At 37.6% G+C, this 279,893-nt stretch overlaps 9 protein-coding genes and 4 pseudogenes across 12 annotated transcripts; 3 read left to right on the top strand and 10 right to left on the bottom strand.

The window, feature by feature from the left end:
• Positions 1-542: 542 nt before the first annotated feature.
• On the bottom strand, positions 543-5,581 carry LOC109069150 (tyrosine-protein kinase HCK-like). Of its 2 annotated transcripts, none has more exons than XM_042754280.1 (9): positions 4,719-5,581; positions 4,216-4,316; positions 4,040-4,127; positions 3,768-3,801; positions 3,420-3,513; positions 2,927-3,025; positions 2,587-2,690; positions 1,148-1,297; positions 543-733 (listed from the first exon to the last, which is right to left on the bottom strand). In XM_042754280.1, exons 3-9 carry the CDS (start codon positions 4,124-4,126, stop codon positions 558-560), a joined length of 744 nt encoding a protein of 247 aa, XP_042610214.1. In that variant the 5' UTR covers position 4,127; positions 4,216-4,316; positions 4,719-5,581; the 3' UTR covers positions 543-557. The 2 variants fall into 2 exon arrangements, with proteins under 2 accessions (XP_042610214.1, XP_042610215.1); XM_042754281.1 differs by having other exon boundaries at positions 4,216-4,313.
• Positions 5,582-16,997: 11,416 nt separating this feature from the next.
• Positions 16,998-19,550, bottom strand: LOC122143692 (uncharacterized protein DDB_G0290685-like). The gene has a single exon (XM_042754279.1). The coding sequence runs from the start codon at positions 19,548-19,550 to the stop codon at positions 16,998-17,000; it is 2,553 nt and encodes an 850-aa protein (XP_042610213.1).
• Positions 19,551-29,320: 9,770 nt separating this feature from the next.
• On the bottom strand, positions 29,321-31,838 carry LOC122143691 (oxygen-regulated protein 1-like). Its single transcript, XM_042754278.1, has 2 exons — positions 31,225-31,838; positions 29,321-29,383 (listed from the first exon to the last, which is right to left on the bottom strand). Exons 1-2 carry the CDS (start codon positions 31,726-31,728, stop codon positions 29,321-29,323), a joined length of 567 nt encoding a protein of 188 aa, XP_042610212.1. The 5' UTR covers positions 31,729-31,838.
• A 19,432-nt stretch (positions 31,839-51,270) lies between these two features.
• Positions 51,271-54,781, bottom strand: LOC109069175 (transcription factor Sox-7-like). The gene is made up of 2 exons (XM_042754267.1): positions 54,308-54,781; positions 51,271-53,078 (listed from the first exon to the last, which is right to left on the bottom strand). Exons 1-2 carry the CDS (start codon positions 54,537-54,539, stop codon positions 52,126-52,128), a joined length of 1,185 nt encoding a protein of 394 aa, XP_042610201.1. The 5' UTR covers positions 54,540-54,781; the 3' UTR covers positions 51,271-52,125.
• Positions 54,782-60,520: 5,739 nt separating this feature from the next.
• On the bottom strand, positions 60,521-103,724 carry LOC109069149 (PIN2/TERF1-interacting telomerase inhibitor 1-like). The gene is made up of 4 exons (XM_042754277.1): positions 103,604-103,724; positions 83,683-83,694; positions 75,849-75,934; positions 60,521-61,364 (listed from the first exon to the last, which is right to left on the bottom strand). Exons 1-4 carry the CDS (start codon positions 103,722-103,724, stop codon positions 60,696-60,698), a joined length of 888 nt encoding a protein of 295 aa, XP_042610211.1. The 3' UTR covers positions 60,521-60,695.
• Positions 103,725-104,768: 1,044 nt separating this feature from the next.
• Positions 104,769-110,011, bottom strand: LOC109069148 (annotated as a pseudogene).
• Positions 110,012-114,055: 4,044 nt separating this feature from the next.
• On the top strand, positions 114,056-184,079 carry LOC109083297 (annotated as a pseudogene).
• Positions 184,080-185,337: 1,258 nt separating this feature from the next.
• LOC122143690 lies at positions 185,338-188,199 on the top strand (annotated as a pseudogene).
• Positions 188,200-193,863: 5,664 nt separating this feature from the next.
• Positions 193,864-196,677, bottom strand: LOC122143685 (annotated as a pseudogene).
• Positions 196,678-200,944: 4,267 nt separating this feature from the next.
• Positions 200,945-212,657, top strand: LOC109057641 (ectonucleotide pyrophosphatase/phosphodiesterase family member 5-like). The gene is made up of 4 exons (XM_019074867.2): positions 200,945-200,998; positions 209,179-210,040; positions 210,594-210,770; positions 211,393-212,657. The coding sequence occupies exons 2-4, from the start codon at positions 209,206-209,208 to the stop codon at positions 211,773-211,775; spliced, it is 1,395 nt and encodes a 464-aa protein (XP_018930412.2). The 5' UTR covers positions 200,945-200,998; positions 209,179-209,205; the 3' UTR covers positions 211,776-212,657.
• Positions 212,658-214,254: 1,597 nt separating this feature from the next.
• Positions 214,255-220,400, bottom strand: LOC109057695 (eukaryotic translation initiation factor 5-like). Its single transcript, XM_019074928.2, has 12 exons — positions 220,284-220,400; positions 219,801-220,031; positions 219,019-219,298; positions 218,711-218,792; positions 218,452-218,624; positions 217,095-217,206; positions 216,712-216,833; positions 216,474-216,632; positions 216,216-216,377; positions 215,245-215,409; positions 214,764-214,901; positions 214,255-214,621 (listed from the first exon to the last, which is right to left on the bottom strand). The coding sequence occupies exons 3-12, from the start codon at positions 219,088-219,090 to the stop codon at positions 214,526-214,528; spliced, it is 1,281 nt and encodes a 426-aa protein (XP_018930473.2). The 5' UTR covers positions 219,091-219,298; positions 219,801-220,031; positions 220,284-220,400; the 3' UTR covers positions 214,255-214,525.
• Positions 220,401-238,304: 17,904 nt separating this feature from the next.
• Positions 238,305-253,828, bottom strand: LOC109095508 (tumor necrosis factor alpha-induced protein 2-like). 3 transcript variants are annotated; one of them, XM_042754269.1, is made up of 13 exons: positions 253,612-253,824; positions 245,779-245,982; positions 245,522-245,680; positions 244,585-245,218; positions 244,376-244,490; positions 242,299-242,421; positions 242,061-242,155; positions 241,880-241,972; positions 241,453-241,579; positions 240,792-240,917; positions 240,477-240,632; positions 239,221-239,342; positions 238,305-239,028 (listed from the first exon to the last, which is right to left on the bottom strand). In XM_042754269.1, exons 1-13 carry the CDS (start codon positions 253,628-253,630, stop codon positions 238,977-238,979), a joined length of 2,025 nt encoding a protein of 674 aa, XP_042610203.1. In that variant the 5' UTR covers positions 253,631-253,824; the 3' UTR covers positions 238,305-238,976. The 3 variants fall into 3 exon arrangements, with proteins under 3 accessions (XP_042610203.1, XP_042610202.1, XP_042610204.1); XM_042754268.1 differs by having other exon boundaries at positions 238,305-239,002; positions 253,612-253,818; XM_042754270.1 differs by lacking the exons at positions 238,305-239,028; positions 239,221-239,342 and adding an exon at positions 239,879-239,944 and having other exon boundaries at positions 253,612-253,828.
• A 17,645-nt stretch (positions 253,829-271,473) lies between these two features.
• LOC122143693 (protein LBH-like) lies at positions 271,474-276,116 on the bottom strand. Its single transcript, XM_042754282.1, is given in 4 exon segments — positions 271,474-272,089; positions 272,928-273,087; positions 276,014-276,052; positions 276,054-276,116. Coding segments are annotated over 4 exon segments (300 nt in total). The 5' UTR covers positions 276,102-276,116; the 3' UTR covers positions 271,474-272,036.
• Positions 276,117-279,893: the final 3,777 nt, after the last annotated feature.

The raw sequence follows: 279,893 nt of genomic DNA, 5'->3' as shown, positions 1-279,893 counted from the left end.
ACGCTGAAGTGAGATAAATACAAGGACATATTCATTTTTATAAAATCTTTGATTAAATTTAGTATCTGATTAAAATGTTTTAATTACATTTTGAAAAAAATATTTTATGTATGTCACATCAAGGCAACACTGCAACAATGAAAAGAAATTATATTGAAAGACTTTCAGTTTTTGAGATCAGAATATTAAACCATAATAAAATTGACTCCTACTGTAGGTTACACCTTGATTCACATTTAAATCGAAATAATGTATATGACTCTACATATTTAAAAATTAAGAACACTCTCTAATAAACTTGAATCATATTGTTTCTGGACAACAATATAATTTAAGTTTATTAGAGTGTTTTTGAAGTATATAAAAAATATGTATCCTTCAATAATTTGTACCATGCCAGAAAAAGATTTTAAAATGACCAACTGGGATTAGTGTGACCAGAAAGGGAATTTGTATTGTTTCATTCAGAGTCATCGCCTCATAATTTTAGCTTCACTGCAATTATATGCTTGCAAAGAAAGAATAAAGATTTGTCACCCAAGGGCAACATTGCGCGACTAAATTTTCTTCTGCTTCTTACCCATCCATACTTCTCCAAACTGGCCAGCACCAAGTTTTTTCACCATCTTCAGAGTCTCTCTGGGAATCTCCCACTCATCTTGAGCCCAGGGTCTCTGAGGGGAACCAGTTTTACAGGGACTTCCTAGCTTCTGACACAAACCATCATCTGTCCCTATATGTGCAATAAAGAAGTTTGGGAAAAGAGCAAGAATGTTCAAAAGGAAGTAAGAATGCAGAGTCGCAAACCTAGTAGAAATATCTAATTAAACAAGACTAGCATCTACCAAGCTGTCTGAAATCAAACCAAGTTTACTGGTTTTGATTCTGTCTGGAGGAAAGCACACAATGTGCCCAAACCAAAATGTAGAAAAAGGTTTTTGCTACTTGTAAATCGTTCTATTAAAAGACACAACCAACCAAAATGGAGCAAGGTTGCGGAATACGAACTGAGACTGAAGCTGACCTATTTTTCTGGTGGTTAAAGCAACAGTTTGTCAAGTTCTCACAGCTAGACCACAGAAAGTATACAGTAGAAGAAACAGAAAGGATCCTTGGTTCAGCAACAGTCTTTGCTCCAAGTACTTACTGGAGTAATACTTTATTAGTTCTTGAAGAGAAGGAAATGTTGTGGAGGGAGAGATGTAGTAACCACCATTATCAAGGGCTCGGATCTTATAATGCTTGACTACATCACATTGCTCTGGGGTGGAGTCTCTTATAGACAGAGAGAAAGCACCTGCAGAGGATCAGAAACAGCAGTTAAATAACAGAGCTGATCAGGGTGTTGTTATTTTTAGGAATAACAGAATCACAACCAGCCAAAGTTTTTGAAATAGCGCACATTTAATGTCACTGCGATCTGACAGGTATCACTGCAATAGCGAGAGCTAAGACCTGTCACCCTAGGCTCTGTAAAAAGATGAAAATAATCAGGGAAACATACGATGCCTTTAGGAGAAATCTCTGAATAATCTTTGAATAATTTCGCATGTTCAGGATTTCTCACATCAAGTTTGCTTGTCTTTGAAGAGTTTAAGACATTGCTTACAGCACCTTAAATACTGTAATAACTTATTTTTATTTTAATGTATTTACTGATTTTACAGTGCTTGTGAAACACATAGTATTTTTTGTCTTATTTTCCAGTACAAATATCTAAACCTTCATCAAGATAAAATAACTTGAGAAGCAAAATATCGTAATGTAACAAGTATAATTTTCTGTTTCAAAATGAAGTAACTTTGCTCTTAAAACAAAAAAAGTCTGCTATTGTGGTAATAAAAATAAACTTATTTTACCTTGAAATTAAGTTTATATTTCTTAATTTATACATATACACATATACATATTTAACAACTTTTAATGCAAATAAGGCACAATGAAAACTTAAGAAATCTCAGTTGCTATAAGTATCTATCTAAAGCATTCTATCTATAATCTGCATAAAAATAAGAAAATTCCAGTGAAGACTTGTTTCTGCATTTCCCACTGCTCTACAAGTAGACAAATAAAATAAGAAGGCTATTAATATCTCCACTCAGAGCAAAGCACAGAACTCAGTACATAGGTTAACATTTATTTGCTCTTTCAGCTCTCTGCATGATGTGAAATTCAAATATGCACACTTTATCAGAGAAAGATTTGATCAAAAATAAATAAAAGTAACAAAATTTTGACGCTGTTTAGCCAGTGCTCCTTTAAATATTCATTTAGTTTAAGTGGTCTGAGGTAAAACAAGAACCTTGACATCTGAAAATACCATGATAGTATATTATACTGACTACATTAAGTAATTTCTTTAGTATTTCTTTCATTTTATGGTAGAAACTGAACTAATGCTCTATATAGAATTCTTGCTGCGCTACATTATGTCGAGAAAAGATAGTGATACTCAGTACTGTAGCAATGAAACGATTTAAATGTTATGCACTTTTGTGCTTATGGGCCCTAAGAAGTGAACTGCTGATGTAATTGCATTTAGTGATCACGTGAAAACAAAGGGAATTAAATTTATTGGCATCTGACCTTTGGTTGTTTCACTTTCTCTCACAAGAAATGAGCCAGGTTTGTTTCCTGGTGCCAGCAGAAGACGCTCTGTGTCCCTGCGACTCAAATCCTTGAAAAACCATCTGAAACAGAAAACAGAGCTTTTATAATATCATTCTTCACAGTTTAAATTTGCAGATTAGAAGATTTAGTCCAGAGTGATATTCCAAGAGCGTTGATGTTATTACAGTATAACAGCAGTGGAAAATTTGGTGCCTACGGCCAAAATACAGCAGTGCTGTTGTTCAGAACGACGCTCTTTCCCGTGCGCTATTGCTGAAACATATCCATATTTCAGTAGTATTTGTTACTATTGTACCTCTCCACCTCCAGTGTGTATACTCTTGCCACATACGCAGACGGAATATATCCCTCATAACCAGTGATCAAGGACTTCGCCAACCACCATTCACCATTGCTGAGAAAAACATGGGACAAGTTAGCTATTGTAATTATTTGGCTGTTTAACCTTTTTTTATTGCATTATTTGTGTGTTCTTTTTTTAAAAATATTATTTTAGCTGACGTTTACATTTAGCAAATTTAAACCGTATAATCAATATAAAGACGATCCACCTGGAATAACATGAACAAAACGGTCTGATATCTTTACTGGATGGTCATTTTGGTTACTAGCCTAAAACTTTGCCTACTATGCCATTCACACTTTATTAAGCTAACAAAGTTCTTACTCATTTAGTCTTTTGATTAACTGTAAACCTTTAATATAAAGGTTATGCCGTATAATATGCTGGAAGCCTTTGCTGTATTTTAATTTTATACCAAAAAAAAGTATCTGTATTGTTCACTTACTCATTAATAATCTTGAGTCTGTCACCTTTTTTGAACTGAAGATCACTGTCACTAGCAGGCTGGAAGTCATATTGAGCAATAACAATGTCTTCATCTGAAAAGAAAGTTAAATATGTTCAAATACGCAGTTCAACTAAACATTAAAATATCTTCCATCTGTAACATTTTCTTCAGTCACATAACATTTGAACAATCACATGACAGTTTCTGGTGTTTTATTTTCTTATTTTCATTAAGAACACAAGATCTGCACCCAGCAGCTTTATTAATATAATGTATTCAAAATTATTTTAGAAAGAAAAACGCTTTATTGAATTCCATGACATGCCAAAGACTAAAATGCATTACCTTGATTGTTTTGCTTCCTGTGATCTCTTTTCAACTGTAAACAAAGTAATTAATTTACTTATTCATTAATGTTTTTTAATGATAACTTGTAATAGAAATGTATACATTTGTAGTAATATAAACTGTAGTAATATTTAACAAATACAACACAGTTAAACTGAAAATGGTCTTGTTTGTAACTGTGAAGCTCAGTAAAAGTGAAACAAATTAAAAACAATTTTCTCAATAAAATTCAGTTAGTCATAAAAAATTATAATAAAGGCAATACCTACATGAGATGTGTTAGAGTTTGCTGAATTATTATGGTCATGCTCTTTAGAGTCTTTGTGATGTTTCTGGTCACTACTAGCACAACCCATCCTTAAAAATGAAATTGAATCATCTTCTTAATCAGTGTTCATTTATTTATATTTTATAAAATCAATCTATTTGTTCCTTGTAATCACACCTATATTCACTGCAGTCAGTCTCCCCAGTTCTCTACTCGGAGTTTAGTTATAGTCCAGAAGAAAACCAGAAAGGTCCAGAAAGGCATCATACTGGGTGCTACTTAAAATAAGAAAACATTTTCAAGCTCACCCACATGAGTCAAACATGATAATGATTTCATCACAGTTTGGTGGTTTACACTTCACTTAATCAGTAATGTATCCATTAGTATACTGTTACTAGACAGGCACTGACAAATGCACTTATCACACAAACACACACAAACACACACACAAAAAAAAATTATAATAATATTGAAATATTTAATCAACAGTGACCGCTTACCCTTATGTTATCAATTAAACAAATCTAATCATTTTGAATGTCAAAATATGAAAATACTTTTAAAGATAGTTCAACAAAAGTTACCAAAATTTACCACTATACATCAGAGCAATGTCTACTGTTTGGTAAAGGAAAAAAAAAATCAATTTAAAGTAAAATATATATGTTTGTACTTACATTTTGTGTGACCTCAGCATACTTAAATATATTTTTTCTCTCACTCAAATATATTTGATGACATACAGTCAGCCCATCTACTGCAGACACACACACATTTGCATCTGAGGCCTCCCCTGAGAGACCACGTTAGTTGAAAGAGATAAATAGAGATCAGTAGTTGTGTTTATTTAGCTTACCCCTCCCTCTCTTTCCTCTGTCAGTACTTAAATCGCAAACTGTACAAATGCCTTAGAGTATAGCACGCATATGATGAGCATGTGATGTCAGACATCATAACTGTAGACAACAACATATTTTAACATCCTCATTCTTAGTAACGGTTTCACTGCTATGAATGCTATTTTTACTCTATGCTGTCTGGCAACAACGTAGCCTGAGAAATTCTTAGAAATACAGAAATAACAATTCCAAATATTAAAATGGCCTTCAAGAACAAAACCTTCATTGAACATCATTTAAATGAATTTGGGAAGTTGTGTTGTTTTCCAGGCATCTCTCATAGAAATATACAGTGGGTATAGAAAAGAATCACCCTCTTTAAAATAATCGCATTTTGTTGCTTCGCAACCTGAAATGAAGACGGACAGTTTTCGTTTTATCCAGCTGTATAACATCCAAGTGAAAGATATAACACCATGTCAGAAAAAAAAAAAAACCAGAATCACTGAGATGAAAAAAAAACCATCCTAAAAATGACTTGTAAGGTCAATCAGGTCAATCACTTTCTCAATGGCACAAAAAGCCATTTGACTTTCAACTGTGATGAGCTGTGGTCAGCATGAAAAGAGCTTTCCTGGTACTGCAACTGAAGCAAACACAGCAGGCACAAGTCAGGAGATGGATTGAAAAAAAAATGCAAAAACTTGATCAATGCCTAGAAGCACAGTGAAGTCTATTATAAAGAAGTGGTACAACACAGACCCTCCCTGGATCAGGACGTCACTCCAAACTGGATGAAAGAGTCAGGAGGAAACTGGTCAGAGAGGCTCGCAAGAGGCCTACAGCAGCTCTGAAGCAGTTGCAGGAATTTATAAGAAAGAGTGGTTAATGTGTGCATGTGACAACAATATCACAAATTCTCCACAGATGTTGCTTGTATGGGAGGGCTGCAAGTAAAAAGCCACTCCTCAAGAAAAGCCACATGCAGTCACGACTGAGCTTTGCCAAAACACATCCTGAAGATTCTGAGGCAGATGAGACTAAAAGTGAATTATTTGGCCTCAACACCAAACAATATATGTGACGGAAATCCAATACAGCTCACCATCCAAATAACAGCATTCCTACAGTAAATCATGGAGGAGGTAATGTCCTGTTCTGGGACTGGAGCTCTTATCAGGATGAGGCAAATTACCGTCAAATTCTTGAGGAAAATCTTGAGCCCTCTTCCAGAAAGTTGACAGTAGGAAGAAGGTTTAATGCTGCCTTCACGTGCTTTCAGAATTATTGTAAATTCAAGTTTCCTATTCGGAAATTGGCCGTGAACGGCCTCTCAAGTCGTATTTACTACTGGGAAATTCGGAAATAATTTTGATACCAGTGTTTATGATGGTCAACCAATGGGATGCTACATTTTATTCTTTCCAAAATTAAAGCACTTGATTATGACAAGCTCATAATCAGGATAGATAAGTGGGAAAGGCATGTAGGCAGCATAAATTCCAACATGATAATGACCCAAAGCACACAGTGGTTAAAGGAGAAAAAGGTGAATATCCTTGCATGGCCTATATAATCAGAGCCCAGACTTAAACCCCACTGAAAATCTGTGGAATGACTTGAAGACTGCAGTCCACAAATGGTCACCATCAAATTTAACTGAACTTGAGCCGTTCTGCAAAGAAGAGTGGGCAAATATTGTAAAATTGCTAGATGTGCAATGTTAGTAGAGAAAGCGACAAATCCCACAGACTGAAGGCTGTAAGTAAAGCAAAAGGTGGTTCAACAAAATACTGACACAAGGGGGTGATCCTTTTTCCAACTCATTGATTCTGTTTCTGTTTTTTATTACATGTTGGTGTTATATCTTTCACTTGGATGTTATAAGTTGCACTGAATACAGCTGGATAAAACAAAGATCGTGCTCAAAACTACATGAGATTTAGCTAACAGCAGCAGCTTTGTCACAGGATGTTGTTGACTAGCGCAGGCAGAGATGTTTCCCTTTATAGGCACTGTGGTTTTCTTCAGTTAAACTTTGGTTAATCTGATCTCTTTTTTGCACGTTCATTTACTCTGCAGTTATAATTGAATTCAAAGTTCAGATTGTATTTGTTATACTATAGACCATGTAGTCCCAGTCCTGTTAGGCCTTAAAGACCAAATTCAATCAAAATACGTGTTGTGTTTTAGCACATCTATATGATAACATGCTCCTGAATGTTGAAAAAAAAAAATTAACTTTCAGCAGATTTTACTCCTTCTGTACTACACAGATTTTTGTCCAATCAAATTCTTTCTAGAATGAAGTGTCCCTCCCCTTAATACTAAATACCAAACTGACTTAAATGATTCATGATGTATATTTAGGAGGTGGCATAATTAAGATGACTTTTGGAAAAACTTACTAAGTTTTGGAGTACAGTAAATGTCACGGTGGAAATTAGATAACTGTATGAAAAATAATGATGATGTGTGTAAAATGTATGAACAATAATAATGAAGTGGTATGTAGCCTACCTTGATACTGACTTTGGAGTGAGACATCTGGAACAGGCTAAAGTAGCTCAGTTCTTTTTGCTTCAGCAGTAGCACAGTCTTCCCTCTGGAATCTCATGTACAGTAACACAGTTGCTATAAAAGTTATTCTGAAATGTAATAAAATACTTTATATTGTGTAAAAGGTAACTTCACATTTGTGTGTTTTCTTCTCATCTGGTATATTATGTCTGTATAGATTATTAGCAATAATATTTACCATAAAATTAAACAGCAAGGTTTTAATCAAGAAATCATATTTTGTATAAAGTAGGCATATATTTGAGATCTTTATAGATAAATAAAATAAAATAAAAAATACTTCTGAATTTCCCCTAATCTGACCTTCTGTCTGTCATAAAACTCCATTATCTGTTCAATTTACACCTAAGTATTCCACTGATTTGTGTGAGGGAAAAAAAAGCATTTAAATCTGGCGAGACTGTTTGTTTCCACTCTCAGTTGTCAACACGGTAGATTTAAATGTGTAAAAGTAAATGAGATTTGAGAACTAAAATGTAGTCTCCGTCTGCCCCTTAAAATACCTCCGCCTTACACTTCAAAAACTGCCTTACTCCTTATTGATGATTTTTTATTTACCCTATGGTGAATGGGAACATAGGCTATCTACGTCCGGTGCCCAAGCCTGATGAAAAAGTGGGCAAGTCAATGTTTTAACATCCAAACTGTAAAATATATTGTATAATATAGATATTGTGTATTAATATACTGACAATTTCTTCACTTTTTTTCTGCAACTGTTATCCTTCTGTAAATGCATTCACGGTAGCTTTTACGCAGCTCCTGTCTCTGCAGTGTAAAAACAGCATTTGCCGTCCTGTGTTTGACTGATTGTGTCTGAGACTGCTTGTGAATCTCTAAACTTCACAGCACCTCCACCGAAAAGCGGATACATGAATATGTTCACTGATACTTGCAAAACTGTGCCAAATTTAAAACGTCCACTAGAGGGCAGCAAAGCTTTTTTTTTTTTTTTTTTTTTTTTTTTTTACCTTAAGCACATATTGCAAATATATTCGTGCGGTTAACCGCTATTACGTTTTTTGAGTGAGTGTTCCAGGAGACCCCAGTGAGTGTGAACATATTTTTTTAATTAACCCCATTTTGATATTTTAAAAATATATTTTACATTTTTAGATCATTATTTTCATTTAGACATGTTAGCTGAATACAAGCATTATCTAAATAAATTGCTATTCGAATCTACTTGAAAGTGAAAACGCAAACTACTTTTGCTTTTATAAATAAATAAGCAGAAAATTAGGGGTTTAACATGTGTTGCTTTCTTTTTCTTAAATCATTCTAAGATCGGTTTCATTTTACTTTACATTTTTTTCTTAATTATGATTGTTGTGGTGGTTTATATTCTACGAGAAACCTGATCTTTAAAGAATTTGTAGTTTATGTCAAAGATATTTGTCATACAATATGCGACTTGGTGTGAAATTCTCTGTAAGATGACAACATCATTCCACTTGATCATTTGAAGAATTCTGAGAAACAAAGGAAATGATCTATCATAAACATCAAACAATAGCTTTTTGATTAACCTTATCCTAAGCAAACTCAGTTTTCCCATATAATCAGGAAGGCATTTATCATATTAACACGAGAACTACATAAACAATTATATCAAGGAAGTACAGTTACATTTAAATCACTTCAAAGTTGTTTCCTGTCAGTTCCTGTCAGAGTCACTTCTTGATTGTGCATAAATGGAGAGTAACAACGTCACTGTCAGGCCATGTTTTTTTGCGGACCACCTGTGTATGTGATGTTGAGTGTAAGGGGCCCCTCTGACATGCAGTGCAGGTGTGTGATGAGAGTTTGTTGAGGGTGTACTGCGTAACACATTCATCTTTTTCCCACTCTGGTTTTCCCAGACACTGCGGATACTGCATCCCCAGAACCCAGGTCCCCAGATGCTGCATCCTGTCCAGCAGTATAACCTGAATAACAGTGGAAACCAAGGAGCAGAGAGAGAGAGAGAGACAGAGAGAGAGATTGTGGCTCGAGTGAACCTCGGTGCCCTGCCCATATTCGTGACAATATGCTAACTGTGCAAAATTCCTCCTGCACCATCTTATTGTGTTTGGTGTGTGAAAACATAGATATATGCCGAACAGGGACTAGTTGTCACACTTAACACTCTGCTGAATATCTCTTAGGGTTATTTATGATTTATAAAAATGTATTTTTTTTGCCATCTGTGGTTCAGTGAAGACCTTTCCATTGCACAAAGAGGTTCTTTAGAGTGGAGTTTTGTACTAGAAAAGTCAAGGCACAGTCATGAGATGCACATGCACCAGCAGTTTTTACTAAGATATGTAGGAAGACTAGTTGTCACACAAGAGCATTTTCAGAAGCATCACAAGTCCAATCGCAAGTGCAATAAGACAAATGCGTGTTTTCTCTAGCAGTGATAGAGAAAACACACATTTGTCTAATTGGACAATTATGATCAAAAAAATCATAACAGTTTAGATAAACAAGTAAACATAATATAACACACTGACATACAATCTGACAAGAGGAAACTATATAATTGGTAATAATTTCATAGGCTACATCGTGATTACTATTACTATTATTGATTACCAATGATTACTATACTAACTACTATTTTCTTGTACTAATAATATTGAATATATTTTAGTAATTATTTTACTACATTTTTATTGGATTACAAAATTTGTTGGCCAATGCAATGCATTGATATTTTTCTGGGTTACCTATTTTCTGATAAATTCTTCCACAAAATATAATAATAAAAATCCTCAAAAAATAGTGTATATTAGGCTTCAGAAAATATTCTTCACAATAAGAAAATCATGGTTCACCAAAAGATTCTTTGGGCAACATAAAATGGTTCTTCTATGACATTGCTGTGAAAACACCCTTTTGAGACCGTTATTTTAAAAAGTGTAGGTTTGTTTTTGTCAATTTCTGTACAAGCACATATACAAGTCTTGGCTAAAAAAAAAAGGTTAAAAAAAATTAAATTAAAAAAATTAAACTTTTCCTACAGTACGTATCCAAGTAAAAAATTGCTAGTGCATGTGTAACTCTGACTATGCATCTCGACTCTGAACTCTTGTGCATAGAACAACAGGTACTGTAGACTTATGAAAGAGTCTCTCTTTCATACTGCTTGCGTGCACCCAGTCCTAACTGTGCCAATCAAGCAGCACCTGAGGTCGAAAGAGAAAGAGAAGCCCATATTCACAGCCTTGTAGGGTGCTTCCTCAATAGAAGGGGGGGGGGCTGTGAGAACTTTTTCTCTCTTCCTCTCACCGTGTGGGAAAACTCCTCTGCCCCTCTCACACATCAAGCCGGACAGGGACTCTCTCATTTATTCGTCCTTTATTAAATGAGACCATGGACACATCGGCTACAATAACAGTAAACTGAACAATGCTCTCAAGGGCCTGTTGTTTAGCCCTGGCTTCCAGGACTGCTTTATACATGGTACTTCCTCTGTGGAATAATTTTTTTTGTTGCGGTTGGTGGTCTGAAAAGACATGTCCTTGGCACTGGAGCCATATCCTACAGTAAAAAGACATGCCAGGATTGATACAATGATCAGTGATTGGCTCATTCTCATGCTATTTATGTCCTGTTTGTGTTCCCACGAATTACTGCTGATATACCTTTAATTAACCCTAAAGATACTTCACATATCATTTGTGTTTAATTTTATAATTAAATATGTATATGATGTATGCTGTACTGAGTATAAATTCAAATTACTCTGTAGCAACATTAGGATAATAATTAAACAATCAGCAATATATTTTTAAAAAAGTATGAAAGACTTAAACTTTCAATAATAAAATGATAAAAATAAAATTATTTTGTTCAGTAAATATGTACAGTATAAATAATTTAAAATAGCATATGTCACGCTGGTTTTTTCTTTCATGTGAGCCTCCTATTGGTTCCTTTGTTCAATGTTGTTGTCATGTTGTTATTGGTTGTCTTAGTCATGTGTCTTGTTTCTTATTGGTTGGATTGTGTCATTTAACACTCATTCCTTTAAACATCTATCCCTCATGTTGCCATTGTTTTTCATTGAGTATTGTTTCCTGTAATCCTCTGTCTGTGAGTTTGTCTCTGTTCAATTCAATTCAATTCAATTCAAGTCAAGTCTTTCATTGTATTTTGGATTTCACTTTTTGTTTAATAAAATGCACATGGGTTCATCACAACTTGCCTTCAGTGGACTAAATTGTTACAGAATACTCAACCACTACCATTATTGTGCCTTCGGCAAGGCAGATTTCTGTGAACTGTTATCAAGTGGACTTCAGTGACACTGCTCTCAAGGACATTTTCCATTTTGGCCTCAAAAGATATCTCTCAGTTAATGCCACCACATACCCCATACTGGATGAGTGACTCTGAATTAATATTCATCAACATAGAGCATCAAAAAAGATTAAAACAGAACACCGCAAAAGACGTAACCAGAATTCCACAAAATTCCACAGTCAAGCCTACCAAACAATACCAAGCCAATCCCTTATCTCCATCTGCTACGGCAGAGGAAGCATTTATGAACTCTCTGTCTGTCCTGTCACAACCATGGAGATTGACTGTGAATGTCCTCTGAAGACTGTTGAGGCTGCTGTTAACCTCTCTGTGCTTTTATTTCCAGTCCAGCCTGATCTGCCGTGGTGGTTCCCTGCACCCTCAGCTTCACTGAAGTGGTTCTCCATCCTATCTGCTCTGCCGTGGGGGTCTTCGATCCCATCTGCTCTGCTGTGGTGGTTGTCTGGTCTGCCATGTGGCTCTTCAGTCCTGTCTGCTCTGATCTTGTGGTCTTCTGCTCTGCCTTGGTGTCCTGCTCCACAGGCTTTGCCACTGCTCCATGGTCCAGGTCCTCCATTGCTACACGTCTACCACTGCTTCACTGTCCAGGCTCACCTCTGCTCCACGGTCTAGACTTGCCCTTGCTCCATGGCCCACGGTCTTGCCCACTGCTTCATGGTCCATGCAATGTCTGATCCTGTTCCCTTACATGGGCCTGGCCCTCCATCCCTCCCCCTGTTCCGCCTCCACACCACTTCCCTCATGGACTTTTTGAGTTTTGTTTGGGTTGGATGTTATGTTAGGGCATCTGGAGCTGCCCTTAGAAGGAGGATATGTCACACTGTTTTTTGGATTTTGTTTCTTGTTTAGGCATCCTTGTCTTTTATTTTGATATTTAACAATGTTTTATGTTCCAGCCATATCTTTCCCTACCCTGTCATGTGATCCTGCTATTGGTTCCTTTGTTCAATGTGTCATGTTGTTATTGGTTGTCTTAGTCATGTGTCTTGTTTCTCATTGGTTGGATTGTCATGTGACCTGTATTGTTTGGTGTAAGTAGCCCTCATGTTCCCATTAGGTGGTTTCGACTTGAAGCGGTGCTGTGCAGAATGATCAGTGTATGACATCAAAGTACAGTGAGAGCGATTCAAAAGCATAAGGATCCGTCTGCTCTCTTATCGCTCTCACGGTACTTGATGTCATACACTGATCATTCTGCGCAGCGCCGCTTCAAGTCAAAAAAAGTATATTGTCTCTCGTCGAGTATTGTTTCCTGTAATCCTCTGTCGGTGAGTTTGTTTCTAGTCAAGTCTTTCTTTGTATTTTGGATTTCAATTTTTGTTTAATAAACTGCACTTGGGTTCATCACAATGCCTTCAGTGGACTACAGTAAATTGTTACATACAAACATGCATGTGTGTGTATATATATATATATATTCTAAAATCACTGTAATAAACTGATTTTGATTTTAAATTAATTTTTTGAATAACTGGTCTGAATACTCTGCATGCTTGTGGTTCAGTAAAATACTGCAAAAGACAAGTGTGCTCTTTTACACTTGTAACTGACTTCCACCTGTGTAGTGTGTGAGACAGGAAGTCCTGGCACACATCTTAAAATGACTTCTCTCCTGACCGGCAGGCGGGCACACTTGTTTTTCCTGGAACATCTGGAAGCATGCAAGTGTGGAGTCGCACTAAGCATGTCTTTGCAGCTGGCTGCAGGCATAACACTCAAAAGTAAACAGGGAAAAACCCCTCGCGTTATCCTCCGGAATAGATGTCTTTATATCCCAGAGTTGAGGGTGGAAATAGCCCCTGACAGGGAGCAGGTGCTTCCTCCAGCAAGTCTTCTTATTTATCCACATTCACAGCCATGTTTGGGCAACCATGGACATACTCAAGCCTCAAAAACCTCTTAAAGTCAGCAACAGCCAAAAAGTGTTTAATGATCAGATACTGTGTCACACTGGCAGCGGGCCACTGAATGTGTTCTGAATCCTAAAAAACGGGATTCAAAATTTCAAAAAAACTCCAACTGCTATTTGTCATCATTGTCTTTAGTTTGATTGTGATGCATTATTATTATCATATTCCTCATATATAGGCTTAACTACTATGTATTTAAGACTATACTGATTGAAGTTCAAGTTAAAATTGTATTTAGTTCACAAATGTTGTTCTTTGTGTTGTTTTCATATGGTTTTGAAAAATGTTTTCAACAAAAACCATTTTCAACAAAATATTACATTTTTCTTACACCTTGAATTTCCAACCTGAATCCTCCTTGTCTTGTCAAAGGTCAAAATATCCAGTATTTTAATATCCAATATCCAGAGTATTATTGACTTTCAAATATGGTCATGAAAGTCTGCAAGGGTGTTTTTAATGATATAATTTCCTGGTTTATGTTTTTCTTCCAGCATCATAGTTGCACTACCTGTACATCATTTGACTGATTTGACGAACAAACGATAAAGTAAAATATAATTAGTTGATTAAAAGTGAGATACAAACTCACAATTGCAAGAACTTTTTTTGCATTTTTTAATAAATTGATATAATAAGTGTCCTGTTCTTAAAACTTTTAAGACTAAAAGCAATAAAGCAGTTTTTGTTGCAACATTTGACTATAAAGCTTTCAAATGATTACAGAATATTACAAATAAAGTTAAAAGTTAAAGCAATAACCAAACTTCTATGTCCTCCACACTGTCATGCAAACATAATCATGCACTGTATGTTCTTCCTCTGGTCCGTCTTTACATGATGCTAAAATGCAAACAGTCTCATTCTCTCTCTCTCTCTCTCGTTCTCTCTCTCTGTAAGGAGATGGAAGGCGCTCTAGGATATGGTGTGAACTTGTGAGATTAGACATCTGTGTTTTGTCAGTTGCTTCAGCCCCGCCTTTGAGTGTGGCACTCGGTCGATGGGAGTGACACCAATTATTTATGTCACATTCCCTCCGGAAGCAGAGGATGGAAACTCAACAAGAGAGGACTATCCATCAGACTTGTCCAATGGGGCTGTATATACCTATGACTCCAGCACTGCAAAAGCAGGGAATGAAGTCTCTTAGGACAGTTTCAAATAACCAGCCACACACTTACCTGTCAGAAAGAGACAGTAATTAAAAGTCCCTGAATATACATACCATTTAGTCTACAAATGTCTATATTAGACTAACGGATTGGACAGGTGACGCTATTCTGGGGGGCGTTAACTTGAGTAATTGGAGTCGTCGTGGGATGCTTGGGCTCTGCCCCTGTTCAGTGAACCAGCCGGCCTGTTAAAAACAGCACAGTTGGGGAGCAAAAACAAAATGCAGGTTGTTTCAGATGTCTCACTGGCTGGGAATTGACTCTTAACTAGGTGGTTGATGGATGAGGTGGGTCAGGTTATTAATAGTTTGCTGATTTTCACCTTCAGTATTTTCAGGGGGTATTTTTTATTGTGTCATGAATGTCATGGTATGATCTATTGAAGGTTCAGAGACAAAGTCAGCTCCCTTGAAATAATTTCCCTCTTATTCAAAACTTCTGAAAGGCACAGTGACCAAATCAACAGGGCTTTTGTAATGGGAGAGGACAGTTGATTTATCTAAGAGTAATAGAGTGGCAGGTGTATGTCATAGAATATGCATTTTACTGGAAGAAAAGTGAAAATAGTTATACAAATAGAGAGATTATAGTACTAAGGAGAGAGTAATGAAGGTCTATTTTACCATCAGCTCAGGTCAAAAGTATTTAAAGGGAGTCATTATTAGTGCTAATGCTTGCTAGTGACAGGCTTAAATAACAGTGACTCCATAATTCAATTATGCAACATCCCTCTGGAAGGACTCTATATGTAGACATGTACAGTTTATCCTAGAGATGTGGGCCTTCTTTTTAAACTGGAAAATTTTCTTTTCTTAGAACTTGTCGTTTTTAAGGTAAATAAAAATATTTATACAACAAACACAAAAACATAAAAGATAAATGGAAAAAACACTCAATACGAAACAACAAAAACAAATTCAAATTAATTTAAAAATAAAAAAAAAAAAATTAAATAAATGTAAACAAAAAATAATAAATATATTTATAAAATTAAATTAAATAACCATTTAAGCTTAAATATATTTATTTTAGGCAGGAAATTAGTACATTCAAGTAACAAGGAATTTATTATATTTAAGTTAACATTAACCATTTGGCCAACAGAAAATAACTGCAATGAAGGAACCACATTTGCATCTGCATCGCTTCACATTAGAGTTTTGTGTGATCAAAACATAGACATTATAGTCCATTAGATGTACAGTCCTTTATGTGGCAAAACATCTAAGGCATGGCTTAATGTGTGCACCTCAATCCTTATAATACACAATATGCTGTATATTGGTGATTTCTGGTGATGTCAGTCCTGTACATCTGCATTCAATGCACTTACTCTAAAAGTAAGCATTAATGTACGTATTCTGACTAAGTCAGGTGAAATTGACATATCTTATGTGTTTTAGCAGGGATAAAAATGTTTTTCTTTTATGTTTTTTAAAGGTATGCTCTCCCACAAGCAACCTACAAGTAAATTAGATTATTAATTCATATTGCTACAATGAAACAAACATTCAGATTGAAATATGTTCAATACACTTTCATTCACATGAACTCATCCACACAGTTTATGCCCCCTGATTTCCATTACACGTCACTATGATGTGCGATTTTCCATTTACACTGTATTTCAATACAGGAACATTTGTATAGCAGCAGATACATGATACAGTAACTATGAATGATACATTATTAACCCTTTGTCAGTCCCTTGCATGGCTAAGGCTTACAACGGAGTGAATTATATAAATAACTGCAATTAAATATGTTGTTTTGACATAAATATACTCAAATTCTAAACAATTTTCCTTCTAGTAGGTTAGAAGAGCTTCATGTGCAGATCAAGTTTCAGCAATTCCCTTTATACAGTACCTGAGCAGTAATTCTGTGCTTTTGCATATATAGATTCTGCATATATAATGGAATCATAATAAGTGAATAATAAGTAAAGTGCATTATATGTTACTCTTTGGTAAATAAAATAAGGAATCCAAAGGGCTATTAAAAACTTAATTTAGGTCATTATCATAAGGTCTAAGGATAATAAAGAAATAACCCCTCTGGAAGCATTTTCGCATGCTAAAGAGTATCTTTGGTTCTTGTCTTTGATGTTGAGGAAGGATTCTAGCAGTTGGCTTTCTGATTATTTAAACCTTTCTGTTTTTTGCCTGTTCCTCATGAACTTCATCAAAGGAACCTGGCTGAGATTCCAGGGATGACTTTGTTATCTGCTTTTGTATGGAATTTTCAGATGATTTCCATTTATGAACTTCTGAATCATCATTAGTCTCATTTGTCTGGTCCTCCTGATCTTCAGATGTATCCTCTGTAATATCTGAGAGTTTGCCCTTCTCTTTTCTCTTCTTTTCAGCCTGATCTTTCTCCCCACATGAACACTCTTCTGCATCATCACTCCCATCCTCTGGAGTCTCTTCCTCTTCAACTTGAGTGTGAACGAGCATCTTGAAGGTTTTATGTGCAGTTTTCCTCTGTGTCTTGCTCTCTGACTCAGAACTCAAATCTATGATGTGGTTGTGTTCTTCTGTTTCTGAGTCTTCTCCGTCAGCATCAGCACCATCTTCAAACTCTGCATTGTGCTTTACCAAAACATTAAATGAAGTCGCCCCATCTGGTTTGTCATCTTTTGGTTTTGGCTGTAATAGAGGGTGTAAACCTAGCCTGTTCATATTATGCTCCCCTTCACCCATCTCTATATCCGGCTCTGTGTCATCCTCAGCTTCATCACCAGCTTCAGCTGATTCACCAGTGTTGGCCACATAACCAGCTTTATTTGCCATTATCTCCACATCATCATAATCTTCTTTTCCACTTTCTCTGCCTTTATCATCAACACTATCTAGAACAATGTCACCCTTGTTCTTAAGTGGTGTTTCATCTTCAATTACCTCAAGATTAGTTAAAACATCATGACTCTCAGTGTCCTCGATGTTAGAAAGAACATCTTCCTCATTTGCTGCTTCACAACTGACAGTTTCCTTGTATTCCTCATCATTTGATTGACTCTTGTCTGTCTCTTCTCCAGTCGTCTCATGATTTTGCTCTGTCAGCTCTACCACAGCATTTCTGTCTTCTGCCATGTTGCCATCTTCAACAGCATCTTTCTCTTCAGACATTTCAGTTTCAGCTTCGGTGGTCACCTCATCTGCTGTTTCTGCTTCAGAAGTTCCTTTTTCATCAGTTGACACAACTCCTGCAGTTCCTACATCATCTGTGTTGTCTTCATCTTCATAGGCTCTTTTTACACCAGTTCCTTTTTCTTCAACTGATGTCCCCTCTGCAGTATCTCTCTCTGCTTCTGTTTCATCTTTAGCTATCTCACTCTCTTCAGCACTTTCAGCTTCAGCAGTTTGCTCATCATCTACAGCTTTAATATCAGCTGTATATCCCTCACCTGCATCAGCTTCAGCATTTTGCTCATCTTCTGCTCGTTCATCACCATCTCTTGCCGTTCCAATTTCAGCAATTAGGCCATTTTCTGCCATTTCATCTTCAGCTGTCTCACACTCTTTTGCATTGTCCTCATCTGTATCACTCGCTCTTGCAGTTTCAGCTTCCCCATCTTCTACAGATTCATTCTCAGGCATCACATGCCCTTCTGCAGTGTTGCCATCAGCTGTCTCACCCTTTTCTTCAGTTTCATCATCATCAATATTGCTCTTTTCCACGGTTTCAGCTTCAGCAGTCTCTCCTTCTAAAGATATGCTTTCAGCTAATGCCTCACTCTCCCCTGCAGTTTCATCTTCAGTTATTTCATCTTCTCCAATAGTTTCTGCTTTAATGGTCCGTCCATCTTCTGAAGTTTTATCTTTCGCTTTTTTACCTTCTTCTACAGTTTTATCTTCATCAGTTTCTCCATCTTCAGCAGTTTCATTTTCAGCTGTCTCATGCTCTTCAGTAGTGTCATTGCTTATTGTCTCACCTTCTTCTCCAGTTTCATCTTCAGCATTTTGTCCTTCTTCTGCAGTTTCACTTTTAGCCGTCTCATGATCTTCTGCAGTGTCGTCATTAACTGTCACACATTTTTCTCCAGTTTCATCTTCAGCAATTTGTCCTTCTTCTGCAGTTTCATGCTCTTCTGCAGTGTCTTCATTACCTGTCTTACCTTCTTCTCCAGTTTCACCTTCAGAAGTTTGTTCATTTTCTGCAGTGGTTTCTGCATTTGAAATTTGTTCATCTTCTGAAACTTTATCTTCAGCTGTTTCATCCTCTTCTGCAGATTTGTCTTCTGTTGTCTCACCATCTCTTGATGTTTTGGCTTTAGCAGTTTGCTCATCTTCTGCATTTTCACCCTCAGCTGTCTCACCTTCTTCTGCAGTGTCACAACCAGCTATTTCATCCTCTCCAGCAGCTACTGCTTCAGCAGTCTGGCCATCCTCTGAAGTCTCTTCGCCAGTGGTCTCACCCTCTTCAACAGATTCTGTGTTTGCAGTTTGCCCTTCTTCTGCAGTTTCATCATCAGCTGTCTTGTCCTGCTGTTCTGATTCTTCCTCAGTGTGTTCTGCAGTTGCTTCAGTTTGCATTATGTCATCAGATTCACTGTCATCATTTGCCACGTCTTCATCTAATTCATTCATCTTAGAACTGCTTGCACTTTCTGTGACAGCCATTAAATCAGAATCAGTCTCAATATTCTCTTCTTGCTCTTCATCTTGTTGCACCGTCAATGTGTTAACAGACATTTCAGCAATTTCCCCAACTTCATTCACATCTTTCTTTGAATGTCTCTGTATATTTGATTGTTTCTAGGAACTATATTCTACATAAGTGCTGGAGGCACTGTCATCCTCTTCACCCTCTTCACTTTCTCGTTTTTCATTTTCAATTTCTTGAGCACTGGAAGGAAGTATTTCTTTATCAGTCCCCTCTTTCTCATCCTCCTCTTTGACAGCCTTAAGCCCTGCATTTTCTACTTCCATATTACTTGCTTCTTCATTAGCAGTCTTTTTGATCTTTTCATTGGTTGGAGATGATTTCTTCATCTGAAGAATTCTCCTTAAATCAAAATCTATCATCACAGGTGCTGAATTAAGCATTTCCACAGGCAACAAATGCTTGGATACCGTTTTCTTTTTCAAGCATGTGTCACAAGGACAATTTTCATCATCGCTACGTTGATCGCTGAAGTCGGTCCCTGTCATTGTGTAATCATCATCACATTTAGCAGGTTGTGGATCAATTGATTGGTTGCGCATCACTTTCAGACGTCTCCGCCTTTGCTCTGTTTGAATGGTAGATTCACGTGACATTGTGTCTTTTGGTGGTCTTGGTCTTCCAGCTCTGCCTTGGATTTTCCTTAGCTCCCTGTCTATACTCAATTGTATCCGTCTGCGGACTTCTTCTTGCAATTCGTATATCATGCCATCAAGCTGCTTGTTGTCATCCAGATTCCACTGGACTTTGAACTCAGTCATTGCGTTAACATAATGTGTCATAAATTGCTTTTCTAATTTGTTCAATAAATTCAGAACCCATATAGGATCAGGGTCTTGAGAAAGCCTTTTTGATAACTGACCTCTTTGTTGTTTTGGAGCGCTGCTTGAACTTGTGTCCTCTTGATGGTCTGATTCAGTTTCCTCTTTTTGGGGATTATTTCCAGAACTCTTGTTTGATGAAAGAGGTGTTTCAGTGAGTTCCCTTGGACTATCATTACTCCTGATTGTCTCTTCAGAGCCTGGGACATCATCTTTTAGCTTCACTTCAATCGTGCCCTTTGTCTCTGGGGTCAACTGAACTCGACCTGCTATATCTAGAGTGGCTGAATCATATTTTAAATCTGGTGTTTCTGAAGTTTCCACTTGCATTGTTTCATCAACTTCTGGTACCTTTGTCAGGGTATCCAGGCCTTCACATTCTGTGTTGCTCTGGGCTTGGATGCCATCATTGATGCTACTTTTCCCTGAACCGGTTGAGCCACTGTTAACATCTACCCCTGAGGATGACCTGGCTTTGAATTCCTCATCCAAACACTTGTTTCTTTCCACAGATGTCTTCTCATTGTCTTTTGGGTCACAAAGCCAAAGACACTTGAGCATGCTCATGAGCTCCTGGTATTTTTCCTTTTTACCATCTTCATCACCAGGACCAAAGTCTAACAATTGAAGATTTGCCAAACAATCCAGAAGACCTTGCACTGATGCACTGAGCTTACGTCCATATACAGGAGATACCTCTGGTAGGCTATTGCATCGGTCAAGTTTGGGGCTCAGCAAGACTTTCATCACCAGAACTGAGGAATTAAACATCTTTGGTTCATCCCCTCTCTGAGAGCGATCACCCTCAGCAACTTCAGGAGATTTTTTGTCAGTAGCAGTTTTGTCTCCCTCTGTATTCACCACATGAGCACCTTCCATCTCATTCTGTGTTTCAAGCTTGGTAACATCACTTGGCTGCAAACTTCCATGCTCATTATCTTCTCCTGAAGGTGTATGTGATGTGCAAAGTGGCTATATTGAATCATAATTTTCATGGAATTCGTCACCCAAATCAAATATGGTGGTGTCTAATGGGATTTTCCTCAGCCATTCATTCACCACCTCAGTTGTAGAAGCATTTGGCAAGCAAGAAGGACTCGGCTCAGACATGTCATCGTCCATCTTGTGGCAGGAAGAGTTGCTTCCAAATCTTTTTCTACATTTGCTGCTTTTTTCACTCTTAATTTCACTGACATTTGTATCAGATCTACAAGACTGAGGTCTTTCTGCTGCAGCATTCAAATGGTCAGTATATTCTTCTCTTGGTTCTGGAGAAGGAACGGTCTGCGATAACACGCTATCATTAGAGCTGCCAAGTAGAATAACAGGTTTTTTTGATTTTTTAGGAGATTTTGGTGGGGTAGGACTTAGATGGTTTCCTGAGGTAACAGATAACCTGGTTGCATTGTCCTCATCCTTATGTGTTGACTTGGTGTTTGATTTATTGCTTCTTTCATCGACAGCTGTAGTTTCAAAATTCTTTTGAGCATTTACTTTCAAATGAGAGGATGAATTGGACATATTACTCTTTGGTCTGTCAGTCATTTCTGGAGTATTTCCTTCTTTAGTTTTGGAGTTCTCAGAGTCTGAGATTGCTGAGGCACTCAAAGCAGGTGAAATGTTTCCTTTCTGTTGTGTAGAACTGCATTTTGAACAGACACTTTGAGATTTATGGGTAACATCTGGACTTTCAGCTTTCTCTTGACCTGTGATTTCAGTGTGTACAGACATACCGGAAGCTTTGCTAGATGGACAAATCTCCTGGGTTTGAGAGCTCTGTTTCACTGAAATTTTGGCAGATGGTTGGCTATCAGATGAAGTTATTAAATACTTTGTTTTGGAGGATTTATTGCTTGCTACATCATCTCTGTCCTGGATTGTGTCTGTAGGACATGCAGAGCCACAATGAGGGCTTTTGGATCTCGATTTACAAGAGACATTTGAATTAGCTGATGTAGAACTTTTAGGTCTTCCCTCTGGTGTCGGTGTTGCTTCATTTGCGATTTGTACTGGAGATTCTGATGAACACTGGTCAGATTTACCACATATTTCAGTCTTTGATGAAGCAGATATTCTTGAGTTAATTGAAACATCATCAGCCTCGTGGTCTTCAACAACCCCAATAGAAACTGAGGTGCTTGTTGGTGTTACTACTCTTTCAGAGACGGAACCAACTGAACTGATTTTGGACTTTGCTGACTTTTTAGACAGAGGACTTACAGGTACCTCTTCATGGTCTTTTTCGGATGATGCCACTGGACTTGATGGTTTGTTTATTGCACCACAAATGTATTCATTTGAGTTCTCTGCTTGAGATACTTCTGAGTGATTGGACAAAGGACTCTCATCTCTGTTTAATTCCTTATCTTCTGTGTTTGTGGGTGTATGGGCCTCACCCTCAGAAATGTTAGACTTCTTGGATCTTGTAGATACATTGGACTTAACTGACAATATGCTTGGCGAACGGTTTGCTTTTGTGTTCACACCTGCTTCAGACATTTTAGTATCTGCAGATGCATTAGAAACCACACTTGTGGATCTTCTCTCAGGCTCTTCAGCTTCTGAGAGGAGGGATTTTGCAGAAGCATTTGATTTAGTAGGCACAACACTTGATTTAACAGTGGCATCAGAAGTTATGGATTGATTTGACTTTGCAGACATAGAGCTGGTTGTTCTGTCTACCACTTTACTTGCTTCTTCATCCTCCTCAACTGTTCTTGCTTCTTTTTCTCCATTGACAGGGTCACCTGGACCAGATCTTCCAGAGGCATCAGATTTTAATGACCTAGAACTTGGTGCCCTCTCAACGTTTTGTTTATCTGGTTCATCTATGATCATTTCAGAAACTTTTGATCCCCTGGATCTTACAGAGGAATGTGATTTTGCAGACACAGCACTTGGAGCCCTTTCTTGGATTTCACCATCATTTGTGATTTCATTTTCATCAGCTGTGGCATCAGATATTATTGAAATTGCACTTGGAGGTCTCTCTATGTTCTGAACCTCTTCTTCAGCACTAAGGTCTGAAGGATTTGACTTATTGGATCTTACTGAAATACAGGATTTTGTAATACTTGGTGCTTTTACTTCACTTTCTTCATCATCAGTCTCTTCTGCTGGTTCTTCTGAAACTTGTGATGCTATGGATTTTGCAGAGATACTGGTTTTGGTAGAAATATCAGATCTTCCTGACATAGCACTTGGCATTCTGTCTCCTTTTTCTTTGTCTGTTGCAGAAACATTTGAGTTTTTTGACTTTGCAGAAATGCTTGATTTGGCAGACAAAGCACTTGAAGCTCTCTCTTCTTTTTGGTCTTTCACATCAACTTGCATATCAGTTAAAACATCTGAAATTTTAGACTTATTGGATCTTGTTGAAATGCTTGATCTAGCTGACAATGCACTCTGAGCTCGCTCTTCTGTTTGGTGTTCTGCTGCTTGAAGCAAAGAAGTTGGCACTTTTAAATTACTGGACTTTTTTAATCTTTCAGAAGCATTGGATTTAGAAGACATGGCGCTCAGCGCCCGTTCCTCTGCAACTTCAGCTTCGTCACTTACAGTCACTCCTGACTGATTGGATTGTTCTGCCAATGCACTCTGAGCCTGTTCTTCTGTTTGGTCCAGTGCTTCTACAAGCTCTTCTGCAAACAATTCTGAGACCACTGATTTCACAGATTTTGCAGATACATTAGATTTAGAGGACATTGCACTTGCAGATCGCAAATCATCTCTATCTTCAGCTAGAATATCATCAGCCATATCAGATACTTTGGATTTCTTGGATTTATTAGAGTTATTGGATTTTGTTGACAATGCGCTTGGTGCTCTTTTCTCTTTGTCTGGTGATTTCTCTGTGCTTTTGCAGGTTTCTTCATCTCCTGCCAATTCTGACATTTTTGACCTTTTAGATCTTACAGAACCATTTAATTTAGCTGAAATTGCACTTAATGGTCTTTTCTCCATTTGCTCTACATCTGACTGATTAGATTTTTTTAACAATGTGGAAACTTCAGATTTAACAGACAAAGCACTGGCGGCTCCGTTTTCTATTTCCTTCTCTTCCATCTTGGACTTACTTGATTTTAATGAAGCATTTGATTTGATTGATTTGACAGACATAACACTAGGACCTCTTTCCTTTGTTTCTTCTCCTAATGTTGTTGTTGTTTCAGATGTCCTTGATCTTGCAGATGTGGTAGACTTTACTGAAATAGCACTTGATGCTCTTTCCTGAACATCCTCTTTTTCCTGTGTTCCGTCTTGGTCTACCTCAAAATCCACTTGAGGGGCTGCTTCAGATTCAGGTGTGTTTAATTTCACTGAATTTAAAGATTCATCTCTTTCTTGGAAAGATGCTGCTTCTGAAATGTCAGACTTTGATTTATAAGAGACATCTGATTTAATAGAAATGCTGCTGGGGGCTCTGTCTTGATCTTCAAGCTCGCTCAGCTCAATTGTCATTTTAGATCTTGCAGAAATATTTGATTTTATCGAAATGGAGCTGGGAGCCCTCTCCACTGTTTGATCATCATTTGTCACCTCTTTGATTCCAGACTTGTTTGATGTTCCAGATTTAAAACTTGAAGCTTTCTCTTCTATTCTCTTCTCTGATGTCCCTTCAAGTACAGACTGTGGCCCTTTAGACCTACTAGACATAGTGGAAATATTTGATTTAGATGACACAGCACTTACAGCCCTTTCCTCAACAGTGTCTTGTAGTGTGGCAAGCTCATCAAAGCCATTATCTAATGCTTTTGACCTCACAGATGTATCTGATTTAACAGACATGGCACTTGATGTTCTTACTTCAGAGATTTGTTCCTCAGACACATTGTCTGAGATTTCGGTTTGTCTTGATTTGTCAGATTTCTGAGACTTTATTGACATGGCACTGGGTGCTCTTCCATTCCTTTCAAGTACCTCTGAAACATTTGTTTTATTTGATTTTCCAGAGGTAATGGATTTCATGGAGATAGCACTTGAGGATCGCTCCTCTATAATTTCGCTATTTTCTCCAATACACTCAGCACCATTTTCATTCTCATAATAGGCTGATAACTCAGACAATGACTTTGTAGAAGTTTTTGATTTGGTTGACATTGAACTTAGTGCCCTTTCTTCTTTTTCTTCATCTTGCATATCAGTTTTGGGTTGAATGTCTTCTAGTTGATCATTTGATTCAGAATCCCTTTGAGTTGCTATGTCTTTTGTGACCACACATTCACAGTTATTGGGTACAGATGAAGCTTTGGGTGAAGCAGATGCTTCAGACCTGCCCTCTTCATCATCTACTTCTAGACTGGCCAACTTTGTGGATCTTTTAGACCATCCTAAAGATGAAGCTGTGCTTGGTGGTCTTGGTGACAAATATGCCGGAGATGCAGGAGATTTACAGGGTATAGTAGAACATGGGTTTGGTTCTGCATCTTTGCTCTCCTCATCTTCCTGTTGGCCATGGGATGTTCTCGAGATACTCAGAGGAAGGTCGACATCTTCATCATCTTGATCCTCTTTCAGTGATGCTAACATTTGAGATGAAGAGCTCACAACAGATACAGGCCTCTCCTCTTCTTTCACTGGCTGAGTGATCTGTTCACTTAATTGATCTTTGGGGAGGTTAGAGGATATGACATCAGGTCTGTTCTCGTCATTTTCATATACATGAGTGTTCTCACACTTGTCTTCTACAGTACTTGTGCTCTTTGTTTTAGGGGACATTGAGCGTACTTCACTTCGACTGTGGCAATGGTTGATGGTACATTGTTCAGTCGTGGTGTCGCCGAAGGTCTGTTGAATGCAAGTTGCCTTTTCCACTACATGCTCTGTGTACTCTTCACTGGACATTGTGCGCATGCTGTCAGTAGATGCCTTTTTGCACACTATTCTCCGTGAGGATGCGCTGGAGCTTGAGGATCTGATGCGTCTTACAGATCCTTGATCGGGAGGTACAGGGTTCTTCCAGATATCATATTTCTGACAGTGAGTGCAGCAGTGCTGGCAATGTGGTTCTTCAAAGTGTCTCTGGTAACATTTGGTGCTGTATGTCTCATCTGCTTCCCCAGCAGAGACAGAATCAGCTTCTGAGCAGCTCTCTGCACTGCAATGCGAGAGGGAGCAAGCATCATCAGGTACAATATGGGATTCATTAAAACTGCTCTTTGATTTCTTCACTTCTGTGGACCAGTGCAATGTCTCGTTGTGTAATAGTCGAAAGCGCACTTTCATCTCCATTGACAGGCTTCCGTCTTTGTTGACCAGAACTCGCTTTTCAATGTCATCATCCATCGTATTTTCTCCCGTTTGAGGACAAGCACCTCTGTGCCCTGGTGGTAATGAGTTAAGTCCATTTGGAAACAACTTTTCAGATGAGATGGACAGTCTTGCTGACCTGTTGCTTGAATCACACCTTGGATGGACGACGCTTCTCTTTGTTTCAAGTCCAAAATTGACTACAAGTAAACAAAGTAAGTAACTATTACAAAACCATTTATATATATATATATATATATATATATATATATATATATATATATATATATATATATATATATATATATATATATATATATATACACACACACACAATTAATTAATTCAACTCATAGAATTAAAAAAAAAAACACTAAAAATAACTGAAAATATATTCTTTAAAACCAAGTCTTATGTCTAAATTTAGGTTGTTTTTAAGATATTAGATTTAAGATATTAGTTTAGATATTTTTACTGTAGAGAAAGACAGAAATTTATGATTAATAATACAGAAAATGACTTTTTGGAGTGTGACCTACCATTTTTCTTGGCCCCCTTTTCATCGCTGCAGACACTAGAGCGTGACTTTATGTTCAGCCTTGGAAGTTTGTCGTAAGAGTTCTTCCTGAAGCTGTCCAACAGGAGCGGGTGGAAAGGCTCACGTCCCACACAAACCAAAATGCTCGGGCACTGGAGCAGACTGTGCACACTGTCAATCTGAAAAGCATGCAAATTACTCTCTACGTTAGACTGTGCTGCTGGTTGATTACAATATGACAGAATCAAATTGATTAAGATTAGCAATATCTGGCTGAAATTAAATCATCAGGGATTATTATAACTGCCAAATTCTGATGAGGAAATGTTCTATGAGGGATTGAAGCCATACCAATTAAAGGTTAATGACCATGGGAAGTCATCTGGTGTATACATTTTCCCACACTGATTTTTAATCATGAAAGCAGTGATCTGAAAATGTGCGTGATCCATTATGCAGGGTGTTTACGGTGCATGAGTCAGTACCCATGGGCCAGTATAAACAAGAAGTGTACAAACAAATAGGTCATAGGTCAATCCAGAAGTCTTCATCCCTATTTAAAAAAAAACTATTTTTGACTATATCAATATACATATATATATATATATATATATATATATATATATATATATAAAAGTTCATCAACTAGCAAATCAAGTATCAGAGTTCATCTGATGTCAGTTCATTAGAGTTAAACTCAGCATTAACTTATGCTAGAAATATTGGAGGTATTAATAAAGATAGAAACAATCTTCTTAACAGTTTAAGGCTTTAAAAAAAAAAAAAAAAAAAAAGCTAAGACACATAAGTTACATGTCCAAATTTTTTTTTTTTTTTTGTAATAATCCAACAACATCTGATGTTGAACCAGGTTCCAAACTCATGAAAGCAGAAAATACCGTATATGGGAGAGCAAAAGTACACACATTAACATCACATTTCACTGATTAACACAATACTAACCTTATGCTAAATCTGCATGCTCTGCAGTTTTATATCTTCTAAACTTTTCAATTTTCCAGTGGGTTTGAAGATAATTAATTGGAACTGTAGAGGATGCGAGTATCTCAAACTGTATGTTTTCATGGCATTGACCTGCTTCTGTTGGTTCAAAATAGCTCTGATTTGAGCAAGATTAATAGTTATTCTCTGGATGCTGGTGCATCACTGCTGTGCAACAATACCAGTAAAGGAATATCCTGATCATATCTAACAAAAACAGCAGGGAAGATTTATTCAAAGATGTTTAAAAAGAGTGCATCAAAAATGAGAAAGCTACAATAATTTTAAATATCAATAAGTAACATTGTAATTCTGTTATAACAAATAATCTTAAAAACAGCCTGTATGCAGAATGAAAATAGGTATATCCTTAACCACTTGATTAAGATGGTTGTTTAGATTTGATGCTAAATGTATTTGTGACATAAATAAATGTTTTTATTTTTGTATTTTTTTAAAGAATATAACTGCCTATTTAAATATATAAATATATGTATATATATATATGCTATTTGTTAAAATAATATATACATATATTTATAAAAACTGCATATGAATTCTTTAAATATATAAATATATATATATATATATATGCTATTTTTTAAAATAATATATACATATATTTATAAAAACTGCATATTTATTATTTATTAAGTCATGGCTCTCGATCCATTTATAATCGAATCTAATTGGTTAATGATTCAGGGTTCGGTATTCAGGGGGGAATCAGTCACTCTGACCAAATAATTTTTTTTTTTTTTTTTTTGCTTCACAATTGATTTTTCCCAATTGTCATTAATACAGACTATGTTTTAAATAAAATTTACATTTAACTATTTATTTGCAGTCTGGTGCCCTGAAAACTTTTTGTCTTGCCCAGCAACTTAAGCACAATACTTTATATCTTCAAAGACACATGAGGGTCATGCTGGATTTTGTTCTTGTTCACTTACATTACTTAAATTTTCAGCTTTCAGCCAGAGACAAATAAACCTTTACACTATTGCTTGTCGAGCTATTTCTGGCATTGTCTCGGTGCCATTCATAATGTTATCCATGTATCAGTCAGGCCCCTGTGGAGGGGTGTGCGCCACTTTACAGCATGTTTTCTATGGGAAGTACATGCCTGTGGCAGTGCTAATAGGATGTGCCTGCTAGACCCACAGAGGACCAGCTGCGCTGACTAGAGTCAGCAATGACTAGTGAGTCCAGCTCTGATGGACAGGAAATGCCTGGATCGACTCCAGACATTCTGTGGATTTCAAGCCAAGAAGTGTTCCCCTTTTAAAGGGACAGCACTTTCTCTGCGTACAGTGTGATGGCATCATTAGCACTGTGGCACTTAGACACACTTAGAGACAAGTCTTTTTTTTTTTTTGTGAGATTTTGTGGAACAGCCTCTGGTTGCCCTCAGAGCTGTATAAACTCCTAGCCTCTCACCTTTTATCAGGGTTGCCATAGCTCTGTCCCAGAGGGGCTATTTCTTACACTGCCCGGGCCACCCTGTCAACCTCTTATCTACCCAAACCACCTGCAGACTGTAATTCTTGATTTTTTCCTCTTCCGTGGTCTGTGGCATTTGCCCTTAAGTGCTAGTGGGAGTGATAGTAACTAAAATGAACTTTACGCTGACTGATCTGCTCAACTAATTTTGTTCTCAGCATTATGAGCACTTCATAAATCATGCAACTCAATCTGTGGGGACTGTCACTTTGTTTGCTAGACTCAAATTAAAGAGCTCATGTTTAGAGGTCCCACAGCTTAGGGACTTTCCAGCTGTCAGAATAGGCGTCACTTACAGATACCTAGATTCCTGTAAACATGTTTTTAACTAAAGTGCGAGCTGTGGTTACAAATGAAGGAACAACAGATTTGCTAGCCTAACTTGTTCAGAGTCTGTTGAATAGTTGTATCAGAGCCTCCCGTTTCAGCCACTAGAGGCCTCTGTGTCCTTAGGACATTTGTTTCTCCTGCAAATCAACTGCCATTCATATACAATTTAGGTCAATTTACAATAAATGTAAATAAATACATGTACTTTATTTACAATGTGAGACATTTTATAACATTGTCTCAATGTTAGACACAACCAGACAGACACAGATAAGCAAACCTGAACAATGACTGACAATACTTAAGATGTACTGTGGACTAGGCTGTGAATTCCAGGGTTGTGCACCACTTAGGACTAAACTGACAATTAAATAAATTTGAATTGAGGTAAAAATCGGAATGCAGATTTGTACAAATTAACTAAATTGAAAAGAAAACCTAGAAAAGAAACTTTGAATTATGACATGACAAAGCCGTGTCTGAAAGTTAAAAAAAAAAAGTCTTGAAGTTTAACGGTACGTGTGATAAAAAAAAAAGTAATTGACATAGTGATTACATCCCCACCTCCACCCCACATTACTCATTTAATTCAGTAAATAAATTTAGCAGTATGTGCTGTACTTGTGTACAATTCATTCAACTGCAGACAGAAATGAAAGGGGTTCGGTTCATACATTCTGAAGCTGGGTAAATGTGAGGCTTCTGCCAAAGCAAAAATTTAATGTCTTCTATCATAATTGTCAACTTAAACATTACATCATTTTTAATGATTACGTAGTATAAAAGCACAAACATCAGTAATTACACCACTGTTCAAAAGTTTGTGGTCAGTAAGATTAAGTAAGTCTCATACAGTATGCTCACCAAGGCTGCATTTACCTGATCAAAACACACATACACAAACACACACACACACAAAAATAGCAATTCACTGTGAAATATATTATATTAAAAGTTTTATATTTTAATCTATTTTAAATATGACAAATTTACATTTTCAGCAGCCATTACTCCAGTCTTCAGCATCACTTGAACAAAAAAAATTCTAAAAGGCTGATTTGCTGCTCAGGAAACATTATTATCAAACACTATGTGCTGCTTAATATGAAATATATATTTTTAGGATTCTTTTATGAATAGAATTTAATTAAAAAACATAATTTGTTTGAAATAGAAATAAATAATAGAGTTAATTTCTAAATAAAATCTTACTGACCTTAAACTTTTGAATGTTAGTGTATATTTCCAGAAGATACTCACCTTGTGGCCTTCCAGTGTGTAGAGCTTCCTGATGACACATTGCATGAGTTCAGAGACCTCGTCCATGAAGAGCACCAGACTCCGCAGGCTCCTGCGGTGCAGCACGATGGTCCTCCGGACAGAGGGGTCACTGTTTTTCACAAGCACAATCTTTCTGGAGTGCCTGTGATGGTGGTGGTGATAGTGGTGGTGACCTTCAACCTGTCCAGGAGCTTCCTCAGGTCGAGTGGGCCTCCTGATTGTATACTGCTGAGAGTGTGGATGTGTCTGGAAATGATACCATGGGTTTGAGTAATATCCTGAGGCCTCTGAGGCCATCGCCCTGGCCTGCTGGTGATCAGCACACAGATAGCATCGACGATCCTCCAGCGGCTCCAGTCTTGTAGAGCCGGACGAGCCTCTGAAGGACGCTGTAGAGCAGTGTCCATGAGGGAAAGGGGGCTTGAGAGACGGGTCGTCCATGATGGTGTCAAAGCATTGAAACCTTTGCTTGTGGGAGCCCATTTTAACTTCATCCAACGGCCTGTGGTAGATGTTGACTGTAGGTTTAATCAGATGATAAACATAGCAGGGCTATACTCCTAGCAGATCACACTCATTCATCCTCTCCTTCCACTCTGTAAAAGACAAAAGCATAAACACACGCCCAGTTTAATATCACCAGCAATGCATTAAGCAATTCTGTGTCAAGCTCATTAAGATTTCAAGCCCAGGGAACATTATAACAATGATGCAAATTGGACAAAAATACAACTGAATGGTTTAGGCCCATTAAAAAAAAATTTGCAAGTATTAACTTAAAAAAATAAATAAATTTTTTTTTTAGTTTTAAGTAAAAGTAGATATAAACAAAAATATGTTATGGTGTAAAATGAATAAGAAATATTTTAGATTCTGTTTGTAGATGATTTAATTAATAGCTATGCATACTTCAGATGTTTAGATGTTCTCAGTTTCACTGACGCTAAGGATGCACTTTGGATCAAATGACCATCATGTTTTATACAAATTTTCTGGAGTTTTTACAGCGCTAGGTCTTATGTCATTAAAGTAAATACTTAAGAAATTCTGAAATTCATGTTGATTTTAGTCAGCTATATCATTGTTAAAATAAATATATATAATAAAATATCTAAAACAATATAGAAAAGAAAAAGAAAAATATATATATATATATATATCTATATATATATATATATATATATATATATATGTATATATATATATATATATATAATATATCGATATATATATATATATATATATATATATAAAAACGCTTTAATAAAAATGCAAATTTCAAACAATTTCACTAGAAATAAGAAACTATGTTTACATTTTAATGCATACTTGCAAATTGTGCATGTTGCATACTGTTTCATATATTATATGAAACAAATATAAGAGCATTGATAATAATAAGAAACTCATTTATGAGATTATTCCTTGTGTAAAGACAGTCCTGATAAACATGGGCATAAACTAATAAGCTTAAACCAGAGGATAAACTCACAAGCTTAAAAAAGACTGTATACTTTTAAATCGATCCTGTTCTTAACAGGATTTAAAATTCTCTGCTAAGTGATCCAAACTCAATACTGAAACATTTGCACTGTTATGAAATGTAGTTTTTTTAGATTGCTAGTTGATTAATTTTTTTTTTGTTTTTTTTTTTTGTTGTTGTTTTTTTGTACCTGAACCCACTCTCCTACCACCTGTTTGACCAGAATCTCATTAAAGTCTTTTCTCAATCACTTCCTTGCACAATCAAGCTTCTTTACATAAGACATGGTACCTTTAGAACTGAAATGGGCACAGAGTGCTTAATGCCCATTGCAACTATTAAAACTGAAAGTATCTGTAGAGTTGATGTTGAACCAAAGCAAAAAAAAAAAAAAAAAAACCTAAACAGGTACATCTGCAGGAATCCCACTGGCACATCATGACAGCACATTTGTGCCTGGCACATGCTACAGCTGAGGGAGCATTACTGAGCTCAAGACACAGAAATGATGGACAGATATCAGAGACTAAGCAGGGATAAAAAGAGCAGACTTCGTTCGAATTAGACTAAAGAGCTTATCTACAAGTGCAGGGAGAAAGTGGAAGAAACATGTGACAGGATGAAGCTGCAGTGGAAGCCTATTGTTATTTTTGATTCAAGTACAAATGTGAAAATTAGATATTACCAAGTCATGTGATTTAAGAAAGCAAAGTTATGAAGTAAGAAACAGAAAGACTTGATTTGTTCAAAGAAAGGGTAGAACTCAAAATCAGTGAAATCTAACACAAAACCAATAACATAGAACAATTTGGATTTCTAAACTGGACGTAAGAAAAATTGTTGAAAAAGTGGTGCTCTACCAACAGAAGAGGAGGTGCAAGCAAAAATCAAAAAGTCATGTCGATTAGAAAATGTGCAACAGTCTTGAAGAAATCCAACTTGCATCTGATGAAGGCCTGGACAATAGCCGAAACGTCACATGTATTTTAACCAATAAAATGGATTTCTAAACTGGATGTAAGGTCAGTTAATGTATTGCCTTATATTCTGATCCAAGTTTACTATCTTTTATTTTTTATTTTTTTTTAAATAAACTGGAAAAAAAGACCATGATCTCTTGAAAAAAAAAAGCCTCATTTCCAGCTCTCTTTTCCACTCAAGCTATCGGAACAAAAACAGGGAAATGATATGATACAGCCTGAGAGGTTTATTGCATAACAGAACCAAATCAGACCCTTTAAGTCTTGCAAAGCACATAATAATCCCTAATATACACTACTGTTACAAACTATTTGGGGTCAGTACAATTTCTGTAAAGAAATCAGCACTTTTAATTCAGCAAGGAGGAATTAAATTGATCAAAAGTTACTGCAAAGATATTTATAACGTTAAAAAGATTTATATTTTAAATAAATGCTTTTCTTTTGAACTTTCTATTCAATGAAAGAAACCTGACCAAAAAACAAAAACAAAAACAAACATTACAGTTTCATTACAAAAATAATAAGCAGCTGTTTTCAACATTGATCATGAGATTACAAAATGCAGAACTAGGAAAGCTGAATCTGCATCTTTCATTCTGGAAAAAAGATGTTCTAATAAATTACCCAGAGGCCTGTTCCAATATCTGCTTTTGATGAGAAAATTTGAAGAAAACAGATTGTAAACAAATAATATAAATCATATAAAATCAATTATGTTACCCAAAACAAGTAAATTCTTGTGATACAGAGAATCTGTAATCTCAAAACAACATATGAAAAAGATGTTAAACAAACCTGAGAGGAGGACGTTTTAAGCATCATGGATGTCCACAGAACTTTGTAAATGCGGGCAGAAGTTTTCAGCTCTGACTGGCACAATAATTTTAATGCATGCCAGATAACTGCAATGATGTTTCTCATTATTCTCCAGTATTATTGCATGCACCTGTGTTGATATCCTTGTAATCACTTAATTCAGATCTACTGAACACCAAGACCATCGAAAACACCAACTGAAGCACAGAATTTGGAGAGAATCTTTACTTTTACCATAGACATTTTCTCAACCACTGAGGTTTAGACAAGGTCAAAGTAATGACTGTGAAAGCACTCTTAATTACATTTTCAACTAACTGCGATCCAAAAGAACCAGGAAAGTCTTCCATGTAAACTCAAACTGTCCCAAAGGATTGCAAAATACTCACCATCATAAGAACCATGATCTCAATGTTGAGAAAAAACCAAGAGCTCAGAAAAGCATCTTCTGAGTTTCCACACAATGAGAGTTGAGAAGGAGCAGGAGCTGCTATGAACTGCCAGCTGAAAAGCACTTGTCCCACTGGGGGAATACCTGCTAATCGGGAAGCTAAGGATAGAATGAAAAGCCTTCTTAATCACTCTGACCCATGCACTCTCAGAAAAAAGGTACAAAAGCTGTCACTGATAAGATACAAGGTACCAATATGGACAAAAAGTTACCACCCCAGTGACAGATTTACACTTTAGGGTACTAAGGTACCAATATGGACAAAAAGGTACCACCCCAGTGACAGATTTTGTACCTTTTTTTGTACCTGAGAGTGTGACTAGAACTTGGCCATTGAATAAAAGAGAAGACAAACTTAGTACATTGTAAGTGAAAGGCCCTCGAGGACACTGATAGTTGATAGCATATGGTTACATTTTTTCAGGATCTTCAGAATTATTAAGTAAAGCAGCCTTAGTATGTCACGAACAAATGTTCAACTGAATGTAGGAGTCTTACCTAATCAAAGTTCATAAGACATAATGTATTTGATTGTTAATCAAATATATATGTCAAAATTTTAGCCAGTATAATCAGATGAATATTTGCTGATAAATGGTAAATGGCTGACATTAAAATGGCATGCTATTTTGTATATTAAATATTCAAGTAAATTTAAAGATAAAACACTAAAATCAAAAATCTGTTGTTTTAAATGCTATACGTTAATGCAAGCATCATTACATTATAATGTAAAGTGTGAAAAATGGGTATTAATTCTGAGATTTGCTGAAGATTTTAAAGATTTAACAATGTTATTAAATCAGTGTTTTTAAAGATGAACTTGAAGTTAGATTATAGCAAAGGTATTATAAATGCAAAAATATGGGACATGAGCATGAACAATGAAATATTCAATAGCTATATTGATAAACTGTTGAAATGTTGTCATTGTTGCTGCTTAATTTTTTATTTTTATTGTGGAAACCGTGTTACATTTTTCATGACTCTTTGATGAATAGAAAGTTCAACAGCAAAACAGCATTCATTTGAAATAGAAATCTTTTGTAACATTATAAATGTCTTTACTGTCACTTTCATCAATTTAAAGCATACTTGCTGAATAAAAGTATTATTCCTTTCAAAAAAAATTCTTACTAACCCCAGACTTTTGAATGGTAGTATATATAATATACATATTGCATCGTACTACTGGTAATGATAATGAGCTAGATTACTATGGATGGAGGTATAGTAGTTATTTTGGTTATTAAACCTGAAATTTCTACCTCAGTCCAAGCAGGAGTGTCCCATGAAATGGGGGACCAAAGACCTCCTCTGTCAAAATTAGCCATTCGGAAAGATTCTTTGTATAAAAAACTGAGTAATATAAGTGATATTAAAAGGCAGTCAGACATCTACAGTACCTTATCACTACAAACAGAGCTCAGGAGGGTATCTGGGATGATCCAGTTAACTTGATGGGTGGCCCAGATGGATATGGATTAATGGCTCTTATTCAGCAGTAATTAGAACAATGCATATCACATTGCAGTCCTAAGGCCAGAGTTCTGATCCGAACCAGCACTGTTTTCATCAAGGCTCTGCCAGCAATGACAAATTCATCTGATCATCTACCTAAAGCCAAGAATCTAATACATAAATTCACAAGTCTCTTGCACAGTGCTGAGTCAAGCCCACTTGCACATGAAGAGCACAAATCTACTCTTTTGCTTGTTGAATCATGTCAGTTTTTATAAATGATGTGACTCAACTTTTCTATTAGAGTAAAAATATGTTATGTTTACAAATATCCTGAACACAGGTTGTAACACTTCTGGGAATAAGCATATCCAAAGCACTAGGTAACAGCTTGTTGCTGAATAATGGCCCCAAACAAAAAGCGAACCACTCAAGGCTAGTCACCAGCTAATGTCATTCTTATCAGAAACTGCAGACTGTAAAGAATTCCCAAGCCTGGTTACAGCATATTCTCTGGAAATTGCAAGGGTAGAGATGCTGATTCATCTGAGGGAATCTTTCTACGAACGCAACTGAAGGGTGAACTTGCGGTCTTACCATCTGTCTGTGTGTCATAAGAGGCTTGGCTGAGCGGATGGGTGAGTGGGGACATAAGATTGTTTTTCTCCTGAGTCATGTGCTGTAAGACCCCCATAGAGTTCACACTCTAGCCTCCTCCTTCTCGGTCTTTCCTGAGTTAAGGAACCTCCCTAAAGATGTGGAGCCAGAATGCAATGCACTGCAAGATTTCCAAGAGAAATCATGTACAAATATTCTTTAAGATATTCAAGATTTCTGGACATAAAAGACGGCAACTAAGGTAAACAATTGGTTGTTTTTTCAAAAAAAAAAATGTAAAGACTGTTAAAAAGACAACCTTCTGAACATGAATATATAAAGGTACTATGCCATAGCTGAACCTAGTAGTTTGTCCAGGCCACACGTGAGTTCTGACACCTTGGCTTAGCTGCTGCTTCCTGCATGTCAGGCCTAATTACAGCAGAACCTGCTTTAATACAAGCTGTAGCTATGTTTGACTATTTATTTAGTCTTTAAGGCTACATCTGATATATATGTATATATAAGTAAAATGTTATTCTTGAAAGACAAAATGAAATTCTTAAAGCAAATATGCAATAGAGCATACAAGTCGAACCGATGCTTTTTATGATGCTTTTACTTATTTTTGCATATTTTTATAGCTGTAGTTGACCTTTATTGATATTGCATTGAAAGAAGCAACCACCCAGCATAGGCTTCACATTTGGGATGACATGAAGATAAGTAAATAAAAAAAAAACATAAATTTCATTACTAAATAAATTAATCATTTTATACAAAATACAAAAAACAGCATTAAAGTTGGCATGAAATTAAAATTCTCATTTAAAGTCATTTTAATTAGTCTCTGTCTGTAATATGTTTGCCAATCCTGATATTCTAAATCTATTTTCTCAGGAAATCAAGAATACAACAATAGATATTATTGCTGTACTGTAGGGGTGCTTATTAAAAGAAAACGAGAGAGAGATAGAAAGTGAGAGAAAAAAAAGTAGGAGTATGACAAAGAGGAATGTGAGCATCACAAAAGAGGGGTGTGTGAACATGAGACACTTTATCAAATGCTAATTTTACTATTTTTCCCATAATCAACCTCTCTTGCATAAGTAAGCAGCTGAATTAATTCTGACACATATGCAAGGTTGCATCCACACCTACCTGATTAAGAGCACATCTTTACCTGCAGTACATGTATTAATATGCCACATGACCCTTTGACCTCATTTACACCAACAAGGGGTCAAAATTTCACCAGTTAGCATACACTATAGTTAGCACCTGCTGGTTGATATGGCAACTACACCATCTGAAAGCAAAAAAAAGCATCTTTCTCCATTGTTGGCCACTCAAAATTAGCTGTTTATTTTTTGCAAGCAGCATTGAAATTGCAAATACAGTGTCCAATTAGTTTTTGTTCAGATAGAAACGCATGACTGACAATTCTGAGAAAAAAAGTCAGAGTTGTGAAGTATTAACCCTTTTATTTTCCTCTGCATTTATATTTTGCAATTATGAGTTTATATTTTGCAGTTATGAATTTTTTTCTCAAAATTCTGACCGTGCAATTGTTTTTTGTTTCTGCCACAGAATAAAAATAAAAAAGGTAATCAAGACTTTTAATCTCACAATTCCAACTTTTTTATATCTCACGATGAGAAACAGACTTTGGGACAATATAACGTTGTAATAAAATTAATAATAATATAATAATAATAAATAATACACACACAATTATGTATTACAATGTTATGTGTCTGAAACGATAAGTATGTCGTGAAAGTATATCGCCACATGGAAATGTTGGGCGCAGCTAAGTAACCTGAACTTGAGGAGTAAGCACCTTTGGCGATAGAAATGATTGTAAATGAGCATAAGCCCCGTACGGTCCGCCATGCTGGTTTGTTTACATCTAGCTACCACAATTCCTTTTGCTCAGTCAGTTTGGCGTGACTTGCCTGGAATGCTACAAAGTTGTGGTTTGAAGTCGTGACTTACAGGCTCAAAAACCTGCCTGGAACGCAGCATTAGTCTCCTTTGAAAATGTGCTTTCTGGGCCAGATCGTCGGTCTTTGTTTTGGTTTGTAAACCCACCCACTGCCAGTTTACCCAACTGTATTTCAGCAGCCCGGGTTGCCAGTTGGCGAAAACACAGCGTATTTCATTTCATTCATCGTCATGTGCGTTCGTTCCTGTTGGTGTCGTCAATCTGGCAACCTGCGTGTGGGTCAAGTCTGAGGAGGAGGGGCCTGGTGAAAAAAAAACCCTCTCCAATATTTTGAATTTGGTCTGCAATACCTAGTTCAACCACTCGGTGTCAATCCTACATATGGCACCTTTAATTATTATTTTTTTTTTAACAGCACTAATGCACTTACATATTAGTCACAAAATCAATGTTTAATCATGATACCTATATATCTCAACATCATCTTTGCTTATAGGCTACTGTATAATGATCCATGAACACTATAGTGTACATCCTGTTATGCACCTGTCAAGATGTGTCATGACAAACTGTCACTGGCACTATGACTCATTTCCATGATTTTCATTTGAAGTGAAGTCTTAAGGAAACAGATCTGACTATCCATCAGGAAAAGATGCCTTGCGAACCCATAAACAACATCGCTCTAAAATGTTTGCGCACATGAGGGGAAATTATATTACTTTGTGCAGTGGCCAAGGTCAGCCGCTACCGATCTTCCCCGTTGTCACATTGTAAACACATGGGATCAAGGCATCGGAAATTCTCTTTTGTCAGAATAACATATTTGAGGATAAACGTAATGATTTTTGGTATGGCTGTTGGAGAGCATGAGTTCAGAGGTGCTGTAAGCTTTTGTTGTTTTCACAGGCAAAGTGCTTGAATAATGACGTCGATCACTTATGCTTTCTTACTCGTGTGATTTGTCGACAAAGCAGGTATAAAGTGCACACCAGACGTAACAGGACGAAACAGATTAAAACATCTCTCATCGTAATCATTACTTTGGTTTTAGGAAATTAGTTGAGTAAACACAGACACAATAGTTAGTAACTTCAAACAAGATGTTAGTGGTCAACTATGAAAACCCCCTTAAGAAAAATGGTTCCCAAGCTGTCAAACCTAATAAATATACAAAGTAATGCTGACATTCTGATTTTTAGAGAACCTTAATTGTTTAGCGTCTCCAAAAGTAGCCCTCTTTTGGATTTTAGGAGATTAAGTAAATTGTATAATGGGTTTTTGCAGTTCTTATAGGTCATAGATCACTGGAACCAAAAATTCCAGAGTATTGGGCTGTCACCAAAAACTCTTTCCAGCAGCAGGACAGGAAATGACGTGACTTTTTAAACAGACTAAATGAAAGATCCACATTGCAATTAGGAAGCACAATAGGAACATCCTTCTCCACATTGGGGTTAAGAGTTATGACACTCCTGGGAGCTCCTGTGCTTTACAAAAACAAGCCTTTTGAGTTTGCAGCCTACTCACACTGACCCTGGTAGGATGTTCACAGTATCAAGATCTGCATCAGCAAAGGATTCAGTGAGTCTGACTTTGGGCCACTGATTACACCTACAATACATGTCAGCTCTGTATAAGAGTTGTGGGTCAGAAGTGAGGAAGAACCTTACACAGATGTCACATAAATTGCTGAAATTATTCGTATAGCTTTGTGTTTTGTCAGAATGCTTTATGGGTTAAAAGTGCAGTGACAAACCTGTGCCTTGACTTTGAGTTTTAAAAATATTCAGAAAAGCATAATTTTTTTTTTCCATATTATTTTGCACATTTAAGAAAATAATAATGCATTTGTCAAGTGCCTGAAAAAAACCATGTCCCCTTCATCTAGTACATTAACATTATTTTTTTTAGTAATATAAACCATTTTAAAAAGATGCTTGCCCCTAAATTGTTTGTTAGTGCAACAGATTGTCATTAGTGTTATGATGTTAAAAACCTTTATTCTGAAAATACAAAAAGCTGTGGAAAAACACTTCCAAGGTTAAAGTTTAGAGTTACAAGGGTATTTAATTTGGGGTCAGTAAAATAATCAGCAAGGATACATTAAATTGATCAAAAGTTAACAGTAAAAGCATTTATAATGTTACCAGTGTTGGGGAAAATTACTTTTAAAAGTAATGCATTACAATATTGCATTACTTGCTAAAAAAGTAACTAATTACGTTACTTTGTTACTTGTTATTGAAAGTAATGCCTTACGTTACTTTTGCATTACTTTTTAAATCTGGGCTGGGCTTGCTTGTTTGCTTTTAATATAAGAAGTTCTATTTTTGGCAAATGTAAAAGCCCTTTTGCACAAAAAGCCTCAGGCTGAAGGAAATGTAAATTCACATCTGTACAATAGAACGCAGAAGAAAAAAGTTCAACACTCTTCAGCAATAAAAAAGAAGAACAAATGTAAGTTTATCTTGTGTAATTTTTGCTTAGTATTACATGTCTGATCTTTAAGGTCTCTGTGTGTCTGTGTGTGTGTGTGTGTGTGTGTGTGTGTGTGTGTGTGTGTGTGTGTGTGTGTGTGTGTGTGAATTAATGCATGTTCACATTTATTTTAGAACTAAAGTAACATCTTACTCCCGATTTCTCACAACATGGGGACAGCAGAGTTTTCAATCAATAAATGGGGGGGGGGGGGTTACTGGCATTACTTATTTGAAAAAATAACTCAGATATTCTCTTGTAAATTAAAAAGTAATGCGTTTATTTACTAGTTACTTGAAAAAAGTAATCTGATTACTTTACTCGCATTACTTGTAATGTGTTACCCCCAACACTGAATGTAACAAAAATTCTATTTCAAATACATGCTCTTTTAACTTACCATTCATTAGAGAATCCTGAAACAAAGTTTTCACAATAACATTAAGCAGCACAGCTGTTTTCAACATTGATTATACTAAGAAATGTTTCTTGGGCAGCATATCAGCATATTAGAAATATTTCTGAAGGATCATGTGACACTGAAGACTGGAGTAATGTCTGCTGAAAATTCAGCTTTACCTCATACAAATACATACAATTTTAAAGTGCATTAAAATAGAAACAATTATTGTAAATTGTAATAACATTTCACAACATTACTGTTTTTACTGTATTTTGATAAATGCAGACTTGGTGAGCATTAGAGGCTTCCATGAAAACATTAAAAAAGACCTTAATATATTTCGAAATATCAAGTATCAAGTGCACGTTATTTTTTCTGTTGTAGCGTGAACCAGACAAATTAAAGATTCGATCGGGAGCCTGGTTGAAACATGAGCCGAATTCCACAGAAAGGCAGGATGTTGTAAATCAACTCCTAGCACCACAGTCTGATAACCAACCAACTCTTTCAGAGAACAGCTTTCAACATTAACACCATTAGAACAATTATTGACAATTTCAGTTCGAAGAAGAGATTGTCTAATTTGGGGCAAGTAATCGAAGAGATGGACAGTCTAACCCTCACATGTAAAGCCATGAGAGTAAACAAGATCGTTGGATTGACTACCCCCCACCTAGCAGAACCAGACTGAAATTCCTAAGGAGACCTGTTAACCCCTCTGGTCTTCACAGGACATATCCTTACTCCCCAGAATGGCACAGAGAATGCCTTCCAATGCATATATGCACCAAAATGAACTCAAAAAAGACTTCTAAATGGATATCAGTCCATTGCTCAACTCCATATCATACATGAACCCACACATTTGATTGTTTCTAATCACTTATTGTGTATGTCTTTTTAAATAACTCTTGAATAGCTTAAGGGATCATATTCATGTTTAGTATGTGTGTGTTCGAATCTTCTTGCTTGAAAGGTTTCTGACCATCAGTTATTTGTCAAATGTATCATATTCTTGTTATAGGAATCATGTCCAAATTATACCCTGCAAGAGCGGGAAAATTCGGACCTCGTGCTTGATAAGATAACATATGATTTATGAATGGGTAGGACAAACATCGAGAAAAGACAATATCTAATTGGTCAAGACAACATTTGAGGTGTGGCCAAAAGGCCAGTTTAAATACTCAGGACACCATCAAACTTTGCTTTTAGCTTTGCTTGTAGTTTAAGCTTTTAGTCAAGCTTTTAGCTTTGAGCTTTCGTTTAGCTTTTGCTATCAGTCATGCCGGCTTTTAGCTTTGCTTGTAGTTTAAGCTTTTAGTCATGCTTTGTCATCACTTTTAGCGTTCTTCGAGCGCCGTTCCAGCGTGCTTCGGCCTGCACGCCTGCTGCTACTTAGCCACGATGAGAAGAAACACCACCTAGTCTCGTCAAACTTTACTTCTGTTCTTTTACGTTAGTTTCTTTTCTTTTCCGTTTGAGAGTTCGTGTTCTGAGTTAAGTTTTGTAACGCCGTGTCTCCGAGTCTGACCTCGCGTGCCCGTCTGAAACTACAACCAGCCCACAACTCTGCATCTTCAGCCAACGCCCAACCACGGGCTTCCCAAGACGTCACTTCAACGATTACTGAACTTCCAGCCAATCAGCAACTTCGGGAAACCCCCTTTTCAGCGACAACAAAGGGAACCCCGTTAAAACAGGCAACGCAAGGAACCTCCAGACTCACATCTGTACTGGTGTTATCTAATATAATTTTAAACCTCATTGAGGAACTCAGTGCGAGGGTTAATTAAGTGATTAATGGTTATTCATGTCTATGCAATTTCACGTATTGCTGTAAACTTGAGATTTCACATTTTCATTCTCTTAAACTCATTCTTTCCTACCTTTCTATCTTCCTGCAACTTGTGTGAATGTGTGAGTGCGTGTGCTTATGTGTTAGATTAGTTTATATGTCTTAGATTTATCTAATAAAGCCTTATTCATATTGAAAAGAGAAGTATCTTATGTTTTGTGCTTACAAGTTAATGTCTTAAACTGCCGATCTTGTTACTGTGCTAATTAATAGTGTTTTCACTATACTTTGGATATTAATATCCAGCGCAGATTTGATGTTAAACGGCTCTTTCAGTGAATCGCTGGCCGTTTCAGTGATCAGCCGTGAAACAGTGATTCTGTTCAAATTTCCTTTAAAATCTTAAATGATTCCCTTTGAGCTAAATTGACCTGTTTCCCTTACACTGTCATGTTCTGATATACTGTCAAAGCCTTTTTGAACAGTTTCATGACTTGTGATTTTTGCTGTTTCATTTTTAAAACATTAAATTTCACATTATACAATTAGTATGCATGGCGAAAGTATCCTGACAATGCTGAGCGGGAGGAGACAAGGCGTAAAATGTTGATATTGGAATCGCTTACCTCTGAGAAGGAAAATGAGGAAGCTGTATTCCCTCTCCCGTGGTTGGCAGTGGAACTCCAGCCTCATTTTCTCAGTTAATGGCACCTTTCAGTATCTGCAGTAAACAGGTGCTGGACTCAACGCGGCTGGCATATTCACATGCAGGTACAGGTGGGTGGCCATTGGCTGCTTGCAGCATCCCTCAAGTTTTCCAGGGGTTCCCATCTGTACCCATGTGCTGGCTTCACCACATGGCACAGGGCCCTGGGCCGGGTCTGGTCCATTCTTTAGCTGGCCTTGCACCACGCCTGAACCACATCTGCTTGCCGAGTCTGTTGTTCTACCACAATAAGCAGGAATGTAGGAGAACAGCTAGACCTATAATCCCCAGCCACCAGTAATGGATGCCAAATATGAATAGTAAGCAGGTTATTATTCTTCTCGATCCACATGCTGGTATGTTCAGTGACCATATTGACAGACACAGACTCCTGTTCCATTTGGAAGGTTTGTGTGCGAGTCTCTGACATACCAGAGTGATTAGGTAGACTAAAGTGAGAAATTCGTTCTGTAAAATCACAAGGTCACTGTGATCGTTCCTCCTTTAACTTTACAGCTGTTTTGAGCAGACTTGTATAGGACATCAGATATGTTCATTTGAATTCATGAGGATGTTTAGGTTATTGAAAACTGTTTCTTCAAAAGTTATTTTCACTAACTTATTATTTATTAAAGTTATTGCGTCTTGTTATATCTCACAATTTGGACTACATCACAGTTGGAGCTTATGTCTCACAATTTTGACTTTATACCTTACAATTGCAACATTATTGCAACAGTATCTCTAAATTACAACTTTTTATCTCATAACTGTGACTTAATATTTCATAATGTGAATTTATATATCACAAATGTGACTATATCTCAAAGTTTCATTGTATCTCACAACTGCAACTTTATTTACTCATAACTCTGACTTAATATTTCACAATGTAAATTAATTTCTTATAATTTATATCTCACAATTTTAACTTCATTTCTCATAACTGTGACTTAATATTTTTCGATGTGGATTTTTTCATAACGGAGTAAAAATTTAATCATGTGACTTTATACCTCATAATTGCATAATTGTATTTCTCATTAACGTGACTTAATATATTACAATGTCAATTTATTGCAGTTAACTTCATATATCACAATTTTATCTTTAAATCTCACACTTTGAATTTCATAATTGCAACTATATCTCACATTTGTAAAATATACAGTCCTTTGTTATTTTAAAATTTATCTCAGATTTACCTTTTTTTCCTTTTTCTTTTTTTAACTTCAGGGTCTCATCATTGTGATTTTTTTATGTACAATAGTATATAGTTACAAAAGTTTTTAACAGATTTACAATAGTTATAATAGTTTTTGTGTATTTTTACAATAATATTTTATATGAATTAACACAACTTAATTTGACTGTACAGTGTGACTTCACAGTAAATAGTAGCAGGAAATAACTGTGATGTAGTAGCATGTACAGTTATAACTGTAACTGTATGAATACTATGCTGGCATAAATAAATTATGCAGTTGAATTTTTTACTATTAGCTGAGTTATTCTGCTCCAAGATCTCAGCCGAAGAAAACACACATAACCATAAAGGTGACTTTGAAAAAATAATGCAAAGTGTAATCTCCTTTTGTGTACAATTTGCATCTGTCTGCATTAATTTACACAGTAAAAATCACAGTATTTTATTGTTTATTCTTGAAAAGCCTTGCAATTTTACAGTGTACAGTATGTGCTGTCTAACTCATTTTAGCATATGGGCTGACGTTATCAGGTGGCTTTTGTCCACACCCAGCCGAGCTTATGATCAGAGCTCGAGCCAGTATGTCTCCAGCAGGGGCGTCAATATGCATGACCTTTTCTCCCTGAGGACACTTAATACTTTACCCAGATGTGCTCAGCAAGGTTGGTCTCGTACACACGCAGTGTCACACCATAAGAAGGCGCGTGCTGGAGCTCTCTCTTGCATATTTGCCCGGCGATGTGACGTCACTGCTGGGGAAACAGGAAACAGTTGAGACTACCTGACATCCACGTTCCACAGAGCTGACCTGAGAATGGAGCAGAACCAGGGAGCAATCAGAGAGAAAAAACAAGAAGAGTCCATTAAAAACGGGAAATCTGTCAACTTAAATTATATACCTTTGAAGCATAAAGGCCTTAAATGGTTGTCATGAGACAGATGCAAATTCAAACAAGAATTTTAAGTTGTAATGCTGTAGGAAAGTGTGAAGAGTTTGATGAACATGGTAAACCATAAACAGCATAAACAAGTTATTATAATAGTCAAGTTGACTGTTTGCATATTTAAACTGAATGCATGACCTAATTTTTCACATAACAATACACATAACATTCTGCACATTAACGTAATTCTCAGGCACAGCACTGAGCTAGCCAACACTCTGGCCTATTTAAGGAACATGGAAATAGGGGCCATTCCGTGGGTGACACTGAGTGCACTGTATTCTTAGTATGTTGCATGGAGAATTATTCAAGTTTCACACAGGAAAAGATTGTAGCAGATGAGTTGATTGTTTGCCCTGGTTTCCTGAAAGTCTCCACAGTGACTACAATGGCCTAAAGCAGGCTTTGTCATGGTCACAGTATATACTTATATCTTGTAGTTTAATTCAGTTAATGTGTCAAGTAAAATATAATTTAAATATTGGATAATATTTTTAAATATGCCCAGTAATAAGCTACTTATTAGTGGTAACGCAATAGTTTTAGCCGAAAGAACAAGCACACTCAAACAATCCTCACCTAAACTCTGGATTTATGACTTATTTTAATTAAGGTTAGTGTGTCCAGTGAAATATAATTAAAATATTAGATGCTATTTTGAAATATGCCGAGTAACAAGCTACTTAACAGCATTACTAAATGCTACTGTTTTATGATCCTTACCTAAACTATCTTTTTTTTTTTTTTCAAAGAAAGCCATATAATGCATCTAGAAGGTCTGGGAACCTTGGTCGCTTTGAATGGCCAAGGACTGCTCAAGAGGCCAAAAGACTGACAGGTAAAGCAACCGATCAAGGAGAGCATTTATGAATGGCAGTGAAGTGACCCAACTGATGCTGGTCATGTGAAAGTAGCAACAAGGTGGATGTAGTAGGTCCGAATTTCATTCATACTACCCATTTTCATACTATATAGTACACGATTTTTAACTTTCAAATTCAAATGTAGTACCTACTCAGACAGTATGTGATTTCAGATGCACCGTTGGATTTATTTTAAAGATTCAATGCAGGAAACTTTAAATATTTCAAACACTTTTGAAAATCCAGTATTTAGTTTATCCTGATAAGCGCTCATTGTCAAAGTTGTAAACATGATGGTTTTCTTCTTCCATGAGGTGCTTTGGCGTCACGGCATCTTTGTTTCTAGGCGGAAGGTTAAAGAACGTGACACAAACGTTTCCCGGAAATCCTGTATATTTCAACCAATCCGATAAAGTGTTTCCATTATCACAGTCCGTGTGTAATCACAGATTAGTAGCGTTAAGGAATTTCTAGTCTCACGGAACGTTGGCTGAACGTCTGATGCATACGGCACACAAAAGTGGAAACCCTTCAGGTGTTTCGAAGTCATCATCGGATTGGTTGAATTATACAGGATTTCCCGGAAGACGTGTGTGTCTCGTTCTTTAATGAACCGCCTGGAAACAAATATACCATGGCGCCAAACCCCCTCATGAAAGAAGAAAGCCGTCGTGTTTTCAACTGTGACGACGACCACTTATCAGCATCAACTAAATGCTGGATTCTCAAAAGTATGTGAAATATTTAAAGTTTGCAGCATAGAATCTTTAAAATACGTCTGAGAGTTATACACATATCTGTTATTGTGGCAACATTTCCACGCCCCGAATCATGACAATGAAACGAAACAAACTATGATTGGTTGTTTGACATGTCGGTCAAATGGCCTCAAGGGCGGGCCTTGGCCTATGAAAGCTGCCATGGATTCCAAACCTTCAGCCGTCAGTCTGAAGGTCTAGCTACGTGATACTAAGGAATTTCCACTGCATTATTGTCAATGGACAGACACCAATTTTGTGAAGAAAATTAAATTCATTTAGTTGGACTTCATAATAAACGTCAATATTTAAAACAGTTTATTTATACTGATGGCCTACCATGTATGTCATCCTTCATTTTAACATGTAACATTATCTAATCGACACAATTGTCGGTGCCGTTGTTTCTCTTTTACGTGATATGCTGTTTATTTTGTTGCAGTTCTGTAATAAAATAAGATGGTCAGACTCTGAAGTAGTGTTGCATATACACATACAGTATGGCTTGCACGCTCCCCTTTAAGTCATTAATTATACGTCAGAATATCATGAAACTGTCTTCCTTGGTTTCACAGTACTCAGTTAATGATAGTAAACTGAGCTTGGTGTCTTTAGAAGACATATCTGTACTGAATTTTACATAAATAAATCACAACAATCCCATGCTATGGGCACAGCCATTGATACAGGCTGTAGCGGAAGTTTTTTTACTCTACTATTTGAAACTTCCGCTTTTCGAAAGTGGAAGTGTGATAAAGGCCTATTTTATGTGCCATATAATGCATCAAATGTTCAGTCAAAGGTCCGTGAGCATGATTTAGCTGAAAGAATAGTCAAACACACTCCCCTAAACTCTCCTTTATGTCTTGATTTAATTAGGTTAATGTGTCTGTGAAATAGAATTAAAATAGTGGATAATATTTTGAAATATATTCCAGAAAGGAGCTTCTAAAGGCAACACTACATCGCTGAGAGAATCGCGTGCTCACCTTAACGGTCCGCTGTTTTGCAATTCGAATGAATCAGTTCATTCTTAATGGTGCTTTTCTGATATGCAGAATCGGAAATTTGATTCATTCTAGAGGCTCGGTTCGCTCTAAATGCTTTCCTCTGGGAAGTGGTGGAAAGTCAAATCATTTTACACCAGTTTTTGATATAAACATTCAATCACAAAACAAAAAATCAAAACCTAACCAGATCAAATATAAGTGCTATGTCTCGTTTATGTAAATAAAGGTGTTTTTCTTGCATTTAATATAAATTTGCCTGTTCAATATAAAGAGGATATTGTGAACCTAACTGAGATATAATCATTTATTATTGCAGGATAGTATTTTTTAAGTATGTTTTTTTATACAAATAGTAAAAACAAAGTCTAAATTTAGCTCAGAAATTGTCTGTCAATCTGTCTACTAAGTATACATACAATGCGTTATTGAATGTTTAATTGATTGAATACATATTGCACATCATCTCTGTCATTTAAAGCAAGCACACAAAGACGAGGCCAATTGTATTGAAATCAAATTTTTAAAATGTATGTAAACATTGATGTTGAAGTGTGTGTGTGATTTATGACACAATGCCCTTCCCCAAGGCCAGTGGAATAGGTTATATTGGGCCCACTTACTATGAACCTAGAGGTGTCTGGGTCACAAGCCACAATTCAAGCCTCGGCCTGGGGCTGGTGGCCCCAACCACCCCCTCTCTCCTAAACATTAAGCATTCACTCACAGGCTGTTAATAACAGTCTCACTTGTGAAAAGAAATTGGAGTCACATGATAAATGTCCAGTGACTGAAATGTTTCATAAAAATGAATATGACGCCTCAGCTCACATCAAAATGAGCTACTAGCACTTGTCTTTGGAGCCAGTAACAGAGACAGATTAAGAAAATCTGTGCTGAGCCCGGTGTGTGGCCAAACCAGAGGAGGGTCAAATTGAAGTCCTAAAAAAAATCACGGTGGGAGATATTAATCAACGAGAGCCATGTTTCCTCCCTGCTAAAACGAACAGCAGGTTCCCTTTCCCTCGCCATGGGCTCTTTTAATGCGGGGACCGGCCGGGGCCCAAACATCCTGACGGAGAGAGGCTTTACTCTTATCAGGCAGGAAACACTGCTTCTCCGCCACATCCTCTTTACAAGAAACACGACTCAACCGTTCCCAAAAATGCAGGAAGACCAAGCCAGACTCCAGGATTTGTCAAACGCCGCCACCGCCTCCCTCTTTCCCCCACTTCAGATTCCTTTTATCAGAAAAGAGGAGGAATTTGAAAAGAGAGGGAGAGAGAGACAGAGAGAGAAAAATAAAAAACGATGAACGCGTAAAACAGTTGACGGGACGAGGTGTATTTATTTATTTCGCAGAGATTATGAAAGTCTGCATCAGCAAGATAGGACAGGCAGCAGAGGGGGGGCGAAGGTAGGGTAGGAGGGGAGTTCCAGCGATCTGCTTAAGACACACACCCAGAATAAGACGAGGGGAAACAAAAGGCCTGTGGATATGGAGGCGGGGAGAAAAACAACAGAGCCTGTTTTACACTAATCCTCTGATCCGCGGAGGAGTGAAACTGAGTGCATAATGGGTGTTGCTGATAGCAAACTAGGAACTTAGGGTGGATGCCGCCAGTTTCCAACACTATGGTTATGGCAACGGGCCGCCACGCACAACAATAAAAATTGTAGAGGTCAGCTTCTTGAAGGGACCCCAAACATTCACAAGCATTCAGTAATAAAATAAATGCACGGAAAAAAGCTCCACAAATATTGAAAAAAAAAAAAAATTATTAAATGTTTAGTTTGAATATTTTTAAGAAATAACTGTGAATAAAAAGAACATTTATTAGTATCCTGTAAAGAAGTTTATATACTCACTAATGATAAAAAAATAATATTATGGAAAATGAAAAAGCAAAAAATATGTTACTTTCTATAAAGCAGTTCTATACTCGTGAATAATAATAATAATGATGATAATAATGAAACTTAAAAAGAACTGAATAATTATAATGAAGCTGAAAATAAAATTAACTTCCAATAAAGCAGTCTATACTTACTTCTACTACTAACAGAGAGCAAAAAATCTCGATCTACCAGTCATTACAAAATCAAGAGTCTTTTCACCTGTATTTATTTTGCGTTTTTATTAAGTGGCATCTAATTCAGATGGGGCCTCAGAACATTCACTTTTAATATATCACAAAATGAAGAGCATTTTTTTTTAAGTCCAGACCTACAGACATAATCATTGTGCTGTACTTAAAAGGGGCATAAACAATGCAATTTATCATGAAATCGGCCAAACAGAATGGCGTTCAACAAACATCAATATTGATACATTAATTCGCTTGTTATTGACATCAGTGAGAACATTAGAAGTGAGAATGCTAAATGTATAAATCTCAAAATTTTATTTCAATTAAATTAATATGGCAAACCTAAATTGGCATACAATAGTATTCATTATTATTATTCTTTTAACTGTTTATGAGTATACAAATACATTTTTGAAATGAAGGTAAAGGGAAATGAAAGGGCAGAATTTCCTTCAAAATTAAGTCCTATAAAGGAAGAGACCAGCCTCACTTAAATAAATCTTGAGGTAAAACAACTGAGGTTTGAAAAAAAAAATCAACTGAATATATCTGGACTGAAAAAAAAAAATACAATAAGCTTTAATGCAAAGCATTTTGATATATAAATAAGCTTTATAGCATATGTACATGCTTTTGTGGCAAGATATGAGAGCATTTTCTATGTTTGTCCATTTTTCTTTCACTTCCGTTCTTCTTTTGGAAACAAAGATGGGAATGAACTTCATTTTTTTTTTTGTTATCTATGCATCCCTGAGGTGTCCTTTGACTTCCTGTAGCTTCTCTTTTCCGCTCCCTCCACAGCCTTCCTTTCACCTGCCAGTCATATCGCTGACCCTTGTCGAGCCCACAGTCTCTGTCTGTGTCAACTGTCTCTGTTTTGGTGTTTATGAAATGCTGTAGTTGTTGTAATAGGCTGCCGTGGCATCGGCCAATACGGAGATGAGACTGGTTTCCGTAGCGCTGCTGGAACAAACGGAAGCCGGCGTTACCTGGATGTGTCCCGTGACTGTCATCCCACCATGTTCGGGGTGATAACTAGTAGAATTTAGGTACTGGTCAAACTCATCTCGGTCCACCTCACCCAGCAATTCAGCCTGGCTCAGCTGATCCAGACCCTCCAGGTGCCCCTGCTCTGGAGGGGGCGAAAGCTGGCCCAGGTGCCCCTGATGCCCATGATGGATCTGAACCTGCGGGAACGAAGTGCTGTAATAGGACAATGGAGGAGCTGTGATAAGGGTTGCTCCACTTCCCTGATGGGACATCGGGATGTGGCCCAAATGTGAGCTCCCACAGTGCAAAGGTACCTGCTGGGAGTAATCGGGATGGTAGGGGTGTGGACTGCTCATGTGCACTGGGGTGGGACGCCTGTCGTCTGGGCAAGAGGTGGAAGACGAGCAGGAGCTGGTGGAGACTGAGCTGGAGGATGAGTAGTAGGACTGGTGTTCGTGATCCACAGCGTCCAGAGGCGACATCTCAGGTGGCGTGGGCAAGCCATATGGGTATGTATCGAAGCTGCTGTTGGAACTGGAGGGATCTCTGAAGACCCTGACGCCAGGTAAAGCTGCGCTGGGAGAACTGAAGCCAACACTGCCACTCACAGCACTCTCATCGTCTTTATCAAGGGGGTGACAGCAGCCTCGGGGGGAGTTTTGGTCGGGGCCGAGAGTGGTCAGGAGGAAGCCAGGGTCCACTCGTTTACAGATGCGCTTCAGCTGCTTCTTTCTACGGGGACGGTATTTATAATTGGGGTAGTCCTGCATGTGCTGCACCCTCAGCCGCTCCGCTTCCTCCACGTATGGTCTCTTCTGTGGCGGAGTTAAAGCTTTCCATGACTTTCCTGTTGGAGGAGGAAAAAACAGGAGCATACGACTTAATACTGTATTTTTAAAGGATCAGTTTGAAGTTTTTGAGATTTCCCAGTTAGTTATTCCATTTACAATCATATTAGCACCAACACAAAATCATCAAATGCTTTATTAGTTTACAAACTGTTAGTTTGTCTGCTTATATATTGTGCAGCAAACAAAGCTAAATTAAATAATTTCTTCATAACCATTTTTTTTTAATATTTCAACAGAAATAATACAAATAAATAATCATCAGCTAGTATAATTGCTTATAATGCCAGTTATAAATATATATCTTTTTGCACCATAGTTTTTAAATCTTTTAAAGGTACATTATTTGTAGCTTGGCATTCATTTTATAATGTTTGAAATATAATATTGGCAGTAATTATACTGAGTATATCATTTTTAGCTTTTAGGAATACTTGAAAGAATTAAAAAAATTAGAGCAGCAAAAATAAATAAATAAATAAAAATCCAATAAATGCCGATAACTGTTAAAACAGGCCTGCAAATTTATCACAACTGAAATAATGTATAACAGTATAAAAAACTGATTAAAAAATATACTCACATACAAAAAAATAATCAAATTTCTTCTTCATTATCCTATTAAGTTTTACACTTTTCTTTCTGTAATTTATTATACAAACCCAAAGGTCCGACTGATTTCAAATTAATGAATTTGAAATTATTTCTATTAGGCTATTTATTTTATATTAATGTTTTTAAATAGTTTAAATATTTAAATTATTTTTATATTTTATAAACTCAGATTTATATAGTATTTATGATTTTAAAAAAAGTCTCCCATACGTGTTAAATGATAATATGCGTTCATCTAAATACAAATAAATACAGTTTCTATCTCACTGTGATTTACTTCAGTTTAGTTTCAGTTCAGGTTCGTCTCGAACAGATTTACGTTCTCTGTGTGCTTTACGCTTCTCAAGCTTCCAAAAAAACTACTTATATCTTTCAATTTTTGTCTAATTAGTTTAGAAGATATTAAACATCCCACTTTCTACAATCGATGCATAAAAACAAAACAAAACTGATTCAAAACTGAATCTTCTGTAACAGAAGATGAAACCTCACAGTGATATTAATAACAATCTCCTACTGTAATAATAAAAATACTACTACTACTAATTATAATAATAAATATGAGCTGTTAATAATAATGATTATTACACAAACAGTATTGATAATGTCTTACCCAGCATCTTGCTTAGCTCCGCGTTGTGGAGATCGGGGTTCTGCACTGCGAGTCTCTTGCGCTCATCTTTGGCCCACACCATAAAGGCGTTCATGGGTCTCCTGATGCGCGGCTCCGACACCTTGTCCGCGGGAGCTCTGTGGGAGGTGTGTCCGTCAGGTACGTCCGCATTTCCCGCAGAGCACTCAAAGCTCTCCGGCCAGGACGAATACGCGCTTATCAGAGCAGCCATGTGCGCTCTCAAAACTTCAGCTTCCCTTCGTCTCAAACTTTGTTTCTCGGGCGCGAATGTGACCTAGAGTTTTTCTTTCGTTGTTGAATTTAGTAAAAGTTCAATCAGAGATGACTTTGACTGAGCAGCTGGTGGCTGAAGAGCACTGTGAGAGAGATGAGTGGATGGTGCTCGACTCCCCCTCTGAAGCTGTGATTCAGTGTTTCCTCCGGCATTGGGAAGCGCTTTATATGAGAGGAGCAGCTTCCAGCGCAGGCCCACGGGAGGATCTCAGCTCCTCCTTGACTGCAACCTGAGACCAGCGACAGAAAAACCACAGGAGACAAAAATATTTCAACAGCTTTACTACTAAATCACGTCATTAGCTCTTGTTGGGTTTGTTTTCATGTCATTATTTTGACGGAGCGACAGATATTGTTGACTGTTTTCAGTCAATGTAGCAGACATTTCCTATATGACAATTCTTCAGTAATTAATAGAATGAGATTTTTATGAAAAACACACACACACACACACACACATATATATATATATATATATATATATATATATATATATATATATATATATATATATATATATATATATATATATATATATATTTGATCCACTATGATGTTATCATGACATTAAATTATTAAAAGTTCTCATTATAAGTTAAACTTCTCAATTTTTGAATGTCAAAATGAAAACGAACCCCTTCAGCTGAAGTTGTTATAAAAATACAGGAAGCTAAGAAAATGTATTAGGGGGAATAAAAGTTATTTAACCGAGGCACAAGAGGCCAGATTGTGTGTCACTGGCTAAAGGCTGTTATTATAGGCACAACATGCATAAAAAATACCAGTCAGAAGCCAGGACTGGGATTATCCATTTTATGAATTTTGATGTAAAATATGGAAACCTGTAATAAATGATGATGCCAGACTGAAAAGAGTGGGAGTGGGGTTAGTTGGCATATGGATATAAAATTAGAGGAATTAACAATTAATTAATGTTGGGGTTGGTTGGCAAAGATGTGGAACATAAATTTAGTCATGTTTTAAAAAAGACATACTGTCAAGAATGTTTTAACCTGAGCACTTGACCCAACTAGGAGCAAATTAAAGCTTTTGGAAAGGCAACAAAACAATTCTTCATAAAATTATACAGTATGTAATTAATTGTGCATAACATTTAAAAAAAAATAGCAATAGTGTTGGAATGTTGCTTTAAATGGAATAATGTATTTAAATAGCAGATATTAAAATTTTGATGGGGCCATTTGTATGTTTCCAAGTTTCAGCAGAATCAATGAGGCATTTTACATTCTCATTATTCATTTTCGCTTGAGGAAACTCATTAAACTTCCATCAGGCATGAAAGAAGACTTTTCCTCGTACAGCATCTACAAGATTTTCTCATCAAAACCAGTTGTTCTGCACAATGATTCACATGTCAGACAGTTCAGATCCACCTGTATACTTCGGTGCTCCATACCGACTTGTTTTGGTGTTTAGGTTGAACTCCTCTGTTGTCACGATCAGACGGAGGAGTTCCTGTTTACAGCTGTATCGGTGGTTAATAAAAGCTGCAGCAAATACAGGAAGAATTCAGAAGAATTCAGTGATCTACTCAAGAGAATCTGAACCGAAAAACTGGTCCCATTATTGATTTCAATAGATGTTAAAAGTATCATATTATGACTGACCTTTGAATATCTTCCTGTAAGATGTCGGAGAGTTCAAAGGAATGGCAGGTTCATGGAACAAGCAGAGGATGAGCACCATTGAAATGAGGGATTCATTCAATGAAGGAACAGGAAGAGAAGCTTGATGCCCTGGATTGCAAAAACATTACGACAGAAAATGACACTTCCTGCTCTCCTCGTTACACCTGCACATGTTGGCGTGTGACAAACTGGACGTGTGAACTGTTTACTCATTTGTGCCCTTCACTAGATAAACATCTTTCTGGTTCTGCATTTTGTGACATGATTTCCTGTTTCACTTGATTAACACTGGGGAAATTTGACAAAATTGATAGGTGTTGAAGCAAACACCTACTGAGAAGTTTTGGAGAAACTCTTCATAATTATTGTCACATGACCAAACATTTATAAAGGGCCCATGATGCACAGCTGCCTGGTTATTTTATGTCAATGCAAACTTAAGCATAAATACATATATATGTATGTATTTTATAATGTTTTTGAAAAAAGCAAAAAAGAGTATTATTGTGATATATTATTACAATTTAAAATAATAAAATAAAATAATTTGATTCTATTTTAAAATTGTATTTATTCCTGTGTTGGCAAAGCGGACATTTCAGCAGTCATTACTCCAGTTTTCAGTGTCACGTCATCATTTTTTAAATGATGTTAATAGACCATGAATTCTTACTTTTTAGCAATGAAACATTAAATGAAACATTTTTCTTAAAATGGTAGTGGAGTAAAGTGTATCAGATACTCTAAACAGGGTTAGCTGTGTCAGTCAATCAACTAATAATGATGATAATCTTTGACTTCCTTACTATTACAAATACTATAACAAAATGTTAAAAAATTATTCACTACATTAAAATAAGAACTATTTCCTGACAAGTTTCTGAATGTGATAAAAAAAAAAAAAAAACATTTATGTAGACATTATTTGAAATGTAAATGCATTTTGACCTTAATGATGACATTTTCTGCTATATATATGTTATACGTTTATGGCAAATACTTTAGTGGATTCAATTAACTGAAATATCCATGGCTGTTACCTATACATTTCAATTTAGATCAAATACAATATTATCTGTAAACAATGGACAAGATCAGACTTATCATAACATAAATGCTCTGCCAGAAAACATTTGAAAATAACTGACCCATACTGTATGTTAAATAACACAGCAACACCCTAACATCATATAATTACCAAATCAACATTTCAAGTGTTTTCTTCAAATTTAGTGTTTCCAGAACTTTTTTGTCCCAATCTAAAATACAAGATACATCAGAAAACACTCTTACTTCATACAAAATTCCTAAATTAGATAATAGAATAAAATATTATTAAATATAATAAATGTTAGATGAATTCATAAATCGGCAGGTCTGTCTGACTTCACATTTGAAATAACAGTGATATATCTGACTGTACCTATTATGTGGGGCAAGATGTGTCACTGGACCACTTTGTTTTAATATATTTTAAATATATCCATCCCTAGAGAACAACATGTGACATCTCGCATCTTTCCCCACTCCCCCCATAAGGCTTTGATAAAATAATCTGGCCTTTATTCATTTTTTTTTTCTCTAAGAAACGATTGAAACAATCTCCATCTTCTCATCCCTCCCCTTTTGACAAGCACCTTAAAGGATTCTGGAACTGGACCGTGGGAACAGGTAGGATGTAGCTCCATTATTTAATCATCACAAACGGGTTTGACGATGCCTTCAGATTTACCTCAGAAGCAGATGCCATTTATAGCGGCTGTCATGACACATAAACAAACGAAGCCGTTGCTGTATGGCAGATTCCACAATTATTGTTCTGATTAACATAAGCTGTCCATTTCCTTTTCCCTCTTTTTGCTCCATACACCCACTCAGACCCCAAACAAGACGATCTTGTTGGGGTTTCTGCTATCCTCTCAAAATGGCATATTCTTGAAAATTTTACTCTTTGATTGTCTCTTTAATACATTCATGACAGATGCCCACAAAGTTGAACAAAGTGCACGAGAAGGTCATTTCCATTGGATTTGATTAATCTAGTAAAACAGGACCTCCTTTGGTATTGCAGATTTCAAGAGGATCAATATTGACTGAATATGACAAGGTCATTAGGATTTTAAACAAAAGCATCGTATTTGCTGCCAGTTACTCTACATAAGCTCAAGACTTAACATACATTGGATAAGCAGGGCCCAATGGATGACATTATCATTATGAAAAGACCTCAAAGCTACACATTAGTGTGACAAAGAAAAGCAGGGTCACGCAGAGCGGTGTGCTATTAATCATGCACTTAAAAAAAAGCGGAATGTGTTTGTTTAGCGTCATCATTAAGGATACGTGCAAAATAGGTGAGATTAAATTTAAGGCTCATGATCCATGTCCCAAAACTGTCTATTTGTATAAATCATACTGACAGTAAACACTGCTGACATGTTGGGCTGGTCAACTTATTCCAGAGAAGACAGAGACAAATCTGGCCAAACGACAGATGCCAAACAAGACTGAAATACTGAACAAAAAGTAGTTTTTATCCTATAAACTAATTAAGAACATTGAACTGCAATGCAAATGACTATTTCGTCACTGAAACTATCTTATATCTTCAAGTTTTAAATAATCCTTTGTTGTAAATAACTTAATGGTTTGTCAACATTGCATAAGTTGCATGCTTATGAAAAATGTTTTTTTTTTTTCTTTTTTTTTAGTGTAATGGAACCTGAGGTGACTGTCACCACCTGCCACAAATTTCACAATACTGGACAGACACAATAAAAGAGCTATTTTAAAAACAATGCTATGGTGTACTCCACAGGACCATGACTGGACAAGATTTACACTGAAATGGCGAAATCATGAACTGAGACATTTATTTTGAATATTATTAGTCATTTCCAATAATTTTAATCAACAAGAGTTTGAAAGAGTGCATGTGAAGAGAGTTTAATAATCAATATCGTAGTAGTGTTATACTATTTAATATTTATGATCAGTACTGTAAAAATAGTTTGCTGCCATTTACTGTGGATGAGTTTGTTTCATCGTCAGAACAGATTTGGTGAAATTTATCATTACATAACTTGCTTACCAATGAATCCTTTGCAGTGGATGGGTGCCGGCCACTGCAAATGAGAGTCCAAACAGCTGATAAAAACATTAAAATATTCCACAATAAAACTCCAGCACATCAGTTAATATCTAGTGAAGTGAAAAGCTGCATGTTTACAATGAAAACATTTTACCTTCAAATGGTTCCTTCTGTCTAAAATACATAGTCCTCAATCCATCATATTTCTTACTTCAGTGAAAAAAAATTGTCTTGTCTGAATCAAGAGAAATAATATGTGCATGTATGCTTTTTAAGTAAAAGGCATATGGCCTGGCATCTTGATGAGAGAGGACAACACTGGAGGAAGCTTTATTATGAGCAAGTGATGTAATGCTAAATCTCTTCAAATCTGATCTGATGAAGAAACACACTCATCTATATCTTGAATGGTCTGAGGGTGAGTAAATGTTTAGTGATATATTCATAGTTGGGTGAACTATTGCTTTCACAAGTTGGAATTTGGATTAGAATTTCATTTGACATATTAGAAATGACAGAAGTTCTATTAGTCCAATATAAACTATAACAAATTACATGATTTTGACCAATTATGCCAATATTGGTCCCGTTATGTAGAATACATTATTTCTCACCTGATTAGTTATATTTTCTCTAAATTGTTACATGTTCTGAGAAAAAAAAAAAAATAATTGGATTATCAGATTTAAAAACAGATTTTCCATAAGGTGATCAAAACAAAACATGTAGAAAGATTTTAATCTGTTGATTATACATTTATATGAACCTTTGAAACATTCCGGGGGCATATTTTCTGGAAAGCTAAGCATTCTTCCACTATGGACCATATAAAAACACTTTAGAATTTAACAAGTTAATAAACTAATAAAATTGTTTAAATTATATAGGTGGAATGTGAAACATTAACATATTTCTGAAAACAAGTGTTTGTGAAAATACCCCTTATGTTTTATGATGAAAATAAAAAGTATATCCTTTTCCTATATGTTTTGCTACATTCTATTTTGAATTTTGAATGCTGCACAACACTATTACCTCTCTCTATATCAGATATTTTGTACAAATATTGTACACACACACACATACATATACATATACATATAACTATGGCCCATATTGTAGCATGCACCTAAAATGTTACTTCCTGGAAACCTGACAACAAAGAAAAGCAAATATATATGCTGCTGTTGTTTTTTTAATGTTTTGTCATTTAGTTTAAATATGGAGAAACAAACCAATTCTAAATGTAAATTCATCGCCTTCGTTGTCATTCATTTTGGTGATCTCAATATTAAAATCATGATGGTGAGTTTCAAGAGCAGTCAATTGTAAAAAAAATAAATCATTTTTTCATTTATTTCTTGTTCTTTTTGGGCCCCACTTCCTCAGTTGCTCCTTCCTCTTCATCCCGTTCTCTCTTTTTCTTCTTTTTCTTTTTATCTGAAACTTTACGGTCCATATTCTCAATTTCTATTGTTTTAAGTTCATCTGCATGAACCTCTGGAGATGTTTTTTTCTCCTTCTTCCTCTTTCCTGTGGTGGGAGCGTCTTCTTCAGTGGTGCCATCCATTACTGAAGGAGTGCTGCCCACTTGAGTCCCATCCTCATCCCGCTCCTCTCGTTTCCTCTTGTTCTTTTTCTTCTTTTTCTGTGAGTGATTTGGCTCTTCAACACTCTCTCCTGTTACTGAGGTCAGTGCATCATCCTCTATGCCATCTCTTTCACTCTCCCTGTCTTTCTTCTTCTTTTTCTTCTTTTTGGACTGTTCCATATCACTGGTGTTGGGGGAGTCCTCCATGGAGGCAGATGCAGCCAGAGGAGAAGGTGCACTGCTGCTGACCTCAGAAGATGCGGCTGGGTCTCGTCCTGCCTGAGTCTTCTTGATCTGGGCCATCCGCTGGGCGAAGTACTCTTGCATGGTCAGTGTGCTGGTCACTGTGTTTGATTGCGTCTCTGGGTTCGGATTAGTTGCTGTGTCTTTGTCCTCTTCTCGCTCTTCCTGAGAGTCAGGCCCACTGCTTCCCTAAATGAAAGATACAGACCAATATAACAATACAAATTTATGACACACACACACACGCACAAAAAGTAGTGATATATAGTAATATATAATTGCATTATTAATATTACTATTATTATATGATTAAAGTATATTATAAAAATCAATAAAAAAATTATGAGGGTTGTTGTAGATTTTATTTTTTATCGTAAAAATAATTTAATAAAAGAATTACAAACTGTATAATTATCACAATTTACAATTATTTATATATATATATATATATATATATATATATATATATATATATAGTTACTATATTATTATTACTATTACTGCTATTATCATCATGTGATTATACAGTATATTTCTTTAATAAAAACGTTTTTATTAAAATATACAAATTGAACAATACTACAAGATGAAGAATATATACACACGTCAAGTGATAATACAGTATATGTTTATAAAACACAAAAACTGTATAATACAACAATAAAAATATTATATCATTATATTATTACTTTTATCATCATCATTATAGTTTTACTACACTTAAATTTAAGTATTCTTATCTGTATTATACTAACAATAATTTAGTTTTATTCCAAAAATTAGACCGAGAACTCAACATGCAAGCAGAACATCCAGCAGTGAAAGAGCCCGAGCTGTCTGTTAGGAATCAATAGGACAACTCCTCAATTAATTTAAAGAACGTTGACGCACACACCCCTATGTATGTGTCATTAAATGCTTAAACAGGTGTCAATCAACTTCCAGTCATGCTGAGACTTGTACCAGGTATCTAATGACATCACTGAACTTCATCTGAACTATCTGCTAAGAGACATTTACAAAACACATTTACCAAAAAAAAAAAAAAAAAAAAGACTAAAGTGAAAACATTTATTGTTCTCAATCTGTCAAGAATCTGATTCTGTTCTTATCGTTATATATTTTTACACTGTGTTGTATAATATTCAGCAACGTGTATATATAAAGAGGAAATGGATTCAAAAGGGGGCGTATGTAGAAGTCACTGTGTAAATGGTTGGATTAAACAACTGATTCCTGAAAAACTTGCTTGATGTGTGAGAGTCAGTGCTTGCACTGGCCAAACTAAGACAGTGATTATAAGCATTAAGAGAAAGAACAAACTTTCTAGCATAACATACAGCTTAATCATAACAGGCCAAACTGTAGCAAGACACAGTGTCTATGTTGAAAGACCACAGAGAAGCGCTTTCGTCCTCCAATACTTTATCACGTTGACTCTCTCTCCCATCCGTCTTCATTTTGCTAATGGCCTCCTCAATGCATAATGATTTGCAGTGAAGAATACCCGCTCTGAAGTCTGCGCTAAACCACGCCGGTGCTCTACATTACGCCAGAGACGCCGGTGAAAACGGCATTTTTCAAAAGATGTATGGAGGGACTAGACAAAAAAAAAAAAAAAACTGATTGCAAAGGTTTTGTTCAGCCAAGAAACAACAAAATACATATGAAGACTTACAATGCTGAAGATGTTAAAAGCATTCTACATATAAATAGTGAGAAAGAGCTGAACAAAAAAATTACAATAAAATAACATTTTAATATAAAACAATATTATTACTAGTTAGGCGTGGGTGATATACCGCTAGACACGATTAACAGGTAAAAATTTTGAAGTATTGTCTCTATAGCGGATACACACACGTGACACTGCTGTGCTACGTGGTCACAAAAACTTATCGTTTGCATGCATTTTTAAGCATTGCGGTTTAAAAATAATCAGCAGCAAAAGAGAACTCATTTCGGTATATGTGCGCACTGTCTGAGAGACTGTTTCGTGACCCATTAACTTTCACAGTATGGACAAAAATACCCTATGGAAAGTCAAAGTCAATACCAAAATTGTTTGGTCACCAACATTCTTCAAAATACCTTCTTTTGCGTTCAGCAGAAAAACGAAATGGAATGACATGAGCATGAGTAAATTACAGCAATTACCGACAGATTTTTAATTTTTGGGTGGACTATCTCTTTGAGAACCACTATTCAAGATCAGTGGTTCCCAACCCTGGTCCAGTGGACATTTTTATCTGTAACTCCCATTTCAGGTCTTGAAATCTCTATCAACAAGCTTATGGGTTCATTCAGATGTGCTTTAATACCAGTGTTGGTAACTGCTGTTCTAGATGGTCATCGTGACTACAAGTTGCTGCCACAGGTCCCTCAAAAGTTGGAAGTCACCCAGAGGGAGACTGGAGAACTGCAGATGTAGGGGTAGGCTAATTAAAACAGAAGTCTCACTTTTCCCTCCAAATAAAAGAAAATCTATATTTCTGGTTTGGGTGGGGGGGGGGGGGGTCTCCAGAGGAGATGCGTCTGACTTAGAGCAGGGACTTACAGAAACAACTGGGGGGCATTTTGGAGCACACTGTAAAATTACTCTCCGGAGAGAAAGAACGAGGAGAAGAGGAAGAGGGATGGAGCGAGTGGGAAATCCTCTTCATCGGAAAGGTGGTGATAGTGTGTGTGTGTGTGTGTGTGTGTGTGTGTGTGTGGTGCGACGTCTCACCGCCTGGGGACCTCCATTAGGCTTATCTCTCTAATGTGCCGAGAGAAGTGCTGCTGGTAGCATTCCCTCAACAGTGCTGAGCACGGATTGGGTTATACCACACACATGCAAGCACATACGTGCACGCGCACACAAACAAACAAGCCAGCAGGAAGGCTGACACGGAGATAACGCAGGTCCAGGTTTCATGACTGTGCTTGGATGTCCTAATGAGGGTGTAAACACAACAAAAATGGCCCCTGAATGTTCTCAAATGCTCTCTGGCTTCTTCTGCCTCAATATTCCCTTCGTTCTTTCTCTCCTCCTGGCAGATGGGAGGCCCCAGGAAAAGGATGCGTTCCCTGAACTGTGTGCAGTGTTCAGATAAGGCCCTTGCAGCAGGAGCTATGGGCTCTTTCCTGCTCCGCTCTCCCCAGGCATGGGCGGCTGGAGGGGTGGGGGCGGCGCGGCAGTGGGGCTGGACTTGGAGGGGGGTGTTGGGACATTCAAAAGGCTGTGATGAGGAAGCCGAAGAACAAGACATTGCCGCTGACGCCAACACATTGCAGGAGACAGTCTGAAGCAGCCAGGGACAGTGAAAAAAAAAACCTTGTCGAAATGTGTTCACGAACCAAAAAAAAAAAAACAAATCGTGACAACATTCTTGAATTTGCTGCTGAAAACTGCAACTAATTTGTCCCACTCTGTGCTATGTCAGAGAGTCCCTAATTTATAATACAAAAGTAATATTCCTTTCTGCATAGAGACACGGCGCTCTGACTACGCTAGTTTAGCACTGCAAATGCTGCGTCAGCAATGAGAACTTCTGGTGTCCAGGGATTAAAGACCACAATATGGTACAATAACACTGTGCTATATATAAAGTTAGGATTATTTCTAGTACTGATTTTTCACAATACTTTTAATCCCAGCTGAGAATGTTAAACCGTCAAAAATAAATGTATAAATACAGTGGGCATGCAGTGCAAGCAGGGTTTAGGTAACAATTTGTTAGTAGTGTGCTATAATGTATAAAAAGACATTATAATATTGGGGTATTTTTTTTTTTTTTTGCACCAACGTGTCCTTTGATCTCTCTTGCTTTGATTGTACCTTGCAAACCATACTTAAATATCTGTAATGTTTCTGAATTTATGATCCCGTTTTGCTAATCTATATAATATTAAAAAAAAAAAAAAAATTAATAAAAAAAAAAAACTTTTAAAAATCTACATAATGGTGCCTGACTGAATGAACAACTGCTTTAGCTCTCAATGTGGCATCAACTCTGTGGCACAATAACACTGTGCTATATATAAAGTGCTATATATATTTAGTAATACTTTTAGAATAATCCTAGAATAGGATAAAAATAAAACAAAAAAATGTATAAATATGTTAATACAGTGAGCATACAGTACAAACAATTTGTTAGTAGTGTGCTCTCATAATTAAATAATAGTTATAAATTATAATATTAAATACATTAAAAATTCAAATTAAATAAAAACAATATTTAAGAAATATTAAAAAAAATACTTTTTGTGTGTGATTTGGTGTCTCGCAAATGAGACAAAAATCTGTCATATTTCTGCAATTATGATCCCCTGTTTTGCTAATTTGGATAATTTTTAAATGGATTAAAAAACTCTTTAAAACATACATAATGGTGCCTGACTAAATAATTAACTGACTTAGATCTTGGTTGGGCATCAACTATAGATAAGGGCAAGGTGAAAAGTCAGAACTAAATGATCAATCAATCTTCATTTGTGGAAAAAAATAAAAAATTCTTTAAGACATCAACAGTGTTTTTCTCTTCAAGCATTTGAAGATAATTTACTCCTTTGAGGGTTCCAAGTTAAAATACATTCTAAACTAAATAGATCCTGGCCCATTACACTCACAGGCCGATGGATAATATTGAGATGATATTGGGAAGAGGGCTGATCGTGCGAGTGTGTTCTCATTGTCCTGCCACTATTATAAATTTGGTGGTGGCCTGGGCTTATGGATCGGGACCCAGATTACCCAGCTGTCCCTCCCTGATGAGGAGAAAGGACCCGCCGCGCCATCCTTCATACCATTCACATGGGCGGACAGCAAAACAGGTGGCACCCACGCAATACAGTGCTTTGCATGCTTTAATGAGCATTTTAACATGTATCATGATATAATACATTATGTGAACGTAATGTAACGAAGTAGAACAAAGCAAATAGTCCAATTACAAGCCATCCTTTGAGACATGTTTCTTTAAATGTACGTTAAGCATAATGCTCTTCTTGTCAAGGAAGACACTATGTAAATCATGTACACAAAGCTTTAGACAACATGTTAGAACAGATGCAATCGAACAAAATTAAAGGATGCATTCAAACACTGCGCCCCACCAAAAAAAAAAAAAAAAAAAAAAAAAAAAAAAAGGCAACAGCAGTGGATCATAAGTTTAAACACAGATATGGATACAAACAAGCAAATCACTTATTATTATTGTTATTATTTTATTGTTAGTAATAACAACAGCAACAACAATCTACACCAAACAACATTTTCAGGGTGCATTATATATAAATGCATTTAAATATAAAGTTACATTACAATTTTAACAACAACAGCAATAACAATAAATTATTATTATAATTATTGTTATTATTATTTTATTATTATTATACCAATTTAGCATACACAATGCAACCCCAAATAATTTCTCTGGTGTATACTATTAATAATAATAATAATAATTATAATTAAATTAATATTTATAATAATTATAAAAACAATTACATTTTCAATGAATCATTAAAATAATTAACCAGAAAGACAAAAAAGAATGAATAAAACAGGTCAAATGAAGGTGTAAGGGATGAAGAGGTATTTGAATAACAAAGACCTACACCTAATGCAAACAGTAAGACCTCTCTACCAACCTGAGACTTCATTACTTATCATGAGTAACAAATGGCAACAACACGCTGCATAGGGCATCATCACTAAACTCTGCTTACTTTACATTGTAAAGTGCTTGCCTTTCTGTGCCCTCCAAGGAGCTGATGTGTCAGCCCCAAGATGGAGGACACACCATTTATTCTCTGCCCTGCTGTGATTTATTAGATTAAACTGGCGGTGATTAAATGGAAGCCGAGGCCCATGAAAACAGCAGCGGTGGTGGCTCTCAGGAGCATCAGGCGGATAGCTTCTTCTGTTCGTACTGTAATCACCATGCCAGGGCAGCCCTGCCTGGGCCAACAATGACTGCAGAAGTTGGCCATTTCAGTTACCCTTTTTAGTTAATGCTGTTTTTATTTTCACACTAATTTGTACGTGTCAGTGGGCTGGCACGGGCGTAAAGCCAGTTGCCGGAGGGTATGTAGCAAGCAGTCATTTCGGTCCATTTCTTCATTACTCTGTAGCCCTGTCAACAGCGTAAGGGAGACCGCGCTTTTGTTTGAGGCAATTAGATGTTATCTGAGAACATATTAGGGATCTCCCGCTCAAAAACAAACATGCCTTTGAACACCAGCGCACAGGCAGCGGTTGCCACATAACATGCCGGGGCACATGGTTACAACATGCCAGTGTGCACTGCTGTCTGGTACTTAAGTTTCTGTTTTTATGTTTAAAGTTTTTTCTCATTTTTATTATTAGCGTTCTGTAACTTTTTAATGAGAGGAGAAGAGAGTACAGGAAAGGAAAGGGATAAAAACAATAAAATCTGGAGATGTTGTAACCCAGATTTGAACTTGCAAGTCCCAAAGAAGCACCAAAACACAATGCTAAACACTAAGCTATTGCTCCAACATGCACTTCCATTTCTGAAAGACATCAATACTTTTATTAAGCAAGCATGCATTTAATTGATCAAAAGTGACAGAAAAGACACAAAAGACTTTAAGTGCTGTTCTCATGAACTTTGTGTTCAAAGAATCCTTTAAAAAAAAAAATTTCATAAACTAAAATAATAAACATTTTTAACCTTGATACTAACAAGAAATGTTTCTTGAGCAGCAAATCAGCATATTTGGATGATTTCTGAAGAATCATGTGACACTGAAGACTGGAGTAATAATTGAAAAAAGTAATTGCAGTAATTTTTTTAATTGCAATAATATTTTACAATATTATTAGACTTTTTTTCTGTACTTTCTAATCAATGTAATATATATTAAATGTGGATGAAGCTCAGCGGTTTTGTCATGGAAGCTCCATCAGCCCGCTGGTATACTTGGAGCAATCTTACCAATCAAACTTGCAAATGGATGAAGCCTAATTTGCTAAAATAAATGAATACTGTTGACAAATTACTTTTACTATTATCTTTCGTCAATATCTAATATTAGAAAATTGTGTAATATATTAAATGTGGATGAAGCTCAGCGGTTTTGTCATGGAAGCTCCATCAGCCCGCTGGTATACTTGGAGCTCAACTTTTGCATCCTCAGCAGCATTTCAGTGCTCAACTCCGCCCACCACCCAACTCCCATGCGGCCAATGACATCGCTGCCTCTCGCCGCTTCATCTGCCAAATGGTGAGACCTCTTCTCCTCATTTGGTGAGGTGGCGGCATCGGGGGACTGTGTGAGTCAACTGGCCAGCGATCCTTCATGAGGACGGGCGTGGGCTGATTCAGAAGAGCTACAGGTACCACCCTCCAGTCTGAGGGCTTTGTGTTGGAGCTGGCGTGGGAGTGGGAGAGGCCACAGGGGGTCACGCCAACCCCTGGAAACACAGCGAGAAGAGATGCCAGACTGCCTGACTGGAACCATGGAGACAACCCCAGACACAAACTGTCTCAGCGCTTAGCTTAATAAAAGAAATCCTGTTTCTTTACATTTGTAATAAAAAACAATATATAAGCTGTGTATGTGGGTAGTTCCATAGAATATTTACATTTATGTAAGAAAGAGTGCATTTATACGTATTCAGACTTTTTCTCTGCTAAAAAAGGTTCCTAACAAGTTGTTGTAGTTTATATAATAATAATAAAAATAATCTTATATATCAGATGAATCCCCACTTTAAAAATTATTAAAATATTCAAGAACAAAAAAACAATTGCGAGATTTTTTTAATGTTTAGTCTCTTATGCTCACGAGGCTGCATTTATTTAATTAAAAATAAAGTAAAAGCTGTAATATTACAATTATGGTTTTCTATTTTCTAATAAATTGAATTGTAAAATATATTAAAATAGAAAAGCATTATGAGATTATATTATTGCAAAATATCATATTGTAATATGCTGATTTTGTGCTCAAGAAACATTTCTTATTATCAATGTTGAAAACAGTTGTGCTGTTTTCAAAACTGTGGAACTGTCTTTTTTTTTTTTCAGAAGAACAGAAATGGAAATCTTTTTATTATTTAGTATTACATTTATATGTTATATAAACCTTAAATGTCTTTACTATCTATTTAGATCAATGCACTGTTGCTGAATTGAAGTATTCTTTCAAAAAACAAACAAAAAATTATTATCCCCAAACCTTTGAACAGTTGTGTATATTGTAAAATTAGTTTTTAAGCAAAGGACTTCCATCAACAGGTAGCAATGGATCTCTTTTAGCCCAAAATAAATGGCAAATCCACAAATAAGCGTAATGAAAAATAAAAAAATAAAAAAATAAAAATGGCCAAAATTATGCAAACCTTACTTATATTAAATATATTAAATCAAAACAAATATCAAATTTATCATTGCAAATTTCAAACTGAAAGACTATTGTTTGTGGCTTTAAACTGAAAAATCTGGAACAATGATATCAAAACTACAACTTTGATGTGTATATTAAGCTGAATAGGCAATATTTATTGAGCAATTTAAGCACGGACCAAATCAGACGATTGTCTGAAATGCATTCCACACACACAGATAGAGTTTCACGTGAAATATATAAGTGTAGGCCTTAGCGATCTACCATTGACGCAAAGAGCAGTGGTAAAAAATGACTAAGTTTCACTGATGTATGAAGCAGGAGGGAGTCCATTTATCAGCGGGCCCTCAGCGGTCGCCTGCTCGCCTCCCTCAAGTCACAGGCCGCGACGCTCCCCTTTTGACTGATTAATTAGCCAATCACAAGACATTTTTCACCAGCAGCAGGAGGGTTTATTTCAGCTAATGCTGGGGCCTCGCAAACCGAGCCACGTTCAAGCAAACTCGGCTCTTTCCTCTGGGCCTGCCGGAGTGGAGGGGGCTACAGAGGGGCCGAGGGAGATAAATCACACCCACTCCTCATGACTCCGTACACACTAGCCTACAGCCTAACTAAGGCCCCCGAGAAGAGAATGAGCCAACAAGAGAGAAAGAGACAGGGAGGGAACAAAATAATAAGAGACATCAGGAATAAATACTGAAAGCTAAAAACACACACAAAAAAATGTGATCGAGTAAAGCCGACAACTGTGAAAAGCCTCAAATAACATCATAATGCCATAAGCGCTAGTCGTGAACATCACTCTCTCTGCCGTTGAAATCTTCTCTCATTGCTCAGAACAAAAGGCAGTGATGGATAGAAGCACAGCCTCCAGACAGCCGTCAACGCCGTCTCTCCAACATGTTGGTTAGCAGTGGTTCTCAACCAGTAGGCCAGGGCCCTAGAGGGCCTCAGCAAACTGCCTGATGCAGGATGGGTTAAAACAATTTAAAATAAGAAGATTTAAAATAAAACAATTTAAAATAAGCTGGCACTGTTTCTCTTATTTTAATTTGTTTCCTCAACAACTGTCATTTTTATTTATGAACTAGAATTCATACTGTCTTTGAAAACCTGGATATATGAGGGAATTTTAAAGGTGAAAGTCGAATGAATAAAATCTTGAAAGCTTCTAAAATTAATATACATTTTTCTAGATATGTGAAGCTCTAAAATATTAAAAGGTCAAAGTTGATAAGAAATTACTATTTGTGAGTAAAATAAGATAAAGATAAAGATGAAATGTTAAGTTAAGAAAGAAATTAAAAATTAAATTGAGCAGCTTTGTTATTACAACAGAAGCACAAGAAATATCTTGGGGGGCCCTAAAAATTTGTCTTTGAAAATGAGGGGCCTTGAGTAAAAGGTTGAGAAGCACTGTGTTCCACTATCATCCATCACAATATTTCACACTCAGCATCTGTTTATGTAAGAAAAAAGGCTCCAACTGGATTTTGAAAGATGGAGAATCAATTTGGTCACTTTCCACTTTGGTTAAACTTCCTCAGAGATGTGACTTTTTCATCATCAGGTATTACAAAACAAATAAGGACCACAGTGAACAAAACAAAAATTTGTAACTTGAAAAAAAAAAAAAAATACTACTACACCAGCAAAATACAAACACCGATCCATAACAGCTTCTTAAATCAAGGTAATGAGATAAGGAACAACTTGGAACGGCCTCCCATGTGCATGCATGTGTGTCAGAGAAAACTGTGACAAGAGATAAGGGACTGGCAGGAAGCTCTGAGAGAAAGGAGGAAAACCCCTGTTCCAAGAGGTGGGAGTGAGGGCGGCCAAGACACAGCAGCAGTGAGATCGACTCTTTGCATGAACGCTAACCAAAGCAATTAAAAAAAAAAAAGAAACACACAATAAACAAACAAGCTAACAAACAAAAACTCTATGGAAGTTTATAATTGCCCTCCTTGCACAGACTAAAGCGTTTAAGGTGTCAGCTCTTCATGTTGCCCCGTTGTGAACCCAGGATGCATCTACAGTATGCACCGAGGTAAAAATCTTCCACTGGCCGTATCACCACACAAGCACACAATGCACACATAAACAACGCCCCCTCATTGGCTTCCTATGAAGGCCTAACTGCCCCTCGTTTACAGGGTTCGCCACCAGCCCTTTGCCACACGGCCTCCTGGGATACCATTGTGAGCCTGTTCAGATTGGTTTTCAATCCGGTCAATGAAGTCCCTCCAGAGCAAGACAATAACAAACTGCAACAAAACGATTAGCTGAAGAAAAAAAAATATATATAGCACACTGCCGGCACTTCCAAATTCAGGCGAAGCATGAGCCGCTGCTATTGTGCCGCTTTCTCAGTAAATACGTGGTTCAGCGGGGGCTTCAGACCTGCAGCACGTAATGTACATGGAACTGCTATGTCACAAACACCACAAACCGCTGTCAACCAAGAGGAAAAGGTTAAGAAAATTAAACTGGGATTTGTGTGACAAACTAGATGATACATGGACACCATATGTAGATACATACTGCCACTGTCTAAACATACAGAATGTTAATTAATATGGGTTTTAAAGAGGGTAGACAGTGAGCAATATGTAAAAATACTACTTAATAATAGCATAACCAAAATCTGAAATCAGCTAATTGAATAACAGAATAATATTTAAAGAAAATAATATTTACATTTGAAAACAGAACTTGATGTTGAAAGAAGTCTCTTTTGCTCACCAAGGCTACATGTAAAAACAGTAATATTGTGAAATATTGCAATTTAAAATTCTATCTGAATACTAGGGATGTGACGAGATCCGACTGGTCTCGCGAGAACGTGACATATCCTCACAAAACAATTTGCAGTGTTTACATTAGAGCTGCGAGATTAATCGTTTAAATATGCCGATCTCAATTCAAACACCCAACGCAATCTTATTCCTGAATGACAACGATTCAGCTATGTCTATCATCACATCGTGAGTGTCAGTGGATCGTGAGAAGCACGTTTTGTTGCTTCCCATGTTAATGAATCACTCATGCTGCAGCTGATCCAGAAAGAGCAACACAAACAGTCTTTTCAACCACACATCATTATTTCTGTGTTACAGACATTTAGATAACAGAAGTACTGGGATAAAAGTTTATAGTTTGGGTATAACACTTATTCTCTCTAAAGTAGCGATCAAAACTAAAGTATCTTAACACGTGTATGTATTGTAACGCAATATCCTCTTCCGCCACGAGATGGCCATTTTAAAAAAGTATGTCACTGAATCATTAATTCAAAAGATTCTAATTGAGAAAAAGGTCTTTATGAATTGAGACACTGACTCCATTAGATAAAAATTTAAAAATTGTTCAAATGAATATATATATATTTTTTAAAAAAGACTAAAAATCTCGTCTCGTTCTCGTGAACCCAGTCTCGTGTCTCGTGGGATAGGCGTCTCGCCACACCCCTACTGAATACATTTTAAAATAATTTATTCCCGAAAGGGCAAAGCTGATTTTTCAGCAGCATTTCTCCAAGAAACATTTCTTCTTATTACAACTGCTAAAAACATTTGTGTTTTTTGAAAACGTTTTTTTTTTTTCAGGATTCTTTTTAATGAACAGAAAGTTCAAAAGAAAAAAATGTTTAGTCCTCCCTATGACCAATATATTACTGCGGGAAAAAATCTTTAAAAAATGCTGTTTAGTCCAGCCAACCCCATTTCATCTATTCAGTTATTATAAAACATCCCATAAGCATGTTGTAAAATTGCTCAGCTTATCCTTTGGTAATTCCATACACACTGGCACTTAGCAACTAGATCACTAAATACTAAACAAACATTAATAATGTGGGCAATTATGTGTTTGATGAGTTACACACTGAAGAATGAATTGATTTACACTTCCTGCCAGGCAGAACTATTTTTCTTATCGTAATCCACAATTTTCCACAACTGATGATCGTATGGAAATTATTCAAACTATTTAGCCTTACCATCTATTTTTGCTTTTCGTAAAGACATTTTACAGTAAATGCTAGCTGAAAATCCCCTACTGACATTGTTAGAATATGTATATTGACAATGGACACATCAACTCGTTTTCTTTTATTTATTTGCACACTAAGTTGTGGTAGATATATACGAAAATACCAAAATAACCAGTTATTTCTATGCTGTATGAGATTCAACATATAACAACACCGTCTTTGCACAGCAGCCAAGAAACGAGGCACATGCTGAGTGTCATGACAACAGCAAAGCCGCTCTGATGTGGCATTTCATTTACGAGCCAAAGCTTAAAACCTAAGCTTACCTAAAACTATTCTTCTGCTGCCTTGCCTTGGAAATACAAATCTCACTAAGAACTAAACCACAAAACTGCAGTATACCATTTACATCTCAACAAAAAAATAAGCAAAAGATGGCTCTGCTTGCAAAATAATAGGTGTGGAAATAAATTACGATGCCAAATTCAAGGGGGACTTGCAAAGGAAATACAGACACAACATGGGCTGGGGGAGCCACCTTCAAACTGAATTTCAAACTAGCCGTGTAAGCCAAAACTCCACTTAATAATCCCTTCAAACCAACTTCTCCAAACCAAGTTTCGAGGGTTTAAAGAGATCATCAGTAATTCTGTTTTTTACTTCTATCACTGCCTCCTGTACCTGGAGATGATGGGGAAATGGAGTTTGATCGTGCCCACTAGCACATCATCAGAAATACACTACCTGATTTGACCAGAGGAGGCTGACAGGACTAGGGGTGAAAGAGTAGAGAGAGGGTGCAAATCCTTTAAGGGGATTTAAGCGGGATCCCTGCCTACAGTGACTCATGTGTGGAGTCAGACTGCACGCTATGACACGGCTCATTATCAGCCTGAAACTTGCTGCAAGCGGGTCACGTAAAAGCAGAGGTCAGCGGTCCTTACATATGGGCTGGACCGTAAGGTAACATGTAATCTGCTGCAATAGCTTTGCTACATCTCAATATTACGCTCAAGATATAGGTTACACTTCAAATGTCAGTTCAACATTGAGGAAAGACTCTGGAAGATTAACGGATCTTAAAAGTAATATTAGGGGTTAAACAGCATTTGTGTCTTGGGTATGTTGGTTACCACAAATGTACAGTAACTTGTCCATGGTTTTCAAAATTTTGGCAAGAGATCACTCAGAAGTCACCGTTTTTGTTGGTTAATGTGGCAAATCCGTGAAAATTGTGAAATCCACATGGAGAAATATTTCACCTTCATGCAAAATGAAATGGATTTCTATTAAAATTACTGGATTTTGCCCACAAAAATTCACCAAACAACAGTAAACGTGACCACATCTTAACCAAGTATTTTGCTTGGTTTAAACAAAAAAAAGGAGGGACAAACTGATTTTTATTTTATTTTTGGTAACCAACATTATTATATTACGGTGGCCGAAAAAGTGCAAAACAAACCAATTCTGAAAACAAAATAAATTACAAATGAAAATGAAAATCTAAAAAACAAAATAATTCAGAAAACACAACAACAATTTAGAAAACATTACAAATCACACAAACCTGGAAGAGGAAGGTATAGTTTGAGACAGCGCTATTGGTTTAGGTTTACTCACCACTGACTGGACGTATACAGAAAGAACCAGCCAAAGAACAGCAGACTCGTGGTAGAAAGTTCGGAGATGGTATTAAAGTATCTCAGTTTAAATGTATTGTATGAACTGCGCTTACTATGGAATAAAACATACAGAGTGTATATTTACACTTAGTACGAATAGCCCACCTTGTTGGCAGTAATTCCGTTTTCCAATGTGTGATTGGGCTAGTCAACACTTTAAAAGCGGCTGTGAATAATCAGCTCTAGTGGCGCAGATGGTTAGCGTGTGTCATTGGTGTTTTGACACGATCGACCCGGGTTCGATCCTGCCTTTTTGCCGAACTTATTTTTCTATCTTTTCAAATCTCCATGACTCTGCTGTTCTTCAGCTGCATCTTCCTCTATACCTTGATTGACAGATGTCTCGTCCAGTCAGCGGGGAGTCATCCCAAACCAATGGCGCTGTCTCAAACTATACCTACCTCTTCCAGTTTGTCTGATATGCCGTTGTGTTTTCTGACTTATTTTGTTTTCAAATTTGTCATTGTGTTTTCTGACTTGATATAATGTTTTCTGAATTGTTATTTTGTTTTCAGAATTGTGATTTGTTTTGCACTTCTTTGGCCACTGTATTATATTAACTTGAACCTGGAATATTATTGTAGCAAATTTTGAAAAAAGATGGATGTGTCGTCAACTTGCACTGCTTACCTCATCTTGGTCTCTTGTCTCTCGTTTCGATCGCTTCCCAAAAATACAAGCTAGGTCTGTTTTGCTGCGACTGGACAGGTCCTTTCCTGTGAGAAAAGGTTAAAAACAAGGAGGCCTTTTTATAGATCTTTGACATTATTCCACACAATAGAACATTTTTATAAACATTTCGAGCTCTGCTTCAATGTAAGGGCAGCAGGGTTCTATTCAACCTGCAGATGCTTCTGCTAAACCTGTCAAACTAACGTAGGCTACCAAATACATATTTAAAAGATGTTAGTGATCGTTCCTTTTTGATTTAAAAAGAGAACTGTTTATTATGCATTTCACAAACGTCTGGAGAGATGAAAAGGAAACGTTTCCGGTCGCAACCTATTGACAAATGGATATTTTTCTAGTGGCATTCAACTTTGTAAACTATTGATTTAAATGGATAAGGGTCACTGGACAGTTTTGAACTCCTGCCGAGAGGAAAGGTTTAGAGGTAAAAGAGGTCACAGGGGATGAAACGGCTGAGGAAAAACAAACGGTTCAGGGGCGGCCCCACCTCACACCTCCCGTTTTCCAGCAGCTCAAAGGCTCCAGGAGTGCCTGGGCGCCCGTCTCAGCCGCGAGTCCTGTTCGTACAGCTGCATCCTCTTCCTCCAAGCAGCTCCTGATAACACTCGCTTATTTATTGCTCTAGGGCCTTTTTCAGCATGGCTTTCAAAGGGGAGACCTTGCCTTCAAGTAACCAAGGTATCCTGTAAGCGGTCTAAACAAAAGGCCAGGCCCGAACAAGCTTTCCACTGATCACAGTGGACAACAAGTGGAGCCCAAAAATGACCTTTTTACTTTTGGAAAAGAGATCTATCAACTAACAAAGGGTTAGTTTTGGGTGTAACTACAATTGCCACTGGAAACCTTCAGAGGATTAACTTAACTAAATTTGAATACAGAATCATGTACTGATCACTTTTGTTTTTTCCATATAGCTGCAAGGAATGGGGACTAGAGATTTCAAGCTTCAAAAATGCAAAAGTACCATAAAAGCATCATATGACTCATGTTATATATTCTAGATTTTCAAACGTCAAATGACAGCTTTATGTGAGAACTAATTGAAATTTAAGTCACTGAAAACCCTTCCCATCCAGTAAGCTGTTAATCACTGTGATTGAAATATTTAATCAGTGAGGTGACTTCAAGAACTGGATCAGTCAGATTCATGTTGAATCAAAGAATCAGTGAGTTGAACTCAAGAACTGGATCAATCAGATTCATGTTGAATCAAAGAATCAGTGAGCTGAACTCAAGAACCAGATCAGTCAGATTCATGATTAATCAAAGAATCAGTGAGTTGAACTCAAGAACTGGATCAGTCAGATTCATGTTGAATCAAAGAATCAGTGAGTTGAACTCAAGAACTGGATCAATCAGATTCATGTTGAATCAAAGAATCAGTGAGCTGAACTCAAGAACCAGATCAGTCAGATTCATGATTAATCACTCAATCAGTGAGTTGAAGGCAAAAACTATATCTGGCCAATTCATGAATCATTTAGGTCACTTTTGAGAACTAAATCAACCAATTCTGCTTTTTTTTTAAAAAAAGAAAAAAAAAAGAAAGAAAAAGAATAAAAATAATTATAAAAATAATTCATTGTGAATCAGGCATTTATTTTCTGTGAATAACAACTTGATTGAATCTGTTCACATTGCTTCTGAATTCTTCAAAAGTTGTATGGACAGCACTAGTCCTCATTTAACGTCATTATATTGAAAGTATGGCTTGGACATTCTTCAAAGCAAAACAAAAATTTTGAATGAACTATTCCTTTAAAAACAAAACTCTTTAAAGTGTCTAAAAGCTATGCATGAGTGGCAGTATAGTCTACCAGTGCACACAAGGCTATAAGATCCTGCTGGATGCAAGGTAGGACCTATGATTGGAGTGTTTCCCCCACAGTCCTTTCACTGCGGCCACACCAGTTACAACACCCGTTCTTCATGCATCTCTCTTTAATAAAAAATTTTTTTGTTTACTACACACATAGTGAAGTGCACGGGACGCTCGCAGTGTTTTCAGACTCTGCCGCCTCAATATACGAGTATGTGAACACATGAAAATAACCTCTAGAACTGCTCTGAGAGTCACTGCATGAGCAATTAACCGTTTCTTGTGAGAAAAACTATTGTCAAATCATATACAAACAGAAACTTAAAGGTCTTCACAGCAACCCATTAAAATAAAAGTTCCATTTAACTTGAAGAAACTGTGACAGGAATATATTACTTAATATAATGATATTACTACTAACAATAATAATAATAAAACTATTATTAAAACATTTTTAATTTACCAAAACTTATTTAACAGAAAAATGTAAATACACACAAAAAAAAAAAATTATAAATTAAATTAATTAGAAATGCTTTGATTACTTAGTCATTAACATGGAATCCAGAAAATTTATGGAAAACACATGTTAAATTGTGTAAGTTTCATGATTTAATAATTTAGACAAAAAGCATAAAAAGACTTTACACTTTTTGATTAATAAAATTTAATTTAACCATTAAAATAGAGTCTAGAAAAATTAAAATGGAAAAAATGGAATCCAGAAAATTAAAACAGAAAAAAAAAAAATAAAATAAAATGGATTTCATAGGGCCCTAGAAGCAAGGTCACCGTTGAGAAGGTAACGAATGTGACAGAACTCTGGCCAAACCGGATTAGCAATCACAGAGGCTTTTTCGGATCGACTTGCTAATCTGACAAGCGAAATACTAATTGACTGCCTCAAAAGACACCTGGATAAGTTCTAAGCTTTTCAGTTGCAATTAAATAAACAAGGAGAAAGGATTTTCTGGAACAAGAAGTGAAGGTGACAAGAAAAAGATGAGGGGGTGTTCTTTTAACTGGCTGAGCAGGAAATAGTAATGATGAAAATATTATATGCACTGGTTTGTTTATCAAAAGAAATCAGGTCAATTATTAATGAAGGGGGTCCAAAATTGGTCTGTTCATCTGTGTAACAGGTTGACCCACTCAGCCACTCAGATGATGAAGTGCTTGCAGTTCAACTTGCATCAAGAAATACTGGAACAGTTGATAAATGGGCAGCCAATTAAATCTGGGTTACTGGTTTACGGTGCTCATGTCTGAGATGGGTTCTGGAGACGCTGGTGCCTTTCTCCTGTTTTGAAAGCCATCAATCTTTGAAACAAGCAACCTCATGGCTACCTCCATCCCATCTAGAGCAGGGTTTCGTTTGCTTCTATTCTAAAGGACCAGTCCAAAACATCTTAAGACTGGGAGAAATATATGCAGTTGCAACATCATTTCACTCTACACTTTATTTTCCTGACAAAAGATAATCAGCACCAAGAGGCTACTCAACACCAACAGACCTCTACAGACTACATTTAAGATTATTAATAGTCAAAAGTTGACAATTACTCACTGTATTACCATTTTTAGAATAAAAGTAAAGTCATCTAAATTATGAAATAAAAGTATAGAAATTATTTGGTGTTTAAAAAAAATAAAATAATTTTCTACAAAATAACACTGTTTAGATAAAGGGAACACATAATTGCTGGTCCACTCTAAAATAAGCAAGTAAGTAAATAAATACATACTGTACATAGACAGTAAAAGTTTCTGTACAGGTATTCTTACAGTACAACTGAAAAATTTGGGGAAAGTATTTATTTTATTTTGAAAAGAAATGAATACTTAAGCAAAGATGCATTAATTTGATCAAGTGGCAAACTGCATCAATAACATTACAAAAGATTTATATTTAAAATAAATGCTGCTCTTTTGAACTCAATTCATAAAAGAATCCTAAAAAAAAAAATGTACCACGGTTTCAACAAAAATATATAGCAGCACAACCATTTACAACATTGAAAATAAGAAAAATAAGAAGTGTTTCTTAAACAGCAAAACAGCACATTAGAATGACTTCTGAAGGATCATGTGACACTGAAAACTAATGACTACTGAAAACTCCACTTTGTCATCACAGGAATAAATTATATTTTAAATTGTACTCAAAAAGCAAAAATACTTCACATTGTATTTGACATTATTATTGGTTTTACTGTATTTTGAATTAATTATTGTAGCTTTGGTGAGCACAAGAGGCTTCTTTTAAAAACTTTCAAATACTGATCCCCAAATCTTTATTTCATAATATATTTCAAGCAAGCAGCTAAGCACATTATGATGATGGTATACTGGTAAGAGAGTTTAATGGATTCCAGAGTAACTGACATATTTACATTTTACACACTTTTAGCGTTCATCTGTTAAATCAATTAAAGGCCTTAACCTGGCAACGGCTTTGGTGAGGCGTTCTCAGGAAACATACAAAGGGTGAGGCCATCTATGGGTTACAGAGCAACCAATATCAGCAAAAGATGATCCACTCAACAAAGCCTCCACAGGGGAGATAGGAGGAACCCTGACGCGGTAACCAGCCAATTGCCATGACAACAAACTACAAATCTGTGAGCAGTTGTAACAACCAGCGTTATGTTTGTCCAAGACATCTCAGTTCCACTCTCAGATACAGCAACATAAACCTTGAACAAACTGATATTGATCAAATTACTTCATACCTTAAGAGAACAGATTCTATTTCCGAGAATTCATGTGTCATTATGTTAAATCATAATCAAAGAGGATTTCATAGGAATTGCATTGCAAAACGTATGATACCTTTTTACCATCATCTCTAAATAGTTAATGTTTTCAGAATGTGATGTCAAATCGCTACCAAGACTGAGAAAAACAAAAAACACTTTTACTAATGAGCTTGAGTGATGCTTTTTCACTCCAGGAAGTCACAAAATGTGACTTATGGAAGTAAAGGACAGCCACATAACCAATCATGCAGTTGAGCTGAGGTCCGACGGACATGAGGTTCAGTGATGTGGCCCAATTACCACAGGGGGTCCGTGATGAGGTTGTGTGTGCGAGATGTCCAGTTCGTCTCATGAGCATGAGACACATCTACTGAGAGTACGGTTTCACTTCTTGTAGTTGAACAAAGGCTTTGAAAACAGAGACAACCACAACATACAAACATTAACATTGTTTTGGATTATGCTGTTATCTGTGAGACTCATCAGGTGCTGATTGAGGCCATTTTGAGAAGTGAGTGTGTTGGCCTGTGCTCTCACAGGAAACAGGACGTCAAGCTTAGGAGCGCTATTCTACTAGGTGTCCTCTCAGGTGATAAGAGACAAACGAGTTTTTCCCAACATCCTGACATTTTTTATAAACATCCATCATGGAAAATGAGACAATGTATAAAAATACCACTCTTACTAATGTCGAAGTATTCAAGAATGTAAAACCTGAGGGCAAATACATTTCCAACTCATAAAGACCATCAACAAACCATCAGGCCGCCCTGCTTTCCATGCTGGGAAGGATGTGAGCCATTCAGCCGGAGGTCACCCAAGTGCGTGACAAAACATTCAGGGAGATCGTTCAACTGCCAGGATCAACACTCAGGTTAATTGTTTGTCTACATGATAGTCAGAAAACTTGGAGAATCATGAAGTGACGCTCTGTACTAGGGACGGCACAGCCGTTCTGGTTAAGCTGACGCGCACAATTTGATCATGTGCGGAAGCGGTGACCCGTGAGCTTTTACTACATAAGCCAGAGCATACAAAGTTCAGCTACTGAACACCAGGGGGGGACAAACAAAAGTGATGGATGTGGGGGGGGGAGGCTTCATTTATAAAGGATATTGAAAAATAATAATAAAAAATAAAAAAAAAACTGGCTTAGCTGCTGTTTTTTAAATTAACACATTAGGTAGGTTATTTATAAAAATCAACAACCTTTCACCAGCAGACTTAAATAGACAAACCTGACCGAACAGAGAGAAACTCAGATGATTTCTCTGTGAAAAGGTCAATCACCTAACATGTGCCCACAAATAACCTGTGTTACATTAACTAAATGAAACTATATAACTATTCTTTTGTTTATTTTAAACTAAATTGTAAGAGGAAAACTATATCATCCTACAGCAGTGGTTCTGAACCAGCCACTAGTGGGCTTCCAAGGAGACTTGGAAAAAAGCATTAAAATAAAACCAAACAAGAATTAAAAATATGACCAAAACAACAAAATCAAGATACTTATTTCAATTCACCCACTCCAAAAAAACAGCCTTTTTTTGAACTTTGAAAAAGAAAGCCAGGATCCCACTGCCCTTGAAAATTCTGAATAAATTAGAAAGCCTACATTGTAAAATATGACTTCTAAGTGCTGAACTATTTTTATTGGGTACAAATTGGTGATAAAAATATATGTTAAAAATAATATTCATTTTAAAATAATATTTTAATACTATTTCTAATATTCTATATTATTATAAATTTTTTTTAAAATCCTTGTCCAATATACATCACAAAAAAACTCAGGGATGCAAACTCATGGGTGAAAAAGGTGACAGAGACAAGACATAAATAACCTTTAAATAAATTTTACCTGTAGAAGCTGCTAAAGAAGCTGCTCAAATGTTGTCAAGCAACACATCAGACTTGTTTCTTGAAGTTTTATCACTCTGAATTACTTGCTGCATCACTTAAAGCACAGCTCTGTCTTAGTTTGACATCGGGCTTTTCAGCGAGTTTGAACCGTCAGTGCTTTACAGGTATCACGTCACTCGCGGGATATAAATTTGGCGGATTCACTCACGTAATTTTTTTACACTCACGTTTGTCATTCTGAAACGGGTATTACATGGAAACGTTTTGGTCCTCTTACACTTTTCTTCAAAAAACTGTAAATAAAGTAAAAACTGATCAAAGGGTGCTTCCCTATGGTGTAAATGACCGAGGGTTATTCAATAACTACACAATGATTATCTTATTTACTCGTGTATGCTTTTCTTTTTGTCTTGTTATAATAGATCTGGGAGTCTGCTGAAACTATGCAAACTTTATATCAGAGCGGATTCTGACTTATGGTTTAGAGATTCGTTACTAGCCTAATGGTTACGAGAGTTTGGAACTCCTAACCCTGAAGGTTGTGGGTTCGAGTCTTGGGTTTGTCAATACCACGACTGAGGTGCCCTTGAGCAGGCACCGAACCCCCAACTGCTCCCTGGGCGCGCGCAGCATAAATGGCTGCCCACTGCTCCGGGTGTGTGTTTCAGTGTGTGTGTGTGTTCAATGCTGTTTGTATGCACTTTGATATGGGTAAATGCAGAGCACGAATTCTGAGTATGGGTTACCATACTTGGCTGAATGTCACGTCACTTTCACTACAGTAAACACCTCTGATTGGCCACGTGCTGTTCAAAAGTAGATGCCTGTGATTGCTACAAAACTCAACACGCTGCAAGACAACGTGTAATTGGAAACTTTGGCTTTTTTAATTCGAAACCAGAGTGCGCGCAACAAAAAACACACAGGAGAGTTTGAAAGCAGGTGACTTCGAGCGGGTACAAAAGAAAAAAAAAAATTTTTTAGTTGTTCCTACGGGAATGTGTAAAAAGACCCCCCCGCCTCACACCCCAAAAACTGCATTTTGCCGCTGTCTATCAGATCTCCACGCACCTCATGGTAGGTGAACCTCTTTTGCACTCTCACCAAGGGGAATTTACATCGATGCAAACACTGGACACCCCTAATTGCGAGACCTAGGTATGGCTATTGTTGGGGACAATGAGGGGCCTTGCCCGTCAACAAGGTGCACACCGACACACACTGTGTTCAACAGCCAAGTTTCTCCTTCAAACAACTGACGGGTCCCGTAGCAGCAATCCGTGCTACTTTACCACGGGACCCCCCCGCCTGCCCCTCCGGCGCTGCCTACCCTTAGTGAATGCTCATAGTGGACTTTCTTAGGATGTCCTCCCCCCCTCCCCCTGTGCCCCCCCTGTTCCACTTTTCTTCCAGCCCTGAACACACCTCCCCGTCTCCTGTTGGGGTCGCCGCCCCCACCACCCAACCGAACTGCCCCCACACACACCGAACCAGCCCCATGTGTATCACACACCCCTCCTGGCTTCCCCCGCAAAGACTGACACCACGAACAGATCACATGCTACCGAGCCGCACTGACACCACGATCAGATTGGTCTCAACAATGGCAAGGATCCTACAGCACCATTTAACATTATTTCACACCACCACACCAGTCCGCACACATCAACACGTCGATACCAGTAAGGCGCGACCAATCCAATTTTGATCCCCTCAAGCTTGCAATGACCACCTGTCCACACACGCCCTACAATGTTGCTGCTCTCAAATGTAATTATCATATGACCCCTAGATATACACACATTGCTCTCCATGTTTCATCAGTCAGCTTACTCTCAGTGTTGTTCTGTGCATGGCAATCTGTTCCCCCGAGCTCAGCAAGGAGTTGCATTCCCCATCATCCTGGTGGGCAGCTATCGTTTGTCCTTAATAAACAAACAAATAAAATAAATAACTAATCATTAAAGATATGATGTGACAGACAACAAAAAAAACCACAACACACTGCAACTCACAACCATGGAACAACAGAGAGCGATTCTCACACCTCGTTGTTTGTTTTTTTTTTTTTTTGCGCAGTGCCCAGACCCAGGACGGTTGTTCTTGACTTTAAACTTGATGGTTCTTTCGGTAGACCTCCTGTTCACTCTTGCCAAGACCCTGCCACACAATAAACCAAAGAAAAGAAACACAACTCACGACAAATTAATGACATTATTAGAAGACTTCCCTTTCCACACAAAGCTAAGAGAAGTGGACGTTTTTTTTTTTATTTATTTATTATATTATTACAGTTCACAAAGATTTGTAACCTTCACAACGTGAAAAAAAGAAGAGGTGGCAAAGGAAAAGGGAGAAAACTGATTTCTGAATATGAATATATGTTAGGTATGCTACACACTTTCCTTTGGACCCCAGGGGGCCCCAATGACGTACTCCAGCATTTTTACATGTCCAAATTTTGGTACTCATCGTTGCTCCAAGCGCTGTTTCCGGGGTCGCCAGACCACTTCTGTTTACAGACGATGTTATTGAACTATTCAGGAATGATACGAAGCCCTCTACAACTATACTTCCTTATTAACCACACGCAATAATAAAATATCCTGACTTTCGGTGTTTACGTGTGGTGTCAGAAAAATATTTATTTTAGTGAAATGTCACCAGTGATAATTGGTTTATGCGGACAGTATAAGGTGCAGTATAATATATGACACTCATATGACTTCACCTCTTATTAAGAGCCACGGTTGCTCGCCTGCTAGACAAACATGCTCTAAACAAACTGGAGGGATGCGATAATAACTTCATAGATCCGCATAAAGCCATCCGTCAAATTACACTCCTAATACAGTCTTACAAAAATCGGGAACTAATAATTTAAAGACGTCAAAAAAAAAAACAAAAAACAAAAAAAAACACATAGAAAAACAAAAAAACAAAAAAAAGAAAAAAAAAAATATTCCTAAAAGTACATTCCAAAACTGTAAAACTCACGTCGCGCAAGCATAGAAATCTTGAAGGTCCTTGAACACTGGTGGCAGGAAGGAACAGGGATGTGTCCAATTGGTGCTGATTAAAATTATGAATTGATACATTATGGATTCATGTCTGTCGGTCTCAAAACATCACAGCATTAGTATAAAAAATGCACTTTGGATGGGGTTAAATGCAGACAGAGCACGAATTTCGAGAGTATGGGTTTACCATACTTGGCTGGTTGTATTGTCACGTCCACTTTCACTACAGTACACTCTTGATTCGGCCACTGCGTTCACCGAGCTGCCTGTGCTGGTACAAAACTCAACGCTGCAAGACACGTTGTAATGGAAAATTTTGGCTGGTTTTAATCTCGAAACCAGACGAGTGCGCGCCAAAAAACAACAGGAGAGCGAGTTTGCAAGCCAGGTGACTTCGAGCGGTACAGACATTATATTTCTTATTAATTTAGTTGGTTACTACTGGACTGTAAAAAGGACCGCTCCTCCCGTCGCCCAAAAGAACTTTGTTCTCGTCCGAATCTACACGAATCTCGTTAGGTGAGCTTATTTTGATCTCAGAAAGGTGAATGAATTTGCATACTATGAAAACTGGAAAAACCTCATGAGACCATATTGTATGCAATATGTTGTTGACAATGCGGGCCGCTATTGACGATAACCGAGGAGAGTCACAGTAACTAGCGTTAAAGGCGTTTTAAAACGTTGGTGCATGCTTGTCACTTCCCAAAAAGGTTTGTGAAGAACCTAACTGTTTCACAGGTGTAGAAGTGCTCTCTCAAAACAAAGTCCCCGTAGCATAATGCCTAAAATTACAAGGAAACCGTGAACACTGATCTTGAGACTCACCCACTTAGTGAATTTCATGTAGTGGGACCCTTTCTTAGATGTACTTGACTTTTCCTTCCAAACTAAAACCACACCTAATGTTCCTGTGTGGGGGAATGTGCAATAAATGTATGTGTATTCTATGTCTGGCCTCTAAAACAGCACAGGCATCAGTATAAAAAGAGAGGAAATTAATTTAAAACCCACACAACACAAAAAAAAACTATATTCGCTTCAGTCAACGAATTGCGATTAAGGATTCCTTTTAGACCATCAATACAAAGCAAAACGTATATGCTACTAGTAGGTAATATTTTGTAACAGTAGATGGCGTAAGTGGGCGTGTACTATTTAGAATCATTTTTAATTTAATACTAATGCTTATTAGCTTTTACATAGAACTCTTTTGTTATTCAGTGTCTTGTAGTTCTATTTAATTGTAATTGCAATATATTTATAACATAAACTGTGGCATATCAAACAGCACACTGAGCTTCCATAGTAAGCGGGAAAAAAAAAATTTACAACTATGGAAGTCACTGAGGGGACCACATCTTCAACAATATCTTCTTCTGGGTACTCTTTAATATTAATTGAATATATTTTAAGATTAAAGTAAACTTTAAATCATTATTGACTTTTATATTTTGCCATGCGATATAATAAATGTACTAAATTGGTATCTGCATTATTAAGAAAATATATTTTAAAACATACTTTTAAAAGTAAATAACATATTTAGACGACGACCTACAATGCTTGTCAAGTACATTCAAGCACTTTAAACCATATTTCAATAAAAGTAATGATGAAATTACATTAAAAGATACTTAAAGGTACTTAAGTCCTACCTCCTGTGTTTCAAACATTTTTTTATATAAAATTATAATACTATTTTCATTAATTGTTAAAGAACATACAATTCCGTTGGTCTGAAAAACATTACATCACATTAAACAAGTATGCTACTTGGATATATAGTGTCGTATTGAGTCATACCTTCATTTACACTTGTTCTTTTTGTTGCATAAAATCATTACAAATGCTGTTTCATATAAGCAAGACTCACAATTATTTGTGCTTTGCATATCTGTACTTTTTAATACACGTGATCTAAATTGCAGAGAAAAAAAATATAATCTCTCAAGGCCCTATAAATACTCATATACGTTCATGAGCACCTGTTTGTGGGGAATGCTACCACAGGTACGTCCAAGTGCTTTATTCTGTGGCGATAATTATTGGGGTGTATTTAAGTTTTAGACCCCAAACGTCCCACAATAATTTACCTGAGAAGCCATTTACCATGAACACCAGTGGAGGTGTGAGGAGAACTGGTCAGGTGGTTGAGAATACTCAAAGAGTGACTCAACGTACTAGTGCCCAGCTTACACAATAGAACAGCTGAAGTAAATAAAACTATAGAATGGATGATTTCTTTCATGTAAACACCATACTCCATTAGACGACGCCACTATCCAGAGAGTGTTGACCGGTTTGGTCCAGAGATATATATGCGAATGGATAATGGAAAATCTTGTTTTATTTTTAATCGACCGACTGAAAATATATTTGGATTTAGTACGGAAAATCTTACAATATCCGGGTCAAAGGTCCAAACTCTTTAAATATGAATTTAATGGATCTATCAAGATATTGTATGGGGAGTCAGGGAAATGGAAATATGCATCTATATGTATATGATAGCATATATATATATTTATATATATATATCTATATTCTATAATTTTTTTTTTTTTTTTTTATTTTTACTGTTATTTTATTATGATTATCATTACATTTTCTGAGAAATATAACTGCTTTAATATTCTACTTATACTGTTGTTGTTGTTGTTTTTTTGTGTGTTGTTGTTGTTGTTGTTGTTTTTGAGAAATATGTCTACCCACCAAATGTACTACAAAATTATAATATATAAATTGATTTCTAATCTTTTTATTTATTATTATTATCTTTTATACTATTTACTCATCTTTTTTTAATTTGTTCAACGCTACTTTTTTCTCGCTCTCTCTCCTTCTCTTTCCCACTTCTGTATTTTATTTATTAGTTCTGTTTTTCTTAGTCCAGTTGGTATTATTTGGTTATTTGTCATTGTGATGGATGTTAAATTATTATTATTAATAATAATAATCCCTTTTTCCTCCCTCGTCTCCTTTATTACTCCGATGTTATTTAATTAATTTATATTGTGAAACTAATTATTATAACTATTATTATGTTTAATTATTTTTTCTTCACATGGTTATTTTTCTATATTGTCTTTCATTATCTTTTCTCGTTACTCGTTATTACATATTGCTTATATATTTTGTGTCCCCCCCCCCCCTTTCCTTTTTATTCCATTTTTCGTCTCGTTCTGTCCTATCTGAATAAATCTACCAGATATAGAGGGTGTACAACAAGATTCAAAGTATACATAGTAATCTTACACCAACACTTCACACAATTACAATAACGGTGCTTTTGTTTTGGGCTTATATGTTTTCGCTTTATTTGTCCAGACTTGCTTTATCAATTTGTACACCTGTTTTCTGATTTCTGCACACTAGTGTTTTCTGTATGTCCTATTTTGTTCTTGTCTTCTAAAAGCAAAATTAAAGGGGAACAATACTTTGCATTTTCGTGAAATCCATTCTCAACATAGAAGCTGAAATTGGTCATAAATCCCCAATTGGGATATTAAAACATAATCTCACTCTGGCAAGTGGGAGGAAGCCACTCATTACTGGAGGTGAAGGAGTGATCTTTAGCTGGAGGTTGTAAGAGTTCATACTGTACTGTCTTGTTGGTGCTATACAGGTGACAAGAAGAAGAGTCACTGCAGTTGATTAATGTTTAGCTCATCTTGAGCTGCTGCTGTCTGATGGTCTCATTGAATTCCCATCCTCAACTGGTCATTGAGTCCGTGGCTGTGCTGCACAGCCCGCAGAGGAGGAAATGTCACAGATTGAATTGTTGCCCGTTAGTAATCACTTGTCAGTTGATCAAGTGCAGGCGGAAGCGTGATGTTAAAGGTATGTACTGTATATCATTTTTGTTCAAGGTTTTGATGTGATATTTTTCCTGATAATACTGAAGGCACTCTAAAGACAATATACTTCTTTTATGTCCCATGCTTTTAAAAAAAAAAAAAAAAAAAAAGCATTGGATACACAGATGACCATGTTTTTATTATTTTAGTTGTTTTGTGACAGACTGACACGGAACTTTTTTTATTATGATTGAAAAATTCCTCAAAAATTGCTAGTTAATTTCGCACCAATTAATTTCAAAGAAATGGCAAGTAACCACATTTAATTAATGTGAAATTTTGAAGACAGAAAGACTGAAATAATATTTTCCTGTAAAGACATGCTCTAGTAAATCCTGGTTTTATTAAAAACTTCTAAAAATTATGGTGAAGTTTTATCATAAATGAATTAAGTTCTATAAACTAACATATATTAAAACTAGACATGGAAAGGTTAGCTATTTTAAAATCACATTCAGATGTCTGTTTTTTTAGTGATCAAAAATGTTTTGCTAACAAGAACTAAGTTTCTCTTTTCAAAATTTGTCTACAAAAAGTAGTGTGTGTGTGTGTGTGTGTAGTGTGTGTGACCCTGGAGCACAAAACCATTCTTTAAATTGCTATTTGTGTAGCAATACCAAAAAATACATTAGATGGGTCAAAAGATTAGCAATTTTTCTCTTTGCAGCCACCAAACTTATTAGGATATTATGTAAAGCCTCAGTTCCAATGCCCGATATTTTGTAAATTTCCACCACATAAACTGTATTAAAATTTAGTTTTTGGTTATGTAATATGCATGCTAAGAACTTTCATTTAACAACTTTAAAGGGTATTTTTCTTGCACCCTCAGATTCCAGATTTTCACATCTCTCCCAACGATTGGTCCGATCCTAATAAACCATACATCAGTGTAAACTTATTGTTGCTCAGCTTTCAGACGATTTACAAATCTCTATGAAAAATGTACACTTTTATGACTGGTTGTGTGATTCCATGTTCACCACCACACACTTCACACATGGATGTTTCGCATGGAAACGTTCAATGCCAATAACGTTAAATTAAAGAGTGTATTGGTGTGCTGAAGATGATTGCTATGTTTCCTGCAACAGGCTAACCATGCTAGCAGCTGCAACATATCATTATTTTGGGAGCACTTCCTTCTTTAAGGAACTGACCGGGCTTGTACTATATGACCTTCACCTCAGAACACGACATACTGCCAGCGTCAGATATTCAGCTTTACACCGGCATGCTGGACACACTCCTGCTTCTGGTATTAGTTAAGATGTTGTGTAACCATGCAATTGATCAATTAACCTTATACAACATGGACACACCCTTAACAGGACTGTACCAGAAGAAAAATGCACTCTGGGCCTTTCATCAGACATTTACAACGTCATTGCCTACTTCAGTGAATACTCAGCAGGGGTGTCGTGATATTAGGACAAGCGTATCACCGAGACGAAGGCGGAGGTGGAGAGGACGGTTTTGCTGTCATAGTGGATATGTGGGCATGCACAATGTGCTATGTAAATGTTTATGTGAGCATTTTATAGATATGATAAACATTAACTCTCATTCTTATAGGGGACGTATGTTGCGGAAGCTGGGAAACGTTTAAGGTTTTAACCTGACGCAACAGAACACACCCAGCGGCTCAACAAAAAAGTGTATTAGGGGAAAAGTATTTTATATTATTAAATGTTTTGTCATGCTCTTGTAAAGAGCTAATCACTTTACTGTCCCAGGAACTTACACATAATTTCACATGTTTCTCTATATTACTAGAATAAGCACATGTAATCTTAGTTGATTGAATAGAAGGTAACCTAACCGGAAAAAGAGTAGCTTTGTTTTGAAATAAATAAAAAAAAAATCCATAAAACTGTAAAAGAAATCTTACACCTATAGTAATTTAAACACAACTTTGTCAGCTTTTAACACAGTTAGTACAAGCCTAGCCCATTCAACCCAGTTTAATCTAACCAATATATTGCCAACAGTCCTTTCTATACACCTCCATTCAGTTTTAGTAGTAGTAATTTTAGGATGTAACAATTTGCAACCATGTGTAATCCTTATATATTTTTAAATTACTAGATATTTTTTTTAAAAGTGGTCGATAAAACGCTTTAATTTTGGAATTTTTATTAAATGTAGTGTTGCTGTCAGAAACCACTCAAACATCCTTTTATATTTGCTTGAATAAAACCTGAAATATAATAATAGAGTCATATTTATTATTATTAAAATTGACACACATAAAATTATTGTGGAACTTGATTTGAATTATGTATAACAGATTAATCTGGAGATACATTAGGAATATATTAAACAAAACAATCTTTACTAGTTGTACTATCTTCTCTTAAATGATAACCAACTGTACATTTTTCCATTGACTGGGCTTTGCACTTCATCACAGTTTGGTGCTGTCTTTTGTGGTCAGAGTAGAGGTCTAACCGACACCTTAAGACTTGGTAGAGGTTTCATTCGTCATACCACTGGGATTCCCAGACCATGTGATGTGTTGACAGCCTACCTGCTACAAACACGTTATTATGAAATGAATGGGAATTTTATGAATGAGGTGGACTGTTAAGAAACTGATGAAACTACAAACAACACCAGTGATTTTGCACAGTGTTATTAAACAAAGGATTTATGACAAGTATACAGATAAGCAACAGAAGGAAGAAGGGAAATAAACCTGTTGCCACAATATTTTTTTTTTTAAATTGAATGCACTTCAAACAGTAAGCTTGTCTCCATGAGGCATACAGTTGCAGACAAACAACACTCTAGTGTTCATTGGTGACATTGACATCTTTACATGAGATAGAAATTGCATTTGGAAGAAAAACTGCGACCGATAAAATTGCCTCAACTGAAATAATCTGGTGCAAAACTCTAATTACAGGCAGCAAAGAGGCTCTTTGCCAAGCACCCAAAAAAAAAAATAAGAAAACACAACACACACACACACACACAAACAGAACACACACACCACACACACACACACATTGACGATGCAATCTATCTTTTACACTTTTGCAGTGTTCCAGCCACAGACAAAGGAGGAAACTGCAAAGGATCTTATGACAACAACCACAAACTTCAAGAAGGTATATGGCGAGGGTTTAATAAACCTAATGTATTTAAGCTAACCTGGGAAGTGTCTCTTTTCGGCATATAACATAAGCTTACAGTTAGTCTACAGGCTACAAGTACTTACATAAACAATTTATCAGATAAGTGCTCGCCCCATATTGCTGGCAACTTCTTTGAGAGAAGAATGGCAGATGATGTCATGCACTGGATATACCTGTACAAACAGGTTTTAGCATAACCTGCTTTCAAGCGTACCTTTACAATCTAAATAAAAACGGAGACTTGATCTAATTGCCCGTCTGAAATGCTTTATGTGGTATGCGACTCCAATCAAAAACATAAAAATGTCTGCAGAACCTGTTCAGCTGATAATAACTGTCTTAAATCAATGCATTTTTGCACTCATCACCGTGATCAGAAGTGATTAAGAAGAGTGCAAGTAATGTGAATATGCTTTTAATGCAGATCTCATTATAGCCCTAAAAGGACGACCGCTTCATTAAATGCAGATCAATATATTCTATGAAAAGTTATAATTAAAAAATTTGAAACAAATGACATGGTGGCCACTGCCAGTTCAAAATCAGGGTACGAGTGGTTCTAAGTGCACGAGAGGAAATCACAAGAAAATGCAGGGCAAAATAAATAAGTGTTGATTCATCAGTGTAATACAAATACAATTGACAGTTCTACCCGCAGTTCTTTTTTTGAAACCCTTGATGTTGCTGGTTTCAGGGGTCTGTTTTGACCCCAGAATGTTGGTTTATGTAAAAAAAAAAAAAAACGCATACTGGTGGCTGTAGTTGAAAAATTTCATTTTTGTGCTGATTTTAAAAGTGTTGTTTTCAGGCGATGGATAACAATGCCCCATATGCAAGTTGGATGCCCCAAACAGGGCTAAGGGTTGAAATCACACAACGTCTACCACACTGAACTGCATAGATAATTCATACACTTCAAATAAAGACAACGCGCAAAAATGTTAAAGATAGAAAAAGCTTTATTGACAAGTTTTGTGATCACAAGAACAAAAGATTGTGGCCAAAGCTGTTAACCTAAAAATAACAGAGCTAAAATTCTGTTTCTGAAGCCTCCTCCCCTTCATATGGGATAAAATATTCCCTGTGGGGAAACATTCATGGGCTAATGCAAAAAAATGACAGAAATTGCACTTAACAAAAAATGACCTTATTAAAGTTTACAGCAAACGTGAAGCAAGACCAAATCTTGCATTTAATCTGTGAGCCATCTAAAAAATATAGTGCACAAAAGCAACCAAGAGGAAAATGATAACGTCATTTATCATAACAACCTTCACTTTCCCTGAGGACCTGCATCTGAGTCCCACCCTGTTTAAACCACCGACTCTTGTCTGTTTATTTTTGAATGGGTTGAAGCTGCTTTTTGGTTTTTAACAAATTTCCAAAACTTTCATTTCCTATTAGTCCTGAACTTGGCCATCACTTTTTTCCCCCCATATTTTGTTTTTGTACCCAAGGGACAGTAAAAAAATTGTTCTTAAAAAAAAAAAAATAAAAAAGTTTGGGAAAATTTAAAAAAGTAGGATTTGGGGAAGCTAAAATTTTAGGGTCCCTAAAATTCAGTAGGACGTTATGTTTTTTTTGGTTTTTTTTTCCTGGAAACCCTATGATCCTTTTTCACTAAATGCCCCCCCCAAAACACAAAAAGGCCACGTCAGGGGTTTTTAAAACCCGTCCCCATTAGGGGTTTCAAAAAACTTGGGAAAACTCTGACGGGTTTCCACCCGGGCCTTAAAAGAGACCACCCTCTTTTAAATCCCATAATTTTAACCCCCAAAAGGGCTGTGCAAAATCCCAAAAAAGGGAAAATCCAGATGACACAAAAGAGAAAAGGAAAAAGGGGCTATTTACAGACCCCCGGATCTCTCTTTTGCATCACTATAAATCTTTTTGAAATGTTTTATTTTTAGTGTTCATTGGGGCAACTCATTGGGCCCCGGGCGATTGGGGGGAATCCGAGCCGATGAATTGGCTCGCTGGACCAACTCTGGCAGATCATAGTCTTTCTTTCCGCCCCCTTTATGCGGGCGTTGCCGGGCAAACAAAAATTTATGGGGCCCAAATTTCAACTATAAAAGACAAAAAAAACAAAAAAAAACAAGCGTTTTTGCACCATTTATTTGTACCAAAGTTTTTTTGAAAATGAAAATTTTTGGAACCCTACCTATAGCCGTTTGACGAGTCAAATTTTCATATGTGACCTGAAGATCAGGCAGCGTTTTGGGCCCCGTTTTTCAAGGTTCCCCTGGGAAAAATAAGCCCAGGGGATTGATGTTGTAGGTGCGCATACTGACCATTCTGCCGGTGCCTCCATCCCCCTCCCAGCGGGGGGGGCCCCCAAAAATTCATCAAAAGTAAAACATGGGCAGGGCCCTTTTGTCTCTTTAAGTTTCAAATCAAATTGGGCCCTTTTTTGACCGGGATCGTGGGGAAAACCCGCCGGCCCTAGGCTGGAAAAAAACCAAAAAGACAGAAATTTAAAAAACCCCGTTGTTTTTTTAAAGGGCGCAATCCCCACTGCAAAAAGCAGGGCCCGTAACAGCTGGCAAGTACTTTTCAAGTTTTACATGTGACTCAGGGAATTGGAGGTGTGGTTCATATGGCCCGGCCGGCATTGGTGCAGAATATTTTAAAAAAGCTCAAAATGAACAAAAACCCCCCTTTTTGAGCAAGTGCCAGTTGCATAAAACCCCACTTTCTTTCGTAGCAAGGTCATGTGCAAAAAAAAACCCGTTTAAAAAGAGTTTCACCGTACCCTTGGGGTTTCCCCCCCCCAGGCTGGGGAGTCGGGAGAATATTCCAGGGGGGCCCCAAAAAAAGGGGGAATTTAATGCCATAAAACGGGGGTGGTTTAAAACTGCAAAAAGGGTTGTGGGTAAAGAAATTTAAAATTTCCAAACACATTTCGGCAAGAAAATAGGTGAAATGCTAAAAAAAAGGTGGGGAAAAGGGTTTACCCCCCCCATGAGCTCTGGGTGGGCTTTTGGAAAACCCCTTTTAAGTCTTTGGGCTCTGCACACGAGGTCAGGGTGGGGGTTTTGAGGTTTAAGTTGGTCCCCAAAGGGACCCAAATTTTAAATGGGCACAAAGACCGAAGCCCATTTCGCGCAAGTCTAGGATGTTTGTAGTTCCCCAAGAGAAAAAAAAAAAAAAAAAAAAAAAAAACCAAAAATTTTGAAGGGTTTTCAGATTTAGAATGAATTCCCGATATGATTTTTATATCAATCAAATCAAAAGGGGTTTTTTTTTTTTAAATCAAGGGTATATTTTTTGGAAAGAAAATTTGTTAAAAAAAACTTAAAAAAAAAAGGCAAACCCGAAGACAAAAACAAAAATTTCAAATTTTTAAAAAATTTCAAATAAAAAAACTGGATTTAAATTTTCTAAAATTTTTGGGTTTTACCGGGGATGGTTTACCTGCTCGTGCAATTGCCACATTAGCTTTCCCCCACAGCAATTGAAAAGCACTGTAATGCACTAACCCGGGGATTCGGGTTTTTTTACTTTTCAATCTCCCGCAAGTTCTTGTAGGCCCGGAAGTCAAGTAATAAAAGGGCCGGGGGGAAAAATTTTTTTTAAAAAAAGTCGTAAAAGTGGTTTTGATCAGTTAGCTCTGTCCTTTAAAATGTTTTGAAATAAATTGGGTTTATCCCAAAAAAAAAAAAAAAAGGGCTCTGGCAAAAAAACTGGTTGAAATGGACATTAGAAGACATACCCCTGTGAAAAACGGTTGCTTGGTGGGTTTTCCGAATCGGGGGGACCTTTTTTTTTCCCAAAAACTTCCCCATGAAACAGGAGTATTTAAACCCTTTTGGGAATAGCATTTTTTTTAAAATTTAAAATTAACACATTACATTGTTAAAAGCATCAACCCATTGCAAAAACCTTTTGGTTTATTCCCCTTTAAAAGTTTTGGGAAGGCCCCAAACCCCCAGTTTCCCTAGGCACCCCGACAAAAGAGAGAAAAAGAAGACAAATATCATGCCAAAAAAAAACCTTTTGGGGGGTTCCCGGGTTCCCCCCTCCTCAAATTTTTCTAAAACCCGTGTGTCAAGGGTTTAAATTTAAAAAAGTACCAAATTTAAAATAAAACAATGCCCAAAGTCGCAAAATCCCTGACATTTTTTACACCTGTTTAAACTTGGGGGGGGTCCTTTTTAAAAGAAAGGGAAAAAGAATGAAAGCTGGCACAGATCCAGAGGTGACCTGACGCGGGGAGAAAATGATGTTGCCTCGCCACCGTCAAGGGGTGACCCACCCAGGGGGCCAAAAGGGGTGCTTTTCTAAAGCTCTAAGGGCTCGGGAATTTGGGGTACTCAGGTTTCCCGGGAAAAAAAAAGAGGGGACAAGGCCATATTTTTAAAAAGCCCACACATTATAAAACCCAAAATTAAAAAAATTAAAGAATGTTCGCCAAAAAAAGTGCCCCCGGGTTCCCCCCCGATCCTTCCAAACCTGTATGTTTTACCGAAAGGTTTAGGCCTTTGGACCACCTCAGGGCTTTTCCCCCAATATAAAAATGAGAGTGAAAGGTAACTAAAAATTCGGGTTTTTCATTGCCTAAAACCCCTTTTTTGTTTCCCCAGAGGCAAATCCAAAAGGGGAGGAAAACTTTCCATTAAATATAAAAACTTGTGTGTTTTCCCGGAAAAACAAATTTTGAGTCAAAAATAGAAAAATAAACCCCTGACAATTTTAAGACCATATATAATAAAAAGTCCTTTAGATCAGTGGAAAAATAAAGTTTTGCAAACAGTGCTATTTTACTGTAGTCCCCCTCCCCCAAATTTTAAAAGCGGTAAAAAAGTAAGGCGCCCCAAAAATTCTTTCTTCTATTAAATTGGTTAAAGAAAAAAAATGTCCCCGGCTGTCCAAACGCTGGCTTCACCCCTCAAATGTAAAGGTTTCGAAAAGGGAAATAAGAAGTAATTTTAGAATTTATACCGCCCCCCTTTGCCGGGAGCCAAACAGCCGCGAGAAAAGTGCGCCGCGGCCCCGCAGGGAAAAAACTGAAACCCTTCCCCCTTTAGTTCGACCTTTAAAAAGGGTTCATTTTTGCCAAGGGCTCTGGGACTGTTCTGTTTTGGGCCCGGTGGGTTTTTTTTTTTTTCCCAAAACTCTAAACACAATCCGCGCCCTTTCTATCAGCCGGGGTTTTATAGAAAAGTAAAGGGTTTATCAGCTTACGGGAATCGGTTTTTGACTAAAATTTTGGGAATACCACGCGGGTTGTTTTTAATTTAAAAAAGTGCCCATCCATGGCCCCCCGGGGCCACAAGGCCCCCTGTGCTCGCTTGAAATATTACAGAACACAAAAACCAACCCGTTTTTTAAAGACTCGGAGACTAAAAACCCTGGCGGAAGGCCCCTGAAATTTAAAGAATAAACACCAAGGGAGTTCCTGATTGGTTTTTGTTTCTTAAGGGGGTTGTGTAACAAATTTTTCAGGCTTTTAAACGGGGAAAATTTGGGAAAAATTTAACCCCGGGGTTTTAAAAGACAAGTTACACCAATTAAACCCGGGTTAAACCCCAGCGGGGAACTTAAATGAAGGGTCGTAAACTTGACTTCCCGCTGGCAGACGAGCAGTTTTTTGGAGAAATGACTGCTCACGACGACCACAACCCAGGGGCGCCTTAAAAATAACGGCACAGACAGGTTTTGGGGCCGAGCTAATCCCTTTATAAACACTAAAGGAAAATTTTGCGTTTTCGGGAAAGTTACAAATTGGGGAAAAACCAAAAAGATAACCCCCTTTTTTCCTTAGGCCTAAAATCACAATATTTAACGGAAAACCTTTTGGACCCAAATCAATTTTGGGGGAGAAAAACGGTTAAAAAATTTAAAAATTTTAAAGTGAAAAAAAAACTAAAATGCATTTTTTTTTTTGCAGCCCAAGGGGCCCTTTTGGGGGGGCCCCGCGTTCAGATAAGGTTTTAATCAAAATTTTAATCAAACTTAAAAGCAAAATTGGGGTCGAGTTTGTAATTAAATGAAAGAATTCACTCACCTTTTAAATGAAAAGACTCCGGGGATTAGGCAAACAACGTGTTTTCTGGGCTACGTGGGGCAGAAATTTTTCTGTCTGGTTTTCCCGTACTGATGCTTCTCCACTAACCCGATTGCCAGGGCCCACCCCGGGGGGTTTTTATCTGCCGCTCAAAGAGGGAAGGGGTTGGGTTCCCAAAAGAAGCCGGCTTTCGCCTTTATTGGGGGGGAGCCCCTGGGGGGAGGCTTCGCCACGCCTTCTTGCGCCCCTTGGGGTTTAAAACCAAACCTTTTATTACAGTCGGGGGTTTAAACCATGGTTAAACCCTGTTTTTTTTAGGGTTTCACTTTTAACCCCTCCTTTTATAAAGAATGAGTCAAGGGACCTTTGGGTTTTTGGATGGTTTGGGGTTTTTTTTAAAAATGAAAGGGGCGAAAAACAAATAGTAAAGGGTTTGGGGGAAAAGAAAAATTCTTTTTTTAAAAAATTCCGCAGTTTTTGGGAAACCAAACATACAAAAAAAAAAAAAAAGATAAATTACCTAATGAGGAAAATCCACCCCGCTATTTTCCCCCCAAAATATTTAAAAATTTTTTTTTTTTTTTTTTTTTTTTTATTATAACAAATAAATTTTCCCCTTGTTTAATTTTTTTTAAAAACATTTAATTAATTTAAAAATAATATTTTTTAAAATTTCAAAAATACTTTTAAAATTTAAATGGGAAGGGGGTATAGAAAATTTTTTTTTTTAAAACGAAAAAATAAAAGAAAAAATTAAATATTCTTCCCATTTTTAAAATTTTTCCAATTTAACCAAAATGTTTGAAGGGAAAAAGGGAAAAAAAGAAATTTGGGCCATTAAAGATTTACCCCTTTTTTTTTTTTTACAATTTTAAACCAAATTGTTTCCGGAAAAAATTTGGTATTATTTACCCCCAATTTTTTTTTTTTAAAAAATTTTTTTTTATTTAATTTTTTTTTTTTTTTGATTTTTTTATTTTTTTTTTTTTTTCACATTTTATATTGGGTTTAAAAAAACATAAAAATGATCAAAAATATCAACAAACGTGAGGTGTAGTGACAACAAAAAACCCGCCAAAACTTTCTCATAAATTTTTAGCCCTTTTTTAGAAGGGATTTTTAGCAAATAAAAAATTTTTTGAAAAATGGAAAAAAAAAACATTATTAAAAAATTTTTAAATTTTTTTTAATCTGTGAAAAAAACATTTTGGGAGTTTTGCAAAAAAAGGGTTTATTAAGCTGGAAGCAAAAAACAGAGGAAGTTAAACCCTTTTCCCGCAGGGTTTTTTATTGTTGCTAATTTTTTGCCAAATTTTGGATGGTGAGTCGAGCTATTACAGCTTCTGGTCTGCCCGCCCCCTCACCACAATATATCAGACTTTCCCGTGAAGCTTTAAGGGTATACCCCCTCAAATCAACGGGTCTTTTTCCCTTTAAAATCTCTTAGAACCTCAGTGCCATCTTTTGGTGTATTAAAGAATTTTCAAACTATGATCAATAGGATGGGTTCCTGATGGTTTTCAAGGGATGGAGGAAGGACAATCTCCCCCTTTTCCCAAAAAACAAACCTCCCAAAAAAACACAAAAGTGAATGAGTAATCAAAGTGCCCAATTTTAGGGCTTGCTTTAAGTGTTTTCCCCAAGGGGTTTTCAGGTCTGCTCCGTCTCTGTGGGGCCCCCCCCCAAAAAGGTGTTGTTTTTTGTTCCCCCCCTTTTTAAAAGCAGAATTACCAGGAAGCATTCACACAAACATTAAAAATTTTTCCGACATAGCCAAAACATTTTTTCCTGCCCACACCAAAGGTCCCGGATTAGGGGGGTTTCACTCTGAAACTTGGACCCCCACGGAATAAAACCCTTGGTTCTGTATGTGTGGGCTTTTATCAGGCCCATCCCCCCGGGAAAACCCAATGTTCCCGATAATGAGTGGGGAAAGCAACCAATGTTTATGTGAAAGAGAATCTGGTGCTTTTCCCCCCCAGCGGGTTTTATTTGCCCCATAAGCAGTATAAAAAAAGTGCTGCTGTTGAGCCAATTAGTTTTTACAGTTCCGCCCTGGTTGTGACACAGAAAATTCAATTATTCTCACCATCAGTTCCTTACTTTAATGTTATAGGAGCTTTATTATTACACAGTGGTTGAAGTGTTTAAACATACTCGCTTGTTTCCCCTATTTTTTTTCATCACTGGACTCATTAGCTTATGGTCCTTATCCTGTTGCGCTGAATACGTCATATTTTCTTACCCTTGCTAGTTTGGCACCTGAGATACTTACAGGTGTCAAGTTACTATAATATGTGAACGAATCAAAACACCCACATAGATGTACAAGGACACCAACATTTACTGACATCGAATAAACATCTTTCAGTTAACCATTACTCACTATTCTCTTTTGTACGCAAGGCCTGTAGACGGTACCGTACAAATTATACGCGAATCTAATGATGCATGTCATCGTTGCATTCTATTGATAAGTGCCACACTGAAAATAATAAAAATCGTGCTATACAACAAAATCAACCAACTCACATAAACCCCATAACTTGGACTGTGACGGTAAACCCCCGAGGTTAATGTCAACAAACCTCTGTCATTAAACAAAACTCACATACGTTATACTGCATAAGAGTACTTGGATGGTTTAAGAACCCATGTGGATATTAAAATGGACCTTCTTAGGTTAACAGGAGTCACTACCCAAAAGATTTGAAATATTTCAGGTATTATGAAAAGCAAAAGTAGCGACCAAAAAACCTATAACGGGCAGAACACTGAGCGCTTATATACTCTTGACGTATTTGCACATAAAGTGCGATAAGATGAAATGTTATCGAGACAGGAGTGGTGCAGCTAAAACACTTCTGTCTACAAGAGACCATGCTAGTGTCCCCCTCTGCTGCGAACTGGAGAGGAAAATGAAAGAGCTTTGTGTGCAAGAAACGGGAAACTGTGTAAGTCCCCGTGGGCTTTATTTGTAGCTTGATTCCACACAACCACCGAGACTTGATGTATCCTGAATTATGAAAAGACTTTCATTATTCAAAAACAACAACATAGACCCGTACCTTAAAAGGTGTGTTTACACGGTCGTGGCTGTTTTACACAATGGATCTTTATGAACGCTCTTAGTTTCACATTCCCCCTAATCAATCACCCGAAACTCTGTAGGTGCTTACACTATCATACTAGAATACTTTTATTCTCTTGTTTAGCAAATTTCTGCATGCATTCCCCGTGTGACAAAACAAATCTTACATGTGTGTAAAAGCAATTATAGCGGTGGCACATTTTTATAACAGGAATAAACACAAGAATTGAACCACACTGTATCGCCCTCAGGGACCTCAACGATGTAAGAGGAGTTTGTATTCTTCCCCTCAGCGCTCGGCTTTGGCAGAAAAATGTAGGCTATCTAACCTCACAATGACGATCTAATGCTCCGTACATATTCTCCTGGAAATGCCTCTGTGCTTGTTGAAGAGAAAACAAACTCCTCTGCATCGGACCTGGGAAACAGGCTTGAGGATGGAGTACACACTTAAACACATTTGGAGCTTTTTGGTTTGTGAACCATGCTCACTTAATGTGCATAGTGCATCAGTGGTCTCTTTTAGAGCAGGAGTTGGGGATGTATTAAGACTATTTACACCACCTGTGTTATATTCAACATGATGAATTTTCCAGAAATATCACTAGGTCAGTCCAATATTTTCCCTTTTCTTGCTTGTAGGCATTGTCTTTTCTCACTGCACTTCATGCCACCGGACAAAAAAAAACAAAAACAAAAAAAAACACAAAAACAATCAAACTGGCACGTCAGCAGTCCCTTCTTTGAGAATATGTAAAACCAAAACACCAATGTAAAATTTCTAGTGAAATGACATCCATCTCATACCTGCTAATCAGTTAAAGTGTGTTACATGACACATCGTAAGGGACAAGTGCCGCATAGTGTTTTGAAAACTACAATGCTATATGAATAGAAAGCCAGCGAGTGTAGAACTATCGGATGAGTACAAGGAGTCAGGACAAGAAAGAGTTGATCCGACGGAGTGAAGATACGCGTGCGTGAGGGCTTTTATGCGGGTAAGACAGAGATGGCAATCGAAGTGTACCATTCTTGTTGACGTCCTACGGTTGTTTTGCAGTGGGCCCGGTCCTCCCGTCTCGAGCTGGGCACAGCTGTCTGCGCAGGCCTGTTTCGCGTTGGTATGACAGCTCCTGTGTTGTACTCCTATAATCTGGACCATCTACTGATACCGCCTTATCAACAACCCATTTGTGGTAGCGCTTCCACAGCGAAGGATACCCCTTGTAGCCACCCCGAAACGCAAGGTCCAGAGAGGTGATATAACTGTGGATGAGCCTCATTCTTTTGTTGCACTGATCCAGTGCTCTTGTTCTGAAATGGACCTGTTATATACAAGCAGGAAAAAAAGCAAACATATGTGAGCTGTGCCACATTGAGCACCATGGTGTACCTTCAGGTTATACACAAGGGGAGACCTTAAATATCCCCACATGTTTCTTATAACACGTTGTAAAGCTGACATTTTGTAATGATGTTGAGCCAGAAGTGCCACTGCGTCCATCCTCCTCCCCCTGTGCATATTAACAGTATCGCTAATAAGCTCTTTTCTCAAAAAAAAAAAAAAGGCCCTTGCCCGTTAGCAGGAAATAGTTCCAACCCCCAATGCCCCCTTGTTCTCACATCCTGTTTCTGGGCCCCAAGTGAACTGGTTCTAGCACGCAAGCCAGTGGAGTGCATTCTATATCTCCCCCTCCCCCATTGACCACTCCAAATAGTTTCGTTCCACCCCCGCTGGTATACTTTCCTTCATTCGCAGACATACCCTCCGCAGCCTCTGTTGCTTCCCTTCGTCTGGCACTGCCGGCTGCGTGTGGCTTCTATCCACACCCCCCACCCTTCTCCCTATCGGTCTTCTTAAAAACCTTTCCAATGCTCCCCTGCTTGCTATCCTGCACTATGTGAGTCCAGATCTTGTTGGTTTATCAACCCGCCTTCTATTAGTTATCGTTCCTGGCCCTGCATCTATTTATAATGGCGCTGCGCCCCAGTTCCCCGCAAGGCACTGCACGTCGCCCCCAATCCCCCCTCGACTGTGGCCTGCCCTTTCTTAGATATCGGTTTCTCCCCATCTTCTGTCGCTCCCCCCGCTCCACTAGTATCCGACACCTCCCCTTTCTCTTCACTTACGACTGTTTCCTGTAGCTTCTTGTGGTGGGCTCCTCCTCTCTCCTCCTCCTGTTGCCTGGTTGCTGTATATGAAAGGTTCCGGATGCATCCATCGCTGCGGTTGTTTGCGCCCCTGTCTCATGTTCGCTTGCCCCCGTGCACACCCCTGCTTGCCTTACACGTCATGTCGCCTTGGCTGCGTTTCCTGCCCCCGAGTCTCCTTTCCCTGCAGACCTAAAATCGCGGCATTGCAGGCTCCAGCGCCGCAGACGGAAATACTGCCACCCTGAATGGCCCAGAACCCATCGGGGTTATACTTCTCGTCATACTTGTGCTTCCCTGGTGACGGTAACTCTGTATAATCGGTGAGCAGGTTCTATAAAAGCAACTGATGTTGAATCTCAGCGAGGGTTGCTTCTTTACTGCTTTACATGACTAATGCTGACCTTTGTACAGAGGGAAGATGGGCGAAGCAGTTGTTCTTGAAAGTGGACTCTACTCACCTTGCCAGGCTATGGAGCTGCGATAGGTGAATGGACTTAGTAGACTATAGTCAAATACGTTAAGTAATCTTAATAACTGATTTTGTTTAATTTATGCACAATTCACTGTGTCCAAGAGAAACCACATCGAGTCATGTACAGATCAACACATACACTGTAACTTTGCAGCAGAATTATAGGGTGGTTTCTTCAAAAAATTGATTAGTTAATGTTTAACTAATATTTGTATGCTTAAAATTTAAATACATTTTATATGTAATTATTAATAAATATATCCCAGCTAATTTTACATTGTATTTTTCAGTGTACACCAAGAGAGAATTACAGTTATTCAGATGGAAATCGGACTGTCAAAGTTGTTAAACATAAGTATTCAAGTGGTGTCACTAATGCCCAAGGGCATCTAACAGCAGTTCCATGCGAAGAATGGTGACATACCATTTCGTGTTAATACATTTCATACTGATTATCACAATCCATATGTTCTTTAGGTAATACAAGGCATCTGAAGTGGCTACTGCAACAAAACGCAGTTAATAGCACCAAGCAACACGTGGACTGCCCCCTAGTAGTTTAATGGCACCCATGCTGTTTCAAATCATTGTTTATGTGAATGTCATGGCACAGCAAACTTGCTTGAAAGATAAAAAATGAAGAGGAACATGGGAAGATTTGATGGTGCATCACCCTCCCACAGGCAGCAGAGGGCTCTGAGGAGCCACAGACGGCCAGATGACCAGGTTATTGGGCTCATAAAGTGGGTTGAGAAATCTCTCCAGCTCCTGAGGTCTGTTCACCCATGACCACAGGGAAAAACAGTTTTCTGATACAGCAGCAGCTTCAACCTGAAACATTACACAGAAAGGGCAAAGCTTACATTTACAGCTAAACTTTACAGTAAAGTTTATGTTACGAGGAGCCAGACACATCCAGCCATTGCTATCCATTATAGTAACAATAAGCATTTAGAAAGCCTTTCAAATGTTAAACCAGAATGAAACCTCTCCTCTTGGGTCCAAATATCAGATTTACGACATCAGATACTACACACCATTCATTGTCAGTATATGACTGTACCAAAACTGGACATTTTTGAAATCTGATACACATTTAAAGCAACAAGCGGAAAATCTTTTCACAACACATTTACCCAAAACATCCTGCTCAGAATAAGAGACCAACACAAAAGGGTCACTGTCAGCTACAAGTGACCCTCTACTGACGCAGGAGTGTTGACAGAAGGGGTCGTGACCTTCTGCTCCTGAATGTTTCTTTCCATATGGATAGTATTACAACATGCCAACATTCATGTGTAACAGAGTTTAACGTTCAAGTGCAAGTGCAATCTACGGCCAAATCTCAAATTCCCTTGCGGTTTTCTTTCAGACCCACAGTTTGGAGATGTAACTACTACACAGACACACAAGTTACCTTCAGAGTGTAAAATAAGTGTGGCGTTTGCGACAGGTCCTGTGTTGGCCCCTTAGAGATTTATCCGATATGGTTAAAACAAACTGTTTTTACACGGTTGTATGTGATGTAATACAGGAAATGGGATAGTATGTGAGAATCTGTAAATGGACGTCATGACAAGACTGTGATGGAGGGGAACACTAACCTCTCGGCCACGCTGTTTCCGAGGAAAGTTCCAAACTGTGAGGCATAAGCGTGCTCGAAGAGCATGATCAGGAAGTTCTCATTGAACTGGAAGGAGCAGGGGAACTGCCGCAGGATCTGCCACACACAGTCCAGGAAGAGCAGGAACACGGGCGCTTCACTTCGAGGCTCCCCGTTTGGAGTATGCGGACTGTGCACAGCGCTGCTGGAACGGGCAAGTGACCGGCCTGGAGAGGTGAAGGTTACAGGATCATAGGTTATCCCAGACTTCCACAGAGAAAAGGAGAGATCTCATTTTAAACCAAGGCTGTGTTTCATTCCACTCACTAGGTTCCCTGGTGCATTCTGATATTTTCTAGCGAGGGTAATAGAATGATTTTGACGATGGGACAGGAAGCAGATGAGACAAATCGGACACATCTGAGTCAAGAGTTTTCCGGGGAACCTCTCTCACCTGTAACCACTCTCGCTCAATCAGCGCCTCAAAGCCCACGGATGGTTCTGCATGCCGGATCGAGGATGATCTGGGCGAGAGACGTCACCTGCAGTGTTGAATCAGTGCCCTCTGTGCCATGAACCAGCACTGACGCCCCTTCCCTAGAATACAACACAAATTAAAGTGGTTCCTCCACATTTGCAACTGCACTCAGATTGAGATGATTTAGCACACACATAGTGCTACAAACCTGATAATAAACTTCGGGCCAAAAGCAGCTTTTAAAACAGCATTAGCAGTGTGGTATGAACATAATGGCAATTACAGCTTGACAACAGCACTAATTATCACCCACAACAACCTTTGCAACAAATGTGCTGAAAAACAGTGATAGGAGCTTTTGTAATTAACTTAGAAACGGAGCTAAAACAGTAATTAACACAGCTGCACAATATGGCATATACAGATCTATCTGCATTTTAATGGCTCTGTGTGTGTGAGAAAGGAACAGACAAACGTATCAACAGATGTACCTGTCAATGCACTGTGCAGCCAGGCAGGCCGTTGTGAGGATTTCCTTAACATTACTCTGCCAGTTGGACGCTTCAAGTTTACTGAGCCAGCGGTCCATGCTGTGCGACTGATCATTGCATGCCTCAACCAGCTTTATCAGACCCTCCTGCAGAACATTAGACCTGTGGGAGAACAGCTGCCAGATTATTGTCCAATTACAGAACTCATTTATGCAACTGTTTGTTTGCTTACATACGATACGCTTCATCTCCAAGTGAACATTTTACTGCAACTGATGCATGTTTTCCAGGCTTAAATGAGTCCCCTAATAAAAGTACAGTGTTTAGAAGTCTCCGTCTTGGTGCAAAGCACCCACAGTCCATTCATTGACTGCCTTATGCATATTGATCATAAAATTGAAAAGAAACTGATTTGGCAAAGTCTAATCTGAATCACTGACAACTTTATCATATATATATTAAACACATACATGGATTAATAAGATCTATAACATGCACTGACAAAATAGTTATTAATATTAAATATTGTATTTTTTTCATGCATATTTTAAATGTAAAAATGTAAAAATGTAAAAGTATTAAAATTTAGTTTGTATTGTATGCATTGATTTGAACATATTTGACTACAGAGTCTTACTATTCATATAACCCGCTGCATCATAATTTAAATATTTTTTAATGCTGGTATTTTATTGTGTATCAAAACTGGCTCTAAATAGCATGTAAAAACCAAACAAAATTGTGGTTGATCGGTTTACACGTTGGTCAGGTGGTCAATCATAATAAAACTTCTAATAAAATAAAATGTAATAATTTTCTTTTTAAATCAAATTCACTTATGTTCTTTACATTTCAATGCAAAAAAAAGTTACAACTAAAATTAGAAAAAATTATATAACAGGAACAAATTACATGATAAAATATATATTAAAATAGAAAACAGTTATTTTAAATTGTAATAGTATTTCACAAAATCACTGTTTTGTATTTTTAATAATCAAATAAATGCAGCATTATATTGTATAACTTTATATTACATTATGTTGCGATGTTCAAATTTAAAACAGCTGATTTTAGTGTTTTTTTAATGTTTATTTAGAAATAAAATAGTTATGCCAGACATAAAAATATTATGTCTGGTCATAACATGAAAATGATTATCAGCCAGGATATTAATATTGTCCATATTTCTATTCATGCAGTAAGTCTGGCTATGTAAGTATAACTGGATACACACCTCTCAATTGCTTTATGGATCCTCCTCCACTGAGGGTAGTTGGCTTCCTGTTCAAATCCTCCTCCGCGAGCTTTAGCCGCTGCGCTACAGCTATAGTCCGTGTGTCGATGATGTAACCTCGCTTCCCTGCACAAAGCGTGGCGTTGATCAGTTTCTCGTCCTCTTTGCAGCGGCGTCCATTGGTTCCTGTTAGTGGCTGTGCTGCTCGCATCATCACCTGTGGACAGTGTGATCAGAGTCTGTATTAAATAGATCAAAATTTGAAAACAACATTTCCAAAGTGCACTTCTAACCATGCCGTTTTTCTTGTGGTAGTAACTGAGCACAGGGGAAAACGACCACCGTGGCGAAAGGAAGCAGCTTTGCAGAGGCTTTCATCATCAATGTCTTTGGGCACGGTCAGTAGGGACGGGTACGAGGGGCACACGCTGAAGTCTTTATTTACCTCACTCAGTCTCCATTCATCTGTCTGAGAGAGGACAACAGAACTCTGTGTCACCTTTATAATTTAGACACTTTATTTTGATTGAAAATAACAAAAATCAAAGCAGAAAACATTTAAAAAAGCTTTCATTAATGTATTTTAACTAAGTCTAATTCTAAACCAAAAGGGGTTTTAAATAAGCTCATATACAATACCACTCAAAAGATGGGTCAGTAATTTTTTTTAAAAGAAAATTAATACTTTCATTTAGCAAGGATGCATTTAAATTGATCAAAGGTGACAGCATATAATGTTAGAAAAAAAATTATTTCAAAATAAATGCTGTTTAGACCACTTAAAATTTCCACAAAATATTATGAAATATTACTATTATATTAAGCAGCACAACTGTTTTCAACAATGATAATAAAAAATGCTCCTTGAGCCTCCTTATTAGAATGATTGCTGAAGGATCACGAGACACTGAAGACTGGAGTAATGATGCTGAAAATTCAACCTTGCATCACAATAATAAAAGACATTTTAAAATAAATTATAATACAGAAAAGTTATTTTAAATTGTAATTATTTTCCCAATATTATTATAGTGTTATTATACTTCAATCAAATAAATGCAGCTTTGATGAGTATAAAAGACTTCCAAAAACATTTTTAAAAATTTTATCAACCCCAAAATTTTATGACCGTAGTGTATGAAATACTAACTGTATTTAAAATTCAATTGAATATCAAAACATACAGTCACAAATATTTTCTTTCTGGCTTCTCATAGAGAACAATCTGAAAAAAAACGAGCAACTGTTTTACAACGTTTTCTGATGATCTCAGGATCAGGCTTCCAGGGATAAAACAATACCATAGACTCCAGATCTTTGAAAGCCTCCTCTGGTACAAACAACTGCCATCCATCCTCAATGACCTCAAACAGAGGACGGTAGAAGAACGGATACATAAGGGACACAGAGTCCAGCGTGGAGAGAGCCTGAAAAATGAATGATCATAAACTGAACACTAACAGCATAAACTGATTAGTAGAAATTAGGGTTATTAGACCATTATTACTGCTTTATGAGTGAGTACTAATGCAGTCTTACCTCAATTGAGCTGGCAATATTGAGACACTCCTCCATGCCAGGTATGTCCAGCTGAATCACCCGCAGGTCTTTACACTTTAATAAATAATAGTTCCCAGTGACCCGACAAACCTGCGCACATTAGGTCAGTTAGGTCTCTCAAGCTCACCAAGGCTGCATTTAATTGATCAAACTGTTCTTAAACCAGTAACATTGTGAAATATTATACATTTTAAAATAACTTTTCTATATATTAGAATATATTTTAATATGTTAATACATTAACTAACATGGAACCTTATTGTAAAGTGTTACCCAGAAATCTTTTAAAACATTATAAATGTCTTTACTGTCACATGCATCCTTGATGAATAATATATCAGATGTACCTTTTCTCAATAGAGTCAATGTTCGCATGAAGCAGCCAGAGCTCCTCAGTGTTGTCCTGGCGAGAAGACAAGATGAGGTGATGTCCTGTCAGACACAGATGAGTTCCCTCCACAGTGGGCATGAAGGGTCGGTGGAGGACCACCCCATCCACACGGGGGGTTTTGATCAGCTCAGCGAACTCCATGATGTTTTGAGTGGTACAACAAACCTGCGAGAGTCAATGGGACAGGACACACTGATGAATACTGTAATGCAAATTACGTCTTAGTCTCATTGTTATTAGGTTTGTTATTATTCTGTGAATTGCATTTATTTATATGATCTTTTTAGTTAAGGTAATATCACGCCTTTGACAACTAAACCTATATAATAGTATGATAATAATAAATTTAATTGTGATACGCAGTTGATAAAAGGTTTGTAATTATTAATGTCTTGCATCTCCTCAAGGTTGCAAAATGTGACGCAAGCAATGAGACAGCAGTAAGAAAAATGCCCACATTCTTCTGTTTTACTTGAAGGAGGATAACTAAAACAGGCACGTGTATTTATAAACAGTTATTGTAGCATATTCAAGGTATCCGTCCAGTTTCTCTCGGCTCGCTGTGTCATCATAAAATATGACAACAGACGGGATTTAGTTTTTGTGTCGTTTTAACATAAAAACGCTCGTACTAAAACTAATCGAATGCACTCGGCAAAGAACTGCAGGTGCAATGTTACTTGTCAAGAACAAAATACGCATTATAAACATGTACTTAGAAGAGATGACAGCGGTAACAACAGCATTCCTCTCACCTGACACCACCACTTCCTTGTTTCCTTCCACTCCTTTGTTGGATTTGAATACCGACCGCAAGCAAATTTGATTCAGTATCGCCGCCTAACGTTACTGGTTTGGATGGAAGGTGAGGGAGCGTGATGACATGAAAGGAGACGAGTCTTGAACATCCTCACTCATCCTATTCTCAAATAAATAAATAAAATAAATAAATAAAATATGGTAATTATATAGATAGTTACAACTGTATGTAGCCTAGTAGTAATATAAAATATAATATAATTGCCAAAACATAATTCTATGTTGTGTTCTCTACACGTTTATAAAATATTATCATAAAGCTTTAGAGAGGAACAGCACGGCTATATTGGCCAACTAGACCAACATAAACTAACCATAAACCAACTTGGCATTGCTGTGGAAGTACATTTAAACATCAACAAATACAACGTACAATACTAAAAGTTAAACAATACTTGTGGAACATGTTTGTAATGTCAAATGTAGTGTCAGAAATGGATTTACTGGAGTTAATGAAACTCATTATATTTGATATAATTTTTTTGCTCGCATATATTATGTTCTCAAACAAAAAAAAAAATACATAAAAATCAAAAAAAAAAAAAAAATTCACTTAGCACAATTTTTTTTTTTTTTTAAACTCTTGTATCTTGAGTCTATCTAATGTTTTACCAGTAAACCAAAGTCTAAAATAAAAATAAAATGTGTCTTGAAGTTTTCAAGCATAATTCACAATGGTTTTATGGGGTTATTATAAATGAAATAAATAAATAAATAAATAAATAAATAATAAATAATAAATAAATAAATAGGTTCCGTTATTGTACTGCATTATGACATTTCAAGCATCTTATATTATGATATAGTATTTTTAATTTAATGTATAATTGCAAAGATTATATTGAGAGATTTTGAGACATGTAAAGAGATTTTTAGTCTTTAATTTATAAATCTGATATCAACATTTCTGGTCCTTTGAGAGTGCAGTATTTAGTACTGACATATAAAGATCATTTTTCAGTGAAGCGTGTGCGTGTGTGTGTGTGTGTGGTGTGTGTGTGCACATGCGTACACCTGTATGAGTTCACAACACGGCTCCTGCTGTAATCTTAGCAGAATCCTGTTGGGAGAAGAGTGGCCTCCTGTTGAGGAGGAAGATGAGTGTCTGGCGTCTCTTGAGCACCGTGAGCGATTACAGTCACTCCATTATTTAGCTTGAGTTACATATGTGCCATGAACCCCACACTCCCCCACAAAAAATATGCGTCTCCATTTGCTCTCATTAAAAATGTACGCCATTTGTGGGGTACATTTGGCGTACATGACGCACTGACTGAGAACTGATATTTTTGCAAATGTAACTTGAGTGTCGTCTGTGAAGCCAGGCACTCTTAAGCATGCTGTACATTTTCATCTCATGTTATAGTATATCAGTCCTCAACGTAGCTACATGGCCAGAGCAATAGTTTTAAAAAATATCTGTGAAGATCTGCTTTTGTCACTTGGCAGATGATATGACATATGAACTGTCTGTTTGTTATTATCACAGTGTGACACCAATAAAGATGATACAGGACTTAAAGTAATAGATCACTCAAAAATGAAAATTTTCTGAAAATATACTCTCGCCAACCAAAACCAAGATTTATATTTCTTCATCATAACAAGAACAGATTTGGAGAAATGTGCAAGTGCAAGTGATGTAATGCTAAGTTTCTCCAAATCTGTTGTGATGAAGAAACAAATTGATCTACATTTTGGATTACCTGAGCAAATTTTCATTTAAAATAAAATTAAAAAGTCTCTCATAATCCTAATGATATTGGATGTTTTTCTTTCTGTGATATCTTGGTTCTAGTATTACTGTACTGCATTTCCAGCATATCAATCCTTAACCTGCATGCACAAATGTTTTAAAATGATCTGTAAAGACCGTTTTTTTTTTTTTTTTTATGGCATTGTATGGAATAATTGTCTGTTTGTTACCATTGTGCATGACACCAATTAAATGCAACACCACACATGACACTGAATCTAAGACTATTCTCTTTGCTTCAGGCCACTTTGATAGTAGCTTTTTGCATTATTAGCTCAGAAGTGCTAGTTTATTCCGCTCATCAAACAATCCTGTGAAGTTTCCTCAGCTCCGAACCCGAAGAGACACTGACAGTGCACGCTAATTTGAAGAACTTCACACCAGACCTGCAGCATTGTGCAAATTCAAAGTCACTGCATTTATAAATGATTTTCAAACATTTCCTTAGGTACAGGAACCATTTATGAATGCCAGATGAGGCAGCAGCAGTGCACACATTCTCTGAACATCATACTTTCATGTAATTCACATCAAATGGCTGTTGCAACTGATACCAAATGGGAAGGGTTGGCAGAGAAATGTCATTCTCTCACACACCTTTTCATGAATTAACAAAAAACTGTTGTAATAAAAAAGATTACTGTAATGCCACCATGCCTGTGCCTTATGTTACAATCTAAGCCTATTGGCAACCAGTGGGACTGTAGTGTGAGATCATCTTATTAATGTAACAGTGGCACCGTCTTAATGTGTCCCTGGCACTTCCACAGGTGTTGAGGATTTACGATGGCTTGTGGGAGGGTGAGAAGGAGTCCTAGTGCTGGCATTGGATGGCAGTACTGCATTGGGAACTGCTTTGCTGGCAGACAAAACACACTTTGGTTTGTAATCAGAGCTCAAGGTATGTGGTAAGTTTTTTCTTAGGATAACAGCAATGCTTTTGGCAAGGATCAAAATTTTCTTTCTCTATTGCTTGCTCTTTAGTTTGATTGACACCTGGAGGAAACCTGAGTCATTGCATTGAGAAATAGCAGAGTGCAGATCGGCTGCTGATGGCATGGGTTTTCAAAGAATAAAGGCTGAATTTTGGAGTCTAATAAATGGTATGTGTGACGAGTGGGGCGGGGCCGAGAGCCGTGGGAACGGTGGAGTGATTGGGAAATGAGCGACACCTGCTCCACTCACCGGTCTCGAGTCCCACGGAGGAGATCGGGAGGATACAAAAGAGGAGCGACGACAGTGAGGACGAAGAGAGAGAAACCAGGCCTGGGTTTTTATTTTGGTGGTTTGGTTTTTGTTTGTGTGCGCGGCAGAGGGTCGTCGCGCTGTTTTATGTTATTTGGTTATTAAGTTTGATTTGAATGTTTGAAAAAAAAAAAAAAATAAAATAACAATGCGCGACAGCCCCTTAACGGGCGACTGCCGCGCACAAACAAAAACCAAACCACAAAATCAAACCCCAGGCCTGGTCCTCTCTCGTCCTTCACTGTCGTCGCTACCTCTTTTGTATCCTCCCGAAGACCGGTGAGTGAGCAGGTGTCGCTCATTTCCCAATCACTCCACCGGCCTCGCTCCGTTCCCACGGCTCTCGGCCCCGCCCCACTCGTCACAGTATGTATCCCATGTGGATGTGGGCTGTTGGGTAGAGTTTGACCCAGTTGTGAGACCAAGAAAGTTGCAACTGAGAGAAATATTTTTTTTTTAAAATAACGAAATTACATTCTCCAAATTTTTCCAAAATTCATGCTGAAAACAGTCTGAACTGGTTGCTGGTCTTTTTTGGTCTCAAAACCTGACCAGGCTGGTCTGTTGGTGTGTTATAAAGAGGTTTTGGGGGTTGTATGAGAGACCAGCTTGATCAGCTTAAACTAGCAAATCAGTGTGTGCTCTCAATAGTTAAAAGTCACAAGAGTGAACTAGTTTAAAACACAGAAAAGGTAGCCTAGATGCAAAATAAAAATTATTTTAATATTTAAAATATAAAAATAATATTTAGTAAGCTTGTCAAAATTGCGGAAAGACAGAACATGAGAAAATGAGTGCTGCCCAAGACAACTGTCATTAATAAGAAATATCTGAATGCTGACTGCCACGAGATAGGCTACGATACAGATATATTTTAAACAGCAGAATAATCAAAAGAAATGACAGACAGACAGATAAACAAACAAACAAATAAATCAATCCACACCTTTACAACACACTTGCAAAGGAGAAAGGAAGAGGCGGGTTGGTACAAATAATTTCGACTGTGCGCTTCACGGACAGCACACGCGCGTTCCCTTAAGGGCAGTTTTCTTGTCACAACAATATTTTTAGCGCCTCATTTCACAGATGTACTCTACCTTTATTGCTACTTTCATCCAGGGAGAGGCTGTTAAGTTTACAAATGTGCTGAGCTTTTCTAGTTTTCACAGAAGAGAGTTGTTTGTCACAAGATGCGTAGGTCTATACCTGAACGCAAACATGCGCGATGCGCCCTGCGCTTCAATCTGTTTGCCCTGATTAAATTCATTTTGTGAGTGGATTTGTGGATTGGTGTGCACATCTTGTCTAAGTCTCGTTTAGATGTGTTTATCACATTCTACTGAATCTTGATCATCTTGATGTCATGATGGCACAGAAGAAAGGAGGAGAATGTGAAAAGCATTATGCATGTGTATGCATGCAAAAGTGTTGTTCCACCTGAAGATGAGGAGCATATTTTCACGAGCGGCCTGCTCACTACAGCATTACATCACTCAGCATCCCCCAGTCCTGAGGTGTCGAATCGAGCACTAGGTGGCATCCTAGATGAGTAAGGATCCGCGTCTCCGTTTGTGCTCCGTTCAGTCGAGACATCCAGTCAGCGGCGTCGGGTGTCTCAGGGAACAGTCCCGCGCTCGCTCCCTGTGCGGGGACGCTGCTGCACACAATGCGCAGGTGACAAGAACCCGCTTCCAGGAGTTCGTCTCTGACCTGTGCCAGCTCGAGGACTAGAACAGCGCTGACTTCACCGTCCGGAGCGCCGCAGGAGGATGCACTGCCTCTCTGGCGTCACCATCACCCCACAACTCCATGGCTACCACATTAGGGGTACTCTGGAGAAACAGGTGTCGGGGAAGTGACGTCACGAGCCTCGGAAACCGGAGGTGTGCGCTTTGGAGAGCAAGATGGCAGCGAAATCCGACGGTCGGGGGGTCGTCACCGGTTTCGCCCAGCTGCACAACCTGGACGAGACGGTGGGGAGCTGCGAGGACGACCCGCGGCAGAGCAGCTCCTTCCACATCTGCCACTGCTGCAACACCTCGTCGTGCTACTGGGGCTGCCGGAGCGCCTGTCTGCATTACCTCTTGGGCAAGGGGAGAGACGTCAGGCGGCCACCTCGCGAGGAGCGCCTGTGGTTGGACTGCCTGTGGATCGTCCTCGCGCTCCTCGTCTTCTTCTGGGACGTGGGCACTGACTTATGGCTCGCGCTCGACTACTACATCAAGCAGGACTACCTCTGGTTCGGACTCACACTGTTCTTCGTGCTGGTGCCGTCGGTGCTCGTCCAGATCTTGAGCTTCAGGTGGTTCGTGCAGGATTACACGGGGGGCGGTTTGGGCTCCGTGGAGGGTCTCAGCAGCAGCCGGAGGGCCACGACGGGCACGAGCGCAGGGGTGTACGGCAGGGCCAGATGCTGTCGCGCATCAGTGTGGGTCTGGCAGACGCTCATACACATTCTCCAGATGGGACAAGTGTGGAGGTAAGCGTTCCGTTAGTTTCTCCTATAGCCCGTCACCTGGTATAACCTGTGCAGACCACAACACAGGGGATGCGAATATCACTCTAAGCATGTGCTTTTCTCTGAATGAACATCGTGCTCTCTTGAAATCTGTGGCATCAGTATGCGCAGCAGGGCGCTGGAAGTACACAGTGCGTTACTGAGGTGAGCCTCAAAGTGCATCTGAGGATTCATTCACCCTCCCTTGGCTGCTCAACTCTCAGAGACTGCTGGCGAGACGGGCGTCGGATTTCTCAGGCTCCCCGTGCGTCCCCCAGGAACGACATCCCTCCGTCCTACGCTCGATATCATCGACACAATTGCGCTCTTTGATCCTTCGCTCTTTAATAAGGATTCATCATCATAGGTGCAGTGCGTTATAACGCCAGTCAGTACAGTGTGTGCTCTCAAGTGATGAATAGTTCTGGCGCGTGCGTGGAATATCGTCCGTGACATGTTGTACTCAACGTCTGATCCACTAGATATGATGCGACATTTTTTTTTTCTTTTTTTTTTTTTTTTTTTTCTGCAGCAGACAGGCGCAGTGGCCGCATTTATGTTTGTGTGGAGGCGTTCGGTTTAGCCGGACGATTTAGCTTGATTTCGATGACATTCATTATTCATGTTTGCTTGTGTTCGTGCTTTCTCTTTATACGACGCGATTATTGCTTAAAGATAAGGCTCTCTGTCATCATTGGCTCACAATTGTCATGATGTCATCGCTTTAAAGGTGCTACAGCATCTCAGGCGAGCTCTCTCTCTCTCTCTCTCTCTCTCTCTCTCTCTCTCTCTCTCTATCATTCTGTCTTTCATATAGTCACGATAAGACCGTTTTTCTAAGATAAATGTAGTTAAATCTTTTTAAAAACGCTCATTTTGGACAAGTTAAATAATACTCTGCATCCACTGTAAAATTTTAAGTGTATTTATACACACACACACACACACACACACACACACACACACATATATATTATAAAGTATGCTATGGAGATCTAGGGTTCACTGGGATCTAGAACTGACCCTGTAGAATTCTGACGCCATTGTTATGCAACCAGTACTAGTACTAGTAGTTATACACATTTTCCCTTAATGCCACAAGAGCAAGTGTCATATTCATGAAGTTTAAAAATAAAAAAAGACAGAGAACTGTCAGCTGTATCTCGCTTTTGAAGTACGTATTCATTGCGACTAAAGTGCACTTTTTTGTTTATCTTAGATATTGTAGGCCTAATAGGCTACTTTCTTGATGGTCAGTAACTGAGATCATCATTAAATTGAGTACTGAAAGTAAAGATATTTGTATACAGCTAAAGTTTAAAAGGTAATGTTTATCTATAGTTCTATAGTTATCCTGATGAAAGACTTTTACTGTATTTTGACTCTTTAAATATATTTTGGCTCTTTAAAGATGTGACTCAAGCACTCCTTGTAACACAAAACAGTTACTGCTTCATTGTGCAATAAATGCAAAACCCGAATATAATGGAATGGCAGTTTTGAGGTAGAATGCAGCAGTGTATCATCTTAAAAATAGAGCAGCCTAGCTTTAAAGTGCTGGTGGAAATGGGTTAGAAGTCAGCATCAAAGAAGTCTTTTTTTGTTCCTTTTAAGACTGTGTGAATAAGGTGCTCATAATTAGATGACATCTAAATCAAATAAGAAGATCCTTCAGGCTTTTCTTATGTCTGTCAGTCTTGAACTATGTTTTATAAAATGAAGTACCATTGTACCTGTGTGCGTTTTCATATTTTAATACTCATATTATTGCATTTGTCAGTTGTTATTGCTTTCTAGCCAGAAACTTCTGAGGCCACACTGGCTTTATCTCTCTAACTGAACCGACAATGTTCTTAGGTCACACCAAACATTAGCAAGCAACTAATTTCTATCTGAAAACAAAAAATGTATAAAGTGGAATTACACACATCTGCCTTTGCAGCAGTTCCTGACTACTGGACAGATCTTTCTGCCAAAGTCTTGTGCATTTTAAGAAAGTGCATGAGACATTTCTCAATTGGATGTTTGTTTATTTATTTATGCTTGGCATGAGAGCCGATGATGTCTTTGTTGGCTTCGGTAACTGATGCGGCAGCTCAGCTGCCAAAACCTCGAGCCTTTCCCAACCGTCTTGACTTGAAAGTCAGTCAGCGCAAGCATCTTGAGAGATAAATGGGAAACAATGATCAATTAAGCAGCCTAGGGCACTGCTCATGTGCTTTGTTTAGCTCTTGGCACAAAAATGACTGCCTAGTTAGGGCAACTTGGTGAAAATGAGTATAGCTCAGGATTCTTACTCCAAGCATGTCTGATATGCCATGTATTACTACTTTTTAATTTGTAAAATTAAAAATTTCTGTTAAAATTTTTTATTTTGAAGTATTCTTAAAATAAATACATCTCAATTTCCATAAAAATATTAATGAGCACAACTGTTTTCAACACTGATATTAATAAGAAATGTTTCTTAGGTTTTGTTTTTGCTGCTTTTTTGTAGTCCCTGTAATGATGGACACTTTAATAAAATCAATGCAGAATGATTTTGAGCATATGAGAGAACATACTTCTGGTTTGGTGTTAATGAGGAGCTACTTGAGCCTTACTGATTGTGCTGTAGAAGCATCTAAGACAAAAATGCCTGGGAAACACTCCTTCCCAACTGTTTTAAGGCACTTCCTCTGCCTCATTCCTTTTCTGTGCTGTCTGTGTAAAATCATTGCTTTGCTGCTCTGTCCTCCCCATCCACTAGTTAAAGTCATAATATGCACTTTCCTCTTCTCTCCCTCGCTGCCTGTTTTCCCTTTTATATAAATCTCCACTTGACCTCCATTTCTGTCAAGGAAACTGGAGCATGTGTCGGCCTTCCCATTATTGGAGACTTTTCCCACGTATGTGTGACGTTTATATCAGCCCTCCCTCCACACTCCATCACCTTTAGGACGCTCACTGTCCCCATTCTCTCCTGTTTGCCCTCTCAGTGTCACGCCTCTCACAGGGGCTCAGGTAGGATATATAGTCAGCTACTATACATAGTGACTGTTTGAGAGTGTTATATAGTGTTTGTTTGAGACTGAGTGCTTGGAATGGCAGTTTAAATTGGGTTTAACGTGCGCTGACAACTTGTGTATGTACTTGTGTCTCACTGCAGTCTTGAGGAGTAAATGACTAATTTCACTGCATACATTTAACAGAAAGCTATTCATTAAAACACAAAGGTCAAAGACATGACACTCATTTTTTGTGTCTGCTTTTTAAATTATTAAAAAATACATTTAAAATGTAATTCATTAATACAAATTTTATGTAAAAAAAAAATGCCATGGTGTTACCACTGTCCTGATATCATAATAAAACATGAGCATATTTAAAATAATTAAATTACTGAAGTCATGTGATCCTTGAGAAACAGACATACAATTTAGCATATATAAAGAGGACAATTTACAGAAATAATGCACTTTAAAAGAATATACTTAAGTGTGAACTAAATGTAATGTGTTTGGACGCTTAATTGAATGTTATACACTATAAAATGCGAATATATATGTATATATATACATTTTATGTACATATATATATATATATATATATATATATATATATATATATATATACATATACATATATATATATATATAGTTTCACTATATATTGTGATGCTTTCATATTTTTTATATGGTTTTTTTTTTCTCTCTGATAACTTGAATTAAACTAGATTTTTAAAAAAAATTTCCCCTCTTCTTTGTCGTGGACACTTATTCTGTTTTTGACCCACAAACACTCAAACAGATACAAGTAACCTGGTTTCTAGTGCTGGGTGGTAAAAAGATTTGTCTAGTCTTTTTGAACACCTTTTTAAGGTGCCACTTTATTGTTCAACTGCCTCTTCAAGAGCTTTATACAGCCTTACAGTTTTAGCGAGTATACTGAAGATCCAGCAGTGAGTGGGCTAATCAATGCGTTACACTGCTGACATGTCCTCAGATGTGCTTACAGTAAACACTACTTGGCTGTTATTCACAGCGACCTTGCAAGCATTGAAGAACGCTCTCTGTGAGAGTCTGGGCCTCCTCAAAGACCAGCCACACTCCATGAATTCATTTACACACATAAAGTGTTTCTATGCCAGCTCGCCAGAATATACGATCATATCGTATTATTGTAGTTAAGCCAGTGAGTGTGATAAATTATCACAGCTTGTGTGTTAAGGACATTGGGGTGGAGAGACTGACATGATGCAGTCATGCTGGAATCAGTCCAGCTGACAAAAGCCAAATGCACAATGTAATGTTATGACTAATTGGTGCGTTTTTTTGCTTGTTTGCGTGGTGGTGTGAAGACCATACTGGGTAATATATTTGTGCTCCTATCATCTTGGCAGTAAATTGTAATGACTAATTTGTGAGTGTGTTTACAGATTGGACCACAGAGTACTGAATAACTCTTAAAGGACATAAGTTGTCTATCTCTCTCTCTATCTCTCTCTCTACACTCTACACAAAAATGGTCCTATATTGCACTAAAAGTGGTTCTTTGGCTCGTAATCATAGGGGAACCACTTTTAGTGCTATTTAGCACCTATTTTTACAGGTGCTATATAGCACCTTTGTCAAATGGTGCTATGTACTGTAGAACCATATGAGGTGCCATATAGCACTTTATTGCTTCAACAAAAATGATGCTCAGCAGTGGTTCTTTGGCTTTTTATCATAGGGGAACCTCTTTTGGTACTATATTGCACATATTCTTAAAGATAAGAAGCTTATTAGCACATTTGTCAAAATGTGTTACACAGAACCATTAGAGGTGTCATATATGACTACCATAGATGAGCCAATATGCTTCTAAATGACACTTTTACCTAAGATAAATGATAACTAATCATTTCTTACAAAATTGCAGCTTTAAAGATTTAAATTCTTGTACTAAATGCTTACTGAGAAATGAAATACATCCCATTTTCAAAACCTTTTAATTTATTTCTTTCAGCAGCGCATAAAACAAGTGCTGACAAGCAGGGAATATACATATACAACATCACAATATATGGGGAGTTGTTGTTTTATACACATACAAAATAATGCAACAAGCTTGAAATATGTACATTTTTGAAGAAGAAAGCTGTAGCCCTGTAATCAGGTAAATATATATATATATACTGTAATCAGATAACTTTTTCGCCTACGGTCTTAGGCCTACATTAGTTCTTTACTTTATTTGGAAAATCTAGTCTTTTTAAAATTAATAGTGAGTGAGTGAAATTACTGAAAATAATAATACACAACCATGTGCAAACTAAGTTGTACACTGTGAAGTACTGCAGTATCTTTTACTAGTTGGGTTTCCATCACCCTGCTTTTATGCGCAGTATCGCATCAGAATCGAGTGATGTAAACGCAGAATTTCGAATAAAAATCGCTTAAATCACAAAAAAGTTTTTATGCTCACTTGAGGTGGTTTTTGACTTGTGCGGAAAAGGGTTAATGCGAATAATGTGATATGGAAATGCATTTTGCGAATAAATTCCTCCAAGCGCATAAAAAAAGTCACTTGACTGAGCGCTATGGGATGGTAAATCCTGACTAACTAGCGGTCCAATCTCATTCCACAGCATCTGAAAGGTTGTTATGGTCATTCGGAAATGCCCAGGCAAAGTCGGTCATCAAAGTATTTCGGTATAATCGCCTCCCAGAACTGTTAAACGACTGAGTTCCCAAACAGCAGCATCCACCTCCGAAACCAATAAACGATGAATGTCATCGTGTTTCGTCTGCTCGCTCTGAGGTGCAAGTAATTTTTTTTATATATGAAAATTATTATATTCAGAAGCTTCTACTACTTTTCCTAGTAATGTATAGTGCCAGTTTATCAGGAAGTGACGATTTTGTTCTCTTTGACTCACTGGATGGAAACGGCGTTTGTTCGCAAATGTTTTGAGTGATATTCCAATTTTGCGCATTGGAAGTTAAAGTTAAATTTGCAACTTTTTGGATGGAAACCCGGCTAAAAAACAATATAAACCGCAACTAGAGCTGCAAATAGAGAAAATACTGACTTACAGTGACAGGAAGTAGTGTAAATCTGTGAATAAATGTTCCGTGTAGGGACACTGTGTAGGGACCATGTCAGTCAGAGCACAGTTCATTCATGGAGCTCTTTTCTAACGAGCTCATGATCTGAATCCGGTGTGTTTAATAAGTGAGATATGCAAAACATGTGGGGGCGGGTTGCCAGGACTGGAATTGAGAACCGCTGCTTTAGGATACTGGATTCCAAACACAAAATATACACACAGGAGGAGTCCCGGTGCCGTCAAGATGTCCTCGCTCTACTCTGTGATTAACTGTCCATCCAACGTGAGCACAGTGTGGTCATACTGCAGGAGATGACCCTCCCTACATCATTTAAGCTTCATCTTAGGTGTTGGGATGGGCTGGTCTGAGAATGGCCCTGGGGGAGAGGGGACAATAGCATTTATTTGCAAGGCAAATCTTATGAGTTAAATTACTTTTAACTACTGTCATACAACTGTTCAAATACTTTTGGCCATGAACTTAAAATGAACAAAATTTCTCTTCAGTGTGATAGCATAGTTTGTGTAGACCAACAAAAAAAAAACTAATGTTTGCATTGAAATCATCCCAGGCAGAGAGGTATAGGGTGGCAGTCAGTGGTACAATGAAAATCTAAGCAGTAATAATTTAATTACCTTTTTTCGGTCTGCCATCTTCAGTCATCAATCATGCACCTGAACTTTCTTCTTCAGGGGACTTGAAGGACTCGGGGTGTCATTACAGAGAGCTGTGTGAGAATTTGTTGGTCCACATCAACATTGGCGTGGTCTCACAGATCGGAAAGGAGCTTATGTTAAGAGGAAGGCAAAGGAGGAAATACATGTATTAAAATATAGTCATAAATCATACAATTAAATAAGGAGGCAATTAACACACTACTGTACTGAGCATTTTGGCAAGTATGAAACACAAGAACTCAGAGAGAGTCTCCTCTGTGTATCTGGACATAAAATTTGTCAGATAGCATTTTATCAGCACCATCCTTTCTTTGAGGAGCTCTACGTTTGGTCTAAGCTTCTCTGTTTCCTCCTTCATTACATGCAGATGTTCGCTGATGCTTTTTTAACTTTCGCCTGCATCAACCTATTGGTGTAGTTAAACTGTTAAAAATGGGGGCTGCCAATAAAAACAGTCTTCAGAAAATCTTTAGTCAAAATATCAATGTGGCTTACCCGTGTCTGTCTAATTCTTACTAAAAAAATAAAAAATATCAATTACAAAAAAACTTTACATCAAACTCAACAATCTAAAATCAAGAAATGTGGCTTACCCGTGTCTGTTGTATGCGTCCTAAAAATGTTAACAATAGCTCTTTTCATCCAACTTGACAATGTACTGATGATTTTATACTCAAACAAATTTCCTTTTGATTTTTCAGTTATTCCAGCATGAACCATCTGTAACAACATTAGATGAATAATTTACTCAAATGTAATTCCAAACCCATATAACTCACTTTTGATGAACACATTCTTAAAGCACCCACAAAAACTTGTTTAAAGTAGCTTATGTAAGTCATGTGTCATATCTTATGAGGTGACAATTTTTTTTAACTCACTAAATATAGAAAGTTTAAGTATACTGTAAAGAGTTATTTCAAATTAATATTTGAAAATAGCACTCAAATCCAGTAAATTGACACATCAAAATAACTTAATTTACAAGCTTCATGATATGATATGATATTTTGTCATGAGACCAAATTTACAATGGTTTTCAATATCAATAATAACACACAAAAAACATCTCATGTTGATTATAACACTTACTTTAGGTCTCTTGTTGATAATTGTAATCTCTTTGCCTTCTCCGCATCGTGAATCAAAGCAAATGTCTCTCTGAGAAAAGTTTAGGAGCCCACATCACGTCTTTGTAAAACAATATGATGTCATAAATACATATTGTGAATGAGGTAAATCACTTACTTTTTGTGTTTTCCAAAAAGTAAACATCTTCTCAGTATCATGAGTCAAAAAAAAATTATGTCTATGCGAAAAGTTTAGGACTGCACAGCACAAAAATATTGTTATAAAATAATATAACGTCATAAAATACATATGTAAATGAGACTAAACACTAACTTTCAGTGTTCTCTCTGTGTAAACATCTGTGTCAAAGGAAATGTCGTCTGACAGAAAAGTTTCAGCCAGTTTAAATGCGCACAGCATATAAATATCACTATAAATATAAAATACATATTGTAAATGAGATAAAACACTTACTTTCAGTGTTCCTGTTAAAAAGCAACCTCCTCATCAGCTCCCCACCGTTAGCTGCACACACAGCACATAAATATCGTTTTAAAACAATGTGATGTTTTAAAATTAATACTGTGTGAATAACATGAATCAATTAAAGGGGTCATATGATGCGATTTCAGTTTTTTCTTTCTCTTTGGAGTGTTACAAGCTGTTGGTGCATGAAGAAGATCTGTAAAGTTGCAAAGACTAAAGTCTCAAATCCAAAGAGATATTTTTTTATCAAAGTTAAGACTTTGCCACACCCCCCTAAAACAGCTCATTCAAACACGCCCCCACATATCTACATCACTATGTGGAAATATTTGCGTAATGCTGCCCAAATGTTCACGCAAAGAAAGAAGGCATGGTTTCAGTAACCGCAGTTAGTGTTGAAGCAGCCATGTCAGGGATATGCTGTGTGTTTCTAGGCAAAAGCAAAAGCACTTTATTTGGCCTTCTGAAAGTAGATGCTTTTAGGAAGCTTTAAGATTACTTACAACAGAACAGCAATGCATTTTATGGACAACCGTTTCGTGAACCTAAGAGATGAGGTAATTCTGACTTTGCTACGACAATCTGGCACGTCTGAATCAGCTACTGTAAGTATGTTTTGTTATTAGTTTAAGTATTTGCTATTGACTGTTCAAATGCGGAGTTTTGTGCGTCGTGTATGTGTGTGTGTGTGTGAGAGAGAGAGACAGGGTCACACAGCTGTCTTAACTTTCAGTGGCTTGTATACTGCAGGCACATAGGAGCTTCATCACTGTGTCTGTCACGTGACTCTGTTCCACTTTCAGGCTTGAACTGATGGTAAAACTAAGGACATTATTAACTGTCTTTACATTCATTTTGAAAGATGAAGCTCACAATTATGGAAAGGGGCGTTACATTCCGACAAGTGCTTTTGGTGTTCAGCCAATCACAATGCACTGGGTCAGTTGGCCAATCAGAGCAGACTGCGCTTGTCGGAAGGAGGGACTTTGTAGAAACCAACTCGTTTGAGAGAGGCTGGGCATAGAGGACATACAATAATGTGCAGTGTTTGAAAAATAATGTGTTTTTTGAACATTAAAGCATGTCAACATATTCTGTTACACCAAATACACAAAATAATGATCTTTAAAAAAGCATCATATGACCCCTTTAATCTCTGTATTTTCCATCCTCGTATGCTCTGCTTCGCAATTCGCGGGTGAAAGAAAATGGCGACTGTGAGAAAAGTTTCAGCCCATTTAGGCGCACAAAGTACGTAAATGTCCCGGATGTAACACCTTGTTCTTGTTTAATGCCGAATAACTCATTAAGAGCGTCATCGCCACCTATTGTACTGGAAGTCCATTTAAACTTATATAGGTGATGGGTCTTAAATTTGAGGGGAAAAAGTGTGGATAATTAAACACCAGATGTACAATTAGTAAATTAAGTTTAATTTACTGCAATTAAATTAAAACTACAACTACAATTAGAAAATTTGGAGTATAATGAAGTGAGGTTTGGGCAAGTATGGTAACCCATACTTGGAATTTGTGTTCTGCATGAATCCCATCCAAGTGCAAACACAGTTGATGTTTAATGGCTGGCTTAATGGCTTCTTTATGTACAGCAGTGGTGCTATATAGCACCTTAACCACCCTAAAGAACTGCTGAAGAACCACTGAAGAACCTTTTTTTTTAGAGTGTATATATAATTTTCAAATATAACAGTTTGTTACTAAAAGGCTTAAAGTTTTTTTTCTCTTTTTAACTGACAGTCATTGGTAGCATCTATCTCTTATCTTATCACTCAGTGTGTATGTGATGACAGACGGATGAGTCCCCTGAGGCCTGAGAGAGCGAGAGACGACCATCAGCTTGTGCACCCACCAGTCTGCCATTAACCATTAGCCATCACATGATGACCCACAGCTGCCCCTCACACACACACACACACACACATGCTCACAGATGCGTACATGTACGGGTATGAAGACACAGGTTTGTTCACTGTACCAGGTTTTGGAAATCCACAATCCTTGAAGTTCCAATAGCAAAAATAAATAATGTTTCTTCAAATAAATGCTTCCTCCACTTACAGAATTATTTGCACTATGCTTATTAAGAGTCAGTGGGACAGAGGACGACAGTTTAGACATGCTTGCAGTCCTCCATCTCTGTCCTCAGCGTATAAACATAAATCTGCTCATTCACTAAAAGATTTATAAAATTAGAACATGCAAAGCAAGATTTGAACTGTGAGCAGCTTACAACAGTATTAAATCTTATAGACGGCTGAGAGTGAGCAGTTTTACATGTTCTACATGTCTAATACAAGCATCTGGTGGAAAAAAAATATTGAATATTTTAATAGCAATCCTGTTATTCAGAGAATCACATCTGTAACTGCTGGTATTTCTTCATTATGCAAAGAACAAAGAAAATACCTCATTCTCTTTGTGACCTGACTGAGACGAGTGACTGTTTGTGAAATGCACCGGATGTAGTGTGTTAAGTGCTGATTTATTTAGCCATGATGAAAGTGAGCTATTTATACAGTCATGAAGAAAGAATCTCTGATTATAATTCAGATGATAAGGAGTTTGCTGCAGGATGTCAGGATAAAACGAGCAGCTGTGTTGCTGTTGTGTTATAGGAGGATTTGTAACAGTTTTCTTTCTACGTCTGAGTTTGATACCTGCTGTGGAGAGTGTGGAGATGTCTTGATCCAGATCAGTCACCTTTGACCTCAGGGCTGGGCTGGTTGTGTTTGCATGTATCATGTAAAATGAAATCTTAGTCAGAAACTCCATGCTGACATGCTTTTTCATGTTTTTCAAATCACTGTAGAATAAGTGTTTATTACAGTAGTTTAATGACTTATAAAAAACAGACCCGCACCATTATCCCTCCTCCACCATTTGGCATTGTACTTGGTTATGTGAGGCTTGCATGCATCTGCTTGTCCATGGAAACCCATTCCATTCCATTTTATGTCAGTAACATTTAGTGATATTCAGCAACATCACATGAGCAAAATTGCTACAGCAGGCAATCTGTAGGCACAACTCGTTGAGGCAATGTTATTGTAAAGTGATATCGCTTGCTTTTATGCAAAAGTAAAAAAAAAAAAAAGCAGTTAATATTGAATAACTTGCTCAAATTGGCTTTAAAATTTACAGTTGCTTTGTCTTTTTTTGCTCCACCAATGAAAGTAGATGAAGTACCTTTTTGCAGTAGTGGCGTTTCATTCCTAAATGAGTCATTGTGTTAAACAAATTTTGAGTGAACAATTCAATGATTCAGTCACTTGCCACCGCCTTGCAGAAGATTCACTGAAAAATCTCCACCAGTAATGCACAGACAATAGTGATCACTCTATTTCTATTCTCACTAGATATGTTTTGTTTAACAGCACGTTGACAGTAACATACTGTTCCATTCATGCGTATGTGAATGCATGGCCAGAAGCTCGAGCTCAGCTGAGGTTTGCTGTGTTCAAGTCCAAGTTGAATTCATTTCAGAAATCACATGTGACTCATAGAAGAATGATACATCATGTTGTGACCTCTTAACTGAATTAAAAGAATGCAAACTTTAAATCTGTAGGATTGGAGCATTGCAGTGAAGTGGAGATTGCATATTTTTACATTTTGTATATTATATGCTGAAGTATGTTACTAAAATAGACGCTGCAGAGTGTGACATCATATCACGCCGTTGCAGTGTCCATTTCACTTGGTCAAAGTCTAGTGTTACAATACACAGTAAGACACTGTTTGACTAAAATCATGAGTGGATTAAAAAAAGATGCTACATAAGTGTAAAAAGTGTCAAATTTTACTTGTTCTTGTGCCTATTTGCAGAATAATTGAGTCTTTTGAACTTACAGAGCATGCTGTAAAGCATTAGAAGCTTGGCTTGATTACCTAAATGCAAGTTACTGATATTTTATTATAATTTTATTTTTTTTTAATTACTTTATTTTTTTATAAAAATGTCATAACTGGATCTTCCAGTGAAACAACAGACTTCTTTATGGTGGCGTATGCTGGGCTCCAATCAACAACTGATGGACAGAACTAATTCCTGCCATACAATTTTTCCTTTTTCGATAATCTGTTTCACTTGGATGTACAGTACATCACAATACAGAAGAAAATAACTTTTGCTGTTTCCGTTACATTGCAACTTTAAGAGCTTTGACTTTTGCGTGGCCACATCTCACTGAAAGCTACTGAATCAAGAGACACGTGTTTGAAATGCTCTCCTTCCCTCTGCAATGGGGAAACTAACCCTTTTTTGATAGCGCATTAAATTTGGACAGTTCCCCTCAGAAGCAATGCCCCCCTGCTAAAACTGACCTAGTTTTAATGGAGAGCATTGCAGTGACCATTCAAGCTGATAGTGCTTAAATGTAATGCCCTACAACCATACTCACTGCTCTCCACTCATGTGTATTAACGTGTATTAATTTGCCAGAAGCATCCACTTCCTCTCTTTCTTTTCTTGCCCAGATCTCACTGGATCACACTATTTTCTTTCTAGTGCATCTCTTTTGAGCTGTTTTTCTTTCTTCCACTCTGTGCATGCGTGGGGGAGACTTGAAGCTTTCTCTCTTTTTTTGTTGTTGTTGCTGAATGTAATCTTACACATTCCCAGATGTTGACATGATACAGTAGCCAAGGCTGTTGGAGGAAGTCCTCACACACCAATGTGTCAAGGTTTCATCCCATGCTAAATCCTTATATGTATTCCAATATGTTATAAGTATACTTCACCCAAAAAACAAAAAAAAAAAAAACAGGTCTATCATCATTTACTCACTCTTATGTTGTTCCAAATTTGTACCTTTTTCTGCTGTGGAATTAAAGTGAAATTTAAGCTAAATAGAAATAATTTCACAAAAAAAACTAACAAAAACAAAATTATTAAAACGTAAAAATTAAAATGAAACTATAAAGTATATAGTTAATGCGAAAAAAAACACTGTGCAGGTTTCAGAAGGCATGTGAGTGAGTACATGATAACAGATATATGTAATTATCTTCAGAAAATCTCAGCTATACTTCACTTCTCACACAATTCTGACTTAAAAAGTCACCCATTAGTGCGAAGGTTACCATCAGGAGACTATTTACTTAACCTTAATACTTGCTGCTATGACAGCTGCTATGCCACTTCCTCCACCTCCCCTTTCTTTCTCCTTTTTTCTTTTCCTGTCAGACGAGCATGCAGACGCTTACACGTACAAACTCTCATCCCGTGTTTTATTCCTCACTGATTTCACTCTCCCCTCCCTGTGCTTGTTTCTAGCGTGTGCTGTGAGGCGATGACAGTTGTATTAGCAGTCGATTGCGAGGTCACTCTCGCTCAGCTCCACTGAGACACAGCAGTTCAGCAGAGGAGCAAAGCAGAAACAAGAGCAACGAACAGAAAGAAAGAGATATCCAAAAACAGACAGCTGAATTTTCTCATTGCTAGTATTGTTTTTTCATTATTTCTTGTTGACCAGTTCTAGCACACAGATAATTTAATTTGATAACAGGGTCAGTGACATGAAGATATACTGATGAATTTATTCAAAAATGCATTACAAATGCCATTTGTTACTACAATGACTTGAATACAACTCTTCTATGATGAACATGTGAAGTGTTGTAAAGTACAGTATGTGTGTGTATAATATATACTACAATTATATTATTTTTATTATTCAGGTTGCACTGTGATAATTGTTTAGCTGTGAAATAAAATATTAAAATAGAAATTAAGCATAGAAAATGATTCAGCATATGACCAGTGTTATTTTAATATTATTGATATACTATTGTAATTTCTATTACTATTTTAAATTAGATTTTATTTTTATATCTTCTGTTTTCACTTTAATTTTAGTTAAAAATGTGTTAATTTTGTTGTATGTTTTTGTCATTTTATTAGTTTTTTTTTTTTTTTTTTTTCAAGATGTAAGGAAAATATGCTGTAACTTTATTTTTCACATCTGCTGCTATCTGATCTGGGATATTGTAGGTCAGTGAATAAATTCATGGATCAGGAATACTATATAATAGTTGTCTGTCCAGTGTAGAGATTTTCAATTCAAGTACGAAAGGGATCCAGCTTCCGGCTCTAATACAACTTTCATTTTAATAAACTGATATTGCAGATAGAGAAGCACAGTATTAGATAATTCCCTTGCTGCAAGCGGTTTCATAAAACAATGGCAACAAAATCAGCTGTGACGAAGTCCCCACCTTAAATGACAGTTATGGTAGTTGAACATCTGGGAGTTCTCCTGACATATCTTTTGGAAATCCTATAACTGCACACAATTGAAACATCTCTGGCTGAAGAAACAGCATGAACAGTAAATGAAAGTGATATGCCAGTCCAAGAAGACTGACCTGTCTGTGAAAGCTGTGTTAGGGAATCCCCTCATCACTAACGCAGGCCTCTGCTCATCGTGACTCACATGGAGGTGCCAATCATGGCATCAGAGACCGCGAGGCACCCAGAGCTGGTTGTGCGTCTCCCAAAAGAGGAGAACACAGTCTGTTAAATCTACACTATGAATAGACTAATGAGAAGCCTCCTTTGGGAATGCAAGATCCTTTGGGGAAAAGCTTTGAGCCTGAGTTTTGGTCTGTTGAATGTTTGCTATACAGATTCGACAGATGGTGCAGTCGGGTTGACAGTGGGGCACCTCGTCCTAGTTGAGAATTTCAATTCCCTCAAGATTGGCAAAAACTGCTGTTCTGTTTCACAATGCCTTTTTTTATGGAGGAATTCACATCCTTATAACCTTTATAAGTAGCTAACATGATGTTTTCCTCCTTGACAGGAAGGATGTCATTGTGCACTCACTATACCAAAGGCAGGGGCATCATGCACAGTTTTACTGAGGTGCCCCAATTCAGATGAACATAACTAAAGAAAACTCTTTTCAACACCAAAATTCTATATATATATTAAGTGTATTAGATGCATTGGTCTAGGCAACCTGGTTCATATCCTGCATAATTCAATCCACTATAATATATTTAAGTATAATATATTTATATTTTAGCTTAAACACTATCAATAGTAACATTACCTCTCAGACACCTAAACATACAGTACAAATAATTAAATTTTATCTGATAATAGTTACCGTATGTAACTGTACAACACACACACACACACACACACACACACACACACACACATATATATATATATATATATATATATATATATATATATATATATATAATAATTGTGATATGTAATTTAATTAAACTCTCAGGAGATGCGTGCCCTCTCAGTTTGAATGGGCTTGAGGTGTGTACTGTACATGCTCCACCTCTGCACTGAGAAGAGAAAGGCATCAAATCTCCATCTCTCACTGGGAATACTCTGGAACTGTGAGGCTGTGGCAGGCTGTTTGTATGGCCCCAGGCTGTGCGGGGAGCTGCGATATCTCTGAAAACATCACACTCTGCACTCTGATGGAGACATGCAGGGAGATTGAGGAGGAGAGGGAGAGAAAAAAGGGGAGAGGAAAGAAATAGGGAGCTGACTGTAATGGAACTGAATTAAAGTGAGGGCAATACAAAATTAAACTGAGTAAACTGAATCAAGGCATAAACATGCACAAGACGCTGCTTATTTTCCTCTCTTATTCATCTTTTGTTGGATGCTCTTTCTACTGTTCCTCTGTCATCAAATGTTTGTTCGAAAGTTACTCACTAGAGTTTATTACAGAGCTACATCAGGATGTATAGTATAACATTGTAAATCCCTTATTATAAAACTGAATGAAATCAGTGCAAAAGCACGGCACCTGCTCAAACTAACTAGTCATCTGTCAAAACTCTCCTGCTATGATTCATAAAATGTTTTTAACAATTTATATATATATATATATATATATATATATATATATATATATATATATATATATATATATATATATATATATATATATATACACACTGCCATTCAAAAGTATGGGATCAGTAATATTGTGAAATATCATTACAATTTAAAAATAACGATTTTCTATTTCAATATACTCTAAAATGTAATTTATTTCTGTGATGCAAAAATGCATTTTTATCAGCCATTATTTATCAGCAGTCTTCTGTGTCACATGATCCTTCAGAAATCATTCTGATATGCTTCTTTATTATCATTGTTGGAAACAGTTTCTATATTTTTGGAAACTTTTCCATTACTATCACTTTTTATCAATTTAACACATCCTTGCTGAATAATAATTAATATAAACACATATATATACACACTCACTGGCCTCTTTATTAGGTACACTTTGCTAGTACCGGGTTGGACCCCGCTTTGCCTTCAGAACTGCCTTAATTCTTCGTGGCATAGATTCAACAAGGTGTTGGAAACATTCCTCAGAGATTTTGGTCCATATTGACTTGATAGCATCACGCAGTTGCTGCAGATTTGTCGGCTGCACATCCATGATGCGAATCTCTCGTTCCACCACATCCTAAAGCTGCTCTATTGGATTGAGATCTGGTTACTGTGGAGGCCATTTGAGTAAAGTGAACTCATTGTCATGTTCAAGAAACCAGTCTGAGATGATTTGAGCTTTGTAACATGGTGCATTATCCTGCTGGAAGTAGCATCAGAAGATGGGTACACTGTAGTCATAAAGGGATGGACATGATCAGCAACAATACTCAGGTAGGCTGTGGTGTTTAAATGATGCTCAATTGGTACTAAGGTTCCCAAAGTGTGCCAAGAAAATATCCCCCACACCATTACACCACCACCAGAAGCCTGAACCGTTGAGACAAGGCAGGATGGATCCATGCTTTCATGTTCTTTATGCCAAATTCTGACCCTACCATCTGAATGTTGCAGCAGAAATCAAGACTCATCAGACCAGGCAACGATTTTTCCAATCTTCGATTGTCCAATTTTGGTGAGTCTGTGCGAATTGTAGCCTCTGTTTCCTGTTCTGAGCTGACAGGAGCGGCACCCGGTGTGGTCTTCTACTGCTTTTGCCCATCTGCTTCAGGGTTCGACGTGTTGTGCGTTCAGAGATGGTATTCTGCATACCTTGGTTGTAACGAGTGGTTATAACCCTAGAGATGGTTGTGCGTGAAAATCCCAGTAGATCAGCAGTTCTTGAAATACAAAGACCAGCCCGTCTGGCTCCAACAACCATTCCACATTCAAAGTCACTTAAAACCCCTTTCTTCCCAATTCTGATGCTCGGTTTAAACTTTAGCAAGTCATCTTCACCACATCTAGATGCCTAAATGCACTGAGTTGCAGCCATGTGATTGGCTGATTAACAATTTGTGTTACCAAGCAAACAAATTAAACAACAGTACCTAAGAAAGTGGCCGGTGAGTGTGTTTGTCACACACACACACACACACACACACACACACACACACACACACACACACACACAGAGAACATACATCAAATCTATTCTATATATATAAGAAACAATATTGTATACATCTTGCAACACACTCAGAACACACACACACCACACACACACATTATACATACATACAGAGGAAATCAAATCTGTTCTGATTTGTCCATCTTGGATCTGAGGTCTGATGAATTTTTGGGTGTATGCAAGCATCTGTGATGAGGATCTGTCTCTCCCTTTGAGTACTTGAGCAAGCATGCTTGTGTCCATCTGTTTGACAGCTAACAATGTAACACTGAGCATTGTCAGTTTATGCAAGCATCTGTGATGAGGATCTGTCTCTCCCTTTGTTTTTTCTCCTCAGCTTGAATGGTTTGTGAATCTTATACTGAGGGAGATAGAGGGCTTCAAGGGATATTTCATCCAAAAATGAAAAGTCTGTCATGAATAACTCACCCTCATGTCATTCCAAACCCATAAAACCTTCGTTCATCTTCGGAACACAAATTAAGATATTTTTGATGAAATCCAAGATCTTTCTGACTCTGCATAGACAGAAAGAGAACTACCATGTTCAAGGCACAGAAAGGTAGTAAGGACATTATTAAAATAGTCTGTGTGACATCAATGGTTCAACCGTGATTTAAGAAACTACTAGAACACATTTTGACAAAAAAAAAAAAAAAAAAAAAAAAAAACACTTTATTCAACAATTTCTTCTCTTCCCTGTCACTGTCTGCCGCCATTCACAAGAGTAACATAACACATATCTTAATTTGAAATACAAAAAGAAACAAATTTCTTATTAAACCAATATAAAAAGAAATAAATAAATTAATGAAAGAATTTTCATTTTTGGATGAACTATCCCTTTCAGTTTACACAGAGGGTCACTGCACAACATACAGTAACAGGCCTACACACTGTCTGCTGATGACATATTGATTGTGCATCTTCATGGATGTGTTGTGATGATGTCGCTGAAGGGAGAGCTGCTTTAAACCCCCTCACACACATGCACATCATATGTGAATGGGTGCCGACACACGTACATTCACATTCAGTGACATACACATCATATATAGAGAAGGTACTGAAAAAACAGACTAGTGAGTCTATGGCTATGTCTACATTAATCTGAATACATTTGAAAATGCACCATTTTTGTCCTTTTGAAGATTCTCTCCCAAATGGATAAATTTGAAAACGCCATTTTCACATTATTGTGTGGAGTGAGAGGTATTTGAAAATGATGATGCATGCTTTGTAAAATCTTCATATTACATTCCTGAAAATACATAGAATATTTACTTGACATTATAAAAAATATGATTATTATAAAAGCTTAAAATAGTTTTTTCCCCTTTTTTAATAATAAAAAATAGTTTTTACTGTCAGCATTTGAATTAGATTTTGATTCTCAGTTTTTAAGTTGGGTCTCAGACCCCACTGTATATTTGTGTTCTAACACATTTTTGAGGATTTCATGGTTTGTGAAGATGTCCTTCTATGTTTTAAAAAGTGAAATGAAAGTAGATATAATTTATTCATAAATAGACCATGTTTTTGATCATTTACAAAGCAGCTTAATATTAAAGCAGCTGTTCTGTTATATACAGCATTCAAGCATCTGCTTCCATCCACACTCTGTGTTCTGTGCATTTCATTCACCCACCGACCCACAATGCATCCGTCACCACGCCAGCTGCCTGCGGTGGAGGTGACACCAAAACTTTGATCAGGGAAAAAATTAATTTTGTGTTTCTCACATGCAGGAGCCCCAAGTCCCCCCCACCCCCTCTACCCAACTCCAGAAAGGTCTCCATCCAGGTGTCCAGCAGAGATACCTCTCAGAAAGTGTTTGAGGGTGATTGTCAGGGATGAGTGCTTAAGCCTGAGTGGAGGAGGAGTACATGGACTATATTTCTGCCCACTGTTGGCGTCAGCGACTTTTTCCTGCTCAAAGCTGAGGCGCTGGGTTTCCAGGACTTGTCTTCTTCAATGTGTTCTCAATGTGTCACTCTGACGTTTTTTTTTTCTAAAGTTAAGAATGCTTCAGGGACTCGCCTGTTCGCTGGAATGTGGAGTGCTTGAAGCACGTTAGGAACGATAGCAGTCTAACATTTCCATTGAGGATGTCTTTATGTGAGGAAAGGGAGGAAAACCTCCCAGACAAGAGTGTGTCTCACTCAGTGTCTCTGGAGTGATAACATCCAGATTTAATTAAAAATATATACATATTTTAATAATATTATATTAATTTTCTGATCAATCCAGGCTCTCCGACTGAGGGTGTGTATCAGGGAAAGTTCGCCTGCATAAACGCCTTGATTTGATTGACATTTGAGGTTTCATTAGTTAGTTAATAATGTTCTTTCCCACACATATCTGTCCTAGTTTCTCTCTTTTTTCATCTCTTCCTCCATTCTCTTCTCTCCACTGTTGTCTCTATAAAAAATTAGGGCTGTCAGTCGATTGAAGATTGTAATCAAATTAATTATGTGATATTTAAGTTAATTTGTCAAATTAACCACACATAGGAATATTTGCTGAGAAAAGACCTGAGAAAAGACATGAAGATTAAAATGTTTCATTATTGTGGCAGATGAGTAAAGCATTTAATAGACAAGTTGCTTTGATGTATTTCTATTTCATTGACCATAAGTTTATCACTTGCCTACAGCATGTATAAATACATTCATTGTGTTTGAGATTGACTAAGATGTCATTCACATGCATTCTTTGCGTTCTTTCCGTTTTTTTTTTTTCCCAGTCTAATGTTTTTCAGTGTCTCACGCCATGAGCACTGTGTTTTTATGAATACTGTGTACTGCATTTTAAGATCAAATCTACAGTTTGAGTTTGGGTTTGCGTGTGGAATTATTGCCATTTAATGTAAATGTGATTCACCTCATGTAAATTAGATGACATGATGAACAAGTTTGTAATAATTCACAGTCACACACTCCCAATAATCATTTTTTATAATGTATGGTTATGATTAAAAGAAATACTCAATGTATTAACCTCAGAAAACACTGAGCCATAGCCATTATGCAACAGAAACTCTGTCAGTGTGAAAGCACAAAGTGAACCTGCTATTTCACTGCTGTAGCAGAGGGGAAAGTAATCAATAATGTGTTTTAGCATGGAACATGTGCCATTATTAATATTTTATATTAGCCACCCACTTGAGTCGGTTTGACCCCAGCATGACCCAACTTATTTCCAAGCCAGACACACAATGGCATAAACACCAGGCTGGTAAACAAAAAAATGTATGTATTTGTTTGTGTAGCGTGGTGAAATTGGCTGTCAATGCACGTTCAGATAGGCACACGCACACAACGACGCAAAACTGCCGATGTGACTCACTGTGAATCATAGGCCACCGTGTAGGTGGACAAGCCAGCAGGAATTTATAATGTAATCCACCTCATAATAGTGGGAGGCGGCCTACTACCTGCAGTATATATACGATGTGATGACCTGTTATAGACCTGGGATCCTTGCTGCTGGGATCCTTTCCCCGGGGGAACACGTGAAAATCCTCTGTGTATCTTTGTATGAACACCTGACCCATAACGTCTGTGTTCCAGTATTAGTAAGTGTTGCTGATATAATATATCTGTCTGCGTGACTCACACAGCGAATGCTAAGATGGCCAGTCTGTGTGAGTGGAATCATAATGTTTTGACAGGGAGCGTGTTTGGCACACGCTCACTTCTTTTATGCTGGAACAGAACGTGGTTGACTAACGGAATTGGACGTGGCCACGTGGGTGATTGATGATCCAGAAGGCTTTGTCACCGCTGTTTATTTGACCTTTTCCACCTTCTCTCTTTACTTCATTTTCTCTTTCTCTCTCTCCTATCTGTATTGATGTTCATTAAACTGTGTTTTCTAGTCACTATAGCCCTTCAGCCTATCACCCCTATTTCTTCTTTTTCCTCTCTCTCATTATTTGTACCTGTCTCAGTTGCTTTGTCTTTGTAACTCCAGGCTCTTTTTACACCTGTATTAAAGACCCCATTAAATCAAGTTTTATGGCTTTCAATTGTGTTAGCTTTAAGATGATCTGTATGCTAATGTACCTGATGATATTTACCAACATACAAATTAAAAATGTACAAAAATTGTACAAACCAAAATTATTAATAGCTTATTCTGGACTACACAATTTAGAAGAATCTGCACTCCTGACTAGCAGCTAGCAGGTAACAAATCATGTTCATGACTGTGCTAAAGGCACCCAAACTTCCTGTTTAAATGGCGAAAAAGTCACCACAGGAAAGAAAACTGCACTAGTATTGTTTTATGGGTGATGAAATATCTTGCATGTTTTTTTTTTCTTTTTCTTTTTCTTTTTGGGTGATGCAATCACAAGTGGTCAGCACGAAATACAGGTGTAAAAGGGATCCAAATAGTTCTGTGATCTGATCATTTTAGTTGATAACAAACATGCAGCTCCACATTTGTAGTCTCTGATTCATCCTGATGCATCAAGAACAGTGACAAAGGACCGCCTACTCCCTTGTCAATCATCCAGTTCACTAAAACAAAGGTTTTAAACAGCCCAGACTCTTTGAAAAAATATAGTTCGGAAAGTAAATGTCCAGTGAGTGGCACTAAAAGGTTAATGATATGTCACATTTAAAAAATAATGTACTACCTGCACTAAACTCTACTCTAAACCTAATGATAGTTGGTAAACAAAAGATACAAACATATTTGCTAAAGCAACCATGCCATTTTAGCCGGCTTTTACAAGTCTTTGAGCTCTTCTATCGTCATGTGCGCTTCACAGGACTAATACATGAGTGCTCCACAAATGCAGTGCTGTACCAGGTGAGCTATCGAGCAAGTTTACCATGTCTGAAAAGCCATACATATGGAGCTGGTTATAGATGCAAATGCCAAAATGTATCAGTTTACGAAACATGTACTATGGTAAAAGTCTTTTGAGGTCATAACATAGTATTGTGCATGCAAAAATAGGTCCTAAGAACAACAAAGGATCCTGCTAATGCTCGCCGATGTAGAGTAAAAGGGAATCCAGTGTGTTCATGTCTATTTATCCATCTCTGTCTCAGTGAGTATCTAAAAATATCTATTGTAAGGATCTGTCTGTATGAGTTTTGAACTGAAGGATCTTTTTGTGAATGAAATGAAAACTCTGAGGCACATTCACTCTACAGTCCTTGAATCGATTATGACTTTAGCTAGATAAAGATTTTAGCTAGATGCCAACTCTTACATGTAAACACAATCTTAAGCGCAATACAGATAGATTTTACCATTAACATTACCATTACCATTTTAAAAAAGTTATTAGCGCATACACACATTTAGTGTGACACAGGGATGACGAATTTTTGTAGGCCAACTTTAAAGTTAACATCACCTTGGCCATAGCAATAGGATTTTTCCATTGATTTTTGGATAACTGCAAAAAACAAGCTCTGTGACCAACAAAAGTTTATAATTCTTACATGATTCTAAGCTAAAGGTTGGCTATAAACAAACTACATCACAGTCTCATGACTTCAATGTCACCCTGACTAAGCTGCTGACAAATCTTTTATTCTCTATTAAAAATCTACAGAATTGTTTGCAAGAGCTTGATTATAAACACACTGAGGCTGTTAAAGTGGCCTGTGAGTAGATGAGTTTTCCTGTTCGGTTTGATGACGTTTAATGTTCCTGACAACCTCTATAGTCCCATTTAGCCACTATTTAGCAACTGCTTTTTTCAAACCTTGTAAAATCTTTGATATTTGGGTAATATATAGTTACGCAACCTTTGTATTCTTAGTGCAGCTCTGAAAATGGTGTGACACAAGGTCCTGGTATCCAGCAGCACTGCAAGCTGATGACTTGTCTGTCACCGTCTGTCGTCATGGTCAGACTGACTCATAGGACATACGCTCTGTGTCAGGAGACGCCCTGCGGTCTGCGTGCCTCTCCTAAGCCACCTCTGAGCTCACGGTGTTACAGTACAAGTCCACCAAAGTTAGAGCATCTGCACCATGCCCAACTACAGGGCCAGGAAGGTGTATTTTGATGGATGATTTGAGAAACGGTGATGGCGGGAAACCCCTCTCAAAGGCATAAGAAATGAAACATCCACATAAAGAACTGCAGCGTTTTCATTTGTGAGCCATATTTTCGAGAGGCGTAACTGATTCATGCTTCCCCGGGCGTCCTCCCCTTGGGAAGCAATTCAAAACTGCACGTTTGTTCCCCTTATTATTTCCCAGCTAAGCGTGTCGGAAATGGGACACGATGCATTTCCATCCTGATTTGTGTGTTTTTGACAGAATAAACCTTTGAAGGTTTGCATGAAAGCACCGTGTAAATGTTCTTGACGCAAACATCTATCAACATCATAAAGGCAGCACTGAGCTGCGAGGTGTCGAGGGAGAGGGGAACACGTTCAACGCACCCTGAAACGTTACAGATGCACTATCAAACACTTTACACGCTCCCTCCTGAGAGACCTGTGGAAAGCAAAGCAGCTGTTGTTCTTTTGCACGATTTTTCTTTTTTTGCTGCTTAAATACAGTCTACAATTATCCCCAGAGTGAACAACTCTCCCTGCATTCCTTCCAGCATCCTGTTCCCCTTCTGATTTACCTCTTCCATTTCTCCACTCCCAAACTCCCCTACGTTGGAAGGCAGTGTGGATGTGTCCAGCAGGGTTTGTCTGGGGGAGGGGGTGCTTGTGAAATGGTATAGTCTGATAGATGGAGTGGGCATGAGACTGTGTGTGTGAGTGGAATAGTAAAGGAGCCCTGGAGACGGGGAGGATGGAGGCACAGAGCCAGAAAATTGCATTGCATATTTGGTGATTAGTTTACCTCATGGGTCTCTTTCTTCCCATCGCTCTTTTTAGTCTTCCTCTTCTTCTGTTTCCTCACCTTCATCCTGGTCATTCCTCTATTGCGCATTTCATCCTTGTTTCTCATATTGCCTGTATCACAAGTCATTTCTGTATTGCCCATATCACCTTTTTCTATTTCCTTTTCTGAACATCAAGCTTCTATGTCTTTTACAATACATTTTCAGTTCATTTGACATTTAAGAAATCATTTATTTACATTCAGAATATAAAATCACTGGAATTCAGGCTGATTCCATGATGAATCTTTTGGACACATTTGTGAACTGGTTTAATCAATTCATTAAAACTGATTCATCATTTGCTCTCTAGTCTGACATCAAAATCAATATTATCCGATTAAATATTTTCAGAACAAAACTAGAAAATGTATGTAATTTAATATTCATTATAGAAATTACTGTGACTTTATATAATAAATAATAAATATATAATAAATTGTTTTTAATTACTAAATACATTTTTTATTAATTGTTCCATCCCTGGAGCACATCATTTTATTATCATTGTTTTTAATAAAAGAAACAGAAATGCAGTGACCAAGATTATTTCTACAATAATACAAAATCAATATGATTACATATTACAAATTGTTGCCATCAGTCATACAAAAAAAATTAAATAAATAGATAACCAAAAAATTCAAAACCTGAACATGAATTACTTTATTCATTCTAACAAAAAAAAAAAAATATATAATAAAACAATACACATTAATTACTTACTTACATTTTTTTTTTCATATTATTTTTTTTTTTGTCCATACAATGGAACTCAATAGGAATCAGAACTGTTTGGATACCAACATTCTACAAAATATCTTCACAGAAGAAAGTCATACATGTTTGAAATGATATTACAACAAAAAGTTTTAAACATATTTTTGAATGCATTAATAATTTCATTTGCAACTCTGCAGGGGTCTATGATATCATTACCTGTTTTATTTTTTCTGCAAATTTGTCGGTCGCACCCTACAGTCTATGGTCGCACCACATGACGTCTGACAAATATTTTTCAAATATTAACCAGTTGAAGCAATTTTTGTTAAAATATTTTGTATAAATATGAAATTAATATAACCTTAATAAACTTTTCAATAATTTAATTCTTTTAATGAGGCTTTTTCTTCATTATGATATAAGGACGGTTCTATCACCCTGACATTTTTTTTTTTTTTTTTACTTTCTATTGTTTTGCATAGTTTTTTCTTGTGGACTATATGTAAACATCTGTTTTATGAAGTAGTTTACTCAGGGCAGTACTTAATAAAAAAGCAACATGCAATTTTTATCATCCCTCTTAATTTTTACAAACATTTTGTAGATTTTGCAAGGTCTTTGTAAACATACGACCACAGCTTTATATATTTATTATAGGAAACACCTTGTTCACAAACACATTTCCTTCAACTGTCTTCAAAGCCCTGCTCAAGGTAAGTATAGGCAAATTTCAGTATTCTCACTGCTAAGTACAAATTTTAGCACTGCTCCCAAGTCAGATACCCAAGTCAGCGGTTCTTTGCGAGAAAAGTGTCCTTTTTGAGACTTTATTGCTCAGCCTTTGTGCAAAACAACGCACTGCAACCATACTGTTTAGGATGACAAATTGCCTGCTTATAAATGCAGACACTAGCAGATGTGTGTAAGTTAGTGTGCTCAGCTAATGTGTGCTGCCACCGACTGCAAACTAGCAGGCAGAAATCTAAGACCTCTGTGAGATAGTATTGATAATTGATTTCAATTGCCGTGCTGTCACAAGGGTTCTGCAAAACTGTAAGCCACCTGCCGTAATTACAGTCTCAAATAGGAAAAACCTGCACAATGTTATTTTCAATGACTGAAAGGGGAAGACAGGCAGCCGCAGCGTTCTCCTGAAAAGCAAGTAGGTCAAGCGCTTTCTTTTAATCCTGGCTTAGTGTGCGTCCATGTCTGGTTGATGGCAGCTCTCAAAGCTCCAAAGGCGGCAGAGAAAATCCCGCTTTATTCCATACTGCCAAAAATTGTCCATATTCCCATTGTTTGGAATCAAAGGATGCCTCGGCTGTCATTACATCACTCAACTCCTGCATTCTCTTTGGACTCGGGTCTCTTTGAAACTCAGGCTATGTTTTTGTTGTATTTGCACAAGCCTGATGTTTGTTTAGTTATGAAACTCCACGGAAAGCATCAGGGATGAAATCGATGAAAGTCTCAGCATGAAATAATTTACTGCTTACATAAATCCTAATGATCATCCAATAAGCAAGCCAACAAAAAATGAACTAAAATCCACTTTGTTTAGCTCACTGTTATTGCTTATTCGCAAGGATGGAGATGCATAGTTGTGAGCACGAATATACATTTATATCTGAGTGAAGAATCGGAACATCCCTGGCAAAGTCCCGGTGGTCTCTGATTGGCTGGTACGCTGACTTAAAAAGCCACACTTTCTACGCAGTTAGCTGCTCTCTCTCAAAAATAAAAAATGCTCTCTGACTGAGATGATGGACTTGTATGTAAGGCACTTTTGTAACGGAGGATTTTGGCTGTAGAAGTGGGACAAAGTGGCACAGTGTACTAGGACATGAGATGTGTCAAACAGCAGTAGTGGATAAAGGTCTGGAGTTTACTGCTGCATGTAGCAAACGCTAACTTGAACATTATCTTTCTGGAATATAATCAAATGATCAGAAATATAGATGCAGAACTTTGTGCTCTCATGCTGTCAAAACGCATCATTTGTAGGGAATCAGATCTCATTTTGAAAGGATCTTCTGTGTTCGCATAAATGCTTGATTCTGCTTGTTGTTTTATACTGCAGTTATTCTCTCATTTGTCTTGTTTTCAAGTAAAAACATCTAAACAAATTAAGAAATATATTTACATGAGAAGAAATCGATACTTGAAATGATTGTTTTTCAAATTATACATTCCCTAGTGCAAAAGTTTTTTTTTTTTTTTTTGCAAGAAATTAATACTTTTATTCTGCAAGCTTGCATTAAATTTATCAAAAGTGACAATTTATGTTATAAAAAATTTGTATACATAAACTTTATATACATCAAAGAATGCTGAAAATAATTATTACATTTTCCACAAAAATATTAAGCAGCATAACTGTTTTCAACATTGATAATGATAAGAAAAGTTTATTGAACAGTTAATCAGCATATTAGAATGATTTCTGAAAGATCATGTGACACTGAAGCCTGAGCAGAGACGTCTTTCAACAATATAAAAAATGATTACCTACTCCAAATTTTTGAATAATATTGTTTTTATTTAAAAAAAAAATATTTAATTTAAAAATGCTTTTTTCATCAAAAATAAAAATTAAAACTGCACACCAAAATTACATTATATCATAACAACATTGAAATGAAATATAAAGCCATATTTGGAGATATTAATTCATAACCATGAGAAATAGTTGCAATTGTGAGATGTAGATGCACATAGGCTTCCATTCATTCTTCTAATGGGTTAAAACCATGGTTAAAACTAATTGATTTTTATGTGTGCATTTTTCCGTTAGTAAATAATTAACTGATATCAACATTTTGTTGTTCATATAAGCATACTCATTGATTTCTGCCTGCTTCAGATTTCATCAGACTCCCACAGACTGTCAGTAAATATGAGGCATGAAGCTCTTTTTGCATTGACCACATCCTCTTTTCCCCTCCCTCTCCTCAACATGAACTCATGTGATCCAGACTCTAGCTGTGATATGAGCGGGCGGTTGCTAATAGTGACAAAAGACCGTGAAGAGAATCAGAGCGTGAGGGACTCACAGCTCCATTGACTATGAGCCATGAGGCAGTGTGAGACATACACAAACATATACACACTAAAACAAATGGACAAATGCTCTTTTTCTGCTCTTTCTAAAGATAGTTTCTATTCATGAATGATACTGAAGTTGTAATTTTGTGCCAAATAATTAGCATTGACTGCCAAATCGACATCTTAGAATGATTTTTGAAGGCTCATGTGACACTGAAGACTGGAATATGACTGCTGAAAATTCAGTTTTGCCACCACAGGAATAAATAGTTAGGAATAAATATATTTTACAATATTGTAAAAGAGAAAACAGTTACTTGAAATTTCAGTGCATGTCTTTTTTTGACAATTAAAGTTGCAGTTAGCCATTTTTTGTTTATGTTCTTGTGGCTGGCTGTAATACATACCTGTTTTAATGTTTGTCAGTGGAGAAACATGCTCCATGCCATGATTCATGCCGAGTAATAGTGTAGTTACAGTATCTACCAGCAGGGGCTAACTGACCATGCTAATCAGACAAACCTTGAACTCGGACCGTCAGATATTGCATTCATCTTGGACTTATACTGACACCTAGAGGCGTGGATGCAGCATCACGTAAACATTTCCAGTTAATGAGTTTTTCAAACCTACCTTCTGTAGAAAGGATCTATTCGCAGTCAGATAACTTCTTCCAAGAGTTAACATGTCTGATAAATGGGGGTAACTGTGAGATAAAGTGAGTAGTATTCAGTATAATCGTAACATGTCTGGCCCTATGAAGCTGTTATGAGGCCACTTATATGACTGGATCTTGCATGCTTGTAATTAAGTTGCAATTTAGCACATTTAAAATATATGAACTTTAAATATATCACTGAATAACACACTACAGACAAAATTCTACATTATTGCATGTACTTTAGTATGTTAGTCGACACATCCAAATAAGTGTACTTCTTTAAAGCACAATAGGAACAAAAAAACTTAAACAATGAATTAAATTATTCTTTTGAATTTTAAATTATACTCACTGTGTTCAGCTGCCACAGCGCTCTGTTCTGTACATTAGTAGTGATTAAGCCTGGCTGTCCATCATAAAGGCTTCACTCCTGGTCCAGGCACATACTTTACAATCATGTGTATATCTGATTGTGTAATGCTGTAAGCATATCTGTAAGTACTAGCGATTTAAGGCCTTTTCAGGATTTGTGATTCATTGTATTCTCTATCATAAATGTCTTGTGTACTGCTCTGATACATGGAAAGTGTTCTGTACCCCACTGGGAAGCATTTACGCCCTCACTGTTGCCATCATAGTGATGTAATGGGAGGCACTTTCTGGCTTCCGGTCGGGTCTAAATCTGGTCCTGTCACACTTTCATAAAAGCTTGAATTTAATTTGCAACCATTTGTGTGTTTCTCCCTCACAGTGAATAGGAGTGTGGCTATAAATACCTCAAATGCACAGGGACAGAGATGCTGCGCATAATCAAAGAGAAAGTCAGCAGAGACAAATAATCTGGAGAGAGGGAGAGGGAAAGAGCCGACGGAGAGTGGTAAATAATGATTAGAACCAGGAATAGAAGAAAAATGGAATCATAAATCAATAGGGAACAGATAGTAAATGAAAGAAAGGGATGCTGGGAAACTGGAGGAGCGTTAGCAGGTGGTGTGGAGGACCTGAATAAAGTGTCCCCCTCACCTCAGCTCAGTGACTCATTTAGTGACTCACTGATGTCCTGTCATACACACACACACACAGCCCACACACATCTCTCCAACTAATTACCCATATATACTTCAAAAATATGCAAAATAACCAACAAGGAGGACATCTTAGCATGCAGTTATATTCAAAAGTGCCGACAGTCTTTTGTTAATACATTAAAGGCATGAAATGTGTCATTTCCAAGAGGCTTATAAAACCTTTACTAGTCTTGTGAGGTGAAAGGCAGCAGACAGGGAAATGTAAGCCTATTTTATGCTTTTATTAAAAGCCCTCCAAAAATTGGTCACTGGTTAAACATCTAGTACATCTAGTGTGTGTGTGTGTGTTTTGTTCATTCATTCATTCATTCATTCATTTTTGCTTTGTTTTGCTTTTAGCATTTTTATTAGGATGCTATGTTAATAATTAAATTTAAATAATAATTAAATAATTGGTATTTAATTGTGTATGTGTATGATGCATAAAATGATAACAATGAAATTAGTCATAACAATATTTTAATGCCAGTTTTTTCTCCAAAAATGTTAGAAATGTCAGTCCCACCACAATTTTCATTACGCAATGTTATTAAAGGGTTTGTTCACCAGCACCCCTTCAAAGAAAGAAAGAAAAAAATATATTAATTTATTCACCCATATGTCATTCCAAACCTGCATGATATGTATGAAAAATGTAGAAAAAAATCTCTTGGGTTATTTTTTTGTTGTTTTTGTTATATATATATATTTTTTTTTTGTCAAAGTAATGTCCAATGTTTACACCCAACGACCTTCAAAATATCTTCTTTTAATGGAAAGAAAAAAAGTGTCCAGGGTGCTCAAGGTGTTCAAAAAAGAATCATTTGAAGGTGCTCTTTGGGGTCGGGAATTCAGTAGAATGTGGTAGAAGGAAATCCAAGACACTCTTCTTTAGAAATTTATAAAAAGCCTTTAATGAACTGGCTATTTCATAATAGAAAATTTTAAAAGACATAGGGGAAAAACAACCCACGCGTAGCGGCACCAAACAGCCTTCTTCAGGGTATGTATTACAATCAAACAATTTACTCTTATATAGGTGCTGATTAGAAACACTAACCTGAATGACCAATTACATGCACATACAGAGAAGGTCCACTAGGAGGTTACTAGCCAACAAAGCATATCACAAAAAGCGGACCTGAAATCTATTGTCTTCCATTCAAACCAGGGTTATACTGTGGCCTGTAAGAACTCATCACTATATAAAATGTTTCCTCCTCTGTAAACCCAGTAATTTTAATCGGTCACCACACCCCGAAGTACTCTTTTTTGATCATTTTCTAAACCCATCAACCATTTACTTAGCCTTCTGGATTACTATGTAACCACTTTTGAAAATGTGTTGCCATAGGTTTAATCTAAATTGCCTTTTTCTAATGGCGATTTGTTATGCTCGGGGATACTCTGTCTTTGAGACGTCTCTTGGTCCGTCGGTCCTAAACCTAAAACAGCCGTCCACTTTTGCATGATAACCTGTATTACCCAACAATACGTTAGTAGTGCATTGGCAATTTAATGAATGTCCTTAATTGTTATACCTCTTATCCTGTCTGAATACAAGATTCTTTGCATTCTTCAATATTAGAACAATGGTTCACAAGACCACAGTTTATAAGTAACCTTTTAATTGTCTATTAAGCACAAGTGGTCTTTTTTTTAGCAGGGAAGATGACTAGATAGTACTAGCCTATCTCGTAGAGTTGGAGCCCTCCTTGAAAACCTAATATTTAGGAGACTGCAGAAAACACTTCCTCTAAGAAACTGGATCACTCTTTAATAAGATTCCAAGTTTGAGTGTATAAATCTTTTTGTTATCGGGGATGGCCTAAAGAGCTATATTCTGTCACAATAATGGCCTGAATCTGTGAACAGGATCGTTTTCATATTCTTCCTGAAATCAGCTTTCTGGTCTAGCTCTGTGTCTATCTTCTTTTAATGTCCGCATAAGAGGTTCTCAGAACAATGCAGGTTTGGAACAACATGATGGTAGTGACCAATTATTAATTATTGCGGTGAAATATTTTGAACAAAACATTGAATGTGGCGGGAATGACACGGGTGGAAAATTTTCAGAACCGGAAAAAGGGCCAGGAAATTAAAAAAAAAAATAAAGGTGAGATTTATAAGTCCAACTTTTTGGAATTGGTAGTAGACTAAGTGTAGTTGTCTCTGCATATCAAACTGGGACATTTGAACTAGACAGGTAGAGTATAGACAAAGTTTAGATGAAGGGTACCTCATCAAAATTGTTTGGTGGGAACAAACTGCATCTCTTGAAAACTCTTTGTTTCATCTCTTTGAAAACACATCAAAACAATGTTTTTTTTTCTGTGTTTAATTAAGCATGACCTGATGCACCATATGCCACCCTGAACCATTAGTCGTTAGCACTGGCACTTGTGCATCAGGAAATGGTCTGTGTCTGCGGTGCAGATGGGCAGACCCGCAGTGCACTTGGACATGACCTGGAACGGTTCAGGCCAAGTGCAGGCTAGCTAACGAGGCATGAGCGAACGCAATGATCTCAGGCCCAGTAATTCAAGGGGCCAGGTTTCAGCCCAAAAGGTCTAAATGCACTCAACGCAAGGGTCTTCAGGTGTAGCACATGCTGAGACTGTGGAAATTGGGAGGTTATTGAAACAAGATGTTGGGGTGGGACATATCAAAGGGTTGTTAAACAAAATAAAAAAATAAAAAAAATAGTTCTTATTTAGTTCACATCACAGCAAATAATGATTTTTTACTTGCTGTCAGTCACAAATAGATGATATTCGTATGAGAGGATGTCCTAATCCAAAAAACAATTATATTGAAAAAATATTTATAAGAGCACAAAAAATACTAAGACTTATATAGTTGGTTCATTCTCCCAGAAGAGAAAAATTATACTTTTTAAAGGTGCTGTATGTAATTTTACCATAATATGTTTGCAGATATTTAAAAAACATGGTAACATCACATATTTGTTTCTCCGAAAAACAGTGCTACATCCAGTTGAAACTTTGAAATGCACGTTCCATCTCGGAATGTCTGTTTTTGTTTTGGTCTGTGTAATCCCGCTGACTGTCAATTTTTGCCAGTTGGTGGAAAACACAGCTTATTGCAGCCGTAGAAGTGAACAAACAAACTGGGTTAGAGCCTTGTCAATTGTTAGAACCTTGTTAGAACCTTACTTTTCATCATCACTTACGTTTGTTCCTGTTGCGTGTCCTCAATCTGGCAACCTACACAAGCATCGAGTCTGAAGACAATATTATGAATTTGGACTGCAGTACCCATTGACCCACTAGCTGTCAATACTGCACCTTTAAATGTGTGTATTTGCTAAAGATAAATTTGTCAAATCTGGGAAGTTCATCCACAGACTGTGAAAAAAAAGCATGGGTAATGTCCGTGGCGTCCGCAATTTCTGAAAAGCATTTTTGGAAGCCTAAATAAAGGCAGAGCCCGACCGCCATGCATCTTGGCAGTCGCGTCACGCGCCGTTACCCTTGAGATAGTGAAAATGGGCAAGAGGTGGGGCGTGGATGGTAGCTGGTTGCTGAAGCCACGCCCACCCTAGCTGGTGGTGACAGCAGCGGCAATCCACCCTGTCACTCAGAGGTGGCCACCACACATATATTATGCAGAATTTTAAGGCTTAATATAATTTAAACGGATGAGTTATAAAAAAAAAAAAATCACCCCCTCCACAGTTGTCATGAAGAAGGGGCAAAATTAGCTATATAGACCAAAAAAAGCACTTTTTGTACCAGGCTGTAAACATATTTTGCGTTTCTGCTGTAAAAAGTTAACATGGGGGCTATGGGATTGACTCCCCTTTTGGAATGATCTCCGAACTACCAGTTGATAAATTTTTAGTTTAAATCACTTACGTGTTGGTTTCAAGAGAGAGACCGGGAAGTTTTGCTTAAATTGAGGTTCATCTAGTGTCAAAATTAAATTTTTTTTTTTTTTTTTGCCAAAATTCGGCAAAACTTTAAAGATGTATGACTTTGTCATGAGACCGTTGGTACTCACTCCAATAATACAATTTTGGTCATTTTATTTCGATCAAAAGAATGGCTTTTACTTTAATTTTGTGTAGCTCTGAACTTGTGTACTGTATCCCACCTTATTTTAAATGTTTGTAACTTGATTATGTAGGGCTTACAGTGTCAGATATTTTAGCTGTACAAAGATATTACAAGCTGGTATTTGTTATCATATAATTTTAATTCATTATCATAATCATAAACACAGTGGATTGTATTTACTGCACTTTGTTACTCTTATAATGTAGTTATTCATTCAAAGAAAGTCATTCAAAAAAATAACTTATAGGCATTGCAAAAATACTGATGTATATAGATGAGCTCAAAGCTCACCTAGAGTGAACTAAAAGCGCCAGAACTCTCATGCGGTCATTAGCAGCGCTAGATTACAGGAAAGGATGCTTGCATGGCTGCCAGTGAACTCTTCATTGCTCCTCCCATTCAAGTCAGGAATCGGGAGCACACAAGTGGGCTTTCATGGGTTCACACTGCTGCAACATTTGAGGAGCATGTGAGTGTGGGGGGCAAGGAGCATACTGGTGGGTTTGTTTGTTAGCACCCCTGACATTTAGCAGGCTAACAGAAAATGTCAGTGAATGCCAGATGTTAGCTCTGGTTATGATGCAGTTCTTGAAAAGCCTGAGCTATTGATCTATTGCCTCCCTCCCCTAAACCCATTCACTTTCCTCTTCACCTACCCCTTCACTTGCCTTTTCTCTTCCTCCTCCTCCTCCTCCTCCTCCTCCTTCCTCTCTTCTCTGCCCTGTGCGGAGCTACCGCACCTGTCAAAAATCAGAAGTCATAGGTCTGAATAATGGATCTTATGCACATACTGGCTGAAACAGTCAATATTGTCTCATTCCTGGGTTCTGCTGGTATTGCCCTAGCTATGTTCAAGCATGAGAAGAGCAGCCGTGTCTTACATGAGTGGGCTACATATCATACAATTAAGATGAGATAAATTATGTATGTTAAAGGCAAATGCTTTGAGCACCACCTGAATCAGACAAGCCTCTGAAGGAAAATCGCGTTGACCTTCCCAGCATTGACACACCATCTCACATGTCTTCACCCCCAGAGGGATGTTTTATTGCTCAGACATTGCTCATTTATAAGCTTAGGAGGTTTTATGTGTCAACTTTATCTTTAGGCATTTCTCTCTCTCTATTTTGTATTTTATTGAAATCTGACCTGATCACAAACCTTTGTTGGGTCAATGATGTGACACTCCCTTTTTTGTGTTGATTTAAAGGAATAGCTTACCCAAAAATGAAACCTCAGTCCTTTCAAGATGTAGAAAAGTTTTGTTTTTCATTGGAACAGATTTGGAGAAATGTAGCATTACATCACTTGCTCACCAGAGGATCCTCTGCAGTGAATGGGTGCCGTCAGAATGAGAGTCCAAGCAGTTGATAAAAACAACACAATAATCCATATAACTCTAGTCCATCAATTAACATCTTGTCAAGTGAAAAGAATGTGTGTTGTAATAAACAAATCCATCAAGACGTTTAAACTTTTGCTTCTGGCTAAAATACCAAAGGGGGTTAGGCTACATCTGTATATTTTCACACACACGCACCCACATAAATATTTAATTGATTTCTTTCCCAAATTGCATTGGCTGCTCTAAAATAGGAGACACCAATGTTTCAGGAGTTTAGGACAGAATAGGACAAGTTTATACTATAACTGTTTTATTTCCTATTTGGGTTTATGTACATGTCTTTTTTTTTTTAAAGATGAACTGTTAGATGCTTGTGTTTCCTGTCATACTTATGCAAAGACTTGATTCCAAAATCAGTATCATAGCTATTAAATATGTCACGTTATAACAGGTTAGCAACTATGGTTATGGGAAATGCACCCCTGGTCGTCGCCGATGCGGAGTAACACATAGCTGCGTCAATCGCCATAGACATAAACTTGGAGAGGTAGCTCCGGTTAGAATGTTCTGTTCTGCGTGCAGTTCTTTTGAATTAAATTATTATAATCTTAATTCAAGTGATGAAGGATTCTGAAAGTCTGACTGTAATCAGTGTTGAGTCCTACTTACTGTAAGGTTAACCCTGCGTGCTTTAAATGCTTCAAAAGGATTGTTTAAATGATTTAGAAAAGTAATCAAATGTAATCAGTTACTTTACTTTAATAAAGTAATTAAAATAGTTACACTACTTATTACATTTTAAATAGGGTAACTTGTAAACTGTAACCTATTACATTTCCAAGTAACCTTCCCAACACTGAAAATGAGCAATACATTTGTTATAGTATTTATTCATTTTTTAGTTATTTAAATACTACTGTTTATTGTTAGTTCATGTTAGTTTAGACTTTAAATATATTACAGAAACAATTTTTGTATTTGTAGTAAATGTTAAAATGAACACTAAGATTAAAGTATTTTTTTATTGTTAGCTACTGACAGTGTTAACTAGTGTTAACAAATGGAACCTATTGTAAAGTGTTAGCTAAATTATTTTTACTTTAATTTACATTCCTTTATGCCTTTACATTATCCTGTATGTTTCTACAGGGGACACAAGAGAATGCTAAGTCATTTTATCAGTAGATCTGCATGGATCAGAAGAAAAAAATCTCCATTGCTCACAATATCAATAAGTGTAGAAACCATTGAGATCTCATTTGTGATTTTCTTTCCTGCCCCGGGCAGGCTCCTTCCCTGGAACATTTTGTGTCGCCTTCAGTCAGCTGACTGAATGATTGAGCGGTGAAATTGAGCTGAAACACTAGCTGCACGGTTGAAAAAACTCAGCAAGCTACACCGTTCATCCTGTTGACATTGTGACAGGTGAAACTCTGGTGAAAAGTCCTGTTCACTTTGCATTTTTCAGATGCATGTGCAGTTTTGCCACTTGTCCCCAGAAATCTGATTCATGCAGTAAAGTGGTAAATGGGCTCTGTGCATGACGCATTCAGACATACAATGACAACAGAGTGAAGCTCTTTTCAATAAATTAAAAGCCTTTCACACATGCACATCATCCATCATCAGAGAACTGCAAGCAATCTCTCTCTTGTGTAGACAGCCTTTATCTGTAGATCTTTTTGTAAAAATTTAAAATTCATTCTGAACATTAAGTTAAATAGTTTTAATTTTGCTGTGTACTTGTTTTATTAACTTATTTATTGAATCCTCATCTTTAGACACCCAAAAACTTTTTGCTGTCGGTCTTTTGTTTGTTTTTTCAATGTTTTGGGTTAGTCCTGTTAAGTCTGGTTTGTTGAAAGCCCCCATTGGGCTTTGGGGTTTAGTCTTTTTTCCCTTTTTTGGTTGTTTGGGTAGTCTTGTTTAACATAGATTTTGTGGTTGTTTTGTTTATCATTTGTGGTGTTGGTCTCTTTTTGGGATAACTGTTTTGGTTTGTTTTACATATGTGGGAGATTGCTGTTAGTGTTAGGGTGGTTTCCTTACAGTGGTTCAGGTTGTACAAAACTGTACATTTCTTGTCCATTACCACCCACTGCTACTTATACCAACAATGGAAATAAGTGCAGTTAGAATAACCAAATATGTGGGAGAGCGTTGCTATTATGTGACTATATTGTTTGCAATAGGTTAGGCGCAACAAGTTTTTTTTGCAATCGTTAATCGGTCGTTATTTTTGTTTAAATGTAAATCGGTTTATGTACTTTTTTTAGTTTGCCTTTTTTTCCCCAAGTAAATTATTAACAAGGGTCTTTATCATTCAACATAGACTTTTTTGAATTTAACCATTTTGCATTGTCATATCCTCATCAAAAACATACCTGGAGTTGTTTTTTATTATGTGTTGGCTATCCTTTGTCAAACTCTTCTGCAATCAAAACACTGACCCATACATACTCTAGCAAATTTCACAAGGGAGGTTTCAAATAATGTTTCCACCATGGCAGTCCTTAGGGCCCCAAAAAAGTAATTTAACATCGAAAAAAAGCTTTTTAAGGAATCTTTTCAGAACATATTTTCACGAAGAATAAGAATAAAACAGAATAAAATTGCAGTAAATTGCATTTTATTATTAATTTCCTGTAAACACACAGCTTATCCCTGGGAAACAGCTTTATAGCTTATGCTGTGAAATTGTAAACAATCCTTCGAATAAAGTGCCAATGGGATGAAACCTGAATGGAACTCACATTTTAAAGTAAAAATTTAAAGTAAAATCCATCAGAAGGTTGTCCAGAAAAAAAATTGGACACACAAAAAACCTGCTTGTGAAAAAGAGCAGTGAATACTTAGAAAAAGTGCATTTCAAATACATTTAAACATTAACCTCTCTCATTCAGTCCTGTAATTAGGCTGCAAGACTGAATTATGAACTGGTAACGACTCAAAGCTTTAAATGTTAATTGTTAAAAGCAATGTTATCAGCTTTTACGACTAAGCATTTGCAAACAACTTTTGTACTGCAGAATCTGCACAAATAAAGTCTTTGCACACTGTGATTGTCATCGGATTTAAATATGTAGTGGTCCTTTAACAGTGCAAAAATTCAAAAATGTAATAAAGCGATGGAAAATGTTAAACAAAACAGCTTATGCCTGAACTGACATAATTCGACTACCTGTGGGAAATGATGCAGAACACTATTCACTCATTATTAGAGAAAAAGCTTTCCATTGCAGTGCAAAAGGTCAACATGTCAAATGTTGAGGGCTTGAAACTTGCTCTCTTTTTAGAGGATATGTTTCCTGCCGCGAAGAAAACAGCCGCGGTTTACAGGTTACTCTTCTTTTTTGGGAAACAAAGTAAGTGCTCCCACACTTTGAATGACTTAAGTTCGATTAGTTTTATCTTCAACTTTTTTTTTCTTTTTCTTTCTCGAGCTTACTCCACTGCAGCCTGCCTCACCACATCACGCTGAATGCTGCAGGCAGGACGCTGTCGCGGGGAAGCTTGCATTGACATAAACAGGCCAACTATTGGCTATTCGCTGCTACTCCTGCTTTGTACTGGCTGAGTAAAACCTCGGTGGCTCATTACTGCCACTTTGGTCACCGCCAGATTCAAAATATGCACGAAATGAGCAGCTTCGGCAAATAAAAATTATTTAGCAGCAGAATCGATTACTAAGTGGTTGACAACTATTTTAATAATCGATTTTAATCGATTAAATCGATTAGTTGTTTCAGCTCTACAATAGGTATAATTTTAATGTTAAAATGTTGAATTGAGAGTAGTTAGCACATCATTTATAATAAAAAATGGTTTAATCAGAATCAGAAAGAGTGCTGTAGCAGAGTGCTGTAGCACCGCCAGACGGCTAACAGTTCAAAGAGGAAAGTGTGCGAATGAGGGGTCCAAAGTGATTTTGCCAGCTCTTTTACTCTGGATGAGTGCAGCTCTTGTAGAGTCGTGGAGGGTTGTGCCAGTGGATTTGCTTTCAGCAGTCCGGACTATCCATTGAAGTCTTCTGAGGTCAGTTTTGGTAGCTGAGCTGAACCAGACAGTTAATGAAGTGCAGAGGACGGATTCAATGACTGCAGAGTAGAACTGTATCAGCAGCTCCTGTGGCAGCTGAACTTCCCTCAGCTGGCGAAGGGGAGTACAACCTTTGCTGGGCCTTTTCAAATGGAGTCAATGTGGATTGTCCCACTTCAGGTTCTGAGAGAGATGGTGGTGCCCAGGAACCTGTTTAATAACAGTATTTCATTATGGTTACACTTGAATTGGTTACAAAATAGATGAAGGATGGTAAAACATAAATAGTTAATAGGACCCAGCAGGTATGTAAAATGTAGCAAAAGAAAAGAGAGGATCACCAGCCAAGAAAAAGAGACAGAGGTAACAGTTACAATCTTATTTTATCCCTTGCTTGACCGTATTGACTAAAAACCAAATATGAGACATTCAAACAAACAAACAAATCAAATTACAGCTTTCCCCACCGTAACAAAAGGTGTGACAATTAGCAAACTACAAATGTATACCCATGTTGGCCTACAGGCCTTGATCACAGTCAGCACTTCTGTGTCTTCAGGAATTTCAAATGGCCCTTTTATTATGGAGGATAGGTCTAGAAAGTCTTTGACAATTTTTGGCCCTACATTGGTCAGTCTTGTTTTATCAGAGATCAGTCTTGGGTAGTTGTTGGTCATTGTTGATTAGTGTTGGTCAGTCTTGTTTAATCATAGATTTTAGTTGATTTTAGTTGCTGCATATTGTCGCTGGTCAGCCTTGTTTAATCATAGATTGTTGTTATTAGTCTTTAAAATCTTTGGTTATTGTTGGTCAGTGTTGTCTAAATATAGTTCCTCTTCAGGAACTCGAGCTGCGTCGAACGCTATGGGGAACGCCCTCTGCGCGTGACTACTCTCTGAATCACATGTGTAATCAGCCCAATGGCAAGGCAAGACATCATAGGCGGGGTGATGTCATCGACCAGGAAGCTTAAAAAGCATGTGCCGGGCTTTAGCCCTTCTTTCCATTTCAGCAAGCGCCTGTGTGTTGTCAGTCAATCTGTGTTGTGAGTCTTATTTACTATTGTCTGTCCAGTTACACAACCATAATAAGTCTCCATCATGCCCAAGGCAAAAGAGAAAACAGAAATATAAAGAGGAGGGGGAGACGAAGTTGCACTATAGATTGTGTGTTCCTCCCCTGCCCACGCTACATCACAAGCCGGTATACACACACAGTCTATGCGGGCTTGCTTAACGGGGGTGGCTTAGCATGCAGAGTCGCTTCCTCGAGGGGGCCTCACTGCCCGCGATTGTGAGCATCTCCCACTTCATCTGCTTTCGTTCCCCGGAAGGCTCTCCTTGAGGAGGGAGCCTTCGCCAGCCGCTTCTAATGGTGTTGGTACTGCTTCTATGCCGAGGCAGAGCCGCAGCTGCATTCGTAGGGTTTGCAGTTAGATCTGCTGGAGGGAATGGAGACGGGCACGTCCCTATCTTCTTCCTCACCCACCAGATCTGCTCCATCTCTGGGTTCGAAGCCTGCACTTCGGCTACTACCCCTCCGGGGTGAGGGCTCTGGCTGGCTCGCCCTGTCTTCCTCCTCCGAGGTTGATGTGGAGAGATCGACGAGGTCTCGCTTCCCCCATCGCCCCCCAGCACGAGAGCTGTTGGAGGTGGTAACTCGCTGCAGCCAATTAAAGATCGATTGGCCCGGCTGAGAGTCAAGCTGAACCGCGAGCTTAAGCAGGCTTGATAAACACTTCCTGTGGTCAAGGCCACAACCTCCATCCCGGAGCCTGCCAATATTGAGTACTTCCGCTCGCCTTGCACTCTCACCCCGCAGACCTTTATGTGAAGTGTCTGGATGCTGCTGTGGTTCCACTACGACTGCAGGGCATTCGCATACTAAATTATATCGACAATTGGTTGATTTTAGCTCAGTCGGAGCAGATGACGGTTCAACATCGAGAGATGTCGCTCTGGCCCACATGGGGGAGCTGGCTTTGAGACTGAACGTCCAAGAAAAGAGTACTTTCTCCATTACAGAGAACCACTTGTATCTAGGCATGGTGTGGATTCACCACAATGTGCAGGCACATCTGTCCCCCTGCTCGTATCGAGTCGATCCTCACATCAGTCAAGAGAGTCAGCAAAGGCCAGTCACTCACTGTAAAGCAGTTTCAGAGAGATTATTAGGGTCTAATGGCAGCTGCATCCAATGTGATACCCTTTGGCCTGCTGTACATGAGACCCCTACAGTGGTGGCTCAAGACCAGCGGAATCCACTCGAACTATCAAGGTCATGCGACGATGCCTCCATGCCTCAGACATGTGGAAGAAACCCTTGGTTCTTGAATCAGGAATGTGGAGTGGTTCAGTGGAGTTGTCACATCTGACATGGCATATCAATCTGTCTGGAGATGCTGGCTGTGTATCGAAAGCATTGGAAACACTTCCTCCCAGACCTGAGAGATCAACATGTGTTGAGTGTAGCGCACGGACAAAACAGCCTGACCACCAGGGAGGTCTGGCGTTTGGACCACTGTACAAGGACAAACTCCTCTCACTCAGAGCAGTATATTATTCCTGGACATCTCAATTTTAGGAGGCAGAATCCTGTCGAGAATGGGCCAAGCCCGGGAATGGATGCTTCACCCGACGGTGTGTGAAGAGTCGGAGCATATTTGGCCAGGTTCAGGTGGACCTCTTTGGCGACAGGAGACATGCAATGTCCACTCGGTTCTCTGTATTCATCCAGCTCCTCTGGGCCCTGGGACGCTATGGTACAGATTGGCCGAGGCATCGTCTGGCATGCTTTTCCACGTGCTCTGCTACAGGAGTTATGGCGGAGAGACGCAGGGAAAGGGGTTCGGTGTATTAGTAAGCCCGTTCTGGCCGGGCCAATATGTTATCGATATGATTTTGCTCCTCGGACCAGCTCATGGGAGATTCCAGTCAGGAGAGATTACTCTCAAAGGTGCAGGATACGTAATTCACCCCCGCTCGGAGTTGGGAAACTGTGGAAGTGTGGCTCCTAAGGGAGCACAGCTCATAGCATCCGGGCTCTCAACCGAGGCTGTTGAGACCATCCTCCAATCCAGAGCTCCCTCAATCGTAGGAAACTGTATGCCATGAAATGGAAACTCTTCACCTCATGGGGCAGAGACCGCCAGAAGCTTAACCCAGCTAACTGCCCAGTTGTTACAGTTCTTGAGTTTTTCAAGCCAGGTTCTCTGCAGGGCTGACCCACTCAACCCTAAAAGTTTACGTGGTGGCCATTGCAACCTACCATATCCCCCTCGGTGGCCAGTCAGTGGGTAGACACCCCTAGTGACACATTTCCCTCCAAGATTAGCTGAGGCTGAGACCTCCAGAACGCCTCCCGCGGTTCCCCCTGGGACTTGGTTGTGGTGTTAGAGGCTCTCTGTAAACTCCCATTCAAGCTTCTAACCAGGAGAGATATCAGGACTCACATTTATCTGACTGTAAAGACGGCTTTGTTGCAGGCTATTACATCTCTAAAGAGAGTTGAGACCTTCAGGCCTTCTAAAAAAGCATTTTTTATACCCCTCAGCCGGTTATACTCCAAAGGTTCCCCTCCACCGCACTACAACCAATAGTGCTGCAGACCTTCTGTCCTCCTCCTCCCTTCTGGAACTCCTGACCAGAAGAAGCTTAATTGTATGTGTGTCCAGTTCGAAGGCTGGATTACATACGCCCACAGAGCTGCTTACATGTGGGGGAGAAGGACGGACCAACTGCTCATGTGCTACGTGTCCTCTTCCGGGAAAGGGGTCTTACCCACAACTAAGCAAACCCCTCAGCCGGGTAGGATAGTTAAGGCTTACATCAGCCTGGCTTATGAGTCCTCTGACCTCCCTGGCCGATGGGAGTCAAGGCTCACTCCACTCGAGGGGTATGGCGCCTCCAAGACCTTCTTAGCAGGAGTGTGGATACAAGACATCCACACCCTCCACCTTTGTGAGATTCTATGGCCTAGATATGCGAGCCACTCTGGGATCTTCTGTTCTCTTGCCTTAGCTGTGCTCTTCGGATACACATTAGGCAGGGATGTGGAAGTTCTGGCAGCATGCATGGGCACCTTGTTCCCCTCGAGGAACCAATGATTACATATGTAACATGATACGATTTTTGTCATTGTATACTCATTGGTTGTTGTTAGTCAATCTTTTCTATTCATGGATTGTTGCTGGTTATTTTTGTTTTGTCATTGGTGGTTGTTGTTCAGTCTTGTTTAGTAATTGCCCAGAACATATCACTATATGTCTGCAAGATGTCTCGTTAAAGATCTCTTCATCTGGTGTAAATAATGTAAACTCTAATGTAAATATGTTTAGTAATTGGTTGTTGTTAGCTCAGTCTTGTTTAGTCATAGATTGTAGTTTGTTATTCTTGTTTAGTCATTTGTTGCTGTTCATTTAATCTTGTTATACAGCATCTTATATCCCTACAGTATATTTATATAGCCTCTACATTGCCTTTGATTATTAAGTGTACATTTTGTTCTTTTCTGACTGAATTTTGAGAGTCTTTTATGTTTAGGTACTTGGTCAAGCCTTTGTCTATCTAGTCAAGTTCTGCTTTTTTATGTTTTTTTTTGTTTACCACTTTATTATTCTCAACAACACTGCAACGCTGGTCTTCAGTTTTTATCATAACATCAGTTTGCTATACAAACACTGGAATGTGTGGACATAACTTGAGGGAATTTAGAGGCATAAAATCCTCAAATAATGTTAAAAAACAGAGAGAAAAACTGTTTCTGCAACATTTTGTGCTTTTGAGATGTGTTGCAGCCTAGGCTGTTTGATGAATTAACTTTCACAAAGAAGTTATAATGTGCTTTGCTGGTGTGCACAAGAATGTCTTTTTGTTGCTGTTGTTAGTGATGTTTGCCACCAAATGGTACTCCTACTTTTTACATAATTATCGGCCCTGTTGAAGCCATTAAGCTTTTGCAACAAATGCAAAGATGATTATAGTTGTAATTAGCTTTATGAGAGTAGTGAGCGGCAGAGAGAGATTACACGCTCCATTCAAAAAACACATTCTGGTGAAAGATTCCTAAAGGCCATGCTTGTTTCAAAAAAAGCATGTGGATTCCCAAGAGTCATTGAGAAGAGCTGTCATTCTCACTGAAGAACCTCCAAATGTGCAAGAAAAAAATTGTTGGCAGTATACAGTCCTCATAAGACAATTAGGCCATTAGAGAAAAACTGATGGACAGTCTTGACGGACGCTAAAGTTGTTTACAGTTTCTTAATGAGTATTCTGTTTTTCTTCAGAATAAATTTCATTGTTTACATTATGACTTTGGAAACATGTCATCAAAAAAATGAATTTGAAAAAAAAAAATGAAATGAACTAGTGACTTTAGCTAGTTTTATAATGTTCACCAGTAGCCAAATAGCTAAGGCTAGTGTATAATAATGTTTATGATTAGCCAAATAGCGCTATTAGCCCAGGTCATAATATTTACCATGACTTGGCTATTGTAGCCAGTTTATAATGTTCACATCAATAGGCAACCATCGAAGGCTAGTTCATAATGTACATAATTGGCCAAATAGCTATTGTTGTTAGTTTTTACATAATGTTCACCAATAGCTAAAATGGCTAAGGCTAGTCTATAATGTTTATCATATTTCAGATTATTGCGAAGCTAGTTTAGAAATGTTCACCAATAATAGATATTTTGGCTAGTTTACACTACTCACTAGCTATTGCCTAAATAGCTGTTGGTGCTAGAAGTATGTTCATGTTGACTTTCAGTATATCAAATACCTGAAATCATCACTGTATACCATGTTGTAACTTCAGTACTTTTTGTAAGGGGCTGAACATGAAAATGAGTTTCACACCAATATATCGCTGAAGAGCAGATAGCATTCCAGAACTATTGTGTGTGCGACTTTAGAGCAGCTGTAGCCATGTTCTGTACTTACGTGTACATTAAACGCGAGACAGATGTAGCAGGTTCAGTAGCTGGTGTGTAAACAGGCCGGTGAGCTGCTCCCTCAGTGTGAGCAAGTGAGTCTGAGCAGATGGTATGCTATGGCAGCCAGAGAAGTGAAGTCACAGTGAACTTCAAGCAGCAGCTGCCCCTTTCATGCTGATATAGGACTCCTGCTGCTGAGTTTTTACATTCAAGGAAATCCGTACCACAAACGAGTAAAAAATGAGATTTTAGCCAGATTTCAGTATAATGTACACAACAGAGAGAGGTGGAGAGCAGGGAGACGGGGTGCACTTACCGACGGTGTGGATAAGTAAACCATAAAGAACATATTGAGGAACAGAATAAGTAAAAGCAGACATGAAAGAAACAATAGTGAGATGCGGTTTACGCTTTGTCAACATTGTTATGAACTGAGCCAAGGAGGTGGGATGGCATCTGTGACTAACTTGAAGTTTATGCATCAATGTACTGCAGTCCTTTCAATGTACTGTGTATTACACTGCTTTCGTGTAACAAAGATTTGAAGTGCACAAAATGCACGTCATTTGGACCCATGAGGATTCCTTCCTAAATGCTTATAATATTTTAGATAATAAGACTGATTGATGTGTTTTTTAAAGAAGCTGCTTCTGTTCCCCAGAGGAAAAATAATATAAAATGGTTAATTTTATTTCTTTAATTGTGACTACATCTCCACAATTGCAACTTTTTGTTTAAACCGTGAAATTTACTTCTTTGTGAATATTTACACATTGTAATTGTGGCTTCTTTTTGTTTCATAATTATTAAATGAGTATTGTATGAGTTCATAATAAGTCGCCACCAAATTGCTATAATGTGTTAGTTATGAATTAAAAAATGAACTGACATAAGAGTGTGTGATTTCTTATAAGTGCAGCTTTATTTTGTAACTTTGCCTTTGTATCTCTCACAATTTATTATTTTTCATTTATTATATTTGTTCTTTATTTCAGATGCTCATGTGCTTCATATCAAGTATAAGCCAGTTGTTCTGGAGTCCCCACAGCAATTTAGAATGCAATATTTATATATTATGTATGTATATGTGTATCTATATATATAATAAATTAAGTATACACAACACACACACACACATATGTATATGATAGTACATATATGAGTAACATCGTATCGTTGGTTGATCTGATTAGCAGTTTGTAATCCTCTATATATATATATATATATATATATATATATATATATATATATATATATATATATATCTATATATATATACACATTACACACACAGGTTGAAGTCACATAGTCGCGTAAAGTAAATGATAGTAGCGTTTGTTGATCTGATTAGCAGTTTCATTATATATATATAAACAGGGATAAAACTGCTAATACACCTGCTAATCAGATCAACAAGCGCATACTTCAACATTATAGTTATACTAGCCACTTAGCTACATATACAAATAATATAGCATAGAAATTCATTTATTTATTTGGTGGCATCTGTATACACAAACTAGAATTATCACCACAGGTTTGTTTCTCAGATAGCGATTCTAATGATGGCGTCACGGGTAGTAGGGAACATTTTTTAGCTTGGAAGCACCTTTTTAAGTAACTGATTGTCTGCAGTTTTTACGAGAATGTATTTTTACCACCCTGGTTTTACCATGCACAGTACAGCGGAACTCCTCCAGTGGTGTAGTTGGTATCATTTACACTCTTTTAAGGAGGCCGTTTCCATTTATCTCAGATACGGGGCCTGTGAGTCCCATTTACCGTCATGTGACCTCAAAGTCTCAGTCCTGTTATTATGGCTGAATGTAATTTTCTCCTCTCAGCACCCTAGGCTCTTAATGTGTCCCAGCTTCTCTCATGAAGCATCATACAGTAGTGTGAGCTTTAGGTAAGAAATGAGAGAAATGTGGGCCCAAGATTGTGTGCCTTCAAATAAATATAAGTGACTCCATGGTGTTAAGCTCTAGAAGATCATGCATGTCAAGATCACAGATAATCAATCCCCTGACAGTGGCTGACACAGAACTCCATCCCTCCTAGACAGGCGCCTGTGGGCCACTATCCGCCACCGGTATAACCTGTTGTCTTAATACAGAATGAGAAGAAAAAATAGGGCTAGATGAGCAGTCTGTAGTATGCTGCAATAACGATCCACTTCCAGTTATCATGCCTACATCTAAACCACATGAATAAACCCTAATTGAAATGTTTATTATGTTGGCTGTTTTTATATCTAGATCACTCACCTAAAGGATTATTAGAACACCTGTAATTTCTCATTAATGCAATTATCTAATCAACCAATCACATGGCAGTTGCTTCAATGGCATTTAAGGGGTGTGGTCCTGTCAGACCATCTCCTGACTCCAAACTGATGTCAGATGAAAGAAAAGGTGATTTAAGCAATTTTGAGCGTGGCATGGTTTGTTGGTGCAAGACGGGCCGGTCTGAGTATTTTCACAAATCTGCTCAGTTACTGGGATTTTCATGCACAACCATTTCTAGGGTTCCAAAGAATGGTGTGGAAAAGGTAAAAACATACAGTATGCGCAGTCCTGTGGGGCGAAAAAAGCCTTGTTGATTTCTATAGGTCAGAGGAGATGGGCCGACGGATTCAAGCTGATAGAAGAGCAAACTTTGACTGAAATAACCACGTGTTTACCAACAGAGGTATGCAAGCCCAAGCATTTGTGTGAAGCCACAACATGCACAAACCGTGAGTGCGGATGGGATACAACCAGCAAATACCCCAATACCTGTACCTGTCTCGGCCCACACCAGACACTCAGGCCCCACCGGTACCCTCATCTCCACTACAAATAGGGAAAGAGGCTTACAGTTTGCAATCAAGCCTCACCAAAATTGGGCAGTTGAAAGACTGGAAAAAAAATGCTGCCTGGTTCCTGCTGAGTCACGAGTTCTCTGTGAGACATTCAGATGGTACAGTCGGAATTTTGGCGGTAAACAGAATGAAGAACATGGCTCCCATCATGCCTTGTTCCCACTAGTGCAGCTGGGGGTGGTGTTGTTGTAATGTATGGGGGATGTTTTTCTTGGCACACTTTAGGGCCCCGTAGTGCCATTTGGGCATCGGTTAAAATGCCAACAGCATACCTGAGCATTGTTGTTCTTTTTCTGACCATGTCCATCCCTGTTATGAACCGCAGGTACCCCCATCCTCTGATGTCTTACTCCAGCAGGATAATGTACCAGGTCACAAAACTCGAAATCATTTAAATTGGTTTCTGAAACATGACAAGGAGTTCACTGTACTAAAAGGCCCCCAACAGTCACAAGATCTCAACCAATAGAGCACTTGTGGGATGTGGTGGAAAAACGGGAGCTTCGTGCAATGGATGTGCATCCCACAAATCTCCATCAACTGCACAAGATGCTATCCTATTAATATGGGCCAACATTTCTAAAGAATGCTTTCAGCACTTGTTTGAATCAATGCCACGTAGATTAAGCAGTTCTGAAGGCGAAAGGGGGTCAAACACCAGTGTTAGTATGGTGTTCCTAATATATCCTTTAGGTGAGTGTATATATGATTGATATATTATAGATATATTATATATTTTAGATATATATCTATATATGTATAGATAATATATATTAGATATGGTATGTATATATATAATATATATATATATCTAGATATATATGTTAATATCTATGTTATAGCTGCTATATAGTATATATATGTATATATATGTATAATAGATATAGTGTATATATATGGATATATATGTATATATATATATATTTATCTATAATATATATGGTATATATATATATATATTGCTGAAAATCGTCGTGTCTCTGAGCAACACACAGTTGTGTATATTTGATCTTGCAGCTGAATCTTGTTTACCTCATCCTTTTTGCCCTTTCCCTATCAGGCAGTGACTTTGCAGGCAGCACTTGCATATGACTGATTTCAAACAGACTTCTGAGCATAACAAAAAAATTCTGATTTACAACAAAACAGAGTGAGCTTTTGTAATAGCTAAATGAATAAGTGATTATAATTACTACAATACTAATTCTTCCTTGAAATTTAATCAAAAGTGGAAAAAAAGAAAAAAAAGTGGCCAAACAGACATTTACACACAAACTGACCACCAACCACACTTTTCACAAAGCCTTTTTAAATATTTTTAAATAATAAGCTCAACTGTCATGGAAGCAGAATGCCACAGAATAGTGGGATATCATAGGCACCAAAAGATTCATCTATGCTGCCTTCAAAATGGATCAGATCAATGTATCTCAGCAGAGAGGATGTGCGATGATCATGGGATTCAGATGTGCCTTGATTGTTGCCTTCCTTCCTATGTATGCTGCCTGCAGAGGTGGCATTTTTCAGATTTTTTTGAGCCCCTTCTCATGTTTTTTTTGTAAGGAATCAGCGTTGTTGAATGAATCGGTTTAAGTGAATGATCAGATTACTAATGATTCAGTTGCAGTTGCTTGCAATTTGAGTGAATCACAAGCTGAGTTAATAATTCAAATGACTCCCTAATAAAGATAAGCACTTGTTCCTGTCATGATTCTGCCCTCTTGTCCTTGATTTTCTTTGAGTCTTGAGGCAGGATCATGACAGACCCGTGTTTGTGTGCAAGGCAAGCACATGGCCTTGTCTTTGGGTAATGTGCTTGTGTTGTCTCGTTCCCTTGCCCCCCCCCCTTGTTATCCTTGTTTTGTCATTATTGCTTTAACTGTGTCACCTGTTATGTTATCATTAGTCTCCCTATTTCAATCCCCTTGTGTTCGCTGTCTGGTGGTGGTCATGGTTACAGTGTTGTCTGACCTTTGGATTGTATTTCTGTCGTGTGATATAACCAGAGTGAAGAGGTCTTTTTGTTTTACTGTGTGGATTTCAGTCAAGTCAGAGTCTGTGTTAAGGTTTGCCTTTTCCCTAGTCGTTTGTTTCCCCCTCGTGGTTTTGTTTTCCCTTTTGACAGTGTAAATAAAACCTTGTGTGTGTAGTGCATCATGTCTGCGCTTGAAGTTCATCCCCGCATTCCCCTGTGACAGAATGAACCACCGAAAATGAACCCAGCAGAACAGGATGTCCTCCCAACTCCAGAGACAATCAGAGTTCCGGGAACAATGCCTGGTTTCGTCGTCCCCCCCGACAAGAGGAGGGTCAACCTCCATTCTCGTCCCAGAGTGATGGACCCCTGAGGGAGTATGCCCGACTCTGGGAGAGTTTCTCCCAGGAGGAGCCGCAGGGTTCCTCCTCGAGGTCCCCACCTTCTGCGAGAGCTGCCTGTGATCTCAGAGGGTCGGGTCCTAGCCGTGGCAAAACACTGGGGGATCAGGCTCATCCCTCTTCAAATCCCGAGGCGATCTTCCGCACCTATCAGTCTCTGCAGGAAACGTGGGAGAGACGGGATCTCGTGGGAGTCTGTCTCGGAGTCCTCACGCAACGGAGTCAACCCTGCCTGAGAACTGGTCCTTCCACTACCAGTCACGGCTCCTGCTGAACCTCTCCCCAACCGATCACGAGATCCGGCTATTGCCTCTGCTCCGCGGCCAAGGAGAAAGAGGAGGAAGAGGGGTGCCCTCTGGTCCTTCGTCCCATCTCCCCCCCCTGAGTCCGCGATGGCTCCCCACCCTGCCACTGTAACCGAGAGCGTTGTTCCTGAGCCTCGCCGCTGTAAGCACAGTGTCCAGAGGTTGCTGAAGGGAAGGCTGTTCCGAAGACTGCGGGAGAGACTGTTGTTCCTGAAACTACCGCAGTGAAGGAGGTTTCCGAACCAGTAACCGAGAGAGCCGTATCTGAGTCTGCAGTTCGTAGAGCTGAGGAGAGAGCCGCGGCCGATTCTGCTGCTAAAGCAGTGTGTTACAGTCTGTTTCAGCTCGTCAGGGAGTGTGCCCTGTGTACCACTGCCTGCCAAGACCATGTCGGAGTATTTGTCACGCCTTGTCAAAATCCTAGAGGTTTCCTGTCAGACCTGTCTTTCCCCAGACCCTGTCCCCAAGTCTGCCGCAGGAGAGCGCTGACCCACAAGCTGGCCGCAGAGAGAGGCGTGACCCCAAGCTGGCCGCAGAGAGCGCTGACCCCAAACCGTTTTGCAGAGAGCGCTGACCCCAAGCCGGCTGCAGAGAGCTCTGTTCCAGAGTCAGCTTCTATCGACGCCGCTTCAGAGGCCGAGATGGCCGAGTGTCGATTCGGTGTGGGGAAGCATCGACTCTGGGTCGGTGCTTCTGTGACGCCCAGCACCTTTTTTCGCTCCACAGTTGCACGCTGTACCCCCTGTCACAGGGGGGTACAAACCCCGGGGAAGCCGTTTCTCCCCAAGTCCCTTCCCCACTCTACGCCAGCCAGACCTGCCCGCGCACCCCTCGTCCACTCGACCATCCCCCGTCAACCCTAAGACCTCCGCTCCACCAGATGCCACCATGGACTTCCCCCACGAACTTTGTTTGTCCCGCCTCCTCCCCTTCCTTGTGTTTGTTGTTTCTGATATGTCACCCGAACCCTGTCTTTGTGTATTCTTGTTTACCTTTATTGTTATTTGTCATGTTTTGTTGGTTTGTGTCTGTGTCTCAGTCAGTCATGTCTCCGCGTTTGATGTCCCCTTGAGGAGCGTCTGGAAGCCGCTCCTTAGGGAGGGGGTTCTGTCATGATTCTGCCCTCTTGTCCTTGATTTTCTTTAGTCTTGAGGCAGGATCTCAGGACAGACCCGTGTTTTGTGTGCAAGCACATGGCCTTGTCTTTGGGTCATGTGCGTGTGTTGTCTCGGTCCCTTGCCCCGCCCCCTTGTTATCCTCGTTTTGTCATTATTGCTTTACCTGTGTCACCTGTTAGTGTATCATTAGTCTCCCTATTTCAATCCCCTTGTGTTTGCGGTCTGGTGTGGTTCATTGTTACACATTGTCTGACCTTTGGATTGTATTTCTGTCGGCTGTGATAACCAGAGTGAAGAGTCTTTTTGTGTTTACTGTGTGATTTCAGTCAAGTCAGAGTCTTGTTAAGTGTTTGTCTTTTTCCCTAGTCGTTGTTTTCCCCCCTCGTGGGTTTTGTTTTCCCCTGTTGTCAGTAAATAAACCAGTTGTGTTTGTAGTGCATCCTGTCTGCGCTTGAGTTCATCCCCGTGACAGTTACCTTCTAGTAATGATGTATACCTGGGAAAAAAAAAAAAAAACAAAAACATTGAAAAAGCGCTCAGATAATACACAACTGACACTCTGTCTGGAACAAACACAGACAAGTGAAGTTTGAGTGAGACATTCTAGCAGAGTGTGTGGTGTTTGTGTGTTGATAGCAGTTTGTAATTAGCCTTAGACTATCTCAGTCACAAAACTGTGCAAAATGTGACACAAAAACAGCAAGTGCATTTTCACACTACTGTGTAGATTGGTTACAAGAAAAGCTACACTACAAGAACAGCTGAGCTGGTGTCACACTTTAAAAAAAATGTAAAAATTAGCAGCATTGATACTTTTAGTTCTTCCCCAACAACAACACTAGTTTGAAGAGAGATGTATACATAATGGATATGTGATATATCCTCTGGTTAACATGATCCCTCACCTTGTTTTGCTCTCTTCTCTGTTTCTCCGCTGTGCTTACTGTTATTTTTCAATCTGAAATGTAATCAGTTCTCTGTATATTCCAGCTTTATACTATATCTGCTTTCCTTCTCTTCTGCATCTGCACCTCGGCAGGTACATCAGAACAAGTATCTTGGCATCCAGAGCCGCAGACAAAAGGGAGAACCAGCGACGCTTCTACTGGGCCATGATGTTTGAGTATGCCGATGTCAACATGCTCCGTCTACTGGAGGCATTTCTGGGAAAGCGCTCCACAGCTGGTTCTCCCAGCTCTGCATCATGATCCCAGAAGAACCGGGCCGAAACTCTGCAGTGTAAGGAGTTGCCTCTAGGCTCTGTACTGAGACCGCTGACATTTCGAACAGTAACTGCTTTTTGTTTGTCAGTGATGAATGTTTTTTTTTTTGGTGTGTAGATTTCACTGAGATAACTCTGAAACCTTGGTAAAAAAGAGGGTGACACAATGTATACCTTTTTCAGAAGATGTATTTACTCATGTTTTCCATATTTTGTGATTGTGGTGTAGCATAATGCAATTATAGGGGTAATAATTACAGTAGTGAAATTTGTTTTTCTAATTACTTGGTAACTTATCACATGCTCAAGCATCATTTCCTGATTACAAAATACTGCTGGAAATATACCTTTTATTATTTTAATGAGTGGGCAATCAAGGCTCTGTGTAACAACCATGATCCATGGCTGCAATTCGCAGTTAGGTTAGCTTTGTGTTGTAATAATTCATCAACACATCCAAGGACCATCTTAATCTTTCAGAAAACCTTTGACACATCATGGCAAATCCATATTGTGTTTCTTCTGGAAAAAAGGCTGACTTGGGGTATGAATCTAAGAATAAAGCCCTCCTGGCTGATACTTTTTGAATGATCAAACTGTGTGGTCTGTGGGCAGCATGTTTTTTTTCTGCTGTGCAGCAGATAATCTGAGCCGTAAGACCATTTTCTGACGTCTAAGGTGACAGCACTGGCCAGCAGTGCAGATTTGCCTTTATGAACATGAAGTGTCTGAGCTCAGCAGGATGAATGGTAAAACATCTTAGAAAAAAGATATAAAGAAACAAGACAGAGGTGTGTTTTTTGGAAAATGGCTCCAACAAATGGTAGGCAGGGTTGTAGAAATGATGCTGTTTTCTGATGTATTAGCGTGCTTTTCATTAGCATTATTGGATGCAGATAGTTTATGTTATTCATCACAGTACACATATATGGCATTGTGGTTTTGTTTTGGGGTTTTTTGATACACAAAAGTTCTAAAAATTGCAGGTGTTACAATAACAGATAGATTAGAACCTGGAAATTGCCACACTTTAATGCATTTATTGCTGAATTTTTAGAGCAGTCATTACTCTTCAGTGTCACATGATTTTCTGCTTATATCTATATGAAAAATTTTGATGCTTAATAATTTGTGGAAAACTGTGATACATATTTTTTCAGAAATTCTTTGACTGAATAGATTTAAGAACTGAATTTATTTTAAATATAAATCAATTTAATGCTGAATAAAAGTTTTTTTTTTTTTTTGAGAAAAAAAGTCTTACTGACCCCATGGTTTTTTTTGTGTTATTTTAAAACAAAAAAACATTATTTTATATACATTATGTTTCTACTTCAATAATTTGTAATATTATTTATCATTTATTTAGTTATTATTATAATACTATAATTTTGTTAAAGACATTCATATTAATTCCAAAATATAATAAGCAATGATATTTTACGTATTTAATCAGAATAATTGTATGTCTTTCGGTTCCCAGGTGTGTCAGCGGTTCTTTTGCATCCCTCCTCTCTCCTTTCCTGGGTTCTGGCCTCGTACCACAAGCTTCTGCGTGATTCCCGTGATGACCAAAAAGAGCATGAGCTAACCCGGGGAGCGGTGGTGCATCTTCTATGGCGTTTCTTTCACCATTTCTTCGCGGGCGCTATCTTTCGCCCTCTTTGCCTCAGTTTTCCACATCTACTTTGGCATTTTTGTGGTGCTGCACTGGTGTGCCATGGCCTTCTGGGTAATCCACGGAGGCACACCGACTTTCTGTATGTCCAAGTGGAAGGAGGTGCTATTCAACATGGTGGTAGGCGTAGTCTACGTCTTCTGCGGGTTTAACAACGTCAAGGAGGGAAGGACCCGATACCGCATGGTGGGTTTATTATTTGCTGGTGCTGGTGGAAAATACCATCCTTACTGCTCTGTGGTACACCTACAGAGACCCCGGTCACTACCGACTCCTACGCTGCACCAGCCCTCTGTGGAGTCTTCCTGTGCTTTGCCTCAGGAGTGGCCTGCATGGTCCTCTACTATGGGGTCCTGCATCCTATGGGGCCCCGGATGAGGGTGCTGGCCATGTTCCTGCTGTGCTGAGCTGCTCTGGGGCCCCTCCCCTTACCACCTGAGGCCGAGCCCATGCACCCACTCCAGGGCATCGGGGCTCCCAAGCCACCCCGACCAGGGGTATGGCTTCAGGGGACTACGGCGAGCCGGAGGAGGCTGCCACAGACACTTGTCTACCGGTGTTCCAGGTGAGATCCACAGAACCCAACCGATGCGGCAGGTCGGCCCATCCCCCCCGAGGGGCCCCTCATCAAGATCGACATGCCCAGGAAAGCGCTACCCAGCCTGGGATGCTCACTTTGTGGACCGACGTTTGCGGCGAACCATAAACATCCTCCCAGTACATCAGCCCCAAACGCGGTGGCATCAGGTACAGGGATGGACCCCTCCTCTACGAGCTGCTCCAGTACAGTCCTCCCTGTGAAGGCATGCAATGCTGTTCCTTCTCTAACTCTCATGCCCTCTCTGGTTCTCCACTTCCCTTGGTGCTTTTTTCTTCAGAGTTTTTATTTAGTTGTAACTCTTAAAGCTATAAGAGTGCATCTAAAAGAGTCTAAAACAGAGAATATTCAACTATATTTTGACTAACACAGTGGTAGAGTTGGAGAACAGATAGTTCGAAATACAACATTCCTAATTTGGGTTACTATGGTGTGAAAGTTTAGCTAATGTGTATGTTTGATGGTGTTTGTGGCCCTGTCGTCTCTGACATGTGCATGATGGGAATGATGGGAGGAACATAGTCTTTAGCATCCTCATTCTGATTTGCTTTTACCATTTTGTGCCTACATTTTTCCCAAAACAGTTGTGGTGACAACTGATCTTAAAGATGGCAAGTGAGTCAATATCAGCCAGACACTAAAAAGCACATTTGAATTGTCAGAAAAGCACATGATGCCCCACTCCTTTTCCTCCTGTGATTAGGGGGGAAGAGCCTTGAAATTGTTGTCAAATAGCGCCAAAAAGGTACAATCGCTTTTTTTTTAAGTAAAATGCAATGATGTCATTGGTGCAAAATTTTGGTGTTGGCCTACGATATAACCCTGCCACCACAATTTTGATCATCAAGGTCCCTTAATATTATCTTAACATGTCTTTTTCCACTGAATCTCACTAGTGATGTGATATCTACAGCTCTGTAATCTGAAAGAGCTGAATATTTGATTTATTTATTGATTTATTTTACACATATGGCCCACTATTTTTTTGAACCCATCTATAGTATGTGAAAATGCACTTTATGACCATTAGATTGACTGAATGGGACATATTTTCTTACAACTACTCTATTATTCCAAAAGTTTGGGGCTTAGTACGATTTTTTTTTTTTTTTTAGAAAAAAAAGGATGCATTCAATTTATGGAAAACTAACAATAAACAGTAAATTTTCTATTTCTGTTTAAAGAATAATATCAATGCTTTTCTGTCTCAAAAAAAAATACATTAATTTTTTTTCCTTTTATTCATCCATTCATCTATTCAATATCCTGATAAAAAATGTATCAAGGTTTCCACAAAAATTTTAAGCAGCATAAATGTTTTCGACATTGATAATAATAAGAAATGTTTCTTGAGCACCATTACAGCATATTAGAATGATTTCTGAAGGATCATGTGACACTGAAAGACTGACTGGAATGCTGCTGATAATGGCTAATATATCAAAATAAGAACAGTTATTTTAAATTGCAATGATATTTCACATTATTACTGTTTTATACTGTATTTTTTCATCAAATAAATGTAGCTTTATTGATCAAAAGAAAGAATCTTACCAAACCCAAAATTTTGGACAGTAGTGCATGATTTTTTTTTTTTAACATAACTGTATGGCCCCACTGATATATACATATATATATATATATATATATATATATATATATATATATATATATATAATATATATATATATATATATATATATGTGTGGGTGTGTGTGTGTGTGTGTGGTGTGTGTATTTGTGCAACTGATGAAAGCTAGACAGAATAAATAGGACATATTATATATATTATATATTTCCTTGTATCCTTCCACACATAAACACAGACACACATTTAAGTAACAAAATACCAATAACTCTGTTAAACATATTTTGTCATATAATTTTTAAAAAAAAGTGCTTTTTGTGATTTAACATGTAAATTTATTGGTTCACTCTAAAAGTGCTGGGTTAAAGACAAAACCCAGCGCTGGGTAAAATATGGACAAACCCAGCAATTGGGGTTGTTTCAACCTACAGTTGGGTTAAAAGTTAACCCAAACTTCTGGACAGCTAACCCAGCTGCTGGGTCAAAACAACCCAATCAGGTTACATCGACAAATTTTACCCAGCGCTGGGTTGTATTTAACCCAGCACTTTTTAGAGTGTTTTATTCAAGAAAAAAAATAATACATCTAAACCAACCTCAATGAAATAGGTTACATCGACAAAGTATTTTTGAGGTTTAGATCATGGGTTAGAAAACTAATCTTTAAGGTAACAATTGCTTGTTACCATTTTTACAGTGTAATAATGTACAGAAATGTTTGCCGCGTGTGGTGCTTAACTCTAACCTTTAGTAATCCGCCATCATTCCCTGTACAAAATAATTGCATTTTTCTGTCCACCTAAACCATTTCTTATCAGAGAAAGGCTGAAAGATTTTTTCAAAAGGTGAAGAACCTTAACACATTTACACTAAAAAATATAACACCATCATCCAAAATGTACTATAATCGTTTTTTATATTTTTATAAAACAAAAAGGTCCTTTATTTGAAGTTGTGCAATATTTTTTTTTTTTAAATGTACTATGAAATCATTGGAGAAAAAGGTGTTGCTTTTTCTCCTGAAAAGTTAGCTAAGTTTATACACCATCATCAAATGCATGCTGAGGTATCAAAATATTGAGGATTGACGGGGTTGCCAGGTGCCAAGCAACAAAAGAGGGTTTCTACTTTGTAAGATAATTTAATTAAAAGTCCCATTTTATATGATGTTTTTTTTTTTCAGTATCCTATATACGGTGCACTTAAAAAAGAACAAACCTGAGGGTTTCCCTCTACAAAAAGCCAATCCTGAGGTAATTTCCCCAGATTTCATTTGCATTTCAGTTGAGAATGAATGAATTGCTCTGTGAGGGCTGAGGTGGTATTTTTGTTGTTCTGACGCTTTGTTTTTAGCATCCAGGTGAGATAAGTGCAGACATTAAAACAGGGATGCCCAAGGTTTCCACCGCATGGGCTGCTACAAAACTCCATTTGTGCCTGCTGAAATTTTTCCAAGCAGACTTCAGATCGGTTGGAGTGGACGAGGTGGAGGGATTTTTTGCAAGGGATGGAAAAGAGAATGAGGATAGACAATAGCTATCAGTGAGTGTGTGCATTCTGTGTATGTATGCATGTGACTTTGTAGGTCGTTACCTCTTAAGCTCCATCCTTGGTTGCTGCTCTGACCCCCTCCACCCCTCTCATTGCGAGTGTTATCTGGGATATTCGGATGCAAAGACTATGTTTCAAGATAAAACAACTTGGATATATACCCTGGCCAAGGGGAATGGGGGATGGTCAGGCAATTTCATGCAATTCTTATTCCAAAACATCAATATATCCGTAACCCTCACAATATCAGGTTTTCCGTTTAAGCTACAGTAATTTCAGTTTCCTGTTCCTTGTTCCCTACCAGTGCCAAAAAAAGTCACTGAGATTTCACTTCTGTAGGTGCTTGGCACATTGATGCACTGTTGTTTGCTGGGATATCACCAACCCTGTTACATAACGATGTGTGCTACTACTACTCGTTTTTACGGTTGCGTGACTCGGCTGCCTGGCATCCCATCATGATACGTTCATAGTCCAATTACAGAATCGGTAACTAATAACGCACTTGAGGGTAAGACAGTCCAGGTGATATTTTCAACTACACTGTGATATTTTCTTCTATTATTCCACTAGCATGATGTGTAGTGACCAAACATCGCCACGTTTTGATCAGATATAGGTCAGGATTGGGCAACAAATCCAACCCTGAATAGTACGCATATAATTCCAAATTGGTTCGTTTTAGATTACTGCCTTACAAGTCAAAGAAGTTACACATCAGATTGGAAGATATTGAAGTCATGCCACCATTTGTACACATTGAGAGTGGGATGGGTAAGTGGGAACCAGTCTCTAATATCTGATTCTTGTGGTGCCTTGTCTTTTTGGTGCTTCTGTGTAGCCATGGCAGCCAGTGCAGCAAACAACAATGCCAGTGTCTCTATCTCGTTCATATTTTGCTCAGTACTGTAACAAGCCAGTCAATTTTGTCCCGCACCCTACACTGGAAGTTTTCTCCAGTTAAATCTTCGCAGAACAAAATTATGTGTTTATTACAACTTAAAGGCAATACTTAACATCTACTTGAATGTTGGGTTCCACATTTTTCCTGAAGACGAAACACACAGACCAGTTCCATTCAGATATTTCCAAGGGTTTTGTTTATGATCAGATGTGAAAAAGGAATGAGAGTTGGTTTGGATTCGGTAGATACTAAACATGACAGTTATGATGAAGTTAGCAATTTATTTAATGATTGTTAATGTATTTCTGTCTATGCCTTCCTCTGTCTTGCAAAACGAATGAGCTGTAGTGCCAACAAGTTAATCTTGTCTCTCCCGTCGTTTGTCTTGTGAACAAAAATGTCTAGCCAAATGGATTTATGCCTGCAAAAAAAAAAAGAAAGAAGAAAAAAAAAAAAAGAAAAAATGTGTGTAGACCAATAAGAATAGAAGAAGTGGGGTACGTAAATATGGTGCTCACTGGGTCGAATATTTTAACTTAAATCTAAGATGGCACTGGACACATTGCTAAAGGCCCTCTAGTGCTGAACCATCTTTAGACTGCTTCTACATCCTTTGGATTCTTAGCATGCCCGCAAAATGCATCCTATGATGACCCCTCCACACACACGTGCATGTTTTCTTCAATGACATGTCCCAGCCATCACTCCAGGGTCTCTAAGAGCATCTACACGCTCATCAAATCCAGTTCTGTACAGTGTTTTCGCAATGATTTGGTATTGAGATAGAGCCAAAAGTTCTGCTGGCGAAACAACCACAAAACGGTGCATTTTTTGTTTCTTGATCTGGTGCTTATCACATATTCTAAAGGTGCTACCCACGAATGTGGACCGCAGGAACCCTGTTGTGGCTCACTAAGCAAGGCCACCGTCCGATACACCTGCCTCTTTAAGCTCACGGACACTTTTCCTCTCTGGAAGAACAAGCACCTCAACACAGTTTACAGCCAAACATCTCTCTTTGAAATATGGTGCCACTTATTATGTTTCAAGCTGTACACAGCAAATATGTTTATTTTTTACTTCTACCCCGAATTTCTGTTTATTTTTTATGTATATTTGTTTTTAAAAAAAATCTGTTTAGGTGTTAAGAATCTGCACTAGGATTTCTCTTAAAAGAGAGAGAGAGATGAAAATAAGATAAAATGCATCATTTTGACATTCATCTACAGGGCCTAAAAGTACTACTGGTAAAAAAGGGATCGTTAAACAGAAGGTGATTGCTGTGTTGTATAATGCCTGTCATCTCTATGTCCTAAACCTATGTGTATTTCTTCTGTTATTGTAGATCTGGCTGTATATTTTTGTTGGGAAATGATCTTATTAATGAGTATGGTTGTCAGATGAATGGCTGCTGATTTTAGAGTTGTTATCCATGCTGTTGGAAACGGGTGAATTACCTGTAAAACAGACTGTGTTAGATCGTCTTTGTATTTTTCACATGGAGTGTTAAAGAAAGAAGGCACAAAGTTATTAAGCAAATTTTTATTTGCTACTGTCCTGTAACATTCCTTTTTTTCTTAACTGACTGTACTCATTACTTATGTTGAGAAAAAAAAAAAAAAGATTTATTTGATGTTGTCAAATACAATGAAAGTAAATTGTTTTGTTTGATTGCCATTATTTGAGAACAAATGTGATGGGTTCTAGCAATGCATTAGACCTTCATTTTTTGGGGGAAAATATTACTAATACTGCAACACCTATGGTGCTACGGTGTTTTTTGTAAACTTTGGTTTTTAGGTGAAAAAGGGAATATCATATTGACAAAAAAAAGAACATGTTGAGCCTTACTGTAGACCTATATACGAGACTGTTCAATCACTGAAGACTGGAAAAAATAAGTATATTATTTAAAAGTGAGTACATATATATACAAAACTGTATGCTTTGATGTTTATGCAGAACTTGCCCAATGACAGATCAAAGTGGTTATATACTAATGTATATGTTCAGATGTGTATGTGAATGTATACTGATATGATAGAGATAGAGTTCCCAGAGTAACAAATTGTTGTTTAATAAAGATATGTTGTTATTATATCATAATAATTCATATTTAATTATCAAACTGCTTCCAGCGAATTACCGTGAAGAACATTGACTGAGGTATGAAGACCCTCTAATATATTCAGAATTCATAACTTATGTAAACCACATTCAGGACTTGGGGGGGGATATGAGTAACAATAGCAAGTAAAGAGTTACTGGTGGTGGTTACTATCAATAGACTAAAATAATTGCGTAAATCCAGCAGTGAAGCCAAATGCTTGATGATGGAACAGATTCAAATTATGTCAGTTTATATGTTCGAAATAAACATTTTCAGATGTGTATCCCCTTTTTAATTAAGGTAAACCGTTATAAGTATGTGATTTAAGTCTTGTAGCCTCTTGAGAAGTTTGCTAAGGGCCCCTAGAGGGACCCCGGTCCCCTCTTTAAAAGAGCAACTGTACTAGGAACAGACCTACTATTAAGTTACAGTAAAAATGCACGATATAAAAACAAACTAAACAGAAACCTTTAACTTAACTAAACCTTTAACTTTCAGAGTTTATGAAATAAAACCATATGCATTAATTTGTAGATTAGTATGCGCTTATGAGTTTTCTGTTTGTCTCGCAAAGCACTGTGGGTAGACGCCCTACGCCCAAAAATGGCGGCAGGATTGAAAAGTTTGTTGTTTTTGTTTTTATTTTATGACATTTTATCGGTCTCTGACCCGCTTTGAATAAATCCCCGTTTTTATATCACGATTAAGAAGGTCAGTTGTTTATTTCCGATCCAGGAGCACGTGGTTTGGATCGGATCGGTGTTTCTCTTAGTTTGGATCGGTAAACGCGCCTCCGGTCCGGTGACGTGTGTGGGGCAGATGGCACGAGCTCGTGGACAGCTCTGCGTCTAATACAGTTAAAATGAAGAGTATGTGTACATAGAGATGGAGGATGACGTAAAGAAAGTCAAAAAAGGTAAGTCAACACTGTAATATTACGAGATTTCACGATGATGATCCACAAACCGGTTAGTAACTGACAAGTGTTTGGCCTAACCACAGATAAACCGCTGCGTTACTCTCTTCAGCCCATCATAAAAACACTCACATGTTATTCATATCACTGAATATATTATGAGGAGTCTCTACCTGGCCTGGGTCAGTAGGGGAGATGCTGGTGGGGCTTTTAGTTAGTCGCGCTACTGAGGCGTAGGTTGAGACCCAAAAGAAGCCGATAATCTCAGCGTGTGACTTTACTGTGATTGTTACATATCTGTCGCCTGTCGTTTCTTTATGGCTTTATAGTTTCCATCACTCATACTGTCGGTCAGAGATTTACAGAGCCCACGATGAAAAATATTTGAGACCCAAAAATCCACCGTTCTTTTTTCTAATCTGTTCTGTCTTATATTATATGTTGGTGATCATGTATGTAGAATATACGTATTATCTGTATAGATATATATATATATATTATATATATATATATATATATATATACTATATATATAATATACACATGTATGTTATGTATCATGTATGTATGTATATATAAATATATATTTATATATGTTATGTGGGTATATGTGTGTTAATATAGTTTATATGATATATATATATCATATATAGATATATATAGATATATAATAGATAATATATATATAGATATATCGAATAGATATAGATATATATAAATAGCATAATAACGTAGATCTTAATGTATTTTAAAGTGCAATGTTTTGAACCTAAAATTAGAATGTAAAATACATCCTGAATATACACATTTTGTAACTAAAGCAGGAATATTATATATATATACACACACACACCACTCAGTATTTTGCATAAATAGGGTTTAAATTCTGTTTGTTATTTTTAAATGTTTCTGTGTGTGTGTATATATATATATTATATATTATATATATATATATATAATATATATATATCTATATTATAGATATATTATAAATAATATAAATATTAAACATGTAAATTATTATTTTTAATGAGAACATATGGCATTTTAGCTTACTAAGGGAGTAGAGATTTATAATTTGTGGAATGGCTCTACAAATCTGTGTTTGGTGATTTTTGTGAAATCAGTTGCAAAATTAAAGGTACAGTTTACAAATTTTTCAACATTATTTTTCAAATGAAGGAACCATTTATACACTGAGAGTACAGTTTATCAGACCTAAAAACTCTCCTCTCTGAACCTATTTTGGATCTAGAGAATTACTCATCTATCCGATGATGAAGTTAATAAGCCTGCAGGACAGTGTTATCTGATGTGAGGAATGGAAGGATCACAGGCACAGTTCTTATGATGTGACCGTTCCTGTCAGATCAGGGTTTTTGTGGTGGGGAGGTGTTTCCATGCTAAGCTCAGACTTTCCTCCTCATACACAGGAGAGAATGGAGGGTTGGGTTCTCCAAAGATTCAGACAGGAAGCGTCTGGTGTTTGCCTCTTAATCACCACTGTGTGGCGGATGCTTTCTTTCCCTCAGTCAAAGCAAATCAGTTTTTTGTAGGATGATGTGTTCAATCTTTCAAAGGATGGGCTTTCAGTCCGTCTAGCTCTCTTATTAACTGTTGAATGAATGTTGTTGGTTGGTCTGATTTAGCTGAGAGGATCAGTTCCCCCAAATGGCCACAGGGAGGAGGCATTGAGTCATTTACTGTCAGAATCAGTGTGAAAATAGTGTGAATGGTTTTGTCTACTCAGTTTTTGTTTTATATTAATAATCATTTGAAAATGCACTGCAAATCCACAATTAGGGTACAAATAGTTGTATAATTGGACTGACTGACTGCAAAGCAAAGCTCAAACACAAGCTGGTATTCATTTTTTGTGGATTGCTTGTGTTGGGTAATGTAAACACCAGCTTTTTGTTAAAACGTGAAATATCCAAACATCGAACTTATAGCAATAAAGTCTTTTTATATCAGTGCTGTCAAATGATTAATCGCATCCAAATAAAAGATTTTGTTCAATATATATATATATATATATATAATGTACATTTATATTTATATATATATATATATATATATATATATATATATATAATATATATAATATATATATATTATACTAATATATATATATATATCTAATATATAATATAATATACACACACACACACACACACACACAGTATATATTTAAGGAAAAATATGATTTGTTTAGATATAAACTATTAATATAATTATATATAATATAAATTATTTTTAAAATGTATGTAAATATTTGTAAAAATATATGTATGTTTGTGTATTTATATATGCATAATAAATAAATAAACCCGCGAAACATGAAAAACAACCGCAGACTTGGCTTGACTTGGCAACACTGGTTGGCATTTACTACACAGAGCCGTAATTCACTGAGCAATCTACGATTTTAAAATAGCAGGCGATTCTTTGTCGATTTTGTCCAAACAATAAACAGTGATTTTCAGTTTTTTGTGTAGTAAAAGTTCACCACCCTAAACATTAACGAAAATTCCCAAGTCTTCTTTCATTTCCCATGTCCGCAGGTTGAAGCGACCCCAATACCCAATAACGTGATATTTAGCCCCTAAAATGTGAATTTTACCGGGATGCGATTTTTATCGAGGAACCTCCTGGAAACGCGATTGGGCTAGTTTTGGACTAGTTTTGAGAAGCAACTGGGCAGGATTTGTTGTGAAAACCTGGCAACCCTGATCTTAACGCACGTGCTGGTGATATACTACTAATTACAGGAGAGCGCCTTTACTGAGGAGATGCGCATGAAAATCACATTCGATTTTTTTTGCACAGCCCTATACTCTACCATTTAAAAGTATGGGGTCGGTGAGATTTTTTTAAATGGTTTTGAACGAAGTCCCTTATGTTCAGAAATACAGTAATACAGAAATATTTTGAATAGTTTTCTATTTCAATATATTTTAAAATTCCTGTGATACAAAGCTGAATTTTCAGCACCATTAGTCCAGTTTTCAGTGTGAATCCTTGATCCTCCAGAAATCATTCTAATATGCTGATTTGATACAGCTCAAGAAACATTTCTTATTATCAGTGCTGTAAACTGTTGTACCTTATTTTTGTGGAAACCTAGATAAATTTTTTTTTTTTTTCAGGATTCTTTGATGAATAGAAAATTAACAGCATTTAATTGAAATTAATTACTATTATTGAAAGTCTTTTGTAACATTATAAATGTCTTTAAAATCTTTGATCAATTTAATGTGTCCTTTGTTGAATAAAAGTATTATTTTCTTTTTAAAAAATCTCACTGCACACCAAACTTTTGAAGGGTATGTCTTTTGAATCCAGGTAAGGATCACCTGTGCACCTTGTTTTCTGACATTGATCTGACAGGACACAGACTCATGAAAATTTTGATGCTTCCCGTAGTGTCTCCTTCCTTTACTGTTCAATAATTTAGTATGTGAGAGAAAAATAGGCTTGTCCCATGAGACAGAATAGCACAAGAAAAGACATCAAAAGTTAGGATTAGCATCTGATAAGTTCTAGGTTGCATGGGTATAAGTCATGGGCATTTTGTGGAATACCTTTGCAATCAGGGCTCCTCCACCTTGTTCAGGCCAAAGACTCCTTGGTGGATGATATAACATGGAACGGGCCCCCTGTTGAATATTGTATGAAAAAGATATGTGCATTTAAACCCCAGGCCTATAATAAAATGCTTATAGTACAGTATTAATGTTTAATACAATAAAATTATAATTATTTATTGTCAAGAGCCATTTGCTTTTACATTAGAATTTTACTACATTAGTTATAATGTTGGATTTTTTTCTCTAACTTCTTACTTTAATGGACTTCTGGATTGTTTGTGTTATTGTTCTCTAAATGGCATAGCATAATTCTTTTTTGGCAGAGCCTCTTTATTAGTTACTTCCTACCCAGCCCAGTATTTTGACCACCTACTAGTGTGCAATATTTACACACACACACACACACCTGAAGTCTTGTTTCCTCAAAGCAGTTATTTAAACAGAATGGCATTATTGGAGATTAACTTATAGCAAGATGGCAGTTTCACGTACCATTTTACAGTCTGTTTGAGTGGTTCATCATCAGGAAATGGGTTCTATTCCCCCTGATTGCATGAACTATAGCTTGAAGCAGAACGTGAGTGTTTATGTGAAGAGACGCGTGTTGTCGCGGGGTGTGGTTTCTCTTGCTGCTTTGAGTTGCCCCCATCTCATTTGTCTCAAGCCACATGCAACCTGTTTTGAGAGCAGCGCACAACAGTAGTCAACTGTTGTATAGGACAGCTGTCGTGCACCACCCGTTTTCCATTGTGCTGCGTCGATGTGACTGATCATGGAGACAGAGGTAGGGTTTGCAGAAATCTTGTTTCTTTTCTTAAATGTAATTTTAGAATGCTGTTCACCATTACAAATCCACAGACTTTGAAATACAACGTGGTTGCCTGAATATTCAGTCCGCCTCCAGGTTTCAGCTTGTTGGATAGTAAGTTGACATTAGTGGTTAGGTTTACCACAGAGTAAGTAGCAGCCTGTTTTCCATGAATGTCGATCTCATTATTGCTTTGCAAAGGTATAGGGTTTCATAAAAGCCCTCAAACCAATGTAGTGTTGAGACTAGTTGATTATGTTGTTGTTTTTAAGCCATTAGTGCATGGGAAGGGAAAGGAGTGTTAACAGCGTGTGTTTTAAAGAAACCGCATATTGCTAAACTTAATTTAACATAACTGGTACTTCCATGGAGGCTGATGTATTTACAGGCTTGGGATTGTTGTAGTAACAGTTGCCCCATCAGTCCCAGAACACATAATTCAAAGATGTTTGGTCAGTGGGAAATCCGGTATGGTCAGTGTGAGTGTATCAGACAAGAATTATTTTGGGCAAAGAGCCAGCCACTGACCAAACTCATAAACTTATGGTCACACTGAAAAATGCTCTCTGGTTTTTGACTTCCTCTGATCATGATGTGATTTCCTCTTTCTCTCTTTCTTTCTTCAGCCAGGTATTGTGTCTCCATTCAAGCGAGTGTTTCTGAAAGGAGAGAAGGGGAGAGATAAGAAGGCTCTGGAGAAGTCTACTGAGCGCAGGGCCCTCCACACCTTCTCCCTCTCTCTTCTCTCGGGACCACCGTATCGACCCAGACATTCTGCTCAATGACTACAATTGAGAAAGAAGTTTCAAGGTATTACACACCTTCAAATTTATGCTATTGCATTATGTGCTCATAGTTTTACCGTTTTTGTTTCGGTGGGGGGGGGGGGGGGTCAGGGGGCTTGGCAAAGGTAGAAAGGGACAAAACTGTACTGGTAGGATTGCAGACTAGGAAAAACTAAAACATAGTGAAATGCAAAAAAAAAATGCTGCTAACCAAATAGTCATGCATAGTTATTAGTTAACATATGAAATTGAATTGGTGTTTAACGTTTTAACAGGGAAGAGAAAACACTTCCCGTATCTTTTGTTGTTGCCATCAATGGCAGTGTGTCCAATCAAACTTAAGAGCTTGAAGAAGACTCAACCTTCAGTTACCTTAATATTCTTCTTCTGGAATCCAGCTCTGCATTTGACAGTGTTTGCCACAAGCTCTTCACAGGATCCCCATCTTGCAGCAGTTGTTTTTTTGTTACACACCCTTTATCTAATCAACTTGTGGCGTTCCCCAGGGTTCAGTACTTGGTCCACTTCTGTTTGTAGTTTATGCCTCCATTTGAACAAATAATGAGACACCAAGGTTTCCACTGTTTATGCTGATGCACACCCACAATTATAGTATCAACTCCTGTGATTTCTCCCCTCGCTCCCTTAGTTTCTTAGCTAAATAATTAGGGACTTCCATGGGCAGCAGGTTATTTAGCACTGCTGCTCCTAAATTCTAGAACTCCATAGACAAAAAACAACATAATAATAAAATAAAAGAACTGTGCAGTGCAGTTTCTTGGTGTATCCCTGCGTCCCTATTATTTCCTTTTGCCATTATTTTTTTATATAAATAATTGTTCTTCATATTATTTTCCTGTTTATCATGCTCTGTAAAGCGATATTTTTTTTTTTTTTTTAAAAGAAAGGCTCTATATCATTATTGTTGTTATTACTATTGTAGTATCTGGGACAGCTAACCTCAGTTCCTGGATATCTGAATCCCTCCAGCCGCACAGAAGTTCTGCCTTGCTTATTGACAATTGCCAGGGTAAGAATGACAGTCAATTACATTGCCTTATTTTGCAATGTTTCTGAAGAGAAGAATTCCCACATTGCTTCTCTCGAATGTGTTGTTTTTTTTGTAGAAAGTCCTCATCAATTTGGCAGGGCAGCCTTACATCAGCAGAGCAGGATGCTGTTGTCAGTTTGTCCGCATACACATGTGAAAGCTTGTGTGGCGTGACGGAGAAGACATCATTCTTCGCGTACCCATCCCATGACATTGCAGCTGGTGTCCTACATCAGAGACGACCACACTCCACTTCGTGGTGCTAAAAACAGGTACACAGTAATGTGGATGAGCATTACACAAAAAACTAAACAGAACACACAAATGGACAGTTTTATATTCTAAGGACAATGTAAAAAAATAATAATTTGGGGTTTTCTTACCATGAAGTATGATTTGCGTTTGCAGCTCAGGACCCCGGTGGTTCCCCATGTCATAGTACAGAGATGTCAAAATCTCCCACTCTGAGCTCTCTTTCTGAGAGCGGGGCTGTGCTTGTGGAGTTCTGCTGCCTGCTTGTGCTGGCCGTTGACAACAGGTTGGATTTGGTCATTTAAAAGGACCTTATTTTCTTCATGTTCAAATAATATGTGGACTAATTCTGCATCTTTTACATCCAGCTTGAACTGTCTTGATAAGCCATACAGAATTGAGTTTTGTGTGCAAGTCGTTTTATTGCAAAAAACTACAGCTCTTGTGCATTGTACTCATACTTTTGAAGTTAATAAAAGCTGCTGTGGTTTGAGTATCGTGAACTCTGGTTTTACAGGCTGCAGCAGAGGAGCTCTGTCTTCTACTCAGTCAAGTCTTCCAGATCGTCTATACAGAGTCCCCATTGACTTCCTGGACAGAGCCATCTTTGATGGAGCCACAACACCCATCAGGCATCTCTCGATCTGCAGTGGGAGTAGGCAACAGCTTCATCATCTTTGGGATTTCCCAGTAAATTTGCACTTGTCCAACACCAGAGACCGCAGACAGTTTCACCTCACTAATTAATCTGGGGTGGTTTGTTGGAATCCTATTTATGTTTCCTGACGCTTAGTCTCTTAATATCACACTGAGCATGCAGCAAAATTAAATATTTCTAAATACTTTCCTTATTTTTCCAATAAAAAGAAGACTCCTCGAGCAAAGTTGATGTCAAAGAAGCGTTTGAGGCCGAGACACAGCACATTGTGAGTATTGCTTCAACTGTCCTCTGCAGTAATGTGCCATTTTATCAATTGAGTGATCATTGTGTTTTTGTCCAATCTCAGTTCGTTCCAAAGTTCTCTAGAGGCAGGACACTCCTCTAGCCCCTCCCCTCCTCCACCCCGGCCTCACCACAAACCATAACAGCCAGTGACAGTGAACTAAGCACAACGGCTGCTGAACTGCTACAAGACTACATGACCACAGTAAGTGTTTGAGTGCAGTGTATAAAAATGCATTTGGATGTCTGTTGTAAGTTTCTCTGTCTTCTGTGTCTGTAATTAGTCTTTGCATAATAAATGATCCCATCATGCATTTCAGATTTCAGTTTTTACACTGTTTCCTGTCATCCTCTGCAATAGTTGAGGACAAAGCTGTCATCTCAGGAGATCCAGCAGTTTGCCACACTGTTACGTGAGTACAGAAACGGAGCCTCCATCCATGAGTTCTGTATCAACCTGCGTCAGCTTTACGGAGACAGCAGGAAGTTCCTCCTCCTGGGTTAGTTACATGTTGGGGTGTTCAGTTTCTCTTGAACAGCTGTTTTTTGTGCTAACTGACTTTATATCCAAAACATTAATGTATGCAGAGTTGTTATTTTTAGCTAGAACTAATAATTGCATTTAATGCTTTAATTGCTTTCATTAATTGAAATAAAGCTGAAATAAAATATTAATATTAGATGAAATTCAAGACTAAAAATTCATACTCTGAAAACAACTTTTGGGTTAAAAATTTATAAATACTCAGTATATATCAGTATAAACTGATGTCCCGCTCTATTTTTGACATACAAGCGTTTGCGCCGTTTCTGGCTTGAAAGGAAAAAATTTTCGCAACATGACTCGACAGCGCTTGTGTCCGATCTAGATATGTTAGATCCACAAGGAAAGTAATTCAAAAACTATTTTTCATAACTTACATTACACAGTGTCTTGTAATCTTATGTCATCTGTATGGTTCTGTTGGTGGAGTAATCCTGTGTTTGCGTCTCTTATATTTCCTCTCCTCCTACTTCAAGCGCGTATGAGTGGGGGGGGCTAAACAGGTAGTGACGTAGAAGCAGGCGTTGATCTTCTCCTGTGGAGGCTGTTCTTAGCTACACTATTACGTCTTAAAGTGGCACATTCCCAAAACGAGTCGTTTTCTGAGCTTGGTTTCAATAAAAGCTTTTTTGAAACTAACGAGAAAGTTTTGAGTTTTAAAACCTACAGGATGTTTTTTAATAGTACATTGACATGTAATATGTTAAAAAATTTCTCAGTTCATGACCCCTTTAAAGCTAAATATAAATAATAAAAAACAAAAACTAATTAAAATGACAATAAACATTACAAATTTACTCAAACTGAAATTAAAATAACTGAAAATAAAAATGTTCTATACTTTAAAAAATACTATAATAAACTATAATATGCTATAATAAACACTATAATCAAAATAAATTATAAAATAGTACATCAAACTCTAAAAATAGATAAATAGTACATCAAACTCTCATCAAGCCTCACATTTGTTCATATGGACGTATGTTACAGAGTTTCTTTATTTGTTGAATTCACTTCAGTTTTCTCCACCCCAGGACTGCGGCCTTTCATTCCTGAGAAGGACAGCCAGCACTTTGAGAACTTTTTGGAAACCATCGGCGTGAAGGACGGGCGCGCGGCATCATAACGGGACAGCTTTGGGCGTTACAAACGTACAACAAGCTCTGCGTCAGACTCCACCACAAATGGAAACGGCTGCTGCGGGCGGTTTCGGATGAAGGAATGGGCACCTCTGAGGGCGATGAATGGGACCGCATGATTTCAGACATAAGCAATGACATTGAAGCGTTTAGGAAGCAGTATGGACCAGGACGGCTTTTTGTCTTGATGTCACAGAACTCGCAGTGTGCTTTAGCCAACACCACTTGAGATAATCACATGGGCCACTGGTCCATATTGCTGTCCATCAAATCTGACAATGCTGGAGTTTGGATACTGTATGGATACCACTTCCTGGCCATCATCCTTATTTTTATATGTTGTGCCATATTACACAAGCAGATTTTTTTTTGCAGATTTGACAATTGTGATTTTAAGACCTGTGACAGAAGGATCATATATTGCTGTAAGAAAGCAGTTGTTGTTCTTCTGGGATGTTTATTGGCAGTATCTGCTACCACTAATGAGAAAACCTTGTTGCTGGTAGATGTTGCTCTTTCACACTGATCTGTATGGAAGCTTATTTCACAATAAAAAAGGTAATCTTTTATCTTACAATTCTGACTCTTCTTTCCTTACAGTTCTGAGAAATTCTCAGAATTGCAAGATATAAATTGAGGAAAAAAGTCATAATTGCACAATGTTAACTTAAAAAGTCTGAATTGTGAGATCATAATTACCATAATTACCTTTTTTATTCAAAAATAAAGGTAATTAAGACTTTTTATTCCAAAATGTAGACTTGACTTTGTCAGAATTGTCAAAAATTGAGTTTAAATCTCACAGGTCTGATTTTATATTTTGACTTCAAAATTGCAGATCAATTGCAGGAAAGTCAAACGATATGAACTCGCAGTTCTGAGAAAAGATGATTGTGAGATGTTAAACTTAAAATTGCTTTTTAAACATTTGTTTATAAATCAGTTGATAGAAAAGTCTGAATTATGAGATTTATATATAAATTGAGTTAGTTTTTTTTGTCTCAGTTTGTGAGTTTATATCTCACAATTCAGAATTTGATACCTCCGCAATTCTGACTTCAGAACTATGCCGAAAAGGAAAAAGTCAGAATTTTGAGATATATATACTTAGAATTGTAAGAAAAGTTGAATCATAACTCACAATTCTGAGAAAATTTAATTTTCGCAATTACCTTTTTTCGGAGTTTTGTGTTTATATCTGCAATTCAGAACTGTGAGGAAAAAGACAGATTTATGAGACAGAAACTCATATATATAAATATCTATATATACATGATAAGTTGTTTGCTAGATGTTTACTCACCATTGTGAACTTATAACGCTCAGTTGCGAGAAATAGTCTGAATTGTAAAATGTTAATTTGCAGGTTACTTTTTTTTTTTAATTCTGTCGCAGAAATAAGCTTCCATAGATGTGAGACCAAGTGTCCTGTGTCTGATTTAATAGTAAATGCAACATCTGATCAGTGTGAAGACACAGTTTGGAGCATTGCCTAGTGGCCTTCCTAAAGCGTGTTCTGCATTACCTTATGTGTGTTGTAACCTGAGGGAAGTGAGGTGCAGTATATTTCCTCCTGCACTGAAATGCTAATCAAAATTTGACCCTTTTACACCCTTATATTAACTGGTCATTGTTCTTGTTACACTTGTTATTCCTCTTACATATATTTTTCACTTCCTTTATATTTGTTTCAGCCAGGATTGGTTATAATTACCCAGTTATTATCATGTGGGTTTCTTCAGGTAGGAAATGTAGCACTATATATTTTTTGGTTTTGAAAACCTGGAAAATTTGGATAGTAGACAAAGTCAGTTTTTCTGGCTGATAGAGAATGCAATATTCAGTATACTGCATGTACATTCCATGTCCTGTCATTCGTTGTATCTCCTCAGAGGTTTCAGTAATCTAACATTGTGCCTTGCAGAATCACTGATTGTATCATCCGACATGGATGTAAGTAATATTCTGTAATCTGTACAGAACATGACTGAAGTATGAGTTTATTAAAAGTGCAGCACTTACATCCTCATTGATCACCTTTTTTTTCATTGCTTTTTTATTGTCTCATTTGAGCACGTTATAGAGGAACTATAGGGGTTATTTCACAAGAATGGATTTGCACACATTTTATGGTATTTGTAGGGCTTCTTTTGAATTTACATGTAGCCTTCTTTTAATCTTGTTTTAACCGTGGGTTAAGCAACATTATGTTTTTAATTCTGAAAGGTTTCACTGTCTTTTAAATCTGCATTATTTAGTGTTTGCTCCAGAACTGGAATAGGGTGTAATTGATTCTCATTGGTTCCAAAGGTGTAAAGTGTTCCAGTTAAGTATGAACAGTGTGAAACATGGAAATAATACTGGATTAACTATTTCAGTTTTTAAAGGAAAACCATTTCAGAGGATGTAAAACAAAACACAACATGTACACTTTTTACTGCTTGTCCTAACTAGATATGATGTGGTAATTTTGCTTCAAAAAGTGATTTTTTTCCCCTCCATTTTTTTCATGCTATTTGATGTTTAATATGGAGTAGGAAATAATTTCTGCTAAAGCCACTGTTTTGAATTGTGGTGGCATAGTAACATTGTTACCAGCAGAGGGCACTCGACCTACAGCAACAATACAGATTGACTATCATTAGACCTAAATTACATCATTGGTGCATAGATAGATAGCTAGATAGATAGACAGACAGACAGACAGATAGTCTAGATAGGACAGACAGATTAGACAGACAGCTAGTCAGATAGATAGATAGACAGCACAGAACGACCTGGAAATGACTTTAAACTGCTCCAAATTCCTCACATCTTGTTTTAAAAGACATACACTCACGAATAAATGGAGCAGTGAAAGACCTTGACCAAAAATAGGCATTTAAGAATCCCTAACATAGGAATAAGCTGCTCAATTTATCCGAGCAAAGCTATCACGCAACGATAAGTAGGATTAAACGTGACCCACAGTGTAACAGCGTACATGGCCTTTCTGTTTCAGGTTACCTTGGAGGGTTAATTTTGGATAAGATAAACTTGTGCTATAAATATGCCCTTTTTAATTCATTTTGTGCTAGAGAGTCCTTAGAGTCCCCTCAAAGACAGACTGGCATTAACACATGGCTCCAGAACTTTTGGGGCAACATGTACATGAAATCACCATTATGGGTGGTCCTTAAAATGACAGAGGCAAAAAGTTTATTTCAGCACTGCAGACATAATACGCTTCTTGAAGATGAACATGGTGCATGACTTTGCTTCACACAGCACATAAACTGTAATTCCAGGGTGCATTCATGCATAAAACTCTCATTCCTCACTGTAGCCAAAGAACTCACATCCTGAACAAAATAAGGCTGCTATAGGAACACACAAAAGAATGTTTAAAGGTCAGTACCCTCGATCCTGAGCTAACAAGGACCTGGGTAGCCTTATGTTTCTGTTAGATGTTCACTGCAACACCGACAGCTGCACTGGAGACAATGATACAGAGAGCCCCGGGTCTCTCATTAAGAGCGGGGGGTGACTTTGGACTGGTGAATTGGGGCAGACAATAGCTCTAAAACCGCAGGTGTCCTTGATAGTTTATAAAAGGCAGTATAGAGTGCATTAGTGCCCACACACTTTTTCAACAGCCTTGGTTTCAGAACCGTGTTTGTCCAATTTCATTTTTTTCCTTAGGGATTTAAAAAAAAAAAAAAAATCTTAAGTTATAAGCCATGAACCAAAACCAACCCAGCGATGCTAAGTTGAATCACAACTTTGATTTGAAGCAAAAAAGTGTTTGAAAATCAGACAAAAAGGCAATCCCGGGAAGCACTGCAAATTGCATAATGGATAATTCAAAAACATCAGAGAGAAATATTAAACTAATTATTTTGTATAATATATATGTTTATTTTAAAATCATCCCTAACATACATCTAAAAATTTCAGTAGTTTTTGAAAGAAAGAATAGGGATAGCGACTCTATTACATCATTTGCAGTGCTTCATGGGGAGTGATGGATCCGCAACAATTTGCTTGTCATGATTTCTCTGATTAGAAGAGGTTTCTCTGCTGAATCATGGGTAATGTCATTTTTTTACACACATTACTTAAAAATGATTGCAAATCATGTGGACTAATGGCTTCAAACAAAATGCATATGCCATTGATTAACCCACCTTGTAGTAAATGATCATTTAAAATCAATTTCCCTACACCCCAGAAAAAAGAAAGGTACAAATCTGTCATGGTGGTTTTTGGCGGTAAAAAATACAAAAGCTTAAAGGTACGTCTTTGGTAACTGTAGTTTTAACCCTAAATGTTACTTATATGGAAAGTTACTTTAAATACTACATATTAGGTAAAGGATACCACCCAAGTGACAGTTTTTGTACTAAGAGTGTTTAAAGAGAAAAAAAGGGAATGGGATTTTTACTTCCGGAGCCTGACTGTTGCACTCTATTGCTTTACAGAAACATGCAGTTTTGTAAGAAAAAAATATAATCTGATTTAAGCAATATCAACACCAGTGTGGATATTTTGCTAGGACTGCTAATTGTGAGACAGAATATGGTCAAGTTTCCAGAATGCTTTGGGATTTTATCATTGATCAAGGATGGTTTGGATGTACACAAAATTCAGTCATGTGAACGGATTGTGAAAAAACTACCTTCCTGAAAAAAGGACATCCTTTCAGCTTTTGTTCAGGGCTGATTTCACTCCATCTTTTGAAGAAACTGTGAGGAATGAGAAAGCCAAGACTTTTCTCTGAGGTAGGCCTGTTGGTTCTGACTGAGGTTAGCCAGCACAATGTTCACAATTCGTTAAAAAATTTACTGCAAATGTTCAAGATCAAAAAGGAAAAACCAAGTGAACCAAAATACCCCAGTGTTTAAACAAACAGGAACGCACCTAAACATCCCCAAATAAGGAAAATTGAGTGTATTAATGGCACTTATTAACGTAGTCTTTGCACATATGTTGAAAACCTGTCATTTGAATGATGGAGGTCAGCTGAGATGCTCCTCCCAAATGGCAAAAATGGAACCACTTAAGAGTAATTGGCTACATACTTAGAGATTGGCATCAGCTCAATCTAAACAAAGCGGTGTAAAAGGATTTTTTAGGATGAGCCTTCCTGATCCCTTTTAGTAACATCCTAACTTAGCAGCAATGTACTGTAAAACATTTATTTCAGGATTATATATATGAATTAACAGAAACATTCCGTGTTTCTGTAAGCATGTTTGCAAAGATGATCTTCAGACTGGGATTTTATTATACTGTACATAACAAATGCAATCTTTACTGTACATTCCAGCATAATACACCAGGTATAGCTTTACTGTATCTAACCACGAGTCATGTTTATAAGATATTGGTGCATTCTTTCCATATAAAATTAATATATTTAAACCAAAAAAATCTTAGGATAGAGTTCAAACTTGCAGATCGATGTAAAACTGCTCAAGATATTTTGTTTCATACAAAAGCAAACAGAATTAAGGCTATAGCTCTGTTCCAAAAAAATGCTGCTTTAGAATTTGGCTAAAACAATGTGTTTTGGGAGGCTTCGTGTCTTCGCATCAAAGGGTGCATATTTGATAGTTTACAAGGTTTTGAAACAGAGCCAGCAGTGTGTGGTAAGTGACATCAGTTGATATCTCATGACCACAAAAAGGACTGTATCTAAGGCATAGAGCCATGGCTAGTGGATCAGAAATTTTTAGAAGTCATTGTCTATTGTTCATATTTGATTAACTGAAAAGGTTTCACTGGCACAAGTACATAGAGCAAGAGCACAGGATGTTCTGTGACAACAGTTCTATGAGTTCCTAAACAGTTGTCTAAGATTATTTCACTTAAACACTGACTACCAGAGTAGTCAATTTTGACTCCCTGATTCTTTTCTTTTGCAGTTGGGTCACTTGTTAAATAGCTAGCAAAGGGAAAAGCGTCTGGAGTTGATGTTCATCTTGGTGACACCGATGGAGGGCGCAGTGGTGAAGAGAGGCCAAACCCTGGAGTGACGGGTCCATCACACAGAAGATCATCGACAGCTCATCACGCTCCCTCCAGAACCAAAGGTGGCATCATTGAGCATCCGGCGATGCAGGTGACATGTCTGCTCCACTTTGAGTTTGTTGATGTCTCCGCGTAGTCGCATAAGTTGGCGGGCCAACTGCTGGTCCTGGATGCGCATCTCCATCTGTCAGTGAATAACAGGTAGGAGAAACTCACTAAGGGCTTAATCATATGACTTTGTGCCTCCTCTAATTTCATAGTGACTAGTATGAAGCACTTACTGGACATATGAGACAGTATTACTTATTGTACACAGTCAAAGGTTTAGATTGGGGATTCTTCAACTCTGTCCCTCAAGGCCCCCTTTCCTGCAGAGTTCACTCTACTGTTCACTGTTTTGTTGCTGTTTACTGCATTGTTTGCATTGGTGTTGTTGTGTTTTTGTTGATCTTTTAAGTTACTTTGTGTGGTTTTGTATTAACTGTGATTTTTGTAATGTAGTTTTGTTAAGAGTCATCGTCATGGTTTGTTATGTTAAAAATCAGACTTTAATGCTCTCTACCAACACTACTGACAGCCAGCATATATTACTTTAAAAGTTTGAGGACAAAAACCATAGAAAAGGGCTGAGTGGGGGGGGGGGGAATCTGTTTTTCGCATTGTCATTTTGATCTGCCATTTCATTTCAAAGTATAATTATCTTCATCTTCATGTTCAATGCTTTTTTTCCACTTTTTTCAAACATTTGAGTACTTTTTTACAGTAAATACCATTTTTAGTTATTCTTCCTCAAAATTTCACATTTAATTCAATGTTACTTGCAATCTCTTTGTTATTAATTGTGAAAATTACTAGCCATTTCTGAATGAAAATTTGTTTTCTACACTGTGATGACAAAGTTTCATTTTAGCAGTAATTACTCCTACCAGTCTTCAGTGTCACAATTGTGATCCTTCAGAAATCATATATGATGATTTCGGTGGCCATAAAAACCTTTGTTATTAGCATTACTGCTGAAAACAGTTGTGCTGCTAAATATTTTTTGTGGAAACATGTATTTTTTTTTCATGTTTCTTGATGGCTATACAATTCAAAGAACATTTATTTTGTAAATATAAATCTTTTGTAACATTATAAATGTCTGTTACTGAAACAGTTGTTCAAATTTAATTTAATTTTAGTGCATTTTTGAACCCCCCCCCCCAGTGGTGTTACTCTACCTTTCAGACACATCGGCAAAATGCCTGCCGTGAACTTGCGTTGCTGCTTAAGTTGCTACTAACCAGTCTAAATAACATTGGCATTTAAGATCCGGCTTTGTTACAAAATTTGTTTGTGTCCAATTTTCTTTGTGTAAAAAGTTTTATGGACCACACAAAGGGCAAAGGCAATGGAAGAAAAGCTTCTGATGTGGCCTTGGGCTGTAATGGCCTGTGCATAAAAGTATGTCTTGAACCACATGGTCTGAGTGGAAGAGAAGTGATTACACTTAGCGGAACAGAGAGCGAATCGCATCTCATGCTCATCTGATCACCATCTTTTCCATGCAATTTAACATGAAGGGCAAATCGTGCGCCAGTGATGTGGGTAATGAAGGCCTGTGCATTTCACTCCATTGTTTTCATTCAAATTAGCTAAAGTGATGGAGATGCTGTTCATTTTCTTTTCCTCATAGAAAGACAACTGCAAAATAGCAGAAAGTATGTTTTGAAAACTCTAATTTGTGACGAATATTGTAATGACCAATACAAGCCGTCTATGGTAAAGGACAGTCTATTATATAAAAATACTTTAAAATGACAGTTTAAAATGAGTTGTTAATTAAAAAAAATTAAGAAGAAAAAAAAACCTACACATATGAGCGTTGAGTAATCATTACTGAAAAAAATCAAGGTTTTTAAATCTAATTTTTCAAGGTTTTTTTATTTATACAAAATGTGTTCATGCTGGTTAATAATAATAAGACCACATTTTATTTATACAAGCGCCTTTTAAAGAAACCCAAGGACACTTACAAACAAATGAAAAACCGCATATGGAATGTTTGGCAGAAAAAAGGAAAGGACTTTTTAAGAAATTACTTATTTTAATAAATATAATAATGAAAAGATTATGCCAGTCCTATGCAATGAGCTTTTCTTTCAATAATTTTTCATCCTTTTAAATACTTAATTTTATTACCTGATGTTTTTTTTGGCTTTATAGTTTCTCAAAAAAAATATTAAAATGAACTGTATGGCTATTTAAAATTTTGAAATAATGCCATTGACAACTTCAGGTCAACAAATGGAGATGATGAAACATTTTGACTTACCAGTTCAATTATCTAAGCCAAACAAGAGCCTCGTCAATATTATCAAACCCTCCAAGGCTTCTGGAAATCAGGGCATTTCCTGCAGTCACTTGGGAATTCTGAGGTGTGACGTCAGGCTTCAGTCCAGCACCTTTCTCCAGCTCTGATGAGGCCCTCTGACACGGCTAAGCCTTGGAGCTTTGAGCTTCCACTCTTTCCTTCCACTCAAGATAGGATGGCCTTCTGGTCTCAAGTCTGAGCTTCTCAGTCAGTGCTTTCAAGTTTCTCAAATGATCATCTGGGGCAACCTCAAGGCCATCATAGTCCTTATATTAATCTGAGGTATTGAGCTGGCATCCATTGCCTTTTGAGGAAGTGGTTAGTGTCGAGAAAATAAAGAGTGAAAATCAATTTAAGTGGTCAGGTGATGTCATTGCCTTGTTGATTAATAAGATACAGTAGACCTTTGGATTTGCTTGCAGTAACCAGGATGTTGTGTCTGTGGGACTATAAAATAAATCAACAATGCAGATACTGAGCTTCTATTCTTCCAGCAGTATCATCTCCGTAGCATAGCCGTCCTCATGACATCTTGCTTCTTTGGTCCTTTCCTTCAATCGAACACAACCTGGTTACCTATTTATCATTTAAGGTTTAAGGCCTAATATTAAAGATTTATCAATTTTAATAGCATATAAAACATCCATACTTTTCAATTTGACAGTTTCTAACATAAACAAGTAATACACTTAATGTGATGCACACTTGTCCAGTCATACAATAAATGAAAACCAGTAATGTATGTCATAGTCCCAATAAACGATAAAAAGATGCATAATAACCAGGTTTAAAATATATAATATATTTATTATTTTATTGATAAACTATTATAATTATCTTTCAAACAGTTTAATCAAACGTTTTAAAGAAAATAAACGAATTGATCATACTTTTTAAAGTGATTGAGTTTGAAATAAAATATTTAAGTTGTAAATAAAAGATTATTGGAGTGTTTTAAAAGAAGCGTCAAAATTACATGCTTAACACAGTGCATTACTTTTCTGAGTAATATATTATTTCTACACTATTTTTTTTATTTATTTGTTTTGTAGATGTCAATACCTATTAATAAACTATACCATGACAACTTTTTTTTGTGTAAGTGAGAAGAAAAATAAATTATGTATTTGATAGTTTATTTGGTTTTAATTTTGCAAAACCATAAGCTATTCTTCTGGAGTAAAGTATGGTTAAAATGGGAAGTTTACTGATCACATGGACGATTTCCACCCATGCCTCATATCACACTGTGGATCTTAGAAAGCTGGCGGTTGCCATAGCAACTAAGCCCAGCATATGAGTCACCAGCACTGAAGACTGTCTGCTCTAAAGAACTAAATGGCACTCTCCTCACTACAGCAGCCAGGCCTGTGGACAATCACCAAAGAATATAATGCTGCCTCAATTACAGTTCCACTCATTACTCTAATACAGACAAGCAAATCTCTACTGCTGAGAAGACAATCACTTGAAGCTCTGTTTTATACACCAAAAGCATCAGCATTGTGCTTATAACGTAATTGATCTCAGGACCACCCATATTTTGAATGCGTTCCCGCAAAGCTGTCTGTCTAATATATGTGTGATATTAGAGTTTGGCACAACTTGCCTTGATGTACTTTTCATCATCCGCCGCTGCTCTAGGAATGTGTTCTTCACATAAGAGGCATGTGCTGGTTGTTAATCGGCCTCACATTAACCTCCACATGGCTGTGGGACTAATCACACTCCTAAACTCTCGGCTCATTGAGCACTTTGCTCCACCTCCCGCACTTTTCCAGCTTCTGTGTTGTGGCAGCAGTAACGTGACTCTCTCACAGGGGGATCCATTTTACCCCAGACCACTCTCTCACTTCAGTCTGACAAAATATGCTTCTTAGGGACTAAATACCTAGACTTTAAAATATGAGGCAACTAATGATAATTCGTGGTGAAATGAGGGCTGAGACTCCACAAAGAGAATAGAAAATACTTTATGGAATGTAAGAAACAAATTGCAGCATATAAAAGTTTTGCAGGTTTTGCTTTTGCACTTACTTGATATAATAAAATATAAATAAAACAATAAAATATAATATAATGTGGTAGCACTTTATTTTTCAGTCCTGTCCTGCATGTACATAGTATGTACTTATTATAATGTAATATAATAACCTGCAAAATTTCGACCTTTTTTATTCTCTTTTCATGAATAATATTGGTTTTGAGTGCTGTCTCTTTCCACAAAGTGTAATGTTTTAGAATGCAGATCATTCTCAAGGGGGGAAAAATCTCCTTTTCCAGACATATTAAATGTTATTTGGGCCAAACAGACAGTTTGGAAGCATGACTGCATGTATCCATGTCTAATTAGATGCGGTGAACCCTACTGTCGTATATCTGGAGTGCAAATCTTGGTTTCTCAGCATAAAATAATTGTGCTATTTAGAGTGAAAATGAACTATTCTGGCCAGAATCTCAATACCATGACCAGTATTATTGGTCTTGATGACTAATAACTTTCCGTTGACACTGTTAGTTTGTGTAACAACATGTAAAAAAACATTTCTTTGATTATTACCAAATAGTTTGTTTATTACACGTCACATAGCAATGATTAACTGAGCCCAAGTAAATACAGACTAAATGAAAACCTATTCGGGTGCTGAATAACTCTTGTCTAGACCATTCAGAAACATGAAATTTGATTGCTTTTCTTTTTTAAAGACAATATAACTTCATAAAAGTTGTTAATTTAAAAATGTGATCTCAATAGTCAACCTATTCATGGCTAGTGAATGCAACTGATTAGAATGAAACATCATGAAGCAGATGCATCCTGTGTAGAAAAGTCGTTTAGGTTGTTGAAAGTCATCTAAAACTTACTGCACCCTGTGGGACAGGCAAAGTATTAGCACGTTTGAATATTTTATCTAGTTTATATGGACTTTAGAGAGACTGGACAGTCTTTCTTAATGCAGATAGTATTAAAGAAAAGATGATTCTTACCTTCATAGAAGTTTGTCAGGCACTTGCGCCCCTACAGCTGGAGAGCACAATATAACACTGCTCTTACTCCACACTTGTTTCTTGAATGAGATGAGAGGCTTGGATGGAGGAGGGGCGTAAGTTGCGTCAGGTTGTGGTTGTCGTGGAGACGGTAAAGAATCTGCACAAAGCGCGAGTACAGCAGCATCTTTCACAGCTTTACACTCCTCTAAAACACTTGTACCCTTGCATCATGTTTAAACAATTTACATAAGGAATATTAATGACATAATAAGCTATATTTTATCAAACATTTTACAAGGCCCATTTTAGATCTGCTTCCATATTCTAAATATTTATTTATAGAACTTCAAAAATATCATTCAGAGAATGCAAGTAATATGCAGTTCATTTTCTTTAAAACATAGAAGGTCCAGAAAAGTTCCAGAAAAGTAAAAGACCACATTTTGTCGCGATATCATCAGGTCTATTTCCAAATACTTATTATTCAAGACTCTGGAAATGCATGAATGGTTAATATTTAAAAAGTCTATTGATGCCCTTGTATTAACTTATGCTATGTTTGTGTGACCTCTGGTGGAGAATGTTGATAATCAAACTTGCATTAGTCATATTCTTTTTTCTTAAAATTTCTTATCACGATTATAGCGAACAAAAATGGTCACTCTTATCAGTATTATTACGGTATTGCTAGAATGTGCTGGATATTTTCAAAAAGTACTGACACAAATCGTACTTAAAATCAACAAACAACGAATAAAATATTTTTTTTGCATAAACACTATAACATTACCAATGATGTTTGGATTTTAAATAGCAAAATGATGACAACAGTTTATCTAATAACATGTGCAAAATGTTCAAATAAAGCTTTGAAAAAGTTTCATGAAATGGTAAACCTCGCATTTCAGCCTTTAAATAAAGAAAGGCCTAAAGTCAAAATAATAATTGGTTAAGAAATAATTATATGTAGGCCTATTTTATCTGCTCCATCTATCTGAATTGTTTAAATGTGTACAAAGCTTGTGTTTTTTATCAGCTGGTTAAAATTTACAGGCAGGGCCATGCTAGTCCGTTTTTTTGGCCAGAGAAAAACTGCACACAACTAATATACAGTAAATGTAACTCTCTGTAAAATCCACTATCTGACAGCAGGTGGCGCTGATTGAATAATAGGATAGGACATCCATCTGATAGGAAACGTCCTATATACGTATTGTAGACGAGCAAAACACCAAAAAATACGTCTTGCAGATATAAATGCAGACGTCAAGTAGACGTCCTGGTGATGTGCATGTGCCATCAGGGATTAGGCTACAAATGATTTTATTTACAATTATTAATTATTTATATACAATTATAACAAAAAGTTATTATTTAGAGTGACAGCAGATGATTTGCATTTAGATTTCAGTAGACATTAGCCTAACAAATATTATTACACACTTACAATCTAACAATCTATTCAGTAAAAAATAAAATAAACAGTGTTGTTAGCGTTTAGAGCTGATGATTTTTCCAATGACTTTTCCTCCTAATGAGATTATTTTGGGTGAGAGAGAATAGGCGGGACTTCCTGTGCTCGACCCTGTGTTTATTTTTTTGCAGTCCCAAATAGGCTGTCGTCCACGGAGGTAAGCTGAACGTTTACTTGCCATGCATACACACAGCTTAGATTGGTTTTAAATTGCAAATGCATCTGTTTTCACTGTAAAGGTGCTTGATATAGGAGACGTTTTTCATAGTGTATGGTAATGGCATAAAGCGCTGTCATACATCACGCAGTGCGCTAACTTGAGCTGTAATGGTTTTCTGTTCGCTTACAGCAGCTGCTGTTGAGGGGGAGCCACACTGGTTAGTTGAGGATAATGTTATAGAATATTATTTTAGACCCAACAGATTGTGTTGTAGATGTTTACAAAAAGAAGGACACGAGTGAAGCGAGCCAGCAGCGTGACGGGGGACAGAAATGCGCTGCATTGTGTATGATGTCATCATCTTCCATTTTTACTGACGCACTGAACAATTGAAATATTTTGATACATTTGACACCCTTTTAAAGCATTTTTAGTTCGAAATATATCCGGTTAGTTGTTACATTATGTATAAGATGCACCTGTTAACTGAGCAGGCGCGCTGAAAGTAGGCTGCACTGCCATGACCGAATATGACATAAGCTACCGTACATACATGCAGTGCCATTCAGAACAATGCGCGACCGAATGCGTTTTTTAAAGACAGATACAAGCGGATTAAAAAACAAACAAACACAATTTTAGGTGAGTCATTGTTGTGTAATTTGTTTTTTCCCCACATTTATCTTTTATTTTATTTTACTCTGAGTCAAATCTTTTGCAGAGCTGCATTCTCCTGTGTGAAATCATTGTAATTTATTGTAAAACGGTGGTTTACAATAAAATATATTATACAATAAAATATAATATAAAATATAGTAAAGGGAAAATATAAAATAAAAAAGTCAAAATAAAATATATTAAAATAAAGTGAAAATGTAATTGAATATAAATCGACAGTATTCTAAAAAAAAAACTAAAAAATTTTTAAATTTATTTTTTTAAATATTGATCTTTTCAAACTTCATTTGATATAAATAATTATCTTTTAAAACAGCACTAAAAAAAATAATAAAATATTATATTCCTCTGAGATAAATCATTATAATTGTTGTTTTTTAATATAGTGCTTGAATTGTTAAAAATATTAAAATATTAATCATAAACTGTTAACAGTGTTAACTGTTAACTACAAAACACACTGTTGCTCACATTAAATATTTTTATGTGATTATTATGACCAGTACTTAATTTGATCCTGCTTGGTTCTGTTCTGGAGAATGTCAGAATTTGAATTTTTGTGTTCCAGTAGGATTATTTGTTTTAAAACATCCGGCATACAGTGCATTAGATCGTGACAGTGTTTGCGTGCGTGCATACGAGGACGAAGCAAGCGCGGTGGAGTGAGCGCGGGCTTTGGCTAGATTTATTTGGAGGTTATTGCTCATGTCTCATTCTGCACAAATCCAAATGTTTTCATATTCAGAACAATCACGTATTTTATTGTTAAACTATTATTTATGATGTAAACTAGGCTTGTACTTTACACGCATTCGCATATAGATGAAAAAAAACCTTTTTTCTCATGAACTGAAGCCTTATTCAATCACGCAGTGAAACTGCACGTCCATCGGTTCCTGCAGTGTATAGAAACGAACCAATGGCTCGGCAGCGGTGCCGCACGAACCTATGGCAGCAAAGCCTGCCAAAGCCCGCCCGAAACGTGGGGCCTCTGGCTATATAAGTGCCAGCTTCGCCACAAACAACAAATTACATCTACTCAACCTAATAACCAAGTAAAGCACAACATAAAGAATTGCAATCAACATGTTATTTCTATCTCACCTTTTTTTGTTCAAAATTCCAGCTCAGGTCAAAAATGGTTCCCTTTCAATACTACACTCGTACTGTGTCGAAGACACTATTGGAACCCAGTTCAATCATGCCGTTGCTAAGAAGGGGGAACGACCAATGCAATCATACTTGATATATGATACCAAGATATGACAATAGCAACCAGGAGCAGAATAAGCTCAGTGAGGTTATTTCTGGCCTAGCTTGATCGTCCCATGCTCATATCGCCTCGGTGCCTAAGGGACCGAATGCGCACACAGCAGATTCTCGAGTCTTGGGCAAAGAATGGCCAAGAGCATGAGACTGAGGAACAAAAGGTGACCCTACACAGAAAGTACCCTAGCATGAAGTGCCGGGACATCTAGATTATAAAATCTAGCAAATGTGGATGGCGAGTTTCCAACCGGCCGCCGCACAAAATTCTGCGATAGTCACACCAACACCAGCTAGACCATGCACAAGACGAAGAGACTACTCTCGTCGAATGGGCTCTTACTCCAATGGGGCATTGCCATTGCCCAAGGAAGAGTAGGCTAGCTGAATCGCATCCACAATCCACTTAGAAATCCTTTGCTTTGAGACCGGCAACCCTTTGGTGCGGCCTCCAACTATACAAAGAGCTGTTCTCATTGCCTTATCGGCGCAAAGCGCTCCATGGTAGGCTTTCAGTCTCTCAATCTTCCTCTTGTGTTTTGTAATGCAGAGAGAGTAACCACTTGTGCTTGCTCTGAAGGGTGTGGAGAGCATCTCTGGTATATAGCCATGCCTTGGTTTCAGGACGACCTTTGAGTCGTTAGGCCCGAATTCCAGGCAATTAAGGCCTATCGAGAGTGCTTGCAAATCGCCCACGCGCTTTACAGGCACTAGTGCCAGTAGCAGAGCGGTCTTCAGCGACAGGGCCTTCAGGCTGATGGATTGTAGTGGCTCAGAGGGGGCACCTTTAAGGCTCTCAGCACCGTGGGCTCGTCCCATGAAGGGATAGTGAGAGGACAAGGTGGATTAAGCCTTTTGGCACCTCTCATGGATTACGTGACAAGGTCGTTTTTGCCCACCGACTGGCCTGCTATAGGGGCATGTGATACCGCTATAGTCTCTACGTAGACCTTGAGCGTGGAGGGGGGCCGCCCCTTATCCAAGAGCTCTTGTAAAAATGACAGTATCACTGATACATCACAGGTTGCAGAGCCCACAGCTCTGGGTGTGGGTGCCAAATTGTCCCGCCTGAGAAAGGAGGTTCCGTCTCAGAGGAATGAGTCACGGGGCCGCCGTCAGCATCTGTGACAGGTCGGCTATCCAATGTTGGTTTTCCCAGAGTGGGGCCACAAGACGAACTCTGCATCTCTGATCCCTGACCCGCCTGATTACTTGGGGAATCAGAGGAATCGGAGGAAAAGCGTAAAGAAGGCGGTTGGGCCAGTCCTGGGCCAATGCATCCTCGATCTTGGAAAAATATGTTGGGCAATGAGAGTTGTCTTTTGAGGCGAAGAGGTCTATTTCTGCTTCGCAGAAGATCTCCCATATCTTCTGAACTCTCTGCAAGTGAAGCCTTCACTCCTCTGAGGGGAGTCCGCTTCTCGACAGCATGTCCACACCCTGGTTCAATTTGCTCGGTAGGTGCACTGCCCTCAGTGAACCCAGGTTGTTCTGGGCCCATTCCAGCAGTCGCGACGTTAGCCTGAAGTGTCGCGTCGATGACAGCCCGCCTTGGTGATATATGTATGACACCACCGTCATGCAGTCTGATCTGACCAGCACATGGTGGCTCTTTAGGTCTGACAGGAAGCTCTGGCAGGCTCGCCGAACTGCGATCATCTCGAGGCAGTTGATATGAAGCCTGCTTCCCTCTTTCAACCATCGGCCGAAAGTGGTTTTCCCCTCGTACAGTGCGCCCCAACCTGTGTTGGACACATCTGTTGAGATTACTTTCCTTCTGCAAACCATACCAAGCGGGGCACCCCATTCCATCCATTCCATACCCCTACAACTAGATTATAAAATCTAGCAATTCTGACTCACCTTGATATTCAAATGTCCGTGACGCCACGTGATTTCTCAGGCTGGGCAGCAGCAGCAGCAGCGGGCACTTGCTTTGGAGGCTGGCGAGTCGGCGCCTGCTTGGGGCAACTGGCAGCAGCAGATGAAGTGCGCTTTGGCAGGAAGTGTCGCATCGCCCGGGACGACTTCTGTGCCTCAGTGAAGCCGTTCGGCGAACCCCTTCCACTGCTGGTCCAAATAGGGCACTGGGGGGGGAGATCGGTGCGTCCAGGAACGGGACTTTGTCAGCGTCCTTTGATCTCCGTCAGGGTTTAACCATAGGTGACGCTCCAGGATGACCAGGCTAGTCATCGAGCGCCCTATGGCCTGGGCATTGCTCTTAGTAAGCACGTAGTGCCAAGTCCGCGGTTCTCAGCTCTCTGAGCGTTGCGGTTTCCGGGCCAGACTCGTCAGTGGCGGCGAGGAGTTTGGCTTGGAAGACTTGTAACACTGCCATGGAGTGGAGTGCCGCGGGCGCTTGTCCCGCTGACGAATAATCGCATCCGGCGAGCGCCTACGTCGTACGGCAGGGCTTGGGCGGATGGTTGGCCTTGGCCTTCCATCCAATGGCCGTGGGCGGGCAGAGATGCACGGCCACAGACTTGTCCAGCGGCGGCAGTCGTTCATACCCCCTTTTCTTCGGCGGCGTCACGTGAGGTGAGGGCGGAGGAAGATGAAGTACGCAGGCGCGCTGAGTAGGGGGCACGCCATGACTTAGTTAGCTCGTCGTGGACTTCTGGGGAGAATGGAGAGGATCTCTGACGAGGGGCTTGTTGGCGCCCCGGCAGAAACCACTCGTCCAGACGGCTACGGGATGGTTCCTCTGGAGTAGACCATTCCAGACCCAGCTCATCCACTGCCCTGGAGAGAACGCAGATGAGTTTTGGCGTCCACTCTGAGCTTCGTGTGTGACTGGCCTCGGACAGCGTCGAGGGGGCGGGTTCTGGTGAGCCCGACAGCTCCCTCAGCATCCGAAGCGGCTAGAGACATGCTGTCATCTAGCAGCTCTTCGTCACTCCCTCTGAACACATCAAATCGCTCGCAACATTGATCAGGCTGAATGAAGAGGATGGGGGAATCCCCTCTGGGTGGAAAAATTGAGGCATGCAGGGGCTGAGGAAGAAAACGGGAGGGCGCGAGGAGCGAGATCACTCTCTGAAAATAAAGCGATTTGTGAGCGCAGAGAGGCAAGATTCATATTTTCGCAATGAGAACATGAATTCTCAGCGAGTGCTGCATCAGAGTGGGGTTTCCCCAAGCACGCGACGCACTCGATGTGCCCATCATCAGCTTGCAGAGGGGCTCTGCACAAGCTGCAAAGACAAGCCAGCATTTGCAACAACGCCGTGGAAAAAAAAAAAAGGCTCTTAGAGAAACTTGCTCGTCGTCGCTGAAGGAGAAGAAATCTGATGGGCTTTGGCGGGCTTCCCTGCAGGGATGGAAATTAGCACCCGCCACCAGCCAAATGCGGGTAATTTTGTGTTGTGGCGGGTAAACTCGCTTTATCTACCGGCCACCATGGCTGGTAAATAAAAATAGCATACTGTTTCACCCGGCCGGTGGACAAAAGAGTTAATTACCATCCCTGGTGTGTGTACAACACGCAATAAAGTGTAATATCATCCGAAGCAGCTCCGTGGAGAAAGGCAGTGTAAACCGGGCTCGAAACGGCGGCGTTGTTCCCAGTACAGTGTTTGCAGCTTAAGTTAGTGCTGCTGGCGGAGTGATATATTTGTTGGTTATTTACAGTACGTTTTATAGCACGCGCTCAGGATATACAAGATCGGGTGAAGAGTTTAATTTGTTATCGCGCACAAATTTCCGCATACTGTCACGTCTCTGTCAAACCCCGGTAAGTTCTTTCTCCTCCAGCATTCTGCAACATTTTAGATTATATGGACAGTTTGTGTTTATCTTATTGTTTTTAACGGCATACTAAGCAAACTAAGAAACAGTATTATCAGTTGCGTGTCTAATAACTGCTGTCCGGGGGATGCATTTTATTTCCAGTCTTCAAGTACTTTTTCAGAAGTTAGATCTGTGGCTAGTAAGTTGTTACGCTGTTCATTTTTGTTTGTAGAAACAACATTGTATCGCTACACATGTTTGACAGCTCTGGCGTGACGAGACACATAAAAACGATGCATTAAAAATGCTGTGCATTCGTTTGTCGATGGCAAAAACAAAACAACAACAAACAAAAAAAACACCTTGTATAACTTTAAATTTGTAAAAAAACCACGCATCACAACAAATATAACTTTAAATTTGTAAAAAAAAAAAAAAACAAAAAAATTATACTGGTGAATCCTTTCCTTTGGAATTAAATACAACATTATTAATGCGTACGAGAACTGTTTAGAATATCGCAAAAATGTTTCTGTGGCATTAAAAAAGTTCAGTGCAGTGTATCATCCGGTTGGGGCTACAGAGTTGAGAGAATGAGCTACTTCAGCAAGAGTCGGCTGTTTCAAAAACCTAGTAAGCTGCCTAGGTAGGCAGCATTTTTGAGCATCACTGAAAGAGAAAATTTCAGTATTTCATTGAGACTTGAGATTAAATAAAGGTTTTTTTTTCCCATAGCGTCTTTGACGCAGTACGAGTGAAGTATTGAAAGGGAATGTCCTTGGCATAACAGCAGAGTGAACCAGTATAATACAGTCTATTTAAACTGACCAGTGTAACCTTTTAAATGTTTGGTTGACTATTTTATTTTGATAATGAACAGACTGTGATGTAGGCTAAGTTTTAATTGCTAGAATACGTGCGCGCGAGGCTCCGGCGCGATCGAAACAGCTGAGACATAACAAAAAAATAAAAATAAAACTTTTTCGAGTAAGATATAATCTGCAAAAGTGTTTACTTTCATTTGTGCACACTCACAATAAAAACAGAAGATTTCTGCTCTTGTAAATAAAGCAAACAAACAGAATGCGTGTTGTCATCCTTTTCTTTTCGTGAACTTATGGAGCGCCGCCGCACTTCTGTTTTAAATCCATTATCTTAATTAGTTAAATCAGATATATTTTGCATATATATATTACCATTACCATCCCATCCTATTAATATCCCATTTTGTCCCAGGGCTTGAGAACCTGTGCCCTAATCACTGAATGCTCTGGGAAAACGTATTGTCAGTGTCGGTCACGTCACGTTTAGTGACATCTTCGATTGCTCCAGGAAAGCGTATTGTCAGTGTCGGTCAACAGCGCCTATTAATTGCTGTTTTGAATCCAGCAACTATTTATTTACAAATGATACACTCTGGTTATGACAAGTGTAGTATAAAAGCTTTGTTTATTAGAGGAATAATAGGTTAACTGGAAAATGTTACATCGCGACCATACCTCTGGATGCCTTTCGAGCCTATATCCTTCATTTATGTGGTTTTGTTCTGGTTTGCCGGTTGGTCATGAATTTCCACAAATTCAATAACATTTAGGCATTGTTTCTTTTCCTAAATCCTCACAGTCTAACCCTCTAATTTCGCAGGTTTATTTTATTGTCTTTCACTTTTAATCACTGTTTTCGCATCTCTTACTGTGGTAAACATACGGTAAGGGAAATTTAAGATTTCATGAATTAAGAATTTGTTCGATTTATTAATTTGTTCCCTTATTTCAGTTAAAACATGGGTTATTTAGGGAACAAAATTAATGAAACATGGACATTTTGCCACACATAAATAAGTCGTAGGAACGAATTTAACAAGTTGATAGCCTTTCTGTCCTGTGTCCCGCAGCCCTGCAAAGCACACGATATGAAACAATTATCTGGGAAATTACTTAGTTACTACATTTCTATTGCTTTCCATGTTGAAGAACTTTTGTGTTGTTTCTATTTTAAACGTATTTTAAAGTTTAAAATCACATTAAAAGCTTAATTTGTACATTGTGAATGAATTATGATGCGTTTATATACCGTCATCATCACTCACAGCCGCTCAAAAGTGTTGAGTGCGCATGAGCCGCACGCAGCCCAAAATTAAATCGGTTAATTGACCATCTATAGCTTTAATCGATTGTATCTCTTATCGACAATTAATCGATCATCGATTAATCGTTGACATCCCTAATATATATATTAGGAGAAACTAGATTTGAATTATTTTAAAAACATATTACAAACTTTACGTAACAGGAATACACTTTTATGTGAGTGTGTTTATATTAAATTAGAAATTAACATGCATATCTTAATTTATTTGCAATTTGCTAATTGTATGTACACCAGAATTCGACTAATAAAGTTTTACCCACACTGTTGACATTAATCACAAAATTAAATGTGGTTAATGGTCAAAACTTTCTTTCCTTCCCCATTCATGCCTACAATGAATTTGCTTTTTATAGGTCTCCCTTTCGTAGAACATCTACATCATGCCAGAACTCTTAGTGATTAAGAGCTGCTTCCTGAGTTGCTTATTAGTACTGCTTCAGACATCAAGCTCACAGCAGGACGAGCAAAGCCAGCTGCTACTGGTGTCCTTTGATGGCTTCCGCTGGGACTATGTGAATCGAGTACCCACACCCAATTTCCGTGCCCTGATGGAAGAAGGTGTGCAGGTGGAACAAGTGGAAAACACCTACATCACCAAGACCTACCCGAACCACTATACCTTAGTGACAGGATTACACGCCGAAACCCACGGCATTGTTGCTAACGAAATGTATGACCCCATTCACAACCGTTCCTTTTCTATGGAGGGACCTGAAGTCTACGATGCATGGTGGTGGGAGGAGGCTGTGCCGTTGTGGGTCACCAATCAAAAGGCTGGGCGGAAGAGCGGAGCTGCCATGTGGCCTGGATCAGACGTTGCGATTGGTGGAACGTTCCCAACACATTATATGATTTATAATGCGTCAATGCCATTTGAGACCCGAGTCGACAAACTCATTGACTGGTTCTCAGGGCCAGAGGCCATCAATTTTGGTGTCTTGTATTGGGAGGAGCCAGATGAGAGTGGGCATAACTTGGGGCCAGAGAGCCCACTAATGGATGTAGTCATAGCAGACATCGATGAGAAGTTGGGGTTCCTCAGGGAAAAGCTCAAAACCACTGGCCTTTATGACAAAGTCAATCTCATTGTTACGAGTGATCATGGAATGACACAGTTATCACATGATAAGATTATTGAGCTGGACACCTACGTCAGGCGTGATCTTTACACATGGATAGACAAGAGCCCTGTAGTTGGTATTTTGCCAAAAGAAGGTATGAATGAATATAAAGCATTTTTTATTGCTTATTACACTAATTATATAATTGGGTGTTTCTTCCACTTCCTTCTCTTTCTTTAAATTAAATTAAGATCCCATTAATACTGTATTGGAAAGTTTTACCATGTTTTACAACTTACCTCTGTCCCATGACAGATAAATATTTTCTGTCACAGGGGTCTTTAGGTTTAAATAAAGTGAAAAAACAAATCGTTTCAGTAAATAAATCATGTAATTTGTGAGCAAAATATATTTTTTTTATTGTGCATTATTTCCAATCAAGTTTTAACTTTATGCAAAAAGTCTAAAATAAAAAAAAATGATAAATTTAGGATGCATAAAACCTTGCTATGAAATTAACCTTCCGAGTCTTTAGTTTTATTCCAAAAATGAATTGAAGGAATTTACATTTACCCTTTTTATCATCACAGAATACAAAACAACAAAATATGCCTATAGTTTAAGAAACACCCAGTTACTAATGTTATATTCTAGAATTGGTGACACATGCTTTATAGTTTTTGAGTGTTATTCTCTTCTTAACCCAGGTAAACTTGAAGAGGTCTACAGTTTGTTGAAGAATGCCAATCCTAACATGGTTGTTTATAAAAAGGAGGAGATCCCAGATCATTACCACTATAGACACAATGTCAGGATCATGCCTCTGATCATCGAGGTCAAAGAGGGCTGGACGGTCATGCAGAACAGAAATGGATCTTTTATGTGTGAGTATTAATATTTACTCATAATTTAAGCAGAACATAATATGATAATAGTACGAAAGAATAGTCCACCCATAATTGAAAATTTGCTGAAAATGTACTAACCCTCAGGCCATCCGAGAGTTTATTTCTTCATTGTAATAGATTTGGAGAAATTTAGCATTACATCAATTCCTCATCAGTGGATCCTCTGCAGTGAATGGGTGCCGTCAGAATGAGAGTCCAAACAGCTGATAAAAACATCACAGTAATCCACACCACTCTAGTCCATCAGTTAATGTCGTGAAGCAAAAAGCTTAATGATGTATTGTTTATTACAAAAACGCAGATTTTTTTGCTTCACAAGGCATTAATTAATGGGCTGGAGTTGTGTTGTGAGTTATTGTGATGTTTTAATAAAACTCTCATTCTGACGGCACCCATCCAATGCAAAGGATCCAATGGTGAGCAAGTGATGTAATGTTGAATTTCTCCAAATCTGTTCTGATGAAGGAAGAAACAAACTTATCTATATCTTGGATGGATATATTTTGGTGAACTATTTGTTTAATATCATTGATGTGTTTACTGATCAGTATCAGAGATATCTTTGCAATTGCTTAATGAATGCATGCTTGATTTGCAGTGGGAAACCATGGTTATAACAACAGCCTTCCCAGCATGCGCCCTGTGTTTGTCGCCCGTGGACCTGCTTTCCGCCGCGACTACACCAAAGCCTCCATGCGCTCCGTCGACCTCTATCCTCTCATGTGCAGCATTCTTGGTCTCAAGCCCTTGCCCAACAATGGCTCTTTGTCAAGTGTGCAGGATGTCTTAGTGGAGACATCAATCCCAAAGCCAGTGGTCCCACCCGTGGCCAGAGAGCCTTCGTACGCCTTGGCCGTGGGATCCATCCTCGGCGCTACCCTCGTGATTGGGTTTCTCTTCATCTTTGTGCAACAGGTGACTCAGAGGCAGCTTCCACCACTGCATCTGTCCAATAGTGAAATAACACAACCCTTACTGTAGGGTCAAACGCAAGGGTTGTCAGCACTTTTCTCATGTGAGATTCTCAAAGTATGTAGCACTGATTATCTCTCCAGTGCCACCGATCTCGATTCATTCTAAAATAATTCTGATAACACTTTTTAAGCAGTCAGCACGGTCGCTTGAATTCAAAAGCGATCTACATCCACGGTACGACGCCAAAGCCGAATATACCAAAAGCAATATGGGGAAAGATGCTACAGTGGAAAAAGGTTGTGCAATCATCAAAATCATAGTTGGCTAAGCCAATAGTGCCCTCCTCTGGTAAAGCTGTCAGTGATACCTTTAATCTGGTCATCTAAAATCTAGTATTTGAAGAAAAAATGTTAGCATCCCCATGCTTTTCCTTTCAATTTGAATCTGACATTAATTTAATAAAAGAGAGTTGACATTATCTTGAACTGAATTGAAATGAATTTTTCAGGTTGAAATTGATAGCATTTGTGGCATAATGTTAATTATAACAAAAATTAATTTCTGTGTCCCTCCTTTTCTTTAAAAACAAAAAACACCAATCTGAGATACAGAAAGGCACTTACAATAGAAAACTGGATCAATTCATAAACATTAGCATTAAAATAATCATTTAATACTATTAAAATGAAACATTAAAATACTCACCGTTTCAGTAGTATAGACACAACTAGCAAATAATATGTATGTTAACATAAAATATGATTTTAGTGTGAAAAATTACTTCTGTGTAAATTGATTTACAATTAAATTTTTTTTTCCATGACAACGCAATGCTATAATCCCTGAAACCCTAAAATGACTGTAAAAAAAAATAAATAAATAGCTTTATAGCCCAAATAAGCAAAATATGCAAACTGTAACAGTAAAAAAAAAATAAAAAAAACAAAAAAAAAAAAAAAAAAAAAAAAAAAAAATTTATAATATGGTAAGCTTCACATTTCTGCTTTTAAATCCTCAAAAAAAATAAAAATAAAAAAAATAAACTTTTTTTCAGGATTCTTTGATGAAAAGAAAGTTCAAAAGAACAGCATTTATTTTAAATAGAAATCTTTTGTAACATTATACGTCTTTAATGTCACATTTAAGCTCAAATAATGCACAATTTAACATTATTTATCAAATGGGAAGCTTGGCATCATTTACTTTTTCCATTGTAAGTGCCTCAATGTAACCTCCTTTTTTCTTTGTATAATTAAGAAAGTCCAAATAATTGTTAAAGCTGATTAACACTATGCCACAAATGCTGTTGACTGAGTTTAACTCATGTTAAACCCAGACTATTCCTTTAACTGAATGTTATGGATATTTAACTTTCTGAACAAAAAAAATTAAGGGAGGTTAGTAGCAGTCACTTTCTGAATTTGTTATTCTCCTCATATCCATCACAGTTTTGTTTGTCAGTTAGTTGCAGTTGTTTAAGTTGGCAGTGTAATGTTAATAATTGTTAATGAAAAGAAGCTGGTAGTTGTCAGACTACCTCCGTGTTGCACTAAGATCAATGTAAGCTAATCAGGATAGAGAGATAGTATTTGGCTAGTGGGATGTTTTAGCTTATATGCGTTTTGCACAATGTAATGCCATCCAAAATTTATATAAAAAAGGTTGTGGGTGCCAAAAATTGACATCAAGTAGTAATAGTATAAGTCCTGCATTAGTGTATTTTGTACTTTTTGAAAATAGCATTTAACAAAAAGCCCTGTGTAGGGCAAAACACTGTGATCTGTCTTCTACTGGTTCAAAGACTTAAAGGAAAATAATTATTTATGATCTTTGATATTAATGTTGCTAAAGTAGTAGTAGTTAGCTGCTTGCAGAATGTTAGGATTATTTCTGTTATTAAGAAGGAAATTATGACGTTCTATATGGACGTGTGCAGAGACTGTTGTGTTTTGTGTTAAGCATCTCTATGATTTACTGCATATGTATTACATGTTCTGGATTGTATGGCCTAATGCCTGATTTTGACCTGTCAAAAGTCCCATAACTAAAACATTACTTTAAATGTGCTACATTAAAAGGTTAATAAATGCCCGATTTGGAAACTTCTGAGTGCTTTATATCTACCAAGTGTAATTCATATTAGCAGTCACAACCCCTTTCTCCCACAGCGACTATCAATACAGAAAAGTTCAGTGTCGGTAAGATTTTATAAAAATGTTTCTGAAGAAAGTCTCTTATGCTCAACAAGTCTGCATTTATTTTATTAAAAATACAGTAGCACAGTGATTGTGAAATATTACAATTTAAAATGACTTTATGAATATAGTTTAAAATGTTATTTATTCTCGTGACTGCAAAGCTGAATTTTCAGCATCATTACTCCAGTCTTCAGTGACATGATCCTTCAGAAATCATTCGAAGATGCTGATTTGCTGCTCAAGAAACATGCTGCTTAGTACTATTGTAGAAGTACCGACCCCAAACTTTTGAACACTATTAATATTTAATATTATAAAGGGTCAAAATCAACTACACAGACAAAAGGTGGAACTCACAGGCAAATCTTTATTAGTTGCAAAAATACAAGGGGAACTTGTGTAAATTTATGCTCTATAATCTAAGAAACTCATGCATACAAACAACAGCAACAATTCATCAATAGACCTGGTGATAAAAACTAAAATAAGAGGCTTTGAGCAGAGCGCTAACCCAGGCCTACAGCTGAAGAAAAGGCCAAAGGAGGTGAAAGGCATGCGTCTGACAGAAAGAAGCTGAGCAGTATGTGAAGAGGCAACTGAAGATTTTTGGTTTCATCTTTAAATGGCATCAATATCAATGTCCTCCTCGTGGTCTGACTTCTCAGGTTTTGTGGTCTCCATTTTCAACTCACGGGCAGAGGAGGAATACACCACCTAGAGAAAAGGAAGATAAAAGTGAATTCTGTGGTATCTTACAATGTTTATCAAGTATATAACAACTACTATATTTACTTTCTCATTATGAATCTTAAAATCCTGGTTATGAAACATGGTAATGTAATGCAGTTTTTTTTACCTCAACATTGTCATCCTCATCTTCCTCTTCCTCGCTGCCCTCACTCTCCTCCTCTGCCTCCTTGAGCCATTTAACAAAGGGCTCTGCCTTGGCATGAATCTCTTTAGCCAACTCTTTGGAGACATACTTCTTAGACACCTATAGCAGAATCATCACAAGCAGGCTTAAACTCGAGAACACTAGACTAGTCAAGTGTGCTTGCTGCTATCAGACCCCGGGCTCTCCAGCCGCATGCAGGTCACAGACGTTATCATATTACAACCCCCGCAGACGCTCAGGCTAAAATAACAAGGGTTGCCTAGCAACAAGTAACTGACCACATCATCCTTCCATCTATGATTTTTCAGAGACCTGCCAGAGATCAGAATTGGATTCATGGATATCTAAACTACTTACATCATCAGATTTTTTGGCTTTGGCCTACATAGTTCATCTGAGATTCTAGAAGGTCAAGTCTAGAGGCTGTGTGTTGGCGGGTTACCTTTTCAGCCCATGCGAGTATGACATCTTCCTCCAGCAGATCCGCGTCGTACAGGTCTTTGAGTATAATGGGGACTCTGGGTAAGAGCTGAGTCTGATACAGCTTCACCAGGCACTCAAAGCCACCCAGAAGATATTTCTGGGCTTTCTTATTGTTGTGGCAGAACTGTGGGCAGAAAATGTATACTTCTTACACTTAATATAGTGCATTAACAAGCCAGTATGACAGTATTATTTGTAAAAGCAGCACTAGTGCATTTTAACAAAAGGAATGAGGTTTGTACACACAGGAAGACTGCTGCTGTAGTGCAGGTTTCCCAAATGGGTTCAAATCATACTACTACTATAATATTAAAATCATAGCATGTGAATTTGTTGTTAAATTACTGAAATATTAACAATATTAATCTCAGTGGGTACTTCAAGTAAATATTTTACGTCTAAGGGGGAAAAAAGTTTGTATTAGTGTAACTAGAAGCATTCAAGCTATCAGAGTTACAGTTACAGTCTAAATCAAGGGGCCTCAATGATTTAAAATGAGGAAAAAGCATTGATACAGGCGAAATAAAAAAATAATAATGAAATAATGACAATTCATTTCACACCCTCAGCAAACCAGAAGAAACCGGTTTCCAATTATCTTGGGAAACAAATGTATGATACAACCTAATTTTAAAAGTATGATTTCTATTTCTGGAAAAGGTGAATGTGAATTATGATCTTAAAACTCCATAACCATTTTTTATAAGAATATTATTTTATACTACATTAAATTGTGAGTTCCAAAGAGTGAGCTGACTCATTGGACAAAGAGTGGGAACCATGAAAAAAAAAAAAAAAAAAAAAAAAAAAAAAAATTCTTCAACCCTTAAAACTTTGCTTCAAATATTGTTGTCCTATTGAAACAGTAGTCCTTGGAATCAAAAAGGTTGAGAAACACGGTTTTAAATGTTAACAGCTATGAGGACATACCCTGAGGAAGTGACGCTTGTACTTCTTGATCTGTTCACGGATGTTCTCATCAAAGAGCAGCTCGCTCAGGATCAGAGGACCCATGGCCTTCACATCCAGCCTTTCAGCCTCAGCCAAGATCTCTTTATCTGCAGCGTCAATCGCGCCACTGTCCTTTTTTCCCTAAAGAGCAGAAACAATGAACAATGCTAAATAAGAAGTGTCTATATATAAAGAGACATTTTCCCCATATTTTCAGTTTAATATTAGGACAAACACCTTCACAAAGTTGTAAAATATGTTGACCCTCTCCTCCAGGGATTTCTCCAAGTCCTCGGTGAGCGTGAGACCCTTGGCATGCTCGCTGATCTCCTCCATCCTGCGACGCTGGGCCTCCTCTGTGGTCTCCTCAGCCCAGTCTCCATCATCATCATCCTCCTATCATTAGATCACAGTCAACACCAGTATTTCTCATCTCTCACGCTGGTTAGTCTGAAAGTGGTTTTTCAGCACTCACCACAGCATCAGGGGCATCTATGTCATTATGGTTTCCAGCCTCTCCACCACTTGAGCCATTCTCTTTGTCCTTCTTTCGGTTCTTCTTTTCCTTTTCTTTTTTAACAGATCCACTGTCATTCTCTGCACCAACAGGACAGGAGAGAGGAAGTTAACAAAAGAGCAATAGAGTTTAGTTCATGAACATCAAATCAACATGCCATGGGGCAGAAAATCAGAGGTTTTGACCACCATTACAAGAGATACGTACTGCTTACAATCACATACTAAGTCTAAAATAGATTACGTTACCAAAATACCCAGGCCATCCTTCAGTTTTATTTGAAAGTGAAAGGTTTGTGCAACATTAAAGTAACAAAATGACAAATTAAGTAATTAAATCACCTGGTGGATTCTTGAGAATGAAGGTGCAGAGTTTGTGTCTGGTGTCTAACATGCCTCGGTAACCACAAGCCTTGCAGGAGTTTCCAATGGTCTGCTTCTTGGGATTAATGTGCTACAATGAAGAGAACATTTGAAGTGACCGTTTTAAACTATAAACAGGCTGTGCAACAATGAATCCAGCTACAAATCTGTTAGGCAAATTGCTTTGTATACTTGAAACCTGCAGAAACCATTTTGTTGCTGAAAAAATGTATCCTTTGCCCTGTATACAGGTATAGGCCTGTGTGTTACAGTATGTCTTATGACCCTACAGAGAGGATATAAGGCTGACTGCAGCATGAAACAGAAACCAGGCCAGCGGGGACTATGCAAAAATCTCATGAAGTCCTCAGTACTGCACTGCAGAGGAAAATCAGCAGGGGCAAAAGTCCAAAAAAAAAAAAAAAAAAAAAAAAAAAATTTTTTTAAATTCACCCAAGGCTTTTCATCTCTCGAAACAAGATATTTTTAATGAAACATGAAACTTCTGTCCCTCCACTGAAAGTCCATACTCAACCATACTTGAGTGATGCAAGAACAAACCTCACTGGTTCTTGCAGAAGCTTAAATGTGCTCGCATGACATGCAAGATCAAATCTCATTGGTTCTCATACATCAAGCAGGTATGTTTGAGCTTCCGTTTACCATACGTGATCCATATATGATGCTCTATAAGTAGGGCTGAGCGGTATATTGACTTTATAAGGTATTTTTGTATTTTCAAAAATGATTTAGGATAAGTAAATACTGTTTATGTCAACAGTAGTTTGATGTTGTAAGCACATCTGAAAAATAGCAAGGACACAGAGTGAGCTGTCCTTTACACGAGACATGCTTTATATTAAGCACTTCCATCAAACTCATAAGCATACAGTTTGATCCAGCTTGCTCTTTCAGGTGATCTGACAGATACATGCGTGTGCTCTTTGAATGAATGTCTTATGGGTTTAGAATGACATGAGTAAATGTTTAATTTCTGGGTTAACAATCCCAATATGATGAGACCCTCCTGCCATTGGCTGATTGGTTTTGGAAGCTGAAAACAAGAGACTGAATGTAAGAGTGAAAACCTGAAGGTGGCTTTTATACAGTTAATGACACAGCTTATTTCCTCTGTGCACCTGCAAAACAATCTTAACACATGGAAGCATGGAACATGCATGACCCCACAGAGACCCACATACTCAGCAACATGCATTCAAATATAAAGAGCACCCAGTTCAACATGCACCTGTTCATCAATAGTCTCACTTCAACCATGACCTTTCTATGCAAGTCTAAGTGAATATGGCAAAATGGAAACGGAGGATGTATTCACCAAATCAGTTTCAGGATTGTCACACTCAGGACACAGCACAAACTTGCGAATGAATCCGTCTAGCATGTCTTGCAGTTTGTTTGCCTCATGAGATCCATTGACAATGAAGCGGTCATTCTTGGCATCAAACTGGGTCTGGGCTCCCAACTCACAACCAAAGAATTTGGTGGGATCTAAACAAAGGTTACAATATAATGTCAAATGGGAAAATCAATATTTAAGAAAACAGAAGTGACACTGCGTTTAAAAGCTTGCTCACATGTCGGAGGCCTGTTCAGAGCCTTGGCAACATCAACCATGTTGACTATGACAGTCTTTATTCCATTCCCCTTGCCTTCCACCTGTAAAAAACAAACATGGTTTAAGTTGCATCTGTAATTTTTAACATTTATAGGTGGATATTCATTTTAATGTATATACATAGACAAAGAAAGTATACATTTTATTTGTGTGTATTTATTAATAGGCAATACCATCATTTTATTTACATATCATTTATTTGATCAATATTAACATTCATTATGAATAAATAAATATTAACCCCAGCCATATATGTTTAACACCCACCTTAGCAATGAGTCGGGGCATTTTATAGCGGTAGAACTGGTCTAACACGCTGCGATTGACATTGATGGACATTTTGGCTTCCCGTACGGTTTATCAGCAAGACGAGAAGATCTTGAATTGGCAATTATTAGTAGCTTCTGTTTGAAGAGGAGGGGATGACATAAACGACTGCAAGAGTATTTTGTCTCTGACATGAAAAGTGCACAGCCACTGAGGCTCCAGGCTTCGGGCTCGTTGACTAAGTTCCCCCCAAACAGGTTCCGGCAACTGCACTATAGCACTGCAAAAAGGACATGAGAATGAGGATTAAGAGCAGGAAACAACTAGTATCGCATAGTTTGGCACCATTTCCACCCTAGTATCAACACAGCAGACATATAAATCGAGGTGTGGTGTGCCCATTCTCAGTAAGCCTGGCTAGTTATCTACTAGGACCACCTGTCATTGTGATAATGGGGTCTACATGTCAATGTGCTGTTTTCACACAACTCAAAACTGAATCAGATTGCTGTTAAGTATAGAAAACAATGGCATATTCAGACCCAGTCATTCGGGTGCTGCAATTACTTGAATGCTGATGTAATGAAACCCCAAATAGGCCTCTGTTGAGCAAGCACATACTGCAAAGTGCGTCACAACATGGGAGGACGCCATTTTTATCGGTGCAGCATGCAACACATATGACTGACGCGAACTCCTACATCCGATTAGACGAGCCAACTATCGCGAGAGTACACGAGCACACACACATACACGAGAGAAAAATACAGAGATCAACGTACCTTTCCCATCCGTAGCTCCTGTCGTCCAGGTACTCACCGTTTTCGCAAAACAAAGACATAAACACACCGCTGGTCGCCCTGAGAAGAGGTGAACTACTGGTTTCAGCTGGTCGATTTAGTGTGAAACGCTAGTTAGGGGTCGGCACGGCGGTGCCTGACGGGGTTAACGTTACACCTTGCGGAGCAGAGCGATTAACCCTGGAGAGAAAGCTCACGACGCCCTCAGGGGACCTGAAATAAAACAGCATTCATGAGCAAAACTATACAACTTTGCATAATAATGCCGTTGTGAGCTAACTGGACTGACGTATGAAAGCTAGTCAGCTAACATATGAAAGCGTTACCAGAAACCTAACACGCAGTATCTCCTTAAGCCTCAGTCCGACTATATTTATCAACTGTGACTTCAAAAAAAGAAGAATTCCTTATTTAGAAGAATTCCTTGATGGATAGGCCAATATGTTTTCGTGAAGGTTTACTCACCTCTCGCACGCTTCTGCTCGTATGCTAAACCACAATGAGCACATAAGACCTCGTGACTTCCAATCTTAACTCGGCTACAAACTAGCCCCGCCCCCTGTTCTATATGGATGTCTTGATTGGCTTGCGCCTCACTGGGTTCTATTTTATTGGTCAAATTTTGCTATCAATCATATTGGACAGTTGGCATGCCACTTTACTTGCTGATTGGGAAAGATGTCTTTTTGTTTAACATAACATTACTTTTGTACATGTTTTTTTTTTTTTTCTCTCAGTGTATATGGAAGCGGTAAAGATGATGGACAATATCCAAGCCAAATATTTGCCTTTTGTCAGACTAGAACCTAGATTTTTCAATAATGTGTTATTTGTAAATTAATTGTTTAATGCGACTTTAGTCTGTTTTTACTAATATTTTCAAATATTTCAACAATATTTCATAATAATTACTGTTATGGATTATTATGTCCCCATCATATTTGTCTTGATATATTGGATAAAATCACAACTTTATAAACATGGAAGTCATATTAGATTGTAGAAAATTACATTGTTTTGGCTTGAGCCATTTTTTATTTTATCTAATTAAAATATTTCTTTCCAATAATGTTTTTTTGGGATCAAAATGTTTGTTTTAGTATTTCAGCATATACAAAACAGATACAACTATATAAACTATATACAAACAGATGCCATGAAAATGATCCATCTTACAAAGCTGTTTTTTTTTTTTTAAGATTTGCCTCTCCTTTTACATATTCTTCTTTTGGAAGCATCACACATTCCACATATAGCCTGGGACAGTGGATGCCACACAGAGTGAATTTTCTGGATGTGTTTACAAACCACTGGAACAAAAGATTCCTGGCGGTGCACATCACGGCGTAGGCCAGCAGAGAGGAATGCAGAGGACAAGCAGCCAGTGTGGGTTCACTGGATTACCTGTGGCATTTTCAAGGTTCAGAGGGTTTACTGTTGGCTATACAAAGGAAAATATCCTACATTTATAACATTAGGGGAAACAAACATTTTTAGCATGCATTATATAACTGAATAAAAGGTTATAATGTTGTGTTTTACAGCAACAAAACAGGCAAAAAAAAAATTATATCATTGCAACTCAGTCCACTTGTTCTGAAGTGAAAACATAAATGTGATTCCTCTGGTGAATTAAGGTGAATGGGCCTCTTGTTGACAATAATTTAGATTTATGCATTAGCCAGATGCTTTTATCCACAATATACATATAATAATTTATATATACTTATCAGTACAAGCATTCACTGGGAATTAAACCATTAGCATTACTAGCACCATGTCCTAGTTTGAACTTGAAATGCAGTAACTCGTTACCCGAAAATGTCATCAATTACTCACCCTCTTGTAGAAAGTCAAAACATGTATGACTTTCTTTCTTGTGTGGAAGACAAAATAAGAGATTTCGAAGGTTTTTGATAACAGTCTTGGTTCCCACTGACTTGCATTGTATTTTGTGTCCATACAAATGATGTCAACAGGAAGAGCAAACTGTTTAGTTATCAACATTCTTCCTGATGTCTTATTTTGTCTTCCAACGAAGAAAGAAAGTAATTTGGAATGACATGATGGTGAGTAAAGGATGACAGAATTTTAATTATTGGATGGACTATCCTTTAATCTCATGTTAGTGTCAAAAGTGACACAATTTACCAATAAAAGGACATTAAATATGTCTGGCTATATATGTTTAACAAACTAAACAGGTAAACATAAGATATACTTTATAGGTATCAGAAATGTAACCATTAATGTTTCACCACATTGAAGTCCTTTAAAGCATTAAAATGTAAGTCTTCTGAAAATAAGAGGCACCATTTCTTTACTTGGTTTTGTTTGTGATTTATTTGCACATTCTCCAGGGAATATTTGCTCCACCTCTGCCAAAACAGGTTGAGAACATCTGTGGGTATTCTTCAGGTCTTATTACAGATTTCCCTGTTGGTTTGGAGTCAGTGCTCTGGCAGAGGTGTTCCAGAATAACAACCATTTTCTTGCTATTCATAGTTTTTCCCTTGTGTGCTTATCCCTGCTGATGAAATGATTGTTGCCCCGATTACAGATCTCTTGCTGGCTGAAAAAGGGGATTTGCATGCATTTTGTTCTCATGTTGCTCTCCTGCTAAAAAGCAACCCCAGCTCCACGCATGATTCGGAGTTATGTTGTTACCTGGAGTTTTGCCGTATTTTGCTCACATTGCCCTTGCAAAAAGCCATCCTTTTGAATCCCAGATTTAAGACCGTTGCTTTTGTCAGTAGAGAGCAGAACCTATGGGAACTCTTGGATAATAATAGAAGTGAAACACCAAAGGTCCACAGTGTCACTGCAGATGCAACGGTTGAAGTACAACGATACTCAAACACACCAAAACAACTTTCTTCCCTCATCTTTTCCACCTTGCCAAAAAATACTTGTCAATTCCAGCTACATCTGTGCCATGTGAACAAGTTTTTTTCTAAAGCAGAAGTTCTGTGCAAAAAAAGAGAAATTGTTTAAATGTTAAAACACTGGAACAACTTCTATTCTTAAATAAAAACTCATAATGGTATTTCTGTCTTGTTTTCTTCTTGTCACCGTTTAATTTTTTCAAACATAACTTCCCTTTCACACACACTTATAAGGTTTGAAAACATATGAACATATGAAAACTGCCAAATAAATAACAGTGTCAAGGTCCAGGAAAGTATGAAAAGCATCATCAGAATAGTCCATCTGCCATCAGTGATTCAACCGTAACGTTATGAAGCGACGAGAATACTTCTTGTAAATGAAGAAAACAAAAATAACGACTTTATTCAACAATTCCTCTCCTCTGTGTCTCTCCAAATCAGCGTAGTGCCATTTTGGCAATTCTGAGTAATATGCAGATGGCGTACGCTCTTCTGTATCTGCCGTGCCACAAGGATACGTTTTTTTACATGTATTCACGCTTTGGTTTGAAAGCAAACAACGCATCAGCGCAGCGCGGCTGACACAGAAGAGCGTACGCCATCTGCGTGCTGCTCAGATTTGCCAAAATGGCGCTACGCTGATTTGGAGAGAAAGAGGAGAGGGATTGTTGAATAAAGTCGTCATTTTTGTTTTCTTCGTGTACAAAAAGAATTCTCGTCGCTTCATGACGTACGGTTGAATCACTGATGGCAGATGGACTATTCTGACGATGCTTTTTATACTTTCCTGGACCTTGACAGTGTTATTTATTTGGCAGTCTATGGGACAGTCTCAAGCCTACCGGTTTGCATCCAAAATATCTTAAATTGTGTTCCAAAGACAAACGAAGCTTTTACAGGTTTGGAACGACATGGGGGTAAGTGATTAATGACAAAATTTTCATTTTGGCATGGAGTAACACTTTAAATAAAATGCAGCACACAACCCAGATAGCACACGTACTTCTGCAAGATGTCTGTTAAAGACTGCTTCATCTGGAAAGCTGTTGTGTACAAACATCTGATAGACGTCTTTAAGATGCCAGTTTTACATACATTCTAAACCATAAACATCTTAAAGACATTAAATAAACATTTAAAATACACATCAAAGGAAACGACATATACACATACTTCAAATGAACAAAAACTCTAAAAAAACATAAAATGAAAATTTAAATAAAATGGTTGAGATCACAAATCCGTGATCAGGTAAGCATTAATATTTAATGGTATTTATTGATTTTGCTGATTTTATTGAACTGTTGTAGTTCTTGTTGCTCTACACTTTTGACCAGCAGGTGAACAGTGAATCAAGCAAATGGTTCAACTGACAATAGTCAAGGTCAAAGGTGCATTCAGTATTTTGGTGTTAATTTAAAACGGTTTACACATTTACACAAATACTCTTTTTGTAAAAAGACATAATGGTGTGCACCCATATAAAACTAATAACATACAAATCTTTACTAAAAATCAATTTCAAAATACGTTTGAAAGACGTGACCCGCTGTGTTTACGTCTGAGAGGATCCTCGGTTGCTGCCGTTTTGGTTCATCTATTTATGATGGATGACAGTCGCCATTAAAACCAAGTAAAAGAATTGTAGTTTGTTAATAAGAAGAGAGTCAGTACATGTATGGTCGAAGAACCAGAAAAGGTCAAGAAAGATCAACAGACGAAAAAAAAGTGTGTAAACGTACGGCAAAAACAAAGTTGAAAGACGGAGAAAATCCTGAGTGACGACCAAGCTGCTTCTTTTTTTTGTCGGACAGGTAAGGAAATTAATCATTGTGTAGACCGCCCTCCAAAACTCACTGTAGTGTCAGTGCCATTTACATAAAACTCAAGAGACAGTCATGCTGGATCCACTAATGCTAACCTGAAAATTAGCAGCCTGACAAATGTACTGCAGGTGGCAGTATAACATCTGCTAAATTGTAATGATCTGGCTAAAACCTCTTTGTTCTGGGTGTTTCCACAATCCTTTACATGCATATCAGTGAAGCACCATATCAAGGGAAGAATGACACCAAGTTTTTTTATTCATTCTCTCCAAAACACAAAAAGGACAAACAGGCATTTCCATGAAGTAACAGTAAGAAATGAGTATGTGTATAATCAACAAGTGGCAGTAAAGCCAGTCAACAGCACGGACTCCAAGCTCACACTTCCCATTTATAATTAAACAAAGATTCCTTTCAGTGATACAGTCATTGTTGAGGGAGGCTCTGCTGAGTCACCGTAAACAGGCTAGACAATGTTGTTTAGAACAACTGAAGTGGAAGAACGTCACAAAGGCTGATGAGGCTGGTAATTAAGGCCCGACGGGGACAGTGATGATGAGAAAACACTGACTCAGTACGTCTCACAACTTATCGAGCACACCCACCAAGATGACTTATTGACATAAAACATGTCTGATACATCAGAGAAAGGAGGTTTTGTTTAGGTCTTTTATTTAGATCTATTTTTAAAATACAATAGTGTGTATGAAAGAGTCATTATTAGCTTCACATTATGTATTTGTATGTATATGTATATGCTTTAATTTCCTTTAGCCTGGAGATAACCAGACAAATCGGATTCAGCTTCAATTACACAGTGAAATGACGAGCTTGACCACCATTCTAGGCAGAAAAAATAAATAAATACAATATATAGACTAACATTCAGAAGTTTGGGGTCGGTAGGATTTTTAAAATGTTTTTTGAAAGAAGTATCTTACACATTTCTTTGCTTAATAAAACTATTTAGAAATAGTAATACTGTGACATAATTTAAAATAATTGTTTTCTATTTTAATATATTATTATTATTATTATCATTAAATATTTTAAAATGTAATTGTGATGCAAAGCTGAATTTTCAGCATCATTACACCAGTCTTCTGTGTCACATGATCCTTCAGGAATTACTCAAATATGCTGATTTGCTGCTCAAGGAACATTTCTCATTATTACCAATGATGAAAACAGTTGTGGTGCTTAATATTTTTGCGAAAACTACAATTACATTTTTTTTCAGGATTTTTGATTAATACAAAATTTTTGTAGAACAGCAATTTATTTGAAATAGAACACTAAATATAAATGTCACTTTTGATTAATTTAATGTCTTCTTACTGAAGAAAAGTATAAAAAAAAAACAAAAAAAAAACAAAAATTAAAAATTACAGAAAAACACAAAAAACACATATAAATCAATAAACTTATTTAATATCAGGTATTTATAGATGTTAAGATAATGCTCATATTTAGAAAAAAATAAGTATTCAGGTAAATGCTGTTAATATCTATATGCTAAAACATGTAACAAGTATAATAAAATGTATATAAAGTATATCAAATACATTACATAAAATGTAAAAATAAAAATATGTGATGTGTTACGATTTAAATACTGCTTCTGCGAATACGGCTCTGTGTAGTAAATGCTGTTCCATCTGAAAGCACGTGAAAATACCACATTTAATAGCATGTTTTTACTCTAAACTCACTTCATAACATCAGACGAGTGTTTGGAATGTCACATGACCATTCATGCAGGTACAACAACGAGCATGATGTAAATGTTTTCACGGTCGTCAAGGATACGCAGAGGGAATGTTGGCAGCCATGCCATCAGTTTCAAAAGTCTCAGTTCTGGTCCGTTTACACTGAACTGCAACCCCAGAGTTTTCAAACTAAAATAGGGTCTGCAGCATTTTTTAAAGTCTCTGTTTTTGAGGGTTGAAAATGCTGGAGTAGTGTAAATGACTGGCATAACCGTAGCAAAAGTGTAAACTCAGCCTAAGACTGATCATCAAATTCTAAACTCTAAATTCAAAACAATTGTTCATTCTGCTAATGCTATCTATACTGGAACTGTCTAAAATGGTATTTGTATAATATTATAAGGGAAAAAAAACAAGACATTTGAAAATTATAAAAAAATTACCGCTCTGGTCAGTAATGTCAAAGAGTGAAATATCATGGTTTTGGTTGTGGCCTAGCATCTGCCTCTTAGGTTAAACATCTGCATCTTGCCAGTTGCTATCTAACAGAGACACATAATGTTAAAACAGTGTCTTACTATGTTGCAAACTCCCAGGATCCTGCAGTCTCAGAATCTCTGATGATTTGGGCAGTATTGACAGAGCCATTCCTCTCTGGATCCCTAGAGAGAAGAGAATGGTGCCTGATTTAGACGTCTCAATTTTTTTTATTCTCTTAAGAGTTTAATCAGTATATCTGCAGTGCTTCTTCGCAGCTCTTACATTCTGCATTCCCACAATTCATTATGCTATTACAAAGACAATACTTTAAAGATAATACATTGATAAGGCCCATATTTTGTCTGGGACTTAATATCATATTGTGTCTAAAACAATAGTACCAGACTACTGTATGTTATTGGCAGCATGTCAAGCAATGTTTTCAATTTTCCAAACCATTGTACCAATAAACACTGAAACAAGCCTATAAAATAACCTTTAATTGTTATTTTAATTAAGCAGGCTTCATGGGGAGGTTTGGGAACTGTAATTAAACAAACTCACACACAAAAACATATTTCCTTTCCTTTTTGGTCTTTACATTACATTAAAAATATGATTCAGAGAAACAGTAAAGGAGAGAAACTGAAGGTTTTAAAACATAATGACAACCATGTGTTACTAATACACGAGTCGGGAATTCATGATGTTTACTTGAATGTTCCAGGAAGAAAGCCAGAGTATTTTGTATGTTTTGGTCACATGTGAGTATACAGTGTGTTCATATGCATATAAGTGTGGGTCTGGATGTGATCTCACCACTTTGGCAAACACAGAGCAGATGAACTCAGCAGCTGCTTCTTGCTGCTCTTTGTCTTTTTTAGTTTCCATTTTCTCTTCATCATTTGCCTCACATATTCAACCATTACTTCTAGATGCAGTTCAGCCAGTAGCTCCTAGAAACACACAGACACACACTCTTCATATATCTAAAATTGTATCTTAAAACAATAAAAAATAATGGTTGTTACGTAAATTGTTTAACTGCTGGTTTAACTGCTACATTGTCAAGTTGTTCTCACCCAAACTGGGAATGTCAACCAGATTAGCACTGATTCAGTGCAACACTCGGTGTGTTCTCTAGCAGCTATCTGTCATGTACACTCTTTAATGAGGTGTATTATGGGATTGAATGAATGTACTCAATTTCCAGTACAAAAGGCTGTCCCCTCAAATATTGCACTATTTAAGGGCAGACAATAGGGTGAGATTTCTAGCACAGCATGGGTATTGCTGATAGAAATGAATGTGTAATGCTGTAAACTGAATACAGTACCTGTTGCAAAATTGACTGTGACTTACTTCTCTTATTAAATTTGCATTGTAAACTAAAAAATATACCCAGCTAACCATAATACGTGATTGTTACATAACTGCTACTTAATCTGATGACCAACAATCATTGTGACAACATAACTATTAACAAACAATGTGATATTGACAAAAATACTTAAAGCAGACTGTGGTTAACATTATTTAACCAATTTTGACGGGAAACCAGTGTTGGGCAGTAACTAATTACTAGTAACTAGTTACTGTAATAATATTACTTTTTGCAGTAACTATAGTGTAACTAATTACTAATAAGATTTCAGTAATAATATTAGAGTTACCATCCATAATACATGCAGTTAGTTACTTTTGATGCCTCTCAACCAACTAAAGATTTGAAATCCTACAATCCAATAATTCCTAGATTTATTTTCATAATTTTCACGACTTGCACATGGACATGAAGTCACCAGTGCATCAGGAAAGCTTGGAATATGGAAAAACTTAAATTCAGGGGATGGAAATATTGCCATTACGCTGATTTTGTCATGAGAAAAGGTGATCTGAACACAGATGAGCAAGTTGTGGTATTACTTTACTCTGGCATTACTTGCCCACCCACATCCCTCTGATCCCAAAACAAATTATATATTACTAAAATTAAAAATCTTATGAACTTATGTCATTTCTTTTTATAAAATACTTTATGAAATATAATCATATTTCAACACTTTTATTTAAAAGTCACTATCAGTCACCATTAAGTATTTGTAAAAACTTCTGATTGCAATCCACTGTAGATTTTGGTCAAATGATGAGGCAGAAATATATTATTAGTAACTATTGCGGCATATAAACTTTAAAACTAATTCAAAGCCGCAGCAGGCTAAGACATGTGGGTTTACACTGAAGACGCGTCACGCTGAAACATTGCACATGATGGGACGTCTTTATTGTTCCATTTCAGCTTAGCAAGAACCAACACTTACTTGCATTGATGCATTTCATAAGCCGTGCAAAGATACCTCAGACAGTGCAGTAACAGAAGATGATGATGGCGACAGTCAACAGAAAGTTTCTCCACACACTCACCCTGCAGCCATAATCCAAACACCCGCCCCACACAGGTGAGCACACACGCATTAATACAGACACCACACCCCCGGTGACACCCACAGTAACCAATGACGTCACTATGCGCATGCACATACACAACAGTATAGAAAAAAAAGGAGGAAATATCATAAAAGACTAATCAAACCCAAATGTATGGCTCCTACATTCCGGCCCCAAATTATTTCATAGTAATAATTGACCACCAGAACCACCTTGTGGGAGACAGACATCAATCAAAATGCAAAGTGAACTTTTAGTCCTTTAAAGACAAAGTTCATATCCGCTGTATCCAAAGATCTTCACTGCCCCTCTGCTTCCTGCAGTAGGCAGACTTTAGTTATTGGCCTGTTCAGATAACTGGTTTTAGTTTTAATCCGTACACTTCGCACCAGTCCATTTTTTGTCCGGAACAGGATCCACAATTCTTCCTGTAATCCAAGTATTGCGAGGTGCCATATCATCCACTAACACGATGAGATCTCCTGGAACAAAGTTTCTTTTAGCAGCATTCCACTTCTGACGCTCCTGAAGTCCAGGAAGGTACTCCTTCACCCAGCGCTTCCAGAACAAATCCGACATATACTGCACTTGTTTCCAGCGACGACGAGTGAAACATCCTCCTGCTCAAACAATCCTGGTGGCAACAACGGCCGCGACTTAAGCAAAAGTAGATGGTTAGGAGTCAACGCCTCCAAGTCTTGAGGGTCTGTTGATGCTTTTGATATTGGACGGCCATTAACAATTGCCTCAACCCCACAAAACACCGTCACCAAGCCTTCTTCGTCCAGAGTCTGAGTCTTCAAAATGTAGTTTAGCACTTTACGAACTGACTGGATCAATCTTTCCCAAACACCTCCATGGTGTGATGCCACTGGGGGATTGAAAACCCATTTCACACCTTTTTGTAACAGCACGTCATTTATGAGGTTATGGTTCAGATTCTCAATGGCCTCCCTCAATTCACGTTCAGCGCCCACAATGTTAGTACCATTATCTGAGCGGATTTCAAGGACTTGACCCCGTCTCGCCACAAACCTTCTAAAACCATTGATAAAGGAGTCTGTGTTGTGATGGCCTGTTGGTCTGGCCTGTTTCCTTGCGTCTGGTCTGCTCTGTTGCAGGGGGCGTGGCTATCATTTGTCAGTGAGATTGGGGACACCTGGGCCTAGGTGTTTCACGCCTTTATAAACCTACCACTCTCTTTGTTAAGGGAGAGCCCTTCTCTCCCGTGCACTAATTGCTTTGTTCATGCAACACGCAACAGTATACGTTCCATTCATCCAAACATGCACCTCATTCTACTGACCTTACTGATTTTCACACGTCACGGTTGTATTATGTTATGTTAGTTGTTGTATCGGTGTTTTTGTTTAGTTAATAAATTTCATTTTGTGGGTTAAAACTGCGTCCTTCTATTTTTGTCATGGCTTTAGAGCCAGGTCATGACAGTGTCCAAAGATGAAAGAACTTCAAGGTGTATGGCTCGTATCGCCAAGCATGTTAAAATGAGCCCATACCTTTTGACCACAGCTTTTCCACGTTTAACCTCAAACGGTCCAAAGCAGTCCAAACCAACTCGACTGAAAGGAGGCTCATCAGGAGTTATTCTATTGTAAGGAAGGTCTGCCATTTTCTGATGTCCAGGTGACGCAGACAATCTACGACAGTAAACACACCAAGAAAAAAATATTTATGACACAGATGAGAAAGCATATGGTTTTGTCCACCATGCCCTGTTTCTTGGTGAACATTACAGAGAATAAGATTGGAGATGTGTTGATGAGAATAAGCATATGGTTTTTGTTCAACATAGCTGCCTACTGTTTCTTGGTGACCATCCAGGCCAGTTCTTTGTAGAGGAAACCTTATTTTTTTCTTCAAGTTGGCCAGTTTCTTCCGGCGGAAACCTTATTTTTTTACAAAAACGGCTAATATCTGATTCTGCTGCAACCATATCCTCCATGGACAGAACATCTTTTTGGCACAAAGCCTTAAGACCTTCCATCTAGACCTGTAGTGCTTTCCCCAGCTGCTCGGCACAAAGGTCTGATCCTGAAAGAGTTTCTCTCAGCAGCTTGCTATGTCGCACCCGGGACAAAAGCAAGGTCTTAAACTTGAGAAGCCAACCAACAGCCCTTTTAAGATGAAGCCAGGAGGAAAAGTAATCAATGAGCTTCTCCACTGGACTGACATGCTCAACTTGAGCAGTGTTCACCACCACAGCCTTGACCTCCGGGTCTACAACAAGAGAGTCTCCCAGGCTCTCAGGGTTTTTGGGCCACCTGCTCTCAGGCTCATGAAGAAAGTCAGGACCACAGAGCCATGCACCAGTCTTTAGCAATAACTGAACTCTAACACCTCTGGAGGCTAGATCCACAGGGTTGGTTGATGTATTCACGTACCTCCACTGAGATACTATAGACATTTTCAATATTTCAGACACTCTATTTTCTATGAATATTTTAAATCTAGATGTCTCGTTTTTTATGTATTTCAAAACAGAAGTGCTGTCTGTCCAAAAGACTGACTCTTGGAGGTCCATTTGCAGTTCCTTCCTCCACAACTTACCCATCCTGCTTGCCACCACCGCGGCAGTCAGCTCCATACAGGGAATGGTGACAAGTTTTAGAGGAGCTACTCTAACCTTTCCCATTATGAATGCACTGTGAGTTCGCCCACAATCGTCATGGAGCAACAGGTAAGTCACAGTCCCAAATCCCTCCTCACTCGCATCTACAAAGTGGCGGAGCTGAGCAGAAACAAGACGACCACAGACCACAGGCTTTAAGCACCTACTGACCTTCCAATTTTCAAGGTCATGAAGGTCTTCCAGCCAAGCCATCCATTCTCCAGCAACTGAAGACGGCAAAGGATCGTCCCATCCTTTGCGCCACGGTCGATGGGGCGCCTTCTTCTGGCAGGTAGGGCAGCTTCGGCAGAACCGTTTCACTTCCGCATCCGGGCCTGGCCAGTGGAAACGGTCCCGGATGCGCTGGACTGTGTTTTCGGCTCCCAGGTGTCCCGCCATCGGATGGGTATGTGCTAGTTCCATGACGGTCTCCATCTTGGTCTTTGGCACGAAGCACTTTTTCCTCCCCCCAGCCTGTGGGCGACACAGTACAGCAGACCATTTTTTATGACAAAGTGAGGAAGTGAATGTGGGCCCAGTATAGGGATGGGCGATATGGGCTTTAAAATGTATCATGATAATTTCTGAAATTTATTGCGATAACGATATTAATGATGATAATTTAGGCAATCCTGTTTTTTTTTTTTTTTAGAGAAAAGTATTATATTTCCTATTTTTACCCAAAATAGGGTGTTGTGAGCAGTACACACATATGCATAGTAGAAGTAATGCTCCAGGAAATCACTAATATGGACAGAGGTATCCAGTGATCGCTGTAGCTGAATAAAACGCAGATAGAGAAATCTTTACTGAGGAACCCTGAAGCCAATAAAACATGCGATTGCACAAAAATACATGGTTCTGTGTTCTTCAAGCAATCTTGGGTATTTGTAAAGTGTATTTATAATGCAATGGTAATCGACATAGCCTTTATCACTGTATATAATGCTATAAAATAGTATAATTTCTGCCTTATTCTGATACCAAAGCACATCTGATCTCAAAAATAAGTTATTTCAAACACTCTACTATGTTATGAAGTTAATATGGAGAAAAGGCACATCAATGAATAATATCTTTGTTGGACAACAGGTTTGTAACCGACTCATACACATGTAAAAATGTATTGCACACGTGCTACTGTAGTACATTTATTCAAGGCTCAAACCGATTTTTGTCGCACTGTACAGTGTTATCCAAACCTGTTCCAGATTGTAGAAGGAGCTGCTCAATTTCATGTTCTCCTTCCTTCACATCACTCCGCACAGTCGCACACAGAAATATGTCAACAACTAGATTTTACCATTATTATCGCGGGAAGACTAATTCTTATCATGGGGAGAATTTGTACCAGTATATCGCAAACGATAAGATATCGCCCATCCCTAGCCTGGTACCCTGTCTACCTCGTCAATGCGGCGTACTTGTTCCCAACAATTCCACAGGCGGTCGTCTTCTCGTTGTTCTCGGCCGAAGGAGCCCCCTGACGTGACCTGCGAAAACACATCGAGGTAGACAGACGGTAGGTTAGCTGGTTGACACTCACCCTCCCTCTCGCTATCCGTTGCCAAGTAGGCCGGTTTTGGGCTGGGCGGTCCCCGACTTCTTCGCCGTGGCCCATTCTGGGCGGTGCGGCCTGGCGTCCTGGTAGTGTGGAGGAGCTTCTCGAACTCCGGCCAGTCCCGTCCCAGGAGCAGTGGCACAGGGAGATCGGACACAATGCCCATTTCTACGGGCCAGGTCCCAGGCTCCGCTGAAACCCACACCGTGCCGGCCGGCACATAGCGGATGTCGCCGACATTTCAGATCTGCAGCTGAAATGGCATTTAGATGTATTTACACAGTTTATGTATCACAGATGGGACATGGATGCATTTTACCTGCAGTTACAACTGCATAAATAATTTTGTTTTAAACATAAAATGTTGAATACTGATATCTGAAATTATTTAAAATATGAAAAAAAATTATTGAAATGTGAAATTAAAACTGCCAGAAGGTGACAGCAAGCGACTGTTAAAGAGTGAGTCATTGAGATTCAACCGATTCATTCAAACAGTTGATTCGTTCAGGAACAAAGCATTTTACTCTGTTAATGAGTGAATCATCGAATCATTTTAATCAACTGTTTTGTACAAAAAGCTGATTCATTCAATAAGTAAACACCGTCCATTGCTCAGAGACACAAAACAGTGCTGTGATCTTTGTTTGGAACTATTTTCGTTGGCAAAATTGAGCAAAAAAAAAAAAAGCAATATTATGTCTAAAATGTAAGTCACTTATTGCTTTACTGAACGTGTATAAAATGATTATTAAATGTGTTCATGCTGATATTTGCAGAAAAACGGTACTCTTGCGTGACATAGATTGTTAACTATATTAAATTATATTAATATAAAAAGCATACAGAAGCATTTTTGCCATCTACAATTTAGAATGCCTTAAATTTTGAGTGTTAACAGACTAATAAGTCAATGTGCATGCACTCTGTGTGTGATGATATACTTGATAATTTCAGATCACACATCATTACAAACAACACTTGTCGCAGACGATGCTGTATCGTACGCCCCAGACTTAAGTGTAAAATGAATCATCATCAGCCGGTCGTGTGCGCACTTGTTTGCACATGAGCAAAGGTGTTTTTAGAAGTGTAACTTGAAAATGCCAGACCACTGATTTGTCAAATCTGCTTTCCTGCAGTCTGTGTTCTTCTGACTTCTATTTTGTAGAAAGTAATGAATATGCTTTGGGGAAATGGATTGGAGTAAAAGTAGACTATACATTTTAATTAGGAAATATAGTAGAGTAAAAGTAAATGTTGCGTGAAACAAAAACTCAAGCAAAGTACAGATACTCCCAAAAAAATACTTCAGTACCGTAACGAAGTATTATTACTTTGTTACATTACACCACTGAAAATACTACTGTAAATTTCAGAAAACAAATTTGCCTAAAGCACTGTCGTCAGGGGTGCCCCATTTAGCCATATTTGTTTATATTGACTACTCAATTATTAGCCAGTCACATTAAGAATAGTACCTTGCAAGGAATGAGTATCATGGGAAGGGAGATCATCATCAGCCAATTGGCTGATTATACTACCCTTTTCCTAAAAAATTCAGACCGGATTCCAGCTCTTAATACTATTAAAATGTTCTCCAATGCTTCTGGGTTTCTTCTTAAGTGCACAAATGTGAATTGATGCCAGTTAAGCAACTCTCTGTTTCCAGTATATGTAATATCCAAGTCAAAGAGGCAATAACCTACCTTGGAATAGTAATATCCAAAAATCCAAAACTTGCAAAATATTTTATCCACAAATGCAAGTTTATGAAAGTTACCCCCCAATCTTCTCCTACTTTCAAGAAGATATTAAAATTTATATTAAACCTTTATCTACCTCCTGTAACAAAAAGGCAACTAAAACTTTGAATGTATGCTCACTTTTTGGTGTTTTTGTATAAAATTTTTATCTGATAATTTTTTTATTTTTTTAGGGAAGAGTATTTTTTTGTTGTTTATTTATTTTATTGATCTTATCTTATTTATTTTTCTACTCTTTCTCTTTTGATTTGTAATTATTGTTTAGTCTTCCTTGAACCCCTGATTCTTTTCCTTGGCATATGTTCTGTCATACTTGTAATTCTGAACAAATGTTTAATTAATTAAAAAAAAAAAAGGATGCAGCCTTCCGTTTGAGAAAACACCATATTGTCAAAAACAGGAAAACAAGACGAAAGACAACAAACTAAAAGTCCATGACTGTGACAAGCACACAGTCTGTTTCAAGGAATGAAGAAATGAACAAAAATATACAGCGAGAAAGGAGAGAAAACTGAAAAGAATGCAATATTGTAACGATCAGTCCACTGAAGGAGAGTGTAGATGAACCCAAGTGCAGTTTATTTACAGAGTGCAATCCAAACATCCAAACAATAAACAAAGACTTGACTTGAACAGACTTGACGAGGCTTGAACAGACTTGGCATGAAACAGACTGGACTAGACTTGAAACACAGACTTGACATGAACAGACTTGACATGGCATGAACAGAATTGACTCACCGACAGTAGGTTACAATGTTAATACACGACAAGGGCTAATGACAAAAACATGACTACTTATAACAGACAATGATGGACACGTGACATGAACAAACCAATGGGGAACAAGGCACATGACTAAAACAACCAATGAGTAAACAGAACTGATAAATGACAAGACAATAAACCAATCAGAACATGACACATACACAAGGCAGAGATACATGAGGGCAAGGGAAGCATGACACAAACAGCATAAATCAAACTATAAAATAAAAGACATGAAAACATGAACATGAAACATAACCCAAAACAGATATAAAATATATGCCAAATTCCTATACAAGATGGATGTTTGAAGACCATTTTTAGCCAGTGAGTTTATTGCTTACTCTATCAGTGTTTTCATTATTTGTCTTTTTTTTTCATGTTGAAAAAGTTATGTTTAATCCTTTCGTTTCAAATCATCACCATTGGTTCTTCTCAAACACAAGGCTGCATCCTACGAAGGCTGCATATCTCGGCTGCCACATCATCAAATGTCACTGAAGGTCATCTCAATCACAAGGATCCCTGGAAGGCATCCTTCCTTTCTCGTCCTTCATTCAGCTGAATTTGAAGGATGCATGGGATGTATCCTCCGTGACCTTCAATCACCCACAATCTTTGTACTTTGTACCCATTCCATTTCATGAAAATAAAATGAAAGAAATACGAGTCCGTACTGGGCTTGTCTGAATTTATTGTGAAATGTAAGACAAAAATAAGGTTTTCGGACATGAAAGGATAGATGTTATCTTTTGTTTGGTGTAAATTACTTCCTAAACGCTAAACTGCCAATAATTTAAGCCATGGGGAGACAATATAACTGTGATTAATTGTATTGCAACAGAAACAAAAACAAAATAAAAATCTTTAATATTAAGTACCATTAAAAAAATAACTTGAACATGTGATGTAATGCTGTGAGGGCGGGAACATATGTGACGTAGCCACACACACTTACTAGACTCTCATTCTAGCATTTAAGTCAAGTCAAGTCACCTTTATTTATATAGCGCTTTAAACAAAAAAGATTATGTCAAAGCAACTGAACAACATTAATTAGGAAAACAGTGTGTCAGTAATGCAAAATGACAGTTAAAGGCAGTTCATTATTGAATTCAGTGATGTCATCATTCAGCTCAGTTCAGTTTAAATAGTATCTGTGAAATCATTTGCAATCGAGTCAACAATATCGCTGTAAATTAAGTGTCCCCAACTAAGCAAGCCAGAGGCGACAGCAGCAAGGAACCAAAACTCCATCAGTGACAGAATGGAGAAAAAACCTTGGGAGAAACCAGGCTCAGTCGGGGGGCCAGTTCTCCTCTGACCAGACGAAACCAGCAGTTCAATTCCAGGCTGCAGCAATATATACAGGGGTTCCGTATATGAAGCGCCTGATAGAACCTTTTATGGTTCAAAGTCTATTCTTTGGTTAAAATTTAGTTTTAACTGCATAAATGAATCAGTTTATATAATTTTGGTTAAAGTGATACAATTCAATTTCTAATTGCATTAATGGAGCTTTCTCTTTGACAAATTTAAACATTTTATTTAGCTACTATAGGCAAATGAAAGGCACCTAGCAAAAGTTCAAAAGAGGCTATATTCTAAGCAGCTCTCATTCTCTTTAGTTTAAAATGACATTTACTGTACTGTATTGTGAAGCAATGCCTGCTGCATAATGAAACATTAAGTGCATTATATCAGAATATTACATTTTTTGAGAGCTTTGAACATTTTAGATTGGATTGATTCAACTTTGTCACTGTGCACGGTATAAGAACAGAGCCAATGAAATGCAGTTAGCTTCTAACCAGAAGTGCAAATAACAGAATATATAAAATAAATATAGAATGTGTGTATATACATTAAGCTTTAAGACATATAGTGCAAGTTATGAGGACATGCATTCAAAAGAAGCACTTTTTTCTAACATGCATTCAAATGAAGCACTTTACATTATAAATATACACCTTTTTTACATTTGATTTTACCATTTAGATTTCATAGGTTTTCTCAACTGGTTTCAGTGCTATATATATATATATATATATATATATATATATATATATATATATATATATATATATACTTGTAATGTGAAGAACTTGTAATGCTCAGCCATATTCAAAAATGTCTTTGATTAAATACAAATTTCAAAACACATTGTTCTTGACCTAAATTGTGAAGAATACTGTAAAATCAGTTGAGGGAAAACTGTAACATAATGAAAGTGAAAGTCGTGACATTTGTCAAGTATGGTAACCCATACTCGAAATTGGTGCTCTTCATTTAACCCATCCAAGTGCACACACACAGCAATGAGAAGTGAACACACCCCCGGAGCAGTGGGCAGCTATATCCAGGGCAACTGGGGTTCAGTGCCTTGCTCAAGGGCACTTCAGCCATGGGTATTGAGGGTGGAAGAGAGCGCTGTTCATTCACTCCCTCCCACCTCCAACTCCTGCCAGCACCGAGACTCGAACCTGCAACCTTCTGGTTACAAGTCCAATTCTCTAACCATTAGGCCACAGCTGCAATATAATAATATGACTTGTAACAGACTGATATGAGTTTTCATAATAATAAATATTACATAAAATAATACTGACTATACTGGCCATCCGTTCAGACCCCAGCCCCCCACGACCCTGCAGAGGGCATGGAAAATGGATGGATGAATGGATAATACTGATTTTGTATCACAGTATGCTTCACAGGTATTTAAGATCAGCTATAGATGTAACAGGGCATTCAGATGATGTTCCATTTGATAAATAATCTAGAGAAGAAGGAAGCAGAGGACTTTTGGAGAACAGTGTGAAATCAGTTGAGAAGAACAGAATAATACCACGAGTTTTTTTTAATAATAAATATTACATAACAACACTGATTATGTATCACAGTATGAATCACAGTTGTTTAACATTAGCTGTAGATGTAACAGGGCATTTAGATGATTTTCCGTTTGATGTGTACTTTAGAGAAGAAGGAAGTAGAGGACTCGGTGTCCAGTGTGCCTCTGTTTTCAATCAGACACCCTTTGATCCTGCGCAGATCTGAGCTTGAAAGGTTGGTCTTCAGGTTTAGGAGAGCAAGAATATGCTGCTCTCTAGTGACGAATGACAACAACAAATACTGATGAAACAAGAGTCACACTGTAAGACTGATCATCAAATTCTAAACTCATCTTTCATTTGGCTAATGGCATCTATACTGAAACTGCTTGTTGTAAGTAGATATTTGTATAAAGGACGACAGTGAAAAGAAGATTTGCTTTCTCTAAGGTAAAATAACTGCATCTTGCTAGCTCCTATCTAACATGCTTACCTTATGTCAGGATAGTCTCTTGCCAGAGTAACAATCTCAAGTTGCAAACTCCCAGGATCCTGGAGTCTCAGAATCTCTGATAATTTGGGCAGTATTTGACAGAGCCATTCCTCTCTGGATCCCTAGAGTAGAAAAATGTTTTAATGTGACATTATCATTTCCATCTTCTTTCCCACAATTCATTATGCTGTTTCAAACAAAGAGAATACAGTAAATATGGCCATATTTTGTCTTTGACTAATTGTCACATTGTGTTTAAAAGATAAATAGTACCATACTGTATGTTACTGTCAGCATGTCAGCCACATACTGGAAATATTTTAAAATTTTCAAACCATTTTAACTCATTAACCCTAAGTCCAAAATTCATAACAATGCTTCCTCCAGTAAAAAGGTCCATCCCTTGTCATCATCTCACATAAAAGTCCATTGACATATTTATTTAGAACTGCTTAGGACTGTTTTCAGTTGTAAATGGTGCTTGATACATGCATATTTCTCTCCTGATTTAGATGAGACTGCAATGTCATGGATAGAGGACTCTTATTTGAGCCGGAAACAATGGTTTGAAGTTAAAAAGGTCTTAAGGGGGTAATCCACCCCAAAATTGTCATTAATCACTTACCCCCATGTCGTTCCAAACCCGTAAAAGCTCCGTTCGTCTTCGGAACACAATTTAAGATATTTTGGATGAAAACCGGGAGGTCTGTAACTGTCCCATAGACTGCCAAATAAATAACAGTGTCAAGGTCTATAAAAGGTATGAAAGTCGTCGTCAGAATACTCCACATCAGACGTGCAATCTGGGTTATATGAAGCGACGGGAACACTTTTTGTAACCAAAGAAAACAAAAATAACGACTTTACACAACAAATCCATTCTCAACAGTATCATCCGCACCACACCATATGACCGTATGCTGTGTATGCTCTTCTGTATCATCCGCGCCACAAGGATGCAGTGTTTTCTTTCAAATCAAAGCTAAATACACGTAGAAACAGCGCATCCTTGTGGCGCAGATGATACAGAAGAGCACACGGAGCATACAGTGATATGGAGAGACACAGAGGAGACAAACTGAGCTTTCACGGGTTTGGAACGACATGGGGGTAAGTGATTAATGACAAAAAACATTTGTACATTAACTCCATTATCAATTTAAAATGTGCATGAACACCCCACTGTGCATATTTTGGCCGCATGTGAGTGTATGTTTATGCATACATGTTTTGCGTGGGTCTGGATGTGATCTCACCACTTTGGCAAACACAGAGCAGATTTGATTGCTGTCGTGGCATATGAACTCAGCAGCTGCTTCTTGCTGCTCTTTGTCTTTCAGTTTCAGATTTCTCTTCATCATTCGCCTCACATATTCAACCATTACTTCTAGATGCAACTCAGCCAGTAGCTCCTAGAAACACACAGACACACACTCTTCATATATCTATAATTGTATCTTAAAACAATAAAAAACACACCAGACTATAGAGACCAAAATAAGATTACACGTGTATTAACATCATGTTATAAGACTTTCAGAAATGACATTCGCTGCCAAAGTGGTTCTGACCTCTCTGCAGACAGACTTCAGCTCTTTGAAACTGTCTGTTTTATTCTCAAGTGCCTTCACCAGCTCCTCCACAACCTCACAATGTCCAGAGAACCAAACTTGAGTCCACAGCTTACGGTACAGCGGCTGTGCAGATAAACAATTAGGTTATTTCCAAAATGTAAGATTTAATTTAAGTTAATATTAAAAGAAGCATCATAAACATGAATGTAAAGCATATTATGTGATGTATCTAAGTGAGAACATCTGTGTTGTTCCTGGAACAACTTTCCTGTAATAAAATCAAAAGCCATTCTTTATGGCCTTTCCATAACCTTCCTCTAAAATGAGAGAAATTATAAGTTAAAGGTTTAAAAAAGTATAATTCCATTCATTGACCACCACAGGTTGAGCCAAAACATGTCAGACCTTTCAAGCAAACATTTTTTCATAACCATTGATTGAAATGACCAACAAGGATGTTGATGCATGAACTGCTTGGCTAAATCCATAATTGATAAATTGCTGTAGTATCAAATGCTGACTTCTAAATTGTGATATCTGGATAAACTTACTAAACACTTCCTCATTGGCCATCTAACATTAAAAATGAGATGGAAAATGTTGATTGGAGCCGTATCTCGAGGTAAATAAGTACAGTACATGATTTTTTGTTCTTTACCTTCAGTTCTGTGTGAATACGACTGAGGAAGTATGTGTGACAAATGTTTTTGAGATCTGCTAATGTGGACAGGCAAGCTGTTCTAGTGTCCTCTAAGAAAGGATGTTCTGGTTTTTGTACATAATCCCTGAAAATATAGAGAAATAATGGTTGGTACAATTTTATTTTAATTATGACAGTAGACTTGTTAACATGTTAACAATTAACAGAGAGCTCTAATTTATATAAAAATAAAATTGTATTTGAATGATTTTAAATTCAAGTATGAATAACATGATGCATTATACTATAATGTAATTTTTAATCATTTTAAAATAAACAATTACATTATATCGTAACAGCATATTTAAACAATTAAAAATGTACACTTTTGAGAATGTCTGCAGTAAGGCAGAAAACAGATTTGTCAGTATTCAATCAAACTCACCTAAACTGGTAAATATTAAGCAGATTAGCAGTGAGAGTTTTAGGAATGTTTTCTTGTTTTTTTTTTACAAGTTCCTCCAGACTTGTCTTATAGCTGCAATTAAAAAAAAAAGGAGAAAGCATGTCAATCTTATGATTGTACTTATGTGAGAATGTGACAATGATAGCACCTAGTTATCTACCTCAGAAGAAAGCTGTCCAGCTGGTTTAGAAGACTCCGGGCTTTACTTTCACAGCTCAAAAGTGCATTGACATCTTTTACAGCCCCATCAATAAGCTACAAAAAAAAATAAAAAAAAATTTTATACTTCAATAATGCTAAACCGCATAAAGCCTTTTTTTCTGACTTAGTTTGAGTATACCAAAATTTATAGCTAAAGTAAGATGATGGTTAGAGAGACAATAGAGCCCATAACCTACTGGTAAAACATCAAAAGCAAGGCTACTGAAGTAGTATCCATCCATCAGCTCTGGTTCGATGCCATCACTCCATTTTTTCACTTCTTTCTCAAAAGCATTGGATAACCAGTTTCTGATATTGTTCTGATGAGAGAAAATAAGCAATAGGAATTATAATTTAAAACATGCAGCATTAACTGATATGAGAGAGAAGAACATTAACACTGTATCTGAACCGGATATTAGCAACACGTTTTGTCAAGAGCAAAAGCAAATCCAGCAAATGGTCACCTCGTTTTAATCCTAACCTACTACGGATTCTTGTGCAACTTCTGACAACAGGACAAATGGTTTTGGTTTTATATATACACATATACATTATATGCAGTGCCAATCACTAATACTGGCATGTGGCACCCTTGGTAAATATGAGCAAAGGTGGCTGTGAAAATAAGTCTGCATTGTTTATCATTTTGATCTTTCATTCAAAAAAAAAACACAAAATTCTAATCATTGAAATAAAACAATTATTATGAAATAAATGTTTTTTTCTAGTTCACATTAGCCACAATTATTGGCACCCGATTATCGCAAAGTCCTTTTCCCAAGACAACAGCTCTAAATTTCTCCTGTAATGCCTGAAGAGTTTGGAGAACACCTGGCAAGAGATCAAAGAACATTCCTTCATACAGAATCTCTCCAGATCCTTCAGATTCCCAGCTCCATGTTGGTGCTTCTTCTCTTTAGTTCGCTACACTCATTTTCTATAGGGTTCAGATCAGGAAACTGGGATGGCCATGGCAGAAGCTTCATTTTGTGTTGATTTTGATATTTGATTTGGATCAGTGTCTTGATAGATGATCCAACCACGGCCTATTATAAGATTTCTAACAGAGGCAGTCAGGTTTAGATTTTTTTATCTAATTTTTTATTATTTGATAGGATCCATGATGCCAATATCTGAACAAGACGTCCAGGACCTCTGGCAGAAAAACAAGTCCACAACATTAAATATCCCAGCAGTATATTTAACTGTGGGCATGGGGTACTTTTTTTATCCCTGTTTGCACCAAACCCATCTGGTGGGTTTGCTGCTAGAAAGCTCTTTTTTTTGTTTTATCTGACCATAGAAGCCAGTCCCATTCGAAGTTCCAATCATGTCTGACAACTGACTATGCTGGAGTTTGATTTTGGATGAGTGAAGAGGATTTTTCTTGAAACCTTCCCAAACAACATGTGGTGATGCAGGGGCTGTTTGAATTGTTTTTTTCTTTCTGACCCCAAGACTCAACTAATCTCTGTGATCCTGCAGCTGTGATCCCTGGAGAGTCTTTGGCCACTCAAACTCTCCTCCTCACCATGCATTAGGATGATAAAAAACACACATCCTCTTCCAGGCAGATTTATAATATCTTTAGTTAATTGGAACTTCTTTATTATTGCCCTGATGGTGGAAATGGGGATTTTAAATGCTTTAGCTATTTTCTAACAGCCACTTTATATTTTGTAAAGCTCAACAATCTTGTTCTACACATCAGAACTATGTTCTTTCATTTTACTCTTTGTGACGGATGATTAATGGAATTTGGCCTTTGTGTATATTGGCCTTATAATCATGTGGAACAGCAAGTCATGGCTGGAGAATTTCATGCTCCTAGTCACCCTGGTGTGCTGGAAAAAAACTGTAAATATGAATAGGAATATACTTCAGAGATATTTTACTAATAAGTATTTCTAGGGGTGCCAATAATTGTGGCCAACATTCATTGGAGAAAAACATTTATTTCATAATGTGAGTTTCCACCCAATTTCATCTTATCATTGTTTTACTTCAATGATAAGTTAGAATTCTGTGCATTTTTTGAATGAAAGATCAAAAAGATAAACGATGCAGATTTATTTTCACAGCCACCTTTGCCCATATTTACCAAGGGTGCCAATATTAGTGGTTGGCACTGTATATATATATATATATATATATATATATATATATATATATATATATAATATATATATATATATATATATATATATATATATATAATATATATATATATATAAACCACTTGCTAATAACGTCGGTCATGTACTGAATCACCTCTTTGTAAGAGAAGTACTGTTCCTCTAATCTCTTAAGGTCTTCTTCAGGTAACAGAGCTCCAAGTGATGAACTGTTGATGTGCTCCTCTAGTTCTTTATGCTTCAATACATCTCTAAGAAAAAAAAAATTAAAGAACATTTCTGAACCTGAAAACTTGTGTAAAACGGCATGCTTTTAAAGGATTAATGTTGTTTACTGGCCCTTACTTTGGGTAGTACTCCACAATCCAACTTAATATATAGAGGCAGTCCTCAGAACTGATTTTGCATCTGGCAAGCTCTTGAAGTCTGGTGGAAAAGGTTTGATGGTAGAGCTGAGCATATGTTCTGCAGATGTCAAAGTCTGGTGGGTAACACTCTTTTAGATTTCGGACCACTCTGAGCAGATCTTTCTGCACTTGTTTGCCCATTCTGAACACCTCTCTCTTCAAGGAGGTAGACAGGATGTCTGCTTTATTCTCCTGTTCATCTTCTGCATTCTTCATTCGTTCCTCCACGGTAGTCTGGAGTAATGTGTCATGGATCTGTCTGCAGCTTATGGGCCTCCATACTGGACGTTGATCCATGGCAACTTCCATCCAGCGTCTGTCCTGTGCCTCCTCTTTAAGTATTGAAGTCAAAGCACTCTTGAGTGTCTCCTGGTTGTCATCACTGAAGGAGTCATGGATGGCCAATCTCAAGTGCAAAACAAAGATCTCATAGTCCATATGCAGCTTGTCTTCCTCATCTTCTGTCCTGCTCACTTCTTTAGAACCAAAAAGAAGTTCCTCAGCTTTCATCAGTTGTTGCTGTGCTTCAGCTAAACGGTTCTGCTCAAGGTTCCCTTTGAAATCCAATTCCACTGCATTATATGAGAAGATAATTAAATTATATTAACTTATATTATCAACTATATTAACTATATTAACCCTTAGATCTTGCTAATTCTCATGTGTATTTTATAGCAGGAGTTTTTGAACTTGAACTTTTTGATGCCAAGGATCCTCTAATATAGTGATCATTTTGCAGGAGACCCATACTGTGCTACACATTTTCATGTATAAAGATCTATTTAAACTTTGAGAGGAAAATATCAAGTGTGAAAAAGACTAAATGTATGAACTGCATTTATATTGTCATTGTTCCCCTACCAACTATACTATACCTGATGAAGTTCCAGGGGATTGTGAATTCTTCTGCCATTTCTTGAAGTGAAGAATTTTAATTTTTTCTGATATTTTGATTCTGAATTTTTGTTTCTGACATCCCACTTCAGGATCACCAGGAGACTCTACTATGCCTTCAATGGTGTCAAGGTCCACTTCTAAAGTATAAATCAGAGATTAGAAGAGGATAAGACATTTTTTTATTTTTATTTTCATTTACAAGAATTACAATTTACAACATATTGAGCTATTTTACCTAACAGTGCTTCGGGGATGAGATCATCTTCAGAATTTACATTTTTTCTGTGTTTTATAATATTTGTTATTTTCATATTTTTTGGTATTTTCATTTTGTGCTTTTGTTTCTGACATTGTTCTTTGGGCTCTTCATCATCTATGCCTTCAATGCCAATGATTTCTTCACAGATTTCTTCTGATTTCTTATATTCTTCAAGGTTTTCTGAAAACAGAATGTAATCAGAAACATATATAAATAAAAATATAAATCTTATAAAATAAAATAAAAATCCTCATATATATGAATATTGGGGTGGAAGGAAGTATCCCACGGTGGTTATCTGTTAGGAAGTGTTACCACAGGTTAGAGCTTAGGGTAGGGTAAGGAGATAATGTTTGTTTAATGTTTTTTTTAAGCCATTTGGTTTATGAGGACCAGTGTTGGGTGCAATGCATTACTAAGTAATTAATTACTCTAATTTAATTACTCTTTTTTTTTTTTTTATTACATTTACTTCTGATGTAATTGCATTGAATATTGTATAGACTACAGAACAATTCTATATGAAACAATAGTGGATTTAAAAGCTAATGTTAGACAAAAATAAAGTCATGTATGGATTTAAATATGCAAATACTGAAGACTTTAGGATTGAATCATTACTGGAGTGATTAATATTTTTCTGGCATGTTAAATGTTTGGCAACAATTCTTTTAAGCTTTTTATTTCTCAAACAACCATGTTGGAACTGGAAGATGTACCCATGTACAATGTCAAGTTTCATAAGGCTCAAATTGTGAAAGACTGGCCACCACAGAGTCCTGACCTTAACCACACAGTGAAAGTCTTTGGGATGTGCTGGAGTAGACTTTACACTGCCTGTTCAAAAATAAGTTGCACACTCTTATATTTTGTTGGGCTGCTGCCTTTAGCTTTTATGACCATGTGAATTCGTTTTGGAATTGTTTCTAGAGTGTTATGCAACATCACATTTGTTTCACATTTATTTCCACCAAGAGGTTTTTGGACAAAATCTTGTTCTGACAATGGAGAGTAAACCACTCACCGGCACATCCAAAAAGACTTTCATTAGTGTTGAGATCAGGACTCTATGCTGACCAATGCATTTGTGTCACGGTTGGTAAACCATGGTCTCAGGTTTTGCACTATGTGGGTGGAGTGAGTGAGTGTCTGGCGTCAGCACTGATTGTTTCGTGTGGGCGTCTCCGCTAATTGTTAATGATCACCAGCTGCCACTCGTTACCCCTTCCCTACTTATTGCGCTGTCTTTCGTCTCGTGTTTGTCAGAGCGTTGTTTGTCAGTCTCAAGTGTTACTTGATGTTTTCTAGTGTGCCTGTTTATTTTCTGCTTGTCGTTGGATTGTCCTGTCTCCGGAACCCCGTCCACTCCTCCTCATCCCCGGATCTCACCACTCACCTTCGCGGCTCTGCCCCCGCAGTTCCTGTGTCACACTCTCCTGCTGCCAACGCACCATCACACCATTGCACCTTGGATCAGCCTAGCCTCTTCCCGGATATCTCCCTGACCTTCCAGATTCCCTGTACCACCTGTCTTCGTGTTCATTGTTTGTTTTGTCATTTAATAAATACCATAACTCGCACTTGCTTCCTCTCCTTCTTGCAAATCGTTACAATTTGTGAAAATTATTCCTTATTCTTGCTGAATCACTCTTTCACAATTTGAGCCAAATGAATCTGGGCATCGTCATCAAGGAATTTGGACATTGGTATGTCTTATGTTGTTTGAGATTCAAACCCGATTCCAAAAAAGTTGGGACACTGTACAAATTGTGAATAAAAACAGAATGCAATGATGTGGAAGTTTCAAATTTCAATATTTTATTCAGAATACAACATAGATGACATATCAAATGTTTAAACTGAGAAAATGTATCATTTTAAGGGAAAAATAAGTTGATTTTAAATTTCATGGCATCAACACATCTCAAAAAAGTTGGGACAAGGCCATGTTTACCACTGTGTGACATCCCCTCTTCTTTTTATAAAAGTCTGCAAACGTCTGGGGACTGAGCAGACAAGTTGCTCAAGTTTAGGAATAGGAATGTTGTCCCATTCTTGTCTAATACAGGCTTCTAATTGCTTAACTGTCTTAGGTCTTCTTTGTCGCATCTTCCTCTTTATGATGCCCCAAATGTTTTCTACGGGTGAAAGATCTGGACTGCAGGCTGGCCATTTCAGTACCCGGATCCTTCTTCTACCCAACCATGATGTTGTAATTGATTCAGTATGTGGGCTGGCATTGTCATGTTGGAAAACGCAAGGTCTTCCCTGAAAGAGACGACGTCTGGATGGGAGCATATGTTGTTCTAGAACTTGGATATACCTTTCAGCATTGATGGTGCCTTTCCAGATGTGTAAGCTGCCCATGCCACACGCACTCATGCAACCCCATACCATCAGAGATGCAGGCTTCTGAACTGAGCGCTGATAACAACTTGGGTTGTCCTTGTCCTCTTTAGTCCGGATGACATGGCGTCCCAGTTTTCCAAAAAGAACTTCAAATTCTGATTCGTCTGACCACAGAACAGTTTTCCACTTTGCCACAGTCCATATTAAATGAGCCTTGGCCCAGAGAAAACGACTGCGCTTCTGGATCATGTTTAGATATAGATAGCCGGCAACGGCGAATGGCACGGTGGATTGTGTTCACCGACAATGTTTTCTGGAAGTATTCCTGAGCCCATGTTGTGATTTCCATTACAGTAGCATTCCTGTATGTGATGCAGTGCCGTCTAAGGGCCCGAAGATCATGGGCATCCAGTATTGTTTTGCGGCCTTGACCCTTACGCACAGAGATTGTTCCAGATTCTCTGAATCTTTGGATGATATTATGCACTGTAGATGATGATAACTTCAAACTCTTTGCAATTTTTCTCTGAGAAACTCCTTTCTGATATTGCTCCACTATTTTTTCGCCGCAGCATTGGGGGAATTGGTGATCCTCTGCCCATCTTGACTTCTGAGAGACACTGCCACTATGAGAGGCTCTTTTTATATCCAATCATGTTGCCAATAGACCTAATAAGTTGCAAATTGGTCCTCCAGCTGTTTCTTATATGTACATTTAACTTTTCCGGCCGTCCCAACTTTTTTTTTTGGAATGTGTAGCTCTCATGAAATCCAAAATGAGACAATATTTGGCATGACATTTCAAAATGTCTCACTTTCAACATTTGATATGTTATCTATATTCTATTGTGAATAAAATATAAGTTTATGAGATTTGTAAATTATTCCATTCCTTTTTTACTTACAATTTGTACAGTGTCCCAACTTTTTTGGAATCGGGTTTGTATAAAAAGCTACGCACTGCATCAGTTAGAGTTCAAAGAATTGTTACAAATATGCCAGAAACATATTAACCAGTGCAATAATGATCTTATCCTAAACTCTTCTGTATTTGCTTATTTAAATCCAAGTAGTGACTTTTTTTTTTCTTTTCAGGCAGGTATGTCTTAATGCAACATTCTTCCTAAAAATTATTTGGTCAGTTCAAGAATAATTGTAAAAATGTTATATTATTTATTTTAAAGAATTAAAAGAGCAGTTTCATGTCTATCCTTGTATTGTTTAGCTGCTTGGTTGAGGTTTATATTTAAGCAATAAGGTACGAGAGGCCGTGCTGTATTGTGAATAAATCACGGCTTCGCATCGTGCCTGCAACCCCTTCAGCCGTGATTTATTCACGATACAGCACGGCCTCGAGTAGGCTAGCTTATTGCTTTTATAAAATGGTTACCACACAATAAAAAAATATTAAAAACCAAAAATGTATGTATTGAAATGTTACTTTTTTGAAGCAAGTTCGTTAAATGCTGTCCTTCCGCTAAAAAAAATAGTTCAAGACAAGCAAGACAATGTTCCGAACAGAGCCGATCCTCCCTTTTCATAGCTTTCAGTCACGTGACTGGCTTGAAGACCTGAAGGGCAAAACATTCATAGAACTGCAGCACAAGCCTCCCAATTTTCCAGCTGTTTCCATCTGTTTCACAATATTTCAAATATTTAGATCACCTCTCAAAAGAATAAAGCAAAGATATGTGAACAAAATGCAGTATTTCAATCATTAAATAGTGCGACAAAACGTTTTACACTTCATATATTTAAAACCGTAATATTCTCTATATTAATAATGCATAATTTATATAGGCAAGCAGATGAGGCTGGAATATGAATGCAATCCGCTTAATGGTTCAGTGTTTTCATTCTAATGGTTTTCTATGGGAAACCATTTAACGTGAAACTTTGTACATTGCGTTTATATTCTGGCTTCATTTTCCTGTACAGAATACATAAGCAATAAGGTGTTTACTGAATCTCGCCTTTTAATATCTGCATTTTACTACATTACTACTTAATTCAAACTGCATAAAAATAGCTGGCAGTCAGAGGAGCAAAGCTAAATTTTGTCCTCCAGAGGGGGTGACGTCACGTGAAAACTATCAATACGCAAAATACGCAAGCCGCGTAGGGCCCCCGAAACACCAGGGGGCCCCCTTGCTCTCAAATATGATTTAATATTAGTTTCGTTTTGAATTTGGCCAGTGGTTGTGAAAACATTGAATGATCATTTATTTTAATGCGCTGTCGCCCTTTCTACATAAAAATCAGTCAAATCTTGTAATGTGAATGTCGTACAGTCTTGCTCGACTAAAAAAAATTGAATGGGTACCGAGCCGTGGAAGAGAGGTAAAAAAACGATATAAATACTGTTCAGTTTCTTGCACAGACCGATCGTTTTGTGTCTTTACACATCAGTGTATCATCACAAGCCGCAGGGTTTAATTTGGTTTTGTTGTGTATGTTTTATGACTCTCAAAGCCTTGATTCCCCTCCACTCACATTATAGGACTGACAGACTGCAACGGTTTGAGTTAAAAATCTCAGTTTGTGTTCTACTGAAAAAACAAAGTCACCTACTGTATATCTTGGATGACCTGGGGGTAAGCAGATAAACATCAAATTTTCATTTTTGGGTGAACTATCCCTTTAACATATTCTCTTCAATTAGACGTGTCAAATTAATTATAAGTATTTCTTCAATAAAGAGATCAATAAACGAGTGCTAGTCAGTCAGTAAAACGAAATGACCGTTATTTTTTAAATTATGCGTGTGCGCGGCTTCAGACTTGCACTCTCTCAGACACTTGCACTTCCGCTAGTGACATCACTTGCAGTCTTAATTTTTTTATATGTTTCATTTTTTTATTACTTTTTGTTTGAATTCCCCAACATTTTATAACAGTAGCCAGGTGGTGAAGACAAGAAAAAATAAACTAAATTACAATGTCACTTGCAATCGCCACTTGCACCCTCTGCTACCTGCGACACTTGCAGTCGACACAAATCGTTCATGTTGCCAACGGAGTCAAGACGCTGTGGTGGTGATTAAACGATTAAAACTAATTTAGTACTATAACGTACAGGGTCCTGCAAGAAAAAGACGAGACAGGCAAATCCGTGGTCACAGAACAGAACGGAATGCACAAAGTCTTTCGTTTTCCTCCTGTAGAAAAAACAAACACTCAATATGGCATAATGTTCAATTAAAAGACCAAATTCGATATATAGTTATTATTTAATGTACTACAAGGCAAGCAGATGGCTATGAACCCAATGCGCAAACTTTGTCCTCCCATACAGCAAAACGCTTAATGTGGCATAACAGACTAAGATGATAAAGACACTTCAGTAGGCCTAGCCTATATGTCTTGTTGTTGACTCAACGTATATACAGACCAGCAAATATGAACGTGCTTTATTTAAAAGGATCAACTCCGTACAGGCAAGCAGACGAGTACAGAATGCAGTGCGTTAAATTGTACATTAAACGTTTTCCTCCTATAGAAAATCATTATAAATAAAACACATCATGTAGCTTAATGGACAAAGACAGTGATATAAACGAGTTGTAGACAGTTTATTCTGTATGGAAAAATGTTTAACGCGAAACTTTGCGTGTTGTGTTTATTCTGGGCTCACCTGCTTGCCTGTACTACATATTAGTTATGTATTTTAATAATTTAGAGAAGCATATTGAGTTTGGCCTTTATCATCTTATCTATCATCCATTATGCCACATTTTGCGGTATGTGAGGAAAATACTATGTACATATTCATTACATTAATAAACTGTATATTTAATTAGATATTTTAATAGCATCTTAAGACATTAAGCCATGTTAAGTGTTTATGTTTTTCTACGGGAGGAAAACGCTTAGCGAGAGACTTTTTGCGCAAGCGTTCATATTCTGGTGTTCTGTGGCCACAGATATTCCGCACAAATCCTTTTCTTGCAGGACCCTGTACGTTATAGTACTAAATTAGATTTAATCATTTAATCACCACCACAGCGTCTTGTCTCCATTGGCAACACGCACGATTTGTGTTGATTGCAAGTGTCGCAGGTAGCAGAGAGTGCAAGTAGCGAGTGCAATTGACATTGTAATTTAGTTTCTTTTTTCCTGTCTTCGCCACCTGGCTACTGTTATAAAATGTTGGGGAATTCAAACAAAAAGTAATAAAAAATTCAACAAAATAAAAAAATAAAGACTGCAAGTGATGTCACTAGCGGAAGTGCAAGTGTCTGAGATTGCAAGTCTGAAGTGTCACTGAAGCTGCAAAGAATTGTGGGTTATCTGTAGCAGCGAAGGATACACCTCATGCATCCTCCGAATTGCTGTGAAAGAAGGTTGCATTCGGAGTGTTTGCTTTTTTGAAATGAGACAGCCTCGATGACGTATGCAGCCTTCGAATGCGACCTTCGGATTGCGCAGCCTTCTAAATGAGACACAGTGTGAGAGTGCAAATCTGAGAGTGCAAGTGCAAGCCTGCAGTCAGACCCTCTTGGGGAAAAGTGCGTGCTGGAGAACCCACGTGCAGATCGGAGGTGCGCAGTAAAGAATGATACAAACGAACCCAGTTTATGATGTGCTTTTCAGACTACGCTTAACCTTGCTTAATTTCAGCTATAAAACTGGAATTATATTATCATTATAATGCGATTTGATGTTTACACTTTATTTCAGACATGAAATTCTGCAAAAAAATTGTTTGTTTATGACTAAAATATACACATTTCAGCATTAGAATAATCAGAAACATTTGCAAATTTTTTATTAGTTTACATGTTTATGACAACTAAAGATAACCTGCAGGGAACGTTCTGGGAAAGTACTCTCAAGGTTATATAAACATAAATCTAAAAATAACCTACTGGGAACTTCCCTTTAGATTATGAAAAATAAAATAAAAAATAACCCACAGGGAACGTTCTGGTCTGTACGACTTAAACAGCACAGTTACAATGGCTACCATTAGATCTTGTGTTGCAGCAAGTAACCGGTCTCAGTGTAACCGTTTATTCTCTCTCTGGTTGCTATGGTAATAATGATAAGAGAAAGCGGCAAGCTGCTATTTTAATAGGAGAAAGAATTTAGACGAAGAAAATAAACTCAAGACATTGCATTTCACGTCAAATTAAGAACAAGCCTCTGTAATTAGGTTGTCTCGTCTGCCACATTTCAGTCCTTAATAGCAGAGTTTAGATCTGGGCTTTAGAAAACCCTGGGAGCTTAAGAAACCTGTACTGTACTAAAGCCTACCTATGTTTATATCAATACGATTTCGTTTAAATAAAACTTAAAAGCATATACAATAACACAACAATTAACTTAAGAAACACAACAAATGTTTTAATTCATTTCTATTTACATTTAAAATCAAAACTTTTCATCTCCGACTCTAAATAGCAATGGTCAAAACATTTGCAGAACAAATCACGGTATGTCATGTCATAGACTGTCTTACCTTTCCTGCTAAAGGCCATTATCCAGAACTGAAGGCAGCCCAAGTGTGTCACAAAGCGCTCTCTTTTAGCTTTCAGTTCGAGCCCCTCACAGCTTCTTTTATAGACTGCTGGTCATCTGATCTGCAGAGGAGACCCACCCTATGTTTTGACTCATAATGTCTCTGTTTGCAAATATAGCAGATTTTAATTTTCCTATCTTGATTGCTAATGCTAACCTACTTCCTGAGTATTAACTGTATGATGAATGATGATAATGATAGGCCTGTATTTTAACATGACTCATGTCTGATTTGTGGAAAATCTAGTAAAACAAGAAGAGAGGTCCAGTGTGAGTCTAACAATACCATTTAAATAGTCTTGTTTATGCATAATTTTAAAGAAAACATAAGCATTGATAACAAGCGTCTAGATCAAAATGACCCAAATTGGGTTGTTTTTAACCCTGGAATTTGTGTGTGTGTGTGTGTGTGTGTGTGTGTGTGCGCGCAGTGGATTTTGTTCAGTCTTTGGAAATAGCATGTGGGTTGTGTTCTATTTTAAGTAGCATTACAATTATACTCAAATGTATTGTAAGTTTGTGCTGCAATCTACTGTAGACATCATTGTGTTTACAGCATTAACAATTAAAAGCATAACAGCAAATTTCTATAGTGAGTAGAGAAGGAGAATTGAATGAGGCCAATTTTTTTCACATGTAATTTTTGCGATATGACTGAATCTATAGGCTAGTCAGGTTACTTGTGTTTTAGTTTTTGTTATAGGGATATAATGCAGTCTCTATTCTCTAGATGTCTTTGATAAATTGCAACTAAATTTATTCAGGTACTGCAGGTTCATCAATATTGCCTACAGCATCACAGTGTCTTGGAAACCTCGTGATTTCTCCAGAAATCCCTTCACTGCTGCCTCCAAACGTTCTCCAAATAGGCATACATGCCTTTTTTAGTAGTATAATGGGGAATTATGATTATGAAATCAATATTTACATCCAACATGGAAGAATCTAAAGAACGCTTATAACTTTTATTTTTGTACTTAAAAAAAATAAACATCCAGACCATACATTTGACATTGCATTGATTATCAGTCAAAATGGCCATTCATCCTGAATATGTTAGGTAGAGTTATTTCTTGGCAGCTCTGGACTGTGTTTAGAAAAGTAAATGAATGAGATGAGAATTAATAGCCAGTAGTTAATGAATGCATCAGTTGGACAGTGTACATCTAGTGGAATGAAACGTGTTAATGTTTTTTTTTACATTTATTTTTTATTTAAACGCAAGAGGTCACTAGTTCATATCAAAACGTGCAATTATTCAAAATACTGGTGATAACAAACGTATCAGTTTTTGAAGGAATAAAGTTGAGGGTCTCATGCTGTTTACATAGCAATTATGTACCACAGTATTTCTGTTTACAGTAGTTTCTGGCTCCACCACTTCACAACATGACAATTGCTTATTGTGGGAGAAAATAATGATGAAAGAATGCTTTCTGACCCTCTTTTTTTTACAGTCCCACTGTAAATATTAATCTTGTGTAGTGGGGACACAATGCAATATAAGTTACGCTGCCTGCATAATGTCATGTTAATGTAGCTCAAGGTGAATGACAAAATATAATTCATCTTTTCTTTTAGTGACCATTTTCTTTTGATCTGTCTCTTTAGAAAAGTTAATGCCAAATTGAAGTTTAATTGGATCTTGGCAGTGCTGTCTGTCCATTACCGTGATGTTTTGAGGTTTTGCATCTCTGAGCATCATGTTTTTTGTCTCTCTCTTCTGCTAAAATGCCCAATTACAAGATTTATAGGCTACTGAAATAAAAATCAGAAAGTTTCTTGAAATAAGTCTGTCCACCAAATTTGATTTGAGTGATTGTAAAACTATGTTCAGTGTGGACTTTATTAAATTTATTTAAACTTTTCTCTCTTGTTCCACTTTTTGCTTTAAAATGCAAGAATGCATCAAATACATCAAAAGTGACATTAAAGACATTTATAATTTTATTTATCAAATAAATGCGGGTGTTCTTTGAATTTCTGAATTCTGTTCTCTCTTTTCCTAAAAAAAAAAAAAAATCCTGAAAGAAAAGAACATTACGCTTTTTTTCCCCAAAAAAATATTAAGCTGTTTTCAACACTGATAATAATTTATATTATCAATAAAAAATTCTTGAGCAGCAAATCAGCATATTAAAATGATTTCTAAAGGTTCATGTGACACTGACTGGAGTGATGGCTGCTGAAAATCCAGCTTTGCCATTACAGAAATTAATAATATTATAAAATACATTAAAATACAAAACAATTTTTTTAAATAGTAATTTTTTTAAAATAACAATAATACAAGATTTTACCCATCCCAAACTTTTGAATGGTAGTGTACAGGCCAAATGAATAAAGTGAAAGCTGATGGCTCTAGATGCTGAAGGAACTAGACTAGACTCCACAGTATCAATTAAACACTGACATCAAATGGATCAAAAGTGTATTGACTTTATTTTGTCATACCACACGAGGTCGCTAGTTCACCTCAAAATAACATTATCATGTGAAGGATGTAATTATGATCAAAAACAAGTTTGTATGAACTGCGTTGAAGTGCTTTGGGTAAAACAAGTCATGTCTCAGTGTATTTGTATTTTCAGTGTCTGCCACTGAAATGCATAGTTATCCACTATTCCATAGTGTATAAGCACCCACTGTATTTGTTGTGGCAGATTCTTTTAAATATCCCTGTTTAATTCTGTAAGTCACTAACTGTTGCTGGCATGTTTGCTGGTGAACGTGAATGAGCAGATGATAAGAACAAATGCAGATTAGCCTCCGCTAGCTAACATGTGCAGCAGCCTTCAAGCGGCCAAAACTATTCGTCACTGGTCATGAACGAGGTCTGTGGATGACTGTGAGCAGGGTGTTCCACACTAATCCATAGTGTGTAATATAGTGTAGTTTACACTATTCCATTGTGTTAGATTTGAAAGAGTATGCTTTCAGGTGGTGACCACGTGTCAAAAAGACACTGTACACTGTTAAACAGTCACAATAAATGTGTAAATTGTTCTCTTTCAGATGTCATTGAAATGGGGGTGCCTAGGGAGTCCGTCGTGAGCAAACATGACACGTGCATGTCACCTTCATGTGGATCACCCTACTCACAGTCATCCAAAGACCTCGTTCATGACCATGACAAATCGTTTTGGCCGCTTGAAGGCTGCTGCACATGTTAGCTAGCGGGGGCTAATCTGCATTTGTTTCTTATCATCTGCTCATTCACGTTCACCAGCAAACATGCCAGCAAACCGTTAGCTGACATTATGAGATGCTAAATTATGAGATACAAAAAATTATGACATACTAAGTCATAATTATGAGGTAAAAAGTAAAATTATGACAAGTTATCTAAATTATGACGTTATTCACATTTTGACTTTTGTTAAAATTTCATTTATATCATAAATCTTGCGTTTTATGTCACAATTATGATTTGCCATAGTATGGTTTTTTTTTCTTATGTGACAATAAAAGGCTTCCATAATCATAGGCTTTTAAGATGCTTTCTTGACAAACCAGATAAGGCAATTGAAGTGACTAACAATAAAATGCAGGCACTTACAAAAGCAAGTAAGAGTGAAAGCATCATGCTTACTGAAGAGGATCGAATTTTCAAGAAAAGTCTTTAGCATTTATATTGATCATATAATGTTGTCATTAAATTCAAGTGCATTCTGTGAAGTAATTGGTCCAATTGATCCGAACTGTTCAGAAAGCTGATTCACTAAGAAAAGCCTGTTTTATTCTACACAATTCCCCATCTCTTGGTGACCACCATGTTGCCATCACACAAATGATACTGAATTTACATAGAAACTCCAAATCGAAAGAGTTTTTTTTTTTTTTTTTTTTTCTTTAGAATATATTAATCTGACATTTATTTTTCTGGTATAATGTTGTCTACAACTTTTTTTTTCTTTTTCTTTTTTTTTCTCTTTGCATTATGCCTATCCGCACATATAGGGGTCAGTATTGGCATCGGATAAACTAACACTTTATTTTAATCTTCTGATTGTTTGCTGTCCACCTTTTTCTTCAACGCATAAGTAAGCCTATGGATGAGACTTCCGGTTCATTAGCCGCTATAGCTAAATAATGAGGAGAATAACAAAACTGTTTTGCACTACAAACCAGTGTGCTCATAATTAAGATAATACATTAAAATAATATGATAAGACACACCAACTTTTCAATATTAAGCAGCAAAACAAACTGTTTTGTTCAGCTAATAATCGCTGGATGGAGTGGACGCATAGAGGAGACCGGAAGCCAGAGCCATAAAATTTACAAATGGCCGCTCCCATTTTTACGACAAGAAAAAGGTGGATAAGTTAGTCTGTCTCGCGTAGGCTACGCTGAAGGTCTGGAAGTTCATGGCACCAAGCTTTCATTGGCAAGACCCATTGCCCATGAGGCTGTTGACCAACGTGTCAAACAACCAATCACAGTTCGTTTCATTCATCATCACGTTTCGGGGTGTTTGAAAATGTTAGCCACAATAACAGAACGGTGTGTAAAACTCTTGGGATATTTTAAAGATTCTATGCCGTGAATTTTAAGTATTTCACATACTTTTGAAACTCCAGTGTTTAGTTGATCCTGATAAGCGCTCGTCGTCACAGTTGTAAACATGACGGCTTTCTTCTTTTGTGAGGGGGTTTGGCATCACGGCATCTTTGTTTCCAGGTGGAACGTTAAAGAACGCGTCACACATGTCCTCCCGGAAATCCTTTAGAATTCAACCAATCCGATGACGACTTTGCGAGCTGGAGTACTCTGAAGTGTTGTTCCGCTTTTGTGTCCCATAATGCTATCAGGACGTGTAGCTATACCAGCTCCGCTGGGTGCAGAACGTTGACGTTCTGGCCAGCCTGAGGACTCAGCTATAATGTAAAACATGTTTTGTAAAATAGTTTTGAAAGTCTTAACATTATGCCTTATGAGCCCGTTATTCTATTCTATTTTTAGTATAAATGCATTTTTTATTGTGTCAAGTGATTGTGAATCAACTGAACTTACCTTCATATGCGAATGGCGCAAGCCTGTTTCTTCCAGCCATTATTATATATCCCGATCTTCAAGAAAATCAATTTATTTATGCCGAGTTCAGTACTGCATTTACATTTATTATTCAATGTGGGAATAACAGCTGCTGCTGCTGTATTCTTTGATCCTTTTATGAAATAGAAAAGTACATAAAGAACCAGCATTAGAGCCTATGTGAAAAACATATTCTTATGTAATGATTATAAATGTCTTTACTACTCACTTTTCATCAATTTAATGCCGATCCTTCCTAAAAAGCCATAGTCACTAAAGTTTCGTGTTTAAAACAACAATGGTACTGACACCAAACTTTTAGCACAGATAGTGTTGAAGTAATTTCTGCGACGGCCCCTCTATATAAAGCATAGAAATGGAGCTTTGGGATAGATAATACATCAGACACAGAACTCGACCGGATACTGTCTAACCCAGGAATCATTTACTATGAGCTCTATCTTTTTCATCCATGAGTTATTAACTAGAGCTTCTGGTGATGGAGATAATATCCTGGACATGATACTGCATCCTATGGCACCCTTCATATCGGCTGGCGGTCTCTCTTAGGGACTTTTAGATGCGTATATTACGAGCCAGCTTCTGCGTGCCCTGCCCTTAGCCTGCTTCATCTGCCCCGTGGACTCCTGTTCTACTCCCACAGGACGCTGCCATCGCCGAATCTGTACAAAGAGAAACCGAGGCCCGATCTGGATTTGGACGAATGCCTGAGAACGCAAGATTAAGAATACTAAATAAGCCGCTCTAGGTAACCACGAGGGCAATTAAATAATCTACGGCTACCCATGAGGTCTCAGTACGGCCCAAGACCCTTCGTATGTAATGGGAAAAGGTGCTCATCTATACCCTCCTCAGGGACACACCTCCCCCAAGCTCACTCTGTCTCTGTCCAAAGTGCAGTATATAATATTAGGCAAGATTTATTTTGGAGGTTAGTGCTGATTTAGTTCTGCATGATGTGCCCTGTACTTACTCGTTAGCCACACAATGGTAACTGGCTGAATAGGACGCTGGTGGAAGTTTGAAAATGCCTTTTTATAACACAAGTAAATAATATTTTTTTTTTAAAAATGCATAAGCATAATGAGTGTAAGGCCGAATAGAAGTCCACTGCCAATTAAACCAAGCCGATTCTGCTAGTGTAGTTTAGTCATTGTGCATGGACACAGTAAAAAATGACTATCACAACACACGTTTAGTCTAGGAAGGCAAGAGAATGGATTTGGTCAGCACGAGCTTCTCTAGTAATTTCATACCTAAAAGGAAAATTAAGGCAAGCATGGAAGCGACCCCTATGCGGAAAGCCAAGGAATCGCATCACAATCCTGATATTGGAGTTTGACATCTAGAACATCGCAGGGATCTTATTATCACTTATGAGAAAATTATTCCGGGGACTACTTAGGCCTCTGAGCATATGTGTAATTGCCCAGAAATGAACTAGTTGCCCAAATCTTTTGATTATAAAGACCGAATTCGAAACGGAGCCTCTGCCTTGTTGACCAGGAAAACTCTGATTTGTAGTGCTGCTTACATGATATCCTAAGTAAAAGTGTTCAATTTTGACGGGCAAATAAGATGTTTCATTTTTTTTTTAGAACTTTTAGTCAGGGTGGATGAAATGTTGAGAAAGGGCTGGCAGAATGATTGCATCGAGCCCGATCGTTCTCAATTTCTTTATCCATATGTCTATGGATTGTTGTATTCATTTCTTTTTTATGTTTTCACTTGGATTGTTAGTTTGTCCCGTAGTGCGAATTCTTATCAGAACTACCCTTACCGGTTGTGAAAGATATCTCATAGACTTACACTGATAGGTAGGTATACTTAAGCTTCAATATTTAAGAATTTGGGCTCTTTTGATTGGGTTGACAAGTAACTAACGCACCTGGCAACCACACAGTCATATATTAGAAACAACATATGGACCAAACCACATAACTAAGCACCTACTATCATAAGAAATTTTTGTTATATGTCTGTTAGTACATGTGCTGACAAATAATAGTCATTCATGACAACTTTCCCTATCCTTTATAATATAAACAAGAAGAGATGTTAAATACGTGAGGCTATGTTTTTAAAATATATATGTATTTTATTTTGCATTGCTTGGGAATTATTTTTGTTTAATCAGCATTATTACATAAATCTCAATCCACTCAAACAAATAATCTCTATAAGAGCATCCCACCACCTCTTTCTCCCCATCCAGGTTTTACGCCCATTTGAACAAAATTAGATTTTACTTGGTATATTTGTCGTATGTTAATATATATTCTTGTTACTCTACTTATAGAACTCATATTACAAGAGCAACCTGAAGATATTTTTATGATGCAAGGATCCCCTTGTTGTAGACCACATTAACATGATAGCTTAAAGATTTAAGACCTTTAGCACACAATACAAAGTTTTATTCTCCGATTTATCTTGTTTCGCGAACAATACACCAAGAGTTTCACGTATCCAATTAAGCTAATGGACACATCATCCTTTCATTGCATGACGGAAAAATTTTACCAATAGTCGACCTGTCTAAAGTGACGCGCTGCAGTAGGACATCAATCCTTTTGTCTCCCAACCCTTGATTGTCCCCCCCTTCCCATGGACATCCTTTCTCACTTCCTCCTTGGCTTCCTCCAACTTCTTCTCCTCTGAGTGCGATATTCTGATCAAAACCATGTATGCTTTCAGCCCGCCCTCCTCCCTCCCTTTCTCCCTGGACCCACTTTAACCCACACTATTTTCTCCTCATTCTCCACTTTATTTCGTCCCCTATCCATTTATTATGTACTCGGCATTATAAGAAACAAAGGCTATTTGGTGAAATTGACTGCTGTAGTTGATGGGAAACGGTAACAGCAAAAGTAGTAGTCTGCCTACATCGTTTATGAGGATTAGAATTTAAATGCAGGCGATCGTTGTTTAAGAAATTATGAATGCGTTACTAAATTTTCTTGTGAGGCTCTCGATTCATAGGTCGTGAGCAACTTTTTTTTTTTTTTTTTTTCTTTTTTTGCGAAGAATCACTCTTTTGCCTAATAAATGAACGATAGCCAGGCAAAGGTGTGTGGTGTAAGATGATGTGTTTGTCCTGCTGTGTGATTGTGAGGGGATACAGAATAGTGGGTCTGCGGCCTGACAAGGTAAAATTTAGCGTCTGTGCTCTGATTAAAGACATGTATGAATTTATCAAATACTGCTTTCGACAATAGCGTGATTCATCCGCAACGAGACCCCAGCACCCCTCCGCTCACCAATATCTGCATTTCTTCCTGAGCCTCGTCTTCTTTCCTCCCTCCTCTGCCTTCTACCACTACCATACACCGTCCTGCTCATCGCTCTCCCTCACTCTAACGCAGCTAGATCTTACTGTGATCCGAGGTCCTCTCTACTAGCGTTGTCACATGCTCTACATATGGGCACTAAAGGGGTTATAGCTGATAAGAGGGCTGATAGAGTCTTGCATTTCGCAATGTGACTCAGGATCCATCTATCCTTGCATTGAAGATTGCTAATGAGATTTGAGGATTAGATTGAGTAAGAATAGCCATTATTCATTCGAGCCGTAGATAGGCTGGTGCCTCAGAGCCCGCTGCAACCCAGAGGTTGCGAATTGTGCGTTATTTTCCTCCTCGAGGTTAACAGTGTTGTGCAGCGATATCTCTGGAAAACTCATAGTTGATTATCAATGCACCACACTCCACAAGATTCAAGTTGTCACCCTAAAATATTAAACTGTCACAATCGTGTTCACTGGCAGACGAGTTTAATGGCATGTGGTACATTTCTTTGTCGGGTGTTTTTTGTGTTTGGGTATATCACTCTGCACTCATGTTACATCTCATGCTGAGCGATTAATATTACTTAATGAATTATATATTCATTGAGGAATAAACCGTTTGGAAGAAATCAGAAGGAGAGATTAGGTGGTTTCATTGTGTTGGTTACTAGCATAGCAGTGTTTCTTATTTATTTGGTGATGTAGGTATTTGGAGCTGGCTGTTGCATTGCTGAATTGTGGGCCATTACTGTGGGGTTCCCAACCGCATCTTCCCCACATATTTCGATGTATATAATTTGAATATAACATATGTTAGATAGTTATATATATTATATATATATATTAGTCAGTAATCACAGCTATTCTATAACTTTACAATACCTTCAATTATTCCTATATACTGATCATAAAGTATTGAAAATCGTAATATAAAGTTGCATTTTAAGTAAAAATGGATGCTATTACATTAAAATGTTTTGTATTTTATGTCTTTTTTTATTTGCCGTAAGTATTTTCAAGTATGTTAAATAAGATAAATTATTGTGGAGAATATTTTTATGTATGAATTGGTTATTATGTAGATTTAATGTATGTATGCTGACATCTTCATTATGTACTAATTTTATATTTATTATTCAGAGTTATACAATGCTATATAATGTCATAAGTACAGAGGAGATACGTCAACAACAAAGTCTTATTCACGGATTCAGAGAAGCAGGTGAAAACAGGTAGTTTATTCAATGAAGACAATGCATAGCTTGAGGATAAACAGTTTTTGTTTGGTAGTTGCTGGCTGTGCGGTAACGTGCTAGTGAAGCTGGACCGAAGAGAGTACCAAAGAAGTGTAAGTCCTACACATGGAGAACAAGATCTCAGAAAGGAAGAAGTGGAAAGTAGTTGCCTTAACAAGCTTGAGAGATCATCTATGACATTATGACTGAGTGCGTAGTGACAGAAGGGATGCTGGGAATGTAGTTCCAGTGACGGGCTGGGACTGAGGCTAGTGATTGGCTGGTGACTGGGGTGTGACAAAAATATTTTGATGAATAGGTTTTTATCTGTATAATATAATATTATTTAATATTGGTTTGGGTTCTTTATTCTGCTTCTTATTCGCTTCTTTTCTTCTTTTATCCACACCTCATTAGTCAATAATCCTTAGGAAAAATAGATAGGACATACACCAATTTAAATGTGGTAAGCATCCACTAAACTACTGATGGTAGCTGCTAAAGCGGAATTGCAAAAATATTGAGTATTTCCAGGCAGCTTTTATCAAACTCTAAGCTCCCGGCGGCCAGATGTGTGATTTATGGATAAATGCTCTTATCTGTCTGCTCATGCCGTGACTGGCCACTGAATATGACCCATCAGAGATGATGCCTGCAGACAGCCACTAATTGAAAGGCAGTCTATCTAATTCACTCCATTTCATGGGTCAGACACCCAGGATGAGGTATTGTGTGAGGAGACGAACATCCTGAAGAAGAATGGACTGAATATTTAGCTTATGTCCAGCCATTCATCCCACATGAGGGTCCTCTCACTTTGAACTGATGATATAAAAGAATATAATGTGACAATGCTGAAAACACAATGTTGGCCACGGTTTCATGTATAATCTTTGCTATAATTTGAGGGGCTGATCAAAGAGTACGTCTCAAGCTTCAACAGGAACATCTGAGTGTCTAGCTAAGATATTCCCTTGTGAAAAACCCTTAAAAATAGTAGATTTTGCAAAAAAAAAAAAAAAAAAAAAAAAAAATTATTTTCAAGCAGCTAGCACAACATAGCAAAATATGGTATTTTATTTAAATTCATTTATTGTATGTTTGTCGATAGTAATATAAGGATGTAGATAAAAGTAACTATTCAAAGAAAATGATAACCTTATTAGTATTGTTATTATTTTTCTTCTTTTTGCATAATCTGAGAGCTAAGCTACTGTTGTTACATTTTTCTGCTGATTTGTAATATGTGTTGGAGATTGTAGTCTTCCACATTCAAGCTAATAGAATTTTGTGCTGTATGCTTTATTGGCTCCACAAGAAAGTTGCTATCTTCCCAATATGGCAACAAGAGTGAACAGACTTGGCTTAAGTGAGACTTTCAATATGCTGTACAGTGGGGAAACACTGGCACTTTCATAAATACGCACACACACACAAACTGAGACATGTCCAAACAAGTGACTAAGCATGTTCTGGCCTGCTTGATTCCACTCTGAACTTTACGCCTCTTTATTCTCATCTCCTGAAAATGGCAGGCAGTTTGATTGTAAGAGAGGCAGGGAATGCAGGCTATCACAACTATTGGCACAAGGTGTAGTCCAGGGAGGGGAACTGCTGAGCAGAGGAAATAATGGTGAAAAAGCGAAGCTGAAGAGACAGACAGGAAGTTAGAGCAAATGATTGTGACTAAAGAAGTGCTGCTGTTTGGTGGTAAGTGGATTAGTAAGCCTCAGAGGAGAAATTGCTCAGCATTGGTTGTCAATGTTTTATTCATGGAAAGAGGTTTCATATCCTGCTGGGAGACACTTGACCACCCAGGTGTGAGGAGTTGAGAGGTGAAGAATGGTTACTGTGTGTGTGTGTGTGTGTGTGTGTGTGTGTTGGCGTGCGTGCGTGTGTGTGCGTGTGTGTGTGTGTGTGTGTCCTCTTGTTTCTGAAATCTTCTTACATTTCTGAAGTCTCGCTGACATTCATCAGATTTGACTTCAATGCATGCATATCGTCAGTTTGATGTAGCGATAAGGTGATCCCATTAAGGTACTGATAAGATGTAACCATCAAATAGCGATGCAGTGATTTAATCCATGTGTTGCTCTGTAAGAAAGATATTATGTATTTTTTGTTTTGTTTTTGTGTGTTTGTTTGTTGGACATGGACCATGAAGTAGTATCATCCCAATTTATTCATCCACATGCACCGTGCCAATGAATGTTGACTGATAATACCTTTATAAGTGCTTTGTAATGCTGTAGATTATCTTTATGTTGGAACCTGAGTTAAAGAACCTAGTTAAAAATAGGTTCTGCATATTGGTTGTGTTTAAAGATACCATCATCATCAGTATTATATTTTATTATAGTATGGCAACAACAACAAGGGTCATCATAGATATTATGTTTATTTTTGTCCAGTGATTATTTAATTGTGTTTCAAAAGCAGAAATAAAACAATAATAAAAAAAACCAAATTTTCCCTTTTTGGAGTGTATATATAATATATATATAAAATTTTTTCAAAATTTAATATTTTCTTTTTTAGTATTTTCAAAATACAATATTATTATAATAAATTTTTGTAACCAAAATGCTTAAATTTTTTTTCCTTTATTTTGTTCTACTAATTTTTAACAACATTGTCATTGAAAAAAATGCTATTTAACAAGTAAAAAAGATTTTCAAACAAATTTTAAATAATGTACCTGGGTTTGCAAATTGTGTTTTTTTGCATTTTTTGCACTTTTTTGTAAAAATATTGGGGATCGTGAACGCTATAAATGTTTTTTTTCATTGGGAAAGAAACCAGTCAACACTAAAGCAAAGAAAAAAGATGTCATGTTTCAAGCATATTTACTTTGTGTGTACTTCATCCTTTTTATATGTAGCTAAAATTTATCAAAGGGGGCAGCCTAAGTCTTCAGTATGCAAAATCGTTACAAATTTAATTGGTGCATGTTGAAAGGAAGCCAGCCGGTGCCACCACAATGGGTTTCATTCCCCCGAAATATCAGCGTTATTTTAGTGTGCTTGGGTAGCGGCGGTACAGCATGAACTTGGCTCAGTGGAGTCCCTTGATCCAGCTGGGCTGAAACCATGGAGTGCCCCCGCCCCAGGGAGGAGAGGAACGCTGAGAACCCCCACCTCGAACCAGATCACAAATCCCTGTGTCAAGACGTTTCCAGGGTTTTCATTTTGGTGTGGGGGTGGAATATAGATTCATTCACCTAAATGCTCTGACATCTTTTTCCATTTCCTTTTGTTACCACCGTTTACCCCCCAGAAACAAGGGGCAGGGACAAAGGGGGTCTCTGGGTTTTTAATAGAAGACCAAACCCAGCACAAGGAACAAAAAAATTGTGAAGCAATTTTCAGTGACATTTCACCTCGGCTATTTTTTTGAGCCGGGGCAGAACAAAGAACTCATCAGCCTTTTAACTTTCTCTTCCAATCCACCTCTTCTTTTCTCTGAGACATGGTTCCACAGGGGTTCGCTTTCCCCTTTAAATTTCTTTTTTAAAAAATTTCCCCCCTGTGCCGTAGGAAAACAGAGGATTTTATTTGCTGTCCCAAACACTAAATAAGGGGGGGTTCCGACTGTAAACACAGGGTTCGTGTTTCACAAAAGCCCTGGAGATCGTGGTGTGAGATCGCATTTAGCTTAATGTGGAAAAAGCCCGGCCACCCCACACGTTTTACTTTGGGAACACTAACCCTTAAATTAACCGAAAGAACCTTAAATAAACTGAATTGTCATGTTAGTGAAAACTGACATATGCTAGTTTGGTGATGAGGGGTTTTCAAACAAGTACACATTAGACATTAATATATTTTATATGCTATTAATATACATGAATAATTAATACATAAAGAACTTTACAGTAAGGTTCCATTTGAACTGTATTTAACTACATTAACATGAACTAACAAATAAAAATATGTCTAAAGAATGCTACTACATATTATTAAAAATGAGATTCAACTCATTTAATAATACTTTTATATTAAAATAACTATAAGGAATATACTAAAACTAAAATTTGCTGAAAATGCTATCCAAGATGTTGATTGAGTTAGAACAGATTTGTGCCTGCAAATTCAATGATGGATTGCCTCGTACAAACATGGTGCCTTTTAAAACTTCACAAGACAATAACTGATGGGGCGGGGGTGGTGTTCGATTATTTGTGGATTAATTGTGATGTTTTATCAGCTGTTTGGACCTCTCATTCTGACGGCCACCATTCACGCAGAGAATCCATCGATCGAGCAAGGAAGTAATGCTAAATTTCTCCAAATCTGTTCCGATAAAGAAACCAACTCCTCTACATATTGGATGGCCTGAGCGTCACGAATTTTACAGCAATTGTCAATTTTGGCATGAACTATTCCTTTAACTAATGTTAACAAGGGGACCTATGTAAAGGCTTATGATGCTATGCAGGAATACAGACGAGACAGATGAAATAAAGTACAAAAAAAGTTAATAGTACGATTACCAAAACAGGTAGGCATCAAAACACATGTATAGTGATTCGGACAGGACAAAGAGTGCAGGCAAGGGTATAAAGCTAAACAAAGATAATCTAACACAGATCCAACAGAATCAAATTATAAGGACAGTGACCATCAGCAACAAGGAAAAGTTGCGGGAATACCAACAAAGGAAAACAAGGAAACTGAAGAAATTCAAACTAAACAGGCCCAGGCACTGCACAACTAAAACAGAACATAACTGTGACAAATGGGACCAGTTCTATCCATGCCATGGTCAGCTGTTGGAGATACACTGCACACATACTTATGACTCCTGAGAACCAGGGGGGGACAAAGCTTTCAAGATAGATTTAATATTTTTTCATGTCATTACATTGTTTAGAGCATAAAAAAGGGAAAATACTATTTTTTTTAAATATATATATTTAAATGAACATGACAAGAACCAAACAAAACTTAAAAGAAACGAATTTCCCAGCTGGGTCCCAGCTGGATTATTACTGGTGTGGTGCCATAGCTAGTGCACCACCATATCCAAAACACAAAACAACCAGCAGGGATCTTTCTTGAAGGAACTGGTTGACCAAGGGGAGGCATGGGGTAGCATCCCAAAAACCATACATAAGATGGGTCTACCAGCAATGAAGGTCTTTTAACAAGGTAGAAAGATGAGTATGAGTGCGTGACGTGGCCAGGAATATGTATGCACAGGCATGTGAAAGCTGTTTCTGGCATTAACTTGATGCATTTGTCTGTCCACGTGCACAGCAGGCTCCGGTCTGCATCAGGAGGAACATTTAAGTAAACACATTTCAGGCGCGGCACCACAAAAGGCTTCCCACATCGAAACAACGAAAAAGCCATCAACGAAGCATGCTATTTTTTGCCTCACCTCTGAATAATAGCGAGGCCACTAAATATAGCACAAAAAAAGTATGATAAAGTCAACATGAAAGTGAGTGGGTCAGTGGGGAGGATCGCTGCAGCGGCGCGCGTTCAGCCACGCGGAGAAAGACAGGACTCTGATGCCTGCTTGAACAAGGTGGTTGCATATGGTAACACCACAGAGCTCAAAGTCCCAAAGGAACAACACATCAGACGAGCTCTCCAGCAAATGAGAGTCAGAGACCAAGAGAGGAAGAGAGGGAGGGTGAAATGATAAATAGAAAGAAGGTTGGAAATGGAGGTGGTTGGTGTAGGAGTGAGGTAAGGGGCAGGAGTGTGCAGCCACTCACTTTATAAATAGGTTAGACGCTGTGTGTCCCGGCTGCCGCTGTCGCCGTCCGATTGACATATTATGGAAGCGGAGCCACGGGACCCACAGCGGGTTGGGCTTTGAAACTCCTTTTAACACCGAGTCAAAGGGGCTTGTATCAATCTGAAAAGCCCGACACTGTGAAATACTAATAGGCTAATTAACGAAAACTAATGGAGGCTAGAGGGTAGATACACATATTTTAAGCACTGCCTCGGATTCAATGAACTAGCTGCTGAGGAAGTGTGCCAGAAAGCTTTAGTCTTCAAAATAACATGAAATGTTTGGTCCACCTAACGGTTCACAACCTTCATTTATTCACAGAGGCCCGAAAAAAAAACGCCTTTAAGATTGTTCAAGTTGTGCTTGGCTGCACTGTAGGTGTATGTTCTTGCATGTGTGGGTGCCATGAGACAATGCGTAGGAAACACTCTATAAATCAGAAGGGGACTCATTACCGGCAGCTTCCGTGACGGGAAGAGAACTGTAATATCTCTCACTCGAGCGCGCTTTGGTATCTTTCAGATCCTTTGAGAGTGACATGTTAGTTTCGGAAACCCCATGAGGCACCAAACAAGGTCACTCTGCCTGCAGCATTCAGTGACAGAAAAATGATGTGAAAATCATCTCGCCGCTCTCGCTGGAGGTGGGCTGAACTTGACAGTGGTTCATTTCCCAGGAGCCACCTGACGATGTTGCTTTTAGTGCTCCGTCCGGGGGAGAGTCTCCACTGGAGAGCATAATCGTGATGTGACAGCTCTCTCTACTTGAACATACATGGTCCTCAGGAGGTAGCAAACTTGAGACTTGGAAAGGGCAGGATGTGTGCATTCTGGGAAAGGTTTGAACAAGCCAGTCTTTTAAAGAGAGTAAAATTTGATAATTTTAAAGGTATTGTTCTCCCTTAATGTAGTATAAAAAACATGGATTGGACAACATTGAATTAAGTGCACCCGCCGCCCACCTACTTTTTCAGAAGCCTTGGTGATTCACAACATCACAAACTTTGACTTGAAGCAAAAAACTGTTTTTGAAAAACGAAAGGTACAAGATTCTGTATACTTAAAGGGATAGTTCACCCGAAAGTGAAAATTCTATTATCATTTACTCAACATTTACTTTATCATCGTTCACCCTCAAGTTGTTCCAACACTGTATGAGTGTCTTTCTTCTGTTGAACACAAAAGAAGATATTTTGAAGAATGCTGTTAACTAAACAGTTTTAGTATGGGAAAAATACTGTGGAATTCAGTGGTGACTAATTGACGACAGAATTTTCATTTATGGTGAACTATCCTTTTAACATCTTTACTGAGGGAAAGAACTGCAATCATTCTGAATGTCAGTGAACTTGGATAAATATAAAACTTGATTGAATTGATTTGAAGAGGTTGATTGTATATTTATAAAAAACATATTTTCAACAAGCTATGCACCATCCACCAAGCTCATAGCTCACAGTAGGTCCATCTTAGAGGTTTATCAATTCTCCCGTATAGAAAAAATAAAATAAAAAATGAATGGGATTTTTCCATCTGCAGCTGTTGAACTCTATGGGGTGCAATGTTATTTTGGACCTCACTGGCATATATATTTGGAATTAACAGTTTTGTTTTTCACAGAAGAAAGATCTGTAGAATTACAATGAATTGAAACTCAAATCAATTTAAATACCCCCTATAAATGTAATTTTTAACAAGCAAAGTTTGCATAGACAAACACCTAATATGAACTTCACAACCTTGTTTGGAAGTTAAAAAAAAAAAGAAAAAAGTTTTTAAAGGCCTTACTTAACCTCAGATACTGCAGTCACTACAGCAAACATGCTGAAGATTAGAACAGATTTTAAAGGGATCCGAAAGTTAAAGAGAAAAAGTTTTAGGAGGGTTGAGATGAAAGATAAGGGGGATGAAGCCCCCTAAAACTGCTCTAGCAATGCCTGTGGCTGGAAAACATCAACTGCTTAGAGCTGCTGATGCTGCTGGGCTAGAATAACTATTGCTCTTGTCAACACAGTATTCAACTAGAAGCGCCTTTGGCTAGTACTTGACATCTACCCACAAGAAATCAGTGATGTGTCAAGGCTGAATCCTACATACATTCATTTGATGAATCAACAGAGCACGGATGTAGAAATAACTGCCTTTAATGCTAAGCGATACTGTGCTGCATTCATTCCCATTCCCAAACAGATCATTAATATTTTTAGACTAATACTCAAACATCAAAAGAGCAGTAGATTTGTTACAGAATACAGTGATATTCAACACACTCTGAAGCACCAAAGAGTTTCGCCTTTGGAAGGTGACAGATACATATGATGGGTAAAATAATGACCGTCTGAACATATATATATACAAACAGTAATTTAATTAAAATTATGACATACATACAGTGTAACTACAACTAAATGTCTAAGGCAAAGAAAGCTACATTTACAGCAGCTCTGGCAAACACTAGTAAATCAGCAGCAAGCGATGTGAATAACAGAGAATGAATGCAAGTGCCAAAGAATATGTGCAAATCTTGAAAGCATGTTAAGAAGAAAACCCTATGTGAACGTGAAAACAAACTGAGATCTACTGTACATGGTGTAGAGTTTGAAATCTACACTGACCATTATGCACTGCAGTTCATTTACATATTATCTGAAATCCATTTTCACTTAATGTATGCTTATATAATACATCAAATTGATATCCTGAAGCTATGTCCTTTTGATAGGAAGGAATGAAAGACTTTGGTCCAAAGCAAATAAATACATAAATGAATGCCAGTCTATAATTTAGCAGGCATAGGTGACTTCTAATGGGTATCATGGTGTTATTCAAGATCTTTTACAATTCAATCACAGCAGCTGACTACCACTAGAGTTTGGCACGTGAGCTAGCTCAGTTAAGACAGTCTCTCAGGCCTCGGTCAGCTGGTGGGCGGCTCTAGTGTGGATGATAGGCAGACCTAACTGGTGGAGTCTTCAATTCACTCCTGTCCATAATGAAGACATTCACAGTGATTGGCTGGATTGGTCCCAACCATCGCCCGTTAGTTTTCTGTTGGTGTTGCGATCTCTTGGCTGTCTTCTGTGGCCTTGTCACCTGAAATACAAACACAATATATTCAAACATCCCCAAAATTAGATTTCCTTGCATCTGCATTCGATGCTACAAGACTGCATTTGATGTGCTAAATTGCATTTGAAATGAAATGAAATTTACAACAAATAAAATTTTTTTACGGACAGTACCAATGAAAAAAGTGGCATCTATATAATAATTTTTAGAGCTTTAAAATATATTTTCTTTTAAAGAAATTCTTTTAAAGGAACTGGGTTGAGTAATTGTCTTCAACATTTCACATTTGAGGAAAAAAAACACACTTTAAGATATATTACAATAGAAAAGAATTATTTTAAATTGTAATTATATTTCTAATGTTTTACTGTACTTTTAGATATATTACAATAGAAAAGAATTATTTTAAATTGTAATTATATTTCTAATGTTTTACTGTACTTTTGATGAAAGAAATGCAGCCTTGATGAGCATGAGACTTTTTTCAAAAATCATAAAAAAAAATTCTACAAAATAAATAAATACAACTGTACACTATAAAAAAAAGTAACTTGCAGTTGTTACCATAAAGAGCTTCTTCTACCTGATTTAACAAAAACTTAATAGGTGGAAAAAAATTTTAGGTGGATTCAGGGCGGTTAAATCATATTTTTGACTAAGACCAGTACATATAGGTGTTACTATTTTTAGGTTACCATTTTTGTGTTGTGTGTTGTGTTTTCAGTATTGCACATAGTATGACAAAGACTTATGTGTTGTGTTAAAATTAATATTTTGAGGTGAAAAAAAATAAAAATTGAGATTAAAGAGAATAACAGTAAACTTAAAGGGGACATTCTTATTACGGTTAACATGAACTTACATGCAGCCTGTTTGTCTCTGGGGTCGTCTGTAGGGCTCAGATCATCAGGGGGCCAGCGGAGTTCCCCGCTCTCCACCTCCCCGCTCTCAGTGGGTTCAACCACGATGGATGGCAGGCGTTTGGAAAGCTTTGGGAACCGTTCATGGGAGTCTGGGAAGATCTATAACACAGGGATCATAAGAAACCACAGTACACGACAGTTCAGAGAGCTAAAGTTCTCAACATGTCCTGACAGTTTTCAATAAACAGCATGATTTGACCTTTACTTCCTCTGTTAAAGATCTAAGGACTTCATTAAACCATCCTATTAGAAGCAGAAGTTTTAATTTTAGCATAAACCTGCACAAACTTTGTTTCTTTTGTGCTTAACGCAAAAAAGTAAAGAAAAATTATATATATTCATGATATGTTTTATCAAATATTTACTGAAAATAAAGCCTATTAAAAATAATTTTAAAGGCAGGCTGTTGTCAGGTCAATCTGCTTTAAACCTTGGAAGCATTCAGCACTAAATCCTACTTGAAATTTTCAGTGCATTCCCATTTATAAGCAATCAGAGAGAAGAATTAATTTTTTTTTTCCTTCTTCTTTTTTTTTTGGGCAGTCACTTATAATATGAGTAAATATATGTTTACAAAAGCTCCCCTCCAGCAGTTCCATCAAAACAATGTTTTTTTATTAATGATGTGTTTGGCATTCACCTCACGCCTTGTGCGAGTCCTCTTGCCATAGCACAGCCGAGTTCAAAAGAGCAGGATGTGACTCACGCTGTGTATGTTTATTGCTCCACAATTGCAGTGAAGTGTGAACAAGAGCATCTTGAGTGTGTGTCTGCAACGTGGGGTATCAAGCGAGACGTGAATGGTCTAAAAGCATCTGTACCAACAGTGGAAAAGGGTGAGCTTTGCATGTTGGTTTACACAGCACAGAAAGAGCTTACATAACAGAGCAAATGACAGATTCAGATATGTTTCATTCAGCTAGCATATGATAGCACTGCACATCCTGTGGTAAAGAAAGGTTAATGATGATCAATTTCTGAAAAGATTGTGACCTTTCAAGTCTCTCTTGAGTGTCTGAGAGGCATCTGAATTCATCCAGCAGGCTGTATGAACGAGCAGGCATCTGATGGGCTTTTTGTAGCGATGTGAGCAAAATGAAAGGGACTCCAATCAGGCTGAAATGAATGATGAGGTAGGCTCCAATTAGATCTACTGAGACCCATCACAGTCATCTATCAGATAACCGGAAAAACACTCAGCATGTATGTGTGTCTGACCATGACTTAAAATGTAACCTATTCCTACCCTGCTCTCTGGAATAGTTGATTTTGATTGGTCTGTCCTGGGACTGAATGCTCAAATATTTTTGTAAGATGCCACTTAATGGACACAACAGGAATGAAAACTACAGTTCTATGAGAACAGTATCCATAGCACAACTATACAGCACACAGAGGAATGATACTGTTAGGAGGTCCTTCACATTCCCTTGTGCCACTTTTTGATTGATTTTCTATGCAAAACATGCACTAGATGGACGTGTTTGACTGTTGCACACATGCCATGCCTCTTTTGCATTGTCTTGTGCATGACACAGCATTCTAAAAACGCAACTTGTTAAAAGAAGTTCAGCTTTTAAAAAACGCGTTTATAGATTTCGCATTTTATGTGAATGGCCCTGTGGAGTCACTTTCAGAAGCTTTATTGCTGCAAACAAAATCGCAAACTTCCCTACTATATACAGTCTCATAATGTTCAAAACATAATTTTTTTGCTGTTGTTATGTGAATGTTAAGGGAACACTTCTTTTTATCATTTTGCCAACATTCTGGGAATGTTAATTTCGAACGTTTTTCTGAATGTTCTGAAACAAGTATAACTTTTTAGAAAATGCAACCGAATTGTTTAAAACATTCCATGAATAATTTATAAATACCATTTTTGTGCTAATGTTTTGAGAACATTATTATTAAGACCAGATTACTCTGAAATAATGTACTATTAACAAAATCTAAAAGAATGTTAGCCACCATTCTGAGAACATTCACTGTTAGTTGGGGAGAAGTATGTCCAAATTCACAGTATTCCAGATGACCTCCTACTTCTTTACACTTTACTATCTCATGTTGCCAAGGGAGAGGATTTGTGAATGGCAGTGAAGTCCTTCACTCTGAATAAACACAACACTCTCAGCCGTTGTCGTGGATGCTAATGTAGTTATTATTACTTTACTTATTGTTATAGTTCTCATTCTTGGTGTGAACGGGCTTTAAATTGTTATAGTTCTCATTCTTGGTGTGAACGGGCTTTAAATTTATATGTATATATCATTGTCTATGACAACATAATGGTGCTATTTTCAGGTCTCTCATATTGCTTTGCAGACCTCTCTTCCATTCTATAACAAGTTAGAATTTCTCGCTGACGCCATCTTGCAAATCACACTTCAGTATAAAAAATTATTGTAAGCATAAAACCTTCTGGCAGAAGACTAAGAGTTCCCTAGAAAAAAAAATGAAAACATCACCACACAATGCTAAAAACAGTGAACCAGAAATTTAAAGAGAAATAGAGAAAGATATGTTACATTGTAGGTCCACAAAAAAAGATGGATTGCAGATTAAATTAAATTAAATTATTACTATTATAACAAATTAATTCAAAAAATTACATTTTAAATTGTACAAATGTACATTGGACATTTGCAGTGTTTGTTCTGTTGCTAGACCAGTTATTTTTGTCTATAACATTTAAATTAACTATTAAATTAGCTAACATCCATGTAAGAAAAATAAAAATGTATTTAAAATAACTCAAATCAATATTTCATGTCCAAGCATTCCCTTTGTCTTTCTATTTTTAATTTCTTGTATTTATTTATTTTTGGCAAATAGCAATTTAATGAGTCTGATGATCATAATTTGTATTAAATCTCTGTATTTGAAAATGAGCAGTGACTGTATATATTATTCCTTACTTGTTTTTTGTATTTCATTAGCCCTGTTCCTGTGGCTTGAATAAAAGATTGATATGAATTTCAAGAGAGCATCCAGCCAGTTTTGACTAAGAGGAGCACAACCCCACCTGCAAAGAGATGTTCTGCTCCTCAGACGCACCGCCTCACACTGTAGTCTCCCACCGCAGAGTCACAGCTGTTCATCACCTCCGTCATGCTGCCCAGTGACACACTTAAACCTACAACAAGTCAGGAGGAAGTGCATTTACACTCTGATAGTCACAGCGTCACTCGGTCCACACATTTGCCTATGAATGTGCGAGAGACTGATTCAGATGAGCCACCTGCAATAACCACAGCTGGGTTATTTTCTCATCTATGAAAAGATCCTGCCAAAACCATCCAGCCAATCCATGCGCACCTACCATGATTTTATGCAGAGCAAGTCTATACACAGTTTGTCATTCAAATCAGCTCTTGCACCATTTTCGAAGGAAATTACTTTCACACTCATCAGCTAAAATCAAAAGGGAGGATACATTTAGTGGGTCCGCAATAATGTCAAGGCTGTTTCTCCAAGTCATTCTAAATGCAAAACTCATCTAGGAGATGAAAAACTGAATGGTGCTGAGCATCCCTTTGTGGTGCGCAGTATGTAAATGAAATTATTAAATTTGTTTAAAATCAACAGCTTTGCTTAAGTTTAAAGAACCAATAAATGTGTCAATCTTGAAGTAAACTGAAGGACACGTCACTTTTTTAAATCTTACACTGTAACAACATAGTATCTTTTACATAATATCAATCTTAAATATAACTTCTGTTCTGTTGAAGATGTAAGCACATAAAGTTCATTTTTAGGTTACCTGACAAAACATTTTTACACTATAGTCCTTTTGTGTGTCATTATTCATTTAAATTAAACTTTTTTTTTAGCTTAATAATTTGGTTTTTATTTAAGTTTTTTAAGTTATGTACTTCACGGTACGAAACTATTTAAAAACCCAAAGGAAAATTACTTTCCATTGTAAACATACCCTAAAATGTAAGATAGTGAGTATCAACTCCTTGTTTATTGAGCAGTATTTACGACAGCACGCTTGCTCGTGTGATTCTGCTTAAATAATACACAGGACAGACTGGATACATTTACATTTGCATAATCTATCTGCTGCATGATCTGTGCCTGATGCGACGTGGACCACTGGTGGTCCTGAAGGCTGAATCCTTAGCCCTCCGCATGTCACATATGCACACTGTCCCTGCGGGAACGACGCGAGGCTGGGTGACTAGCGAACCACGGCCCTTTACCATGAAAACGTGTATTAGCACACATGGTATGTATTTGATAAAGAATGGGATTTTGGTATATAGTTTTATAAATTTGGTTTCACCGTGTAATAGTGGGTAACCTTGTAGCATTTTATTGATTTTATATTACGGTTTTAATTATTAAATAATGCATAAACCAGGCATGCACACATGCAAGCATACAATGCTGTCTCTGGTCTTGTTCACTAGGTGGCACCACAACAAGCCTGCTGTTTTTTATCCAGCCGTGATCATTTTGCCATGGGTAGTAAACTCAGTATCCAGGCTTAACGGATCTGAATAAGGCTGTAAAGAGACCACAATGATGCTTTCTTATGCTTGATGTAATGGAGATAATCAGCAAAGCTCTAAAGCCGAGACAGGTGTGACAAATGAAGTTAGAGAGTCCTTCACTACAGATCAGCCACTTTAAAGATATTTTTGGTTTTAGCTGCGATAAACCAAAGGTCTGGTAGAGAGGATATTATACGGTCATTATCAATTGTAGTTTACGCCTGGTGATCCATCTTCACAAACTGGTGACTCCAACTGAATCAAAGGAAGAGGGATACCAGCGGAAAAACTGGGGGTGAGCAGATGAAAGAAAGTAGAAATAAGCAGAAACTAGCAAAGAAAAGGATTAAAGATAGTGAAAACGAGTGAAACGATGAAGGAAATAAAACAGTTTGGACCAAAGAGCGACACCTATTCACCTGATAAAACAGACCCCAAAGCTACAATCTTACACACTGCTTTATCAAAGATCACAACAGCAAACATGATGCTGGGATGGCAGACAGATAAAGAAAAAACGACTTAGCTGTTTATGTTCTGGTGCCTTTAATGTTGTGTTGAAAAAGGGACTGATTCGTGCTCGCTATTATGTTGATAGTGACCAGCACAAACGCAACTCTGCTCCCCCCCAGACCCTTGTTAGCAGCTACAGGCCTTTTCATTGCTGAAAGTGAACGGCAAAGGACAAAAGGGGCTTGAGTAAGGATCAAAGGGCTGTGTGCTGTGCGCCATTTATAGTGAGACAAAGCGTGGTGGAAGACTGGCTTTGTAGGCGGCCACACACAAAGACTTCATATGGCCGTCATCAAAATATTTTCAAGATGGCAACCCCTGAAAACAGTAGGCATGTGTTATGTGGGGGCATTGCAGGCATTTGAGTATCTACTGTTTTAAGAACGTACCCATGTCTGTCAGTAAACTCCCCGGGAAGTGGCATGGTGTGTAGTTTAGAAACATGGTATTTTCTACGTTTCTACTATTTTAAGGTGTCTCACTATGTGTGGCTGCTGTGTTTCTGTGAAAAAATAGAGATGGTATCTGAATTAATTTAATATGACTGGGTGCACGACAGACCTCACCCCCTTCTGGTGACATGGAAAACTTACTCAAAATCTAGGCAATGACTGATAACTGAAATGACTGAAGCTACAATCAGCTTGGAGTAATAGCAAAACTCTCAGAACTACATGTTGCCCCATCACCAACCCTACACAAAACACACTTCAAATAACACACTACCTTTCAAATTATGACTGATGAGAACAATATCCAGTCCAATAACCCAGAGCTTGATTGCAAAACAAGTCATTTCATGAAACGAAAAACACACCATCGCATGCAAAACTGAAAAATTAAAACCAATTGTATAAAAGTAATGAAAAAGCCATTGCTTGGAAAACTGCCAATAGAAAATGCTTCAAGTTTACGTTTTTCACCCAAAAAAAAATTAACTTGCCGACAAAATCAGCTTTTGGGATGGTAACACAAGTGTTGATGGGTGGCTGTGATCAGCAGGGGCGGACTTACCCATTAGGCAAAGGTCAGCAGGGGCGGACTTACCCATTAGGCAAAGGTTAGTAGAACTGGTTTGGGCCCCCAAAAGCCAAGGGCCTCCTACAAATAGCCTTTCAAATAGACGAGAAGCGGCATTAAAGGGATACTCCACCAACAACAATGAAAATTTTGTCATTGAATCACTGTACACTTGTCAATCTGTTTCGTTCCAAACCACTCGTTAAAAGCTGGTCACGTTTAGTTCTTCTTCACGAAAAATTTAGATATTTTAGAATGAAAAACCTGGAGCCCTGTGACTGTCCCATGGACTGCCAAATAAATAGCAGTGGCAAGGTCCATAAAAGGTATGACAAGTCGTCGTCAGAATCACTCCATCTGCCATCAGACATGCCAATCTGGGTTATTGAAGTGGAGGGTAACAACTTTTCGTAAGCGAAGAAAACACAATATTAATATTGAGAAATATAATTTTCGTCTTTCACTTGTGTTGTTCTAATAAAAATAGATTTTTTTTGGGGGGGGGGGGGCGACACTGGAAGAAGAAACAGCACATCATGGTTGGCGCTGGCTGATACAGAAGAGCAGACACAGGCAGACAGTTATCTGGACAGACCACAGAGAAGACCGTTGTCGCAAGGGTTTATCGAATAAATTCATTATTTTTGGTTCTTCAGCTTACATAAAAGTGTTTCCGTCTCGCCCTTCATATATCCAGAGATCCCTGTTTTCATCCAAAATATCTTAACTTGTGTTTCTGAAGACGAACAATGCTTTTGAAGGTTTTGGAATACAACATGGGGGTAAAAGTGATTCATGACAGAATTTTCATTTTGGGGGTGGAGTCACCCTTTAATGACAAAATTTGCATTTTCATTTTCACTTGGAATG

This window comes from Cyprinus carpio, unplaced genomic scaffold, assembly GCF_018340385.1.
Source record: "Cyprinus carpio isolate SPL01 unplaced genomic scaffold, ASM1834038v1 S000006482, whole genome shotgun sequence".
Classification (NCBI taxonomy): domain Eukaryota; kingdom Metazoa; phylum Chordata; class Actinopteri; order Cypriniformes; family Cyprinidae; genus Cyprinus; species Cyprinus carpio.
The sequence above is the reverse complement of the archived record's forward strand: the minus strand, read 5'-3'. Positions and strand labels throughout refer to the sequence as shown.

What these genes read in the sequence shown, in the direction of transcription:
- LOC109069150 (XM_042754280.1), bottom strand. Translation starts at nt 4,126, where the DNA reads ATGGGTTGTGCTAGTAGTGACCAGAAACATCACAAAGACTCTAAAGAG. An exon ending in CAGGAAGCAAAACAATCAAG is followed by an intron (nt 3,514 to 3,767) that starts GTAATGCATTTT and finishes CTTTCTTTTCAG; the next exon opens with ATGAAGACATTGTTATTGCT. An exon ending in AGAAAGTGAAACAACCAAAG is followed by an intron (nt 1,298 to 2,586) that starts GTCAGATGCCAA and finishes GATCCTCTGCAG; the next exon opens with GTGCTTTCTCTCTGTCTATA.
- LOC122143692 (XM_042754279.1), bottom strand. Translation starts at nt 19,550, where the DNA reads ATGTCTGTTAACACATTGACGGTGCAACAAGATGAAGAGCAAGAAGAG.
- LOC122143691 (XM_042754278.1), bottom strand. Translation starts at nt 31,728, where the DNA reads ATGGGCTCCCACAAGCAAAGGTTTCAATGCTTTGACACCATCATGGAC. An exon ending in ACACACTGGAAGGCCACAAG is followed by an intron (nt 29,384 to 31,224) that starts GTGAGTATCTTC and finishes TGAAATCCACAG; the next exon opens with AATGTCTGGAGTCGATCCAG.
- LOC109069175 (XM_042754267.1), bottom strand. Translation starts at nt 54,539, where the DNA reads ATGGCTGCTCTGATAAGCGCGTATTCGTCCTGGCCGGAGAGCTTTGAG. An exon ending in GGAGCTAAGCAAGATGCTGG is followed by an intron (nt 53,079 to 54,307) that starts GTAAGACATTAT and finishes CTCCTCCAACAG; the next exon opens with GAAAGTCATGGAAAGCTTTA.
- LOC109069149 (XM_042754277.1), bottom strand. Translation starts at nt 103,724, where the DNA reads ATGAGACAGGGGCGCAAACAACCGCAGCGATGGATGCATCCGGAACCT. An exon ending in AGACAAGAGACCAAGATGAG is followed by an intron (nt 61,365 to 75,848) that starts GTAAGCAGTGCA and finishes TCTTTCATTTAG; the next exon opens with GGAAGCAGTGGGCCTGACTC.
- LOC109057641 (XM_019074867.2), top strand. Translation starts at nt 209,206, where the DNA reads ATGCCAGAACTCTTAGTGATTAAGAGCTGCTTCCTGAGTTGCTTATTA. An exon ending in TGGTATTTTGCCAAAAGAAG is followed by an intron (nt 210,041 to 210,593) that starts GTATGAATGAAT and finishes TTCTTAACCCAG; the next exon opens with GTAAACTTGAAGAGGTCTAC. An exon ending in CAGAAATGGATCTTTTATGT is followed by an intron (nt 210,771 to 211,392) that starts GTGAGTATTAAT and finishes CTTGATTTGCAG; the next exon opens with TGGGAAACCATGGTTATAAC.
- LOC109057695 (XM_019074928.2), bottom strand. Translation starts at nt 219,090, where the DNA reads ATGTCCATCAATGTCAATCGCAGCGTGTTAGACCAGTTCTACCGCTAT. An exon ending in TGCCCCGACTCATTGCTAAG is followed by an intron (nt 218,793 to 219,018) that starts GTGGGTGTTAAA and finishes TGTTTTTTACAG; the next exon opens with GTGGAAGGCAAGGGGAATGG. An exon ending in TAGATGCCCCTGATGCTGTG is followed by an intron (nt 216,633 to 216,711) that starts GTGAGTGCTGAA and finishes ATCTAATGATAG; the next exon opens with GAGGATGATGATGATGGAGA.
- LOC109095508 (XM_042754268.1), bottom strand. An exon ending in TTGCTTTTGATGTTTTACCA is followed by an intron (nt 242,156 to 242,298) that starts GTAGGTTATGGG and finishes TTTTTTTTGTAG; the next exon opens with CTTATTGATGGGGCTGTAAA. An exon ending in CTGGACAGCTTTCTTCTGAG is followed by an intron (nt 241,973 to 242,060) that starts GTAGATAACTAG and finishes TTTTAATTGCAG; the next exon opens with CTATAAGACAAGTCTGGAGG.